Source organism: Panthera tigris, chromosome A2 (genome assembly GCF_018350195.1).
Source record: "Panthera tigris isolate Pti1 chromosome A2, P.tigris_Pti1_mat1.1, whole genome shotgun sequence".
Taxonomy (NCBI): domain Eukaryota; kingdom Metazoa; phylum Chordata; class Mammalia; order Carnivora; family Felidae; genus Panthera; species Panthera tigris.
The window spans coordinates 55106846-55370598 of record NC_056661.1 but is presented as its reverse complement, the minus strand read 5'-3'; the positions used below and the strand labels follow the sequence as shown (position 1 = coordinate 55370598).

General features: G+C 46.8%; 4 protein-coding genes and 1 pseudogene across 12 annotated transcripts; 3 read left to right on the top strand and 2 right to left on the bottom strand.

Moving 5' to 3' along the window:
• The first annotated feature begins 3903 nt into the window (after nt 1-3903).
• Nucleotides 3904-4610, top strand: LOC102970848 (annotated as a pseudogene).
• A 24363-nt stretch (nt 4611-28973) lies between these two features.
• On the bottom strand, nt 28974-41936 carry CHCHD4 (coiled-coil-helix-coiled-coil-helix domain containing 4). Of its 2 annotated transcripts, none has more exons than XM_042979596.1 (3): nt 41744-41936; nt 34262-34360; nt 28974-31040 (listed from the first exon to the last, which is right to left on the bottom strand). In XM_042979596.1, the coding sequence occupies exons 1-3, from the start codon at nt 41763-41765 to the stop codon at nt 30736-30738; spliced, it is 426 nt and encodes a 141-aa protein (XP_042835530.1). In that variant the 5' UTR covers nt 41766-41936; the 3' UTR covers nt 28974-30735. The 2 variants fall into 2 exon arrangements, with proteins under 2 accessions (XP_042835530.1, XP_007099482.3); XM_007099420.3 differs by lacking the exon at nt 41744-41936 and adding an exon at nt 41499-41655.
• A 162-nt stretch (nt 41937-42098) lies between these two features.
• TMEM43 (transmembrane protein 43) lies at nt 42099-59656 on the top strand. Of its 3 annotated transcripts, XM_042979595.1 has the most exons (13): nt 42099-42314; nt 46538-46687; nt 47584-47718; nt 48367-48461; nt 49490-49539; nt 49802-49871; nt 50680-50750; nt 51636-51757; nt 52034-52108; nt 52720-52821; nt 55301-55418; nt 55729-56085; nt 56442-57571. In XM_042979595.1, the coding sequence occupies exons 1-12, from the start codon at nt 42303-42305 to the stop codon at nt 56046-56048; spliced, it is 1320 nt and encodes a 439-aa protein (XP_042835529.1). In that variant the 5' UTR covers nt 42099-42302; the 3' UTR covers nt 56049-56085; nt 56442-57571. The 3 variants fall into 3 exon arrangements, with proteins under 3 accessions (XP_042835529.1, XP_007093419.1, XP_042835528.1); XM_007093357.3 differs by lacking the exons at nt 55729-56085; nt 56442-57571 and adding an exon at nt 57579-59656; XM_042979594.1 differs by having other exon boundaries at nt 55729-57571.
• Nucleotides 59657-60870: 1214 nt separating this feature from the next.
• On the bottom strand, nt 60871-90044 carry XPC (XPC complex subunit, DNA damage recognition and repair factor). Of its 3 annotated transcripts, XM_007093360.2 has the most exons (16): nt 89753-90044; nt 84024-84216; nt 81529-81647; nt 78699-78822; nt 77599-77683; nt 76301-76458; nt 75688-75808; nt 72590-72679; nt 70490-71383; nt 68864-69024; nt 65972-66053; nt 64910-65044; nt 64659-64828; nt 64043-64136; nt 62950-63039; nt 60871-61836 (listed from the first exon to the last, which is right to left on the bottom strand). In XM_007093360.2, exons 1-16 carry the CDS (start codon nt 89853-89855, stop codon nt 61621-61623), a joined length of 2835 nt encoding a protein of 944 aa, XP_007093422.1. In that variant the 5' UTR covers nt 89856-90044; the 3' UTR covers nt 60871-61620. The 3 variants fall into 3 exon arrangements, with proteins under 3 accessions (XP_007093422.1, XP_042835524.1, XP_042835523.1); XM_042979590.1 differs by lacking the exons at nt 81529-81647; nt 84024-84216; nt 89753-90044 and adding an exon at nt 80161-80426; XM_042979589.1 differs by lacking the exons at nt 81529-81647; nt 84024-84216; nt 89753-90044 and adding an exon at nt 79810-79935.
• Nucleotides 90045-90063: 19 nt separating this feature from the next.
• Nucleotides 90064-153314, top strand: LSM3 (LSM3 homolog, U6 small nuclear RNA and mRNA degradation associated). Of its 4 annotated transcripts, XM_042979592.1 has the most exons (7): nt 90064-90188; nt 92383-92493; nt 95333-95428; nt 112819-112950; nt 118246-118315; nt 147175-147252; nt 152722-153314. In XM_042979592.1, exons 1-6 carry the CDS (start codon nt 90168-90170, stop codon nt 147207-147209), a joined length of 465 nt encoding a protein of 154 aa, XP_042835526.1. In that variant the 5' UTR covers nt 90064-90167; the 3' UTR covers nt 147210-147252; nt 152722-153314. The 4 variants fall into 4 exon arrangements, with proteins under 4 accessions (XP_042835526.1, XP_042835525.1, XP_042835527.1 ...); XM_042979591.1 differs by lacking the exons at nt 118246-118315; nt 147175-147252 and having other exon boundaries at nt 152722-153311; XM_042979593.1 differs by lacking the exons at nt 118246-118315; nt 147175-147252; nt 152722-153314 and adding an exon at nt 142476-142526.
• The last annotated feature ends 110439 nt before the right edge of the window (nt 153315-263753 follow it).

The window sequence follows — 263753 nt, the reverse complement described above, 5'->3', positions numbered from 1 at the left end:
TTTATTCCTTTGTATTGTCTGATGGCTGAGACTAAGACTTCTAATACTATGTTGAGTAACAGTGGTGAGAATGGACATCCCTGTTCTGTTCCTGACATTGGGGGGAAAGCTCTCAGGTTTTCCCCATTGAGGATGATATTAAAGTTGGGTCTTTTGCATATGGCTTTTATGATCTGGAGGCATGATCCTTCTATCCCTACTTTATTGAGGGTTTTTATCAATAAAGGGCACTATATTTTGTCAAATGCTTTCTCTGCATCTATGGAGAGGATTGTGTGGTTCTTATTCTTTCTTTTATTAATGTGATGTATCACATTGATTGATTTGCGGATATTGAACCAGTCCTGCATCCCAGATATAAATCCCACTTGATCGTGGTGAATAATTCTTTTAATGTATTGTTGGATCTGGTTGGCTAGTACCTTATTGAGAATTTTTGCATCCATGTTCATTACGGAAATTGGTCTGTAGTTCTCCTCTTTAGTGGGGTCTTTGTCTGGTTTTGGAATCAAGACAATGCTGGCCTCATAGAATGAGTTTGGAAGTTTTCCTTCTGTTTCTATTTTTTGGAACAGCTTCAGAAGAATAGGTGTTAACTCTTCGCTAAATGTTTGGTAGAATTCCCCTGGAAAGCCATCCGGCACCAGACTCTTGTTTGTTGGGAGATTTTTAATAACTGAATCAATTTCTTTACTCATTATGAGTCTATTCAGATTTTCTTCCTGTTTCAGTTTTGGTAGTTTATACGGTTCTAGGAGTTTGTCCATTTCTTCCAGATTGCCCAATTTATTGGCTTATAATTGCTCATAATATTCTCTTATTATTGTATGTATTTCTGCAGTGGTGGTTGTAATCGCTCCTCTTTCATTCTTGATTTTATTTATTTGGGTCCTTTCCTTTTTCTTTTTGATCAGACTTGCTAGGGGTTTATCCATTTCGTTAATTCTTTCAAAGAACCAGCTCTTAGATTCATTGATCTGTTTTACTGGGTTTTGGGGTTTTTTTTGGGGGGGGATTCTATATTGTTTATTTCTGCTCTAATTTTTATTATTTCTCTTCTTCTGCTGGCTTTGGGGTTTCTTTGCTGCTCTGTTTCTAGTTCCTTTAGGTGTGAGGTTAGATCCTGTATTTGGTATTTTTCTTGCTTCTTGAGAGATTCCTGGATTACAATGTGTTTTCCTCTTAGGACTGCCTTTGCTGCATCCCAAGTGGTTTGGACTGTCATGTTTTTGTTTTCATTTGCTTCCATATATTTTAAAATTTCCTGGTTGACCCATTAATTCTTTAGTAAGATGTTAATTTCCATGTATTTGGAGGCTTTCCAAATTTTTTCTTGTGGTTGATTTCAAGTTTCATAGGGTTGCGATCTGAAAATATACATGGTATGATCTCAGTCCTTTTATATTTGTTGAAGGCTGTTTTGTGATCCAGTATGTGATCTATTTTGAAGAATATTCCATGTGCATTTGAGAAGAACGTGTATTCTGCTTTTGGATGAAAAGACCTGAATATATCTGTTAAGTCCATCTGATCCAATGTGTCATTCAGAGCCATTATTTCCTTACTGATTTTCTGACTAGGTGATCTGTCCATTGTTGTAAGTGGAGCGTTAAAGTTTCCTACAATTACAGTATTGTTATGTATAGATTTATTTATGTTTGTGATTAATTGATTCATATATTTGGGTTCCTTCACGTTAGGAGCATAAAAATTTACAATTGTTATCTCTTCTTGATGGATAGACACTTTAATTATGATATAATGCCCTTTTTCATCTCTTATTACAGTCTTTGTTTTAAAATCTAGTTTGTCTGATATAAGTATGGCTACTCCAGCTTTCTTTTGACTTCCAGTAGCATGATAGATGGCTCTCCATCCCTTCACTTGCAATCTGCAGGTATCCTCAGGTCTAAAATTAGCCTCTTGTAGGCAGCATATAGATTGCTTTTGATTGGGGCATTTAGTCCATTCACATTCAGAGTGATTATTGAAAGATACGGATTTAGTGTCATTGTGTTATCTGTAGGTTTCATGCTTGTGGTGATATCTCTAGTCCTTTGTAGTCTTTGCTGCTTTCCACTCCCAGAATCCCCCTTGGGATCTCCCACAGGGCTTGTTCAGTGGTCATGCATTCCTTTAGTTTTTGTTTGTCAGGGAAACTTTTAATCTCTCCTTCTATTTTGAATGACAGCCTTGCTGGATAAAAGGATTCTTGGCTGCATATTTTTCCTATTCAGCACATTGAATATTTCCTGCCACTCCCTTCTGGCCTGCCAAGTTTCAATAGACAGGTCTGCTACTACCCATATGTGTTTACCTTTGTAGGTTATGGCCCATTTGTCCCTAGCTGTTTTCAGAATTCTCTCTTTATCTTTGTATTTAAGCCTCCAACTCTTGATTTTGGCTCAGGTCATGATCTCAGCATCATCGTGAGCTACTTGTCAGGCCCAGTGCTGAGTGTGGAGCCTGCTTGGGATTCTCTCTCTCCCTCTTTCTCTGCCCCTCTCCCACTTGTGTACACTCTCTTTCTCAAAAAATAAATAGACTTTTAAAAAAGAAAATATAGAATTTTATAAATAGGTAACATTATAAAAGTGATCAAGTAGCAAGTTTCAATCATATGCATTAGGGTGAAGGGCTCCCATTATTTTCAGTGTTATTAAGGGGACTACAGTCCTACAAATAGAAATGATTAAGGAAGGAAAGGCAGGAGTGTGTAGTTGCCATGAACTTGCACTAATATTCAAGAAATTATGGTTGAGGTGGTCATTGCTTTAAAACCACTGGATCCTGGGGGCACCTGGGTGACTCGGTTAAATGGCCAACTCTTGATCTCTGCTTAGGTCATGATCTCACAATTGTGAGATCAAGCCCCAACTCGGAGCTCTATGTGCAGCATGGAGCCTGCTTGAGATTCTCTCTCTCCCTCTCCCTCTGCTCCTCCTCCACTCATGTGTGTGTTCTCTCGCTCTCAAAAAAAAGAAAAGAAAAGAAGAAGAAGAAGAAGAATCATGAGAAGAGTAATTATTTCTCCAAATTAAAGAAACATTAAAATCCCAGAGGCAACTACCTCACAAATACAGAGTTGTCAAACCTCAGGAACTCAAATGGTCCTACATGAGAATTGGTTTCCCTGATCAACCAAACAGTGGTGAAGTAAGAGCAGTATGTCTTTTTTGCTAAACTGATTTCACTTTTATTTATCACCAAAATCTTTGTATTTCAGTAACAAGAAAGGAGATCAGTTCACATTTACCTCTTCATAATAAATGCGTGAGAAGATAAAGTTTGAAAAAATAACTTAAAACCCAAACATAGCGATCATAGTCGTAAATTTTCTTCCTAATGAAATGTGTTCTGGCATATCCATAAATGGAAGGGGTAGAGGAATTTGTTAAATGAATATGAACTAATTTTTAGAGAAAAGATAAATGGACCCAAATAGTCTTTCTCCTCCCAAATTTCTGGGAGATAGTGTTCTTAAACAAGCAGAAGAGACATCTATCATCATCACTTTGTTTTCTTTATTTTTAATTAGTTGCAACCTTACTTCCAGTGTCCTGTGATCTGAAATTTCCTAACTGTTAAGGCACAAGCTTAAGTGCTGATGCCATTAATTTGAAATCTGTGAAATTAAAACTGGGGCAAGAAAGGTTTTCGTGAGAAAATACTGGTGGATATCATATAGTACTATGAGGTTAAACTTGCTTTGTAAAACAATTTTTTGAACAAAGAACCTTATTTCCCAATAACGAATCTGAGTTTTCTTAATTGCACAAATTATAGAAGACACTTATTAAATAATAGTTATAGTTGACTCATGGAGAGACGTCAACTGAGTAATTAAGAACCAGACCTGATGCCCAACCTCCTCCTGTAGGTTGAAACCCAGGCGGTGCCCAGATGCCCGCTTACCACTCTTCTCTCGTGGACCCTGACACCAAACTCATTGGAAACATGGCACTGTTGCCTATCAGAAGTCAGTTCAAAGGACCTGCCCCTAGAGAGACAAAAGATACAGATACTGTAGATGAAACCATTTATTACTTCAAGGCCAATGTCTTCTTCCAAAACTATGAGATTAAGAATGAAGCTGATAGAACCTTGATATATATAACTGTCTGCATTTCTGAGTGTCTAAAGAAACTCCAAAAGTGCAATTCCAAAATCCAAAGTGAGAAAGAAATATATATGCTGGGATTCACTAATTTTCCCATTCCTGGAGAGCCTGGTTTTCCACTTAATGCAATTTATGCCAAACCTGCAAACAAACAGGATGATGAGGTGATGAGGGCCTGTTACGGCAGCTGAGACAAGAGACTTGACTGAGACTTTGTGAGAAAGTTTTGGACCCTCAGCACGTGGTGGATTTGCTTGTGAAGAGACAGTTCATGAACGAGAGTCTTTCAGGACCTGGACAATAAAAGGAGCCTGGGCAGACACTTTTCCACAGCCATGGGCAGCATTTTACAGCAAGATGAACACATTTCTTTGCCTTTATTTGATACAGTTTTTTACAGAAGAGAGAAGAGAGTGTGTCTTCGCTTGAAGAGCTCTTTATCAAGAATTTGGGTGGGGGAGGGAAGAATGGATTGTCGAAGGGTAATTGGAAATTTTCTGCAGTATTGAATTGGTGCTTAATAAGAAGAACAAGTAATAATAAAGAAATTTCTGACATTCCAAAAAAATAAATAAAGACCAGACCTGAAATGTGCCCTTTCAAGATGAGTATGGATATGAATTAGTAAGGTTTTAGTTTAAAATGAGTCGATAATATAATAATATGTACCTTCTGAACTGATAAAGGAAATAAATGAAAGCCATTTTATTCCGAGAAATGAATGGTCGCAGTGCACAGCAAAGAAAATAGTCCTCTGAGCTGTGGGAGATGGTTAGAGCTGGATGGCTCATCAGAGGCTACCAGAAACTTCCTATTACACCCAATTTTCCCGCTTCCACCACCTGCCTAGGACCCTACCCGGACACTGATTCTAAGTCTGGGGAAGTTTTTCACACTTACCTGGGTGGACACATAGGGTGACCTGTGCACACCGGAAGAATCTGCACAGTTTAAATATTTTTGTAATATTTTTTTACTGTTTATTTATTTTAGAGACAGAGAGAGCACAAGCGGGGTCAGGGCAGAGAGAGAGGGAGACAGAATCTGAAACAAGCTCCAGGCTCTGAGCTGTCAGCACAGGGCCCAATGTGGGGCTCGAACTCACAATCCGTGGGATCATGACTTGAGCTGAAGTTGGACACTCAACCGACTGAGCCACCCAGGCGCCCCAAGAATCTGCACAGTTTAAAGGCAAGGATGTCATTAGCTCATCTTTCTACAGGCCTGTCATCTCAGTGTCTATAGAAAGGTGACAGGGACAGGATGGGGGAGGGCAGAACCATGGGGTCCCCAGTGGAAACATTTTACCTGTCTCTTAACTCTACTTGATTCTCTCCTGGGAAGAGCTGAGCTCAAAACTTTCCGAATCACTTCCCTTGCCACATCTGCGTGGAGAGATCAGAAGAGAACACAATCATGGTAGAACTTACTAAGTTTTCTCATTTCAATCTTAAAATCAAGTTAGTACGGTCTCACGTCAGACTTTGTAATACCACTACTTTGGTAAGAGATTCCTTGCACCTCCCGTGAGTTCAGAGTGGCTGTGAGCATCCTGTCTCTACAGTGTGATGGACACCCTCGTCCCTAGGTCGATTCTCAGATGAAACTCATGGTTTCTAGGTAGCATTGCTCATGCATCCCATGATTTCCATGCTTCATACAAGTCCTCAACTTAAACTAGGTATAAAAATATCCCTCATGGCAACAGGTGAAGGCAGCAAAACCCATTTGGAGCCGATTGGTTTTCATTTTCCAGGAATCCCTGCAGTGGCCCCACAATGGGTTATAAACATGCATCCCCTGCATATTGGTGACCCCAGATTTTTGGGGGGATGGAACAGGTGCCTGCAAAGAGCTGGGAACCTTCTGCATTCTGTGACTGAGGTACTGAGAAATCCAGGTTCTGATCCCTCTGAGACCACCGGTGAGAAACACATCATGATGGAACAGTGTGGTGCTGACCAGAGGGTTTTCTGGCAGTAAAGCCATTGCAGACTTTCATAAGGACATCCCTGTAAAAACAGAATCCTTACACAGTATGATCTTGAGTGATTCTCACATTTTTCCCCCAATTAAATTCATTAGAAAGGGAATCAGAAAGAAGACAAAAGTTTCTGTACATTCAAAGAAGTTTAAAGAGAGGAAAATAAGATGCTCTGGGTTGGGGGGGGGGGGAGAGGAGGATATATTCCTACCCAGACTAAATGTAGACCATTGCTATTTAGTAAATCAAGGTTTCGTTTAAAAAGTGCCCTAAACGTTAACAGGTCTTTCATGGATGTGGACTAATCCAGACCATGTAGGATCCATCCTCAGGTCTGCATTTGCTGCCCTGATCAGAAATATGGAAACTTGGGGCGCCTGGGTGGCTGTCAGTTGAATGGCCAACTCTTGATGTCAGTTCAGATCATGATCCCAGGTTCGTGGGATTGAGCCCCACAGCAGGCTATGCACTGAGTGTAGAGCCTGCTTAAGATTTTTTTCCCTCTTTCTCTCTCCCTCTACCCCTCTCCCCATCTCAAGCACTCTCTCGCTTGCTCTCTCTCAAAAAAAAATTTTTTTAATGAAATAGGGAAGTGTTCTCTGTGACTGCTAAGCAGACATTCCAAGCAAGAGTGGAAAGCTGTGGGGGGGGGGGGGGTGGTGATCACAGATGCCAACGGCCGAGGTCTCTCCTCCGTGTCAGGTGAGCATCAGCTAGCAAATACATCCGCCAACTAAGTTCGGCTTTTTTGTGGACATGCTTTCAATTTTCTCGGATAAATCCGCACATAGAATTGCTGAGTAAAAGGGTGTTCGTTTGACTCAGCAAGAAACTGCAAAAACTTTCCAAGTGTCACTCATTGTACCATTTTGTGTTCTTCCCAGAAATATGTGAGACTTCTAGTTGATTAATATCCTTGCCACATTTTTGTTGTTTGGTTCTTAACTTTAAATATCCCAGCGAATGTGTAGTGGAACATCACTGGAGTACTTACTGCGGTCTCTAAAGACGAAGTGAGCAATTCTTCCTGTGTTTATTTTGTGTTGTCTAGTGTTTATTGTCCAGACATCTTGCTTTGTGAAATGTCTGCTTAAGTCTTTTGCCAGTGTTAATGGTTTGTTTATCTTTTTGTTATCGAGTTGTAGTTGTTAAAGAATCTGGATACAAGTATTTGGCTGATAAATATTGTTCACATATTTTCTTTCAGTATATGGCTTTCCTATTAATATTTGAAATTTTGACTTATGATAAATAAGAGTAGTCTTTGCAAAATCTAATTATCATTTTTTCTGTTATAGTAATTGCTTTCTGTGTCCTGAGAAATCTTTGCCTACACAACATTGCAAATATGGTCTGATGTTTTCTCCAAAAGACTTTTTAGTTCAGCTGATTTAGTTTTGAAGACTGTGACTATCCTGAGTTAATTTTCATCTGTAGTGTAAGGTTCTGGTCAACGTTCATTTTTCTTTTTTTCAAAAAAAAATTTTTGGTTAATGTTTATTTACTTTTGAGAGAAAGAGGGGGGGAGAGAGAGAGAGAGAGAGAGAGAGAGAGAGAGAGAACACAAGTGGGGGAGGAGCAGAGAGAGAGGGAGACACAGAATCTGAAACAGGCTCCAGGCTCTGAGCTGTCAGCCCAGAGCCCAACGTGGGGCTCGAACCCACGAACCGTGAGATCATGACCTGAGCCAAAGTCGGACGCTTAACCGACTGAGCCACCCAGGTGCCCCTCCATGTACATTTTAGATGAAGCTTATTAATGTATGTGGAAAAGACTGCTAAGATTATGATTGCATCGAATCTCTAAACTAATTTGAGAACAAAAATTTAGGCAATTTTGTGTCTTCTGGTATATGACTATGGTGTATCTCACCATTTATTTTGGTCTTTTCAAATATCTCTAAACAAGTTTTATAGATTTCAGTGTATAGATTTTCCAGGTTTCATTAAAATAATTCCTAAGTATGTCATCTTTCTTTAATGGCACTTTCAAAGGTTATGATTTTTTATATGTATTGCTGGATTCTGTGTTCTAAATTATTTTTACGATTTTTTTTGCCTATAGTCATGAGGAATTTTGTTTCTGTTTTTTTGTTTGTTTGTTTGTTTGGAATGTTCTTGGTTTTGTATCAAGGTAATGCTTGCCTTAAATAAAACAAGTTGAGAATGTGCCCTACTCTTCTATTGTCTGGAAGATATTTTATTACATTTGCATTATTTCTTCCTTAAATATTTGGTATGGTTAACCACTAACTGCATCTTAGAGGAATTTTCCTTCGTGGGAATGTTTTCATTGTTAATTCAATTCCTTTGATATCCATGGGCTAGTCAACTTACACATTTCTTCTCGAGTGACCTGTGGTAATTTGTGTCTTTAAAAACATTTGTCCGTTTGTTTTAAAGTTGTCAAATCTGTCACAATAAAATTTTTCCAGCTAGTCTCTAAATTAGTTTTTTAAAACAAGTTTATTGGGGCACCTGGCTGGCTCAGTCAGAAGAGCACACAACTCTTGATCTCAGGGTCTTGAGTTCAAGCCCCATGTTAGGTGCAGAGATTACTAAAAAAAAATAAAGAACACTTTAAAGGAAGTTTATTGATTTTCATAGTGGCTGAATCAATTTACATCCCCACTAAGAGTGTATAAAGGTTCCCTTTTCTACACATCCCGACAACACTTACTTCTCATCTTCTTGATGACAGCCATTCTAACAGGTGCGAGGGGATATTTTATTGTGGTTTTGATTGGCATTTCTCTGATGATGAGTGATGTCGAGTGTCCCAGGGAGAGGAATCTCATTTAGCACCTAGTTTAAGGCTGACTGGGAGCCAGACTCTCAGACAGCAGCTTTTAAAGTATGCAAATATATATAATCCTGTGAAGTCAACTATATACAGTCCTGTGTTATCTTCTTGTTGAGTATTAAGGATTCTCATATGTTTCGGTTCCAAGTCCCTTTTTATGTTATTTGAAAATGGTGTGGCTTATTTTTCATTCACTTAACAGTATCATTCAGAGATCATAAGTGTTTAAATTCGGTAAAGTCTAACTTAATTTTTTTTTTTCTTTTATGGATTACACTTTTGGTGTTGAATCTGAAACCTCATCACCAAACCCAAGGTCATCACATTTTCCCCTGTGTTGCATTCCCAAAGCTCTGTATTTTTTACTCATATATTTAGGTCTGTGGTCCATTTTCAGTTAACTTTTGTGAAGGTGTAAGGTCTGTGTCTAAATTAATTTTTGGCATATGAATGTCCACTTGTTCCTGTATCAAATTTTGAAAACACTGTTCTTTCTTCATTGGATTGCCTTGTTCCTTTGTCAAAAAATCAGTCGGCTTTATTTTTGTTGGTCTCGTTCTGGGCTCCCAATTCTTTCCCATGAAACTATTTGTCAATTCTTTCACCATGCCATCATGATTATTTAGATTTATAGTAAGACTTGAAATTGGATAGTGTCAGCCTTAGTTCCTCTACAGTATTTTTATGTTTATTCTGGATCTTTTAAAAATTTCCATATAGGCTTTAGAATCAATTTGTCAATATCCACTAAGTACGTAGCTGGGATTTTGACTGGGTTTATTTTGAATGGAAACATCAAGTTGGGAACCATTGGCATCTTGGCGATATTGAGTCTTCGTATCCATCCACCTGGACTCTTCATTTATTGAGATCTTCTCTGATTTATTTTTATCAGTGTATTGTAGAATTTCTCAAATAGATCCTGTACATATATTTTCTAGATTTATACTTAAGTATTTCTTTCTTGTGTGCCAAGGTAATGTGGCTTTAATTTCAAATTTCATTGTTCATTGGTGATATATAGGGAAACCATTGACTTTTGTCTGTTAACCCTGTATTCTGCAATCATGCTTGAATCAGTTGTTAGTTATGGGAGGTTTTTTTGTTGATTCTGTGGCACGTTCTACTCAAACAATTCTGTCATCTGCAAAGACAATTTAGTTTCTTCCTTCCCAATCTGTATACCTTTTATTGCCTTTCCATGTATTTGTTATTTTGTGTTATTGCATTAGTTAGGATTTCTAGCATGATGCTGAATAGAAGTTGTGAAAGGAACATCTTACCTTATTCCTGATTGTACAGGGAAGACATCTAATTTCTCACCATTACTATGATGGTAACTGTATGTGTTTTGTAGCTGCTGTTTATCAGAAGGAAGAAGTATCCCTCTATTGCTACTTTGTTGAGAGCTTTTATCATGAATGGGTGTTGGAATTTGTCAAATGCTTTTTCTGCATCCATTGATACAATTATATGTTGTTTTCCTCTAGCCTGTTGATATGATGGATTGTGTTTATTGATTTTCTTTTCTTTTAAAAATTTTATTTAAATCCAAGTTAATTAACATATAGTGTATTAATGGTTTCAGGAGTAGAATTTAGTGACTCATCACTTACGTATGACACCCAGCGCTCATCCCAACAAGTGCTATCCTTAGTGCCTATCACCCATTTAGCCCATCCCCCCTGTTTCGTGATTTTCAAATGTGAACCAACTTTGCACACTTGGAATGAATCCCATTTGGTCATGGTGTATAAATCGTTTTACACATTGTTGGATTTGATTTGCTCATCTTTTCTTGAAGATTTTCGCATCTATATTTATAAGACGTATTGTTCTGTAGCTTCCTTTCTTATAATATCTTTATCTGGCTTTGGTATTAGGGTAATTCTGTCTCATAGAATGAGTTAGAAACTCTTCCCTCTGCTTTTATTTTCTGGAAGATATTGTGAAGAATTGGTATATACTGGTATAATTTCTTCCTTAAGTGTTTGGTAAAATTCACCAGTGAAATGATCCAGACCTGTCGCTTTCTTATTTGTGGAGCATTTTAGTTATTGATTCAATTTGTTTAATAGATGTGGACCCATTCAGATTATGTTTCTCTTCGTGTGGGTTTTGGTGGTTCCTGTCTTTGAAGGAATTAGTCCATTTCATTTCGGTTATCAAATTTACAAGTTTAGAGTTGTTCATAATATTCTTTTATATACCTAGATCAGTAGCGATGACTTCTCTTTCATTTATGGTAAGAGATTTATCAATTTTATCGATCGTTTCAAAAAACCAGATTTTGGTTACATTGATTTTCTGTATTGATTTTTCTATTTCAATTTCATTTGATTTATGCTCTAACTTATTATTTCTGTACTTCTGCTTGCTTTGAGTTTAATTGGCTCATTATTTTCAAATTCCTTAAGATGGAGCCTTAGATTATTGGTTTTTACATCTTTCTTCTTTTCCAATGTATGCCTTCAGTGTTTTGAATTCCCCTGTTGGCACTTATTTCACTGCATACCACAAATTTTGATGAGTTGTATTTTCATTTTTATTTAGTCCTATTTAACTTTTTGAGATTTCTATTTTGAACCATGTGTTATTTACAAGTAGTTGTTTAATCTCCAAATAATTGGGAGTTTCCCACTATCTTTCTGCTATTGGCTTCTAGTTTAATTACATCAGAGCTCTGGAGCATGTATTGTATGACATCTCTTGTTAAAATTGATTAAGATGTGTTTAATGGGCCAGGATGTGGTCTGTCTTTGTGAATGTTCCATGTGAACTTGAGAGAATGTATACTCTGCCCTTGTTGAATAAAGTAGTCTATAGACATCAATTATATGTAGTTGATTGTTGATGTTGCTGAGTTTAACTGTGTCCTTTCTTATTTTCTGCTTGCTGGATTCGCCCATTTCTGATTGAAGGGCATCAAAGTCTCCAGTTATAATAATGGATTCATCTGTTTCTCTTCTCAGTTCTACCAATTATGGATCATATACATTGACGCCCTGTTGTTAGCCACACATACATTAAGGATCATTATGTCTTCTTGGAGTATTTTATAAAAATCAGCCAAGTCAAGGTGACTAATGTGTCATTCAAAACTTTGCTTTTCTTACTAATTTTTTTGGTCTTAAATAATTCTATGAATAACTGGAAACTTTAAAAATCTGTAATTCTGGATTTGTCAACATCTTCCTTTTGTGTTGTCATTATTTCTTTATGTATTTTAGAGTTCTGTAAATAGTTGTACACATAGTATTACTGTGTCTTCTTGAATTGTTTTAACCCTTTTATCATTATGAAATACCCCATTTTATCTGCAAACGGAATAACATCTCAGACATATCATGCTTGCTATTTGTAAGGTGCCTCTTTCCCATGTAGCAGCCAGTTGTTTTTTGTTTTTTGTTTTTTTAGTTTTTTTAATGTTTATTTTTGAGAGGGAGAGAGAGAGAGAGAGAGAGAGAGAGAGGGAGCGAGGGAGCAGCAGACAGAGAGGGAGACATAGAATCTGAAACAAGCTCCAGGCTCTGAGGTGTCAGCACAGAGCCCGACCCGGGAATCCATCACCAGAATGGTGAGATCATGACCTGAGCCAAACTACCACTGTGAGTTTTGATGCAGTTTCAAAAACAATGTACACGGAAAAGGCCATAAAAATACTCCTCCATTTCCCATGACATATCTATATAACAAATTTTCTCCTTATACTTTAGCCATGATACTATTCCGTAAAAGATTGCAGAGAGTAATATACAAAGGAATCCAGCTCTTTTCTCTTAAGTCAGACATTAAGGATATTGGTAAATATGTAAAATAAGGCCGTCTTCTCAGTAGATTCGTTTCTGTTTAGAAAAATATATCTACCTTTATTAAAATACCTTCTAATTAACATGTTTTCTAAAATCTTTTATTGTTTAGTGAATTAACATAAAATATTTTTAGACTCACTCAGTTTAATTTCTAAAAAATTAAGTTTTTAACATAACCTATGCGAACAAAAGCTCTTTGGTATCATTAATAAGTTATAAGTGTGGAAAGAGTTCTTATGACCAAAAAGTTCAGAAACTACCACTCTAGGGATTATAATATGTATCCTTAACCTATCCCATATTCTAAGTTAATATTTAATGTAAGTGTATGTGTATACGTATATATATAAAATGTAAAACTTTTGCATTACACTTCCTTTTATCCCATTTATGTCCTTTGTCCTATATTTTAGTTGTACAAATGTTATAAATCCCACAATGTATTACTGTATTATTATTTTTTCTTTAGTTAAGAAATTAAGAAAGGAGAAAAAACATAATTTTGGTTTTTTTCACATATCTACCATTTTTTATTATTCATTTCTTCCTGTAGATCCATATTTCAATCACTTATTCTGTGAAGAATCTTTTATTATATATTTTATTTATTTCTACTGGTGATTAATGCTCTCAGTTTTACTATAGCTGGAAAAATATCACTAATGTTATCATCATTAACCATTATTTTCAGTGGGTATAGAAATCTGTAGAAAAAATTTCTTTAGCTTTTCAGATATTGGTTATTGTCTTCTGGTTGCACTATTTCTGATAGTAAATTGTCTTTCATTCTTACAATTTTTTGTCTATTGTAATTTGTCTACTTTCTGGCTGCTTTTAAGATTTTTTTTCTTTGTTTTTAAGCAGTTTCATTTCTTTTTATTTGTTTAGCTTGTTTGTTAATTTTTTTAACATTTATTCATTTTTGAGAGACAGAGCACGAGTGGATGAGGGACAGAGAGATGGGGAGACAGAGGATCCAAAGCAGGCACCATGCTGTCAGCGCAGAGCCTGAGGCAGGGCTCAAACCCACGGACTGTGAGATCATGACTTGAGCTAAAAGTCAGACACTTAACCAACTGAGCCACCCAGGCACCCCTGAGGTCTCATTTTCTTTGTGTTTTTCTTAGAGTTTGTTCAGATTCTTGGTCTACATGTTTTATCAAGTTTGGGAAAACTTTGGCCATTGTTTTCTTCTAATATTTTCCCCCTCTTATTCTGAGACTTTAACGACACATATTTTAGAATACTTCTTTCCTTACTTATGCTTGTTTCATTTTTTAAAACTTTTTTCCCCTCTTTGCATGAATTTGGATGTCTGTTAATTTGTTTTGAAGTTCCTTGAAGCTTTTTTTCTGCAGTATCCAATCCTCCATCAGACTTGTGCATCTGAAATTTTAGATTGTAGGTATTATATATTTTAGTTCTTGTATTTCTATTTAGTTCCTTTTAGGTTTCCATTTCTCTCTAGTAACAATGTGTCTTTTCATCCATTATATCTGTTTTAACCCTTAAAATACTGATAATATTTATTTTAAAGTATATCTCCTAATTCCAATACCAAAACATCCATGGGTCTGCTTCTAGTGATTATATTTTCTTTCAATTATAAGTCACAAGGTCCCATTTAGTCACAAGTCGTACAATTTTTTATATAATTTTGTGTAAACTGCATTTGATACTGAAGCATTATATTATCTTGTTTATTTCAGAGAAAGCACAAGATTTTTCCTACTTCCATTAGTTAGAATGAAGGTTGGATTATTCAGATTCCTCAGACAGTTTAATTGAGATGGGCTATGCTTCAGCTTTAATTACGTTCAGTATACCTGTGATTACCTCAATTCTAAGCCTCCAGCTCTGCCTCTATTTTTCTCTTTTGTATTTTCTTTTTAAAAATTAATTTATTAAATTGACTCATAGCTTGAAAACTGAAACTATGATTTTGGAAATCATGAAGTACATGACCACTAATACTCAGAAGCTACACGCTCCATCTCAGAACTGACCTAGGCGTGAGGATGCCCATCACACCCTGCAGGAAGAGGACACTCAGAGCCGCTGTGAACTCCTAGCAGGTGACAGGAATCCCTCACCCCAGTGAGTGGCATTACAAGGAATGAGATGGGATTGTACTAATTTGATTTTAGGATCAAAATGAAAGAACTGGTATTTTCTACTATGATTGTGACTCTTCCGATCTTTCCACACAGATATGGCAAGGAACTTTATAGAAAAGTTTTGAGCACAGATCTTCCCAGATCATTATTTTCCAGGAGAGAATAAAGTATGATTAAGAGACAGGTAAAATGTTCTACTAGGATCTCCACGGTTCTGTCCTCCCCAGCCAGATCTTTTCACCTTTATACAGACACTAAAATTATGGGCCTACAGAGAGATGAAGTAAGGATATTCTTTCCTTTTGACCATGCAGGTTCTTCTCACATACAAAGATCATCCCACACGTCCATCCGGATAAGTGCCTCTTTATTCCACAGACTTGGAATCAGTACATGGGCAGGATCCCAGGCAGGCTGGGGAAAGAGGCAAATCGGGTCTCTACAGTAAGATTTTTGGTAGCCTCTAATTAGCCATCCAGCTCTAATCATCTCCCACAGCTTAGAAGATTATGTTCTGTATAATAGAATAGGGACATGTTCTTGTAAGTATATTTAGTCCTTTAATTCAGTGACTCCTAAAAATAGTCAACCTTTCCATTTGAAATACTGAATTAATTTCAGTTATGCATATATTTTTCTGAATAGTTACTTTTATTTCCTTGCCATTTCAGTTCTCAAGGAAGATATTACATTTTATCATTTTATTTTATTTTATTCATTTTTTAATTGAGAGAGAGAGCGTATGTGCACACAAGTGAACAAGGGCAGAGAGAGAGAGAGAGAGAAGCAGGGCTCACCCAAAGCAGGGCTCGAGCTCATGAACTGCGAGATCATGACCTGAGCCGAAGTCAGACACTCAACTGACTGAGCCACCCAGGTGCCCCATTTTCTCATTTTAGAGCAGAACATTAGTAATGCATATTTGTATTCCTCATAAAGGGATACATTTTAGCTCTGAGTTTTCATTAAAAATACAGTTTTGCTTCTCTCATTTTCATAAATCAATCAACTGTTCTTTAATAAGTGCCCTCTAATTTGGATTATTAAAAAATAATGTAAGTCTTCAGAAGAAAATGAGGTTCTTTGTTTAAAACATCATTTTATCAAGAGAGTTTGACCTTACATTCCTACAAAATATTTACCAGTATTTTCTCATGAAGATCTTTCTTGTCCCAGTTTTAATTTCACAAATTTCAAATTAATGTTGACAGTACTTCACCATGTGCTCTAGCAGTTAGGAGACTTCACATCAGAGGACAGTGAAAATGAGGCTGCAATTAGACAAAAAATAAAGAAAACACAGTGATGATGATAGAAACATCCCCTGCCTATCTGCAGAAGACCTAAGCATATAATCTTACAATATTTGGTGAGGAGAAAGACTGTTTTGTCTATTTATCTCTTCTCCGTGTATTATTCATTTTAAAAATACCCCCTTACTTTTCGTTGAGCATGTGCCAGAACCCATTTCATTAAGAGGAAAATTTGGAACAGAATATTTTCATCTGCCCTGATCTCTATGCTTGGGTTTTAGATTCTTTCTCCAAACTATATCTTATCATCAGTTTATTATGAGATAAATGAGAACTAATCCCCTTTTTTATTACTAAAATCCAAAAGAAGATGATGTTAAATTGAAGGGAAAACTGTTCAGCAAGAAAGACTACTCTTATGTCATTAATGAACGGATCGTGGAAACCAATTCTCAAGTAGGACTGTTTGGGTTTCCCAGTAATGACTGCTTCGTATTCGTGATAAAGCACCTCTGGGGTTTTCCTGTTTCTTTACTTTGGAATAATAATTACTCTTCTCTTGATTTTTCTCAAAATAGATGTAAAAATATTGATACTATAAATACCCATGTGTAAGAGACCACCCTGAGCTGAACCTCACAATCCTTGAAATTTACGAAAGCAGTGAGTAATTCTCACCCATGTTTTTTTTGGAAATTGCTGCTATTCATGTATTCAAATGTTCCTCAGGTTTCCTGTTTTCATTCCCTTACAGTTGGTGTATTTCACCAATGCTCTGTACACTGACATCCGGGTGGTGGTGGTTTTGCCTTCCCTGACTGTGCCAGCTGTTGCCCACAGTTCCCTCCCTGGTCCCTGTGCCGCAGAGTAGAGCACTGTGTCCAGTAAATCCACATGGGTAGTATATTGTCAGTCTAGCGTCCCAGATCGTTTTTGTTCATTTTCACTTCAATTTCTGGAAGAGGATTATAATGATGACAATGAAGGTGAAATTGACCCATATGATGATATGCTCTTTGCTGTATGTAAGTAAGTGCTGAAGATAAATCATATTATTTAGACATTATCTCCATCCTAAGAAATGTCTGCATTTTTATGCTCATGTTGTACAGTGAAAGCAGATGTGCTCTCCCATTCTTCCTTCCCCCCTGTAATCTGTCCCACTCACAAGGTCATACTGCCCAAATTTGCACTGGGGTCTGGCGAAGAGTTTCCTCCTTCACCATATTCTCCACTTCTCTGACCACCGACTCCAGTGCAGTGAGCTTAGCATTCTTCACTACTTTGCAGCCGATTGGAAGGACACTGTGTCACATGATTATTTGTGATTCAGGTAGTAATTGCAGAATGACACAGTGTCTAAAGTGACTGCTTCCCTGATCAAGTTTTTAAAGGGTTGTGTTCCCTTTCTCCTGAAGAAACCTCAGCCTTCATGATCAGTTCTAATGGCTCTTGGTGGTAATTTTCCCATATGAATGTTCATTTTTCACCTTGACATTTCTTACTCCCACTGTATTTTGTTTTGTTTTGTTTTGCCTCCTTCTCTCTTTTGTTTTGATTTGCTCACTTAGCCCTTCTTTTCCTCTTTCACAGTGTGGCTCTTAGAGTATGATCTGTTTCAGGTTTTTCTTTCATATTATTTTTCCTGTGATTTATGTCATTTTGATCAGAACCTCAAGTCACCTTGAGGACATCTGTTTTTCTCCAATTTGTAAAATGAGATTTTTGTCCTTGATACGTTAGGCGAGGCAGGCACTATCTGGGCATCACCCACTCCTAAGAGCCTTATTTGAGGAGGGTCTCGTAGATCAGCCTGCTGATCGCTCAGTTGATATTCTGCTACCTGCTCACCTAAACAGTGATGTGCGAGTCAGGTGGTGAGCGTGATCAAGGGTAGTTGGAAGAGGACGCACAAAGAGAATTTCTTTTAGCTTGTTTTTATGAAATGTTCATATTCTCCAGAATATTTTCTAATAAAGCACAGAAGTAAGTATATACTTTTCTTTGTAATTATAATCGACATACGAATAAAGAACATAGATATTTGGAGTGTGTGTTTCACTAATACAGTTGTGTATGATCCAAGAAGTTTGGATACACTTGGATGATTAGAATTTTATTTCTTGTTTTCTGGCACTTCGTGTGAGCTAATGTAAGTGGGCGTTGGTGAATGCATTCAATTGTATCACTTTTCCTGATCAATACTCTGGAGAAAAGAGATCCACTTTTTTTCTCCTGTGAAAAAGAATATTAGGTCACCTGGGTGGCTCAGTCAGTTAAGTGTCTGACTTTGGCTCGGGTCATGATCTCATGGTTTGTGAGTTCAAGCCCCACTTTGGGCTCTGTGCCGACAGCTCAGAGCCTGGAGTGAGCTTCAGATTCTGTGTGTGTCTCTCTCTGTGCCCCTCTCCACTTACGCTTTGTGTCTCTCTCTCAAAAATAAACATTAAAAAATTTAAAAAAAAGAAACAATATTTGCCAGTGGGTTTTAAAAAAAATTAAAAAAAAAAAGAAACAATATTTACCAGTGGTTTTAGGTGATGACCCACATATACCATGATATCCTAAATGTCGAGGTAAATTCATGGCATATGCATGCACACTCCTGCCTTTCCTTAAACATTTATTGATTTTTCTTGTTTTTTTTTAATTTAAATTGCAGTTAGTTAAATACAGTGTAATATTAGTTTCACATATAGAATTTAGTGATTCATGACATACAACACCCAGTGCTCATCACAACTGCCCTCCTTAATCCCCATCACCCATTTAACCAATCCCTCCACCCACCTCCCTTCCAGCAACCCTCAGTGTGTTCTCTACAGTTAAGAGTCTGTTTTATGGTCTGCCTCTCTTTTTTCCCCCTACGTTCATGTGTTTCCTTTCTTAAATTCCACATGTGAATGAAATCATATGGTATTTGTCTTTCTCTGACAGAATTTCACTTAGCATAATACTCTCTAGCTCCAACAATGTTGCAATTGGCAAGATTTCATTCTTTCTGATGGCTGAGTAATATTCCATTGCATAATTATGTCACATCTTCTTTATCCATTCATCAGTCAATGGACATTTGGGCTCTTTCCATAATTTGGGTATTGTTGCCCCCTAAATAATGCTGAAAAAAGTAATATAGTCCTATATCCTCAATTTATAAACCATTAGGACATGCTACTTGGCCAGCTTTACAAAATTGTAAGGCTCAATTTTTAAAAACCGAATTAAAGCAAAGCCTGTGTTTCACAGAAATACATGAGAAAAGACAAGTTTAGAATGTTTTAGTTTATTTTTTTTTAAGTTTTATTTCTTTATTTTGAGAGAGAAAGAGAGAGAGAGAGAGAGAACAAGCAGGGGAGGGGAGGGGCAAAGAGAGAGGATCCAAAGCAGGCTCCACCCTGTCTGCAACGTGGGGCCTGAACTCACGAACTGTGAGATCATGACCTGAGCCGAAATCAACAGGTAGACACTTAACCAACTGAGCCACCCAGGTGCCCCTTATTTCATTCTTTTAAATATATATTTTTAATGTTATATATTTATTTAGTGTTATTATTTAAAACATGATCAGTGTATTTGTTATATACTTTAAAAATTTTGTTTTTACATACTTCCATGAAATAGATGTACAGGAAATATGTGTATGTCACTCATAAGTACATGAAAAACAGAGGAGACCATTTAGGGTCATGTGCTTAATGATAGTGTGTGACCAATAAAACTCAGAGACAGCTGCACAAATAGATTAATATTTTTGTTTTTTTTTCTTGACATATAATAGAAGCAAACTTTAATTTGCTGAATTTATGAACAGAGAAAATTGTATCACTTTACTAGTTCAATATTTAGGGAAAAGGTTAAGTTTTTCTATTTCTTACTATGGAATTCCGTAGTTTTCCAAAGGTTTTAGACCGTATACCCACCCAGGTTCTGAAGTTTTACATCCCATGTTCATGACTCATAACCATTTTAGTTATGCCTTAGTAACTTATATAGGACAACTACCCTGAGTAGCTGTGAAAACAATTTAGCCTTACACTCTTGATTTTCAGATAACAAATCCGAGAGTATGTGTCTGGACCTATTTTACAATATTATCTATCTCACATTATATTTAGCCTTATAAAGAGCTGAATTAAAGAAAATGTCTGCATTGCACGATAAAAATCTCCACGTGTAGGTAATCACCAAATTACCTAGTATAAGTTTTATAATTGGGCTCCTTAACTCTGGAGAAATGTCCTTGCTTACTTGAGGAAGTTTTCAAGTGAAAACTTGAGCTCCTACATCCCATCAGGATGGGAGTGGAGAACCAACCTCTGCGTAAATCTTTAGAAAGGAATTAACACAATCTATTTATTTTTGTTTTCAAGTGTTACCACTCTGATTCCACATGCTTAATGAAAGGAGAGAGAAGAAATTGGAAATGTGGCCCTGCCAATAATTGATACCTGAACTCCGCTCACTTGGACAAGGTTTTCTTGGCATTCATTTCTACAATACAGAAGATGTATAGTTGTTTTGGTGGATTCAGAGAAAAGACTATATATTCCATCAGTGTCCTATGAATAGAGATTATTGAGAGTTATTATTTTGGCACTCATTTCCTTTTGCTCTTTTAAGCAAGGAGAGAGCTAAAAAAAAGTATTAAAATAACTCAATACTCTCAAGTCAAATGTATGAAGGACGGCATAATAAAAATAATAGCTGACATCTATAGATCATTATGTTCCAGATGCTCTCCCATTTTTGGTGCATTTACCCACATAATACCTCTAGGAAGTACTAATGTGATTATATGTGTCTTACAGATGAGACAATGAGCTCAGATGTGCTCTGACTTTGGCTCAGGTCATGATCTCACAGTTCGTGAGTTCGAGCCCCGTGTCGGCCTCTGTGCTGACAGGTCAGAGCCGGGAGCCTGCTTCAGAGTCTCTCTCTCTCTCTCTCTCTCTCTCTCTCTCTCATCTCTCTCAAAAATAAATAAACATTAAAAAAAATTTTTTTAAAGAAGATTCTCTCTCTCCCTTGCTAATGTCTGCATGTACCCTCTCTCTTAATAATAATAATAATAATGATAATTAATATTTTATCTTCCAAAGAAGTTTTCACTTCTCCTTCCTCCCAAATTTCAAATGATGATCTCATTGAGAACTTTCTTCCTCAAATATTTGCCAAGCAGAATTTTAATCCAGTCATTGAATTATCACAGATTTCAAACTTGGGGTGTATATGTAAATTAAGTCAAGCATATTCTCCAGTAATTGATTTCGAAGGAGAAGAAAATGATAATGGAGGCTCTTCCCTTCCTGAGTCCCAAATATCTAACAATGTAATCTTGGGAAACATGGGAGGAGACTCGAAGACTCGAGACTCGAGACTCGAAGAAGGCTCCTACTCTTGAGAAGAAAAGCGACTCTCAAGGCATGAGTGAATACAGTGTAAGACACAGCTTAGGTAAAGAATATCAGAACGTCCTGTGTCATTCAAATAGCAGCCAAGTAACTGAGAAGACTCCCAGTTGTTCTTAAACTTCATGTTGGAGTATCGTCTCCCTCACTGGTGATGTGTGTGCCAGCTGTGGTTCTGAAGAGTGTGATGGGTTGAATTCGACCGGTCCTGTTACCGATGCCTGGAATATAGATTTTAAATACTTGGTTTTCCTAGAAATTGACTGCTTCATTCACCTGTTATGAGACCCTTCTGCTATCTGCTGAGATACAAAAGAATTGGCAGGTTGTATGAAAGTCCCACTTCGTTCTTTGCTACAAAGACACCTCCAGACTTGATGTTTCGGCTTCCAGCTAAACTTAGCACTGTGTTTGTGGCACAGCTCCTCCTGTTTTCCCATCTCCTCACTCTGCAGCACCATTTTCTGTCTTGCTACTTCTTCACAGAACACATAGCAATGCCTTGGGGCAGTAAATTCCAGTAGCAAGGAAGACTATTCGCTCCACCTCTCATCAGGGTCAGCTTCCTTTGTTCATCCCAAAGGTGTCTCTTGCTCTTTTTTCATATAAAGATCTATTCCATAGAACAGTTTGACAGTCAAAGAAGAGCATCACACTTCCTAAAGACCTAAGTGTTCCTCTTCTAGGCACACAGCATTTGTATATTCCGCAGACGGGATATCCGGCCTCCCTTCACTGTGCCAGTTGTTTCTCTATTTCTCTCAATGGTTTTGGCATTGATTTCATGAGCATTATGTCAAGGGCATGGACTCCCAGTGCCTCTGGCTTCCATTAGAAATGCATATCGATAGGGGCGCCTGGTCAGTCGGTTGAGCGTCTGAATTTGGCTCAGGTCATGATCTCACGGTTTGTGAGTTCGAGACCTGCATCGGGCTCTCTGCGGTCAGCGTGGAGCCCACTTCGGATCCTCTGTCCCCCTCTTTCTCTGCCGCTCATCCGCTCATGCTCTCTCAAAAATTAATAAACATTAAAAAAATGTATATTGATAAAATTATATGGCTATGGTAGATCTTTAGAATCATTTATTCTACCATTCTTACTATTCACATGGAGATTCTGAGGGGAAATATGTCTATATGTATAACATACATATTATATATAACGTACATATACACACATACATACATTATATGTACATATATAAACTCTCTCAAGCCAAAGTTAGGTAGTGATAAATAATAAATCAATAGTTAACAGTTCTATAGTGCTTCATGTATGTCACACATTTTCTAAATGCTTTTCATATGGGGGCACCTGGGTGACTCAGTCGGTTAAGCATCCAACTTCAGCTCAGGTCGTGATCTCACAGCTCGTGAGTTTGAGCCCTGCATCCAGCTCTGTGCTAACAGCTCAGAGCCTGGAGACTGCTTTGGATTCTGTGTCTTCCTTTCTCTCTGCCCCTCCTCTGCTCATGCTCTCTCTCTGTCTCTCAAAAGTATAAATAAACATTTAAAAAAATTTCTTTTAAGATTTTAAATGCTTTTTATATATTGACTTATACATTCCTCCAACAGTGCTATGATGAAAGAACTAGTATTATCCCCCTTTTACTTGTGATGTTAACTGAGACAAAAGAAGTTAAGTGAGCAGATAATGTTCACCCATCTAGTCAGGGGTGGAATCTGGGTTTAAACAAAGGCCATGTGGATCTAGGGTACAACCGACTAAATCCTTTATGATTCTCCATTTCTATAAATAAACAGGGAGACTGGTCCTGTTGGGATTGCTTACTCGGAAGATTCTTACTTTCTCTTGTCCAAAATTTACATCAATAAGCTTTAGTGAACAATTTATATAAGCATCAGTGTTCCAGATGCTGTGGATCCAAAGACAAGACAGCATCTCTGCCCTTGGGGAATTTGCAGGAGAGAGAGGAAAGTCAACGAAAGGTCCCCATTAAATAGGGTAATAATGTGTGCCATAAAGGAGAGGCTAGGTACTGGGGGCTCACAGAGAAGGGTGTGATGTTAGTGCCACCGTGAGGCGAAAGGGAGGTACACGGAAATGATTGCATGGGAGGAATCAGTGTTTGAGGTGACACTCCGATGCTGATTAAGAGCAAGTCATATTTATGTAGAATTATTTGGGTTAAAATGATGATTCTACAGATTGAAAATGTGTGATGTGATGAGTCAGAGAATGTCAATGAAAGCACTACTGTTGCAAAATCTCTTGTTTTTCTTTCCAGAAATGGTATTATTTGCTTTAACATTCACATCACGATGAACAAACGTTCTAGTTATGTTACCGTAAAAAAAATGCCTTTTATCCTCAAGCTGGTACAGGGGTCTCAGGAAACACCTTACTTCTTTTCCTCCACATTTGAGTTTTCCTTGTGGGGCCCAAGCCCAAGTTCACTGACCTGACCATTACCTACTTAGCTATAATATATATAATGGTACTCCTCACCATAGGGTTCTTTGTGTCTACAGACATTTTGGGGACACGGGATATCCAGAGTGACTTCAAATGTAAAGTGATTGTCTTCCTTTACAAGGTGCTGAGGGGACTCCCCATTTGGGCCACCTGCCTTTTGAGTGTGCTTCAGGACATCACCAACATCCCCAGCAGCTCCTGCTTCGCTAAATTCACGCTTAAATCTCCAAATCCCATCCTGTGTTTCTTTCTCTTCTTATGGATCCCGAACAATGTAGCAACCTGTTCCTCCATGCTGTAGACATGCCCAGTGAGACCCAGGCTAGTCTTCTGTTCCTCACTGAGCGCTGGTCCTTTTGGCCCATGAGCCGCCTCCACAGGGGATGTTTTTCACGCTGATGGCATTCAGAGAGACCTTCTTCATGGGTCTTATGGTCCCGTCAAGTAGATACGTGATCATTCTCTTATTCAGACATGAGCAGCAGTCACAATGTCTTCACAGCAAGGGTTTCTCTCCAAGAAGCTCTCCAGAAAAAAAGGGCTACTCAGATGATTCTGCTGCTAGTGAGTTGTTTTGTGATCATATACTGTGTGGACTTCATCATTTCATTTTCCATGGTCATGACATGGGCAAATGACCCAATCTTGGTGTGTATCCAGATGCTCGCGGCCAATGGCTATAGCACAGTCCTTCGGTGTTAATCACTCTGCTGAAACAAATAAAGATTATGCATACCATATGGGGGAGGAAAGGTCAGTGTTTAACAAAACAGCAATAGAAATATCTTGAGAAAAAATGTTTCCACTCTCATTAGAACAAGCTTATTATATTTCACAGAATTTTCTTGCTGAAAAAAATGATTAAATATGGAATTATACATTTTCTGTCATAGCATGGAAATCCTAATATATGTAAATATATGGCTATAAAGCACATGGTAGATAATTTTGGCACTTTTTTGAGAATTATGTTGTCTTCATGAAAATTCTTTTTAGGAAAGATTGTTTCTTTTTCTTCTTAGGAAAATTCCCTCCACTCTTGGTAGTCTTAATTTCTTGTATTAAAGTATTCTATATTTTCACTAAAATGTACCTACATTCCTTTTCTACATTCTATTGTGTCTTAATATGCTATTGCTGTATGTGTCATATTAAGCCTCAATCCATGTATGTGATTATCCTATCTGGGAAATTCTGTCTTTATTGCTTCAAATACTTGTCCTTTTCCCTACTCGTGATTTGTGAAGTTCCAATTCAGTGTGTGTTAAGCCTTATTGTTTTACTTCCTATATCCCCTAAGGTTTTTCATATTTTCCATCTCCACATTCTATGAACTACACCCTGAACAATCTCTTCAGTCCAATATTCTAGCCCACTAATTCTCTCTTCAGCTGTGTTTAAACTGCTGTTTCACACATCCATTGACAGTGTATTATATTTAGTTTATTTATTTTTTGTTCCTAAGAGTTTTGTTTTTTTAATCTGCCTTATAGTAGTTTATAATTACATATTTTGTTCATATTTTATTAATTTTTGTATGTCCTTAAGCATTTAAAGAATGTTTGACTCTACCTAATAAACAATATCTGATATCCACACAAATATAATTCTACTTTAGTTCTTGAGGGCTATTCTTAGCATTTTTAAATTTTAAGTTTAGTTTCATATTTGGCAACTTTTTAATCTTTTTTTTAACATTTATTCATTTTTGAGAGTGAGACAGCAAAGCATGAGTGGGGGAGGGGCAGAGAGAGAGGGAGACACAGAATCCGAAGCAGGCTACAGGCTCCGAGCTGTCAGCACAGAGCCCAACGCGGGGCTCGAACTCACGGACCGTGAGATCACAACCTGAGCCAAAGTCGGACACTTAACCGACTGAGCCACCTAGGTGCCCTCATATTTGGCAACTTTTAATTCAGAGGGAAACTGAATATCCTAGTTGAGATGTATTTATCCAGAGGGCATTTAAATTTTCGTCCTCCAATATATGCAGAAGTCTGGGGAATTTTCAGATTCATCTATTGTTTAGATTTTTCTTGACTCTACACATCGGGATGAACTTGAACCCCAAGCCAATGTGAATGCAAGATTCTGTTCCCAAAAAGAAGCCAACAAAGTGGCAGAGTAATATCATTGTTAAATTCCTTTATCGGATTCTCCTAACTCAAATATTTGCTAAAGACATCAATCCTTCTGAAGACAGGCTTTATGTAGGAGTCCTTCTTCCTCCTTTCTACCTTGTATGGATTAATGATATTGTCTCCTGTCTCTGCATAGCTGTTGAGATCCAACAGCTCTGCATAGCTGTTGAAATGAGAACCTCATTTCCAGGTTCAGTAAATGACTCAAGAGGAATCCCACCTTCTCAGTTTCAGATCCCTCTTCATTTTAGCCCCCGAGGATTTCCCATATTATTTTGTAAACTGTTCTGCATTTTTAAAAAGGTTCCTTTATACATGGCTTATAAAATATTAGTAGTGGAAAGTTCTTCTGTATTTCTAATCTGTTAAATTACCAGAAAAACCACTACTTGTATATGAGAGAAAAACTTTTTAGACTATATAATACTTTGTTAGACCATAGTATCTCATGAGAAATACCAATTTTGTGATGTCCTTACAAATGTTCCAAAATAAATTCCAAGGGATCTCTGTTTCCATTTTTACCTCTTAATTTGGGAATCAGTATGTTAAAGAATAATTATTATCATATTAAATAGAATTAACCCTATTAAAACCACCTCAGCTTATAAAAAAAAAAAAAATGGGAGTCTATTTATATATTTGAAGCACCTGTGTATCTTTCTCTAAATGCATGCAACCAAAAATCAAAAACCAAAAAACCAAAAAACGTCTCCCAAATGGATTGCTATCTTGATTATCATTATTTCCTTGCTTTTCATTTTAAACTTATTGCCATATACATATATATGAATATATCATTAAGATATTTAGTTCCCTTCACAGCATATATATGTAGATAATTCTTGATGGAGTCCCAATAGTTCATTTTTGCTTCATTTTCACTTACTGATTTTTTAAAAAATTGTCTCTTTCCCTTGTAGATATTTAAGATTTTTTTTCTTTATCCTTGATTTATCAGTAGCTTCTCTACGTGTGTGCAAAACCTACCTGAGGACAAAGTCTTTCTGCTTTTCTGGGCAATTCTTAGTAACTGTCTCGTTATTTCTCTCAATTATTTTTATTCTCATTTAGATCTATGTTAGACTTGTTTTGGAATTGTGCAATTTATTTTCAATATTTAATAGTTGTTCTTAAAAAATCTCTGTATATAACTGTGCTCTATTCTGGTAAAGAAGCTTTCCAAGCCCTGTAATTTGTGGGATTTTGCAAAGGTTCCATTATGTGGCCATGATTGATTAAATCACTGGCTACTGGTGATGAAACTAGTTTAAACTTGATCTCAGCTTTTGAAGAATTTTTCCTTTCGATGATCTTTTATATTTCTAAGTTTTCCATTTTTTTCATATCTGCATGTATTTATTGTTTTTTTTTTTCAAGTTTAAATTCCTTTTAGTTAACACACAGTGTAATGTCAGTTTCAGGTGTATAATACAGTGATTCAACAATTTTATACATTACTCCGTGCTCATCATGATTAAGTGTATTCGTAATCCCTTCCCCTGTTTCACCCCGCCTCCACCCACCTCCCTTCTGGTAACCAGCAGTGTGTTCTCCATAGTTAAGAGTAATATGCTCATTCTATAGTTAACTTTAAAAAAAAATTTTTTTTTAACATTTATTTTTGAGAGACAAATAGCACATGAGCAGAGAAAGGGCAGAGAGAGAGAGACACAGAATCCGAAGCAGGCTCCAGGCTCTGAGGTGTCAACACAGAGCCCTGCGAGGGCCTGGAACTCACCAACCGTGAGATCATGACCCAAGCTGAAGTCAGGTCCATGATCAACGGACTGAGCCACCCAGGTGCCCCTATGTTTAACTTTTTGAGGAAACTCCAAGGTTCCCATGTTTCCATATGCCTACTTCTTTTTCTTTTTAAATCATAGCCATCCTAATGGGTGTGAGGTGATACCTCATAGTGGTTTTGATTTGCATTTCCCTAACGACCAGTGCTGTTAACACCTTTCATGTTGGCCATTTGCATATCTTCTTTACAGAAATCTCTATAGGGCCATTTATGTGGGACAGCAATCCTTTGGCTATGACTTGAGGTAACGAGATGTGCTTAAACATTCTTGCTTAGCATATGCTTTTTCATTTTTTATTATGGGATATTTCAAACATATATGAAATCAGAGTGATTCAATTAATAGCTCATAGAAACTCCTAGAAATGGAAGCCCTGACAATGTTTGTTTTTTCTAAGGTTAAGTGCCTGGTTGGAGTTTTCATTGCCTAGGGAGCCACTTTAAAGATGGCGATCTCAAATAAACACATTGCCAGCCACACCACACCGTAAAGAGCCAGGTTGTCCTCCCTTCTGTCCCAGGCTCCTTAGTTTTAGGGATCCTAGTTGGTTTCTATAACTGACCACTTTGGCCATTTGCTTTTTTTCTTCCCGAGCTTTAAATTCCAACTTTTGTGTTTTAAATTCACCAGTAAAACATGAGCCCATGAAACCCTAGGCCCTGCCCTCCTCAACCCCAATAAAAGCATGACCCCAGGCCTGCTCACTCACTGTCTTCTCCTCCAGCTTCCCCTACACTTCGCTATGTGGTACATGTAATTTCCAGGTGCTGTAACAAAACTTTTATTTATTTATTTATTTCAAAGTTTCCTGATGGTTACTGCCATAGGGCATCTTGCAACCACAGTAAGACCCACAAGGGCTGGTCCAGCCACAACACTGGTTATTGACAAGCTGTGCCCAGCACCAAACAACCCTACTCTGTCTTAATGCCCAATTTTGATGAACTGTGTGCTCTTTATTTACCCCCTTTGGTTGATTAGAGGAAAAGGTCTATCTATTTATATCACACTAACATTCTGGGCCTACAGCAGATCTTGAAAGTTATGTGTAAAATTATCTAATGCATGTGACTTTTCTTTGGTTAGTCCAGGTGAAATGAGAAGCTTTTATTTATGTAAGAGCTACTTTCTAGTAGTTTGGGCTACTAAAATGTTATTATTCTGTTAAAGTCAATACCATCACAGAACTTACTGAGAACAAAAACAGTAGGGGCAGAACAATGTTCTGCTCGAAGGCTGGCTAATACACTGCACAGGCCTGCATCACAAAGTTAACAAAGCACAGACAGAAAACACTGTGTGTGTAGGTAGCTGGCACAAATCACTGTGATCATAAGTTGCGCCTTCTATCTTGCTTGCTCTGATGGAAGCCACCTGCCATGTTATGAGCTGACCTAAGCAGAGGCCCACGTGACCGGGAACCGAGGGAGGACTCTGGCCAACAGGCAGTGAGGAACTGAGGCCCTCAGCCCAACAACCCACAAAGAACTGAATTCCGCCCAAAACCACCTGAGTGATCCTGGAAGGCCTGTCAAGCCCTGGGATGGTCACAGCCCTGGCTGACCCCTCGATCATAGCCTTGTCTGACTCTGAGCCCCAGACCCCAGGTAAGCTGTGTCCAGACCCCTGACCAACAGAAACTGTGAGTTACTAAATGTGTTTCAAGCTGCTGAGTTTTAAGGTAATTTTTCCATGGCAATAGATGAGTAATACACCTGGGCCAAACAAGGCATTACTACATCACGGCCTGAAATTTGTCCTACAGTTGTCTTGGACGAGTTACTTAACCTGTGAGGGGTGCAGCTCCCTACCTTCAACAAGAGAACAGCCTTCCCTACCTCACAAGTTAACTGCAGTGTCTGTGTGAAGGATCTGCTCACTGATAAACAACCGGCTTGCTATGAATTCAACACCGAAAATTTTAATGGACTCAAACTGGCTTACCAGTATCTTCAAGGAGGAATTTCAGTGAACTTTTCATATTTATATTTCCTTATAGCAAAAACATTTTTAGTTAGTAAAAACAAAGGACACATTCAACACCAGGTAAAAGTCATATTTTCCTTTTAAGTGACTAAATACATGCCGTTTCTTCTCTTGGCTGCTACTTTGGTAACAATTAGGTCCCCACCTCTCAAGAACATTGCATTGAACAGGCTGACACAGAGCCAGCGTGAACAGAGGCCCCAAACCAGGGCTTGTGGAAGAACAACAACAGCAAAACCAGCCTTTCTCTTCACTTAGAAAGGGACTGTGAATCAGAGTGTCCACAGTTCCAATTTCTAAACACGGAAAACCTGGAGCTCAAAGTGAAAATGGAAACCAAAATGCATCAGAAATGAACTATAGTACCTCCTCACATACTCAAGGTCAAGACGGTCCATGAGAAATACGTATCTGATCATCTGGCCTTGTACTGGGAATGGCCCCACTCCAGCATTTTTAAAGGAAGATGGTTTTGTTTCTATTTCATTTCCCACAGGGGTATAAAATCTACAAGGGCATATAATCAATCAGAATAAATCAGCTCACTCACAAGATACTCCCAGATAATGATTTCTAGTTGCTGAGCATAGTCAGCACATTATTTCAAAGAGGCAAAATTCAGGATAATCTGAGAATTCGAAAGTGACAGCTACATTTGCCGATAGGTTATGGGAGACATACATTTTTTCCAGTGTATATGTCAAAGGACCAAGACCCCTGATCATCAAAATAAGTTATTTTGTACATTATAGTGCACAGAACAACAGAGGGAAAGACACGTTCTCAGAGAATGACCAAAAGGCATCTTACAAAAGGTTCATATCACTCTGAAGGAGAAGGACTGGAGCCCAGTGCCTTATGGCCTTCATTAGCTTGACCCCTCCTCTTCTTTGGTTACAGTGGCCTCAGTGGGAGCTGTCTCTTCTAAACGTTCTGCTGGCTTCTTCTCCTCCTCCTCCTCCTCCTCGTCCTCCTGAGGATAGAGGTCGGGGTATTTCTGCATGCATTCCTGCATGGCCCGGAACTGGTCTACACAGTCTGACCCCTTGACATCCTCTGTGCTATAGTGGAAGCAGGAAAAGGCCGACTTGAACTGTTCCCCACAGGGGCCACTGGCCATTCCCCCAAGGCACGGACAGTTCCAGTTAATGTCTCCATTTGGCAGGATCAATCCTACAACAGGAAGATAGGCAAGGAAAATGTGAGACAGGCTCTCTACGGTTTCTGAAAAAGCAAAACTAAGTGCAGTCTTTGAAAGCTACTCAGGATAGGAACTGTCGCCTGGTAGGCCCTTGTCTTTGGATTTGGATTGGGTTCAAATGCAGCATTCCTTGGCTCAGCTGGAGAGAGGCCACCATGGCAGCTTTTGTCCATGCACGACACTGATCTATATTCTAGGCCGCCTCCCAGTGCGATGCCTGTGGCTGTGCCCCGAGAGCTACAAACTGGAAACCGTTTAATCCAAAGAAGCAGCCATCGTTGGGTTGCTTAGCGAGAAGCTTTTTCAAAGCCCCGACACCTTAAGAAGCTGAGGTATTGATCTCTTTCTTTCGATCTCTGCTCCCCTCCCATTCAAATGGGTAAGATTAGTCCCCTCCCCCAAAACAGGCACTTAGCTCCCTCCAGCCCCTCTGGCTCTGCCACTGCCCGCAGAAGCTCAGCTCGGTGTGAGGACCGGTGAAGAGGAGGCTGATCCTTCTGCACTGGCAGGAAGATGTCCAAGACATGGTGTACAAGGGAAAAAGCTAGTGGCATACCAGATGGTGTGGTTCCGGTCTTGTAACAGGGAAAAACCTCCAGGGGTGTTAACCATACTAACCAAACTGCTCAACTGCACGCGTGTGTCAGAGAGGGGTGCAACTACAGACTGATTTTCAGTTGCTCGCTTACCATTTGTAAATGCTACTGGAGTAGCACTTTTCATTTCCTTTAAGAGCTTCTCCTCTGCATTCACAACTTGGCTGTTTGGTTTACAAGGCCTAGTTTTTAGCCTATCTTGGCTCTTGAGATGCCTTCCTCGCTAACTCAATCATTTCTAATTTCTGATGTGACATGAGACCGCACAACTAGAGGCCACTGTCGGATTATTAACCGGCCTGTTTTCAACACTGTCATGTCCGGGAATGGGGAGACCCAAGGAGAGAGAGAGACAGAGATGAGGAAGAGCCAGTTGGTGGAACAGTCAGAACACACACAACATTTCTCGATTAAATCCCCTTTCTTACATGGACATGGTTCATGGCACCCCAGAAAAATTACAATGGTAACATCAAAGATCAGTGATCACAGAATCACCCTAACAAATACAATAATGAAGAAGTTTGAACTGTTGCAAAAATTACCAAAATGTGACACAGAGACACGAAGTGAGCAAACACTGTTGAAGAAATGGCGCCAAAGACTTGCTTCTTGAAGCAGGGTCACCACAAACCTTCAATTTGTGAAAAACGCAGCATCTGCAAAGCGCGATAAAATGAGGGGGCCTATATACAAACGCTGCCCTCCGAAGGCTCAAAACTAGGAAACCTGCACAATCAGTTTCCAAGCGAGACGTTGTGATAAAAACATTTTTAAAAAAGAGCCCAGCTCTGCAGGAGTCTTCGTTTGATTCTTTCTCAGGGGAAGGCATGCTAGACTGAGGTAGCTCCTCACAGAGGGCACTGAGGGTGCCAATCTGCATTTCAAGGACAACATGTAGAAACACACAGACGTCAACATGTTAAATCAAGCCCAGATGCAGCAGGTTCCAAACATGCAATCAAAGGCCGGCCACTAACTTCCCTGGCCAGTCCCTCCCTCCTCCTCCAGTTTCCCCTCCAGACCAGGGGATCTTTAAGACCCTCCTCCAGTCTTTCTGAGTCTATGAAAATGACTTCTGCCATCTTGGTCATGACACTCTTAGCCATTCCAAGTGCTGTCTCAGTCACGGAACTGGGTGCCTCGATACAGGCAGCTGGCATAAACTGGGGGCCTGCCTACTCTGCTGAGTCATTTTGCAATTGAGAGCTCAGAACCTGGGTCCCAGGGCTCGCTGCTGAATGTGCTTCTTAGTACAATCATTCACTGGAAGGGGCTGCAAAGGCAAATGCCTTCACGGTCCATGCAGATCTATCATAAATGACAGAAGTGGGTAGGACAGAAAACAAGAGGAGCGATGAGGCCTGGCAGGAACTGGAGGGGACGCACAGTCTCAACACAGACACATTCAGTGTTGAAAAACACCACGAGGCAAAACAAGGCCTGATTTGTCCCGTAGGCCCTGCAGAATGTGCTTAACTAATATGCACCTAAAGAGAGGCAGAGTATTGGAACTGACACGTGGCTTATTTTTCTTTGTAAGAGTGCTGGTTCAAGATTACTCCCACGGCTGCCATTCTCAGAATGCGAACACCGGAGAACATCTGTACCTCCCAGCGTCCCTGGCAGGGTGCTAGACACCTCAGCTCTACTCTGCTCTAACCCCCAGAGGCAGTAAGGGTAACACGTCAGGTGTCCCACCTAAGAGCACACACTTAGCTAGCATCTGAGAAATTCCCATCAGGAGCTCATACTCCGCAGGCTGCTGCTGCAAGCTCTTTCAACTGTATTTCTCACCAGCCAGCACTGGAAGCTTTGTTAGTTCGCATCACAGGTGTCAGAAATGGCTTTAGACTGGCAAGCTGAGGACCGTTGACGATACGAACTGTTTATAAATCCTGCACACCCACACGTCAGCCTTACGCACGCTGCGGAAGTTCCAGTGAGCCCAGCAGTCTAAAGCCTTTGGAGTGGCACCCTCAGCCCATATGACCAGGTGACCATTCACTAAACTGTGCGCAGCAGTTCTGACTAGGCTAGCTGGTCCTGCTGCCGGAAAGCTGTCCCTCTATCTCGAGTGAGCATCTCGTGGAAGGTGCTTCCTGGAGCACGTACAAGGAGAGAGCCAAGCTTCACCACCTCACAGAACAAGGTGTTAGGACTCTCACACGCCTGCTTGCTTATAGTCTGCAGATGTGGCAGCGTTCAGGCTGCAGCTGGACCGAGCAGGAGGATCCGTCGCCGTAACCTGCCCGCAGCACTGGAATCCATTTCCGCCCCGCACCCCCTGCCTAAAACTTCGTCATCCGGAAACATCCAGCCAGCTTTAGTCGGTGTAAAACCTCAAAAGAAAAAGAGGCAGAGGACTTCAGTTCAGCAGAAACTCAGGCTCTGGCCTAACAGCCAGGGAAGAGCAGCAGCACGAGAGCTGCACGGCACTCAGCACAGCCTCTCGCACCTCCAAGGGAGGTGGGCTCACAGTCCCTGGAGACGGTCCTTGGCTGAGAGGGGCCCCTGAACACCCAGCCTTGGCCAGGACAAAATGGGAAAGGAATTTTGAACATTTCCTCCAGGAAGGATCTGTGTGTCATACCCACCGTGCTCCTCATATGGGTCGTTGGGGTCATCAGCCACCAGCTCTGCATTGCTTGGGGTTTCATGGTCTTCTTTGGTCACAAATATGATTCGATCCTTCCCTAGCATTTGGAGAACAGAGGAAGAAAGGTTTCACTCAAGAGCAGCCAAACAGCCCCAAACCCAAAGAAGCCACGCAAACCAGGTTTTAAGACTTCCCGTGCAAAACCTGAAAGGGAAGAGTGTCCATCAAAATGCCCTCCCTGGGCTGCATCACTGAGTCTGTGTGACAGTCTAGCAGCCACTTCTACTGAGTGCCTACAACTGAAACAAAAAGTCCACCAAGGTCACGAGTGAGGAAGAAGATGCCATATGCACCCTCTAGGCAGGAGATGAAATACCCAATCCAACCAAATGCATGCTGCTTTTAGTCCCCAGATTTGCTGATAATTCAGTGGTGCAACAACTCCTTTCTTCTTCCCCTCAAGAAAGGAGCAGTCCCTTCTCAGAACTCCCATGGTGCTCTGACTGTCCCCATTATGTCCCACCAACCTAGGAAGGCCTCATCAGCCTGCCAGGTCTCCCCTCCTCCCCAGGCCTGGCGGGGAGCCACAAGCTGTCATCCTCCAGACAACCCTAGTGGAATGAAGGTGATTCACTAGGGCGACCCCACCTAATCTCACTAGGGCTCGAATGCCTGTGGGTAGGGAAGGGGTGGAAGGGACAGGGAAGGACTTGCTTCTAGCCCCCTAGGGGTTTACCTACAGTGTTCAGAACACAGACAAAGTCTAAGGGGACTGAGAACTTTGACAAGAGAAGAGGGCAGTGATGTGGGTGCCCGGCCAGCAGCCCACTGGCTGATATAGCCACTTAAGTGTGTCCGAGAAGATTCCCTGTGGGAAAATATCCTGGTCACCTACCATTGAGTGCCCACAGTCAAGACTCTCTCTAGCCTCTTGGCTCCTAATCATGGCCAGGAAAGAAGGGCTCATGATGGTAGGGAACACTGTGGCAGTTCCCCACAGCCCACGACGCCTGGGGCAACTTCCCAACAAGTGGAATGACTAGGGGGAGGAGAGACCATTCCCGAAGTGCTGATGTTAGCAACTTCTGTGACAATCTGCACTGTGTTATTTTTTTTAGAACAATCACCCAACCTAAACATAACAGGCTGAGCGGGAGGGTCAGTCCTGAGGCCCTGCAAGGACCAGCATCAGGAAGCCAGCACTTCTTGTGAACACTGCCTTGGTCAGGCCATAGCCCCTGGCCCTACGTGCTTGGCTTGCCAGAGGGTCCTGAACTTTCAGACCGATGGGAGCCAAACGCATGCTCTGTGAGGAGCTTCTCCTCAAGGGAGGCTGCGTAAGCACAGAAAAGGGAATCAGCATTGATTGAACTGGGATGGGCGTGACCCGTGGCTTTTCATACAACAGAAAACCAGGCCCAGAACGGTCATTCAGAATCACCCAGCTGGAATGGCAAGGCAGGCCCCTCAGCTACCCGACTCCCTCCAGCTCTCCCCTATACCTTACAGCTGTCAACACTACCTCGCCTTCCTAAAAATCCCTAGCCATCAGCCAACCACACAGCAGGTGTCCACCCGATAGTCCTGGTGTGGGTGGGAACACCTTGTCTTCAGCACTCCACACACTGCATGCTCATCAGTTTCCCCTGCAGTCCCTGGAGGGCAGACTGGGGCTAGCTGCTCTCTGGGTCCTGTGTGTCAGCTCCCTGCAGCCATCCCATCACCGCCCTGGGGCAGGAGCCCCATTGTACAGTGGGAGCCTAAGGCTCTGAGAAGTGATGTGCCTGAGCTCACACGGGCCTGGAATTTGCACCCAGCTCTGGGCGGCTCTAAACACCACGCGGTGGAGATCCTTTGCACAGACCTGCACTGCCCCCCACCCCAAACACACACGGGAATGAAAACGACAGCCCAACTGGGTACTTAGCATGACTCGGACGCTGTCCTGAGAGCTTTGTGTGCTTTGGGCAGGAATAAATGTTTTGTACAATAAATACCGATGCAACTCCTGCCCCCAAAAAATGTTTGCTGAGTGAATAAACAGGAACTTTCCTCTAAGCTACTGGGTACCCACCTGCTGAAGGGCAAGGATAAGTTCAATGGTACTTTGAACTTGGTACTGAGTACCCATTCTGATCCATGAAATATGGGATAATGGGACTTCATCCGGAAGGGGATAGGAGGTGCCTGGCATTTAAGGAGACTTCAGGTCCTGCCCAATGGGCCCTTGGACAGGGCCTTAGTCAGTGGCCTGGAGAGAGTGAGCTACTATGGGGGCAGAGGCTGGGTCTGCAGAAATGTGGCTCTCTGAGAGCTGCTGGCATTTTCTCTGATTATTTCAGTTGTTTTCTCTTTACAACATTTAGGAAAGTTTAGTCACAGGCTTGCTAAGAGAAAGCAAGGAAAAAGGTTTGGGCCCACACTGAGCTCGAGTATTTAAGGAAGAGGCTTGGGGAAAAGTACTGGGGCTAAAACCAGAGCAACACCTCCAGAGAGGACAGGTTAGGAGGTAGAGGGAAGGCACCCTTCCCGTGCTTCCACAGGGTCTACCACATGGGATAACGGACAGTAAGGACAGCCGACCCTTGGCACACACGGGTACTGGACCTCCAGCCCACCCGAGGTCTCTGCTCTCCCTGTGGATCTGTTCTCCCGTGACCAGTTCTTTCATGCTTGTCAAACTGTAGCTCTCCCTACACGGGCTGAACTGCAGTCCCGTCCCTGACAATGAAATCCCAGGTTGGAGTCCTCAATTCCTCTACCAGGCCAAGGCCACACAGCTGGGAAGTGTACAAGATGACTGACTGCTATTCTCACCAGAGCACAACAGAGCCTCTCTGGGTCCTGGACTGAGGTTTGGTCCCCTAATCGGCATCTTAGTTCTGTAATTACACAAGCAAAATCAGCTTAACTTGGACCATCTTTCAGATTCCAAGTGCCTTGAGACAAAAGTCCTGGATCTTGCTGCTCCTTGCCTCTTCCACTAGTCTTTTTACTTAGCGGATGTTTAGTTACACGTTTTAAATTAGGCTGAAGCTTAACGATACCTTTAGTTGAATTTGGTGGCTGAAGCTAAGTCTTAGAGGCTTCATGGACAGAAATGAAGTGCGGGGGAAATGGTCCTGCTGAGCTGTGTCTGGCAGAGAATGTAAGGATTCTGAGCCTCCCTGAGTGGCACTTTTCCTACCCTGGATGGGTGTCTTGGTCCGTTCAGGCTGCTCTAACAAAATACCACCACCGACATAGTTCATAAATATTAGAAAGTTACTGCTCACAGTTCTGGAGGCTGCAAGTCTAAGATCAAGGCACCAGTATGATAACCTTCTGGTGAGGGGCCCATAGCAGCTGCCTTCTTGCTGTGTCCTCACATGGCGGAAGGCGCTAGAGATCTCTCTGGAGCCTCTTTTATAAGGGCGTTAATCCCATAAGTGAAAGTTCCACCCTCATTTCTTAAGCACCTCCCAAAGGCCCCATCTACTAATATTATTGCCTTTGGAGGTTAGGATTTCAATGTATGAAACTGGGAGGGGAGGGGACACATTCATACCATAAAACTGAGGAGAGACTGTCCCCTGGGCGATCGGACTGTGGTTTCTGGGCAGGGACGTATCTTTGTATCCCCAATCCTGGTATCCAGATGATGCTCCTTTTGTTGCATGGACAAATAACAGTAAGGGCTAGAAACCATGTGCACAAAGAACAGAAGCACAGATCTGAGCCTGAGATAGAAACCCAGCTTCAGAAGGTCTGGCCCAGTGGCATCAATATCACAGAGTTTAGCACTGCAGTTCAAATCTGGGCTTAAGCACATAACAGCTGTGATCTCAAGCACATTCTTAAGGCCTCAGGAAACAGGTCCCCCAGAAGCTCAGCCTATCTTCCTCCCGTGGTCAGGGCAAGAATCACAAGACTTTACTTAAGCAAAAGGGGTGAAATGAGTTTCTGCTCTCACCTTAAATCCCACTCAAAAGACAGTAATTTTTTAAATAGCGGCAAATGACAAGGATAAAATGGCCAAGAAAAGAGACCATCACAGGCCAGAGAGATCAGTACAGTTCTGGAAGTGGGAAAACTGAGAGAGAAGTGCTCTCTGACATAACAGAAAGCTGAACCCAAAGTCACAAGAAGAGAAGTCAGCTCGAAGAAAATCTATCCCCACCCCAGGACCCTGGTAGGGGCCAGGAATTGGGGGTCCCAGGGCCCACTGTGGAAAACAGGACTTAAGGGTGAGGTTGAGAACAGAAAGCCTAACTGAGCAGCTGGATACCGAGATACCCCCAATTCGGTAGTTTTACTCTCTGCACAGCCATTCTTGACTCTTTTCTCTTAACCTCCATCATCAAATCTGGTTGACTAGGGGCGCCTGGGTGGCTCAGTTGGTTGGGCGTCCCACTTCGGCTCACGTCATGATCTCGTGGTTTGTGAGTTCAAGCCCCGTGTCGGGTTCTGTGCTGACAGCTGAGAGCCTGGAGCCTGCTTCAGATTCTGTGTCTCTCCCTCTGTCTGCCCCACTCCCACACACACACTCTCTCTCTCTCAAAGAAATAAATCAAACATTAAAAAAATAAAAAAGTCTGGTTGGCTCTACCTTCAAATACATCCAAAAAGATCTGCATCTGTCGCTGCCAAGACCCCATCTCCCACCACTGGCTCCCTCCACTCCCACCTCCTTGCCTTTACTGGACATGCTGGGTGCATACCTACGTCTGGCCTGTGCACAGGCTGCTCTCACTTCCGGGAGCACTCTCCAGATACCCTCACAGCCACCCTCTCCCTGTCTTTATACCTCCTGATACCACCTTCCCTGATCACTCCCCATCTCCCTTACTCTGCCTTCTTTTTCTCCAAAGTGCTTTTCCTCACCTACCATATTATATTTGTTTACCACCTGTCTCCCCTGCTGAAATATCAGCTCTTCTGGGGCAAGGATTTGTCTATCCCTTTCACCGCAGTATCCCAAGAGCCTAGAACAGTATCCAGAATGTGGTGGGTAATCAATATTTGCGGAACAAGTGAATGGAGAAACCAAACTCGGAAGACCCCAGCCCCAGCAGAGGACAGGAAGACAGAATGGTTATTACCATTAAGCAGATTACAAAAACAAAACCAAAAAACCCGGGATGGGTGTTCTCATTTCCCCCAGAATGGGCACACACAAACACAGGACCTGTACACAGCAGAATCTTCAGCAGATCCATTCCAGAAAGAGTGGCCATCTTTTCCACCAAACCACAGAGTAGATTACGTCACCTGTGCTCACCACCATGTGCCGAGACTGGCACACTGCAGGTGCCTAATAAACGCTTGTTTGAGGAACAGGAGAGGGCAGATGGCAATAGAAGAGGAGGCAACTAAAGAAAGGAGCAGTGTGGCACTGATATAGAAAAGGGTGGGTGGTCTGAGGCTTGGGAGCAAGGCTGAGTCCAGGCTCTGGAACACCTTGAATGCCAAAACTGGGTGGTGGGTGGACCCCCCGAGGTAAATTTGCACCGGCAAGTGACTCACTCAGAGCACAGAATGAGGAGCCAGCCATGGGAAGAGCTGGAGACAGATGTACCAGGCAGAGGAACAACGAAGAGGCCAGTGTGGCTCAGCAGTAACCAGGTAGTTAGAAATCAGTCTGGAGCCCGATCGGGCAGGGACTTTCAATTCTCATCCCCAAACTAAGAGAGAGATCTTTGACCCAAGAAAAGATAAGGATCCATGCTTTGGTGACAGATGGAAACAACCTTTCCTTCCCAAAGAACCTGCGACTCCTAGATATCCTCATGGGCAAGAAGTCTTACTCATCTGCACAGCCTCATTCTACCTAAACAGCTCAAAATTATTCGCTAAATGAAGTAAATTAGAAACCCAGAGAAAGAAAATTAAAAACAAGAGGCCTACTGTCGAACAAAGTGGTGAGGGCTGAGGACTTTTGTTCATGGCACAGTTATAAATCAATAAAAATAGTACTCCATAGACACATCAGTGAGGATTATAGCTCTATGACCCAGGAAAGGAGGAGGTCTAGAAGCAGAATGAGGTACTGGGGAAAAGGCTTGACATTTAATTTTTTTTTTTTTTTAACGTTTATTTATTTTTGAGAAACAGAGTGTGACAAAGCGTGAGTGGGGGAGGGGCAGAGAGAGAAGGAGACACAGAATCCGAAGCAGGCTCCAGGCTCTGAGCAAGCGGTCAGCACAGAGCCTAATGAGGGGCTCGAACCCACAAACTGTGAGATCATGACCTGAGCCGAAGTCAGACGCTCAACTGACTGAGCCACCCAGGTGCCCCAAGGCTTGACATTTTAGATTGAAATGTTCTCCTAACTGGATGCGTGACCCTGGGTAGGTCATCTCCTTCTCTGGTCTTCAGATCCCTGAATTAAACTGAGGGAACCAGACTATTCACCAAAGGATTTCTGGGTGAGTTCTAACTCTCTCTGTGGCTTTACCTTCTCGTGTGTCCACCATCCCTGTCACCAGGCACAGAGAAGATGCCCATGAGTATCTGCTGAATGAATGAATGAATGAATGAAGACCAACTTGTCATTTTAGAAGACTGGAAGCTGGGGCCTGCAGAGGTCAGGTGACAGCTCAGGGACAAAAAGCCAGTTAGTGGCAGTGTGTGAGGAGGTCCTGGGACTCCAGCCGAAAGACCCCTGGGTTCTTCAGTAGAGATAAGAACAGATGGAGCAAAGAGGAGCTAGGTGGAGAGACGGGCACTTTCTTGAAGAGGTGGGGTGGAGGGGTAGAGGAGTGGAGGTTCCCAGCAGAGAGCTCCCTAGAATCCGGTGGCCACCAAACTGGATAGTGCAGTTCTGTGACCACACTGCTGAAGCTCAAACCCCAGCTCCAGGACTTAAGTCACCTCTGTGTATTAAGGTCTACTCTTGGGTAAAACGCGAATACAGCCTCGCCTAGAATTATAAAAACCGCTGCGAGATCAACCAGAAAAGCCATATAAAGCCCCTTGAACAGTGCCTGGTACATAGTAGGGGCTCGATAAATGTCCCCGTTGGTGGCACTTTTACCACTCCAGCACAGCCCTAACCCGAGTGGCAACTTTTCTTTCGGGACAGTTAAAAGGCGGGTACAAATGGAAAGGCGTGGTGTGCGGTTAAGAGCGACGGTAACAATAAATCCCCAATTACGAGGCAGAGGAAGCGTGCTCAGCACTTCCCGCGCCCCCTCAGCCTGGTTTATGAAGTCCGCCACGTGCTGGTCCTTCTGAGGTCAGGGTTCGAGTCTCACCGTGACCTTGGGCCAGCCTCCTTCCTCCCAGTCTCGGTTTTCTCATCTGCAAAACGGACGTGGCGACCCCAGCGCCCAGCCTTCCCAAGGGTCCCGAGGAGGGTATCCCGGGCCGCTCCTCGCGTCGCCCGCCCCTGCAGTGGGGTCGCGGGGCGCCGGGGCCTGTGGGGCTGCGGGGGTGGCAAAACAGCGTGTCCCCTGCAGGCCCTCGTAGGCCCGTCTCCATGGCAGCCCGCTCTCCCTACCTTCCTGCCGGCAGTAGGCCATGGCTGCAGCCCCGGCACTCAGACCTCGCGGCGATAGCGGCAGCGGCCAGGCGGCGGCAGGCTCCCGCTGTGACCTCTCCTCGGGCTGGGCGGGAGGCTCCGAGGCCCACGCGGACCCGCCCCCTCCAGGCCTGCCCGCCGCGCGCCTGCCTGCGCGCCCTCCCAGCCCCAAACCCTGTTCCCCTTCAGCCGGGAACTACATTTCCCAGGAAGCCGCGCGCGGCTCGGCGACGCTTCAGGCGATAGGAACTACATATCCCAGAATGGCTTGCAGTGCGCAGGCGCATCAATGAGGTACAGTGCGTGTTGCAACTCAGTGGCTAAAGCACCTGATCCCAGACTACATTTACCAGGAAGGCTTGCGGCGCGCAGGAGCAGAAAAGTTGTGGCTCACGGTCGCACGTCCTCCCAGATTCTGGGGTTCACGCGGGTTTTCGCAGCTGTCCGGTAGGCGGTAGGCCGCTGAGTTCTGTACTCAGGCCAACAACCCCTTCCGCAGCTGAGCAGAACGAGGGTGAGCGGCGAGCCGGGTCTCACCATGGCAGCGAACGTGAGTGTCTCCTGGTCTGCCGGACCCCACCCAGACTTCCCCATCTCCCGGGGCCTCTTCCCCGAAGGGGCCGTCCAGGTCCATCTTGCCTGCCTGGCCCTCCTCCGTGCGGCCGGTCCATCTCCCTCTGCATGCCCTTGTCTCGGCCTTCCGGCAGCTAACCCGTCTGTTCATCTCTCTCAGTGTGCCCGGACCTCGACGTCGGGCTGTGCGTTTGCGGGGAGAGAGACTCGGGAGCCGTTGCTCCCAGCACTGGGATCGCCTTGTGCGCGGCGCCTGCCCGCAGCCCCTCCTTTCATTCCCAGTGCCCACCTGGGCCCTTGGGCTTCCCGTTTACACACGGGTTTTGGGAGCTGGACGGGACCTCCGAGGGAGCCGGTCCGCGGGAAGGGTGGGGAAGCCTACATGGCTCAGGTGGGGCTGTCCATCAGCGGACAGACGGGGCTGTGCGGGAGGGCCGTGAGCTCCGCGCCCTAGGGAAGCGTGTAAACCGAGGCTAGAGATGCTGCAAAGGGATGCGGGCGAGACTGAGAGTAGAGGAGTTAGGATGACTGTGGGAGGGAGCATTTCCCCACTGCCGGGCCCCTTGGCCTCCTAGGGTGTGTTTGGTTAGAGAGGTCCTGGCTGAAGGTGGTTCCCTTCAAAAGGCTGCTGGCCCTTTCTCCCTGCAGCCAGCCTGTCTCTCGGGAACCTTTCGATTGAAGCCCAACATTCATTCAACAAACCGAGCAGTGGGAGGAGCAGCGCCTCCCGACGGAGCGCTGGGTGTGGGAGAAGCCTGGTGACTCACCACTCCCCCTCCTCTGTGAAAGTGCTTCTGGAGCCAGCCCTGGTGCCCTGCCAGCCCCAGACGCTCCCTCCCTCCTGCTTAGCTGGAGCGTCCTAGCCACTCTCCCCTGACCTGTTACACCCTCTTGCCAGACCCCTGGGTCCTCTCTGTGCCCCACGCCCCTGAAGAGGCAGGGTTTGTTTCACCCACAGCCCTAGTGTACTCCGCCTCAGTTGGAGTTGTCTGGGAGATCTGGAAACCGTGAATGCTGCACCTAGAAACGCCTCAGGGGTAGTCTGAGACCCAGGGTCTGCCAGGAGAGCCCGCAGTCAGGAAACCAGAGGTAGATTCTGTCCACCCCCACACCGCCGCCACCACCACCACCATATTTTACAGATGGAGAATTTCCCCAGCAGGGCAAGGCACTTGCCCAGGGCCTGACAGCCAGCTTGGCCAGATACTTCGTGAGAAGATGCTGTCCAAAGACAGCAGGCTTGGGAGTCAGGCAGACCTGGGGGGCAAATCCAGTTTCTTCCTCTCAGAAGCGGTGTGGCTGTAGTCGCTCTGGCTTTGTGTCTCTTCATGGGATCTGTTCCTGTGAAGTTTAAGGGAGTCAGTCTGTGGTTAGCACGGTGCCTGGTACATGCCTAACGCATGAGAAAAATCTATCTTCACAGTCTGGCTCGGGTGGCCCTGGTGGGCAGAAACTATCTTGGGTACAGTGGCACCTGACCTGGTCCAAGGAATGTGGATGAGTTTGGGCATCTTCTGCTGCCAAACCTTTGTTGAGTCATCCAGTAGCTGGGTGCACATTTACAGGAGCCACCGGGCCCAGTGAGGAAGGAAGATCTGATGATGGTGGGGTGGAGCGGGGAGGTGCCATAACTTCTTAATCAGTATAACAACAAAACTGCCCTGGGACAGAGGCACTGGTAACCATCTCCTTTTTATAAGTGACTAAACAGGATCAGAGAGGTTGAGCGACTGATGCGACAAGTAGTTTTTAGGGCCCACGTGTCAACCACTGTGCCATCACTCACCGCTCTTTGCTTCTGAGCCTGGAGTGCTCACGGAGGATACACGTGTGTGTTCAACACATATCAAGGAGCCAGCATCAAGGTCAGGGGCTCAAAGGTGGCCTTGAAGGGGAGGAAGAGAGGCACCCGAGGGTGCCCCGCAGGCTAGGGAGATGGCAGAGTGGGTAGCGAAGTGTGGCTGCAGGAAATCGCCATCATCCTCCACTCCAGACCCTCCACGTTTACCGGGATTTTGGTTTGGAATGTGGGCTGGGTGTGGCATGTCACTACCCACCCTACCCCTCCTGTGGGTTGAGGTATATCCTCCTGTGCCTTTCTTTCTTCCCTCCAAGGCCTTCCATGAGCTCCTCTCCTTGGTGTTGGCTCGTAGAGGTATGCTGAGGGGAGGCCCAGAAGGAAGTCATGCCTTCTGGCTTCCAAGTTTAGGGCTGCACTGCGAATAGCAGGACTGGCTCCCTTCCCTGACCCTCTCTGCAGCAGGTTCCCAGTGTTCAACTCTTCTCACAGCCCAGGAAGTGAGGAATGCAGCTTGGAGCAAAGTGGTAGGAGAGTGGCCTCTGGTCTGTCCATATAGGAAGCCCAGTTCTGCCCCTTAGAGGCTGAGTGATCTGGGCTTAACTGCTGAGCCTCGATTTTCTCATCTGTGAAATGGGATAGCGATAGCTTTCCCATGCCTGGCCTGTAATAGACTGGCATTTGGCCGTTGTCATCATTATGATGGATGATGGTCACCTGCCTGCCTGCATTGAACGGCTCCACTCACGTTTCCCAGGGGTGTGGAAAGTTAAGACCGTTTCTGAATGCAATGGACATGTGGTGTCTGGGAGGCATGGGCTGGGGGTGTTCGGGAACAATCAGAGAATGTGGCCTCAGCCTTGTTCAAGCAGAAACTGACCCGAGTCTCTCTTCTGGCCCCTGTGCCAGGGGCCTGGCCCACTCTGATCACTCATCTCAGAACCACCTTACACCTTTGTGACTTTGGTCAGCTTACCCCAGCCGTGGGTACCTGTGCGTTCCTTCCTGTGCCCTGGTTGTTGAGCTGTCTGATAATTCAGTCCTTTGGTCTCGGCAGCGCTATGGATTGGATTATTATCCCCATTTTACAGATGAGCGAATGGAGAACATAAAGGGGTTAATTGCTCACCCAAGGCCCCATCACTGGTACAGGGCAGGGCCTAGATTCAAACCCAGTTCTTCTGGTTCCAGTGTTCTGCTCTTAACGATGCTAGTCAGCAGGGGACACTTCAAACCATGCTTCTCTTCTTGGCTGGACAAAACCTGACCCACTGACTCTGGAGTTTTAAGCCTACCATGAACCCTCCTGGATGTGTCTAGCCATCCTCATCTCCCCTCCAGCCCATGCCTCCCCAAACCCAGCCAGAGCAGATGGGCAGCCGTGCTCCCAGGACCACCTCCTGCTTCCTCACCATCGCTCAATGGCTCCCCCTGCTGGGGATGCCCTTACCCCAGGATCTGCCTCTCTGATCCCAATCGAATGCCCCCTCTTCTGGGGAGCCTGCCGTGATCTCCCAGCTGGAAGGGGTCGCTCCTTTGGTGCTGGATCTGCTCCTCACCAGACACTCAGCATGGACTAGTACTGTTTGTGCCTGCAACTCGATGGCCCTGCAGCCCGTCTTCCCCTTCCCTCGCCGCTATGAGCCCCAGCGTGGCCCTCGGGAAGCTGAGCCACCATTTGTTGAATTGAATTAATAATATATCTCTGATAACCCCTTTGGAAAACCGTTTGGCAAGTTTCTTAAAAGGATACATCTTTTCTATGATCAGCAAGTTCACTCCTTTGTGGGTATTCGTTACCCACTTTCCCCAAGGAAAAGGAAAGCACCGTATCTGCATACAGATTTCTGTGTGAATGTTCATAGAGGCATTGTTCATTACAGCTGAAAACTGGAAACAACCAACACATCCACCCACTGGCGACTGAGTCAACAAATGCGGTATATTCTTAAGTGGAATACTGTTCAGCCACGTAAAGGAATGAGCTACTGATACACACACCACAATGTAGTTGAACCTCAAAAGCTTTATGCCAAGGCAGAATCCGGACAGAAAAGAAATTTGTGCTGTATGATGATCCCATTTACGTCAGGCTCTATAAGAGGCAAGACTGATCTATAATGATACAGATTCAAATACTTGTTACCACTAGAGGGTGGGGAGAGGGGAGTATTGACAGGAAAGAGGCACAAGGTAACTTTCTGAGGTGGTAGAAACATTCTTATCTTGATCTGGATGTTGGTCAAATGGGGTATGCCCATCAAACTATACCTTTAATACCTGTGCATTTTTACTGTATATAATTTCAGTGAAAACTGAATATAAACAAATAGCAGAATTCAACTTATTTTTAAAAAACTAATTTCCATTCTGATTTTTTTTAATATTTTTTTTTCTCTCAGTATTCCAGTACAAGTAACAGGAGAGAACATGTCAAAACTACAAGCAACCCCCAGCCAGGCTTCTTGGAGCGGCTCAGCGAGACCTCGGGTGGGATGTTTGTGGGGCTCATGACCTTCCTGCTCTCCTTCTACTTAATTTTCACCAATGAGGTAAAATGTTTGGGATTCCCCTGTGCAGTATTAGAGAGCAAAGGCTATGAGTCCAGAGGCTGGATGTGGTGACAAGGGCCTAGATTTTATCACAGGCGGGGCCGGGGGTGGGGGTGGCAGTGCTAAATTAGTCAGAATGTTTTCTCTTAGGACTCATGTCACAACTGTCGTAAGTAGGAAGACAAGTGCATTGGTGCACAGGCCTGAAATCCTGGGGTAGCCTCAGCTTCAGGCCTGGTTGGATCCAGGTGTTCATGTTGGGTCACTAGGAATCTCCATTTTTCCACTCTTGCCTGTTTTTCTCTTTATGGATTCTTCTTTGGCGGGCTTTTCCTTTGTGGTGGTAAAGATGGCCAACAACTGCAGGGTCACATCCAACCAGCTTAGCAGCCCCGTCTCTTCCAAGACCAACTTAGCAAAAGTTGCAGGGAGATGTTTCAGTGTCCTGGTGTCATCTCAGTCCTCTCTCAGTGTCATCTCAGTCCTCTCTCTGAACTAATCCATGAGGACAATGAACCCGTGTTCCGATTGGCTAAGCCTGGGTCCCGTGATTTGGATAGCACTACAGACAGGCCCATCTAAACCACATAGACTGGGAGGTGAGGGAGAGGGAGAAGGCAGAGAGAGATGGCATAAGGGCACACAGCAGACAGAAGCACCAGCACAGGGTAGCAATGAGACTGGTGAGAGGGTGGCAGGAAGAGAACTGCCTGGGAAAGCAGGAGTCTTGGGTTCCACTTCACCTGTGCCGCTTGCCAGGCCTTGGTTTTCCAGCTGTGAAATGGGGAGATAAGCCCCATGCTTCCCGAGGCCCCATCCTGACATGATACACTGCGGTAAGCATGACTGTGCTGAGCCGCATCTGAGGTGAAATCCCCACTCGCCTTTGCTCCCAGGGCCGCGCACTGAAGACAGCCACCTCCCTGGCCGAGGGGCTCTCCCTTGTGGTGACCCCTGACAGCATCCACAGTGTGGCCCCAGAGAATGAGGGAAGGCTGGTGCACATCATCGGGGCGCTGCGCACGTCCAAGGTAGGTTTGGTGAAGCTTTCTGACCTGCCGGAGGCTCGGGGCGCATCGCTGGTTGTTGTCTGGTTGGGGCTTTTAAGCACGTGGGCTTTGGAGAGGGACACGCAGGTGTGATTCCCGGCTGCCCCACTCAGCAGCTGTGTGGACCTGTCAGTCCTGAGTCTCAGCATCTTTCTCTGCAAAATGCAGACAATAACTAACAAACTGGGGGGCCGGCTTCAAGGATTTGGTGGGATCAGATGGCCAACCCCTTGGCCCGGTGCTCGGCGCGTGGCAGGAGCTTCACGAAAAGGTGCTTTAGCGGTTACGATAACACGTGTGTCTAGCACAAGGCCCGAAGGTACTCTGGTGATTGGACCTCCCTCTCCTGTTTGAACCCTAAATACCCCGTGGTTGGCGCCAGGGCATTGGTCGTGCAGCCCGAGCCGGTGCTGTGAGGCTCCCGGCCCCAGGCGCTGGGCATTGTGGACTCGGGACAGGCAGCGTCACCTGGTCCTCCCACCCGAAGCAGCTGTGGTACCTGCCTCCTGGCCCTGTCCTCCCTGCCTGTTTTTCATCCAGTCCAGCTTCCTCTGGCATCCTGGGCTGGTGTGAGCCTTGTCCTGAGTTTTGTGTTGCTTGTGTGTTTGATTTGTTTGATTCTTTTTGAAGCTCTTGTCGGATCCAAACTATGGGGTCAACCTCCCGGCTGTGAAGCTGCGGCGACACGTGGAGATGTACCAGTGGGTGGAAACCGAGGAGTCCCGGTGAGCTGGCAGGGAGTGAAAACTCCGGGATAAGAGGTGCAGACGTCAGATGTCAGGATCAGATGCAGGTGGCTCTTTATTTGGACACTTCTGGAATTTAAAGTATGGTATCTTCCTCTCAGAGGGGGCGCCTGGGTGGCTCAGTCGGTTAAGCAGCCGACTTCGGCTCAGGTCATGATCTCGCGGTTTGTGGGTTCGAGCCCCGCATCGGGCTCCGTGCTGACAGCTCGGAGCCTGGAGCCTGCTTCAGATTCCGTGTCTCCCCCTCTCTCTCTGCCCCTCCCCGGCTCATGCTGTGTCCCTCTTGCTCTCAAAAATAAATAAACATTAAAACAATTTTTTTTAAATCTTCCTATCAGAAGTGTTGAATCATCCCCAAGTTATCAGCCAATGATCTTCTGTTTGGAGGTGGCAGAAAACCCAATGCGAGTGGGAGGATGGGTTAGCTTCCGTGTCTAGGGAGTTACGCAGGGCTGCCCAGGCTTGAGGCATGACTGGATCCAGGCACAAACAGTGCTTTCCTGCGTGTGGGTTCCGTGCTCTCTCCCGTGACGGGGCAGAGGCGGCACTGGGTTACATCCTGTGCATTCTGACAGAAGTCTGAGGGCATCTGTCATTAGGCTGGAGTCACTTGGAGCTGAGCAACATGGACTGTGAGTGAGGGTTGGGAGGTGGTTAGGGGAGCCAGGGCAGCTGCAAGGGGCCCTCCGTGGGGCTGGCCTGGGGCAGAGGGTGCAGCGAGGTGTCTGAGCCCAGAGGGCAGGGCTGCAGCCCTTGGCATGAGCCAAGTGGAGCCACATTGCAGCCCAGGAGGATAAAGCTCTTTTCTCCAGGGTGGGCCTTTGAGGGATGGAGCTGGCTGTCTGCCCAGGAGTAAGCCCCTGTCTCTGGCTGGTACAGACAAGGCTGGCTCCATTTAGAGATTTTGACCTCGTGGGCCCAAGTTGTGTCCAGCTGGAGAAGCTTAGACATGGGACTGCCCTGGGGGTGACAGGCTAACTCTGGAGTGCCCTGTGCTTTCCCCACAGGGAGTACACCGAGGACGGGCAGGTGAAGACAGAGACGAGGTACTCCTACAGTGAGTACCGGGCCCCCACCATCCCTGCACACATGTGGTCTCTGCCCCTGGCCAAGGCTGACGGCAGTGGGGAAGGCGTGGAACCAGATGTCGGGATCACTGGGTGTCGGTCCTCAGAGTCTGGCTCTGTCATGTGTCCACTGAGGCTCCAGGAGCTGTCCCTCCGGCCCTGGAGTGGCCAAGGGCTTGGATAAAAGGACACAGAGCCTCAGACATGTGGCCACTCTTACCATGGTTCCTGAGTTCCCTCTCCCTGTGACAGACACCGAGTGGAGGTCAGAAATCGTCAACAGCAGAAACTTCGACCGAGAGATTGGCCACAAAAACCCCAGGTGAGAGGTGGCCCTGAGCACAGCCTTGCCGGCCACTGGCGGGTCCCCAGCCTCAGCTTCCTCAGCAGAGTGATGGGGTTGAGTTCCTTCTGCCTCATGAGTTGATGCAAGTCTGGGACACGGTTCTGAGGCCAGTTCCTGCGCTGGGCACCGGGAACGCGGAGGGAAATCCCGATTCCTGACCCCCACAGGCTCCAGCAGGTCACGAATGTAAGGCCTGGACTGAGTGCTGAGAAGCACTTGCACATACAGTATCCGGGAAGCATTTGTTAACAGCCATGGGGATGGGAGGACAATCAGGAAGGGCTTTCAGGAGGCAGTGGCATTTGATCTGGGCCTTTGTAGGATTTGGGCAGAAGGCAGTTAGCTCAGAGACACGGGGGTGGTGAGATGGGCTTGGCGCTGGAGCGTGGCTGGAGCCGCGGGCAGGCCTGTGCCCGGAAGGGTCTTGAATATGCACAGTTGAGCTTGGGAGCTACCTGGGGCTGGGAAGGCTGGGAAGGGTCAGGGACGATGTAGAGAACCACAGAGGGTCCATGTGATGACTGGTGGCTGGGGTGGTCCAGGCTGGTAGGGGTCTAGATGTGAAGCTCTGGGGGACAAGAGACAGGAGGAGGGTGCTCCACCAGGTGAGGGGACAGGAGCGTCCGGGGGGTAGATCAGGTGGTAAAGACAAGACGTCCGCAGTGCCTGGGCTAGTCGGGACTTGCAGGAGCCCCGGGGTGGAAAACCTGCCCAGCGCAACCCAGAGAGACGGCACAGCCCCCAGCCAGTGCCCCGCTCCGCCGACAGCTCCTTCTCTTCACAGCGCAATGGCAGTGGAGTCATTCACGGCTACAGCCCCCTTTGTCCAAATTGGCAGATTCTTCCTCTCGGCGGGTAAGTTTCTGGCCCCTTCAGATGAGCCAACAGCACCCAGAGGCCTTGTGCTTCTACTTGGCCACCTCCCAGGAGCTGGGGTCCCCACTGCCCTGGATGTGGGATCAGCCTGCACTTTCCCGGCATCGTACTTTGGGCTGGGGCCAGAGGGAAGGCAGACCCCCAGGAGGTGGGGGACTTGTGCAGAGCGGCCCCACCTGAGCCAGGTTCCTTTGAAACACGGTCTCTTCCAGAGAAAAGGTACCAGGCACCCCTGGTGCCTGATCTGACCAGACAGAGCTGAGAGCCCTTCCTCAAGCAGCCCCAGAGCCAGCCGCAGAGATAAGGCTGCCCCCAAGGCCTCCGTCTGTGAGCCCCAGCCGGCATCCTGCCCTATGTGAGGGAGAGGGTGGTTTACTGTAGACCCCCCAGGTGACACCAAGGAGAGGCTTTCCAGGGACAAGGAGGCACCACCAGCCACCTGGGTCTGTCCCTGGGCCTGCCCCAATAGAGTGGGAGAGAAGACACATAGGCCCCAAATAGTCAGGGAGAGGGAGGACGGGCCGTGCCCTGGGGCCTGGCTTGTCTGCCATCTGCCCTGTTGCCCAGTCAGTGGCTGCTGTGCCTGTAGTGCAATGCATACAGCAGGGGAGCCAGGCTTGGACAGGTAGGGGGATCTGAGGCACAACAGGTGCAGGGCTCGGGCTGTTTCCAGAGCTGCAGCCACTCCCACCGGCTGGAAGGGGGACGGGGAGGCTTTCCTGGAGGAGATGGAGACTGAAAGGGGCCTGCAGTACGGAAGGAGGGATTGGGGAGGGTGCTCCCGGAAGGCGGTCGGGCTGAAGGGTGTACCGCTCGGGGGCGTTGTTTGCACAGCATCGTTTGTAACTCCTGCACGCTCCTCAGGCCTCATCGACAAAGTCGACAACTTCAAGCCACTGAGCCTGTCCAAGCTGGAGGACCCGCACGTGGACATCATTCGCCGGGGAGACTATTTCTACCACAGCGAAAACCCCAAGTATCCAGAGGTACACAGGGGCTTGGGCTGTTCACACAGCAGAGGTGGGGGCCCTTACAGTGCCAGCCCCCGGACAACACACAGGAGTCGCATTCCTGCTTGGGACTCTGATTCGGTTCAGTTGAATCCAGTTGGCCAAATGAGATTGGAGGGGAGAAGCCTTGAGATGGGAGCCCCTGGGCCGAGGTGTGGAGGTGGGAAAAGAGCTTCGGCTCTGGGTGCTGGGGACACAGGCCCAGGCTGACTGCTCCCGGTCTCAGTCAGCCCACGTCTCTCCCACCCCCAGGTCGGAGACCTGCGCGTTTCCTTTTCCTACGCGGGGCTGAGCGGCGATGACCCCGACCTGGGCCCGGCTCACGTGGTAAGTGGCTTCCCCAGGGCAGACCCAAGCAGGGCATCCTGGCCTTCCAGGGCACAGGCACCACGTACAATGCCGTGAACACTTTGGACCCTTCCTGTAGGAAGTGTGTGCATGTGCTCACACCCGCACACAGATGGCTGTGCCTTGGAGCAGTTTCAGAGCTCCGTGTGCTCCACAGCCATCCGGGGACATCCTTGGGCCCCAGGCTAAGAACTGCTGTTGTAGGGGGACCTCCTAATCATGCCTGCCCAAGTTCTTCCAATCACATGCAGCTCTTTCCCCCACCCCCGCCTCCCAGCCCCCAGCCCCCAGTTTTTGCTCTGTAAATACTTGGTCTCCAGTTCCTGACCCTGTCACATGCAGTCCCACCCCTGGCCCCAGCCCCTGCCCCACACTGACACATGCTTCTTTTTGCCAGGGTCTTCCCGGGAACTTGAAATGAAGCAGCTCCACTGACCTCTGGGGGGCAGGTGTGCCCCAGGCCGATAGGTGGAGAGAGGGGCTCCGGGCTGGCACGGGTCTCCTCACTGTCTCCCCCAGTTGGCACTCGGAGGGGTGCCGGGACCCGGCCCGCCAGTCCCCTCAGCTCTAACACTGAGTTCTCCCATCAGGTCACTGTGATTGCCCGGCAGCGGGGTGACCAGCTACTCCCATACTCCACCAAGTCTGGGGACACCTTGCTTCTCCTGCATCATGGGGACTTCTCGGCAGAGGTGAGTTGCTGCTGCCTGTCTGTGGGATGGAGGGGCAGGCATCTCCCTCCTTCCCTCTCCCCTCCCGTGGTTATTTAATAAGCTCCCACACTGGAGGGCGTAGCCAGTGCAATGAGGCAAGAAAAAGAATTGGAAGGAGCAGGAATCTCCCCATATGGGCAGCGGACTGTGTGTAGGATCGTACTTTGGGCATAGGCCCAAAGGATGCCGACCGAGGATAGAACAGGGGGCACAGCAGACCCCTCCTCCTCAGGCTTCCCACCTCCTGGGGGGAGGGACCCATCAGAAGAAAGAGCGAGTGAGGACACCGTGTGCTGAGAGCTGCGTAGGGGAGGCAGATGCTCTGAAAAACGGACAGGATGATAGAGCTTCAGAGTCCCCATCTGTACAATGGGGAGGGTCATGTCTCACCTAAGTCCCTAACTTGTGATTAGTTTGATTGCATGCCTTAAAAGTTAGCCCTTCTTTTCCAGGCAGAAACCCTTCTCTTCAACAGAAAAATTGTTTTTACATTGTCGATGAACACAGTGTATCACTGGTGGGAAATTCTGTATGTGCCTGGAGCAGGATTGCAGGACTTTTCAGTCCATAAAGCTTTGAGAAGGAAAGGCAGTGGGTAGGGGTCCAGGCATAGCTGTGGCCCATTTGACTGTTATCGTCCTTCTCACTTCGGCCCCTGGCCCCAGGTGATGATGGGCCTCACCTTGTCCTCTGTCCAGCCAGGACCAGGGTGTGGGCAGGCTGCCACCCAGGAGCCCGGTGACCAGCCTCAGGGTGGGGCTGCCACCTCCCAGTTGGGCGGCCGTGAGTCACCCTTTCCATGGCAGCTCTCAGGGAGTCTCTAAAATTAGGAGGCCCTGCCCAGGCTTCTCTCTCTCCTGCAGCCCCAGCCCGATCCTGCACTTCAGTCTCCTGCAGGTGGAGGCCCAGGTCTCAGAGCCATTGCCCCCAGAGAAGAGTGGGTGGGGCTCATGGCCTGCTAACTCCCAGGAAGGCAGGCTCAGGCAGTGCTGACCACCCCAGGCCTCCAGCACAGGGCCTGGGGTCTCCTCGAAGCAGGGAGAGAAGGCCCGGAGCCAACGAGGTGGCCAGGGCCCTGAGGAGAAACCCAGACCCCGCGAGTCAGGATGCCCAGATTCCAGCCCTGGGGCCAGGAGGTCTCAGTGTGGACAAGTGTGGACACAAGCTGGCCCTAGCTCAAGCCCTGGTCTGTCTTCCACTGGCTACAGGGCCTTGAACCAGTTGTTTATCCTCTTGGATGATAACAATAATGATCCTTATCTTATTTGGTTATTGTAAAGATTATTCATTTATTCAGAGCCTTGGTTTCCTTACCTGTAAAATGGAGATAAGTGTGTCTACTTCGTGAAGTTTTTTTGAGGATTAAGTAAGGCAGTACTTGTAAAGCACCGAGGACAGCAACTGATAAATGGTAAGCAGTAGATGTTAGCTGTCCTTATCGTTATTGTCATAGAAGATGGGAGTGCTCTCTATAGAAATGACATTAAGGCTGGCACTGGCAGAATGTGTAGGAGCTGGCTGGGTATGCTCTAGGCAGAGCAAACATATGTGCAAAGGCCCTGGGACAGAAGGACACTTGACCTGGACCCCTGACAGGCACCAGGGTCTTGACAGGTTGCCATGGGGAGGAGGTGGCGGAGGGGAGGAGGCTACTGCAGCGGTCCTGGTGAGGGTGACTGTGGTGAGAGGTCTGGGGAAATGTGGACGCAGCATTGACAGGACTTGCTGACAGGCCGGATGGGAGGTGGTCCTTGTGGGGAGCAGCAAGCCGAGTCTGACAGCCCGGTTTGGGCTTGTGCAGGCGGTGGGCAGTGGTAGCATTTGCTGAGGTGGAGACAGGAGGAACAGGTCGGGGGCTGGGGGGAGGCTGCAGTGTGGGTGTCGGATGGCATGTGGACAGCAGGAGGCCCCGGGCTGGAGCTAGAAACCACGGGGCGGGGGTGGGCAGGGTGGTGTTCTGGCACGGAGGCGCCGAGAAAATGGTTGGGACCCACGGGGAGGGCACACTGTGAAACTCCAGCGTGCAGAGGGCAGGCAGAGGGAGGGGGGCAGCTGTGGAGACTGCGAAGCAGGGGGGGAAACAGAGCGAGGTGTCCAGAACCACGTGAGGAGCGGCCAAGGTGAAGCGTCACACAGGACGCACTATTGGGGATGGTGGTAAATGACCCCAGAAAGGAACCACTGGAGGAAGGAGGTTGGGGTTCATTCCAGATGAGGTGGTGGGCTAGGGACTCCTACCTTCCACAGAGGTCTCCTGCCCCATCCTGTGCTGTGCAAGATGGGCAGACACCTAGGCCCGGGCAGGAGACGTGCCCTTACCTCCCCTGGTCTTCTCAGAAATGGCCAAACGGCTCCTGGGTTGGGATGGACCCTCTGGCACCTGCCCTGCCAGCTAGGGAGGCTGGTGGCCCCTCAGAGACATGAGACGTGACGCCCCTTCCCCCGCCTTGCCCTGCAGGAGGTGTTTCGTAGAGAACAAAAGAGCAACTCCCTGAAGACATGGGGCCTGCGGGCCGCCGGCTGGATGGCCATGTTTATGGGTCTCAACCTCATGACGCGGATCCTGTATACGCTGGGTAGGTGTGCAGGGACAGGCGGGGGCATCTTGCTCACCCTTATGCAGCCCACATGCCTCCCTTGCACTTCTCACACTATCTCTAACCCTTTCCGGCCTGCTACGGTGCTCTTTGGGGCAGAGGCCGGGCATTTGGCCCATGTCTGGGTCCCAGTGCACAGCCCTGGGATGAACGGGCAGAGGAAGACAGAGACGATGGACAGGTGCTTTCGGGGGCGGGGGCGGGGTGGGGTGCCAACTCCTGGGAGGGAGTGTGTGGGAGGGTTCGGTGTGGCTCCTGTGATCTGAGGGTCTGGCCCATCTGTCCCCAGGTGACCCGCTCATTCCTTCAGCCCTTCATTCCACAAGTGAGCAGCCCCGACGAGGAGAGCGGCCAGGCTTTGCAGTGAGCCAGCTCTGTCACGTCAGAGCTCTGCATACTCGGGCCATTCCCCTTCCTGCCTCAGCGTCAGTCACCTCACACCTAATGTGCAGTTTTGTGAAATGTTTGGCAAATAGGAAACACCCCAAAACTTTTATGCTTCCTCACCCTAAGACCTGGGCTAGATTCGGGGCAGCCAGCAAGTTGGAGTGCGAGGCAGAGTGCTGGGCCGCTCACTCGGCACCCGTGAGCCCAGCAGTTGCCAAGTGACCCAACCTGGCACAGGACTGAGGCCCCAGTTGACTGAGTAAGCACTAGCCCCACACTGTTGATCTGGGCGGACGGGGCTTCTCAGGGGACTTGTGTCTAAGCCTTTACCCCAGTGTGTCTGTGTCCAGTCCGATAATTCCGTCCAGCCCTCGCCAGGCCCCAACAGAACCCTCTCCCCCATTTACCCTTTCCAGTGGGGGGTGGGGGGGAGGTCTGGCTGCAGTACATCCCAGGCTAGGAGGGAAAAGGACACTTCCTCCCCTCCAAGGCTTTCTCCGGACAGCTGAGTTGTGCTCAAACCAGCCAGACGCATCTTGCGCGCCATTTGGGAGAGATTAGAATTTGATCAAAATCCTCCACCTTTCCTTTGCATTGAACGCGACCTTGGGTTAGGCCATTTCCCCTCTCGGAGCCTCAGTACCCCCACTGCCAGATGAGGAGGTGGGAATCTATCTCAGAGGGCCCTTTGATTCTGACTGCCCGCGATCCTCCTCTTCGCTCTTCATCTGGGATGCTGACGCTCCAGACCGAGGACAGACGTCAGAGCAGGGACCGATCGGGGAAGCGACGAGCCAGCATTCGTTCACTCCGGCATTCAGTCAGTAAGCACTTACTAAGTGCCTGCTGTGCACAGGATACCGCTCTAGGCCCTGGAGACTATGCCGTGGGCAGCACAGACAAGGTTCCTGGCTCTGGCACTTTCTAGCTGTAAGACATTAGGCAAGTTGAACTCCCTGGGCCTTGGTGCCCTTGTGGATAGAATGAGGGTGAAACAGTACAGCCTCCCAGGGCAGGCACGAGGGTTTGAGGAGACGGTCCACATAGTGCCTGACACGTGGTCGATGCACAAAAACACGAACCCTGCTTACCGTGAGGGCCAAGGCGGGGTTTGTGTGGCAACAGACCAAGCTGAGCCAGGGTCCTCTGTTCACAGTGCCAGACCACTGGGGCTTCCTGGAACTGAGTGAAGATTCCCCCTGTGGACTGCCATCAGCTATAGAATGCTTACCTGGAGGGGCAGACAGGCCAAGGACAGGGTAATTCCAGATGGATTAGCCAGATCCTAGACTTTGCCATATGGGGCCAGTGGCCGGTGAGATCCTTGAGGTGGGAGCCAGCTTAAGCTGATTTATTTCCCTCAGCGCAGAGCTGTGTGCACAGGTAATGACCCGAATGGCCGAGAAGCCCACCTGGGCACCCACAGAAGGTCCCACCCACAGTTTTCGTCGAGGTGTGAAGCAGGCGTAACTTGCCACCATTACAGGCAGATGTCTTCCCAGACCGATGGCACCAAGACACTCCCACCTGCCTGCTCCCCTGGGGCGGTGCATGGTGCATGGTGTGCCCTCCTCCTCTGGGTCCTCCAGCTCTCACGGGAGCCTGTTCGCGCCACCGTGGCCCCTCCCTCCCTCCTCCTCACCCAGCGACACGGGCCCCTCCCGGTCCGCAGACACAGGAACGATCCGCTGACCTTGTGCGATGCAGAGCACCGTGGCCCCGGAAGCCTCACCACCTTTCTCTTCCCCACAGTGGACTGGTTCCCCGTCTTCCGAGACCTGGTCAACATTGGCCTGAAAGCCTTCGCCTTCTGCGTGGCCACCTCGCTTACCTTGCTGACTGTGGCTGCCGGCTGGCTCTTCTACCGGCCCCTGTGGGCCCTCTTCCTCGGCTGCCTGGCCCTGGTGCCCATCGTCATTGCTCGGACCCGGGTGCCGGCCAAAAAGCTGGAGTGAGGCAGGCCCTGGCCCCCGCCCAACACCCGCGTGCTCCTCAGGATCCAGCTCACCCCCCACCCCCGTGACCCCGCTCCTCGCCCCAGCACGAGCCTGCATCGGTTTTGGATTCTGCGCCCGCTCCGCTCCTCAAGGGGCCACGCCTCGCGGTGCGCGTGGACGTCAGGTTTGGTGCCCACCAGCTCGCGTCTTCCCACCCTCTTTCTCGCCAGCAGGCAGCTCTGGTGAGCGGAGGCGGCAGCTCCCGGCTGGCCATGTGACAGGCGACAGGCATCCATTCCACTTGCTTCCCTCCCTTCCCTCGGGACCGTGTGGCTGCTTCACGCGTCTCGCTTGGCTGATGTCTGCCAACAGTGAGCTGGTGACACTCCACACGGACCTGCTGCCTTAACACTCACCGGCCCCTCACCCTCACCCTTGGAGACAAGTGCCAGGGCTCTGCCCAGCCACCCCTGCCCCGTGATCCCGCGTGGCCACCGTCACCAGCGGCCTCTGAGCATGCTGTGGTGCCAGACAGACCGGGCACGGGCCCCCACGCGGGGCACCACAAACCCAGTTCGGGCACGGCACCTGACTTGGTACTTAGAAAATCCACTGAGGTCACAGTGAAGAAGCGTGGGATATTTGTTGGGCTTTATTTACATGTAGTTGATAGTTTGGCAGAAACTTCTTAGTGTGTAGGATTTCCAAAGCTCTCGTTTGTTATGTTTTTCTTTGCTACGCTTCATGTGTATTTTCCTACTCTAAGAGGGTGTTGTTTCAAATAAGATTTAAAAACACAAAACACTGCTTGAATGATGAGCACTTGAGACTGTTAGAGAAAAACTCCTCTTAATCTGTCAGTTGAAGTTAATTCAGGGCACAGAGAGGTGTAAATGGGGGCGTGACTTACTGCTTAAAAAAGAGTCACCTCCGTCAGTACTCTGGTCACTGGGAGGCTCCAAGGTGCTTTTGAAGCCAGCGTTGGCGAAGGGATCCCACTCTGGGAGGAGAGGGAATTTGGAGAAGGTGGAGAGAGGCATTTCCGTTTATCCTCTGGCATCAGAAACTACCGATTTACTTGAAGATGGTTTTGAGTTTTCAGTCAACCGTTCAAGGAAAAGGCTGGACGCTTTCTCATCCTGAGTGGGCTCCCTCGTGCCCCTATCACCCCAAACCAGAAATCTGAGACCTGACGCTTGTGCAGCGCCCGGGCCTCATGCCTTTCACTGTGGGAGGCGTTCACACTAGCAGCTGGCCCCCAGGTAACTCCTGTTGTGCCCGCGTCCACAGCTTCTCTAAGTAAAATGTACCCACACTTCATTGCGCTCCTGCTGTTTCCCAGCTACTCTCACGCCCTCTGAAGCATAAAGTGTACCGTCACCTTGATGTCTCAAAAGGTCCTTCGTATATCCTTTATCTGTTTATTACTTGGAAACTGTTCTGCCTTGCTGGGAGCGGTCGCTTTAGCAAATTAGTTGGTAGTTGAGTGAGTGATGGGAGACCTAACAATCTCTCATCGGCCTGGGAGATCTGTGGTGTAACTTCAGGTTCTTCGTGCAGAGAACAGCTGGCCCCAAAGAGGACTTAGCTGGATTTAAGAATCGAAACAGTATTCACCACTGCTTATCACGTGAGCAGTTGTCATCGAGTGTCTCCTCGTGAAGGATGCTTTTGGAAAACAATACAACTAGACGGTGGCTGAATACAAACTCTGTGGGATTTGGTTTGTGTAATTTTTTTCTACTACAGATTTTAAATTACTGCGAATTTCAGTAGTGTTCTTAAAGAGCAAAATAATGTTAAGAAATGTTTGAAGTCTTTGGGAAATCATGAAATTTGTATTGTATTTGTATTTTTGATAAAAATTCAAAATAAATTTCAAAAGAGCTTTTATAGGACCTTGCTGTTACTTTTTTTTTGAAATTTCTATCTTAAACAGTTCAGCTGTAGAACCGATGAAGGACTGTGAGTTTTTAGAACTCCGTTCTAAGTAGCTTTTCGTGGTTAAAATGGGTTTCAATTTTTCTGAAAAGGGCAACTCGTCATTTTTAACACATGCTTCGTTTTGGATTGACTCAAAGTAAATGACTCAGACTTCACGCAGCTTCAGAATGCATCAGAAGAGGTGGATGGAGCCATGGTGTGGCACAGTGCAGCAGGCACCCTGGACGTTAGGTTGGCACAGAGCCGGGTTCCAGCCCCAAGTGTGCCACTGCCTGGCCGTGGCTGTGTGACGCTGGGCCAAGTCCGCGATCTGAGTCTCAGCTTCCTCATCTATAAAATGGCCCCGATGCCTTTCTCTCTTACCGTGGAAAGGACTACATGAGATGAAGCCCACGAAATGCCTGACGTGTGGCATGTTAGTTTTTCACTTTTTGCCTGTTTTTTTTTTTTTTTAAATGTTATTTATTTTGAGAGTGCACGCGCGGATGGGCAGAGAGAGAGAAGGGGGAGAACCCCAAGCAGGGATTGCGGCTCCATGCAGAGCCTGACGTGGGGCTCAACCTCCCGACCATTAGATCGTGACTCGAGCTGACATCACGAGTAGGACGCTTAACCGACTGAGCCCCCCCGGGTGCCCCATTGCCTCCTGTTCTGGATCCACGGACAGCTGCTGACTATCCACACTGGGGCCGGCAGTGTGTGTCCTTTTTGTGGCAAGATGTGAAGCAGCTGAGTTACTTCCCAAAACCTACTCTCCTCATCTGCGGGACCACTGCCATTCAACTCCCACAAAACAAGTTGCTTACCTCTAGGAGAGCGTGCGGGAAGTGTGAGGCTCTGTGGTTTCCACGGCAACTCCGGTTTGTTTCTCAACACCAGCCCTCCAGCCAGGCTCTTGCCGCATGAGTCACACCCCAAGTGTTTTGTTTGTTTCCCTTGGATAGAACTGGCTGGAAGTTTGCTCCTATCAAAGGTTAAGTAACCTCTCTCCTGGCTTAAGAGTAGAAAGAAAAAGGTCAGTTTGTGTAACGATGAGTTAGTTCCCAGTCAACCTGAGAACAAAACCCGACCTTTAGTATCAACATGTGGAAAAACAACTCTGCCATGCAGGTGTTCTTAGCTGATGTGAAATCTGGAAGAAAACGCAGAGCTCGGTCTTTTTAGATAAATGCTTTATTTTTTCCTCAAAATGTTACAAAAGTTACTTCTCTTGAATATCTACAATGCATAGAGCTTTTATAAATTTATCCCGTAATGAATAAGATCTAGTTTAACACTGATCCACGTTTACTAACATTTAACTCTCAGTGTTTTCCTTTTCTTTCCTGATTTCAGCTCTTTGTTCCAGTCGTCTGCCACCCTGAACTGTTACGTTGAAAAGCATATCCCGACAATCCCATAATCTGAGATGAGGGCGTTTGCTTCTGCTCTCTCCCACACCACGGAGGGGCGGCATTAGGCAGTGGTAGTAACCCTGAGGGAAAGTGAGTGGCCCACAGAGAGAGGACCCCAGGTCTGCAAGAGGGAAAAGCACGCACGAGGGTCTGACAGATGAAGGATCCACCTGGAAGAAAGGACCGGTGCCTTCCTAAATTGCCCAGTGGTTTCTGTAAAAGAACTGACTCGCGTTTCCAAAGATGCGCTGAGCAACGTCTAGGTGGGCGAGTCTCCAGGGAAGTGCTCTGGAGCTCAAAGCATAGGGCGAGGGAGCAGAAAGCGTGGGAAGCCCTACCCTGGGTGAATCTGACGAGGACCGGGGCCAGACCAGACCACCTGAGCTTGACCGTCTATCCCCTGCCCCCATCTGCTTCTGTGCCTTCTCAGAGGAGACAGCACCGCCCCCGGGGCCCAGGCAGCTCCCAGGGAAGGTGTGGGGCCTGTGGGGCACAGGGTACGACAGGTGGCCACCCCCATCACAGCTTCTCAAATGGGAACAGGTGGGAGGCTGCCGCTTTCTTTTCCCTTTTGGTCTTCTTAGGGCACTGTGGCTTCTGCTCCTCTTCAGCCTCTCGGTTTTGGGGCCAGGAGGCAGCCAGGATCCTGGACGCTTCTGCTTGAGAGCTGGTCCCCTCCTCTTCATCAGAAGAGAGTCCACCTCCCGCATGTGCCTGGGCAGCGACTGCCTCGCTCTGGAGAGGGAGGGACAGTGGAGGGGAAGGGCAGACCCAGGTCAGCGGTCGGGTGGCAGGGAGCCCCCAGCAGCAGCCTACGCAGGGCCAGTGGCTCTGGGATGACAAAGGCACCACATGGGGCTGGGGAAGAGCCTTCCTCAGACTGGGGACTCCTCCATGCAAGTACTGGAGAACTCGCTCTGGGCTCGGTGCTGGGAATCGCAAAGATGTTTATGCAGGAAACTGCTCTCCAGGAGCGTACGGCCAAATCTAGATCACCGGACTGGTGCTTTGCACTTACTACTCTACCTCACTTGGGAAAAAGCGCATTAATGTCTTCAACTGCAAAGGACCAACTCTCAGTGCCAAATGCTCCGAGGCGGCACTCCCTGACCGCCAGGCTGGGGAGCTGGGCAGGGAGGGCTGGGAGGCAGAAGGCGAAACACACAGGTGGACAGGGTCAACATAAAGCCTGGTGAAAGGTCACCGAAGGGATGTGAGGGAGAAGCGTGACAACAAAATATTTTTTAAAGGCAAATTGGCAGCATGGGGGGTTGGAGACGGGGAAGAAAATAGGTGTGGTTACAGCTGTTCCCAGAGCACATTTCTGTGTCTGACCCAGACTGAACACACCACATAACTGTGGGGACGGGCCTCCCTGGGGAGGCCCTTGAGGGCTACGTGTCAACTTTGCACCTGCGCCCAATGGCCAGCCCAGCCGGGGCAGGTGCTCGGGGATGTGAATTAAATGAGCAACCCCGGGGCCTGGAGGATGGTCACAGGCACAGGGCACACTGCAAGGCTAAGGGTGACACAGAACTTGTCACCCTTCATGTCAAACACAGAAATGCAGGGTGCCTGTCCCTCCCTGGATGGGTTTAGCATGAGATCAGACCCAGAGCAGGCACTGGCTCGTGCACAAACAGAATAGGTGGTGTCGGGGTAGAACTGGGGTCTCAAAGAGCTGGCTGAGGCTCATTTTAGGGACACCTTTCCCAACAAAATAAGGACACGGGGCCTCAGAGACACAGGACCGTGGTGTCAAAACATAAGCCATCTCTGGGCAGAATCTGGGCCCATGGTTCAGAGTCCCACTTGGGCTTGTCTTCTTTCCAAAAGAGCCACACTGACCTTGTCCCCGTAGCGAATCTTCAGCCTCTCCCTGATGAGCAGTCCTTTGACCAGCAGCTTCCAGTTCCCGAGGGCCCGCTTCTCCCTTTTCTGCAGGCAGAATAAAACGGAGGGCACAAAACGTTAAGTACTGCCATTTTCAGGAAAAATGTCAAGATGGAACCTGTGAACATATAAAGATCTGAAATAAGATTTTGAGCTTAAGTGAGTTTCTCAGTTGTGCAAGTCTGTTTCAAAATCGATGTGACTGGGGCGCCTGGGTGGCTCAGTTAAGCATCCAACTTCAGCTCAGGTCACGATCTCATGGTGCGTGAGTTCAAGCCCCACATCGGGCTCTGTGCTGCCAGTGCAGAGCCAGCTTCGGATCCTCTGTCTCCCCCTCTGACCCTCCCCGACACGCACGCGCGCTCTTAAAAATAAACATTTAAGGGCGCCTGGGTGGCTTGGTCGGTTAAGCGTTCGACTTTGGCTCAGGTCATGATCTCACGGTCTGTGAGTTCGAGCCCCGCGTCGGGCTCTGTGCTGACAGCACAGAGCCTGGAGCCTGTTTCGGATTCTGTGTCTCCCTCTCTCTCTGCCCCTCCCCTGTTCATGCTCTGTCTCTCTCTGTCTGAAAAATAAATAAACGTTAAAAAAAAAAATTAAAAAAATAAAAAAATAAACATTTAAAAAAAAATCAGTGTGATTTATAAAATGAGGCACATAAAAGGCAGCAAAACAGAAGCCTCTTGTGAACTGTTAGCGACCCTAACATCCTCAAGGAGGAGGCCATGCAGACCTGGACCACGGGCGATTCCTTTCAACAGAGGCAGGTGTGGCCAGCAGGTGCAGGGTCCCCAGAGCTGGGATCCAGGCAGACTGTGGACAAGGATGGTGGATTGTGAGGTGCAGACAGAACCCTGTTCACCGGGGCTGGCTCCCTAGGGTGCCTTCCACAAAGTGCAAGAGCTGGAAAGAGCTTTCAAGCGCACAGTCTCCTTTCATTCACGGTGCAAGTGAGGCCCCTGCCCCACCTGGGGGCTTGCGTCCCCCTGCGATTCTGCTTTCGCAACTCAGGACCCCCACCTAGGCCCACCTTGGCCAGGCTGCTCACCTCCTTCTCCTTCTTTTCGATGAGTGCCTGCTCATTTTCCCAGGCAGCCAGGAGCACGTCTTTGTATTCCTCACAGACAATGTAGCCGTCAGTTCTGTGGGGATGCAACGCGGATCGTCTTACGAGCCTGCCGCCTGCTCTGGCCTCTCCTCCTCCCCACTCGTGGAGGCCAGCAGGTGGCTCCTAGGCACTTAGAGCCCTGAAGGATTCCCTGCATCAGCCGCCTACAATCCCAGCCACAGCACTGTCCGTGCAAAGGAAGGCCTGTGGACCCGTTAACACCGCATCTTCTTCCCCAGGCCTGCCTGAGACACCTGGGAAGAGGGCTCCCACCCCCACCCCATGGGAGGACAGAGGCCACCAAGCAGGAAGCATGCTGTCACCACCCCCAGGAAACTGTTTTCATCCAGAGTCATCGGCATGCTGGTTTCAGTAGTTTTGCTGCCTCTGGTTGAAAGCCAGAGTAGAAGTGTGAAAGTAAAAGGTAAAGTGCTAAGGCTGACTTTGCAAATCCAGAGTAAAACCCGGAAAATGGCCTCCACCCTCACACTGACTTCCTGCCCCTTCTCCAGGATGCCCCGCCCCTCCTGGCCTCCATGGAAGGCCCTGCACACACATGGGATGGGAGTAGCCTTTATGGAAGTCGAAGCCAGTGATGGCCTGGACACAGTCAATGTCCAGCTTGCGGGCTATGCGGTGCAGGTTGGGCAGGTTCAGCTGGACACAGCCGACAGGCATCATGCTGGGCAGGAAGAGGTACACGTTCCCAAATTCATTCCGGGGGACCTGCAGAGGGGGGGACACCAGGTCGAGCCAGCTGCAGAATGGAGTGGCCTGGGTCCTGACCCCACTGAGCACCGCCCTTACCTTGCCGTCCACAGCCACGGGGGGCTGGTACTCCTCCGTCTGCCACCTGCCAAACAGACCCAGGTCATTTTGGTCCTGCAGCTGGGGCTCGGCGAGGCGGGCTTTCCGGGCCCGGTTGGAATAGCCCTTCACCATCTACGCCAGAGGGAACAGCCAGTTTACGACACAGACACCCACTTCCTTAGCACTGACTGTATACGGGCCACTGTGCTGAGTGCTTTACAGCCGCAGCCTCATTTAACCGCCCCAACAAACCCGAGACGGGTGTGTTTTTTTACCCCCTTTACAGGTCCTAGTACCACCAGGACCCCTCAGGCTGCTACCACTAGCCAACGCCTGCAGAGCGCTCCCCGTCCCGGGCACTGGGCCCAGTGCTTCTGTGTTAGCTTATTCAGCTCTGCCAACAAAGCCAGCAGGTAGGCTCTGTCACTGCGTTTTACAGAGGAGCAGCCCAGGAGGTACAGAGCGTCCACCTGCAGTGGCAGCTCCCGAGGGCCAGACCCGGCCTTTCCCGGCCATGCCATGCTCTGCGCTTTCACCACTCACAGGGTAACTGGACTCAGAAATGAAGTCACTAAGGCCCCACGGCCGGGTGAGTGACAGTGCCAGGATTCACGCCCGGAAATTGCCTATGTCACGCACCGTGCAAGGCGCGGAGTTTGGGACCCCCGGCACATCCCCAAGGATGTCTAGTGGCCAGATTTTTCACTCGGGAGGACTGGCCACAAGGCTGCATAACTTATACAAGGAGGAGTGGTATGGGCGCAGTGTAAGGGGCTAAGGACTGGCGCCTGGGCACGAGCTGCTCCAGGGAAGGGTTTTCTGTAAAGGGTCACCTGCAGCCTCTGTTTTCCAACCCTTCAAAAACATGAAACTTCTTGCATGCTCTGAATGATCCATACCTGGCAAATTCCTCATTCAAGTAAGCCATATTTGAATGCTTTTCCCTTCCTCCAATCTTTCTGAAGCCAGAAAAATCAGACTTGGGTCCCTCTCCTGGGCGCGCACTCAGCAGCCCTTAGTGCCCTCGCCTCTGCCCTCCGCGCGCCCCCCAGTGGTTACCTTGTAGGGCACTTCTCCCAGCCTCACCACTCTCGCTTGTTTCAGCCACGTGTCCCGGGAGTGCAGGGTATGCACGCAATCCCTGCAGGAACCAACAGGGGGAGACACAGGACAAACTCAGTTCACACGCACCAAAGAAACGCTGTGTGCACAGAGGCAAGGCCTCACACAGCCTCTCAGAAGGATGCTCTCAGCCCTCAGTTCTCTCCTAAGGCTCTGCTCCTGAGGGAACTGGGGGACCTGCGTTAGGCAAACAGCTAACCTGGACTTCCTATCTTCTGGGGGGATGCGTCCACTTACAAGTCCTGACCTGATGGAGTTATCTGTCTGTGTTAGGCTTCATGCCAAGGCTTGCCCCCTTCTCCCACAGTGAGAGTCCCTTTGCAGCTTGTAGAGGAGAAGATACCTGAGCGAGTGCGTGGTTGCCAAAGGCCTGGTCTGCTGCTAAACACAGAGATGGGGGCAGGGACGAGTGTCCAAAGAAGGGGCAGTGAACCCCAAGGAAGACTACACAGAAACTATACTATGAATTACCACGGAAATAAGATCCATGCATATGAGAGAGTCATTAATTCCCAGCAGCCTGATTAGAGAGAGCCTCTGGTTTCACTCTCCTTCCAGAGCTAAGAGCTATAGCCAAGCCTTGCAAGGCGACTTTCCAACAAGTTTCAACTGCTGTCCTCACTGCGCCTTCTTTGACAGGGCAAGGCTGTCTCTTCCTCAGCTGGCAGCCCTGAGCTCTGCCCAGAGCGCGGCTCCAGTGAACAAGGGCACTGAGTGCCCTTCCAGTGCAGAAATCAGGCCCTTCACCGACCGCCCCGTCTGAGGCTGACCTTCGGCACAGGACGGGGCACAAGGGGCATACTGCCTCCTCTGTGCCACTGCCTAACAGAGTGACCCCGGACAAGCCACTTTCCCTTCCTGATCCCCAGCGTCCTCCTCTCTCGATCAGGGGTAATGAGCTCTGTCCTCTCTGCTTTGGCAGGTTGCTGGAGGACCAGACACGTTCCAGGTCCACAGCGCGGGGGCAGCGCTCCTCTGTCCACAGCATCCCTGTCCGAGCTGGGAGCGCTACCCACACTCCTGCCGAAGGCAGCCCATCTCCGATTGCCCAAAGGAGTTGTGGTCACGGTCTTAGGCGGGGCAGGCGGGCACTATCTGGACGTTCCCAAGGAGCACAGCGGGGAAGTGGACACAGCCCTGTCAGAATAAATCTCGGCTCCTATTTCACACCCATGAGGGCAGCTATGACTACAAAAACCAGAACACAAGTGTCGGCAAGAGTGTGGAAATATTGGGATCTTGTCCTCTGCTGGGGAGACTGTAAAACAATGCAGGCTTTGTGGAAAATAGCGTGTCGGTTCTTCACTAAGTGAAACACCCAAGTCCCACATGATCCCGCAACACCACTTCTGGGCATACACCCCAAAGAGCCGGAAGCAGCGTCTCAAAGAGACAGCTGCACAACCCCTGTCCACAGCGGCACGGTTCACAAAAGCCAGAAAGGAAAGCAACAAGTGTCCACCCCCCGGGCGTCAGGCACACAAGGACAAATACTGCATGGTCCCACTCATGCGAGGTCCTGAAAGGAGTCAAATGCACAGAGACAGAAAGTAGGCGGGTGGGTGCCAGCGGCTGTGGGAAGCGGGGCGGGGAGTTAGTGTTCAACGGGGACAGAGTCTCAGTTTGGGAAGATGAAAAAGTTTTGGAGATGCAGGGGCGGATGGTTGTACATTTAAATGTACATTATACGTACATATATGTACATTACATACATTATGTGTACATTATATGTCAATGTACTTAACAGCACTGGACTGTATGCTCTCAAAGGGTTAAATGGCACACTTTGCTTGGTGTCTTTTACTACCAGAAAAACCGTCCACCTCTAATGCTTTCTTCCTATGGTGGACGTGGTGGTTCCTGCGGATCATGCTGGCGCTTTCTTCCTACCAGACCTCCTCTCCCGCAACCGCGTCAGGAAGCCTGTGCCTTACCGCCTCGGTTAGGGCGGCCGGGCCCCGGGGGCCTCTCGTCGTCGCAGCTGAGGCCCTGAGCAGGCTGGAAGACGAAGTCCCACCACAGACCCTGAACAGGGGCTGTGGCCGTCTCCCTGCAGGGCTGACTCCTGCGCACAGGACTCACTCCACCCACCCGTGTGATTTCCCGGTTTCCTGGTTTTCTCTTTCCTCTACTCTACCTTTGGTCTTGCATTACCATGTTTTAAAAAAATCACTTCTGTTAGTTATTATTTCTCTCATCTGCTATTTCTTAAAAGTGCTGCTTCTACATTTCTCTGTTCCACACATTAAATTGACGTTAAAGTGATTTGTTTTCATTTTGTGTATATTTTACATTCATTTTCTCTTATTCCCTTCCCCCATTCTCTGGCAATTTTTTTTTTTTTTTTTTTTTTTTTTTTGGTGTGGAGAAAATATACATAAAATGCATCATCTTCACCGTGATTAAGTGTGCAGTTCAGTGGCATCAACTGCATTCACAGTGTCGAGTAACCATCCCCACCATCCATCTCCAGAACGTTTTCATCTTCCCGGAGAGAAGTTTTGTCCCCATTAAAATATGCACTCAGTTTGTCAGGATCAAATCTTTTCTTCCTTCTATTTTATGGGTATGTTTTTTTATTCTTATACAGACCTTGTTGTACTTTTTATTTCTCCCCATAACCTTTCTTCACCTGCTGGTCTTTCAATCCGTGTTGTTCTCATCTTTAAGCTACAATCCCTCTACCCACGTCCCACGTGGGACAGCGTGCACACACACCACAAAGCTCAACCCTTCTGACTAAAGGGCCGACGTTAGCAGCCCCCTGCCCCAGAAGGCCGCTAGTCACGGGCCATCGGGAAGACAAAGCCACCGGGCCGCCTCACGCACCTGGAGTAGACAGCCTCTCCTCGACAATACCCCAGAATGGCGGCTGTCTCGGGGTAGATGGCCTCGTATTTCAGGAGATGCCTCTTCAGGGCGTACAGAGGGTGGTTCTTATACGTGCCAATGACCGTTGGCAAAGGCTGGCCCAGGTGCTTTGCCTGAAACTGCAAAGGCCAGAGAGACAACACTGAGCATGTCTGGAAGAGGAGGGGAGGTCTGAGGTGGGCGATCCTTAGACCCCCTTGTTCGGAAACAGTGGAGCAGAGGTTTAACAAGCACCAGTAACAGTAACGTCCCCAGATAGATTTTAGATAAATCAAAAGCTGCAGAAGCATGTAATTCTGTGGCTCGTGGCAGCTCGGAAGGGTCACCTAACTTATTCACTCTCAGCACTCAGACCCCTGGCAGCCCTCGCAGAGCAGCGCCTACTCTGTTCCTCGGGGAAGACACACGGGCTTTCTTCAGGCGGCCTCATGCGGAAGTGACACCACTAGCCTGCAGTGCGCGTGTACTTGACCCTGCTCTCCCGGGACACTCAAAGGGGCCGTTCACGCTGTGTGACTCGGCTTAGTCCGCTATAACTACTACTTGTTCTCCTAGCCCTTCTTCAAGGCTCTGGATTTCTCAGTGGGCGACTCCCCTGCTGTAGTTCACATCCTATTCCCCAAAGGCCCTGCGCCTTCCCTGGCATCTTTCTAAATGGCCCTCGTAGACTGGCAAGGACTGGCAAGGCGGAGTGGTCGGGAGTAGGAGCGCGGTCAGCCTCCACCGCAAACACTTTAGTCAGGACGCCACCTGCACAATTCCCACCTCCCCATCACTTCTGAGTAAAATGAGCCCGAACGCCGCCGGACTGAACTCTCAGCAGAGCGAACCGCACGGCTACGGAGAGTGGCACATAAACCCACGCTTCACCGGTCCTGACAAGGTGGGACTAATTCGTTGGCAAATCTGGGCAAAGGCTGAGCTCTACCCAACATAACTCATGCGTAAGGGGCTCGGGTCAATGGGGAATCCTAGGACACACACACTGTACTATGTCTTAGCAGTCTGCTTCCCAGAGTGCCTTCCGGAGTCCCTCCCTTCCCAGGAGAGGAGTGTTCTAGATCCGAGGAGGGACATTTGTGTGTGTGTGCTCCTTTGAGTGTGCATGGGGGGGGGGGGGGCACAGGCGGGGACACAGAGGACCATCACATTCATGAGTTTTTCTTCACGGAGTGCAATTTATAGGACTTGCATAAATTATTTTCAAGCTCCAAATTTACAACTAGGCAATAACTAAACACACACAGTATATGCCTTCAAACCCAGATAGACACGGGTTCAAGTACGAAGGCAGTTTATCTCTCAGGTCCTACATTTTTAACTGGTAAAATTAAGGCAATAATCATCCCAGCTCTATAGTACTGTTGTGATAATTATAGGAGCTCACACTCAAAGATAACCCCACATGGGGCTGGGCACACATAAGGTGCACCAAGATGGGCCTCGAACCTGTGGCAGCTGAGGCCTCCCCTCTGAGTCCCCCTCCTCTGCCCTCCCTGCCAGTCTTCCCTCAGTCCTCCTCCTCCTCCCTCTCTGCCCGCCTTCCCTCTGAGTCCCCTCGTCCTCCCTCCCCGCCAGCCTTACCTCTGAGTCCTCCTTCTTCTCCCTCTCCACCAACGGGCTCTGATACGGTCTCAAGGTTTCAGCCCACCACTTGGCATCAACTCGGCACTTGCGGGTTGTGGTCATCCAGGCTGGGTCGTACCTCTGGGTGACATCCCGGACCCAGCCGTCACCGTCGATGCCCACCACGTAGGTCATGGGCTTGGTGGCGTACTTGTAACAGGCCACGGCCTGGCCCACCACACCGTGCACACAGTCCACACACACCCACTTTTCCTCCTGCTCACAGAACACCTCCAGCCACTGGTCTCTGCCGGCCGCTGTCCCTCTCTGTGTCCCCTCACCATCACTGGAGATTTTCTTGCCTCGCTTGCTCTTACTGCTCGAAGAGCTCGTGGACGCTGCCGGAAAGCCAGAGCGCCTAGGGTGCCTTCCACGGTGGGTCCTGGAGTCACTCTTAGACCCTGCCTTTGTCCTCTGGGGGCCCGGGGCCCTCCTCTGCCTGGGAAGGCCAGGCTCAGAATCCTCATCGGATGAATGACGGGCTTCCCCACTGGACGGCTCGAAGTCAGAGCCATTGCTGCCCCTCTCACTCCCACTCTCCTCTTTGTACGACACCCTGGAGGCCACCTGCCGCTCCCGGCCCTGCCGACGTCTCCGGGGGCCCTCCTCCTGCCCCCCCGCCTTGCGCTCCTCTTCCTCACTGGAGGAGGGCCCACGCCGTTTCTTCCCAACCGCGGCTGCCTTGCTCCTCTTCCCTCTGGCGCTCGGACTGCCAGTGCCCGCAGAAGGAGTGCTCTCTTGTCCGGTCCCCTTGCCACTCTTGGGTTTAGCTTGGTTTTCCGGAACTGGGCTGGAAGTTTCCAAGGAGCCTCCAGGACCCTCTGTAGATCTCTCCTTGGAAGCTTTCTTTCCCTTAAACAGAAGAGGAATTTTTGTTTTTTCTTTTTTTTTTTTGCTAATGATAGGAGATCCTATAATCTACCAGGCCCAAGTCACTGGCTACAGAACCCATGTACACAGGATGTCCCCAGCTCAGACAGTGACAGGCTGGCTCGACTTTAGGACTGTAAGACGGCATTCACTGAAACCTAAGGCACCTTAGACAGGCCACAGTGTGACTCTTGCCACTCTGGAGTGTGGCCCGGGGAAAAGAACACCGGAAACAGACAAACCTGGGCTCCAATCCCAGCTCTGTTTCTCCTTTCTTCTATGGTGCCAGTAAAGTATGCAGACGTTTATTCACTTGCTTTCAAATATTTTTTACATATAGACTTATACATAAACACCTATAAACGTCTCCGTATGTACCCATAAACATATCATTAGGTACATATGAACCTCTGAATCTCAGTGTCCTTGGCAATAATACACACCTTGCATACAATGTACCTTTTTTTTTTTTTTTTTTTTTGGCACATAACGTATCTTGCAAACAAAATACTGACAGACTTAATAAAGTTGTTGCATTAAGAATACAGAATTTCAGGGCCGCCTGGGTGGCTCAGTCGGTTGAGCGGCCGACTTTGGCTCAGGTCATGATCTCATGGTTTCGAGTTCGAACCCTGCATCTGTGCTGTCAGCACAGAGCCCACTACGGATCCTCTGCCCCCCTCCTTCTCTGCCCCTCTCCCACTCATTGTCCCTCTCTCAAAATAAATAAATAAATAAATAAATAGATAAGTAAACTTAAAAACAAAAAAAATCCACCTCTGACACTACGTTTCAGACCGTGCTAACAGTGCAGTGAGTACAGCACCGAGCCTCCTCCTTAGACGATGGCGGAATGCAGAGTCCTTCACCCGCTATCATTCCACACTGACGAGGAGGAGGGGGAGGAAGACGGGGCCTTTCTACTGCACCTCACGGCAGAAACTAACCCACCAAGGAGCCAAGATCTCTCTCAGGCCCCTCTCTACACCTCAAGCTCCATCAAGCTCAGGCTGCCGGAGGCCCACTGGTGTCCAGTCTTCCCAACACAGGGGACGTGCAAGGCAGGCTCCAAGAGGCCCATGCCCTGTGAATACCAACCCTTGAAAAAAGTCCAATGACCAATTTTTTTGTGAAGTGCGAGAATTTCTCCCTTCTTATTGACACAACTACCCTCTGGGAGAACCCCACCTTTGCTGTAGGTAACTTCAGAGGAACCGGCTGCAGAGACAATACCAGTCGGGTGGGGAGCTGCAGGGCCCGGAGAATCAGTAAAAATATCTACAATGAAAAACAATGACACATTTATTCTAAGAAAAAAAAAATATGAGGATTTAACTAATTCTATGTTGTTTCTTGTGGGTAGATTTTTATAACGGGGAAAAGTCAGAAACAACCAAGCAAGAGAGGCTGGAAACCTCCACGCTATTAAAAATAATCCTGGAGAGGGGCACCTGGGTGGCTCAGTCGGTTAGGTATCCGACTTTGGCTCAGGTCATGATCTCACGGTTTGTGAGTTCAAGCCCTGTGTCGGGCTCTGTGCTGACAACTAGGAGCCTGGAGCTTGCTTTGGATTCTGTGTCTCCCTCTCTCTCTGCCCCTTCTCCCACTTGTGCTCTGTCTCTCTCTGAAAAATAATGTAAAATAATAATAATAATAATAATAATGCTGGAGAGATTTATCTTCGTAGAAAAATGGTTTGCTTTTTATGTGTAATGTTAATTTTTGTAAAAAAAAAAAAAGTATAGAAATATAAACATATAAGCGTGTTTAGAAAAGGACCCATTTTGGGGATATGGGTGTTTACAGGTGACTTTTTTTCCAATTTATCTATCTTCTGATTGTTCTGTATTCAACATATGTCATGCATGTGATTAAGAGAAAATAATTAAATGACATCACTCTAAGAAGAAAAAACAGAAAACATCATTATCACCAGATCCCCAAAGTCTACTCCATTTTCCATTTTTCCCACAAGGAGTCTTTCAACTGGAGGCTGCGACTCTAAAAATCTGTTACCCTGTAAGGATGGGAGCCTGGTTGGGGGAATAAACCTCCAAAACAGCGACAGTGACAAAGTATCTGAGCAAGATCTTCCCATGTGGACCTCAGGGACCCGCTTCTCCTGAATTACTGTAACGCCCAGCTGAGAAAGCCAGAAATAGGAGGGTGAGTTTTCCATGAAAAGCCATGTTGTGACGAAAAAAAAGATTACTTTTGCACGTTTCTTCTGAAGTTAAAAGCAGAGGGGGTGAGAAAACATCAAAGAAACCCAAATTGAGGGACCCCCTATAAAATTCCTAAGCAGTATTCTTCAAAAGTATCAAGATAGCAAGGACAAGAGAAGACTGAGAAACTGTCAGAATAGAGGAGACAAGGAGTCATGGTGGATAAATGGAATTAGAATTAACCCATACATCCTCGGGCAATTGATTTTTGATGAGGGTGCCAAGACCATGCAATCCCCACTGAAAATCTTGTCTCTTCGGCCAACAGTGAAGATAACACAACAGATAGCTGGGAGAGCGGTCTCCTCAACCAAGGGTGTTGGAACGACTGTGTCTCCACATGCAAAAGAATGAAGGTGAATGCTCACCTCACATCATATATAAATAGTAACTCAAAATGGATGAAAGACCTATATGTAAGAGGTCTACAAGTATAAAACTCCTAGCAGAAAACAGAGGAAGAAATCTACGTGAGCTTGGATTTGGCAATGGATTTTTAGATATGACACCAAAAGTATAAGGAACAAAGGAAAAACAGAAAAACTGAACTTTGACAAAATGAAAACTTTTGTACATCAACAGACTTTATCAAGAAAGGGAAAAGACAACCTACAGAATAGGAGAGAATATTTGCATATGTGACAGGTGCCTAGTGTCTAGAGTACATACAGAACTCTCACGATTGAACAAAAAAAAAGACAGAGAACCCAACTAAAAAACAGGCATTGGATTTACTTGGGTATTTCTCTGAAGGAGATATACAAATGGCCAATAACCACATGGAGACGCTAACCATCATGAGTCACCAGGGAAACGTAAGTCAAAACCACAACGAGATACCACTTCACACCCCTTCGGATGACTACAATAAAAAAAATTTTTTAAAGGAAAACAACGAGCATTGGCGAAGATGTGGACAAAGTGGAGTCCCTGCACCCTGCTGGTGGGAACATGCAACGGTGCAGCCGCTGTGGAAAAGTCTGACGATTCCTCAAAAAGTTAAACACGGAATGACCCAGCAACTCCACTCCTCAGAAGAAGTGAAAACAAGAGCTCGAGTAAGTACACGTACGCACACGTTTACGGCAGTGCTCCCTACAACAGCTAAGAGATGGAAACAACCGAAATGCCCAACAACTGATGAATAAACAACATGTGGTCTATCCAGTCACAGAAGGTCACAGGTTGTATTACTTCCACATGAAACATCCAGAACATGTAAATCTGTGGAGACAGAAGGCAGACCGGTGGCTGCCAGGTGCTTGAGGGAGAGGGAGGAGGAAGCAGAATGCCGGGTAACTATTTAATGGGCACACGGTATCATTTTGGGGTGGGAAAATACTTTGCAAATACACACAGCAACAAAGACAGGGAGGACAGAACTCAAATATTAATGCTTGTCCCTGGGAGGTGGCATTTTGGCATGATTCCTGGCCGTGTCAGATATGAGACTTTTTCAAGCCAGATCAGAAGACGGGTAAAGATGCCTCTCATTTGGGCTCTTAAGATCCAAGAAGTCTGGTCTCTTGCCCTGAACAAAGAGAAAAGCTGGAGCTCAGACACAAGCATACGTGATTAACAGGAATCTTTCAGGGGTAAAACTGCATTTCTACCTCTGTTTTTCAGACACAACAACATCTTGGTGGACAGAACTCTCCTCGCCGCACAGCAACCGGCCAGTGTCGCTGCTCAAACTGGAAGGGAGGAAAACACTTCCTGAAGGATTTCGGCAGCCAGTGTTTGAAAAACCATTTCCCTGGGATGTCTGGACGTAATTTCTGGCTATTTAATGGAAACAAGTCGAGGGCGCCTGACCAAAACTGAAGTGCTCTGTACTCCAGGACGGCAAGCAATAGTCACTGGTCTCGATCCGGACTCCAGGGCTTCCCAACGGAATGACCCTGAGAAAGTTTTTTGGCCTCTCTGAGCTTCAGAACCTATTTTTTATCTTACAAGGACTGAGTAAGAACATGGAAAACACTGGAACGGTATCTGGCACATGACTGCCATGGTCATTTGCTAACAGTCCTAAAGAACAGTGCTGCCAGGAAGACCACTTACGTGGACCAACTCTTCATCATCCCGCGCAGAGTAAATAGCAAATCTCCTTTCCAATGTGGTCTGTAGGCCATCTTGCTCGTTGGTTGAAAGGTCTGCATTAACTGTAAATGTTCCAATGAACCTGGAAAGAAACCAGGCGTTCCCTGTGTCACAGGTCATGGCAAAGAGGAATGCTCGCTATTCTTTTATAGCCAAGAAAATCAGAAGGGACGGTCTCGGAAGGGAGCATGAGCCTCGGCTGCCTATGCCCTGCTTTTCCCAGTCTGAGCGGCTTGACCCCTGCTCACCACTGAGGACCCCGCCACACTCACATCCCTGGTTGCCTTCCCAGACCCCCGGCTGCTCTGTGCACCCACAGGCCCCAGCACATCCCCTCCTGAGCACTCCTACCAGCACGCTACCCTGATGAACTGAGTGCACCGGTCTTCCCGGCCAGCCTGGGAGCTCTTCGAGGGCAGAGATCATGCCTGACGCTTCTCTGTCTTCAGTGCTGTGCCCAAGGCCTGGCATATAGGATCCTTTCAGGGAAGGTGTGTGGAACTGACCTGCCCCCAGACTCTGCGAGACATAAGTCCTACACTGGGGTTCTGCAGGACGGGCTGGAGGGCCGTACCATTTCACCAGGTTCGACAGGTAGCAGGCATCCACGTCTTGAGGTGGCACTTTGGTAAAGCGAGCTGGGATGATGGACAGGCCGATGGCAAGCAGATCTGGCTGGTTGCAGATGTTACTGCGATAGAAACCATTTGCCAGCAGGCACAACAGGTGAACCTGGGAAAAAGGGGAAGATGGTAGGCTGAAAACCGGAGGGGTTTCTGCTGCCAGACTGAGTGACATTTTGTGGGCAGGAGTTCTTTGTTGTTATTTCTACATACAGAAAGAAAAGTTCCATGTCAGCCATTTCCCAAGACTTTGTCACCCTGTCCCCTCCCTACTTATTCCCTCACAGAAATAATCAAATCTCAAAATTGCAAAATAAAAACTTTTTTTTTTTTCTTTTAAAGGCCTTGTCTTTTAGATATATGCTGTAGGATTTACGGATGACGTTCTACAACGTCTGGGGTTTGCTCCAAAAAGATTGGCAGGAAAAGTGAGTTGTGGGAGAGAAGGTCGAGGCCGCACAAGCGCCAGCAACTGTCCAAGCTGGGGGTCGGCACGGGTTCACCATGCTGCTAGCCCCCCAGCCCTGGAAGAACCCAGCCCCTCCCACTGCAGACCCCACGTCTGCCCTTCACCTGAGTTCCAACTGCTCCCCAACCTAATGAGATGATCACAGGACTGCTCCCCATCGCCCCACAGCTTTACATCATTTTCCCTGCAAAACCGTCGTCAAACCCACTTATGACCACCCCGTTTGAGTCAGTGGCTCACCCTTCTCCCCTCACTGAAGCTTACAATCTGGGAGCCGTATTAACTCTTCCCCTGCTTTCACCTCTACCAAAAGGTACAAGCAGCACAGCTATCCCATATACTCCTCAAGGCTTTGGGGCGGCGGGGGGGGGAGGGGTCTCATCTCTTCACTGTCCTTGCTCTGCATTCACCTCACCTCCATATTTCTGCGGCTGCTGCAGACACACGGGTCTCTTCCACCTCTGCCGTCTCTACCTCCTCTGGCTGCCGCTGCCGACCCAAGGGACATCAAAGTGCCCTTCCCTCGCTCTCCACAGGCCTCCGATGCACGCACCCCCCAAGATGCAGACACACTGGTCGTCCCACCATGTGCTCTCAGCTCGGCCTGGGCAGTCCCCCCAGCCTGTGTCCTCTGCCCTTTCTCTTCAATAAAGCCTTCCTCCGCTGCTCAACCCACGCCGATCCCTTTCCTTATTCCCAGGCTTCACTGAGACCAAAGTTCTGGCACCACACCACCTTGCCTTGACAGAGAGGACACTGTCCTTTCACCCCTGCCCTTACCTTGTGTGTGTCCTCACGGACTTCTTTACTGAAACGGTTCATCATCCTCCGAAGATATGTCTCAAACTCCATTTTTATCCTTTCACTGCCATGCATATGGAAAAATCCGAGGATGAAGTGGGAGACGGGCGACGCCTGACCCCAGCCCCCAGTCACTTCCTTTCCCTTGTGATGTCTCATGAATGGCGCCCCTTGTTTTCCCGCACGAGGTTGTGCAGGCGAATCTGCAAGCTGGCTACCTTCTGCAGATTTTCTGGTCCTTCTCGCCTAAATGCCTAGACTTTCTCTACCCGACACGCCGCACAGACGTGCTTTGAAGTGCACATTCTCCAAGCAGTCCTCTCTGCCTGTCTGACCTCCCGATTACGGATTCCCCCCCTTAGCATGGGTACTTTTGTGCTACATTGGTGCACACTCATTTGTTGGTGCTGCTCTGCTGTAAGAGGTCTCTCATGCCGGTGTCCCCTGCATCCACAAGCCAACTTCACACTTCTTGAATGACTTCTATCATCTCCTTTCTTCGTGCCTAATGATGTGCCTGTCACACAGCGGGAGTCATTGGCCATTAACTACAAGGTGTGGTGTTACACATTCCCAAGCCACCAGGGGCTACAGCGGTCCCAGGAACCTAGGGATGGAATGGGGGCTCCCTACCACAGTGGGGCACTGCCTCAAATCGTGCAGTGTGATGTGGTGCGACAAGATGAGGGTCAAGTTGGATGGAGAGGGATTTAGATCTTGGCTCATCCACTTCCTGTCTGAGTGACTCCTAAAACTTTACTGAATTTCTCAGAGCGCCCAGGTCCTCACTCACAAACTACCTTAAAGTTTAAGTTAACAGACAACCCACAGAGCCCTTGGACACAACAGATGTTTAATACCTAAGAGTTTCCTCTCTCTCCACGCCCTGCCCCAGCCAGAGAACAAACCAAGATTCTTGTTCAAGTCCTAAAGGTAACCCCAGGGCTCTCCCACCTAAGGCTCCTGACCACTTTGGTACTCAGCCCTGGTCTCCTACGTGTTTCTCAAAAGCTCTCGTCACATAGCAGCTCTTGCTGATTATATGCGACAGGAATCTAGAAGCAAATGCCTAATCTTACCTTCTTTCTCTGGCTTTTGCCTGCTGGGGTGTTTCAATTTCTATCTCCACTGGCTTCACGGGCAGGACAGATTTAGAGAAGGCTGCATTTTCTCCTGCATCACTCGGCACAGGCTCACTAAGTTCTATCAACAAAAATATTCAAAAATCAGTGATAATAATTATTATAACAGCGATCACACGAACAAAATTGAGTTCTGCTGAGATGGAGGGAGTAAGGAACAGAACAGGACAGATGCGAGGCAGGAGTCCCCTACTCCTATCATGTTTTTGAGTACCTCAAAAATGCCACACACTGTGCTGTTTTACTTTATTGCTCATTGAAGTTGATTGAACAGCAACCCAGAGACACAGGAAACTAGGGCACAGAAACACTGAGTTGAATTAAATACAGATCTCTGGTATCAAGGAGCTGATGCTCAAGTATGTGTTTTAGTAGAGACTTAGCCTTTATCCAAGGGAAAAAAAAGTGCCAAACAAGAACAATTTTCTATTCTCTGTTTTACTACAGTAACACATATCACAATTTGCTCTGTATAGAGGAATGACTGAGGGGTCTTCACAGCCCCAATCGCAAACTTGTAATGACGAGGAATGCATCTTTTTTTCTCTTTATCCCCTGCATCACTTGTAAACGCTAGCTGACATAAACTGAATTCACTGAACTGGATCTAACTGTGAATGTCATCAGCAAAGGCCCTTTTAAAGCGGCTGTGGGTCCAGACGCACTGACACCCCGTTGGTAATGAACACACCTAATGTCAAGACCTGGTTTGTATATACGGGTCCCTACTGAAAAGAGCCAGGACTTCCTGCAGAAACAAAAGCTGATTATAGGTCTGGAGCAAGAAAAGTATAGGGTGGGCCTGGCACATCTTCTTGTGCCAGAAAACGAAAATGTTCTCAAAAATGAGTTAGGCCAGAGCAACAGGACACAGCAGGGTAACTGGCTTAAAGGGGCTCCCACGAGCCAAATCTGGGACAGTCTGAAGATCAAAAAGTATAACAATACTAACTGATAACATATTTCAATTTTTAAAATATCTGAGTCCACAGCGATACTCAAAATAAATTCTTAAAAGAGAAAGTTCTTCTTTACAGATCAAAGTCACCTGATCAATGAATATGAAATGACAGATTCAGAATATTCCATTTTGCAATGCTCAGTGTAATAATCTCTGACTTGGTAAAGATCAAAACATACTAAAACCATTAAGTAGGGGCACCTGGGGGGCTCAATGGGTTAAGTGTCTGACTTCAGCTCAGGTCACAATCTCACTGTTTGTGAGTTTGAGCCCCGCATCAGGCTCTCTGTTGACAATGCAGTCTGCTTCAGATCCTCTGTCTCCCTCTCTCTCTGCCCCTTCCCCACACACAGGTGTGTGTTCTCTCTCAAAAAGAAACATTAAAAAGAAATTCTTTAGTACCACCCGAGACGGCTAATTAAAGAGGAAAAAATGTACCTTTATATTGTTGCAACCTGGCAGGACCACCTTACACGATCGAACTTTGCGTCACTGGTAGGACAACCTGATATTAGGTGCCTCTTAACGGATGCAGTATTAAGAGCTGAACCTAAATTCAGGTAAACCTTACATGTATAAGAAACCAAGAGACACTGAAACCCATTACCACCACCCTGAGATGTGTGACTGTCTGTCAGACAAAACTAGACTATGAGACATCCCACAAAAGAAGAGGCCACAACTCTTCAAAAACAGCAGTGTTCCACAAGTGAAAAAACAGGGCTGGGTAGCACATACTGTTCTCGACTAAAGGAGACTAAAGCGGTATAACCAAATACAAGGCTCACACCTTAGATCCTGGATTAGCAACAAACAAAAACATACCTAGGAAGGATATTTTTGTAACAAATGGGGACTTTTCATTTTCTTAGGTGTGAAAATATTTTATCATGTAGGAGAATGTCTTATTCTTGAAATGCATGAAGTATTTACAAGTAAAGTGCCAGGGTGTCTGCAACTTATTTTCTTTTTAAATGTTTATTTTTCAGAGACAGAGAGAGCAGTGCATGCATACAAGCAGGAGAGGGGCAGAGAGAGGGGGAGAGAATCCCAAGCAGGCTCCCCACTGTCAGCTCAGAGCCAGATTTGGGGCTTAACCCGGTGAACTGTGAGATCATATCCTGAGACTGAGCCACCCCGGCGCCCTTGCAACTTACTTTCAAATGGTTCTACAATGTATATATGCAGAGAGAAAGACACATTCAATATGGCAAATGTTACAGTTAGGAATCTAGGTGGGGTCTATGTACTACATTAAAAATTTTTTTTGTTGGTTTTCAAAAATCATTTTCCAAATCAAGAGCTGAGATAGAGTCAAGCTAGACAGAAGGAATCAGGGATGATAATATTAGCAGCTACTTACTGTGAATATATGAGGCTTTAGGCCCATTACATTTGCAAACCTTTCCTCCGCCAACACAGTTCTGGATCCTAGCCTGTGCACAGCTCACAGGGAGCATTCAATGCTTACTGAATGTCATCAGTGAAAAAACTCAGCTCTGACAGGTGGATTTGCTCACTCCACTATAAGTGACAAAGCTGGGTTCTGAAGCCAGGACTCAAAGCCTGTGTGCTTTCTACGAGATGACGTTCCCTCTCTCTTTCACAATCTACTCCTGACAGCCACCAGAGGAAGACCATACGTTTTCGGTAACCTGGTCATGAATTTTTCCTTGCATCAAAAGCAAGTCCCTACTGCAACCTTATTAGATCTTAGTTTCGAAAGGGAACAACGGGTAACTAAGTGACATGCCTCTAAGCCGATTCAACCAGAAAAACACAATCACACAGCTCTGATGTTTTTACCTTCTACCTCTTCCCAATCATCGTCACTTTCTTCCTCCTCGTCTCCTTCACAGCTGCCTTTGTCCACAGCAGCCTCTCTCTTTGGATGGTGTGCCTTCTTGGGGGCACTGGCAAAGTCCCTGTGTAAAGATCACAGGAGGGAAGGTGAAGAAGATTCCCATAACCTAGAAGGACTCCTTCTATTTGCTGAGAACCTGTTGCAATTATGTAAAGATGATGTGTGAGCTCTGAGCCTCATACCCTCCATCAGCATGGGTCCCAAGTGCTCCTCAAGATGTGCTCTGATCATCAGTCTGACGCTGGATGTGCTGTCAGAAAGAAGGCAATGACCCTACAACCTAGAGCTGTGTGAGGGAAAACGCAGCTGAGCCTGCAGGGGGTACAGGGAACATCAGAAGGAACTACAGTAATAATGGGAGTTCCAGAAGTAAAAGCTGTGGTGTCTGGGTGTCTACACGTGCAGGTGGGCACCACAACGGAGAAGAGGGGATTCCCATTTGCTGGTCCTACCAGGAGCCAACTCAGATAATTGTTTCCCCCCACTTTAAGAATTATGATGTAAGGAGACAGAAGCTAGTGGAATTCTAACTTCAGGGTATGCAGGGATGTGACTGTATGCAGGTCTGTCATACACAACAACAAAAGCTTGGGCAGCTAGCTGGTTCAGTAGATAAGGACATGGGGAAGTGGCCACAGCTGACTAACTGGCCCAAGATGAAATGGTTGTTAATATGTAACCTACTCTTTGCAATTTCATATACATTCTAAAATGTGTTTAGAGCTCTGAGTTACTTTTCAGCTTTTATAATGTTTGACAGTGGTGATAACATCGTCTCGGATTTCAGCGCAGACATTTAAAATAACCGATCCTCAGTCTTCAGCTCTAAAACTCCGCATTTTGCCTTTTTAGCCTGCTTCTCTCTCTCAATGCCACAGAAACAAAAACATTTCTCCTGAGAGTGAATGTAACGGAAGTGTCCGTGTGCTATGGGTTTGACTGCGGTGGACTCTCAACAGAAAGGGAAAGGAGGTCCCAGAGCTTCAACTGACTGTATCCTGGTCTATCTGTATGTGGATTTCTCTGGAGAAAAGAATCCAACTAGTGCGGACGGGCAGCCAGGAAACCGTAAGCTCAGAGACAGATTCAGGGAAAGCCTAAGGGAAAGGGAGATGAACTGAGTGCAAAATTGACCTGCTTCCTCATGCTCTTGTCTACTGCTGCCCTCTCCTGGGCGACTGTTCTCTGCCAGGACTGGAGGTTGCTGGAAAAGCCAACACTAAGATTGAATATTTGTTTTTGAAGGGACTACTGCCTCTGGTTTTCCTCTTCCTCTCTTCCCCACAACTTTCCTGGGAGGTGGAAGATCACTGGGCTTGTAATCCCTGTCCACCACATATTACTAAGAATGTGCATTCACTGCAAAAATCTTGCTCAGTTTCTGCCAAACAAAAGGCCCTTCCCTAGATGCCACAGGGCACACGAAAACGAACCAGGAGTGGTTCCAGGCCTCAGAGAGCTTCCAGGGGAGCAGGCGCAGTACGTGACATGGGCACAAATAAGCACAACACGAGGCAGACAAGCTACACTCGTAAGAGACACTGCAAGAAACCAGAGGAGAGGAGGGAAGAATCAATGAAACTGTCAAGCAAATGGATTCTGATCCACATCTTCTAGGTGGAAGAAAACATTCCAGGTACAGGGAAGAATGAGCACAACTCAGGTGGCAAAGCAGGAGGGACAAGAAGTCCAGCTGGGTGGGAGGAGAGTGTGCTCGAGGACAGTACAAGAGAGAGCTGGAATGGCAGGCCAGTATTTTCGGAATGGAATACCTTTATGCAGGAGAAAGAGCACTGGACCGCGAGTCAGAAGACCTGGGTCTCACCTGGTTTTTGCCACCATCTAGCTGCGTAACCACAAATAAATCACTTTCTGCACACTGTCACTGTTATCTGAAAAGTTTGAGAGGTAAACTATATACCCTTGAAAAATTGAAAATCCGCACAGAACTTTTAACTCCCCAAAACTACTACTAACTACTACTAGGCTTCTGTTGACTGGGAGTCTTACCGATAGATAACACACACAGTGTTTAACACATATTTTGCATGTTACATGTCTTGTATGCTGTATTCTTACCATAAGGTCAGCTGGAGAAAAGAAAATGTTATTTGAAATATCACAAGGAAGGAAAACTACATTTACAGAGCTTACTGTATTTATCATAAAACACACACACACACACACACACACACACACACACACACACACAAACCCACATATAAGTGGACCCCTGCAGTTCAAGCCTGGCTGTTCAACAGCCAACTGTAACCGCTAAGAAGAATCTTACTAGTGGTCTGAGCTCTAGCTGGAAGAGTTTAAAGATCCCGTCTTTTGCACGGATCCTAGTGACAAGCAAAAAAGGGGAGGTTTTATTACTCACACCTCCCTGATGGCAGCAATCAAGACCTGGCAGGAAGCTTCTCAGCCATCTCACCTGAAGTCCTCCCCATCGCTGAGAGCTTCATCCTTCACCTCGGCATTTTCAGATTTAACAGTCACCTTGGCCGCCTTCCTTTTGGCTGGACTGTGTGCGGGGCCCCCGGGATCACTGCAACCTCTCTTCCTCGTTTCTCGTGAGACTTTGGAGAGAAGGCTCCTCTTTAGAGGTTTCTCATCTTGCAAGACATCTAGACGACCACATGGAACATGAGGTAAGGGACACAGGAAAGGTGGAGGCAGTGCGTTTTCACAGGCACGTGATGAAAAGCCCCTTTCTGTCACCTCTCTCCAGGCCACATCTCCGTCACCGGGTCACCGTCCCATCTGTTCAGCAACCAGCCTGCAGCCTTCTGTCTCTACTCCAACTTCCACCCACACTCACAGTAAAAACTCACTCCTTTTACCAGCATTTTATTCTACTCCTCCTGGGACGACAGACACTGCCACATGACTCAAAAATCTAGCTTTCAAATCTCAAACTGCAGCTAGTATCCAGGGAGGAAAGTACATCAATCTGCTATGAGCACCTTGCTTATTGACTACCTGCCAAGACTATTTATTTTAGCGGTAACTCACTTCTAAGTGAAATGTTTGGAGTTCATAAGCATGTCCAAGTTTTACCACAACCCTACTGCTACGAATCCATGTTTCTGCCACCTTTCACAACCAAACCCTGCTCAAAACAGTTATGAAACCTTTCCAATCTAACCCAAAGGCACTCATTTACCAACCACCTCAGCAAACTTAGGGTTGGAATAACAGTAGTAATTCAGAAATACCTTTGTTTCCTTAAAATAATCATTGTTGGTTTTTGTTAAAGGGAAATTTTAAAAAGGCACAAGCTGCTGGCTTTCATTAAATTAGGGTATCTAGAAGTACAGTCTGTTTCTTAACAGGTATCGGTAAATCAACTTTTAATAAATAGTAACACGGCAGGGGAAGATAGCTTCTATTTTGCAAACATGTTCATAAAAATAATCAATCCTGAATCTGAAATAGAGAATCCTCCTTTGCCTTTGCATGACTCTGCTTCAATTAATTTTGGAAAAAAAAAATACTTTAGCCTTTATTGAGGTGCAGCAGTATTAACCTAGTATCAGATTGATTCGTTCCATTTATGGTTTGTCTTACTGACTCTATGGATACATACTTACATTCCCCAAGAATATACTTTTGCATGGGGAAAAACCCTATGATGGTCATAATTTTCATAAATTTCTCATTATAGTGGAACATATGTTCTAATGCTAGATAAAATCACAGATCAATTTCTTTAGAATGTTTTATAAAAGGACTCTATGCATTCTTGTGTTTTGAACATTTTAATGGAAACAAACAATTTCAAAAATATTTAGAATCTGGAGACATTCCTTATTCCACGGCCAAAAGCTGCTTGAGGGTTTATGACTTGACAGTTTGAGTAGGGTGTCAGAATTTCTGGATCTTTAACGCTTCTCAGCCCTCTATGAATAGATGTAAAACAAACAGATGTGAAACTCTTTCATTTTTACTAATCTAAAAATGCACGCGAGAGGATACTTCAAAAGCACTGTTTCCTCCTCACCAAACTTTTTTGGTTGCTTAAAACACACAATTGTGTTTCTGTGCTTTGAAGAGAGAGGTAGAGGAGTTAAAAGGGGGGCAAGAAAGGAAACAAAAAAACTGTGAATCAAAAAGATGCCCATAGTATCCTCATTCATACAGTAATTCCCCCTTACCCGTGGTTTTAGTTTCCCACTCAACCCACTACTCAACTGCAGCGAGGAACAACTGAACCTCCTGACAAACTCCTAAAGGTCAACAGTGGCCTAAGGCTACGTCACAATGCCTGTTATTTACCTCATCCTAGGCATATTATCGCCTCACATAAGAATCAGAAGGCTGGGGCACCTAGGTGGCTCAGTAGGTTAAGTAAGCATCTAACTTTGGCTCAAGTCAAGATCTCATGGTTTGTGAGATCAAGCCCCATGTCAGGCTCTGGAGCCTGCTTTGGATTCGGATTCTGTGTCTCCCTCTCTCTGCCCTCCCCTGCTCACACTCTCCCTATATCAAAAATAAACAAACATTAACTTTTATTACAATATATTGTTTGAACTTCTATTCATTATTAGTGTTGCCAATCTCTTACTGTGCCTAGTTTTATCGATTAAACTTTATCATAGGTATGGAGTCTAGGAAAACAACAGCATATACAGGGTTCAGTACTATCTGTGTTTCAGGCATCCACTGTTGTGGGGGGAGGGGGGACTTTGGAACATATCCCTGCAGATGGGGGGGGGGGTGGCTACTGTAATACCCCCAAATTTTAAAAATCTGAATGCCCAACCATGACATAATAATTATGTACAGTCACACAATGGAAGGTAATTCAGTCACCTTTTAAGACAAAGGAAAATAACATCTAATAAAATGTTAAGCAAGCAAATATGTTTTTACTGTGTGGTTTCCACTACTTAGAAAAACAAACTTGAACAAAATATACCACTATTCAGTGGTGCTTCTTTCTGGATGGTAGAAACATAGGTTATTTTTTTTCTTTATTCTTTATGGTTTTTTGGGTCCCAGAGAATCCAGAGAGCTATTTTCTAGCACTCTCCAAGATCTAGAGTTACCTAACCAGCCTCCTTGAGGCCAATGTGGTTATTTCAGAAAGGCAGGAATTACCACATGGTCTACTTGACCTTCCAGTGAGATTTAATAATACCTGCTTAAAACTGCCAGCGGCATCCCATAGTGCTTAGAATAAAATACAAACTTAGTTTGGTCTCCAAACTAAGAGTCCTGTCCACCTCTCCCACCTCAATTTCTACCACTCGCCCCCCACCTCCCTGTGTCCAGCCAACCGGCCAAGCTCATTTCATTTCCTCCTAAGTTGTTAAAACTTACAGCTTCCTCTGCCTTCCCTCAGAACTTCCTATGAATGGCTCCTTCAGGACATTCAGTAATTCGTTCAAACTATCAATCACCTCCTCAAAGAGGCCTTCCTTGACTACCAATTCTGACTTAGCTGCTTCTTCCTCTTAGAGGATAAGAGCATAACTCTTATTGCTGCATGCATTTATTTAAGTTGTTATTAATTTATTAAGTTGTTTATTAATTTATTAATTTATTAAGTTGTTATTGTCTGCCCCCCCCCACCTCCCCCACAGATTGTAAGCATCACGAGAACAGGGATCTTGACTGTCCTGTTCACTACTATTAATTCCAGGTCTGAGAACAGTGCCTGGACATAGCAGGTGCTCAGTAAATATTTACTGAAGGAATTAATGATTCACAGCGACGAAAGCATTAACATAGGGAAGAAACATAAAGAAATTAGACATGCCCTAATAGAAACAAGGAAATAATGTGGACTGTTTTCTTTGTCCCTAAACGTTGAAAGCAGCCAAGTGTCACCTTCTTTGGCATGCAATGAGGTGCTCAGAAACTATACTGTAAAGTCATCAAATCAGTGTGAACTGTAGCCCAATCCACAACCAGACTGTTCTTCGACCCAACCACAGCAAAGATTGTAACTCTTCCTTGAAGAGAACTTACTGCCAAGCTCCTCTAGCTAGCAGGGTCTGACTCATGCCTGGGTGCTTCCTCACCTACACCTAGGCCGAACCGATAGAAGGTAGCCCATCTGATTACCTGACGTGGACCGTGGCAGATGCTTCTACCTCACTCGCAAACACAACTACCCTGAAAGGTAGTATTGTGTTTCAGAGATGAGGTTCAGAGAGGTAAACTATTTGTCCAAAATAATTTGCACCAGTGCATATAACTACTAAGTTGCACCAACCTGGAGTCCAGATCAAGTATTAAGCTGGAAGAAATGGTACCCAGGCAGGTGGCATTTCCATCAGGTTAAAACTTCAAACTCCTGAAGTGCCACATATTCAGAATACATTCCCTCTGACTGCAATAGCAACCCCTTTTCACAGCCATAGCTGAAATGTTACCCATCCTTAAAGTCACAGATCAAATGTATCTCCTTCAGAGAGCATTTCCCAATCTCTCCAAACCTGATTGTTCCTTCAAAAGCCACAAAGCCTGCTACCTTCTTCCAAAATATCACTGTCTTGAATACTTTGTGTAAAGGGCAATTTACCTTTGTGTAAAGGTAAATTACCTGAATGAGTAAATCAATAAAATGGAACTCACAGCATTAACTGTGGGGTAAATTACCTTCTAAGTTTGGAAATGACTTCCATTTGCCTATTTACTAATGAATGTTGAACTTATATAATCATAGTATTGAACCTAGTGTCATAGGAGTCCTTGTTGGTTACCTAAACTTCTATTCAGATTATTTTAGGAATGCCAGAAATCCCTTCTACAGCATGCACTATGCAATTATTGAAAACATTTATTGAGCACTTGGCATATGCAGGGAGGAGGGAGAGGACAATACAGGACACAGCAAAAAATAAGACACATTTGCATAAACTTAAATGGTAGTAAGACGGGCTACCCTAAAAGGAAGCAAATAAATTAACAAGATCATTACATTATGCAACAGAGGCTGTGAGGGCCTGTGAAGGAGTACCTGGTAAGGATCACCTTAGATCAGACACTCAAAGCAGTGTAAGTTCAGATGTGAAGGAACAGAAGAAATCAGCCACCCTAGAGCCATGGGAGAACATTGCAGGAAGAAGGAATATCAAAGGCAAAGGCTCAAGGTGAGAAATAACATGGCATATTTGAGGAAGAGAAAGGAAGCCAATAAGGAGGGTATCTGGCAAAGAGTCCTAAAAGACAACAGAAGTAGCAGCAGCCAAATCATGTAAAGTCTTGCAGGCCATGGTAAGGAATTTGGATTTTAGGCCAAGAGCAATGGGAAGCCACAGGTTTGAGGTAGGAACATGGCACGATCTGATTTTTTTTTTTTTTTTTTTTAATCATTTGGGCTGCCAGGTGGAAAACCATTGCAGAGAAGTGGGGAAGTAGGGAGACCAGTAAAGCAACTGTGGTCCTTCAACTGAAAAGTGATGGTGGCTTCGCAGGGACTGTAACCACGTAAATAAAGAGAAGTGGAGGGATCTGAGATACAGTTCTGAGGTTGGATTGGTAGAACCTGCTGACGGATTAGATGTGTACGTATAATGAAAAGGAGAGCCTTGCTTTAACAAGTGGGTGAAGGGATCATTTATTGAACGGGAAAAGGTGGGGAAGAAACAGGCTTAAAGGGGAAAAGCAAGAGTTTTGCTTTGCCCTTGACGAATATAAGAAACCTATTCGATATCCAGGTGGAGAAGTCAGGTTGGATCCGAATCTGCAACTCTGGGGTGAGATTTAACTGAAGATATTATTCTGGGAGTCCGCACATTACAGCACTCTGGTCCATCCGTCTTCTGGGGGGCCACAAAATAACTGTAATGCCTTTTCCCCTATTCAGCCCTTTGCATCTGCAGGAGGCTGGACAGCATCCTGTGGGCAACAGGGAGCAGGAAAGAGGCAACGCCGGAGAGCCAATGGTCAGGTTGAGCTCCAGGGGAACCCCCAGGGCGCATCAGTCCTCCCGAGGACTAAAGCACAGCGACGTCGGTGAGGACCCAAGCAGTGGCACAACCGCCCGCCTCCCCGGGCCGCCGTTAACGCCGGCTCCGCTCAAGGCAAACAGGGTATTCTCCGCCCCCTCACCTCCAGAAGTCAGCCCCCGCCCCCCACCCCCGCACCTTGTTTCCTGCCCTCCTTGAGCATGAGCATCTACCCCTAAGCCCGGCTCGGTCTCGCTCTCACCCGCCTCCTTCTCCTCACGCCGGGCCGTGCTCTTGCCCTTGGCCTTCCGGCCGCACGGTTCACGTCCCTGCGGCTCCCTACCGGCCGCACGCTTCCGAACCATGTTGCCCAGGCAAGACTCCCGGAGATTGACGCACTAAGCCGCGGGAATGGGAGCGCAAGCTCCGCCTCCAGCGGGGAGAGGCATCGCCAGCCCTTTCCTTATAGGCCAAGTCTACGCCGATGAAGCTCCGCCCCAGCCTCAGCCTCAAATGACCAATACAAACTGTACAAAGCAAGACGGCGCAGAACGAATTTCTCTCTACTTCCGGCTCGTTGTATTTTCGCGTTTCCGGAGACAGTGGCGGGGGGAGGGGGGCGCGCGAGCGGCTCGCGTACTCTCGCGAGAGGCAGGAAAGAGCGCAGGGTTTGAAGCATGGCGGACGACGTGGACCAGGTGAGTGTGTTTTGAGGGGCTCTCTACAGAGCGGCTTTTCCACTGCTAGCCCTCACCCTGTTCGGCTTTGCGTCCCAGGGCTACTTTCCCCAAGCTCACCGAAAGGTGGCCTTCATGCCGCCCTGTTTCTAGGTTATCACGGCTTTTAATCTTCCCTTTGGTAACCGCGCTCCCCCGAATTTTGTCTCACGCCCTGAGATGGTTTCCCCTTGGAAGCCCGCCTGAAAACTAATTATTCTTCACACTCGTCACTTCCTTTCCCTTGTATCTCATCTTCATCAGTGGTATGGGAATGATTATCCCTGCCTGCCTCACGGAGATGTCGGGATTCTGATAGAAAAGGTGATAATAAAGCTAAATAGTTACTATTATGAGCGCAACGGTTGTTACTCGTTCAGCAAATGAGTAGTAAACATCAACTTGTATGGTTAGACTCCGCTCTAAGCACCAGGGACACCGGCATTGACAAACGTGAGCCCTGTCCCCACTTGGAGCTTATGTTCTCTGGAAGGGCAGATAAGTAAACAAACTTGCAATATGTAGGAACTGTGATGTGGCATGAAGAAAACAAGCAAGGACCTGGTATATAAAATAATATGATGGTACTCCAGGCTTTCTCATCTTCTCTCCTTTTCCCGAAAATGCTCTTCCTAAGATATATTTGTGGATCAGGCCACAACCTAGCTTCCTCCTGAAATTTCACCTCATCAACAAGGATTTATCTGGCCACTTGCATAAAATAGCACTCTTTCCCAGTCTGCTTTATTTTTTTTTCGTAGCATGTCATTTGTTCATATTAAGTAGACCCTTCGATGTTCAACGTCTGTCTTTCCCCACTCGAATGTGAGATCCTTAAGAGCAGGGTTTTGTTCACCATTCTGTCTTCCAGGTTCAGAACAGTGCTGGAAACCCTGAACAAATATTTATTGAGGGAATGAATTGGTTAATCAGGGAGGCTTCTTTGAAAAGGCAAATTTAAAGCTACAGGATGAAAAGTATGGACAGTGGGTATTGTAGACTATAGCCAAAGGAGCAGTAGGGCTCTGTGGTGTGTCTGTTCTTGTAGTATTACTATATATTTATTCATACCCCTCTCCCCACTAGAATGAACTCCTTGAGGGCAGAGACTGACCGCTCTACCGTAATGTAGTAGTTGGTTAGCTGGTCTTTGACTATCACCTGTTTAATTGGGATTGAGGACCAGTTGAGGTTAGGAATTTTTTTTTTTTCATTCTAGCTTTTTTAAGACTGTAGAGCCTGTAACTTTCAGTCGCATTCTGCCACTGGCCTGATGTACTCACCAAAGAAACTCCTTGAATAATCTCACCAACTTTCCTGCCTACCCATCCCTTGCATTTGGATGACTCCCAAGTCATCCTAGCCCTGATCTCTCTGGGACCTATATTTCCAGCAGTTCTTCAATTGGAAATAACAAGAACCATTTTTAAGTACTTTCAGTTTGCCACTTATTATTGTGAATACACTTAATACGTTAACTTAATACATTAGCTCATCCAGTCCTTGCAAGAATCATGAAGGGAAGATTATGGCGTCCTCATTTTACGAACAAGGAAGCTGATGCTCAGAGATGGCATGATTTTTTTTTTTTTAATCCGAATTCACAAGTTTCAGATTCAAGAGTTGAACACACACTGCCTGACTTCAAAGCTAGTGCTTTCAACCAGTATTCAATACTCCTGCTAAATATATTCATCTTAGTGGCCAGTTGGCACCCTAAACTCAACCTGCCCCAGATTGAATCTCTCCTTGGCATTCTGATTAGTGTGTGGTAATCATTAAATGAGATTTTTTCAAATCACTAAATGAAATTTGAGGTAAGGTTGAAGTCCCAGACAGTGACTTCCTGTACCCTGAAATTGGGTCAGGCACTTTGGATTTTGAGAGAACAAAGTACATGCTTATTTTGCTGTATAACTCCTTCCTGTGTACGTGTGTTTCAGCCTTCACTTACATAGCACTCACTATGATCCAGGCACTGTTTTAAGCTTTCATAATATGCCCTTTGAGCCTCACAACAACAGTATTAGGTAGGCGCTATCGTCATCCACATTTTACAGAGTCTGAGACTGAGGCATTGAGGTGTTAAGTAACTTGCCCACCGTCATACAGGACAGCAATGACTTGAACACTGCACTCGCTAGTACTGTATTACTAAGCCTGTTTCTTTCATCAGCAACAAACCACCAACACCGTAGAGGAGCCCCTGGATCTCATCAGGCTCAGCCTGGACGAGCGAATTTATGTGAAAATGAGGAATGACAGAGAGCTTCGAGGCAGATTACATGTAAGTAAATTTATTAAATTACCTTGAAATCAGATGATTTCTCTGTCATGCCTCCCTACCACTACCCCCTTGAAATATAAACACTAACTGATGTAGAAGAGTATTTTGAATGTAGATAAGAAGGTGGAAGGTCATCCATATTTCTACAAGTCAAGTACAACTGCATTTAATTCACCTCTTTAATATTTTTTCTAACAGAAATGATGTGATTTTAAAGAACATTTTCATTTCTTTCATTTTTTCTATTTATTTGTAAATAGCATTTATTCTCCATTCTTATTTAAACGTTCTATCAGTTACTGATATGTACATAAGTTTGCGTTTTCTTGTGAGAAAAATTAAATAGCACAGAAGTACATAGAGTAAAAGGTGAAATCCCATTTTTTTCTTTTGCTAGCCACTTAGAAATTGGGTCTGTGATCTTTTAGGTCTTTTCTATATTTACACATAAATACATATACATGTGATCCCACGCATGTATTTGCACTATATACACCACCTGTAAATAAAACTGGGATCTTGCTGTACATATTTTTGAGCAGCTTTCTTTTTCACTTAATCTTTCTTGGAAATTATTCATCATGAATGCATATAAATCTCCATTCAGCTTTATTTTTTTTAGAGAGCGAATGAGCGTGAGCTGGGGAGAGGGGCAAAGGAAAAGAGAATCTTAAGCAGGCTCCACGCTCAGCACAGAGCCTGATCCCCCAACCCTGGGATCATGACCTGAGCTGAAATCAAGAGTTGCAGGCTCAACTGAGCCACCCAGACGCCCCTCCTTTATTCTTTTTAAGGACTGCATAGAATTCTGTGTATTGTAAAAGTGGTTTTTAGATTGTTTTCCATTTCTTGCTGCTGTAAATAAGTCTGCAGTATGTATTTTTATGCATATTTCTTTGTGTATATCTGTACGTATTTCTGTAGGATTGGTCCCATGAAGTGGTCCTATTTATTCATAAAGAGAGTATACTGAAGGTTTTGTCTTTTCTTGACAACTTGTCACTCTCCTGTATATATTGTTTTTACTACCATCATTCTACCTTAAAGTGATTTAAAACGGCTCATATTTGTTGAGCATTAATTACATTCCAGGTGCTTTTATTATAAGTGTTTTGTATGTAATGTCTCATTTAACCTTTATAACAGCCCTATCAAGGTAGATGCTAATTAGCCTGGTTATGCAGTTGAAGAAGCTCAGGCCTAGAAAGGTGAAGTTACTTGCTTAAGTTAAAGGAAGGTCCAGAATATGACCCTAGGCAATCTGACTGCAGCCCCATTCTTAAATACTTTGATTTCACCTTCCATAAGACCTAAAGGTAGAATGTCCTGTACTTAAAAAGCAGGGACCTAGGAAGACACTGATCTTGATATACAGCTGGCTTTATGAGAAGAGGAACCCTGGGAAATGGAAGAGTGGCAACTTTACCAAGAAAAAGAGAATTGCGCTTAAACACATGGGCCAGTGGCATGTGGAGACACACCCCGGGACAGATATGTCGCCTTAGCTTTTGGAGGCTTCTTTAGTTCCCTTCTAGACTTCATTGCCTCTATACTAAATGGCCCCCAACATTTTGTTTGTTTTCTGGCCCTCATCTATAGATTTTTGCTCTTGTTGGTATGCTTTGCTAGAAGTGGCTGCTATGTGGCTGATGTGTTACTTTTACTTTGATGTGAGCTGGTAAACCATTTAACCCTTTGTTAGAAGTGAGCATGAGTGAGAGGCACCTGGGCAGCTCAGTCGGTTGAGCATCCAACTCTTGATTTCAGCTCAGGTCATGATCCCGGAGTGGTGGGATTGAGCCCCATGTCAGGCTCTACACTGAGCTTGGAGCCTCCTTAAGATTCTGTCTCTCTCTCTGTCCCTCCTTCTCTCTCCCTCCTTCTCCCTCCCCCCCCCCCCGCCTCAAATAAAAAATAAATTTTTTTTATTAAAAAAAAATTTTTTTTTTAATGTTAATTATTTTTGAGAGAGACAGAGACAGAATGCGAGTGGGTTAGGGGCAGAGAGAGAGGGAGACACAGAATCTGAAGCAGGCTCCAGGCTCTGAGCTGTCAGCACAGAGCCCGACGCGGGGCTCGAACTCACAAGCTGTGAGATCATGACCTGAGCCGAAGTCAGACACTCAACGAACTGAGCAACCCGGATGCCCCAAAATAAAAGAAATTTTTAAAAAAGAAGTAAGCATAAGTGGGTTCTGAACAAGGCCCCTGGCGTTTCACCTTTTAGTAAAATACATGAGCTTTAGAGTTTGGATTAAGGCTATCCCTATCAGGATGGCAACATTTATTGATTGAGCCTACAGGTGCCAAACACAGTTTATTTTGGCTAGGTTTTACGTGGGCCGGGTATTGCTCTACTGGTTTCACGCGGTGGTGTTCAGTTTAGCACAGGGAGGTCTTGTCTTGTACCTTTGGGAGACTGAAGTGCCATCTTCTTCACAGTTAAAGAATCGTATTTCTTCCACTGTATCTCTCTTGTCATGCTGTTACAGAGGGAGTTGAAAGAAGTCTACTGAAAAGTGATGAATTTGCTTTTTCTCATAAATATTATAAATGATGTGACTGTCTTGGATGACCAATAGGGTAGACGCTTTAAAAAAGTAATAATTTCAAATTATTTTGAGTAAATTCATTTTAGGCCATATAAACAGCTTTGTATTTTTATCAGGTCAGTTAACTTGTCACTGGAAATAATTTGTGAAGAAACAGCTTATTAGCACAGCAGAATTATTTTTGATTTGTGTATAAAAGTGTGTGATATAAGTATTGTGCGTAAGCTCTGTTCATTGTTCCTTTATTTGATGATTAAGTTTCTTGATCGCTCACCTTTCCACTGCAGGCTTATGATCAGCATTTAAATATGATATTGGGAGATGTGGAAGAGACTGTGACTACCATAGAAATTGATGAGGAAACCTATGAGGAGATATATAAAGTAAGTCATGGAATTCTGTTCTTCACTTTTAAAATGTCAAATGTTCTCAACATCCAACAGCGTAACACTTATTTATAAAAAGCCCGTCATGATTTGACACCTACTTGTGGACCCAGTAAAGTATAGCAATCAAAAGCAAAGACTTTAGGGTCAGACGGACCTAATTTATAGTGCTGTTTTGGCCATGTCCCACCTGGGTTATGTTGGGCCAGTGAATTGGCAGATTCAAGTTCCTCATTGTTAGGCAAGAATACTAACACTTACCTCATCCAGTTGCCAGGATTCACTGATACATGTCAGTTTAAGATGCTCATGTGTGTTAGTCTGTAAGAGTAATGCTGGACAGTGTTCCTTGTTTGATGTGAATTTAAGCTATCAATACTTAATAAAAACTAAAACGGAGAAATTTTAAAAACACTAACTCCGTAATAGTGAGCCTATTACATGTTGATTTAAGTAACATCAACTACAGGACAAAATACTTAGAGGCGTCTTTGTTTTACCTTTTTGCAGATTTCTTTCTTTAATGCCTGGCTTAACTGAAATCTAGGTTCTCACATCTTTTTCTGCATGTAATCTGTTATGATATGTCATAGTTGAGAATCCTTCCTCACAGGTAGTTACAAAAGGGAGGAGTATTTTTTGTGGGTATTCACGTTTGATGCTACATTAAAACTCAACAAGTGGTAGTTTCTTAAAGGTTAATTGCAGTGTGGAATCTGAGACCACATCATTGAACTTTTCATGCTCTTACTATATGCAAATTCATTGGTCTGCCTTGTTCTTTTTTTTTTTTTTTAATGTTTATTTATTTTTGAGTGAGAGAGACAGTGCAAATGGGGGAGGGTCAGAGAGAGAGGGAGACACAGAATCCAAAGCAGGCTCCAGGCTCTGAGCTGTCAGCACAGAGCCCGACATGGGGCTTAAACTCACAAACTGTGAGATCATGACCTGAGCCAAAGTTGGATGCTTAACCGACCGAGCCACCCAGGGCAACTTTCAGGTGCCCCACTACCTTGTCCTTTTAATGGATCTTTTATGTTGTGTGATTCTGTGACATCAAGCACTGGTCATTTGGAAAATATTAGTTCGTGGAGCTATGCAGATCTTCTGAATGTTGGCACATTTCATTGTTCAATGTGAAGAAGAAAAGAAGGAAATCACCTATGTCTTTTAAGTATTTGAAAAGCCAGTCTTTGACCCTTCTAGAGTATAGTGGTTTAAAATATAGACTCAGATTGCAGGACTGGAATTAAATCTTGACTCCCTTGCTTGCCAGCTATTTAATTGTATCAAACTATGCAATGTGTCTGTGACTAAGTCTCCTTGTCTGTAAAATGGGGATGGTAGTAGGACCCACTTTATACAGCTATTTAGGATTCACTGAGAGTTTACATGAAAAGCCTTCAGGTTAGTGACAGGCACATAGTAAGTGTTCATCTGTTAGCCTTTTATGGTTTTTGTATTTCTGCTTTATCCTGGCTTTCCTTCTGTCTTCAACGACTGCTGACTCCTTTGCAAATTTTGTTTCTCCTTCTGAACATGGGTTTTGAATTTTTTAACCTATGTGTCTCTTTTTCCCCTCAGAGGTGTGATGTCATTTAGTAACTAGGAGTCTGTAACAGTAATCAGTACAGCACCAAAGCTTGAGCTCTTCACAGATCTGGGCTCACATTTTTGCTACTAGTGGTTAGTTTCATGACCTTGAGCAAGTTATAGAAACTTCCTAAGCCTTAGGGGACCTCTTTTGTAAGATGACAGTAACTGTGCCTGCCTCCCAGGATTATAACAGGAGGCACTGAACTTGGTATGTGTAAAGCCATGGCATGTGGTGACTGGAAGCTGTCATGATTGTGGATCAGTCTGTGTCTCCAGTTTGTTTCCTTTTCTGAGCTTCACTCTTTCATACCCAGTATTCTAATTGAAAATATTTTCACATTGGATATTATCTTGAACTCAGTACATCTAAAAGTAAATTCCTTTCAAGGTGTTCTTCACCTTCAAAATGAGATCATTCTCAGTTCCCTATCCTCAGTGCATGATTTTCTGTTGTTTAGACCATAAATCTCAGAATTTTCTTGGACTTCTCTCTTTCAGTCACACTGATGAGTAACTAATTCAGTTGATTCTTCACGTTGATTCCAGTGTGTCATTACTGCATCTTGCTCTCTATGACAACTGTTACTAATATTTTTGTTCTCTCTGTCAGATCCACATGTGGTCACTTGTGGTATAGATTCCTAGAACCTGAAAAGGAGGAATTAATTACTACTGCCCCTCCCACAGCTATTATAGCGGAACAGGGACAGAATTTTCACCAAAAACAAACAAACAAAAAAAACCTGCCTTCGGAAAAGGGAAGAATGGAAACATACAGCAGAATCCCCTGGGGAGGTGTGAATGTTCCCTGTCCTAGGATTTGAAGTAATGGCTTTTAGGTCAAGTCTGTCCCATGTACTATTTGGGAGATACTTAGACCAAAAAAAAAAAAATTTTTTTTTCTTCTATTTATCTAGAATTCAAATGTAATTGAGCACTCTATATTTTTATTTGGTAAATCTGGCGACCCTAAATGGGGGCTTCAGCTTTCACAGCCAAGTACTTGCTTATGCTGGAAGACTGAAAAATAGTCAAAAGCTTTTTTAGCCAGGCTGTTTCTTTGCATGCAATTTCTTTAAAAGCTTAGGACTTTGTGTGCATCTGATCTGTTCATTTCCAATCAATTCTATGGGCCAGTAACCTCAACATTCTTGCCTACACATAGCCTATAGATGCCTTTATTTATTTTAGTTCCTTCCCACTGTTCTTCCCACCCTTAGGCCATTTGCTAAAGTAAATTTGGGTGGGAAAGCAGCACACTTAAACTAATTCTTGCCTCAGGGCTGAGTTTGTTTAACTGAGAAGGTTTGCTGGGCTTCAGTCTGCAAAGCTTTTGTGCCTGTTCACTGTCTATAGTTTGGGATCTAAAAACTGTTGGCTTTTCAAACCCTGTGAGTCCTATTTCTTGTGATCTCTGCTTGAAAACCAGCTAGTTCTTACCTGGGCTCATCTCTTACTGCCTTGCTGAATGTATCAGGTTAATAGCAACTAACATTTGGCTTGTTCCAACCTCTTTCCCTAGAACCTGTAGGTTAGGGAGGCCCTTGGGCTACCTTCCAAGCCTTTGCAAGCAACATTTTTACCTAATGTTTTCTTCAGGCATAAGAGGATTTCAAATATTTGTATTCCATTATCTGTTTCCTTACTGCCTAAGGCTCCACCTATAGGCTAGTGCCCCAAGGTATTCGTTCAGTAGTAGGACACAGGAGCTCAGTGAGCTCAGTAGTAGGACACAGGAGCAACATGTAGCGGCTCAGTACAGCAGCAGAATTTTATTTCTCACCCACATAACAGTCCTGAGTGGAGTTTTAGTTCAGCATGATAGCTTTCTTCCAGGTACTTAATCAAGGGCCCAGGCTTCCTCTGTCTTACAGCTCTGCCGTCTCCAGAGTTCATTATCTGAGTCCGGCTAGTCATGGGAGGAAGACCATAGAGGGGCATTCGTGGGAGGCTTATGGGTCAGTCAGTCACTTCTTTTCACTTCCCATTGGTCAAAACCTAGTCTCGGCTGCACCAGGTTGTAAGGAAGTGTGAGTAATGTAGTCTAGCTCTGTGGTAGGAAGAGGAGGAACGTGGGTTTTGGTGAATGCTCTAATCTTTGCCCCAATTATTGACATCCTGGAAAAGTAAACAGTTAATAAAGTGGTTCTTTGTGCTACAAAGGTAAGTGAGTGATGAGGTTTTTAAATCAGTTGTGTTATGATGCGTCTGTGTGGGTTTTGTTGTTGTCAGTTTCTCAAAAAATAAATAATACTACTACATACTTGTATAAATGTGTTGTGTTTTGTTTTTTTTTTCCTCTTCCAGTCAACAAAACGGAATATTCCGATGCTCTTTGTCCGGGGAGATGGTGTTGTTCTAGTTGCCCCTCCATTAAGAGTTGGCTGAAACAAAGAATTTATCGTGTTATGGAATATAGGAGACTTTGTATGATTGCCTCTTTAAATGTAGAAGACACTCAAAAGAGAAACCTGCGTTAATTTCGACATTAAGAAATGACCAAGGATTCTTGCACTCCTGAAATGAGTTGATTTGCAGATAACTCAAAAATTCTTAAGCTAAAGAGTATTTTTATTTTTTCCAACCCTTTCAATAAATGTGATCACCAAGATGCAGAACTCTTTTTTAGGAGTTGATTTGCTGTTGTTTTCTCAGACAGTTTCTGTTTTTTTTTTCCTTTAAATTGAATTTGATGTTTCCTTTTTTAATTTTTTTTAATGCGAACTCTTTAAAGTAAACACACATCTTACGTTGACTTTACTTGTATACACTCATCTGTGCATCTCCTAGGTTTGAGGCACCAGGTGGACCACTGAAAATTAGTTTTGCCAATATGCATACTTCCTTCAAATCCTCTGGGAAGGCAGTTCTTTAAACCAACAGTTGCAGGCCAGGGAGGTAGATAGAATAATGCATGTACAGGATGCCATAAGAGCACAAAAAAGAGTGCCCAAAGAACAGGGTGGGTGGGTGGTGGTGGTGGGACTGTGACATTGTAGATGTTAACACTGCCATGAATATGAAGCATGATTTCTGTTACTTCTGCTTGGTCCGATTTATCTCTAAGGTCAGGCTTCAGAGGTTATATACCTGTGTGGTTCAGCCTCGTCATATCTACCAATGCCACACATATTTAATGACTCACAGAACGTATTTCCACTCTTGGATCACGGGCCATTCGTGACGAGAGGTCTTCAGCAACATATCTCAGTAGCACAATAAAACACAGTGGCTTAAAAGCAAAGCTCTTTTTATTTCTAGCTTCAGTCAGTCAGCACTTAATGCTTGAAAGAGAGAGGAAAGTACATGTATGTGTGGCAGTTTCTCAGACTTTATTTAGACAGGACTTAGAACCTGATGTGCTCTACCAAGTAGGTTGTACCATTTTGAAATGTAGAAAGTCTGATGTGTGGATAGCTTGCCTGTGAATATGCTGAATGTGTTTGTTAGTCCATCATCAAGCACAATATGCTAACGTATGCACAGTATTTTCAGCCATGTGCAAGAAAGATGTTTCCGGTAAACACTGTAAAAAGGTTTCGTTTTCATTATTTATTGTACCTGTCCCTGCAAGTTAATGGAGAAGAGGAAGACGAGTGTGAGCAAGCTGCCAGGTTTTATCTTCTGTGAGGAGACAGGAGAGAACCTTCCTTCGCTTTTGCTCACCCCCACACTTTGTCCTTAGGTCTCAGTAGTCCCAGAGGGTAACCTGTTTACATCAACCCGTTCAATATTGGAAAAATAGGACCTGTGGTTCTGTGGTGGCGAATGGCAGATACTTTGGATCGCCGTTTCCAAGTAAAACTCTTGGCCTAGATGCTGCTGCTGGTGATACTGCACAGTAATGATTGCCATAAAGGGGCATCAGGCAGAAGCAGCTTGTATGTATATCCCTCTTCAATCCCTACAATAGCTCTTCAAACCAAAGCTCTGAGAGCTTGCATTGCTTGCCTGTGGCCCCACAGCTAGCACTAGACGGTGGGATGTGAATCTGCTGGACTCCTACCTGTGTGTGTGTGTGCCCATAAAACTGATGTGACATACAAATGTCCACTTAGCTCCTAGCTGTTAAGATACAGGAAGAAGGGCAATAAAAGATCAGCTGCAGGATAACCATTTGCACGTTACCAGACGGAGGAGGAGGAAGCAGGGTGGGTTTTGTGAGCCCTTCTGTGGTTTAGGCTACCTGCCTGGAGGGTTGGAGCTGGGACTCAGTCTGCACCCGGGCAGCTCAGGCAGCATCCTGCCACAGCCCTCCACGTCAAGGCTTCCTCTACAGGGCTGCACAGGGCTGCCCTCTGAGGGCTTATGCAGTCAGAGGGCACCTTGGAGCCATGCCTTGGACTCCTAGGCTGCACAGCACTTGGAGCTCCAGCCAGCTGGACAGCCGTGGTCACTGGAGCTGGTGATGAGGCTTCTGCAATGTGGTGTCACATAGCTCAAGCCGAGCCTCTTGACCATCTCCTTTGGAAGCCTCTCAAGCAGATGCCATACCTAGATCCCTGTCTTGGTGGTTTCCTGAAAGAGATTGTTATGAATTCTTGCCTCATACAAAGGAGGGTGGACTGACAAAATTTAGGATTACGCATTTCTCTTTCAGACAAAATGTGCCCAAACTGAAACCCAAGTAACTTGAGTATCTCAATTTAGACTAAAATCATCAGCTACAAATTTTCACACATCTCCAATAGTGACTTTTAAAGATCTACATAAACTCAAGGTATTATCTTTCTGTACACCAAGAGAGTAACTGGTTCCATACACCCTTTTATTATAAATAACACCTATTGCCCACAGTGTTCTTAGCCTGTAGCCAGAATGAGAGGAATGTTCCACTGTGAGCAATTGTCATCTGTAGAGCAATACTCCTCTGTATTGGACAGGGAAAGGAACTAAAAATTCCGGGATTCATCCTGGCAGGATCAAGAGGCTCAGTTGGTGTTTCTGTCACCCAGCTCCACTCAACTATGTGGGCAAGCCCTCCCCTGTAGCAGATCCAGGCTTAACAACCGACCTGCCAATGGCAGTGCTCTCCCTTGAGATTGGTTTGTGTGCTGGTCCCTGGCCAGTCATTAGGGCTATGAGAACGTAAGGCTCTGATTGGCCAGGCCTGAGCCACATGTCCCTCCTGAAACTAAGCCAGATTTTCCCCACCTGAGCCATATGGTCTGAGCTTGGGGTTTGGGGGGGGGGGGGGGGGAGTCGTTCTCTAAAGGGAACCAGAGGAAGGGGTGAGTGGGAACTGCAGACAAAAGGTGCCTGATATTGAACTTGGAGCCTCCTGGTTGATAGAAAACTCCTTTGATTTACTTGATTATTGGTAAAACTTCTTGAAACACACCTTATAGTGGAGACTGTATGATTTGAAGCCATTACTCTGGAATCTAGTTGGAGGTCCTGGAGAATCCCGAGGAGGAGTCAGTGTGGGTGGAGCTTAGACTTGTTCCCTGAGGGGGCCTGATGGCAGCTGGAGTCTCCTCTGGGAGTTAGGTATGGGACCTGCCACACAGGAAGGGATGAGGCTGAGAGTGGGTATTGGGGTTTGTGGAGCTCAGAGGCAGACAGGTTACTTGCTTGAGGTGAGTGAAGAACACTGAGCCCCACCAGACAAGTTCCTGCTTATGAGCAGGGATCGGGCACTCACCACCTCTGGCATGGGGCCTGGCCAAGAGTTTGTCCTCAGTAAATGCTGAGTGAGTAATTGAACCACAGGAAAACCAGTAACAACACTGTGGAGGGGCAAGTAGTACTTTTTCCTCCAGCTTTATGAAAATGTAATTGAAAAAATTACAAGACACTTAAAGCGTGCACTGTGGTGATTTATGTATAAGTTGTGAAAGGATTCTCACCACCTAGATAAGTAATATATCCATGACCTCACATATTTATCTTTTTTTTTTTTTGTAAGAACTTTTAAGTTCTACTGAGTCAAGTTTCAGTTATACAATGTCGTGTTATCAACTATAGCCACCATGTTTTACTTTAGATCCTCAGGCCTTACTCATCTTATACCTGAAAGTTTGTACTCTTACCAACCTCTCCCTGTTTCCCCCACCCCCAGCCCCTGCCAACCACCTTTCTATTATCTAAAGGTTTGACTTTTCTTTCTTTCTTTCTTTCTTTCTTTCTTTCTTTCTTTCTTTCTTTCTTTCTTTCTTTCTCTTTCTTTCTTTCTTTCTTTCTTTCCTTTTCTCTTTTCTTTTCTTTTCTTTTCTTTTCTCCTTTCAGGTTCCACATATAAGTGGTAGCCATGGAGTGTTTGTCTTTGGTGTATTTCACTTAGCGTAACTCCCCCAAGGTCCATCCATGTTGCAAATGACAAGATTTCCTTCTTATGGCTGAACAATATCCATACACACATGCATACACACCCATGTATTTACCCACACACTTCTTTATCCAAATGATACTTCCAAGGTGAACTTTGCACATTGTTTTCCAGATACTTGTGGTGTCTTCCCTATAAATTGGACAATGCTTCCCACTTTTCTGCCCTTCTAGCCATCTTGTCTCCATTACCATTTACCTGAGAATAGCGATATGTACTAGCTGTAGATACCTAACAGAAAACTAGCACCAAGAAATGAGGAAGCCAAAGCCAAGTGCTTTAAATTCCTTTTAGATCCATTGCTCACTCTTAATACCCAGAGCATGTAGATTCTTCTTTTCTTGGCTGCTTCTAGAAGCTTGCTAGGTGTGGAAGCAACACACCCCACTGTAGTTCCTGATACTGATTACTCCAAAGGAATTTTTTTTTTTTCTTGCCTCCCCTCCCACCCACCTACAGGACAGTGGGGATCTGGGCTCTGGGTGTTGACAGGACCTCCACAGTGTTGCCCTTGGTGAGTTGGAAAACGGACCATAAAGTCTGGAAGTGTGGAGTCATGAACCTGGCTTCAAATCCCAGCTGTGCCATGTACCAGCTGGGCAAATTACATCTGCCTTAAGGTCAGCAGTAAGGATTGGAAAGCATTTGTATAAACAGCCTAGGATAGTGTCTGGAATGTTACTGACACATCATGGGCACCAGTTGCACAAGTCACAGAAGTGGATGCAGTATTGGAGGCCAGTTCATCACTCATTCATCTTATTCCAAGTATCCCTGCTCTTTTTCTCCCTAAGTACTTTTTCAGGAGATGTGAAATAATTTAATTCAATCAATTAAAAATTGTGATCAAACATCTACTGAGTGCCAGGCCATGTAAATAGGGGACTGAACAAAACAAAGGGAATCCACAATGCTAAGTACTATGGACATGGAGGGTAAGGTGATGGGGCATGACAGCAGCAAGAGAGAAGGAGGAACACCAGAAGGGCTCAGGGAAAGTGTGTCCAAAGAAGTAACGTTTGAGCAGACATCTAAAGAGCTGGAGGGAGACGGTCCTGTTGGGAATTGGCAAAACAGCATTTGTCCAGGCAGTTGGAACTTGTGCAGAGGCTCTGAAGTAAGAGCAGTTTCACCCAGTCAAGGGTCAGCAAGGAGGCCAGTGAGCTAGAGGAGAGTGAGCCAAGGAGAGGAGGCCGGAGGGCCATCGGATCCCAGAGACCTCAGTGGTCCAGGTGTAAGTCAGCATCTTCATTGTACACGTGGGGAGGAAAAGGCCAAGCCAATCTAGTTCTAAAACCTAAATTGGAGCCACTTTGTGCTGCAGTCCCTGGAGTTATGCAAGGTGTAGTTTGTGTAGCTACACAGTCCCCTTACTTCTGATCACATGCTATTTCACTTCCTTTTTCTTTTACTTTTTTTCTTATAAAAAAAAAGTGTTTATTGGGATGGTTCCCACTCATCTTGGTTCAGAGTGCTGCCTCTGTCTGAAGGAGCCACCTTATGCAAGTTTTGCCTTTCCTCCTGTGGGCTGGCAGAGGACAGTGGAGCAGCTGCTGTTTGCGCCTGGCTACAGAGGGTGCTGACTGTATAGCCTGGCGGGCACTCCACATCCACGGAGCGCAGGAACAGGGGCTGTGCTTCGGGCGCTTCTTGTGCTTTTCTTCTCTCCTGCAGAGGGATGAAGGGGATCTTTGCATGAGGCAAGTTCTAGTGGGAGGTCATCCCTGCCGGAAAGGTCACTCCCCTTTGCAAAGGAAGGGCTCTTCCTTCTGAGTACCAGCTGCCATTTAGACCCAGCACGAGCTAGTATCCCATGTTCACCAAGGGCAAAAGAACTGCTCTCTTCCCCTCACTTGGGCTGGGTGGAAATGACACAGAGTTGGAAACCAAATGGTCAGGACTCAGCTTTCTCATCTCATGTTTGGTGAATTTTGGCAAGCCTCTCAGCCCTTTGGGGCTCAATTCCTCACCTGAAGGGAAATGCAGGGGTAAGTTTTACCCCTGCCAGGCTCGCGCTAGTAAAGCTGCTTCTAGCTCGGTGAGGGCACCTAAACTTATGCGTCTTCATTGTCAACACCAGGTGGCGCTGTGCTCTTTGCTTTTCAACTTGAAATTTTCCTTGGGTTTGCCATGTATATTAGTATTGGCCAGAAAAGTCTGTATCATTTATTTTCTTAAATCTAAACAGTTTGTGGAATTCCAGCCCAACAGTATCTGTTGCTGCCAGGAGCAAAGAAGAAAAGAAAACAACATGCTGTTTAGGCCCCAGGGAGCAAGTTGTAAGGTAAAATGCCCTTCTAATTGTGCCCACATCCTGTGGAGCTAAAAGGAGATTGTCGACAAGGCCACATTCCAGACTAGATGGCTTTTGTCAGCACTCTGTCCTTCGCGTGCAGTTGACTGGTGGCCGGAGAGCACTTTGGTCAGGGTTTGAGGCCGGATGCCGCCACTCCATAGAGCAGATTCGCTTACCTGCTCAAAGCCTCTTTGCAATGTCCTTTCAGTTCAGACCTGTTGTGGTGGGGCAAGGCCTGGGGTAATTCTGTTACTCATGAAAAGAGCCCGAGTTTGGAGTTCTGGAAGACTCTTGGTGACAGTATCTGAGAGCCAACAATTGTGTGTGCTAGGTAAAGAGTACAGATTTGGAGTCAAGAAACTTTGTGTTCATATTCCAGTACCACTACTTACTAGTTGAATAACAGACTCGGCCTCTCTGATCCTATTTCCTCCTCCATGAAATGGGGTTGGTGGCACTGCCCACCTGCTGCAGAAGGGCTGAGGCTTCCAAGGTGTCCTCGCTCGGGGCCTGGCATGCAGTAGGAGTTCACGTATCATTGTTTCATTTCATTAAACCAGCGGCTCCACATAATGTGCTTCCTTTCTCCTAACTGCCTTTCGGACCTCTGTGGTTGGTCCACAGTGCAAAAAGACCCCTTGTAAATACTTACCTGCCTTTATTATAAGGATCAAAGTCGTTCTTTAAGAGTCCATAGTTTCTGCCTTGCTGAGTCCATTACATTTAAAAACTAATCTTACTGATCTCTTCTCACATTGTTTTTCCTTTATGGCTTTTCCAGGCTGAGGATTGCTAGAAACTGGGTCAAATAAAAGCTAATCACGATAAGGGTTTGGAAATCGGGTGCGAAGGACTGGGGCGGGGGGCGGGGGGTGCTTCCCTTTAGCAGAGTCTAGACCCTCCTCGTCCTTGGTTCTCAAGACTGTTTTTCACAGTTCAACTTTAGGGTATAAGAGAAAAGAGTGGAACCAGCTCCGTGAACAAGGTCACCCAACAACATCACGAGATGATGACATCACTGTCAGCTCCTGCCCAGGAAAAACCCAGGGCTCAAATAACCGAGGGAAAGGGCAGGTCATCTCCATGGCAGGCTGACAGGGCTAGTTGCAGGCCACCACCAAATATCAGGCCTGGAAGTGTTGCTAAAAATTACCCAGGGGCCACACTGGCCTCTGCTCGGTTTGCCCTGGGCAGACTTGTTGCCCTCACATGCTCGGGACAACAGAATATCACCAACAGGTTTTTTTCCATTTCCTAGAAAAAGGTTACCAACTGCCAGAATCAAAATAGAATGTGAATCGTGTCACAGGAATCCTGTCCAATCCAAGCACACTCATATTGTGCAATGGCCTTGAGGGGATAGAGCAGATAAGCAAAATCTCCAAGTTATTATCACTTTGTTGGAATTGACATCTCAGAAGGCCTCTCGCCGTCCTCTCTCTGGAGGCTAGTTCTGTTTCTACAATGCTACGTGTCAAGTGAATCATGTTTTTAGTGCCCTAGAGGGACACTATTACTTAGGTCAACCTGATGCAAAACCCTCACGTCAAGAATCTTTGTGTTAAAATGAGTAGTTTTTCCCAACTTTGTTCATCTCCCAAGTTCATGGTTTTATACATTGTTCTTTTATCTTTTTGTCATTCTTGGCTTAAACTCTTTAGTATTCTTAATGGTATTATATAGTTTTTCCATATGGTAGTGAAATACCCACGGTAACTTTCCTGAAGAACAAATAACAAGTTAACAAATTGAAGAATTCAGTGCTTTGCAGATTTGTCTTTCACATGTATGATGAATATTATCCTTTTAAAAAATTGTGATAAAAAACATTAATATAAAATTTACCATCTTCACTTTTAAGCAGTAGTGTTAGGTGTATTCACATTATTCTGCAACATATATTAGTTTTCTTAAAGCACTCTTAGATGTCTTTTCAGTAATTAGAGATGTCCCCTATCAGCCAAGTCCTTCTCCCATGACATAAAACTTTATTACTGTGCCTAAACTTACCTTTCAAGGATTTCAAAGCCTTGAACAGTAATTCTAAACAAAATCCATGGACAGTACTTAAAATATGTGTGGGGGGGGGAGGGGAGGGGGGCGGCACTTAGAGAAACCTGTGAAGCCATTTCATACTTTGTCACAATCCAAACTCCTTTGGGTAGAACGGCCTGGCCGGAGATCTGGCCTCAAGACTGTTGGATGAGGGTCATAATTAAGGCATTCGGGTCACATCATCCTTCCTCAAAGACTCCAGTGGCTTCCCTTTCCACCATAGAAACCTTTACACGCCTGACCCATCTCATCCCCTTCTAATCCCATCCCTGCCTATCTCTCTGACCTCATCTCCTTCTGCCCAGCCACACTGGCCTGCCTCCTTGATGGCCCTCAGAAATGTCAAGGGGCACCTGGGTGGCTTAGTTGGTTAAGTGGCCGACTTTGGCTTAGATCATGATCCAGGTTTCATGAGTTCTACCCCTACATCAGGCTCTCTGCTGTCAGTGCAGAGCCCGCTTTGGATCCTCTGTCTCCCTCTCTTTCTCTACCCCCTTCCCCGCATGCTCTCTCTCCCTCTAACTCTTAAAAATAAATAATAAACATTTTTAAAAATGTCAAGCTCATTCCTTCTTAAAGGTTTTGTGTTCCTTCCTCCAACAATCTTCTCGACTCGTGCTGAGCAGTAGACCACGTACAGAACTCATAACATTCTAAATGTCCAGGCCACATCCTATACCAATTAAATCATAATCTTTGGGGGCTTAAGGATCAGTACTGAAAAACAAAGAACAAAAACAAAACAACCTGGGAATTCCAATGCGTAGCCACCTTTGGGAACAAATGTCCTAAATTAGTAGTTCTCAAAGTGTCCCAGGTCAGCACTAGTAGCATCAGCTGGGAACTTGTTAGAAATGCAAATTCTCAATCCCCACTTCAGGAACGAGAAACCTGGAGAGTAGAGCCCAGGAATACTTATTTTAACAAGCCCTGCAGGTGATTCCAATGCATGCCTCAGTTTGAGAACCATTGCCCTACATTCTTGGAGCTCAAGATGTGGCTTATGGACCAGCTGTGTCAGCATCACCTGGAAGCTTGTTAGAAAAGCTGAATTTCTGATACCATCCCAGCTCATAACCTGACCAACGGGATCAGAATCTGTACTTTTAATGTTATCCCCAGTGACTCATAGGCATGTTAAAATTTGAGAAGCCTTCTAGCTCTATCCCCTGAGAGAGTCTAGAAGCAATAACACGGGTAGCAGCAGCCCACCTGGCACCTACATCTTGGATTCCAAATACCATTTAATATCGATGGGAACTGGGCTCACTGGAGAGAAGGCTGATTCCAGGGCTAGTGCCAGGAAAGTGCAAGATAGGCCTGAAATACCTAGTGCCAGAAAGCAAGGGTATTCTTGAAGGATGATGGGACATGTCAGAAAGACAAAGGGGTCAGTTTAAAAGGCCTCCCACTGGCCAAATCTGAGAAGAATCTGATAATAGTGGATTATAACCCGTTGAATAAAATAAAAACTGATGAGTTTGTAGTGTTATAAATAAATAGATTATCATATAAATAAGTGAGAGAGAAAGAAAAGTCTTCCTTGCAATAGAATGTTAGCTAATAAGTAGAAAAGGAAAGATGGAGTAAGAAAATCATGCATGAATGCTAAAACTAACGGGTGAAAGTTTGAGGAGCAGAATGTTTATGCCTTAAAAGTAACCTCCCCACAAATGACATACAGAGGGGAAGATAGTAACTTTATATGGAGAAACCTGGCAGAGACCACCTTCACCCAACAGTCAAAGTTAACATCACCCATATCGAGACAGTCTGACACCACATGCTTCCTGCAACAATGCACGGAGGAGGACACGACATTACTTCTGTGGCATTCCTGCCAAAAAGGCATTACCTCAGTCAACTCCTCGAGAATCACTAGGAACCCCAAGAGGAGCGTTCTACAAAATAGCTGGCCTGCACTCTTAAGGAATGTCAAAGTCAAGAAAGACAGCAACTAAGGAATTGTTCCAGATTAAAGGAGACTAAAGAGACATGAGAACTACATGCAGCATGTGATCCTGGACCCAGAAAAATGTATGTAATTTCAAAAGGTTGGAGCGACCAACAAGATTTATACGGATGGTGGTTATGTAAGAGAATGTTCTTATTTTAGGAAATACACACTGAAGTATAGGGTAATGGGGCAGTATGTTTGCATTATGTACTCTCAAACAGTTCTGAAAAAGTATGTGTGTATGTGTAAAAGTATGTGTATATATTATATATTCATATAGAGAGAGGAGAGAGAGTGGGACAAATATAAATAATTGGTGAATCTAGAAGATGAGAGTTCCTTGCGCTATTTTGGAATTTTTCTGCAAGTTTGAAATTATGTCAAAAATAAAAGTTCTTCCCCCTCCCCTTGAAAAAAGACCTTGGGGGGGGGGGGCAGACACCAAAATAAACCAAGGAAGAAGCAGTGTTCCAGAACACTTGCTTCCAAATTTAGTACGACTCTGTCCTTCCTGTCATTCAGGTCTCTGCTCCTCCATTACCTCATCAGAGAGGCCCCAGCTGGTCACCTCATCTAACATAGCCCCCTGCCCCCCCACTGTCAGGCCCTGTCTATCACAGTACCTGCTTTCTTATTCTCATAGCATTTTGTTAGCTGTATAATTATCCCAGTTTATGGATTTGTCCTCTCCTTTACTGTCTCTTCCCACTAGAATGTAAACTTTGTAAGTGTAGAGATTTTTTTTTTTTTTTTTTTTTTTGGTCTTGATACATCCCCCAGTACAGTGCCTAACATCTACAGGCACCTGGGGGGGCTTGTGTTACATGCATGAACAAGTAAACAGATCTATATATGAGTCCCAGTTTTCACATCTGTAGGGCAAGGGACTCTACAATTCAACACCCAGACTCCTTTCCAGCCCTGACACTCAGAGTCTGGTAATGTAAGAGCTACTGTTTAAGGAGCATCCAAAATGTCCTAGCTTTTATTTACAGTTTCTCATTTAATCTCCACAATAATCCGGCAGCACTGGTGACGGTACCCTTGTTCCATCCATTCATTTAGCGGATGCGGACTGAGTGCCAGGTGTCTACAAGGCACAGAGAAAACACTAACACGTCAGTTACCGCCCCTACTCCCAATGGAGCTTGCTGCATTAGCAAGAGCTGACTGAGAAAACCAAGGTTCAGAGAGGTTGCCCAAGCTGCTGCCGTCACACAGCCAGCACCGACAGCTGGGAAGGTGAACCAACGTCTCAGTGCAAAGCCCAAGCTCTCACATTGCTGCTGACGAGCTGCCTCAAGGGCGGGAAGCCGCTGTGAGTCCGTCCACTCCTCAAGTGGTTCCCTCAGAGCTGTCACACCGCCTGTGTCCCGTGACCTCGACACTAGTTCCCCCGTTCACCAGCATGGAAACAGAGCGTGCTATATCTCAGTTATTTCTGATTACGTTTTTGATTATTCCATGGCCTCCTGGTCCCATTTACTTCCGATAAGCTAGAGCCGGTTCTGCCTCAACGGGCAAAAGTCAAGTTAAATTCAGCCTGAGAAATAATCTAAGTCTGAGATGTGATCAAATAACCTTGCCAGAAAAATAACTGAAAAAGCAAAAACTGAGAATCAAAATGAAAACCCACTTCAAAAAATGTTTATTGAAGAGACTGAGCATGAAGAATTAAAACAATGTAAGGGAGTTGGGAAAACTTCCTAAAGGATGTTTAATTTTTCCTCAGCTCATTGATCCTTTCCCCCTTGAAAGCTTTCTCTGCCAATTAATCACTCAACTTATTACCAGGGCCTGTTTCCCTGTTTATGATTTTGAGCCTCAAGAATCCCTCTGTAAGACCACAGTAAATTTCCCTGGTTAGCAAGACAAACATTTATCTTAGGGGATCAATTACTATGCTGGGAGGTCTCAGATTCCTGGGATTTAGTGCATGCCTTTGCCCTTGATTTGTTGGGTGACCTTCGCTTCTCTGCCTTGGTTTCTGAAGCTATACAAGGAAAACAATGTTACCCCCTGAGTCGTGTCCTAAAACTGCTCTGGGTTCCCTATTGGAAAGTAGAAGAGGATATTTGGCCAAGGATATGCCCATAAATGCTTCTCCTTCTCCTTCTGGAAGTTGGCTAATTATGTTGAGAATTGAAAATACATTCTCTGTGGGCATCTAAAGTAGATTCCTTACGGGAATGTCTAGCGGGTGGGTGAATAAAAGAGACACATTAACAGACTTTTGTTATTCTAGAGGAAAATGTCATATCTCCATTTTTTTGTGGCCACAAAGTTCAGAGTTGGGGACAGGGGTGGACAAGAAAACAGTATTGTTCTTTGGAACTACGACTCACAAATTGCTTACCCATGAGAAGCTTTTTTGTTGCTGTTGAGTGACCTTTTTTTCAAGTGAGCCAGGCGGCTAATTGACCAGTGGGTGGATGATAAAATTACCCACTTTTGCATTTAGTGAGTTCCCCGTCATTGGAGGCAGGTAAGAATAGACTGGATGTACTCTCAGCAAAGGGTAGGGTGGAGAAATTTCAAGCACCAGAAGAGAGCTTCAACTAAGTAACATTCATTCCCCTCCAACTCTGAGACTCAGAGATTCTGGTTCTTGTCCATGCCACATGCTCTTCTGAATAGACAGTCAGAGCTGTGCAGCAGCACATGGGGACGAAGGTGGTGACAGGTGAGCTAATGGGTAAGTTTCAGACTCAAATCACGCAAAGAAAGGGTGGCTTCATACTCGCTGAAAAGCGTGAACCAGAATTAGGATCCCAGGAGAAGAGGGTAAGTAGGGTACTGTGTATTTGAGGACACACCTTTCAATAGGGAACACTGCATGGACCATGGACTCCAGCCCAAGAGGAATTTGGTGTGGCCACTGAGCTCCCTCTGGATGTAGCTTTCAGCCATAGAGGCCCCATCACTGATTAAAGATAGGAGGAACCCCGGAATCAAAGACCTAGAGAGGGTGAGCACAGGGGTGGAAATTAGGGGCAGTATCAGCTTTTAATCAGGCACTTATTTGTAGAGTAAATAACATCCACAGTAACAATAAGAGCTGTCAATTATTGATCATCTGCAATGTGCAGGCATGATGCATGGTTTGCCTCACCCGTACAATTCTTCAAGCTAGATGCTATATGCCTGTTTTACAGATGAGGAAACTGAGGCATCTAGAGAGAGAGGAAGTGCCTTGCCTTGCAGATGGCAGTGCCCGTGTTCAAACTCAAGCCTGTCTGACTCAAGATTCATGTTCTTTCTGTTGTGTCCACAGCCTTGATTTAAAGGTAGGAATTATTAACCCCATTTTTGCTGATAGAAAAACAGTTCAGAAAGTGGAGGTAATATTGGACAATCTGAAGCTTGGTTGGCTCCAAATCTCTGCCAGATGTCCTATGAGAGGAATAGTTGTACTTTGTAGAATGCCAAAACTGGGGGACTGCCCAGGGTTGTCTGATCTCATCCCGTCAGTATGTGAAGGAGAACCTGACTCAGAGGTAGGAAATGAGCAGCTCAGGAGCACGAGGGAAGACAGGCAGGCAGGACAAAGAACCCCTGTCTCCAGACTCCTGGGACGTGCTGAGTGAATTGCTTTCAGGTAGATCTGTGCTGACCACCCTCTGGATGTCTTTGGGCCTGGTAGAGTTGCCCTGCCCCAAGGCTGGGATAGAGGCACGCGTGTTACCTCGGAGGATATCCAAGGGGCTAGAGTAGTGGGGGCTGAATGTCTGACAGGGAATCTGGCTCCCTGTGTGAGGATGTAGACCAGCAGGCAGGGCCCTCGGGTCAAGGTCACCAGCCTAGCAGCTGCCCACACCGGTGAAGCTGGGAAGTCTTGGGGGAATCGGGTGATGGGCAGGCAAAAAAGCAGGACTTTATTGGGAAGGTGAGCCACTATTCTCAGATGCTCCTGCTCATCCTGCACCTTCTTGAAAGCCTCTGCCTGTAGAATGAAGCCTCCCTGAATCTAACTGAACTCCCTTCTCCCCTTCTGGCTGCAAGAGCCATAATACTGACTGCTGTGTCTAGAAGCCACTTAAGCACCAGACCCTAGGCTTGATGCTCTCCCTGAAAAATCTGACATTTAGTTTTCCAGCAAGCCTGGAATTATGTGCAATCCTGTGATCATTTTGTCATGAGCTGAGGCTCAGAGAGGTTACGAGACTTGGCCAAGCAGACACAGCTGATAAGTAACAGAGACAGGATGGCAGCACTATTAGGATAGGGATTTCTGACTCCTTTGTTTGCTGCTGTATTCCCGATGCTTGGCACATAGTGGCCACCCAATACACATTCATTGACTAAATGTCTGACTCCAGTGTCACATACCTCACTTCCTGTTGAAAACCCTCATGATGGGAAGCTTCAGTATGAGTGAAAATAGACTTGGAGGATTTCAGTCAAGAATGAATCCTTGAGGGGGTGCCTGGGTGGCTCAGTCAGTTGAGCGTCTGACTTCGGCTCAGGTCATGATCTCATAGCTCATAAGTTCAAGCCCCAAATCGGGCTCTGTGCTGACAGCTTAGAGCCTGGAGCCTGCTTCAGATTCTGTGTCTCCCTCTCTCTCTCTACCCCTCCCCCACTGTGCCATGTCTCTCTCTGTCCCTCAAAAATAAATAAACATTAAAAAAATTTTTTAGGGGCACCTGGGTGGCTCAGTCGGTTGAGCGTCCGATTTCGGCTCAGGTCATGATCTCAAGGTTCGTGGGTTTGAGCCCCATGTCGGGCTCTGTGCTGACAGCTCAGAGACTGGAGCCTGTTTCAGATTCTGTGTCTCCCTCTTTCTCTCTGCCCCTCCCCTGCTCATGCTCTGTCTCTCAAAATAAATAAACACACACACACACACACACACACACACACACACACACACACACACACAAAGAATCCACGAAGTCCTTTTCTATGGGTACTTTTTATACTCACCAAAATATGAAAATAAAGAAAGCTCCCTGAAGAGAATGTCAATTGCATTGTGCACAGTTTTAAAATTGCTAATAAGGGCTGTCATGGAATCCATTTCTTCTCCAGGCAGGTTCAGCGAGTTGCTTGTTTGCTCATTTTTATTTGCTTTCCTGCAGACAACATGCACACCACCAAACATTTGGTTTTCCTCTCTCCAAAAGTTCAAAGCCATTTTGGTTTTACAACTCAGAGTCTCTAGGTCACTGTCCTCCAGCCATGAAGTTTATGACTTTATATCCAACCCAGAATTTGGTAGTACAGAAATGGTAATCTGTGCATCCTGGAATTTCTAAAAAGGAAACTCATAGCAGGATCTGCTTTCAATATAGCTCCCTCTATTGCCCAGCCTAGTCCAAGTTCATGAATGTTCTGTTTATTGGATCATTACCATCCATTCCACTCACAAAGTCTCATTTTCAGCAACTGGAATTCTACAAATTACAGCAGAACTCCATCTAGGCTTGACTGACCATAATTGTTTGTTTGTTTGTTTGTTTTGCTTTCCATGATTCAGGGTGTAGTTTAGCATCCCACAGAGCCCTAAGTCAAAATAATGAATTTTGAATTACAACTTCTCAGAGCTGAAAGAGAATCTTCAGATCCCCTAATCTAACTTTCCTCAAATTCTGTTTCACAAAACAACTCCACCACAAAATAGTGCACCCAGAAAAAATTCCTTCGTCAAGTAAATTTGGGAGTTCTGGTGCTCTATCTCCCTGTTTAGGAGAAGTTGCAAGGCACAGGAGCAGAGTGAAGTTTCTGAGAAGTCCTGTGGTAAATATGCTTTTGTTTAAGTTTGTCCTACCCAGTGTTCCCCAAATTCCTGGACCAGGGAAGGGTTGGAGGTGGTGTCTCCTTTTTATAACTTCTGAAAAATAACTACTAGAAAACACTTTGGGATCTATCACTCTAGTCAGACACCCCCTAACACACTTACCCATTTTGTAGGTGTGGAAGGTAAGGTTAAGAGAGGGGTTGAAAATGACCTGAAGTTGTACATAGTTAATCCACAGCTAGGCCTGGAGCCCCTCCATCTCTTCACTCCTAGGCTCACAATTCTTGTCGGCCACAGTGCCCAGGTTAGACTGGCAAATGGCTGGAACAGAAATAGCCAGGTAATAAAGTATGGATTGACCTAGCTTCTATTGTGCCAAATAAACTGGTTCTGAAGCTTCATGTATTGAAATAGATAACTATGGAACAAGACAGCTTTGAGTCCATCCTAAGTGACTCTCTCCATCTGGAAGTCCTAACATGGCTACTTTACCTCTCATCCAGCTATAGATTACTTTTTAAAAGTTTGTTTGTTTGTTTGTTTGTTTGTTTATGTATTTTGAGAGAGGGAGAGAGCAGTGAGGGGCAGAGAGTGAGGAAGAGGGAGAATCCCAAGCAGGCTCCGTGCTGTCAGTGCAGAATCTGATGCAGGGCTTGAACTCACAAATAGTGAGATCATGACCTGAGCCAAAATCAAGAGTGTGACACTCAACTGACTAAGCCACCCACACACCTCCAGCTATAGATTACTTTTTATAAAGCAAATTTGGGGCAACTGGAAGATGGGGAAGGGCCAGTGACCAGGGATAAGAAAGCCATCAGATCATCAGCCTTGTTGGAGTTGATTATTATTGCTAATAACAGCAATCATAGCTACTTACTGGATGCAGACAGTCTACTTCAGTGTAGACAGTGAGCTCAGGAGCCACATGCCCTGGATTTGAATCCATCATGGATTAACTGTGTGATCTTGGACAAGAAACTTAATCTTTCAGGGTCCCTGTTTCTCACTGTGAAAAGGAGATAATAATAGCACCTACATTTTCCTGGCACTGTACTCAGAGGATTTTATGTCATGATTTCTTCACAGGGAACATTAGGTAACAAACACAATAGTTCCTGTCTTAGAAAAAGAGGTTTTTCCAAAAGACGCACAGAGGCTTGCCTGGCAGCCAATCTCTCATAAACCCTGGAGGAGTTTGAGCAGATAGCCCAGAAAGTGCCTGTAGGTTGGCATGCAGCATTAATAGTGGGGAGAGGGATAAATAAATTAGAGCAAAGATAAGTGAAGAGATGCTTAATCTTCATAGAATATTAAGTACATATTTTAAAATGATAATTGAGGCAGAGAGCAGTTATAGAAAACAAATAGATTATGCTAACCAGGATTTTTTCATTGGAAACTAGCAAAAGAAAAAAAAAGCCACAACTCCCACTGGCTTAGGGGAAAAAATGAGCAGGGAAATGACTGTAGATATGGTTACATCCAGGAGCTCAAGTGATAGCACCAAGAATCTGCCCTGTCCATCCCTGGCTCCGCTTTACTTACTGTTCACTCTGCTCTCAGCCAGGTGCTCCTTTCATGGCAACAAAATGGCCACAGAAGCACCAAGTGGACATTCTACAGTTTAGCTGTCCTGCCTGTTTCCCAAAACTTCAACCCAACTCCCTGGGCCTGGCCCAGCTCATGTGCTCCTTTCAGTTACCAGGCCTGCACGGAATGTGTAGATTGCTTTGGTTAGTATAGATGTTTTAACAATAGTTGCTCTTCCAATGCATGAGCATGGAATGGAATGTTTTTCTATTTCTTTGTGTCTTCTTCAGTTTCTTTCATAAGTGTTCTATAGTTTCACTATACAGATCTTTTACCTATTTGGTTAGGTTTATTCCTTGGCAAGTTATGGTTTTGGGTGCAATTGTAAATGGGATTGATTCCTTGGTTTCTCTTTCTGCTGCTTTATTATTGATGTATTGAAATGCAACAGATTTCTGTACATAGATTTTATATCCTGCCATTTTGCTGAATTCATGTGTCAGTGCTAGCAATTTTTTGGTGGAGTCTTTCAGGTTTTCTACATAGAATATCATGTCATCTGCAAAAAGTGAGTTTGACTTCTTCCTTACCGAGTTGGATGCCTTTATTTCTTTTTGTTGTCTGATTGCCGAGGCTAGGACTTCCCAACATTTATAAGCAGCACTATCAACAATAGACAAATTATGGAAAGAGCCCAAATGTCCATTGACTGATGAATGGATAAGGATGATGTGGTACACACACACACACACACACACACACACACACACACACACTGGAATATTACTTACTCATCAAAAAGAAGAAATCTTGCCATTTGCAATGATGTGGTTGGAGCTAAAGCATATTCTGCTAAGTGAAATATGTCAGTCAGAGAAAGAAAAATGGATTTCACTCACATGTGGAATTTAAGAGACAAAATAGATGAACATAGAGGAACATAGGGGAAGGGAAAGAAAAAATAAGATAAAAACAGGGAGGCAAGCCATAGGAGACTTAAATACAGACAAAAAACTGAGGATTTCTGGAGGGGAGGTGGGTAGGGAGATGGGCTAAATGAGTGACAGGCACTAAGGAGGGCGCTTGTTGGGATGAGCACTGGGTGTTATATGTAAGTGACGAATTGCTGGGTTCTACTCTTGGAAACAATACTACACTATATGTTAACTTACTTGAATTTAAAGAAAATCTTGGAAAAAAAATTACTGGGCCTGACTGGCCAGGCCTGAGTCATTTGCTTCATTCTGGAAATGAAGAAGATATGGGGCTGGGACCTTGGACATATGCCTTCAGTTCCTCCTATTTCTTTCAGTTTCTTGACCCTTGTCTCTGTCTTCAATCGGTGCCCAGCTTCCCAGCTTCACATCTCATTCTGGCCCCAGGTAAGAAATGGCCACGTTGTCTAGAACAGTCTTCTGGATTGACTTGGACCTCAATGCTGGCTCAAAGTAGACCTCAAAACTGGCTCAGGAGATGCCAGTTCAGATAGAGGGAGTCAGTGTGGTGTGTGATGCTAGGATGACAATGGAGTTTTTATCTTATTTGCCAATTATGATTGAGAATGGCTGTCTTGCAGAGGACGGTAAAGCTGAATCCAGACTCAGAGGGAAAGGAAGCCATGATTGATTAATAATGTCTGTCAGGAGCACTAAAATAGGTAATTGTGGTAGACATGTCATGTATTTGCCAAGCCTCATTAAAGAAACATCATGAATCACAGAGTGCAACAGCCCTGTTCACGGTCACCTTTACCTCTTAGTCCTGTGATCACAGTGCAGTGACTTAGCCTTTTAGGCAATAATTCCCACGTTTGCACAGTGAGGATGTTTATCTTGAAGAGCCTCCAAAAGAATCAATGGAGACAGCGTACATAAGGTGCTAACCATGTTGCACCACAAATGGAAGCTTTGGTTTTTAACAAAGGCAGAAAGTCATCTCATTTTTCCAGGGATCCCCCCTGTAAAGTGCTAGCATTGCCTAGGGCATCTCAGGAAGATTTTCATGAGTTTGAATTTCTTTTCTGAAAGACGCACTCTTGGTTCCTCATCCTTATCTCAGTAGGCCTTGATAATTCATTGTATGCAGGCACGACTTCTGGCAGCCAGCATCTGCTTCTCATTGACTTTCCTGCCAACAATGCCTCAGTCAGCACCACCGTATGAGATCTTACAAAGGGTCTGACTTATCTTCCTAAGATCCCACATTGTCTTATACCAAGGGACCCACTTGATGGCAAAGGATGTATGACAGGGGCACCTGGGTGGCTCAGTTGGTCAGGCAGCCGACTCTTGATTTCAGCTCAGGTCATGATCTCATGGTCTGTGAGACTGAGCCCTGCATTAGGCTCAGTGTGGAGCACAAAGCCTGCTTGGGATTCTCTCTCTCCCTCTCTCTCTTTCTCTCTCTCCCTCTCTCTCTTTCTCTCTCTCTCTCTCTCTCTCTCTCTGCCCTTCTTCTGTTTATGCTCTCTACCTCTAAAAATAAATGAATAAACTTAAAAAAAAGATGTATGACAATGGGCACATGATGACAGGACCCATTGATCTTCCCATGGAATACATCACCAGAAGCTACTATTGGCCTGCTAGAATGTTGGAAGGGTGTCTTAAAAGCAAAGTTAAAATGCCAGCCTAAGAGTGATATCCTGTAGGATTTTGGTTGCTGTATTTTTTTATTGAGGTAAATATCACAAAACATAAAATTCACCATTTTAGCCTTTTTAAAGTTATAATTCAGTGGTTTTTAGTACATTCATAATACTATGCAGCCATCACCACTATCTAATTCCAGAACATTTTCGTAACCCCCAGAAGAAACCTTGTACCCATTCAACAGTCAGTCCTCATTCTTCTCTTACCCCAGCCCCTAACATCTAATTTGCTATCTGTCTCTGTGTTCACCTATTCTGGATATTACATATAAATGAAATAACAATAAGACATGTTTTTTTGTGTGTGTGTGTCTGGCTTCTTTCACTTAGCATAATGTTTTCAACATTCATCCGTGTTGAAATGAGGTCAGTGTTTCATTACTTTTTATGGCCAAATAGTATTCCATTGTATGGATACACAACATTTTGTTTATCCATTTACCCTCTGATGAATACTGGGTTGTTACTGCCTTTTAGCTATTGTGAATAGTGCTGCTAAGAAATCTTTGTAGAAGTTTTTGTTTGAACATCTGTTTTCAGTTCTTTTGGGTATATACCTAAGAGATTAGAATTGCTGGATCACATGGTAATTTTATATTTAACTCTTAGAGGAACAGTCAAACTCTTTCCCAGCAGTTACCCTGTTTTACATTCTCACCAGCAATGTATAATAAGAGTTCCAATGTCCTGATGTCTTTTCCAACATTTATTATTTTACATTTTTTTAAATTATAGCAATCCTAGTGGGTGTGAGGTGGTATCTTATTGTGGTTTGGATTAATATTTCTCTAATGACTAATGATGAGCATCTTTTCATGTGCTTATTGGCCATTTCTATATCTTCTTTGAAGAAATGTCTATTCAAGTCTTTTGCCCATTTTTTAAATTGAGTTGTTTTGTTATTGTTCTTTACATATGCTAGATATTAATGTCTTATCAGATACGTGGTTTGCAAGTACTCCCATTCCATATGTTGGAATCCACTTTATTTCTTGTACTCTTTGATACACAAAAGTTTTTATTTTGATGAAGTTCAATTTATCTGTCTTTCTTTTGTTGCTCATGCTTTGGTGCCATGTCTAAGAACTTATTGCCAAATCCAAAGTCATGAAGATTAATCCCTGTGTTTCCTTCTAATAATTTTATAGTTTTAGCTCTTATATTTAGGTCTTGGATCCATTTTGAGTTAATTTTGAATATTATCTAACTTCATTCTTTGCATGTGGTTATCTAGTTGTTCCATTGCCACTTGTTGAAAAGACTATTCTTTCTGGAACTAGGGTCTTGGAACCCATGCTGAAAATCAGTTGACTGTGGATATATGGATTTATTTCTAGATTCTCAGTTATATTCCATTGGTCTATCCTTATGCCAGTAGGATACTATTTTGATTAATATAGCATTGTATTAAGCTTTAAAATTGAGAAGTGTGAATTCACCAACTTTGTACTTTTCTCAAGATTGTCTTAGCTATTCAGAGTCCCTTGCAATTATATATGATTTCTCTAAATCAGCCATATGGAATTTGGATAGAGATTGCACTGAATCTGTTGATCACTTTAGGGAGTATTGCCATGTTTGGATACCTTTTTTTTCTTGAACAATTGTCCCAGATTGAACTTCCAATACAATGTTGAAAAGAAGTACTGAGTAGACATCCTTGTGTTGTTCATGATTTTAGGGAGAAAGCATCCAGTCTTTCCCCATTAAGTATGATGCTAATGGGTTTTTCATAGATGCCCTTTATTATTTCTATAATGTTGAGGTATTTCCCTTCTATTCCTAGTTTGTTGAGCATTTTTTATCATGAAGATGTGTTGGGTTTTGTCATATTCCTTCTCTGCATCAACTGAAATGATGGCAGTTTTTTGTTTTTTCATTCTATGTGGAACTACTCTCCTGATCTTGGGACAAATTCAACTTGGTTTGGTATACAATCCTCTGTATATGCTGCTCAAATATTTTTACTGGTATTTTGTTGATGACTTTTTGCATCTATATTCATAATGATACTGGTCTATAGTTTTCTTTTCCTTGATGTCTGTGTCTGGCTTTGCTATCAGAAGAAGGCTGGCTTCATAAAATGAGTTAAGAAGTGTTTCCTCTTTGGTTGCTTGGAAGAGTTGAGAAGAATTGGTGTTAATTCTTCTTTAAACACTTGGTAAAATTCACCAGTGAAGCCATCTGGTCCTGAGCTTTTCTTTGTTGAAAGCTTTTAATTATGGATTTAATTTTTTATTTGTTATGGCTCTGTTGAGCGTTTCTGTTTCTTCTTGAGTCAGTTTTGGTAGTTTATGTGTTTCTAGGGGTATATAGCATATAGCATATAGTTAGGAGTATGTCCATTTAATTTAGATTACCTACTTTGTTGGCATGTAAATGTTCACAATTTTCCCTTATCATCCTTTTTTTTTTAATTTCTGTAAAGTTGTTAGTAATGTCCCTACTTTCATTTTGCTTTTGGCAATCTGGCTCCACAGTCCAGACTCTTAACCACCATGCTATGTTTGTCATCTCCACCTGCTTTTGGAAATTTGTCTCTTTCTGTCTCTCTCTCTGTGCTTAGTCTTACTAAAGTTTTGCCATTTTTAAATTTTTTCAAGAAACCTACTTTTGATTTCATTGATTGTATTTTTCTATTCTTGAGTTCATGCATCTCTGCCCTTCATTATTCTTTTCCTTCTTCTTGCTTTGGTTTAGTTTCTCTTCTTTTTCTAGCTGGTTTATAGTATTGTTCAAGTCTTCTATTTCTTTTTTATATTTTCTCTAGTAGTTCTATCCATTATAGAAAGTGAAGTATTGAACTCTCCAATTGTGTAACAGTCTACTTCTCCATTTACTTCTGTCAGTTTCTGCTTCCTATACTTTGGAGTTCTGTTGTTAGGTGCATATATATTTATATTGTTTTATATTTTTAATATATTGTCTCTTTTATCATCATATAATTTCCTTCTTTGTCTCTAGTTACAATTTATGTCTTAAAGTCTATTTTGTCCAATATAAGTATAGCCATTCCAACTCTCTTTTGGTTACTGTTTACATAGAATACAGTTTTCCATCCTTTCACTTTCAACCTATTTATATCTTTGGATCTAAAGTGGGTCTTTCATAGACAGCATATAGTTAGATCATTTTTAAAAATCCACTATGCCAAAGTGTGTCTTTTAATTGTAGAGTTTAAACCATTTACATTTATTGTAGTGACTCTTGAGGACAGCCTTACTTAGCCAGTTGTTGAGCCAGTTTGCTATTTTTTTATATGTCATATCTTTTTTATTCCTCAAATTCCTCCATTGCATTACTGCCTTCTTTTATGGTAGATATTTTCTACTGTACCATTTTGATTCCTTTCTTATTTATCTTACTATCTGTATTTTTTAGTTACTGTCTTGGTGGTTGCCTGGGAATGACAACTGACAGCCTATTTTATAACGATCTATTTTGAGTTAATACTAATTTCAATAGTATACTTAACATTGCTCTTATATAGCTCTGCCTGCCCCCCCCCCACTGATGTTGTTATTGTCACAAATTACATCTTTTTACATTGTGTGCCCGTTGATATAGTACTTATAACTGTTGTTTTATATATTTGATCTTTAAATTATATAGGAAAAAAGAGGAGTTACAAACCACGAATACCTTAATACTGACTTTTATATTTATCTGTGTAATTACCTTTATTTCTTCATGTTGATGCAAGTAACTATTTAGTGTTTTCTCATTTCAACCTGAAGTAGTATCTCAGTGAGCATTTCTTGTAGAGTGGGTCTACTAGCAATAGATTCTCTGTTTTTGTTTATATGAGAAAGTCTTAATTTCTCTTTGACTTTTGAAGTATAGATTTCTTGGATATAGACTTCTTGGTTGACCATTTTATTCTTTTAGTTCTTAGAATATGTCATGTCACTACCTTCCAGTCTACATGGTTTCTGAGGAGAAAATTATCAGTTAATCTTATTGAGGATGGCTTGTATGTGAAAAGTCATCTCTCTGTTGCTACTTGTGGGATTCTACCTTTGGCTTTCAGCAGGTTGACTATAATGTCTCTCAGTGAGGATCCTGAGGTTTATTAAGATTCTTGAACATGTATATTCATGTTTTGCATCAAATTTGGAAAGTTTTTGGTCATTATTCAAATATTTTTTTCTGTTCTTTTCTCTCTGCTTTCCTTCTGGGACTCCCATTATACATATGTTGGTATATTTGATGCTATACCACAGGTCTCTTAGGCTCTGTTCATTGTTGTTTAGTTTTTTCTTTCTGCTCTTTAGACTGAGAAATCTCAATTGACCCATTTTCAAGTTTGCTGATTCTTTCTCCTGGCTGCTCAAATATCCTGTTTATTTTTTCATGAATTTTTCATTTTAGTAATTATACTTTTCAACTTCTCTATCTGTGTATTGATCTGGGTATTGATCTCTTCTGTTGACCCATCATTCTCATGATTTCCTTTAGCTCTTTGAGGATATTTTAAATAGTTGGTTTATAGACTTTTTTTAGTAAGTACAATGAGTAGTGACACAAGGAAATGATGAACACCAATTGTAACCTTGGAAACAATTGCAGAAGTGGGGCCTGTAGCTTGTCCCGCAAACCCTTTTGTGTTTTTTGTAGAAAATGTAACTGGCAACCACCTCAAAGAATAAGTATCAACAAGGAGTGGAACTTAATGTAGGGCATCAGTGCTCCACCCATACTTACCTCTCCAGGTCTTACCATTTTAGTGCAGGCTTCCTTGACTTCCATCTGCCAGCTCCTGCATCTCTACCTGGGGGCTTTCTCTGGCTGCTGGAGACTGCTGTAATCACAAGCATGGTAGTCTAGAAAGTATGAGAGTATAAATACCCTACCCCTAACATCAGCCCGCAGCCAATTCCCCTCCTTGGGTAGGATATCACAGAAGATATCAGGATATCACTGTACTCTATGCTGGCTCCCAGACTCCCTAGTGGAATTAACCTCCAGTTTCCCACAGTGGTAACTTGTGTGATACCTACTTTATTGGCTCCTTCCCTCTCTATCTCAGTTCCTATTTCCATAGAAGTGCTTCCTGTCATGAAATAAACTACTCGCACTCAAATCCTTGGCTCAAGATCTGCTTCTTGGGGAACCCAGGCTAAGACACACCATGTCTGTCCTTCCCTCAATGAAGCTTAGTATCTTCCTTCTGACTGCTTTCCTTCCCTTTCAAGCATAAAAATAGTTGGCATTTAGATGGACATAATGTTTTGTTCATTGAGTGGCTGCCCATTGCACTTGGAATAAAAAACCAAAACCAAAAGCCTCTTTAACATAGTCCACAGGACCCCGCCACAATCTGACCTTAGCCTCCTTCTAGTCCCTCTTAGGCCCCTGTCCCCCTCACTCAATGGACCCAGCCCCAGAGGCCTTCTTCTAGTTTTATAATATGCTCTGCCATGTCCCACCTCAGATTCTTTGCACATATTATTCTACCTGCAATGATCTTTCCATCATTTGCCACTTGGTGAATCATTACTTATCCTTCAGATTTTATCTTTAAAGCCACTTTTTTAAAAAAGGCTTTCTCCAAACTCGTAAAATAAGCCATTTCCCTCCATTATTCTCTTTCAGAGGGCATTTTGTCTTTCTATATTCTGCTTGTATTAAATCGTCTTGTATATTTTTGGTGTATTTATCTGATTAATATCTTTCTTTTAACCAAAGCACACAGAACTGTTGAGATGCGCCCTAAAAGTCTCCAAAGCAGATGGGTGGCAGTGATGAGGCTCTGAGTGTTCAGGGGGAGGGAGGGGGATCTGCCAGGGGAACACAGAGCTCTGGGGCATGGCCTTTACTCCCGGTGATGGGGACATTGGGGTGAGGGTAGGATCATCATTTCCAAAAACTTTGTGAGATATCTTCTGTCTTGACCCTACAACCCCCACCCCCCAGCTTGTGCCTCATTTCTCTCATTTCTCTGCTCCTCTTGACGGAAAAGGTCTTCAAAGTAATTTTCTTCACCTCCTGTCTCCAATTGCTCTCCTCTCAGTCTCAAAATCAGGCTTTTGTACCCATTACTTCACTGAAAATGCCCATCAAGGCCAGCAATGACTTCCAAGTTGCTAAATCCCATGGCCAGTGGTCACTACTCAATCTTTCTTGGCTGATCAGCAGCAATGGACAATGTTGTTAACTCCCTCTTTCCTGAAGCACTCTCTTCCTCTTACAGAGCACCCCTCCTTCTCTGACCATGCTTAATACCTCCTCCTGCCTCTTGTAGATTTAAAATGCTTTTTGTAGGGTTCCCAGGTGGCTCAGTCACTAAAGTGTCCAATTCTTGGTTTTGGCTCAGGTCATGATCTCATGGTTCATGAGTTCAAGCCCCACATTGGGCTCTGTGCTGACACCACCAAGCCTGCTTGGGAGTCTCTCCCTCCTCTGTCTCTCTGCCCCTCCCCTGTTCATTCTCTATCTCTCAAAATAAATAAATAAAATAAAAAATAGAATAAAATAAAATAAAATAAAATAAAATAAAATAAAATAAAATGCTTCTTGTAGGCTGACAACTCCCAAATCACTATCACTATCACTACCTTGGGGCTCCTCCCTGGACTCCACACTCCATGTTCAGCTGCCTGCTTGGCATCCCACTTGGATAATTGTAAATGTGTCAACTTCAACATGTTCCAAACCAAACTTCCAATTCTCTCTCTACCCTAGCCTGCACATCCTGTATTTTCTCCACTTCAGTGAATGGCAACCCCATCTGTCCACTAGCTCAGGCCAATTCTTGGGGTCCCTCTTGACTTCTCCCTATATCCAGTCCATCAGCACTGTAAGAGTTGCTCCTGCTCTTGCCTTTCTACAGTCCATTCTCAACCATGCAGCCTGAGTGACCTTTAAAAAGGTGAGTCCAGTCATGTCAGTTCTTGGCTCAAAAACTCCAGCTACTCCCATCTACTCAGAATAAATCCAAAGTCCCAACAAGAGTGTACAAGGCCCTGCGTGATCTGCCCCCATCTCTCTCCCTCATCTCCTACCCTTCTTCACCTCTCTCCCTTGGCTCCAGCCCCACTGGTTTCCCTGATGGTCCTAATATATAGCAAGCTCACTCCTGCCTCAGGGTTTTTGCACTGTTTCTTTCCTGCCTGTAGTCTTCCCCACAGATACTCCCAAGGCTTGTTCCTCTATTTCTTCAGATTTCTGCCCAAATTTGAGCTTCTCTGCAACACCTTCCTCAACAACCTGATCTCAACAGCAACCCCATGTCCTCAGAACTTCCAATGCCTTTAATCTACTTTATTTTTTTAAAGCACTTATCACCATTTAACATTTTATATATTCAATATTCTATTTTCTCTATATTCAATTAAGTTCTAGGTTCTCTACATTCTGTATTCCTCTTTATTATCCATCCCCCTTGCTGAGTAGACTAGGAGTTCCATGAAAGTGAAAGCTAGATGTCTGGTTCACCTCTGTGGCCCTCTGGAACAGGGCCTGCTAAAGGAGTGAATGAGGCCACAAATATTTATAGAGTAAGTCAACGAGTAAGTGGATTTATCGTCATTCCCGTGTGGGCCTCAGGAATGTATTAAGGAACTCATCTAGTAATTAGAGTTGTGAACTGGGATTCTTTTTTTTTTATCATTTGTTTTGTCATGAAAATATTTTGTGTTTCATATGTAGCACAGCAGCTCCCTCACACTGATCTATTGAAAGTCAGTCCTCAACACAAGGGTTTGTAAAAGAAAGAAAGAGAGAGGAAGGAAGGAAGGAAGGAAGGAAGGAAGGAAGGAAGGAAAAGAGAGAAAGAGAGAGAAAAAATGTTTTATCACTCTAACTATGGGGATGTATAAACTTTCGTATATTTACTATTGCAGGTGGTTTTGCAGACAACTATGAAGTATGTGTGCACCACAATTAATTCTAAGTACACTTTTCTTTAGGATTTTTATTTTACTTATTTTTATTTAGTAAGAACATGGTTTTATCATGGTGCTGTGCTCCAATTAAAATTTTCACCTGAAAAAGAAATGATGTTTTCTTTAAGAGTTGTATTTTAAACCAAATTTGCAATGGCCTTCACAAAAATGTCAGACATCGTACCTTTGGCAGAATGAACTTCAATGAGTTGGATTTTAAAAAACCAACATTATTGGAACCAAAGACTTTTCTATTTGAATCATTAATGCCATTAATATAAAACTATCATCATATGATAGTTCACAATGTTTCTTTTTTTTAAAAGAAGTTTTTGAAAGTAATCTCTATATCCAACGTGGGACTCAAACTCAGAACCATGAGATCAAGAGTTACACACTCCGCCAACTGAGCCAGCTAGGCTTCCCACAATGTTCTTTTTCTCATGGAACCAATACCAATCATGTCATTTTCTTTTTCACGTGTACGTACATACAAAAAAAACCGCTAAATCTGAAAATGAGTGAATTATTTTTAAAAATACAGACATTTGATGTAAATAACAAGTCATGTTTCAGCTGGGATTCTAAAGAAATAGCTCATCTCTGGCTCCTTGCTTGCCCCTTTTATATGTTTTAAAGGCAGAAAAGCAAAACATTCACATTCTTGAAGATTTTACTCCTCCTCGAAGCCTGTTTTTTTTGGGGTGGGGGTTTGTTTGTTTGTTTTGTTTTTGTTTTTGTTTTTGCAGAGGGCAAAGGGGCCCTTGTTTTTCTTGTAGACCTGAGTCTCTGACACTGTCTCCCTGTAGGATCCTGAGCAAGTGCTGTCCTCTTGCTGGGTCTCATTTTCTCCCTCTGCAAAGCCTCCAAGGTCTCCCAGCTCTGGTGCTCTATGGTTTCCGCCTGGGAAGATGGCCATGGCACTGATATTTGACCTCACTGGGAAAATATGTCAGATAAGGAGGCCCTGCTATCTCAGCAACCTTCATCTTCACCTCCATTCCGTCACACAAAACCCAATGCCAGAGTTTTGAGACAGCCTCCCTCATTGATAAAGTGTCCCGAAACTTCTCAATGAGCCCACACACTGTAACTGCAATGATAATGGGCTATATCTGGCTCGCCCGGAATCATGCCCATGTTCCACAGAGTGCTATGGCTATCGGTTATCTGCTGAGCATGAATGACCAGAGGCAGAAAAAGCACAAGGAGCCCGTGCTGTCGAGAAGTGGAAGTGATTAATTTATGTCGCATGCTCCAGGGCTGGTCTTAGCAAGTGATAGGCAGAATGTATGTTGACAGCTGCCTTGGAGTTCACACCACACCGTCAGCACTCTGCAGGAAACAGATGACTTTAGGGCAGCTCTCAAGCTTGTTGACAGCTCAAGCTTTCTGATAAGGTTGTCAGAAAATGAAAAGGACAGTCCTAGGAAGTTGAGAGCTTCCTGGCCATGGATGGGATGTAGAAGAGGTTACAGATGCACTGAGTGGAGAGACCGTGTCTGTCTTGTTCTCCATGATGTCACCATAACCTAGCACAGCACCTTTCCTCCCTGCTCAGGGATTTGGGGCCAAGGCTTATCTACCAGGCATCAGTTAGGGCCACAGGAGGCAGAGCAAGAAAGAGGAGCTAGGCTAACCCTTAGAAGGAGAGCCAGGACCCAAGTGTCAGAGGAGCGGCCAAATCCAGAGATGATCAGAAAGAGGGAGGAATTCGGGGCAGAAAGAGAAGAATTCACAATAGAGGAGATGAGATACAGTGAAAACAAGTCAAGATCAAGTAAGATTGGAGGACAGAGATACTAACTGGTCACTTTTATAAGCCTGACAGGATGTGATGCCTGGTGCATTAGCCTGGCTTTAAAAATGCCCAGAAGTGGAGTGCTTACTGTGCCTTGCTATTCACACTGCCCTGTAAGAGCACCAGTGAGCGCACCTGTTCAGGAAGGCCAGTTCATAAAAACGGAGATGCTTAAGGGTCATGCCCCCTACCACCACCACCACACATGCAGAAAATTAAAGTACCTCTGTTAACATCCATGAAAAAAAATGAATATTCTTCTAACCTCATTTACCTACTTCATACAACATCAGCTGGAGGATCAGAACTACTTTTAGCCACTTTGGTGTTACTCTTTAGGCCCATTTGAGAAGAAGCCATAAAGTGTTGGCTCTCCAATCCTTCATCTCAATATAGCCCAAGCAATAAGGTATATCAGGCCCATGTAGGCCATCCACGTGATCCTGTCTTTCCTGTAGAATTTCAGGTAGTTGAATTGCAGCAGTGAAGAAAGCCTTGTAAACTGGTTGTGTAAGGAGTCCACAACTCCAATACTGCCCACTCAGCTTGCATATTCTCTTGATGGCTCCGCCCCTAATCTTTTTACTTTGATTTGAATATAGCTTTCAGTCAGGCCAGAAAGAGCACTAAAAGCTCTATGTTCCCCAGTCTTCCCCCACACCGCCCAAAAGCTCGAGGCCCATTGGGCTTTGGCATCAGTCTGAAAAGATCACGTTCTCTCTTTCTACCCGGAGTGCGACACAGGAAGGAGGCTGACCTGGGTGGGGTGATTTGAGGAAACTGGATGACTTCCCAGCCTCTCATGAGTCAGGTGTTCATGGCCTCATTCTTTTGTTCAAAGTGAATTCCTGGAACATAACCCGTTTTGTGATATCAATGCAAAAACACCTTCAGTGCCAAATGATGTCTTTTGGGGTCACATCAGTGGACCCTCCAGGCAGCCTGCTCTTCACAATGGGAGAGGTGGGTGAGCAAAGGCAGCCGGGAGTCTGTTTTTGCAGGGTCTCCGGGGCAATAGTGAGAAGTGTGGATTTTGAGCAATGGGGAGTTATTAGGGAGTTTAAAGCAGTGACAGGCCATGATCTGGGTACTCGTTTTTAGAAGGTGTTTCTGTCAGCTGAGTGGCTAAGGGACTGGAGGGAATGAGTGGATGAGGGAACCTGGCGAGGAGGCGATTCATTCATTCTCTAAGTCTGTGCTGCACTCCAGCTTTATGGGTGGAAGGCCGTGGGAATAAGGCTCTCTATCCTCCTGGAGCTCAAGGGGCAGAAGGAAAACAAACAAACAAACAAACAAAAGTAAGCACTCAAAAGAGATCAGTTCAAACCGGGATAAATGCTGCGCAGAAAATAAAACACGTGCTATGATAGAGTGACTAAGGGGAGAGGTGGTGGTCACGTTGGGGGGTTGCAGGGATGGCCTTTCTGAGGAAGTGCCATTCTCACCAACACCTAAATAAGGGGAATGAGTGAGTCATGTGAAAATGTGAAGTGGGGATGGGGGTGGGGTGTTCTAGGCAGAGGAAACCATGAGTACAAAGACCCATGTGCAACTGGGGGGTGGTGAGTGAGGACTGGGGCCCAAACAAGGGTAGAGAGGTAGGCAGGATCCAGCCAGCCCAGGCAGCTCCTTGACACCCGTGGTTAGGAGTTTGAGCTTTATTCAGTGGCAATGAGGAGCCATTATAGACTTTCAAACAGAGGCACCAAAGAGCAACAAACTACAGCCCATGGGCCAAATCCAGACTGCTGCCTGTTTTTTGTAAATAAAGTTTTATTGGAACCCAGTCTCACCAATTTATTTCCATATGGTCCATGGCTGCTTTCATGCTACAAAGGCAGAGCTGTATTGGGGACAGATGGTAAAATCCTGGCCCACAAATAGTAAAATACTTATTCTCTGGCCCTTAACAGAGTAGTTCGCTGACTCCTGATCTAATTGATATTTTAGAAGGTAATCTGGCTGCCCTCTGAGGTAGTGCCATGGAGTAAGGTTATGAGGACGTGCTGCAGGACACAGAGGAAGGTGGGGGCTTTTCTTAGCATCCGTCCTTGTTGGCTGATGTTCTCTCCGCCATCGGAGAGAGGGGGGATGGTGGACTCATCTCTCGGGGTGCGCATTGCTCTGAATACAGAGACAATGTCTGTGCAGGGGTTGCTGCCTGCCGTACTGTGACCAGCCGAGCAGACTCTGCCTCGCCCGGTGAACTTGGCAAGAGAAGTTAATCACTGCTTGTGGGGCCTCCACCCAAACCATAACCGCCTGTCTTTTGTCTGCGGCACCTCGTCACCAATTTGGGGCTTAGAGACAGCGCAGGCCAAGCAGCTGTTTCCCATTACCTGCTTGTCCCATTTCAGCAGCCCGTCGTGACTGCCAGGCATGCCCACACCACTCCCAACAGAGAGCAAGAGACACTGTGAGAAACGGATCTCGTTTCCAAATTTTAGGGCAGATTGGTTTTGTTTTGTTTCTTGAGAAAAACATCAAATAAGTAAAATAGTTGAGCATTGTGTTAGAAAACTAACCCCAAACATCTGGGTTCTCTGTACCATGGGAGCTTATTTTCATTCCTTTGGTTGTAACTGATAAATATTCACAGGATAATTGAGTTAGTACATTTTTTTAGAAGGAAAACCATCCGTGTTATATAAAGAAATGGTGGAGATGAAGGCAGGGATAAGAGAAGATTCTGGGTGACAGCAGCAGTCCCTAACTAGCTCACTATAGGTGGGGTGGGAGGTCAGAATGTACTTCACATTTATTTCAACAAACATTTATTTATTTTTATTTTTTTAAGTTTATTTACTTACTTTGAGAGACAGAAAGAGAGAGAGAGAGGGAAAGGGGCAGAGAAAGAGGGAGAGAGAATCCCAAGCAGGCTCCACGCTGTCAGCACAGAGCACGATTCAGGGCTTGATCCCACGATTGGAGATCACAACCCAAGCTCTTAGTCTGTTGCTCAACCAACTGAGCCACCCAGGTGCCCCTCAACAAGTGTTTATTGAGCACCTACTCTTTGCCAACCACTGTCAGGTGCTGGGGAATCTGAGTTAAATAAAATGAGGTTCCTGCTGTCTGGGGCCTCACAATCTGGTAACGAATAAAACAGCAGCAATATGATAAGATAACAAAAACAAAGCACTTGTAATAGCTCTTTCATCCCTACAACATCCCTGTCACATGGATATCATCATTCCAATTAAAAATTTTTTTATGTTAATTATTTATTTTTGAGAGAGAGAGTGTGTGTGTGAGCAGACGAGGGGCAGAGAGAAAGGGAGACACAGAATCGGAAGCAGGCTCTAGGCTCTGAGCTGTCAGTACAGAGCCCAACGCGGGGCTCAAACCCACGAACCGTGAGATCATGACCTGAGCCGAAGTCGGACATTCAACCGACTGAGCCGCCCAGGCGCCCCAATTTTAAATTGAGATTTGAAGGGTAAATGTTGGAGTTGGGATTGGAAACCATATCTGTCTGCCATTAGAGCCTTTTGCTGCCCCTCCGATTGGTAGAACTAGACCAGTCAGTGTAAGTTCAGAAAAGGTAGGTTTCAGTTTAGGAACAAAAGGGGCTACTTTGGAAGGTGATGAGCTGTGTGTGAAGAGCAGTGTGTAAATAGAAGCATATGGAGGGATGGCTGGATCCAGAGCCTCAAAAGATATTGTCAGAAATTAGTCTTTCTCCACATTTTGACTCCACTTTCCCCTAGTTTGGCTTCCATATCCGGTGGGTCCTTCCTCATGGAGTGGCCAGGGTGCCCCCAGCAGCTCCAGGCTAACATTCTATCTGCTTAGAAGCCTCAACAGAAAGAGGGCAATTTTTCCCAATAGTTCCAGCAAAAGTCCCAGGATTAACTCTGGCCTGGCTTGAGTCACATGCCCATCTCTGAGCCAATCCCTATAGCCATGAATGTAGGAGTCTTACTGAGTAAACTTATCCAACCATATGGACTGAGGACAGTCCCCAACCCCATGTTCTGAGGTCCCCCAGTGCAGCTCCTCTCAATGATACAAAGGCACTGGCTCTTTGGGACCTTCAGATGGGAGGTCATGGTAGTTCAACAGGCTTGGTTAATCACTCACTGTGTGACTTTGAGTAAATACCATCCTCTCTCTGAGCCTCATCCATAAGCTGGCTATTCATCACATCTTCCTTGCTGGCTGAAGGCATGCTCACCACAGTGCCTGGCCCAGGAAATGATGCCCAACAACCCCAGGGAGGGACTTATGTGAGAAGAGGCGGGGTGAGTTGGGACAAGATAATCTCAGGACCAGGATGCAGGGATGGGTAATATATGGGTGGATGGCCAGTGATTTGGCCAAATGGACAGTCGTTAGGCCACGTCTGAATGCATGACAGATGCTGAGTTTCCATATTGAGCTCCTGGAATAGAAGCCACTCCGACAAGGGCTGTTTGTAAAGGCCAAGCCAAGCTTGCTTCCCTCTTCGGCTTCTTAAGCTCCAGCCAGATCACCAGAAAGCAGCATTCCCAGAATGAATTGGCTCAGCTCCTTACAGAAATGCTGCCAGAAAAGGACAATTAGCTATGGGCCTTTGGCTTTTATAGGGGTCTGCATTAGACACAGCTGGAGTGGGAGGAAATGCACATTCAGGGCCTTGTTTGTGGCCCCCTTAGAGGAAAGGTGGGGCTGTGTAGCAGAGCAAGCATGAGACTGCAGCCAGCCTGCCTGCACTAAATCCTGGCTCTGCCCATAGCAAGCCATGTGATCCTGGGCAGGACCTCAATTTTCTCATCTGTAGTTTAGGGGAGACGATGATAAAAATCATAGCTGCCTCAAAGGTTTGTTGTAAGGATCCCACATAATAATTCAAGCCATTTTTACAGGTCAAAAAAATGTTACTGTCAGCAATTTCTTATGGGTCAACCTGAAATTCTTGACCCAGAGTATGTGTTAACCATTGACATACGCTATCCACGGCCCTCCCAACGATCTTACGATGAGGGTACTGGCAGGCCTGCATTACAGGCCAGAGAGCAGAAGAGCAGCATAGCCGCCATCCTGAAGCCTGTACTCTGTGCCAGCCAGTAGGAAAATCAAACGTCAGAGAGGCAGAGCTCTCCGCCAGGGGTCGCGCAGACAGAGCTGGGCCTACAACCAGGGGCTGGCAAGTTTTCTTTGCTTATACATTTCTGGCTCCTGCAGCAGGATTGTTTCTAGAAGACATGATCCTTCATTCTATCAGAGTCCCTTATATGAGGATCTAGGTGATAAATTTCTCTCAGAAGTCAGTGCCAAGGAAAACAAACTTGTCCCTTCTAGTGAACTGGTATGTTTCCTTTAATCAGAGAAACCTATGAGAACAGGGCAAGATACCTGGGTTGGGTTTCCAGAGCAGGTGAATTTTTATTATCTTTATTGTGGGGCATTTAATACATAATTGCATAAAGTGCATCACATGGACAATCCCCTTGCTACTCAAAATGTGGTCCATGGACCAGCTGCAAAGGCATCACCTGGGAGCATATCAGAAATGTAGAGTCTCCAGCTCCTCTTGAGACCTGCTGAATCCAAATCCGCATTTTAACAAGTTGGTCAGGTAACTTGTAGGCACATTTCATATTGAGGCATCCTGCGCCGTAGCATTTAATTTCCACCACATCCAGTGAGATAAAGACTATTTTCCCCATTTTATGAATAAGTAGTCCATTTATTGAAGTGAAGCCACCTGACTCAGGCCACACAACTAGGATTCTGACTGATTCTGGAGCCTGCACTGTTACCACTGCCCAGCCCCTGGAAAGTAGGAGGAAGTGTCATGAGCAAAGGCCTAGGGGAAGACTGAGAACCTTGGGACAGATTATTGACAGTGTTTCTTGGCCAACTTAAAGCTCTGGGCACCTTTCCCAGAGATTCAAGGAACTTAGACCTGGCAGAACTCCTAGATGCCCAAGTTCAGGTGACAGTCTACAGCCTTGGAATCAAGTGCTATTGTAGAGGTGAAGAGGAGAGGCTTTGGGGTCAAATCAAAACCCACCAGGTGAGCATCCTCAGGCCTGCTGATATAACCTTGCTGAGTCTCAGTTTCCTCACTTGTAAATAGAGCCAAGGGTATCCACTGTGTCAAATTCCTGGGAGGATAAAACAATCTTATGACATTAAATTCCTTCATCCAGTGCATGACAAACAGCATAATAAATGTTAACTGGAATTAACAAATGAGCACACGTGCACACACACACACACACACGCACGCACGCACGCATGCACACAAGGGAATCCTCTTATTCATAACATGGAGTTACCAAACTAGTCACAAGTAATTTGAAACTGATGTAATGTGCTGAATCTTCCTCCATGAAGTGGAAACTGGGCAGCCAAATGGTCAGGTGAAAAATATGACTCTGCTCTTGAAGTTGCTTGTGGATGGAGTCCAACCCCATGGGGCTCCTGCTCTTCCCAGGACATTTTTGTACTGTCTTTGCCTGGTTTGGCATCAGGGTCATACTAGCTTTAAAAAATGAATTGAGAAGAGTTACCTCTTTGTGATGATCAGTTTTATGTGTTAGCTTGGTTAGGCTGCAGTACCTAGTTATTTGAACATTAGGTGTTCCTGTGAAGATACTGTTTTAAGTTTATTTATTTTGAGACAGAGAGAGTTCAAGAGCTTGGGGGAGGGGGGGTACAGAAAGAGGGAGAGAAAGACAATCCCATGCAGGCTCCATGCCATCAGCTCAGGGCCTGATGCAGGCCTTGAACTCATGAACTGTTCTGATCTGAGCTGACATCAAGAGTCGGATGCTTAACTGACTGATCCACCCAGGTGCCCCATGCTGTGAAGAAATTTTGTGGATCTGATTAACATTCATAATCCGATGACTTTAAGTAAAGGAGATGATCCTAGATCATCTTTGGCATCCTGTTTCAATCAGTTGAAAGGCCTTAAAAGCAGAGCTGAGGTGTCTTCGAAGGAGAGGAAATTCTGCCGGGGACTGCAGCTTCAGTTTGTGCCCAAATGCTGACAGCCTGACCTACAGATTCCAGATTTGCCTAGACAGCCTCCACAGATGTGTGAGCCAATTCCTTGCACTAAATCCATATGCATTCATACAGAAAGACATAAATGTATGGTTCTGTTTCTCTGGTTGAACCCTAACCGAAACAGACTTTGGTACCAGAAGTAGTTCTGGGAAAATGCAATCTGAAGGAAGAGTTTTTTGAATTGGTTCTGGTTTTTCCAAAGTTGGTTCTCTGATGTGATTACAGTTAAGAACACTAATGAGTATTTTCAGTGGTAGAGGATGCTGGTAGACCATGGTATAATGTGGCACTACAGGTATACAAAATATGGCCATTGCATAATACAAGGAAAAGTATGTCTGGAATGCAAGAGATCCATTAGGCTGTCTCCTAATATCATGTAATTAAAGTAAATGGAAAGTGACAACAATCCAATTCAGGCAGAACTATCAGTGGCCCAGACCATTCAGGAATGAAGGTTTGGGTCACCCAAACCTTGATAAAGAAACATGACCAGCCGAGGGCAAATGGACTATGGAATGGGTAGTAGAAGTACATAGTTATGAACACCAACTACAATCAGCTGACCAGTTGTGGAAATGGGGGATATAATAGTTATGAGTATTTCTTCATTATTTTGTTATGAATATGTTTGTGTAGATCTTAAGCAAATATTTTTGTTTCAGCATGGGTCCACCTCCTTTGTCCACTTATCATCTAACATAAGACGTATTAATAATAGTTAACTTTATATTACAGTATTTAAGTTACAGGGTATCAAGGGGGAGAAAACATCACTCAATGACTTTGTATTTTCTTCGGGGGAAACAGTATATTTTCAGTTGTATATGAAACAGTTATATCAGGGCACCTGGTGGCTCTGTCCACCAGTGTCTGACTCTTGATTTCGGCTCAGAGTATGATCTCATGGTTGTGAGATTGAGCCCTGTGTTGGGCTCTGCACTGACAGAATGGAGCCTGCTTGGGATTCTCTCTCTCCCTCTCTCTTTCTCTGCCCCTCCCCAGTTTGTATGTGCATGCTCTCTCTCTCAAAATAAATAAATAAACATTTTAATTTTTTTCTTTTAACTTGTTTTATTTTTTATTTTTTTAAATTTACATCTAAATTAGCATATAGTGCAACAATGATTTCAGGAGAAGATTCCTTAGTGCTCCTTACCTATTTAGCCCATCCCCCCTCCCACCACCCCTCCCATAAGCCTCAGTTTGTTCTCCATATTTATGAGTCTCTTCTGTTTTGTCCCCCTTCCCTGTTTTTATATTATTTTTGTTTCCCTTCCCTTATGTTCATCTGTTTTGTCTCTTAAAGTCCTCATATGAGTGAAGTCATATGATTTTTGTCTTTCTCTGACTGACTAATTTCAGTTAGCATAATACCCTCCAGTTCCATCCATGTAGTTGCAAATAGCAAGATTTCATTCTTTTTGATTGCCGAGTAATACTCCATTGTATATATATACCACATCTTCTTTATCCATTCATCCATTGATGGACATTTGGGTTCTTTCTGTATTTTGGCTATTGTTGATAGTGCTGCTAGAAACATTGGGGTGAATGTGGCCCTTCGAAACAGCATAGCTGTATCCCTTGGATAAATGCCTGGTAGTGCAATTTCTGGGTTGTAGGGTAGTTCTATTTTTAGTTTCTTGAGGAACCTCCATACTGTTTTCCAGAGTGCCTGCACCAGCCTGCATTCCAAATTAAATAAACATTTTTTAAAAAGAATAGTTATATCATGTTACGTGAAGCTATGATGTAGCTCTTCTTTTTTTGGAGATTGTATATGGTTTAAGGAAATATGTATGGGTGCCAAGTTGACAAGGCATGACTGTGATGGTCAGTCTTATCTGTCAGCTTGGCTAGGCTATAGTCCCCAGTTATTCCATTAAACACAATCTAAGTGTTGCTGTGGAGGTATTTTATAGATTGATTATCATTCATAATTCATTCAGTTGACTTTAAGCAAAGGAGATTATTTTAGATTATCTGGGTAGGCCTAATTCAATCAACTGAACTGTTTATAGAAGCAGAACCAGTGGTTTCCCTGAAATTCTGCCTGTGGACTGCAGCATCATGTCATGGCCAAGAGTTCCAGCCTGCCCTTACTGGCTGCCACCCTCTGGGTGTTGGAGTGCCTAGCCAGCCACCACAGCAGCATAGGCCAATTCCTTGCAATAAATCTATATATTTGTTGGATTCTATTTCACTGACTGAATTCTGACTGATACACACCTCTTCTATTTTCAGGGAGACTGTGTAGAATTGGTATTGATTCTTCTTTGAATGTTTAGTAGTTTCTCCAATAAAATTATCTGAGCCTGGAGTTGGTTTTTTTTTTTTTTTGAGACTTTAAAAAATTATATATTGGATTTCCTTAATAGTTATAGGGCTATTGAAATTATTTCATATTGAATGAGTTGTAGTAGTTTGTGTTTTACAAGAAATTGGTCCATGGTCTAACTTATGTATGTAAATTGTACTATTCCCTTATTCTTTTGATGAGGGTGGGGAATGTCGTATTATCCTCGGTTTCCTAATGTTGATAATTTGTGTCTATTTTTCCTCTGTCAGTCTTGCTGGAGACTTGGCAATTTTATTTATCTTATTCAAAGAACCAGGTCCTTGTTTCACTGATTTTCTCTATTTTTAAATGTTTTCCCCCGCCCTGAGTTTTATTGAGATATAATTGACATATAACATTATGTAGGTTTGAGGTGTTCAACATAATGATATGATGTATGGATATATAGTAAAATGACCCCCACGATAAGTTTAGTTAATGCCCATCATCTCACATAGTTTTAATTTTTTTCTTGTGATAAGAACTTTAGATCTACTCTCTTAGCAATTTTCAAACAAACAATACAGTAATGTTAACTATAGTCACCATGCTGTATATTACATCCCCAGAACTTATCTTAGAACTGGAAGTTTGTACTTTTTGACCATCTTCACCCATTTCCCTACTCCCTATGCTGGCAACTACCAATGTGTTCTCTGTTTCTATGGGTTTGGTTTTTTATAAGTTCCAAATTCCTCATACAAGTGAAATCATATGATATTTTTCTCTCTGTCTGACTTATTTCACATAGCATAATTCCCTCAAAGTCCATCTATGTTGTTGCAAATGACAGTATTTCCTTCTTTTTTATAGCTAAACAATATTCCATTGTATGTGGGTGTATATCACATTTTATACATATATATACATATATACTGTGCGTGTGTGTGTGTGTGTGTGTGTGTGTGTAAACCACGTGTTCTTTGTCCATTCATCCATTGACAGACACTTGGTTATCTTCATATCTTGGCTGTTGTATATAATACTGTAATGAACATGGGAGTGCATATATCTCTTTGAGAATGGTTTCATTTCCTTCAGATATATACTCAGAAGTGGAATTGCTGGATCACATGGTAGTTGTATTTTTAATTTTTTGAAGAACCTCCATACTGTTTTCCACAGTGGCTGCCCCAGTTCACATTCCCACCTACAGTGCATGAGGGTTCCCTTTTCTCCACATCCTCGCCAACACTTGTTACTTCTTCTCTTTTTGATTCTAACTGTTCTGACGGGTGGGAAGTGACATCTCACTGTAGTTTTGATTTGCATTTCCTTGGTCATTACTAATGTTGAGCACCTTTTCATGTGTCTGTTGGTCATTTGTATGTCTTCTTTGGAAAAATGTCTGTCTATTCAGGTCTTCTTCCTATTTTGAAATCTGATTGCTTTTTTTGCTATTGACTTGTGTGAGTTCTTTGTTTATTTTGGATATGAACCCCTTATCAGATGATATGATTTGCTAATTTTTTTCTCCCATTTGATAGGTTGCCTTTCTACTTTTTGATGGTTTCCTGTGCTGTGCAGAAGCTTTTTAGTGTGAGGTAGCTCCACTAGTTTATCTTTGCTTTTGGTGTCAAATATAAAACATCATTGCCAAGACTGATGCCAAGGAGCTTACCCCCTATGTTTTTTTTCTATGAATTTTATAGTTTTAAGTCTTACACTCAAGTCTTTCATTCATTTTGAGTTGATTTTTGTCCATGATATAAAATGGGGGTCCTGATTCACTCTTTTGCATGTGGCTGTCCAGTTTTCCCAACCCCATTTATTGAAGAGAGTGTCCTTTCCTCATTGTATATCCTTGGCTCTTTTGTCATAAATTAATTGACCATATATACATGGGTTTATTCCCTGGCTTTCTGTTTTGTTCCATTGACATACGTGTCTGTTTTTATGCTTACACCATACTGTTTTGACACTGTAATTTTGTAATATAGTTTGACATCAAGAAATGTGATATCGATTTTCTCTATTTTTAATCTCTTTGATGTCTGCTACTTACTAATTTATTCTTTCTGGTTTGCTTTTCTTTGCTCTTTTTCCTAAGTTCTTGACATGGAAGCTTAGATTATTGATTGGAGATTTTTCCTCTTTTGTAAGTGATGCATTTAATTCTACGAATTTCCTTCTCAGCACTGTGTTAACTCTTTCCCATAAATTTTGATATGTCGTGTTTTTTTTCATTCAGGTCAATGTACTTTTATTACCCTAGAGACTTCTCTTTAACCCATGGATTGCCTGGGAATGTGATTTTTAGTTTCCAAGTGTCTGGAGCTGTTCATGTTATTTTTCTGTTACAGATTTGTAGTTGATTCCACTGCGGTCAGGGAATATATTCTGCATCATGTCAATTCTTTTAAATTTGTTGAGTTTTTTATGGCCCAGGATATAATCTATCTTGATATATGTTCCATGGGTACTTGAAAATAATGTGTATTCTGCTGGTGGTGGCGGAGTGTTGGTTGGTGTGATGTAGCATTCTTCTACATCCTTGCTGATTTTCTGTTTAGCTGTCTAGCCATCATTGAAAGAGGGCTGTTGAAAACTCCAACTATAATTATGAATTTGTCTATTTCTCTTTTCAGTTCTATCATATTTTGCTTTACATATTTTGCAGCTCTCATTTGGTACGTACACATTTAGGGTTGCTGTGCCTTCTAGGTGGATTGATTCTTTTATCATTATATAATGTCCCACTCTGTTTCTGGTAATTTCCTTTCTCCTGGAGTCTACTTTACGAGACATCAATATAGACACTCCTGCGTTGGTTTAAGTAATGTTTTCATGTTGTATCTTTTTCCACTCTTTTGCTTTCAACTTGACTATACCATTATATTTGAAGTGAATTTCTTATAGACAGCATAGAGTTGGTTTCTGTTTTTTAATCTACTCTGCCAGTCTCTGTTAATTTGTATAGTTAGGTCATTTAAATTTAATGTAAATGATGATATTATAGGGCTTAGGTCTGCCATTTTATTTTTTGTTTATTTTCTGTTTTCAATTTATTTGTTTGCTGTTTCTTAAAATTTTTTTTTAACATTTATTTATTATTGAGAGACAGAGAAAGAGCATGAGCAGGGGAGGGGCAGAGAGAGAGGGAGACACAGAATCCGAGGCAGGCCCCAGGCTCTGAGCTGTCAGCACAGAGCCCGACACGGAGCTGGAACTCACGAACCGTGAGATCATGACCTGAGCCGAAGTCGGACGCTTAACTGACTGAGCCACCCAGGCGCCCCTTGTTTGCTCTTTGTTACCTGCCGGTGGCTTACTTGAACATTTTTTTTAGAATTCCATATTGATTTATCGATAGTGTTTCTGAGTATATCCCTGTATAGATTTTTTTATTGGTTGTTGTAAGTGTTGAATTGTACACACAAAACTTATCAGTCTATTGATGTCATCATTTTACTAGTTGAAGTATATAAACCTTAGTGCCCTTTATGTCTCTTCGCCCCATTTATTTATAATATAAATATTATATAATATATATAACATAACTGTCTAAGATGTTTCTTCTGTATACATGTAGAACCATAGCAACCAGTGTTATAATTTATGCTTCACCCACCAGACATAATTTGGGAAACTCCAGAGAAGAAGGAAAGCCTATTTTATTTACTCATATTTCTGCTTACTGTGTGCTTTCTTTTTTTTTTCCTGATGTTTCAAAGTGATTTTTATTATTATTCTTATTACCTTTCTGTTTAGAGGACTTCTTTTAGCCATTCTCTTAAGGTAAATATGCTGGTGACAAATCTCTTAGTTTCCCTTCATCTGAGAATTACTCGATATCCTCTTTATTCCTAAAGAATACTTTTACTGGCTACAGGATTCTGGGTTGATGGTTGTTTTCTTTCAGCTCTTGAAAAATACTACCCTGTTTGTCTGACTTCCATTGTTTCTGATGAGAAAACTGCTGTCTTCGAATTCCTTCTTCTTTATAGGTAAAGTATAGTTTTTCTCTGATGGTTTTTAAGATGTTTTTCTTTGTTTTTAGTTTTCATAAGTTTAATTGTGATGTATCTTATTGTGGATTTCTTTGGATTTATCTTATTTGACATAGCCTAAGCTTTTTAAATCTGTAGGCTTACTTCTCTTGACAAACTTGTGAAGTTTTCAGCTGTTATTTCTTTTCTTTCTTTCCACTTTATTTAGGCATGATTGATATACAAAAACCCTGCACATAATTAACGTGTATAATTTGGTGAGTTTGGACATATGTATACACTCACATTACCATCACCCTAATCAAGGTAATAAACATATTGATCACTTCTAAAAATTTCCCTATGTCCCTTTGTGTTGATTTGTTTGTCTACCTGTTTGTTTTGTGGTAAGAACACATAACGTGAGACCTGCCCTCTTAACAAATGTTTAAGTTCATAATGTCCCCTCATTTCTTCTAGTGCTTATTGAGCCCCATGCCCTTGCTCCGCCCCTTCTGGAACTCTGATGACACAAAGGTTGGATCTTTTGTTATAGTCCCACAGAGCCCTGATGCTCTGTCCTCTTTTCTTTTCCTGTTTGTTTTCTCTCTGCTGTTCAAATTGGGTAATTTCTATGGTTCTATCTTCCGGTTCACTGATTCTTTCCTCTGTCCCCTCCATTCTCTGCCGAGTCCACCTTCTGAACTTTTATTTAGGTTATTTTATTGTGTTTAGGACTTAAATTTCTAAAATTTCCATTGGGTTTCCTTTATATTCTCTATTGCTTTGTTGAGGCTTTTTATTTATTTCAGTTATTTCAAGTTTATTCATAATTGCTTGTTGAAACATTTTTAATGATGGCTGTTTTCAGACTTTTGTCAGGTAATTCTAACATCTGTCTCATCTTTGTGTTAGCATCTACTGATTTTTTTTTATTCATTCAATCTGAAATCATCCTGTCTCTTGGTATAATGAGTGATTTCCTATTGAAACCTGGATATTTTTGTATTATTTAAACCTCCTGTTTAGCTGGGTTTCTTTGACACCATTTCCACAGGAGAAGGGGGTGGGTGGTGGCAAATCCTCATTACTGACAATAGGAGCTAGAAGTCTGGGTTTCCCACTCAGCCTCTATTGAAACCCAAGGGGGGAGGTTCCTCATTACTGCTGGGTTGAGCTGAGAATCCTGGCTCCCCATGGGTCTCTATTGACACTCTCCATTACTGCTGGGAGATGGTGAAAGCCTTGACTCCCACTAGAAGTCCTTTGACACCACCCCAGTGGGGAGTGGGAGGAATACCTTATTAGTCCAAGATGGAGGTAGAATTCCAGGCTCCCTACTGCAGTGGCAGCAGGGAGGCATTAATGGCCAGCAGAGATGAAAGTCCCAGATCCCTGCTTGCCCTTCTCTGACACCACCCCAGCAGGGATGTTGGGATGCCTTGTTACAGCCTTGCAAATGTCAAAGTCTAGCTCCCTTTTACCCTTTTCTGGTATGGTTTCTGTGATGTTTAACTAGGGTAGAGCAGTAATTGTCTAAAAGTTTTCTGTCTTGCTAAGCTTCCCTTTCTCTGGTCATTGGTCTAGAGAGAGTAGGCTTTGTTGTTGGGGCTTTTTTGTTTGTCCCCATTACTGTTTCCTAGTCACCAGCTTCTTCTGCTCTAAGTTTCTTTCTAGGACATTTTGATTCCTGTCTGAGCTTGGGTCATCTGTGCCCACATCACATGGGGCTGTTGTAACAGCACTGTGAGGTCCCCTGGAAGATCACGTGGGTACTGTCTGCCCCAAGGGGCCTCCTGAACATGGACAGAGACAACCATGGTTTACAGACAGGAACACAACATGGATAATGGGGGGCAGGGAGGCAGGGAGACAGGGAATGAGTCATTTGTTCTTTCTTCAGGAGTGTTTTTGGTGTTTGAAGAGTGATTTTTTTCATCATGTGTCCAACCTTTATTATTTCTTTTGTTGTTGTCATTATGAAGAGTTAACAACTATTCTAGGAAAAATGAGAAACTAATGTTGAGGAAAAAGAAGAAGCTAACCTAAATCTCACCACCAGAGAAAAGAACTATTAACTTTTTGGTTTATATCTTGTAGTCTTTTATTTTGAATATATTATATGCACATGTGTAAATATATGTGTATCTGATTTTAAAGTAAAATAGAATAACATTAAACATAGTTTTTTCAGTTTTATATTTTATTTTTTAAATGTTTATTTATTTATTTTGAGAGAGAGAGCACAAGCAGGGAGAGGGGCAGAGAGAGAGAGGGAGAGAGAGAATCCCAAGCAGGTTCTGTGCTATCAGTGGGGAGCCCGACTCCAGCTAGAACCCATGAACCATGGGATCATGACCTGAGCGGAAATCAAGAGTTGGGTGCTTAACCAACTGAGCCATCCAGGCACCCTCAGTTTTATATTTTAAAGTAATTTCATACTAACAAAAAGTTGCAAGAATAGTAACAAGGAACTCCCATATTCCCTTCACCCAGATTCACCAAATGTTTCCATGTTGCCCTATTTCTTTCATCCCTTTCTCTTGTTCTCCCAGTCTCTTTACTCTGTACTCCTAAATATTTCAGTGTCTATTTTCTAAGAACAAGAGAATTCTTTTGCATAACCACAGTACAATTAGCATTGTTTCAATAATATTATCCAATCTACAAACCATTGTGCAAATATTGCCAATTGTCCCAGTAATATTTGTTTTTCTGGTCCAGTATTCATTCTGGAATCATAAATTGTATTTAGTTTTCATGTCTCTTTAGTTTTCTGTAATCTGGAGCCATTCCTCAGCCTTTATTTGTCTTTCCTGATTTTAACATTGTTAAACAGTACAGGCCAAGGTGTTTTACAAAATGTCCCCCAATCTGAGTTTGTCTGATCTTTCCTCCTGATCAGACTCAGATAATGCTTTTTAACAGGAATATCACCAAAGTGATATTGTGTCCCTCTCTATGCATCTTATCAAGAGGCCCTTAATGATAGTTTGTTCTATTGTCGGCGATGTTAACTTTTATTTCTTGGTTAAAATGGTGTGTTCCAGGTTTCTCTTCCATAAAGTTAGTATCTTCTCTTTTGTATTAGTAGATAATTTTTGGAGTGATACTTTCAGACGATATAAATATCCTCTACCTCATCAAATATTCACCCATAAGTTTTAGCATCCATTGCCTGAATCACTTGCTACTGTGATGCTTGCAAAAAGGTTATTTTCTCATTTCAACAATGTATTTTACATCTATCAGTTGGCATTCTATTATAAGGATGTGGTTTCTTTCTACGTCCTTTTTTTCACTGAGAAATTTTAATGCCTTTTGCGATGTCACAATGCTCTTCTGGTACTAACTACCTAGAGTTTATCACAGACTCCACAGGTTAAGGGCACAGCCTCCAATGAGACTGTCCTCACTTCAGATGGGCCCCCCAGTCATCCATTATTTTAACCAACTAGCTGCAAATTTGGGAGGTTCACATGACCCCCTGAGGTTTGATCATTTGCTGGATGACTCCCAGAATTCCAGAAGGTGCTACCCTTATGATTACGGTTGTGTTATGAAGGCTGTAGATCAGGACCAACCAAACAAAGAGACACACAGAGTGAGATCCGGCAGCACTTCTTCCCTACAAATCTTTGATGTTATCTTCCCAGTGCCAGGTCTTATCCTGAGTTAGGCGATGGAGGCACAATTCAGATATGGGGAGCAGACCTGCTTTCGGCTGATGAGAGGGAGGGAAGACCACCCAGGTAGAGGGAATAGCATTGCAAAGATGCAGAGGCATGTAGTGGAATTCTTTGGCATGATCAGAACATTGGTTGGAACATTATATATAATGCTGAGTGAGAGTGTTGTGGAGAATGAAGCTATGCACTGAAGTTTGCACCTTGCCCTATGGGCCCGGGAGGAGCAGAGTCTGTGAAAGGAAGTGAGGAGGGCAGTGACAGGATCATAGCTATGTGACATAAGTAGCTCTCTGCACATTATGGAGGATGGATTGCAAGGAGAGGACACTCAGAGACCGCTGGAGATTTGTAGAAAAAAGGCAGGAGGTGATGAAGAGTACAAGCTAAGGTGGGAGCCATGGGCATGGAGAGCAGGGGTGAGTCAAGGTGAGGGTAGGTGTTCCAGGAGGGTCATCAAGGAGACCACGCTGGGGTGTGTGAGCTCTTCCCCTGGTCCTGGACCCCTCTAGTTAGAAACCTTCTCATTATCATCTGTCTTAGAGGCCAGTGTGCCTCTTTTTCCCATTTTATGTGGTTGATAATTTCCCCAAGCAGGATAAGCCCGAAGAAATCTGCACAAAGACTCACTATAATTAAATTTCTGAAAACCAAAGATAAAAATCTGGAAACTAGGTCAGATGCAGTATAGCTGATTTACAGAGTTAATAATAACTCCACAAGTGTGCACAGAGCAGCAAACTCTTCATTAATGTGCTATTTTTGCCAGGTTTTTGGTATCAAAGTTATGCTGGTTTCATAAAAGGAACTTGGAAGCTTTCCTTTTTTCTCTGTGCACTGAAATGCTTTAAATAGCACTGAAGTTATCGTTTCTCTAAGGATTTGGTTGAGTTCACTTATGGGGCTGGTAATTTCTTTTTTTTTTTCTTTTTACATCTTTATTAAGATGTGCCTATGAAACTGTCACCCCAATCAACATGACCTTAGATCTTACCCAAGAGACTTGTCCAGGATCGTATATCAGGTGGGTGACACCCCCTCCCAAAATTTCCTTGTGCCCCTTTGCAGTCCACCCCTCCTCCACTCTTGTCCCCAGGCAACCCTGACCTGCTTTCTCCTATTATAGATTAGTTTGCATATTCTAGAATTTATGTAAATGGAATCAAACAGTATGTACTCTTTCTCCGTTTGGCTTCCTTCACTCAACCTACTTGTTTTGAAATACACCCATGTTATGTGTATCAATAGTTCATTCATTTTTATTGCTGAGTAGAATTCCATTGTATGAATACACCACAATTTATCTATATATTTACCAGTTGAGTGACATTTGGGTTGTTTTCAGTTGGGGACTATTTAAATACAGGTGCTCTAAACATTCATATAGAAGTCTTTGTGTGGACATATGTAACTTAGGAATATATTAGGTCACATAAGTGTATATTTACCTTTTTTTTTTTTTAGAAATTCTGTTTAATTGTTTTCTTTTTTTGTAAGTCTATTTATTTATTTTGAGAGAGAGAGAGAGAGAGAGAGAGCATGAGCAGGGGAGGGGCAGAGAGAGAGGGAGAAAGTGAGAATCCCAAGCAGGCTCTGCACCATCAGCACAGAGCCCAATGCGGGGCTTGAACTCACAAACCATGAGATTGTGACCTGAGCCAAAATTAAGAGTCAGACTCTTAACCGACTGAGCCACCCAGGTGCCACATAGGTGTGTATTTAACTTTTTAAGAAACTGCCAAACTATTCTCTAGTGGTTGTTGCACTTTACATTTCCACCAGCATCGTACAAGAGTCCCAGTGACTCTGTATCCTCACCAACACCAATTATGAGTTTTGAGTGGTTGTGATTTGGCAACTTTCTCTATTTCTTCTCTTCATCTTAGGCTTGGGCTGCCCAGACAAAAGAGGTGGAGGCATAACTTAGCTACTGATGTTTCATTGCAGGGTAGGGGTGGGGAATACAGATTGAGGAAAAACTGGAAGGGAAGCAGGGAAGGAGAGAAAACAAACACAAGGTGGTACATTGCAAAGCTAGTCACGAGCACAAGAAAACACAGGAGGCCACTCAGCCATGGAATGTCTCTGGAGAAGCCATATGGAACTGGAACATCTTGGCAGGGTATGTGATTAAGGAAGGGAGAGGAATTTATCCACTGATGGCTTTCCATCTCTTGTCATTCTTGGTTCAAATTTACCCCCATGGAGCCTTAACTCCCCTGAATGTGTTGTGTGGCCCCTTTGGACAGCTGCTGGGGAAACCAGATCTGACACCCCAGAGCATAGCATGGGCATCCCAGGGCACAGTTCTTCATCTGAGTCTAGAAACAAGAGCCTCTGGTTGCCCAGTTAGGTTGGCCCAGGACATCTAGGGCATGTGTTTCTTGCAGTGAAGGTGAGGGGAGGCTGTGCTGAAGCCTAGACAGGACTCTGTGTGAGGCTGAGCCCACAGCAGTTGGGAGATGAACTGGCAGTGGGGCCAGCACTGAGCACTGGAGTGGTGCCACAGCCAATGCAGTGGAGCAAACCTGGAGAGATCTGTAAGTTGAGGTGGGTACAATCTTTTGAGATACTTTATGTCTATTAGCCCCTCTAATCTTTGACATAGCCTTGGAATGCAGGCAGGGATTTATAGCCCTGCATTTCAGATGAAGAAAGGTAGGTCTTGCCTAAGCGACTTGCCGGGGATCGTACATCAGGCGGGTGAGACACTTGGGCCTCTGTCTGGACCCAGTGCTCTTTCCACATGCTATACAGATGCCAGATATTCTAAGATGTACATTTTGGAGACTGTGTCTGGTTTGGGACACCGTCAAGAAGACAGAAAATCACATCCCAAATCTCGTGTTGGGTTTGTTTGTTTGTTTGTTTGTTTGTTTGTTTGTTTGTTTTTGGCTACTTTGGGGGAGTCAGGCAGCAGGAGGTCCAGATAATGAGACTGCCATGGGAAGCAAGTTGGGGAATCTGGGAGTCTAGTCCTAATTTGTGTGACCTTGGGCCAATGATTGTTCCCCTTGGACCTCTAAATTAGCAAACATTTGGTGAGAATGTATGCACTATGTGCCATACATTGTACCAATTGTGGGGAATATCAAAATGAGAACAATAGTCCTTGTCCTAATGAAATTTCTAATCTGGACCCTCCCCTATGATCATTCGTCCTGTCAAGTGGGGGAGTCTCTTTCTCCTTTGCCTTGAATCTGGGGATATTGATCTTGAGCTTGAAGAAGCTCAAGAATAATGAGAGATGTAGGATTGGCCATCCCTATCAGCCCAGCTGGCAGTCAGTCAATCCCTAGAAGCAGAGCCAGCCTGCTGGTCTGCAGTTAAGCACAGACACACACAGATCCAGTCAATACTAGAAGAACTGCCTAACTGAGCCCAGCCTATACTACCAGCCCACAGAATTGTGAGCTAAATAAATGATTGTGGTTATAAGTCACTGATTTTAAGCTGTTTTATTATAAAGCAATACAACATGCAAAATGCTTAGCACAGTAACCACAGTTTAACTAATGGAGATGATGATGATGATGATGATGATGATGATGATGGTCATGGTGGTGGGCAGTATCCATGCTCAGACCACTGTTGGGAATAGAAGAAAAGGTGGCTTCATGACTCCCAAAAGCAGCTCGTGGCATGGCATTATTCACAAGAAGAAAAGGCAACAATGACTTCCAGTGAATTTCTACTCACTTATTTATTCTTCAAGGTCTTGACCAATTATAAAGACCTTAAGCCTGGCTAAGGAGATTTGACTTCATGTCCACTATGAAGAGCCACTGACAGATTCTAGGCTGAGAGTGTGGGATAATGACTATTTTAGAAAGATAGTGCAGTGGTCAGAAAGGGTCAGGGAGAGAGACAGCCTGAGGGAGGGAGGAGGACAATGTCAGCCACCTCCTTATGCCTTTTATAGCACCCATGACCCTTAGAATAACTCTGACTCCTCAGACTCCACAGGGTCTGAGGTGCGATTGACCCTCTATCTACTTGAATCTTTCTCCCCCGTTCTCACTCTGCTCCACCCACCAATTTCTCTTGGTCCCTTGGACATGCCCTAATTCATCTTCCCTCAGTGCCTTTGTACATGCTATGCTGTTGCCTTCCTTTCCTTCCTGTGTCACTTGTGCTCATCCTTCAAATTTCTGTAACTCAGATGTCTCTGAATCCTTAATCTAAACCAGGTCACCCTGAAGTACCCACCAAAAACGCTATGCTTTTCTTCTGTGGCAGTTGCCATGGTTTATACTTGCATGTGTAATATAGGAGTCATGATTTGATGGGTATCTGTCTCCTCCACCAGACTGTGAGCTCTGCTGGGTCTGTCTTGCTCACTGTTGTGCCCAGAGCCTGGCCCAATGCCTAGTGTGTATCAGGCATAAACAAAATGAATATAAAATGAATGGATGCCCATAAGTGAAAACCCCTTGGGGCAGAATATCCATGCTTACTTAGAATCTCTCTGTCCTGAAATGACAAAAGAGAAAGGAGAGAGAGACCACAATCCTTAGAGCTCTTCTTGGGGACAAATTGGTCTTGCCCTGGAAGTGTCACTCAGGACTCTGGCTCCTGTTTTATAGCCAGAGGACACATTTAATCCAGACAATAAATAATCCATCCCACCAGCCCTCATGGCTGAGCGGAAGGTCCTTAAGGAAAGACCAACACTGATGTGGAACATTGAGTTCCCCAACCTCAAGGACACAGAATTTTCCTGCAGGGTTTTAATCATCTATTTGAACAAGGAATGTTTCCCCAAGCCTTGCTTCATAAACAAGTCTGTGATCAGAGGCAAACAAACAGCCCCTGTGTGGACATCTGACGTCTGGAAGATTTCATCTGGGCAGCAGCAGAGAGACTTCACAGAGAAGCCCACAGAGTTGAAAGCAATGCAAACCTTTGTGGCCATATCCCAGTGTCCCCAAATAGGACAGTCATTGACATCTCTCCCCTTCCTTTTGAAGAATTCCTTTTTGTAATTGGAGCTCCTGGCTTATATACAGCTATTTGTGGGTTTATGTGCCCCTACCTTTCCATTTCTCCTACTAGACCTTTTATGAGGGCAAAGGACAAGGATAGATCTCATTCACCCATTGTTTTCCTACCCATACATTGCTCAATGCTTGGCACAGAGCTGGCCCCATAAATGTTTGCTGATTGGATAAGCAGTGGTGAAAGGTTGAGTTACAAGTGGGATGGAGAGAGGGCAAACAGTCTGAGAATGGGTTCGTGTATACAAAAAAGGTAAAGTTAAAAGCCTAGTGGAGAAATGGAGTGGAGGCTGATGAGACTGGGAGTCCCTGAATCAAGCCATGCCCGAAGATTTGACCATCAGTGGAGTTTTCAGTCATTTGTGCCAGAATATTCCCTTTGTTGACTAATCCATGTCCACAGAAAGACTTTATATAAACATTCACAACATCTGTATTCTAACAGCTAAAAACTATAAACAATCGAGATGTCTATCAACAGGTGAATGAATAAACCAATTGAGAGATAGCCGTAATTCATAGAACAGAATACTATTTGGCAACCCAGCAATAAAAGGATCGAACTACTGATGCAAACAGCAATGTAGGTGAATCTCATAGACATTGTACTGAACCTGATAAGCCAGATTCAAAGGACTACATACTGTGTGATTCTATTTAAAGGAATTTTTGGAATGGCTTAACAAAACTATAGTGAAATGATTCAGATGAGTAGTCACCTTTGGAGAAGTGGGAATTGACTGGAAAGCGAGGTGAAGGAACTTTCTGGGGAACTGTAACTATTTTATATCTTGATCTGGCTTGTAGTTACATGCATGTACATATAGGTAAAAACCATCAAGCTGTGCATTTTAGATGCATGCATTTTACTGTATGTAAAGTATACCTAAATTTTTTTAAGCGTTGGATTAGATTCTCTCTGAAGTCCTTCTAATTCTCTTGTGTTTAGGGTTCTGGGACAGAGTATAGGTAATTGTTCCCCGTTTCTGAGTTCCTTTGGTGTCCTGTAGCTAGAAGGGCACTAGCATAGGAGTGCAGAGATCTGGGCACTGGCCAGGCAGAGTCATAGGGGTAGAGACCGAGTAAAAGCAGAGGAAGCCAGTGGGTGGCAGGAAGAAGAAGCAGATGCACAAAAAGAAGGGAGAGAGAGAGGAAAAGAGAAACGAGAGACAGATAAAGGGAGGCAAAGAGAAGGCAAGGAGACAGAGATCTAGAGAGTGAGACAGAGAGAGGGTCACAGAAAGACAGAGTGACAGCAGGAGACTAAGAGAGAGACTGAGAGACTAGAAGGAGTGCCAGAGACCCAGAAAGGGGGAAAGGGGGAAGGAAGGAGAGAAGAGGAGAGGGAAAGAGAGAGAGAGAGAGAGAGAGAGAGAGAGAGAGACCGACACCCAGGGGGAGATAAGGAAAGGAACGTAGATTACCATATGTGGCCCTAGTGAGGTAGCCATTTTGCCTTTTGCTGGATATCACCACTCACTGCCTCCTCCCTGTAGGGACCACTGGATGCCACACTTGTCCTTGAACCTCTGCAACCTCCAGCTGACAATGAAGACCTGCTGACAATGAAAACCTGCTGCCTTTGTGCTGACTTCCTTGTACAGCCCTGAAAGTCCCCCAAAAGCTGTGTGATTATTCTTTCTTTGTGTACCAGCCTCACCCCAAGGACGGGAGTGTCCAGAGGGCAGGGACTTGCTGTCATTATGAGCATCCTCCAGTCTTCCACACTTGTGCCCAACAGGCATGAGTCAACTGGGCACGTTGATGCATCAGTTCATTTTTCCTACCAGGAAGCATTCAGGGGTGTTGCAAGATGCTTATACCTTTCAGTTTTGTTTGGGACAGTGGCCCCAGCCCCTGAGCCAACCCCATTAGGTTCTGGTTGTAGGGCTGGCAGAAACTGGTAGGGGCACTGTCTGCCCCCTGGGGAATTGTGCTGTTATACAGGACGGTAGGAGTGGTGAAATCAGGAAGCCCAGGTCAGAAAGCAATGAAATGCTGGCCAGAACACATGGTCCTAAAAGGGAAAATCAATCACACAGTGGGCTCAGAAGATTTCAGAAAGTGGAGCTTGAGGGAAACCTGGGTGGCTCAGTTGGTTAAGCGTTTGAGTCTTGATTTCAGCTCAGGTCATGACCTCATGGTTGTGAGGTGGAGCTCTGTGTTGGACTCTGTGCTGACAGCATGGAGCTTGCTCGGGATTCTCTCTGTCCCTCTCTTTCTGTCCCTCCCTTGATCGTGCTCTCCCTCTCTGTCTCAAAATAAATAAAAATTTAAAAGAAGAAGAAAGAAAACGGAGCTTGCTTGGGCAAGAGGTACAGGGCTAAGACTGAATTAAGCAAAGGTGTAGGAGGGTCTCTTGAGGTTGGTGTGCTGGAAAGACCCGTGGGCGGACATGTTGTGTGTCTGTTACATAATTTCCCAATGGTCATTGAACTTGGGCCGAGCACCAAGACCAAGATCCTCCTTCCTCCCCCTTCCTTCCAGGCAGCCAGAAAGCCCAGGGTCTCAGCTGAGTGGATTAACTACTAAATCATCACATAAGAAGCCCAACTTAAGACTTAGGGGATGGCACCAAGTCTGGATTTTGCTAGAACTTCTCTCATCCACTGCCAAGACAGCTTCCTTTGAGGACGGCCCTAACCACATGTCGGCCATGCCTCACTTTGGTGTCAGGATGGCTGTGCCCGCAGCCCCTTCTATGGACTGACACTTGCCTGACAGTCCAGCCCTGAGATCTGGGATTTTCCATCTTTTTGTTCCCAGATGGCCCCATCTGAGGCCCTAGACCTTTAGAAATGTGTTTTGCCTAGGTCCCAGGGGTGACACTAATGAGTTCTGAGTTCCCTTCCGTTCTCTCTGGCTGGGATGTGGTTCTGAGTGTGGGTGGAGGAATGCTTGAGTGTGGTTCTTGTTTGCATCTTTGGAAATCCTTTGGCAGGAAAGGAGGCCAGGACTCAGTGTCTATTCTAACAGGAGCTGCTCTGGGGGTTCTAGTCGACAGGGAGGTGGGTCTTTGAAGAACTGGGGAGGAAGAAGAGCTGGTTTTTGTTTCTACTCCAACCCCTACTTTTGTTTCATGCCATTGCATTGCCTCTCTTAGGGGTAGTTAAAATCTTATTTTTAAGCAGGTTTCTGGTCCACCACCCATTTATTGTGTGGCCTGGGGCCACCTACTGTGCCTCAGATACCTCACCTGGCTGTGCTTCTTCCAGCTTAGTGATTCGAAGCTTCTCTGAGCTCTAAACCTGCCAGTCTCTGAAAAGAAACCACAATTTTCCTCACTTTCCAAAAACAGAGGACAAGAGCCGATGTGCAATTGGTTATCCCTTCTTCCCCAACAGTGAGCATGGTTTCTCAGCAGGCAGAATTAGCGTGATGGTCTCCCGGGCTGTAGAGAGGAAGAAATACAGTAAGAAGCTTGAAAGGATTTGCAAACTGAAATAAGCAATGCAAATATTTGCACTAATACCTGCCCCCAACCTCTCCCAAGTATCACATGCTGTATCTTATTTTTTTTTTTTTATGGTTTTTCTCTGTGTGTGTATGTTGGTGTGTGTGTTTGGCACATGTGTATTGGTGTGGCTGTGTTGTGTGTGTCAATGTGTGTCTGTAGGTGGAGCCTGGGTCCTAGAACATAGTATATTCTCAGTAAATGTGAGTCGTTATGAAAGCTTGGAACTTCTTCTGTTTTGCTTTGTTTTTAACCCTATTTTTTTTTTTATCAAGGTATAACACTCGGTAAAGTGCACAGATCTTAGCTGTAGAGCATGATGGATTTTTGCATGTGTATACATCTATGTGGCCACCACCCAGATCAAAAAATGGGGTACTGCCAGCTCCCAGCAGCTTCCCTGCAGCATCAGTGTCCACTTTCCTTTATTTAAAGTTTCCTTATTTATTTTGAGAAAGCGAGAGAGAAAGAGAGAGCGCACAAGCACATGCTCGTGCAGGGGAGGGGCAGAGAGAGAGGGAGAGAAAGAATCCAGAGCAGGCTCCTACTGTCAGCGCAGAGCCCAACGCGGGGCTCGAACTCACAAACCACAAGATCATGACCTGAGCCGAAGTCAGATGCTTAACTGACTGAGCTGCCCAGGCACCCCCAGTGTCCACTCTCCTGACTTCTATCATCTTAGATTGGTTGTCCATGGTTTCAGACTTCACATAAATGGAGCCATACAGTATACACTCTTCAGGTCTGGCTTCTTCAGTTCAACATAGTGCCTATGAGATTCACCCATATTTAGCAGAGCTTTTTTCTTTTAACTTCCAGTGCCATGTGGCATTGTCCAGACTTAGCATGTACTCATCCATTCTCCTGTTGGTGACCATCCCGTCCGTTTCCAGTTTGGACTGTCATGAGTAAAGCTTCTGCAAGCAAGTCTTTCGTGGACATAAGCACTGATTTTGGTTGGGTATCTACCCAGAAGAGAATTTCCTAGGTCATAGGGTATCTGCATCTTTGCTTTTAATAGATGCTGCCAAACAGTTTTCTGAAGTGCTTTTAGGTTACTCTCCAAACAGCAATAATCGAGAGTTCCAGTTGCTTCATATCCATCTACATCCTCACTGTCACAGTTGGCTTCTCAGAGGCAGGTGCTGTGATGGAGTCGGGGTTGCAAGGTATCTGTTAGGGCTCAGCACCTGTGAAAAGAAAGGGGAGGAGCAGAACTGGACAGAGGGAGAGAAGCTGATCTGCGGTGCGGGCCAACAGAGCCCCAGTCAACCCAGCAGGGAGCCCCGGGGTGAGCACTGCCCACCCCAGTGACTACTTTGGTGGAAACAGCAGACCTAGAACCCTGCCTCGCTCAGTCCCTGGATGTGGACTGCTGCGGGAGGGCCATGGCCCCAGGCAAGGCAGTTCTCCAGAGCAGAAGCAGGTGTTGAAGGAGCTGACAGCACTCCCTATGACCGGTCCCCAACCCTCCCTCGAAGGGAGATCTCTCTGAGTCCAGCACATACACACTAGTCATGGGGGAGAGAGGGCGGTGATAGTGTCCTACTGAGATTTTAATCAGCATTTCCATGATGACTCATGTTGCTGTTGCACTTGTTGGCCTTTCGGATATCGTCTTTTGTACAGTGCCTATGCAAGTTTTTGCCCATTAAAACAAATGGAGATGTTTGTTTTTTCTTGTTAATTTATAAAAGTTCTGGATATGAGTTACTTTTCATACATATACTGCAAACATCTTTTGTCAGTCTGTTTTGTTTAGGAAATCTTTTCCTATCCTATAGGGTCATGAAGATATTCCTATCTTTTTTTTTTCTAGAAGATTTATCATTTTTAGATCTATGATCCATCTCAAATTCATATTTGTATTTGGTACGAGTTAGGTTTTTTTTCCCCCATATGGAAATCCAATTGGACTAATGCTACTCAATGAAAAGATCATCTTTCCCCCACCGAATTGTAGTACATCTTTACTGTAAATCAGCTGAAGGAATATGTGTTTGTCTCTTTCTGGGCTCCTTATTCTGGCCCATCTGACAGGATTATGCTGTGCCACACTGTCTTACTGCCTGTGGATTTATAAAAACTCTTAACATCTGGTGGTGTTAAGTCCCCCAACTTTTTTTTTTTTTTGAGATCGTCCTTACCTATTCTAGGTCCTTTGAATCTCCATATAGATTTTAAAATCAACATGCGTTTCCTCAAAAATACCTGCTGAGATATTGATCTACATTGGGCTTACATTGACTGTACACATCTATTTGGGGAGAATTGATATCTTAATATTAAGTTGGCCAATCAGTGACTATCGTGTAATTCTCCACTTAGACCTTCTTCAGTTTATCTGCAAAGTTCTGTAGTTTTTAGCATAGAGATCTTATACCTCTTTCATTAGATTTACTCATAAATATTAGATGATTTTAATATTATTATAAATGATATTTAAAGTTTTTCATTTTCTGGCTATTGCTAGCATATAGAAATTCAATCGATTTTTACATGTTGATTATATTCAGCAACCTTACTAAATATACTCATTCTAATAGTTTGCAGATTATTTGGATTTTTCCATATACAACATTGTCATCTGAAATAATACAGTTTGTAAGTTTCCTTTCCAATCATGTTTTATTTTTATTTTTCTTGCCTTATTGAAATGACTGGGTCCTGCCATACAATGTTGGATAGAAAAGTTAGTGGTGGACATCCTTTTCTTGATCCTATACTTAGGAGAAAAGCATTTAATATTTCACCATTAATGATGATGTTAGGTGTGTGTGTGTGTGTCTGTGTCTGTCTGTCTGCCTGTCTCTGTGTGTATCTGTATGTTTGGCAGATTCCCTTTATCAGATTAAGGAAATTCTATCTGATACTCTTTTCTGAGAGTTTTTGTCATGAAAAGGCACTGAATTTTAATAAATACTTTTCTGTATTGATTTTAGCTCACATCTACAGATGCAGATTTCAAACGCTGGAAAGTGGTTTGTGACTGATGTCAGGCCAGAGGGTTTCTGAGGGAGCTGAGCCCCTGTGGGGGCTGGATGAGATGGCTGCAGGAGGGCAGGAGTGTGAGGTGCCCTGAAGAGACAAGTCAGTGACATGTGTGATCACCCATCCCAGCCCTAATGGACTTCTGCTCTGCTCGTTCCCAGCAGGCGCTTGGGGTCTTTTTCTGAATGGAAACTAGACCCTTTTATAGGACCCTGTGCCAGGCAATATGTGAGGCCTCACGGGGGAACACATGACCCAGGTGCTTCAGGGCCTTCGGGTTTTGCCACAGGTCATGTCTTCATGCAGTTCTTAGGAGGAACTAGATTTGGACTAGAACCAGGGGGCCTGTGTCTCTCTCCTTTCTTCCGCAGCATCTCCCTGCCAGACACCAAAGGCTCTTGGGAGCAGCTGGACTGTGTACAAGCAGGGAAAGAGCAACGGAAAATGCATCAGATGATCCCCACCCTCACCCATTTCGTCCCCTGCCTAGTTGTCTTGTGGATATTTGGCCTTCCCAGTGCGGTCTGGGAAGACTTAGAAAGTTTCTTTCCAGAGCCCCAGGAGGCCAAGAACGGGAGCTGCCCCAGGCCATTTCTGTCCCTGGGTCTCCTTTCAAAGGATTTCTGGATAGATGAGAGAGATTGTGGCTTGTGGGCGGTCAGGAGGGAAGGCCTATCGTTTCAGATTTCTGGCTTGGCTCAAAGATTCAAACTCTAATTCTCAGACTAAATGCCTCAGTCCACTGGGAATAAAGGTCTTCCCTTCAAAGAATGATCACCATATTTGTTGCTTCTGCTGCCTTTGCTCAGGTACCTTCTTTCCATACCAAGTCTCTGTTTCAGCCAAACTCATGTGGAAATTAGGACTCTTTGGGTTGCAAGTGACAGAAACAGATGGCAAACTAGCCTAACCCTCAAAAGAGGTGAAATTTATTGCTTCACAGATCTGAAAAGTCTAGGGTGGAAATCCAGGTGCTCAAACACCGTCGTGAGGAATGGGACTGTCTCCATTTTTGGCTCTGGTTTCTGCTGCACGGGCTTTATTCTCAGGCAAGCTCTTCCTTTACAATGGCAAAGAAGATCCGGCATACATCCTCCCAGCTTGGTAACTACAGTGGAAATACAACACCCTTTTTCAGTAGATGAGGCAAAAATACCAGGAAGGGCTCTCATTGGCCCAGGTTAATTCACACACCCGTATTGAGAATCAGCCCCACTGGAAACACATGGTCTGAGAATGGGGGAAGGGTGGATCCTGAGAGGAAAAAACGTTTTTCAACTAGAATTAAATGTGCCAGGCAGGCAAAATCACTCAGCACCACCTCCTCCAGCTGCCCCTGCCCACATCCATGCCTTTGTTCACATATTTCCCTTTCTGGAATGTTGTCCTCCTTCCTCGGCTTAATGTCCCTTCCTCCTCCAATCATCACCTCCCCTGGAAACCTTCGCCAGCCTTCCAGCCCACACAGATCTCCCCCTTCTTTGAACTCCCTGTGTGCCAGTGGTCTATATGTTTGATTTTACTTTAAAGCAAATATAACTCGATTGCTTTCTTCTGATTATATCATATGAATACTTGTTCCCCAGGCAAATCAAAATACAGAGATGAAATCCCATTACCCACAGAGGCTTCTCAGGGGAGGTGACGCTGTGCCCAGGTCTGAGGTTTAAGTAGAAGTGAGGCAGGCGTGGATGGAACAGAGCCAGGGGTGTTTCGGGGTCGGGAGCCAGCCCAGGCAAAGTCTCCAGGTTTGAGGAAGTGACAGCAGCTCGGCGAGCAGGAGTGGAGTGGAGAGGTTTAGAGAGGAGACTGGCACATGGGGGCCACGGCAAGGAGGTGGCTTTTATTCTACATGAGGTGGGAAGCTGCTGGGGAATTTTGATCGGGAGACAGGTGTTAATCAGAGAGAGCTTTCTTGGCTATGGCATGGAGAAGGCAGCGGGACAAGTTTGTACTTGGGAGGCCAATGTGGTCACCCAGGCTAGAGATGATGCTGGTTCTGCCCAGGGTGGTAGCTGTGGAGAGGGAGAGAAGTGGGTGGATTGGGGTAGGGGAGAGGGTTGAGTAATTTCTAGGTTTCTGGCTTGAGCAGCTATGTGAATGGGGTTCATTTACTGCCATGGGGAAGTTGGGAAGGTAACATTCTCTCTAAATGGACACCCAAAGTAGATTTATACTCACACTTTAAATAAGTTTCATGGAATTGCTTTGATTAGTGTTTTTTTTTTTCTCAACTGAGCATCTTTTCCATATCAATAATATTTCTTTATAGCATCCTTGGCAATGCCTGCATGTTATACCATATGATGTACTATAGTTCTTTTAAAGTCATCCAGGGAGGGACACTTAAGTTGTCTCTGTACTGCCCGTTTAGAACTTGATTAGCCATCAAATTGCTTTGTTTCTCAAGTCATCTGTCCCTTTACCTCACCTGCAACTTTCCCAGGCGCAGGCACCCTCTCTCTGCTCCTTCCTTCTGTGTCTGGCATTTTGGCCACTAGATGGTGGTATAGATGCATAGTATCTCCCTGTGGATCTTGCCCACTACCGTCTCTGTGCTGGGAGCTCAGAAGGGCACCCAGCCTCCAAACATGAGCAGTGGCTTCTGAAATGTGGTATAGAAATTGCTGATGGTGCCTGATATGGTTCGAGGGGGTGCCAGGACTTACATTACCAAAGCTTATTTGGTATGTTTTTGGGGAAATAGTAGTTTGTCCCTCAAATTCACGATTTCACAGATAATTGTTATTATTTAGAATGAGGTTAAGTTAAAAGGAAACATTTTTAAATTTAAGTTTTAAATTTGAAGAAAATTCGTACTGCAGGTGGCACACGAATAAATCACTGGCTTCATTACAAATCATGGGTCTGGATGAGAAAGTACGATGGATTCATAAAAGCTTAGAATGATTGAATTTTAAAGCTTACACCCTAAAGAACATCAAATGTTAAACTCTTGGAGCTCTGGAAGTTGAGTCTTTGAGCCACGGTGTCTTTGATTGTATTTTCAAAAGTACCGTGGAAAGACAACATTTAATAAAACAATCATACAATTAGAATCCATGAGAACTTGGGATCCTAGTGTCTTGGAAGGTTAGGCTTAAGGGATCCTCGACTCCCAGAGCACGAGTGTGAAGAGGTCTCCTCTTTGGCAGAGGGGGAAATGGCAGCCCAAAAAAGAGAGACTAAGTGACTTGCAGGAAGCCGTGACAAATGGTGGCCCTCAAGGCTCTCACCTTCTTACTCCTGCCTTTGTCTCTCCCTTCCCTGGCGACCTGAGATCTTCCTCTGCCCTGTGACGCTCAGGGTTTCCCATGGTGGGGCCCCACCCAGCCATTTTCAACCAGCGCTTTCTTTTCTCTTTATCAACACTTACTTACTCATCCCAGGAGTTCCTTGTCTGTGCTAGCTAATCTGATGGGTTCATTAATCCATATCACTTCAGATTAACTGGCAAGGGACTAATTTATGCACACACGTGTCCTTCCTCACAAGTATCATGTGCCTCCTGCAGACTGTTGCAATCTCAGGGGTGGTGCTGATGGTGGAATCTGAAGCAGTATGGCCAGCCAGAGAGAACAGTATCTTGAGGGTCTAGTGTCTTTGGGTGTCCTTCAAGTCATCACCCACTTCAAGCCTCAAGTTTTGCTCTACATTCCCACCCAAGAATGAAGAGACTGGATTTGGGACCGCAGATTGGACACCCAGGGAAAACTCCTTGCTGTTATTCCTTCATGATCTTACTGCTCAGCGACTCAATTGGAGATCACACTTATTGGCTCCCAGAGTCCTGAACCTTTATAAATCCTTCCCGTCTTTCAAGAGTCGGCTCAAGTGTCACCTCCTCTGGGAAGCCTTCCAGGATTATTCTCCCCATAGAGCTGAACATCTTCCAAGGGCTTCATATTGGGATATCTCTCAGTTAAACACTCCAGACTGTGTTCATATTAATCCCCATGGAATGATTGTTCCCCAATGCCCTTCTAATGCTTTAGAATTATAACCCATACTTTACCAACTCAAAGGTCCATAGGGGTCAGTTCAAAATGCTGGGGACTGCAGAAAACACAAGATTTACCAGAGTGATTTTTTCCTCACCCCAGCTAGTGAGGCCATCTGGGAATGAAGGCCCAATGTTACCAAATTTTATGTTTTTTAAAGTAAAATCTATCAATTAAAAATGTTGATAATAAAGTTAGAGCATCTTGAAGCCACATTATTGAAGGCATGTTGCAGAAGTCACATGTGTCAGTTTTAAAGCATGACTCCCAAATTCTTTGACACTTCTTCCATCAAGACACAAGGTGTAACACAGACCCTCCTTCTCTTTGAATTTGGACACTTTACTTGTTTGACCAGTAGAGTAAGGCAGAAGTGACACTGTGCCAGTTTCTGGGACACTGGCCCTTGGAACCCGGCCACTCTGCCCTGAGGAAGTCCAAGCAGCCCATGAAGAGGCCCCTAAGACCCCACCCTCATTCCTAGCTGAGCTCAACAGCCATGTATATGTCATCTTGGAAATGGATCTTCCAGTTGAGTGGTCCCAGCTGACACCACAAGCTGGACACCACAGAGACCAGCTTTCCCCTCTAAGCCCTGCTGGAATTGCAGATTCATGAGCAAAATAGCTTTTTTTTAAAGCTACTTAGTGTTGGGGTTGTTTGTTATGCAGCAATAGATAACTGGAACATGGAGGGAACTGGGTTCAAGCCCTGGCTCCCTTGGTCACCAACTCTAGGATGTCAGATCTTTTTCCTCCTTGCATCTCACTTTCCTCATTTAAGAAGTGAGGCTTTGGTCTACCCTCAAGCGTTAGTGAAACATGAATCCCTGATGTGCAGCTGTGGGGCTACAGAGTAGCATCACCACCCCAGGAAGCAGAAGGGCATCGCCTAGGGAAGCCAAGGTGCTCAGACCCTGTGCCCAGCCATCGCGCCCCTGGATCAACATTTGCATGCAGGACAGCTGATCTGTGAGGGCAAACTACTGGAAACAGCCTAGCCTTCCATCAGTAGGAGAAGGGCTCATGAACTGCCGTTTATTTAGACACTGTCAGTGAATGGATTCGAGCTCTGTGGAACAGTGCGGAACAACCTTGCTAACTTGAGGCTAAGTCAAAACCACAAGTTGCAGAGTGTCTCATAGGATAGCCCCATTTATATAAAGTTTGATAGTAAGCAGACACGGGTAATGTTTACGGATGCAGATGTATGTGTGAAAACAAATGAGGGAAGGATACACTCCAGATTCAGGGGGTGATTTCTCATGGGAGGGAGGGAGAGAAGTGCATCTGTGAGGGGTACCTGAGGGCTCCTACTGTATCCCTAATGTGATCTTTGAAGATGGAGGAGGAGCAGGAGGAAGAAGAGGAGCAAGAGCCAACACGCTAGAATTTATGACAGCTGGACGAGGAATCCGTGGGCATTTGCTACATTATTTTCTGCACTTTTCTGTATGTTGGGAGTATTCCATAATTTAAAAGAGCAGTATTCATAATGAAGGGCTGAGGTCGATGATGAATGAAGGCTCTTCCAATTCTCTGAGTCACTCAGAAGCTTATGGCAGTCATGGATGGGACATCTGTGTCCCCCACTCTGTCCAGCCTGCATTGGCTCTGTATTACATCTCCCAACCCTAGAACTGAGTAACTAGTAGGGGATTCCGACCATGGCTACTTCTAGTGTGTGAGTGTGTGAGTGTGTGAGTGTGAGTGTGTTTACGTGCCCCAGGGAGTTTCTGGTCCTTCCACCCACCTCCCAGTCATGAGCACCGCCCCCCCCCCTTCCCTCTGCATATTCCCAGGGCCATGCAAGAAACTGCCCATGTGACAACACTGGTTCAGTGGACTGAGGAGCCTGGATCCCTGTGTGGTTCCCCTGGCTCCCTTGCCTACTTGCTGTGTGACCTTGGGTTTTGGATTCCTCATTTGCAAAGTATGTATACGGCCATAATTCTCAAGTTTTCTTCTGGGCTCTGGCATCCTACTAATCTCTAAGCCCTAGACAGCCACCCCCACCAATGAGATACTGATATAACAATTGCAGCCACTGTTTATTGAGCACCTGATATGTAGTTATCTCACTGAATCCCTATGATGGACCTCTGACAGCTCTGACAGATGAGGAAGCTGAAGGTCAAAGAGGCCATGTATCTCTCCCAGGAAATGTCCTGGAGATGCAGTGGAACTGGGGCCTTTAGGAGTGAAGAACAGAGGGCTGCCTTTGCACTGGCCTCTGCCCACCCAGCCTTCCAGTCACCCTGACCACAGTTCCTCCCACTCAGCCCCCAGGCTCCGGATCCCCACTAATACCTGAATCCTCCTCCAGGAAGGTTTGGCTGGATAGGGCTCTGGCCAGATGCACTCTGGCTGGCCAGGGGAACTAGGAGCAAGGCCTGGGGAGGCTGGGGGCGGCCAGTGGAGGCCCTGAGGTCCCACACATACCAGACCCCTCAACTGCCGGCAATCTGGTTTCAGAGGTAGGGACGCTGAGTGGAAGAGGCTGCATGCTGCACAAACCACCTCGCCCATTTCCTCCCCTGTAACATGACAGTACAGCTCACATCCATCTGTTCCATACCAGGAGCCAGCACCCCTGTGGGAGTCTTGTCCATAGTAATTAACTTCATCCTCTCAGCGTTCCTACCAGTCAGTTCTCTATGGTTACCCCCATTTTACAGATGAGCAACTTGAGACACAGAGAGGTTAGGTAACCTCCACAGACCATACATCCAGGGAACTACAGAGGCAGAATTTAATTCCAAGAATTCTGGCCTGGAGTCCACACCCTAAGTCACATGATACAGCCCTGTCCTAACAGCAGCCTGGCCGGAAAGGCCGGACTCTGACCATCCTCCTGATGCAGATGAAGAGGCTGAGGCTGAGAGTTTCTGCTCAAGGCTCAAGTTTCATTGCTGGTCATGAATGGAGTCTGGACAGGAAGCCCAGCTACTAAAAGGGTGCGGGGGAAGAGAAGGAGCAGCCAGAGGGCAGGGGTACTGGGGTAAAGGAGTGGTTCTGTCCTCTGGGGGAGCCCTCCCTCACTGCAGTGCTCCCCAGGTCCTCCTACCTGCCATCCCCACTCCCTCCAAACAAGTAGAGAGAGCCTGGAGGTGATAGCTAACCTGGGACGAGGCTGAGAAATCTGCTTTGTAAGACCACTGCTCCCCGTAGGGTCCTACTTCAACATCCCAGCTCTTGCCTTGGCAGCCACTTTAAGGCAGAGTAGCCCAGAAGAGAGAGAACTCAAATCCTGACCTCACCATTTGCTGGCTGTGTGACCTTAGGCAAACTGCCTGGCCTCTCTGAGCCCTAGTTTGCTCCTTCATGAAGTAGAACTGACCTCTCTGAGTCACTGGGCCCAGCAGAAAGCCTTTTGAGATTGTCAGGGAAACAGCTGGCTAGATGGGGCTTTGCCTTATCTCAGCTGAGGCTGTAAAGCTGAGAATAACAGGGGACAAGCACCCCCACATTCTAAGGAGAGGTGGGAGAGAACATTCTATAAAGTAGGCCATCCTCCACCTACAGTCTCAGATCAAGGAGAGAGCTTGGAAGAGTCAGGTTGGAGGCAGCAAGTTGGAGCATCCCCCATCTCACGCCAAGCTGGGCAACATCCCCTGGTTTCAGGATCTCCAGGGGACCAGGGGAGTGCATGGGTAGACATCTCCAGGAGAACATGACCAGTTCCCCCCTGGTGCATGAGGGGAACAAGGCTGGGGCCCAGCCCCTGCCCAGACCAGTCCAAAGGGATCCAAAGCCTACCAGCACAGGCAGAGTAGAGAGAGGCAGTTTGTAGGCAGATGGGTTAAGAGGGGGTGGGAATATGACTAGGCTGGGTTTATCTTCAGGGACCCATCCAAAGAGAATTGGGATGAAGGGACATTAGTAGAAGTGGATTGTGTGGGGAGTCCAATAAAGGCAGGTGGCAAGGGGCCTCAGGAGTGCCCATGCCAGGGTGGGGTGGGAGTTCCTAAGAACACACAAAGCACCCCTCAGAGTGAACACTGATGTAGAGGCGGCTGTCCCAGAGAGAGCCAGATGCCAGATGACAGCAGCACTGGCCGACGGGCCCTTTCTGCCCCCTTTCTGGTGTGGGGGGGTGCCTACCTGCCCCCAAGGTGGGCACACCCCACCTACAAGGAGCCAGGTGGCCTCCAGGACTCACCATCAGGCCCCACCCAGCTGGGCAGTGACACAGGTCTCCATTTGGATACAAACTCTAAATGTTGATTTAACTTTGACCAGCTGGACTTCTTAAAATACCTACAGGGAGACCTCTGCTGATCCCCAGAAGTGACCAGAAAGGCCACAAGGTCTGCCAGTTGTTGTTGAGGGGTGGGGAAGCACCTCTATCACACCTCATTTGGAAACCCTGAGAAAAGAGAAGAATAACTTCGGCTCGCCCGCCCTGCCCGCCACCCAGGCCTCCTTCAGCTCCCTGGCCTGTCACGTGAAGTCACTGCCTGGCATCATGGCACCCACTGTGAGCAGCAGGCTTCCCCCGGCCTGGGGGAACTCTTAGTCCCTGCCAGGGACTATGCATGAGAAACTCGTGTCCCGCCCATTCCCACGGTGGCCTCCCAGGAAGTCATAAGAACATTGACACCTTCAGACCCATGAGATGCCCTGTCTGTCGCCTGACCTTACCACACCCTCAGCAGATACAGGCACTGGTTACCTCCAGTCACCAGGTGAGGAGACCCAAGCTCAGTGAGGTCCATCTCAGGTCACCTTTCCAGTCCACTTAGAGGCCAGTCCACAGTCCTTTGGTTTGCTTACTTGTTTGCTTTTAACTATGTGAAAATACACATAACATAAAATTTACCATCTTAACCATTTCTAAGCATGCAGTTTTCAGTGACATAAGTGCATTCCCACTGTTGTGAACCCATCACTACCATCCATCTCCAGAACTTTTCATCTTCCCGAACTAAAACTCTTCTCATTAAACACTAACTCCCCTTTCCCCTACCTCAGTCCCTGGGTGCCATCCTACTTTCTGTCCCTGGGCCTTTGACTATGTTAAGTACATTCCATAAGTGGAATCCAAAAGTATTTGTCCTTTTGTGACTGGCTTGTTTCACCGAGCGCCATGTCCTCAGGGTTCATCCATGTAGCCTGTGTCAGAATTTCCTCCCTTTTTAAGGCTGAATGATATCCCATCGTATGTAATGCCACATTGCGTTGATCCATTCATCCATCAGTGGACACTTGGGTTGCTTCCGCCTTTTGCCTACTGTGAATCATGCTGCTGTGGACAAGGGTGTACAAATATCTCTCTGAGACGCTGCTTTGAATTCTTTTGGGTATCTACCCAGAAGTGGAATTGCTGGATCATATGATAATTCTATTTTTAGTTTCTTGAGGAACAGCCATACTGTTTTGCACAGCAGCTGCCCCATTTTACATTCCCGCCAGCAGTGCACATGGCTTCCAATTTCTCCACATCCTTCCCACACTTGTTTTGTTTTTGATAGTAGCCATGCTCAGGTCTATGAAGTGGTATCTCAGTATGGTTGTGGTTTGCACTTCCCTGATGATCAGTGATGTTGAGCATCTTTTCAAATACTTCCTGGTTATTTCTTGGAGGCCTATCTATTTGCTTATGTTTTAACATGGTTGGCTTTTGTGGTAGTTGTTGCTGTTGAGCTGTAGGAGTTCTTTCTGTATTCTGGATATTAATCCCCTATCATATGTGATTCACAAATACTTTCTCCCATTCTGTAGGTTGCCTTCCTTTAGTTTTTTTTTTTTAACAAACATTTTTTATTAAAGTATAACATTTATACATGAAAATGCTCAAAACACAAGGGTACAGCTTGATGAGTTGTCACAAAATGAGCACACCTGTGTGACCGAAAGTCCCTTCCTTTCATCTCCCTCCCAGTCCCTTCCCTGCCCTTTTCCCCAGACCCCAGAGATCACCATGATCCCGACTTCTAATACCATAGATTAGTTTTGCTTATTTTAAAATGCTAATGGGAGCACCTGGGTGGCTCAGTCGGTTAAGTGTCTGACTTCAGGTCATGATCTTGCGGTTCCTGAGTTCCAGCCCCGCGTCGGGCTCTGTGCTGATGGCTCAGAGCCTGAAGCCTGCTTTGGATTCTGTGTCTCCCTCTCTGTCTGCCCCTCCCCCACTCACCCTCTGTCTCTCTGTCTCTCTCTCAAAAATAAGCATTTAAAAAATTTTTTAAAAATAAATAAAAAATACACTAATGAACAGAACATGTTTCCCCCCGCTCCCGCCCTTGGCTTCTTTTGCTCGTCACTCTCTGAGGTTTTTGTCACTGCACATAACTGTGATTTAGGCTCATTCATTGCTATATACTCTTCCACAAATCACCCTTTCACCTGTTGATGGACATTTGGGCTGTAGTATCAACTTTCTGGAGCTACTGACAACAAGGCATCCTGTGCCTGTTGGTGCCTACAAGCAGGCTCTGGGAGGAGGGCATGATTATGCTCCCCATTTGGGGGGAGGAAAAGGAGGGTGCAAGGAGAGACTGGGACCCAGGACTGTCTGACCAGCCTGCCCCAGCTGAGGCCCTCTTTCACGACCTCTATCTCACACGCTGTCATCTGCTTGCCCTTCCCCGGCAAGCTCCATGAGGACATCCAGTGCCTCACTGTGCTGCCTGCCTGACTCCACACCACCTCCTTCTCTCTACTAGCCTGAGAGGCCTCCAAGCTGGGGGCCCTTCCCCTTCTGTGACTCTGGCCCAGCATCTGTTGTGTGGGATTCTGGTCAGGAGATCCAAGGTGGAAATCAGCATAGTTTGGGCAGGAAGCCCTGGATGTCACAGTGCTGCAAACTCCACGTGGGACCTTGGGCAAGTCACTTTGCCTCCGTGCCTCAGTTTCCTCCTTTGTACAGTGATGTCATGAGGTTACGTGAGTTAGTCTCAGAGAAGTGCTCGGCTACGTGCCTGGGTAAGTGTCCACTGTCCTGGTGGCTCTGTTTATTACTTCTGGTCATTGTTGTCATGAAGAAGAAGGAGCCATCAATTCCGGGGCCCTGCCAGCTAGAGCTGGGTGTCCCCCCGCCCTGTCAATTATTCTTTTGTGTTTGTAGTCTCCCTGAGCTTAGTGAGATATTGCCTTCCAGATACAATCTTCATCCCCAGGACATGGCCCCTTTCCCTTCTGGACTGGGCGTGCTGTGAGGCCAAACAGATGGCTCCTCTGTTTCCCCAGGGCCCCAGGTCTGACTCTCAGCTTTTAGAAAAACTAAATAAAAAGTTTTAAAAGGTGATAGATGTTTTCATCATAAAATCAGAAAGTCTCAAGAGGAAAGCTAAAAAAAAATCAAGCTTCCTCTCTCTTTCTCTCACCCCTGTGTCCCTGCCACTCAGTCCCCTCCAATGTGGCTCCAATATTCTCAGTCCTTTGTGTGTATTTCCAGGAATATTCTGTCAGAGACAGGAATTACTCCTGCATTTACATTTCACACAAGTGGGACTCTCACCGCACGCATTCTTCACCTCACTGGGTTTTTTTACAGCAAATAAAAGCAAGCAGCCCCAAACCATTACTACTTTTTACATTTTTATTTTGAAATAGTTTAAGACTCGTAGTTGTAAAAATAGTACAGACAGTTCCCATGGACCTTTCACCCAGCTTCCCCCAGCTCCCCCAGTGATAACATCTTACATAATCATAGTGCATTGTCAAAACCAGGAAATTGACCTTGGTACAATATTATTAACTCCAAATCAGACCTTATTTGGGACTCACCAGTTTTTACATGCATTTGTTTTGTTTTCTGGGGCAGAGTTCTATGAAATGTTATCACACGGATAGATTTTGTAATCATCAGCATATAGAACTGTTCCAATCACCAAAAGAAACTCCCTTGTGCTACCACTTTATAATCATGCCCTTCCCCAACCCTATCCCCCAGCAACCGCCGATCGCTTCTCCATGACTGTAATTATGTCACTTGACAGTGATATATAAATGGAATCACACACTATGTACACTCTTGGGACTGGCACTCTATAGTGCAGCATAATGCCCTTATGATCAGTTTGTTGTGTTTATCAATAATCCATTCCATTTTGTTGCTCTGTGGTATTCCATTTAATGGGTGCACCACAGTCTGTTTATCCAATCACCTGTGTAAAGACATTGGGTTGTTTCCAGTTCGGGGCAATTACAAATCAAGCTACTGTGAATGTTCACAGACAGGTTTTTGCATGAACCTGTCTTCATTTTTCTAGGATAAGTACCCAGAAGTACAATTGCTGAGTTGAATGGTAAGCATATGCTTAAGTGGGTAAGAAACTGCCAAGCCATTTCCAGAGTGGCTGTACCATTTTGCATTCCCACCAGCAGTGTTTAAGAGCTCCAGTTACTCTATATCCTCATCAGAACTTGATATTGTTAGTATTTCTTATTTGAGTCATTTGAATAGGTTAGTGGTTTTCTCCTCAGAGCTTTATTTGGCATTTCCCCAATGGCTAATGTTTCATGTATCTATTTTCCATTCATGGATCCTGTTTGGTGACCATGCATCCTCTTTGTTAAACTACCTATTCAAATATTTTGCCCTGTTTCTTTTTTTTTTTTTAATTTTTTAAATGCTTATTTATTTTTGAGAGAGAGAGAGATAAACAAAGAGCAAGAAGGGGAGGGGCAGAGAGAGAGGGAGACACAGAATCCAAGGCAGGCTCCAGGCTCTGAGCTGTCAGCACAGAGCCCAATGTGGGGCTTGAACCCACGAACTGTGAGATCATGACCTGAGCTGAAGTCGGACGCTTAGCCAACTGAGCCACCCAGACACCCCTCTTTTGCCCATTTTCTAGTGGAATTATTTGTTTTCTTCCTATTGAGTTTATTCTTTATATAGTCTAGATACAAGTCCTTCTTGGGATAGAAAGTTCGCAAATACTTTCTACTCTGCAGCTTGTCTTTCCATGCTCTTAGCAGCACCTTTGCCCAGCAAACACTTTTGATTTTGATGAGGTCCAGTCTACCCATTTTTCTTTTTATGGATCATGCCTTTGGCGTCAGGTCTAGCCGCCTCACCTTTTACTTTAAGGTATCTTGTACACAGTTCCCTATCAGCATGTCAAGAGCTTCCTCATTGTGTTTTTGTGCCAACATACAATAAAGCATCTGATTTCACCAGTTCCCTGTCGGGGACCTAACTGTTCAAACTTGTGTTACTATGAACCATGCTGCAGTAAAGAACCCTGAACATACGCCGTTCTCCCACTGTGGCTTCCACATGCCTGTGGGGTAAATTCCCACAAGTGGGGTTGCTGGTCAGAGGGTTCAGGCATTTGTAATATTGATACTGTCTTCCCCTGGCCCTCCCACAACAATGTCTGAGCGATTACTGTTTCCCGCCACCTCTTACCAACACAGGGTTTTATCAGCTTGTTCGGTCTTTACCAATCTGAGACGTAGAAACTCATCTCTCCAGATGGTTCTAATTTAGCTCTATCTTTATGAGTGAGCTCTTGTGTTTCCTTTCCTGTGAATGTTCAGTTCCTCTCCTATGTGTACTTTCCTCTTAGGCTCCTGGCCTGATTCATTAGAAGAAGCTCCCCCTTCACTTTCTGGATGGGGTGGGCTGTGGGACTCTGTCCCAGGCCAGGCCTCACTTGCTGATAGGCCTGAGACCTGGGTTCGTGCTTTGCTCCTTACCTGCTAATGTGAGTCTCCTCCCGAGTCGGCTCGGTGTCTCCATCTATGAAATGGGGATAAGAATAGCACCTATAGGGGCACCTGGGTGACTCAGTCGATTAAGTGTTTGACTCTTGATTTCTGCTCAGGTCATGATCTCACGGTTCATGAGTTCAAGCCCCGTGTCAGGCTCTGTGCTGACAGTATGGAGCCTGCTTGGGATTCTCTCTCTCTCTTTCTCCCGATCTCTTTCCCCCTCCCCTACTCATGCTCACACACTCTCTTTCTCTCTCTCAAAAACAAGTAAATAAACTTTTTTTTTTTTTTAAAAGAATAGACCTATGCATAGGACTGTTAAGATTTCCTGAGCAAATATGCATGAAAGCACTTAGAACGGTGCCTAGCACACAGTGCCAGTGTAGAAGTGTTCGCTCTATGGTTAATTATACTGGGTTGTATATTTGAAAGTTGCTAAGAGAGTAGATCTTAAAAGCCCTCATCACAAGAAAAACATTATAGCTGTACGTGGATGGATGTTTACTAAACTTGCTAGTGATCACTTCCCAATATATACACGTGTTGAATCATTACATTGTACACCTGGAGCTAGTATAATGTTCTATGTCAATTATATCTCAAGTCTTTTAGAGGCACATTGGTTCTTTTATTACTGTCACCATCTGTAAAGAACTTGACTTCAAACAGGTGGTCATCCAGCCCCTGCTGGACTCTCCCAGTGCGTGGGGGCTCCTGCCTCCAAGACAGGTTTGTTCCAAGTCAGAGGTATGCGGACAGCCACCACACGGCTCCACATCGCCAAGGGAGCCCCCGTGAAGGCTGCTTCCTGCCTGCAGGCTGTTACTTTCCCTGCTCTACCCTCGAGGGAAATCCTGCCAGCATCTCCCTCCTGCATGCCCAGCTCTGTGTCAGGGATAAGCCTGTCTGAAGCTTGTTCAAGAACACGGAGGGATAGGACATTTTACAGGCAAAACTAGGGAGAGAAGCTGCTTGGATGTGGTAACTCAGGTCCCGAGAAGGTCCCCAGGCGTGAGGGTATTGGCCTGCGTGGCATCACAGCAAGAGGCTTGGGGCCTCCCTACTGCCGGTGGCCTTTTTTGTTCATGACCTTCTGGACCCCCTCATCCTCCCAGAGGTGAGGGAAGGGAGGCCCAGAGAGGACCAGTCAGGGAAGCAGGTCACTGTCCCCACCAAGACCTTGGGCTTAGGCATTTTGATTTGAATCCTGGCTCTTGGCTGTGTGACCTTCAGAGAATCACTTAACCTCTCTGAACCCCAGTTTCACCATCGGTAAAATGGGGCTGACAACAGCATTTGCATCCTAGAGTGGACGTGAGAGTTAAATGAGATGGTGTCTATGAAATGCTTAGCCTGTGCCTGGCACAGAGAGCATTCACTTAAGGTTGGTGGTGGTAATTTTTCCTGTTGTTGAGGAGAGGGGTCTCGGGCCTTTGTAGCGACCGTGCCCTCTGCCTGGGGCACCTTCCTCGTTCCTTCCACCTGTCTAATCCCATTCTACGTGTCAGCCTAACCAAGCACCCACCACGTGCCGGCTCCTGAGAATGCAGTGGGAGCACTCCCCCAGGGAGCACTTTCTCTCCTGCTCCCCACAGCTGAGTGGAGCCAGCCTGGGCTGCAATCAGATGGCTTGGGTTCCTGCTCCATATCTTCTCCCACCTTCCTGGTACCTCAGGCAAGTCATTTCTCCCAAGCCTCAGTTTACCCAACAAGGGGTCCAAGAAGAGCCCTGGAACCTTATCTCCCTCCCCAAAGTCAGCGTGCAGACCACAGCGTGCACACATCCTCTTTGTCATGTGGTGTTGTTGGGCCAGAAGATCCCCAAACTCCCACGAGTGCCTGGAGGTACTACGAGTCTTCCTGGCATCTCCTCTCCACTCTGCTCTCCCAGGGGTGTCATCAGGAACAACCCGGGCCTCATCGACTCACGGGGACATCTGCATCATTTCATTTGTGGGAAATTCCTCACTGCCTCTTCACCAAGTGGTGGATTTCATGGGAAGCCATTACTATGGCCACTTGTTTGTCAAAGTGAGCCTTCATTCCCAAGAGTCATGGGGCAGGGGGTCTCAAGTGTCTGAGAAGTCCTGCCTTGGGAACTTTCTACCAGGCAGTGAGAGGTCCAGGTTTATGCCCCTGCTTCAGTATTACATGAGTTGATTCTCTTGCAGTTTGTTGTGTGTGACAGAAGACCCAGCTCAAAGGATGAGGGAGACTTACTGATTCCTGTAACTGGCAAGCCCTGGGGTTTCAGACATGGCTGGAGCCAGCTGCTCAAATGATGTCCCCAGTTGACAGCTGAAGAAATTGAGGCATAAAATTTGTCTGAGTGCATAGCAAGGAAGTCCCTTCTCTTGACTCTGGGGAAGGTAGCTGTCAGCAGGCTGAACTCTACCAGCGGAGAGAGAATGCCTATCTCCCCCAAGTGTTTTGGGAGAAGTGTCACAGAGGGTTGTCACTGACCATGCTTGGGACACCTGGCCATCCCCAAACAGTGGGCCAGAGGATCAGGCTGTGAGTGGTCACTCGTGGGGCATCCACTCACCCCTGATGCAAAGCCCTCTAATGAGGGCTACCCTACTTGAGTCACCCAGAGAGCTATAGTATGGTCCAGACACATGAGGGACTGTCTTCAGAAGTCATACTGGGGGGTGTCCCTGGAAGCTGGAATCCTTGGCCAGCTGTGCTGGACAGTAAGATTCCGGGGAGGGGGGGGTGGTGGTGGAATGAGAGGACTCTGCTGGCCCCATGGCTGGGTTGGGTGGCAACAGATGAGAATGGGTGGTCTTTTATATCTTCTCAGGGACCCACCAAGCCCACCCCTTCCTCTCACACAAGTACACACAGCTACACCAAGTGGAGTACAGTGCCCGGCACGGAGCAGGCATTTTTAACCACCATTTATTAGACACCTACTATGTTCCAGGCACCTAATCAGGTGCCTCACAGGCATAATTTGGAATCCTTGCAACAGCCATTTGACAGATGGGGAAGTTGAGGCTCATAGAGCTGGTTTGCCCAGGGTATAGAAAGGTCATGAGGGGGTTGAGCTAGACATAGGTAGATACATTGTTAACTCAGCTTGCGCCTGGAACAGAATGGAACCTAAAATGTAGAGAGGGTTTGGGCCCTGCGGCGGGTGGCGTGGGGGAGAGGGGTGGCTCAGTCGGTTAAGCATCTGACTTAGGCTCAGGTCATGATCTCACGGTTCAGGAGTTCAGGTCCTGCATCAGGTAAGCTCAAGCCCGGCTTTGAGTAAACATACAAGCCCTGCTTTGGGAACACAAGCCCCACTTTGGGTGAGCCCTGCTTCTCTCTCCTCTCTCGAAAAAAGTGTAGAGAGGGTTTGCAGAGGAGGGGGTATGGTTGGTCAGGCTGGGGCCTGGGGGCAAAGGGGCTCAGGTGAAGTTTCCAAGAAGAGCACAGGGCACAGCACAATCTGGAAGGATTTCCACTGTATAAAAACTGTAGTGAGGAGGTTGAAGAATGTGCTACACTGAGGATACAGCGTGGGCAAAGGCCCAGAGATGTGAAACTGCATAAAATGTGTAGGGAACTAGGAGCTGCTGGGTGCTTCTGGGGTAGAACGCAGACAGTGGAGGGGAGAAGTTGATGCTGAGTAGAGGGAGGTCCCAGGTCAGAGAGTCCCTGGGCCTCAGATCCCCACAGAGGTGGCCTGTGATAGCAGAACCTGCCAACCACCGTAGGCTGGTGGCAGGAGTGGTGGCACTGAGCTCATTGCTAGGACAGGAAAGCCAAGGGACATATCAACCCAGAACCCAAGAGCCTGCCTGTGTGGGATTTCTAGATCACCTTCCTGGTCTGGATGGGATGGGGAGGTCCAACTTTCCCCAGCAAGTGGCCCTTGGCAAATGCCACAGCCACTAATTGAGCATCCACTCTGTGCCCAGTGTCCTCACTCCCCTGGCATTCTGAATACTCAGCAGAGACCCATAAGGGGGCAGGTAATTATCCACATTGTTTAGAGGGGAAGCTGGGGGTTAGAGAGGGAAGGCAGCTTGCCCTAGGGTACACAGTTGAAAAAACGCAGAGGACTCAAGCCCAGGACTCCTTGACTCTTTCTCCATGGGCCACCCACACCCCTGAGCAAGGCTTAGGCCATGCTTGCCTGTCACCACTGCACCTCTGGAGATATCTTGAGACTTTTATTGACAATGTTTGCTCTATTGGCTTTTTTTTTAAATTATAGGACCAATAAGTGCTCATGGTAAAATATTAAAACAGTACAGAAGAATCTAAAGTGAAAAAGTAAAAATTTCCTACCTCTCTGGCCCCCATAGCCGACACTGTTGGTGTCCAGCTCAGATCCCCTCGGTGGTTCTGGGGCCCCTCCCTTGGCTTCCGTGGGCCTTGCTTCTAGGCACTTGGCCTGCACCCATGACTTTCTCTAAAGGACTGTCCTTAAGCCACTGGAGACACTCTTCCCTGCCAGAGTGGCTGGGAGTTCATGCCCCCACCCAACCCCGTGTGGCCTTTAGCCAATGACTGGCTGACAGGAGAGTCAGAACAAACTCTGAGGTTGTATCTCATTGTGTCAATAAGTAATGGGCATGTCATGTACAGCATGGGGAATATAATCATAATATTGTATTAAGTCTGCAGGGTGACAGATGGTAACTAGATTTGTGGTGACCATTTTATAATGTATATAAATACATTACAATGTATTTACGCAATGTATAAATACATTATAGAATCGTTATGTCTGATGGGGCTTTGGGAATGGTAGTACCAATATATTGTGTGTCGATTATACCTCAATCAGTTTAAAAAACGAAAAAGAATATTGACCTATTTTTTAAAAACCAAAGAACCCCAGAGCCCTCCTGCAGGATCAGCCAGAGGCAGCCACTTTGCCTCATCAAACCCTTCTTGGCTTCCCCTCCCCTGTCCTGTCTCTCCTCCTCCCCACCAGTTGCCCCCCAGGAGCACTGCCATACTGAGTCACTCATAGATGAATCCTGGTCCCAGAGTAGGCTTTTGTAGAAGACAAGCATAGCAAGTTGCAAAAACAGCCTCAATATCCATACCCTTGGCTCATTACTTGGCAGTCCCTGTCCACTTGGACGCTGGGCTTGGCCATGGGACTTGCTTTGGCAAAAGGGACATTAGCAATCAAGGTGCAAGCAGAGGCTTGAAAATGTTTTTCACAATCAGGCTTGCTTATTCTTGTGCCTCTGCTATTGCCATGACCTGTCCTGGCAAGCGGGCTGGAGGATGAGACACGTGGCACCAAACTGAGCCACTCCAGTTGTCCTAGCTGAGGCCGTCCTACATCAGCCAATAGCCAGCAGATCCCAGACATCTGATCAAGCTCAGCCATGGCCAGCAGACTGGCCTAGACCTACACCTAGAGTAGCTGCCTCTGGGCTAGTGAGAAATCCTTGCTTATCATCATGTGCCACAGCTGGTTTAGGGGCTGTTTGTTACATGGCATCATTGTGGCAGTAGCTAACTGATACAGCAACCTCACTTTTCAGTCCCTCAGGTATCTTTTTGGTTGTTGGGTTACACACATGTGAAAGCATAACTTCCATACTATCCTGGCTGCCGGGCACTCTTCCACTTGGTATCATCTCAGCCATCCTCCCCTCGGCACACACGGGTCCCTCTTATTCCTCTTAAAGTCTACATAGTCACCACTTACTATGGTGAGCCAGCTTATACCCATTCCTTTATTGATGGGCATTTGGGCCCTTACTGTATTTTCAGTGTAATAAATGACTGCATTGAGATCCTTGTGGATTCGTCTTTGGGCACTTATCTAAGAACCTCTGCAAGATAAATTTCTCACTGTGAACACGAAGATCAAAGTTTATCTATATTTCAAGGTTTGATAGATACCACTTAATGTGAAAGGCCAGACTTTCAAAATCCCTAGCTACCCTCCCACATTGAATCCATCAAGGAAAAAGGACACAAAAAGCCTTGTGGTTCAGGGGGTCAGGTGGAAGCACTGTGCAGACGATGAGGGTCCTATGTGTTTATAGCATCTATCCATTCATCCTCTCGTTCCTTCAGCCAATAAATATTTATTGAGTAACTACTATGTGCCAGGTATGGTTCTGGGCACTGGGGGTAGAGCAATGAATAAAAGAGACAAAAGTCCCTCCTTTGATTAAGCTTACATTCTACTAGAGAGAATAGATTACACAAACAGGTAAATTGGTTTTTTCCTTTTTTAGAGACAACTAAATAAGTAAAACATGTAGGATATGGGAAGGTAATAATGCTACAGAGAAAAATAGGCAGGGAAAAGGAATAGAGACCACTGAAGGGCAGATAAAAGGAGGAGTTGTAATCTCTAAAAATATGGCAAGGAAAACATATTTGTTTGCTAGGCTTCTGTTACAAAGGACCACAGACTGGGTGGTTTAAACAACAAAAACTTACTTTCTCACAGTTCTGGAGACCGGGAGTCTGAGATCAAGGTGTCGGCAGAGTTGGTTTCTTCTGAGGCTCCTCTCCTTGGCTGATAAGATGGCCATCTTCTCTTTGTATCCTCACATCTGTCATCTCTGGACATGTCTGTGTCCTAATCTCCTGTTCTAATGACGGCACCATTCCCATTGGGCCAGGGCTCACCCCAGTGACCTCACTCTAACTTAACTACCTCTATAAAGACCCTACCTTAACTACCTCTATAAAGACCCAATTATGGTTACATTGTGAGGTACTGGGGAATTTAACATGAATTTGGTCGGGGGGGGGGGGGGCAGGAGGGATGCAGTTCAGCCCATAACAGGAAGGCTTCACTGAGCCTGGGGGTAAGGAATGATGATGGGGCTGAGGGAATGAGGCCCTCTGCTCGGACGACCATTCACGACAGAAGACCAGAACCAAAAACTATGAAGGAAGAGCCCGCCTGGTTGGTTTGAGAAAGAGCAAGGAGACCAGAGCAGAGAGAAATGAACAAGAGGAAGGGAGGAGGAGGTGAGCCCCAAGAGGTCCCAGGAAATAGATTGTCCCCAACCTTGTAGATCATGCTAGGGACTCTGGTGTTTACTTGAGGGAGGCTGGAGCCCCAGGGGGTGCAGAGCAGAGGAGGGGTGCGGCCTGCCCCATGTTTTAACAGAGTCCCTCTGGCTACTGTCGTGGAGGAGGTTGTGGTTGTCATTAGTGCTGTTGACCACGTGTCTTCAGTTCTTATCAGAGTGTTGCTCTTCCCTGACACTTTAGAGTCAGGCATGGCGTATGGCTGGCTGTGGCCAATGGAGCGTGAGCAGTGATGTCATCCCTTCTGGTGGAATAGTTGAGAGTGCTCAAGCCATGCTCTCTCTGTCCTTCTGCAGTCACTGGCAGTGTTCTAGAGAGTTGGGTTCTAGACTGACTGCCCCACCAACTGGGGTCCCAGATGGTAGATAGCGTGGGCATGAAAGAGAGCTTCTACTCAGAGGGACATGCAGCAGGAGCGAGAAACGAATCTCAGTGTTTGCACCACTGAGATAAGGGGATTGTTTGTTACCACAGCATAACCTAGCCTGCCCTGATAGAGGAACAAGACAGAATTGAAGACACAGCGAAGTCACTGAGCTGTCAGTGCGAGAGATGATGGGGCCTCACAGGGACGGTAAAGACATGGTTGGACTCTGGATACGTTTTGAAGGTGGAGCAAACCCAGGAAGATTTGCTGATAGGTTGGATGTGGATTATGAGAGAGAGTCAAGGATGACTCCAAGGTTTGTGCCCTGACAGACCAAGGGAGGACTGAGCCACATGGACTCGGAGAGCTCTCTTTAACACCATCCTAGGGGATGGGGCGAGGGGGCTATGTGTTGAAATGCGAAGTTGTCTGCGGGGACCTGGGATCCCCTCCCACCTCTAAATACTGGGCTTCTGAGGAGCTGGAGTTGGGGCAAACCACTGGAAACGATGCCAATACACAGGAGTGGCTGGTATCATGACAAATGAATCATTGATGAGCAATTAGAGAGACTCCAGCCTTTAAAAGGCAACCCTTTTTCCCCAGTGGGAAGCATGGCTGATGGAGGCCCAGCACTGATGGGCAGATAGCCTTGTCTACCCTGACAAGGATGAGCCCTACTAAGTGCTGCCTGAGTTGGTCGTGAGAAAGATGGCCACTCTCCATAGCCCCAAGATGCTTGGCAGCATCAGGGACTGCCCACAAGTTCTGCACAGCCACTGGAGATGGCATTATGATCAGTATTCCTAGAGGAGGAAGACACTGAGGCCTCAAGTAGGGAAATGACCTGACCACCTGGGAGTACAGCCTTTGGCTCCTCACTCCACACCAGCTGTTCTCCCAGTGTATCCTGTGGCTGGGAGGGTCTCACACTTGGTTTCCACAAGTCCCATCCCTGAGAAGCACTGTGGTACATCTCAGTAGTTGGCAGATTGTGTGGCGGTGGTGTTGATGGTGTGGTGTGTGTGTGTGTGTGTGTGTGTGTGTGTGTGTGTGTGTGTGTTTCACTCAGAACTGCTCTGAGTGAAACTAAGATGGGGCCTCCCCCACCCCCACCCTGCTTTCTGCTGTGGCTGCTCCTAAGGGACCCTAGGGGTCAACCTGAAGATGGTGGGCACAGTGGAGAGTAGGAAGATGTGGATTTATATGTCTACAGAAAGCAAAATGACCATCTCAGAGATACCTGTAGCCCCCACATTCACTGTAGCAATGCTATTTACAATGGGCAAGACATGGAAACAATTGAATGTCCATCAACAGATGAATGGACAAAGAGAATGTGGCGGGCACATGCGCACACACACACACACACACGAATACTATTCAGTCACACACACACACACACACACACACACACACACACACACACACAAAGAATGAGGGGCACCTGGGTGGCTCTGTTGGTTGAGCGTCCAACTTTGACTCAGGTCATAATCTTGTGGTTCATGAGTTTGAACCCCACATTGGGCTCACCAATGTCAGTGCAGAGCCCACTTTGGATCCTCTGTCCCCCTCTCTCTCTGCACCCCCCACTCTCTCTCTCTCTCTCTCTCTCTAAAAATAAATAAACATTTAAAAAAATATTTTTAAAATATAAAATATAGGGGCGCCTGGGTGGCTCAGTCGGTTAAGCAGCCGACTTCAGCTCAGGTCATGATCTCGCGGTCTGTGAGTTCGAGCCCCGCGTCAGGCTCTGTGCTGACAGCTCAGAGCCTGCAGCCTGTTTCAGATTCTGTGTCTCCCTCTCTCTCTGACCCTCCCCCGTTCATGCTCTGTCTCTCTCTGTCTCAAAAATAAATAAATGTTTAAAAAATATATATAAAATATAAATAAAAAGAATGAAATCGTGCCATTTGTGACAACACAGATGTACCCTTAAGGGCATTATATGCTAAAACATAAGTCAGACAAAGGAGAAAGACAAATCGTGTCTGATCTCACTTATATGTGGAATCTGAAAAAAAAAGAAAAAAAACAAACTCATTGAAAAAGTGCTCATAGTTGTGGTTACCAGAGGCAGGGTGTTGAGCGGGGGGGAGGAATTGGATGAAGACGGTCTAAATGTTCAAACTTCCAGTTATAGCATAAATAAGCACTGAGGACGTAATGTCTGGCATAGTGACCGTAAGGGTAAATCCTAAAATTTCTCATCACGAGGAGAAAATATTTTTTCTTCTCTTTTTGTAACCCTATGGGGTGATAGATGTTAGGTAAACTCATTGCGGTGATCGTTTCATAATACATGTAAGTCTGGCCATCATGGCATATACCTTAAACTTACAACTCTCCACAGCGGTGCTCTATGTTAACTACATCTAAAACTTGGAGTGGGGGCGTGTGGATTTTTGGTCCGACTCTACCATAACCTTGCTAAGTGAGCTTGGACAAATCCCTTCCCTTCTTAGTTTTGGGGGATTTTTATCCTGTGTAATGACATGCTGGACAAGAATTGTCTCTGTCCACATATATCTCCTTGTGTTTAAGTGAGAGAAAAGGAACTCAAATTGGTTTACATTGTTAAAAAGGAATTTATTGATTGTTACAATTGAATAAAAAAAAATCCAAGGCTAGTTTGGATATTAGGTCCAGCTGGTTCCGGGCAATTAGAAATACTGTCACCAGGAGTGTCTCTCTCTTCCTTTCTCAGCTCTTCTTTCCTAGGTGTGGCTTTGTGCTCAAGCTCTCCCCTTGAGATGGCAAACCTAGCCCCAAAAGTTGCAGGCCGATATCGGTCCTTATGCAGTCCTCAGGGAAAGTGACAGCTTTTTCCCTAAAACTCATCTAAGGCCTCTGGCAGCCTGAATGATAGCTAGCTGCAAACTAGAAAAAAAATGAGTAGGCACAGTCCCACATCAGGCAAGGGGCTTAACAACAGATTTTGCATTCCACTCACCTCAGCCAAGTGCACTTGCCCAGTGCACAACCTGGACAACTCTCCACAGCAGCCCTGGCTCAAGCAAATGGCCTGGGAAGGCTCTTATTGGCCAGGGCGTGGGTCACATGCCCATCCTTGAGACAATCACTGTGGTTCAGAGGATGTGATATTCTGACTCGTTAGACCTAGGTCTCAAAGCTTCCTTGAAGCTGGGAGTGCAATGAGCTATTAAACCACCATGACCTGAGAGAGAATCCAATTCCTGGGAGGAAAATAGGGGGCGAATGAGAGAATTTTTTTTTTTTAATTTTTTTTTAACATGTATTTATTTTTGAGACAGAGAGAGACAGAGCATGAGCAGGGGAAGGTCAGAGAGAGAGGGAGACGCAGAATCCGAAACAGGCTCCAGGCTCTGAGCTGTCAGCCCAGAGCCCGATGCGGGGTTCGAACTCACGGACCGCGAGATCGTGACCTGAGCCGAAGTCGGACGCCCAACCGACTGAGCCACACAGGCGCCCCGAATGGAGAGAATTATAGCCAGAGGAGGGTTCTGTACAGGCAGAACCAACTGGGGTCCTCCAGTGTTTAAGAAGATGAGGCTGGTGCCCCAGAAGGAGGCTGATGAAGGAGCAGGAGGAGCTCAGTGAGTGTTTGTTGACTGAAGCAGTGAGAGTCAGGACTTCTGGGAGCTGCCTGGGACCTGGCCATGCTGTTTCCCTCCTCCTTGAACCCTGGAACCCTGGTTCCCCACTTGGATCCTCACTCGCACCATCTCTTCCCACGACAGACCCTTGCTCCCTGTATAACCGCTTTTGTTTCTCGGCTCAGTGAGGCCTGGCCCTGGGGTCCCTCTTGCAGCTTCCCAGGCCCCCACCACTTACATGCCCCCAACTCCCATCCGCCTGGCTTTGGCCATGCCCAGATGGCATGAGGAGGAGCCTGTCCTAGGTCCTGAGAGCTGTGCTGGGGCAGGGGGCACCATGAGCAGGCCCATGGAGTGGGGAAGGCCACAGGGATAGTTCCAGGGGAGAAGCTGTCAGGGCTGCTCAGAGAAGGGCTGACTGCCTGGGAGGGACTGGCCCCCCACTCACTATGACCAAAAAGTGTGGAGTGGGGGGAGTGTGCTGTAGAAGTGATTTTGGAGAAGCCAGAGCCTGATCAGTCTGCCATACGTCACCCCGTGCACTGGTTTAAATGCAGATTCCTCAGCCCCCAGAGCTACCAGCTCATTGGGTCTGGGAGGGGACCTGGGAATCTGCATTTTAACAGCAGTTCAGGGAATTCCCATGGAAACCACTGGCCCTGGGAACATCTGGGAGTCTTTCCCAACTCTGAGGTTCTGGGAAACCATCTGTGCCTGGAGGTCAGGATCGGCCAAAGTTGCCCAAGAGCTGTTTGGCCTTCCCCTTAAGGTGGGGCTCCCAGAGAAATCATGAAGATGGCACACTGTGGGAGGAAGGTTTTCCGAGCCTGCGGAAGGACCTGAGGGGGTAAGGGGGTAGTTTCTGGAGAGGAGTGGAGGCTGGTGGTGTGTGGGGGCCACAGAGGTTATCAGGCCAGTCCCGCCTTGTGGGGACACATATTCTAAGTTTTAAGCCTGAGCAATGAAAAGGGAGATATAGGAGGGCGGGGATATATAGCAAGGCGGGAGGGAAGTCTTGACATCGAATTTGCAGGCTATTCTCAGCCTGCGTGGTTGAGGGCGGGGAGGGGTGTCCCAGGTTCCTGTAGGGGCAGTGGCGGGCTGACCCTAAGGCTGGGGGATGGAAGGAAGCATGAGGAGCATGTGATGGGGCAAGTGTGTTTTAAATGGGGAATGGCATGATCTGAGACGGGGCTTGGAAGTATTGGTGTGGAAGCAGAAGGGGACAAGGAGCAGAGCCTCAGTGAGGGGCTGCCTTGTGGGAAGGCTATAGGGCAGGCAGTAATGCCAGAAATGGCTGGGAGGGAAAATTCTGAGCACTGGCAGTGTTGGTTAAGGACACAGACCTTTGTGTTCACGGCGGGCCAACACATGTCTACTGAGCATCTTACGTGTGGGACTGTCCATGCCTTTACCCAGTGTGGCTGACGGTGGACTTACCAGCAGCCTGGCGAGACACTGAAGGAGGTATTCTGGTCCAGAGGACTTATTCCTGCCCTCTGACCCTGCCTGGACCCTGAGAGTCTGTGAGCTGTCCTTAGGGACCTCAGACCACCCTGCCCTTGGAACTAGGAGAAGGTCCAGATGTGTGAATGAATTGCTTTGTAGAGAAATATCAGGAGCGCCGAACCTCCAGCTCAGCCGCTGTGTGGATTGAGGCACGCCATCACAGGCAGGCCTTCCTGCGGAGAGGGCGTTACCTACAGAGCAGCAGTCCGGAGGGGCCTTGCCAGGAGAGCACTTTAGAGAGATCATGGATCCTGTCGCTGGTTTAACAGAGAGAAGGGGGATCAGAGAGGCCAGGAGACCGTCTGAGGCCACACAGCAGCAGCTGGCAACCTCCAAACTGGGACCAGGGCCTTTCTACTCTGAACTGGTGACTTTGCAGCGGGCAGCAGATGTGCAGGGGGGAGCAGGGTTTTCCAATCTGTCCCGCCGCCTCAGGCCCAGCCTCAGGTCCTCTCTAACAGGCGCTCAGGCAGCCTCTGTCAGTGCTGCCTCCAGAGATGGAAGCCGTGTGCCATCCCTGCTCGACGCCAAAAGCACGGCTTCTACACGTCTTCCCAGTGTACTGGGCTATGAATATTTTGTGACAGATGCAAAAATGCAGGGGACAGTGGAGTGACTACTCATGGAGGTGATGGTGGCCACAGTTCTCACCAGTGTTCCCAGCTCATACCCTTGGAGGTGCCCCTTCCACCCTCCCTCTCCTGGCTCTTACCTGGGTTTCTGAGCCTTACCCTCCTGCCTTCCAGAAGATTCCATGAGCCACCCACCTGACATCCATCCTAATAAATTCCTTCTCATCCTAGCATGGCCAGGCTTGGCCTCATTGCCTCCACGCATAAGCCCTACAAGTGTGCACAGGAAGCGGGTCACTTAACCTCTCCATGCCTCACTTCCCTCACTTGAGATGCAGGGACAATAATAATAGCACCTCTGTCATAAGGACTGAACCAGAACAATCCATGCAGAGAGCTTAGTACAGTGCCTGGCACATAGCAACCTTCAAATGCTAGCTGTCATCATCACACACACTCCAGCTGCCAGAGAGCTCAAGGGAAAAACAAATTAAGATTCTTGAAGCCACATATATCTTTATCTCCCTTAAAGTTAACCTCAGGGGCCGCTGGCTGGCTCAGTCAGTGGAGCACGTGACTCTTGATTTTGAGATCATGAGTTCAAGCCCTACCTTGGATGTGGAGATTACTTAAAAAAAAAAAAAAAAAAAGAAGTTACATCAGCACCCCAAAGGGCTACACCCACCTGCCATGGGGTGCTGGAAGTGATGATGATGACGATAATGATACCAGCTAACACTTGTATGGTATGTTTTTATTGCCAGGACCTGTTCTAGCTGCTTGACAAACGTTATGTAATTCTCATAAGCACAGCACGAGGAAGGAACTGTTATTTCCCCCATCTGACAGATAAGAACACTAAGTAAGTTAGGCACAGAGAGGTGAAGTGACTCGCCCAGGGTCACATGGATCACACGCAGCAGCGCTGCCGTTTGACCGTAGCAGCCTGGCTCCAGAGTCTCGGGCGGTGGAATAAGGCCATGGAGACCACGGTGGGCACGGCGCCATGCTTGCTTGTGTGCAGGGCGGCTGACACACAGGGCTCTTTCCCTTGTACTGGTCCACCTCCATGCCCACTGGAAGCAGAAGGCCTGGCAGCCCTGGCTGAGTCATTGGCCTTGGGGACTGGGAGATTTGGGCCCATGGTCAGAGCCAGCCAAGAGAGCCGGTCCTTGGCACGAGGCTGTGGTTTCAGCAAGGGCAGTCTGTGCTGCTGCAGGTGTGGGGGCCCTGGCCTCACTCCAGGGGCAGAAATGCCTCTCTTCCCTCATCCTCCAAGGGAAGGCACCCACCTGCCCCTGAACCCCTGGGCCTGGCCGTGCCTCCATCCACCATCTAGACACTGGGCTTTGTGCCAGGCAGCAGCCGGCAGCCACACACGGCCAGTGGGGCTGAGGTCACTTGCCTAGGGCCTCACAGCTACTCCACGATAGAGCCAGGATTTGAACCCACGTCTGCCAACTCCAAAGCCTCTGTGGCTGTAACCAAAAGGAGCATGTGCCATCTGTTGGGCTCACATCTGGCCAACAGTGGCTTGTTTTTGTGTCCTTTTATAACAAATGATTAAAAAAACAAAACCCAATCGCTGACATTTATGGAGTGTTAGTTACCGAGAGCCAAACTGTTACATGGGTGACATCATGTTATCCCCTCAGTTGCCCTCAAAAGGCCAGATCTTTTTCAGTCCTGTTTCCAGAGAACAAAACTGAGGCATCGGGAGGTAAAGTGACATAGTGGCCATTTGCTTTCCTCGCCCGCCTAGCATTCTCTGCCTCTTTCTGTGGAAGAAGCACCCCAATTTCCCCTTGGGGAAGCTTCCAGCTCTCAGTGGTGGCAATCTGGTCAAGACTGGCAGTCAGGTACCCGGCTGTCCTCTGACTGAGGGTGGGCACATGACACAGGCTTGGCCAGTGGGATACTCCCCCAGGGGACTTTGACTCTTGAGTCCTGTGACATGTCTTCACCTTGAAGAATGTCTGCTGGCCCCTGGCCCCTCGTCGGAGCCCCGCTGATTCTGAGACTTTGGTTCCAAGGGTGACCTCCCATCTTGCCAATGAGGCCCGCGTGTCTTTGGCAGAAGTCAGCCGAGCTCGCTTGTATCGCTTGCAAGCCAGAGTCCTCGCCAACACACCGGAACGCCACACAGGCGACGGAGGACTCAGACCCTTCTTATCCACTGCCTGTGGTGGGACCTCTCAGGTGAAAGAGGAATAAACAATTCTGGGGCCCAGGGACCCTACCTAAAATGGCTGTGAAATTCCCAGTCTCTGCCACAATAAAACCGCACTGTTTTTGTTAAAGGGTAATGTCTTAAACTATGCAGGAGTTGATTCTCGTTGTCCTTAATCTCCAGGCTTCACACCCTCCACATAGCAGATCCTGGTACCCCAAGAGGCATATGCACCCCAGTTTGAGATACTCACCTAAAGGACATTTGGCCCCTCTGTTGTGCCTTTGCTCAGAACCCCTCTCCACTGCTCCAGAGTTGTTGGCAGAGTCGGGGCCCACAGGACCCCCTCCAGGGTTTGGGGTGGGTGAGGTCCAGCCTGGTAGTGCTTCTCAGAACCCACTATATCTACTCGCCTCTCTCTCCCGGCTCTGACTACGCTCACCCCGTCTCCACAATTTTGTCATATCCACGTCCCTCCTGTTCTACCGTCTTCTTAATATTCTGTGTTGAATTAACACATATTCATTCTTACTTAATGCCATTAAAAATATAGAAGACTTCATTCATATCACTGCTGGAAAGAACACCAGCCAGCATCACTGTGCATAAACGGAGTGCAATAATGCCCCGAGAGCAAAGTGCATTACAGTCCAACCCCACACTGTGGCCTGCCCCGAACCAGTCAGGGCTTTGCTGGTGGAGGGGGGGTCGGGGTGGGAGGGTCCACAGGGGGTAGTGAAGTGTTCAAGATGCCCAGCACTGCACTGAGCCTTCTGCCCTGCTCGTGATCAGAATGAGGGGTCCAAAGGGAATCAGAAAAGAATCACTTTCTATGTGAGCTGATGTTACTTAAGGCCATGTCATGGGCTCCATCCTTCACATTTCAGGAAATACTGGTCCTCATGGTTCAGGTGAAAACAAAGAGGCAGAGTCTTGGCCAAGGCCACACAATGGATCCAAGCAAGAGACTGAGAGGGGGCTATCCTACCCACATTCTAGTTCTTTCCATGGTACATTGCTTTTTCCTTTGAAAACATCTGAGGAGCCCCCAACAGCTCTTGATGATCTGGGACCACATTCTAATCTGCAGCAGGCACTCCCCTTCCTCCTCCTCACCCCCCACACCTGCACTGCACCCACAGCACCAGTTGGTGTGGGCTCTACAAATGCAAACTCATTTAAATGTCAGCTGGAACAACACGGAGCTAGAAAGGCAAATAGGTGACAAAAATAGAAGTGACAATCACAGTATCCTAGACTGTCAGCGGGCGTTTCCAGGCCCTCTTAACCCTCCCAGGGACAAGTAGCCCTTGAAGAATCAAGATAAACCATGGACTCCGTCCAGGGAAAATTCATGCACACACATAATTTCGATCACGATTTTGGAGGGGTCACGGGCCCATTCCATCTCCATATCTCATGGTTTTTGTCTGTCCCATGGACGGGGGTTCCAAGAAAGAATTTGTTTGCAAAAAGTGACCCAATGCCAAGAATTTGGAAACAACTGGTCTTGGTGATTTCTCAGGCAGCTCTCAGTTAATGAGCCGTGAAGAAAGGCTCAAGTCCGCTCCAGAAGCAGGGGTTCAGGGTCCACCTTTTGAAACCAGAAACCTCGCCCCCTGACTTATCTTTCTGGGAGGGGGAGCCCTGGGGTTTATCTTAAAGGTGGGGGCACTTCCGTAGAGTCATTAAAACTGTAGGCCACTTTGATCCAAAGTGAAACGTCAGAGGGGAAAGGAACACCAGTCTCCATTTCCAGCCCCCACAGCCACGGCCCCTGCCCACTGCCTGCACAGTCCCAGGACACCATCTGCACAGAATACAAAGGCAGCCACGCCCTCTGGCTTATGCAACTCTGAGGTCCTGGCCAAGGTCCTGAGTGGCGTTAATGTGTGTGCCTTGCCTTTGTCGCCTCAGTTCCCCACCTTCACAAAAGGAGAGGGTGGATGGTTAGGAACGGGACCAGCTCCACACCACGCCTTCTCTCTCGTTCTAGGACTTGGCATACATAAGGTCTTGGCGTGGTCCCATTTGAAATCTCTGTTCTCATGGTGGCTTTGCTTCTTAGGAAGAATTTGGGTAAACAGTGTCCCCTCCTGAAAAGAAGTGGTAGGCACAGAAGCTCAGCGTTCGGTCTGGAGAGAGAGGCTCCTGGGACAGGAAGGATGGATGATTGATGAGAAGGCAAGGAGAAGAGTGCTGACGGTGTCTGGCCCTGAACCGGCAGTCTGAGAACTGGAGGGATGGGGGCTACGGGGATGTCACATGATTGGGAGGGGCAATTTCCACCTGCAACTGGGGGCTACCATGAAACCTGATCAGATGGCATGGCGCTAATGGCCTTGGGGAGCTGGCCCAGTGCAGGCGGGGCTGAGAAGCCAGTTCCTGTGGCATGCTGGGCCAAGAGGCCTGTCGTGCCTGCTGGGTCCTTGCCGTGGCCCCTTTGCCCCCTCGAGTTTCCTGCACTGTATTTGCTATAGAATGTGCTCTCTAGACCAAGCACAGGATCCGGGGAGGACAGATGGCTCATGCTTGGCTGCCTCAGTTTTCTCATCCATGATGTGCATACCCATCTCCAGTGAAGCTGGGTGTGGAGGGTCCATCCAGGGTCAGGGAGTGGCCCATGTGCCTTTTCCTCAGGACAGCCGGCAGACCCAGTAGATGACCTCCTTGAACCACCACACAAAGGTTGCCAGTTAAATGCCTATGGCACTTGAAAACGAGGGTACATTGCTGGCTGTTGGTTGCATATTCAGCCCCAGGACCAGTCCTCCCATCACTGAGAGGCAGAATAGCCTCATGACCATGAGCATAGACTTGGGAGTCAAATCTGGGTCCAAATCTTGGTTCTGTCACTTACTGTGAACTCTGAATCAGTTTCTTCATCTATAAATGACAAGATACATCATTGGCAAATAGCATACCTTCTGCTCTCTTCTCCTGTACCAATGGCAGACATCACTAATCAATCAAGACATCTGTTTCCTCCTTTTGCGCCACAAAAGACGTTGTGAATTGATCAGGGTACTCTTTCTCACTGAGCCTCAGAATCCTGTGTGTCCAGAGCTCCACAGCCAATCCCAAGAGGTAAGAGTTGGCATTTGAGATGAAAGCTTTTTGCCATCTCTGTTATAATGCCCACAGAGCACAGTTCCTGGCAGGTAGCAGACCCTGTATAAATGTCAGTTACCATTCAGTCCCTTCTCAGTGTGGGAATCTTTATCCATTATCTCCAACTTCTGCTTACTCACCTCCAGTGACAGGGAGCTCACTATTTCTTCAGGCTGGACAGTTCTGATGATTAGAAAGTTCTCAAATTTCCCTCCCTGAACCCCTTTTTCTCCTCAGTCTCTAATTCTATGGCAAAATGCTCCCTTTTTTCCTGGATTAGCTGTCATTACGGATTGAGGTGATTTATTTTTAGGTGATAAATTTAAACCACCTGATGAGTAAAAGCTTCTCTCAGCTTGCATGTATTTGATCCCAGACTAGCTAAGCAGCTTCAGCATTTGATGGACATGTTTGAGAGAGAGAGAGTGTGTGTGTGTGGGTGTGGGTGTGTGTGTGTTAGAATGTGTGGGTGAGGGGAAGATTGAGAGAGACAGGAAAGGGAGAGAGAGAATGTATTTTAAAGCCTCATAATACACCAGGCCAATGTCACTCCTTATATAAACCTAATAGCCTCGCTGAGGATTGGGGCTGCATTCAGGGCCCCATCATTAGCTGATTAAGGCTGATTATTCCAAGGGGAGGGACAGTGACGAGGGACATCAAGTTACATAACTCTCCATTTATTTGGATTTAATCCATGCTTCTAAATTTAGGAGCTGGAAGACTTCAAAGATGAGCCCCCATCATTTGGAGGTGGTGCTGGCCACACGGGGGAAGAGGGTCCAGTGAATGCTGGAGCCCGTGGTACCCAGGTTGCAGTGAGAGGTCCTTTGCAAGGGGACTGTTTAGTAGCCTCATCTCACAGTGTCAAGAGAATTTGTGTGGGGAGCCCATGCTGCCCAGGACATTCCACACCCTGGAGGGTGTGCATATGCAAGGTGGATCGGAGTGGGGGAGTGGTGGCATGGAGGGACAGCATGGTGATGAGGCTGTGAACTGGAACCCAATGTCCTGATGGGCTGGAAAGTTCTAGGAAAACCTGGACCATCGTGGTCGTCCCCGGGGTACAGCTGGTGTTCACATGTGGTCTAGGGTGGCCACTTCCAAACATCTCCTTTTGCTGGGGCTCATGGCTTTGCTGCTGTAAACATTTTATTTAGGACACAATCACTACGTCATTCAGGTTGTGCCCTGCACGAGGGCACGGCATCCTAGCGAGCACCTCTCACACCAAAGCTAGCAGAGATCCACATGAGGGTAATTTTTTTTACAGATAGCCTCAAAGGATGCCCTAACAACATTGTTATTATGATAATTTTCTGGAGGCTGGAAGTCAGGTGTCTTGAGCAAAGGGAACCTTTCTCTGATTTACGCAAAGGCACTGTTGGGGCTGGGGCAGCCTGGATCCAACCCTGAATTCAAGTCACAGTGATCGTTTTTGGGGAGAAGCCGCTGAAAACTGACAGAGAACAGCTGCAGATCTGTGACTACTCATTCAAGGTCTGGGAGACATTTCCCAGGCCATTGCAAAGAGGTGATAACACTCCGTAATAGCACATGAGATAAGGTGCAGATAAAGGCACTTTATTAACTTTAAAGAATCCACACCCATTTTAGGAAGTGCTATGAAGTCGTGTTATAGTAGAACACGAGCCAGACTTGGGCTCAGCCGCTGTCTAGCTCTGTGACGTGGATGAATCACTTCATTTTTCCGGGCTTCAGTTGGATCAGGTGTCTCCACTACCATTTAAGAATCAAAAAGAAAATAACTACAAAAGGCCTTGTCCCAGAGCCTTGCTCACAGTGGGGGCGCTAATAAAGGCTTGATTTCTCTCTTTATAGTATCCAGGCCACCTGAACCCTAGAATGTGACATTTTCTTTGAAACCCTACATACTTAGAACTAAATTCAGATTCAGTATCCTGATTTTTTAAATCCTGCATGTCTGTCTTTCTGCCCACCAGTCTCTTCTTGGCCCGTGCCACTCTCCCCCAGTTTACTCCACTCCTTGCTGTTCCTTGAACAGGTGTGTGCCTACCTCAGTGCCTTTGCACTTGCTAGTCCTCTGCCTGGAATACTCTTCCCCCATCTTCCCATGACTGGCTCCTTCTAACTGGTCAAGTCTCAGCACAAATGTCACCTCCTCGAGTTAACTAGCCCCTGGAGCTTTCTACCACCACACCTTGGCTTAATCTTCTGCATTGTCATTTATTAATTCCCCTCACTTTATTTCTTTGCTCACTTGTTTATTTTCTGTCTCCACCACTGAAATCTAAGTTGCGCGAGAGCAAAGATTTTTGTCTGTCTTGCTCCCCTCTTTATCCCAAGCCGCAGATAAATGTCTGTTGATGCATGCACAATGTTTGTGATGAGAATGAAGAGCGGTCAGCCCCTTCCAAGCTCACTGGGCCCATCTCCACCTCACCCTCCCCTGCTCCCTTGCTGTCTCTTCTCTACAGCTCCCTAGCTCTTTCTGTGAGATCCTTTCTCCTTTTGTCCACATGGGTCTCTCCTCTTCTACTGCCTGTGCTCTTTCTTTCTTTTTTATTTTTGAGAGAGAGAAAATGCAAGCGGGGAAGGGACAGAGAGAGAGGGGGACAGAGGATCAGTAATGTGCTCTGTGCTGACAGCAGAGAACCCTCTGCAGGGCTCGAACTCACAAAGTGTGGGACCATGACCTGAGCAGAACGCTTATCCATCTGAGCCGCCCAGGCCCTGTGGTCTTTCTTGATCCCCTGGCTTGTCCTACACAGACCTTAAAGCATCTTGTTCTTTTCTGTTTTCAAGATTAGGGTGACTTTAACCTCCCATCTTTCTTATCTTTCTGAATCTCTGCTTGTCGATTAGGGTCCTCTTCTCTTTGGGGAAAAGGGCACGTGGAACCAGTGTGACAGTCATGGGTGGGAGGAGGTTTTAGATGGACAAAGAGCCTGCTGCCTCCAGAGGTACTGAAATCCTCATCCCCGGGGCTGCGAATGAAGGCGGAATAACCACTTCCTTGAGATGCTCCCAACTCCACCCCCTGAGGAGAGTCCCAGCCCCAGCTACTGCTGCTGCAGACAAGTTTGCTGATCTTCTTAAAACCAGATTGTTACAAATCTGCTAAGCAAGGGCTTCAATGCATTGGTTTGACTCGTGCCAACTGTTACCTGGACTGAAGAATTTGAATGGCATTTACTTTATAGGTCATTTGCTCAGTGAATGTTTAATAAGCACCTACCGTGTGTCAGAAAGGGTTCCAGTGCTTTTCATGTAATAATTTATTCATAAAGCAGGTGCTATGGTTATCGTGATCCCTCTTTTACAGATGAGGAAACTGTGGTCCAGAGTTGGGTTTACTATAAAGCTCAGTGTCTTAGTCTGTTCCGGCCACTCTAACAAAATACCACAGACTGGGTGGCTTATGAATAGCCAAATGTAGAGCTCACAGTTCTGGGGGCTCGAGGTCAAAGGTCAAATTGCCAGCATGGTGGGGTGAAGGCCCTCTTCTGGGTTTGGGACTCACCTGGGCCTCCTCATGTATTGTAAGGGGATAAGGAGCTCTGTGGGATCTGTTTTATGAGAGAAGGAATCCCATTCATGAGGGCTTCATCCTTATGACCTAATAACCTTCCAAAGGCCCCACCTCCTAATATCAGCACCTTTCGGCATTAGGGGTCAACATACGAATGGGGGAGCTGGGGGATATGTTCAGACCAGAGCACTCAGAAAACAAGTTTTCAGGTTTTCTCCCATGCACAGGCACTTTCCTTGCTCCCAGGGAGGGGCCCAGCCCCATGTTCATGGATCATATGTGCAAAATCTGCAAAAAGTAATACATTTCACCAGCAAGCAGCTAAGACTGCTGTCTCTTCCCTCTATGAATCTCATCTGTCCGTCCCTCATAGTGAGTGATACTGGAATGGCTGAGGGCATTTTGGGGGTCCAGCTTCAGGGGAAACTAGGTTGGAGACACATTTGAGTTACTGAGATAAGCACATGGGCTTCAGAGTCATTTCATAATATAGTTAAGTTCTTGCCAGCCATCTGAATGTAGAAGGCAGCTTCTGAGAACACCCTACAGCTCCCTGTGCCCACTTGCCTGGATGGTGATTCAAAGATTCCGGGCAAGGTTTGTGTTCCCATATGAACATGCTCTAAGTCACCCAGCACAGACAGTATACAAAAAGTGAAGGAAAATTGGGCCCGGAATGTAAGAAGCCAGAAACTCTTCTATAGAAACTTCTTCCTCCCATCAGACATGTAAAATTGTGAATGGAGGATTTGCTTCTCACTGCTGTATTATCCATACCTGGTCCAAACCAAAGTTCTCTCCCCCAGGAATATAGACTGGATAATGCCATGTATACGATCAAAATCACAGTCCTTTTCTCCTCCTCCTCCTCCTCGTGCTCCTTCTCTCCTCCTCCTCCTCCTCCTCCTCCTCCTCCTCCTCCTCCTCCTCCCCCTTCTTCTTCTTCTTCTTCTTCTTCTTCTTCTTCTTCTTCTTCTTCTTCTTCTTCTTCCTCAGGGAGGATCACGCAAAATGCAATTTATCGCAATTTCTGTGTTTATAGGGCACACACTTACAGCTGTACCAAAAACACCCAAGGTGTCATACAGGAAAAAACTTCATTAGACGCTATTCCAAATTTAACAAATTGTGCTAAAAATGTGAATGTGTTTATAAAAAAAAAAAACAAACGTTTCTAGGTATGTGTTGTGACACTGAAAGAAACATCCCTCAACAGTCTATAATAGTAAAAACTTTATTCAACAGTCCACCTGATAGGAAAGACTGAGTTATCTTTTAAGTCCCTGTGAACAATAGGACAAAACTGTGGTCATAGAACGGTGACGAATGGAATGTTGGAAGAAGGACGATAAAGCCATGTCAGAAAGTTGGTTAATAAAAATATCGAGATTTTTCCCTGGAGTTGGTGATGTTTGTGGCAGTTGTTAGCTTTCTGATATTCCTTATTTTCTATAATTCCTTTTCTCATTCTTTTTTTCCAAAATATTTTTTAAATGTTTATTTTTGAGAGAGAGAGAGAGACAAGGTACAAGTGGGGGAGGAGCAGAAAGAGGAGGGAGACACAGAATCCCAAGCAGGCTCCAGGCGCTGAGCTGTTAGCACAGAGCCCAAGGTGGGGCTCAAACCCATGAACTGTGAGATCATGACCTGAGCTGAAGTCCACCAACTGAGCCACCAGGCACCCCCCTTTTCTCATTCTTAATCCCACCTTTGTACCCCATTTTCCATTCTTTCCTTAAGCCCCCCCCCCTACTCTACTGGCTTTAGGCCCCCCGTCTAGATGCTAGGGCGTGGTTTATCGGGGTAGGCAGGCTTTCTTACACAAACCCAGGCCCACACAATTCATATTCTTTCTCTGCCCTTTTTGGCACAAAGGGTAGCTCACAACCTCAATGGCAGTGGCACGGTGTCACAGCACATGGGGGAGCAGGGATGCTACCGCGGCAGGCTGTCGGGAGAGAGGGTGGTGGCCGGACCCCTGGGGGCCACGGGGGTGGGGAAGCGGACGGATTTGGACTCGGTTCTGAGAATCAACAGGAGGTGCAGCCGAAGCAGGGAGGCGAGGAGACGCTGAGGCCCGCCCACCCGTTGGCCCCTTGGAGGAGATGATGGGGAGTCAGGGTTCCAGGAAGGCTGCTGCGGGTGGCAGGGAGAAGCGCCCGGCACCATCCCGGGCCAGCTGGCCAGGGCCTGTGCTCCCGCAGTGCCCGCCCAGGGGGCCGGCGCCCACGCCGGGCCCAGAGCCACCCGGGACGCGCGCCCAGGGCCCGGCGACAGCGGCCCGCCCCGACCCTCCGGCGTGGGCGGCCGGCGTGGGTGGACACGTGCAGCCCCGCGTGCGCGCCCGGCCCTGCCGGGCCTCACCGGCTCGCGGGCCCCCGCTGCTGCCAGCTCCGGAGGAGGACAGACGCCGGCAATGGGCCGGGGTGGGGGGCGGCAGTGGGCTGGGGGACCAGAGCGGGGCCCGCGCCCACCCCTGCCACCCGCCCCCGCGACCTGCACCGCCTGCTCCCATTTCAGGCGCAAGAAGGCGTCCTTCCTGGAGGAGGCTGTGCTGTCTTGTTGAGCTTTCCTAGGGCTTAGAAGATGACGACAGCAACAGTGATAATAAAACAGTAATACTGACAACAATAGTAACAATGACAAACATTTACCGAGTGCTGACTCTCGTGCCAGGCACTGTTCCCAGCACGCTCTTCATATAATCCCCGCTGCAAACCCGAGATGTTGGCTCTTTCATTGTCCCCATTTTACAGCTGAGGAGACGAAAGTAGACAGAGGTGTTCATCTGCCGGTTGTTATTACTACTAATGATCATAAAACAGTGGGTTAGCAACAGTGGTGATACCGCTGGGGACATGGCTTTCGATGGGCTTGCCCTATCCCAGGAGATGACACCCGAGATCACACTAAATCCCTATAAATCCGCCCCCTTTTACAGAGGAAGACTGAGTCCCAGCGAAGCGAGTCACGTGCCCACAAAGACACGGTTGGTCCAAGGGGCGTGGCTGGGACTGGGAACCGCCAAAGTCTGAACAAACTCAGCCATGATCACTGCTGGCCATTCCCTGAGGGGCCTCTCACCTGTAATTTGTCATCATCTCACCTTGTCCCTGTCGCTTAATTGGTAGGGCAGTTATGGTCTGTGACTGCAGGGCGATCATTCCGAGGCTCCGTTCCCTGTCCTCTTTGCCCAAGGGCACTCAGCTGTGCCCAACGGAAGAGCCAGACTGAAAGTGGGGCTTGCGACTCACCCATTTACCACTCACTGTCTCTGGCCTGTTTCCTGTCCCTGAACTCAGGTAAAGCAGCCTGGAAAAGCCACCTCTTGTAAATGTTCTCCTCTTGTGGAGTTTGGACGGGCCACCCTTCCAGAAGACACGTGTGTTCCTCTCCTGCCAGGCGCCTGGTGCTCTGTCTTGCCATCTCCCCCTGATCCGCCGGCCCTGCCCCTCACAAACGCTGAGGTCTGGAGCACTTTTGAGGGGTGGACACCTTGTCCACTCATTCAGAAGTCTCCCAGTCTTGGCCCCGGCCCACCCTGGAAAACCCTGCTTCACTCCTATGCCATGCAGACCCCTGGCCCCAGGCCTGGCCTAGTGAGCCCCTGGGGCTTGTCAGAAACCTGGATCATCCCAATCTGATGGGGCAGTTAGGTCACACCGCAACCAAGGGGCTGAGGCCATTGTCCCACCACCTGGAAGGGATTGGATGTGGGGCTCCTGGCCACCCTACTCCCAAAGCTGGCCATGAGGCCTTACAGTGTTGCCCAGCCTCTGGCTGCTGGGACATGAATTAAGGACCAACATGGATGTCAGCTGGGGCCCTCAGGCACTGGCCTAGGGCTGGCTGGGGTCCTCTGCACACAGATGTCTTCCTTCTCCCACCATGGCCTTGACCCGAGAGACCTCTTTCCTTGCTGAGGATGTAGGACGGTAAGGTCTTCTTCCTACATGAGGGGTTGTTCCTCCTGAATGTGGCAGAGGCAGTGTGGTTGGTGAGGGAAACTGGGCCAGGCCAGAAAGGCCCCAGAAAATATCAGTGCTGGTCAAGTGCCGGGCCCCAGCGGGCCAGGGACAGAGAGACCTGGAACTCAAACTCGGGTCTCTTCCTGCACTGTCTGTCCCACACCGTGGAGCTCTCTCTCAGGCCTCAGGGGCTCTCTGTGTGACAGACACATGTGCCCTCTGTGGGCTTCAGCAGTTTGGGTTGTTGGTTTTTTTTAAGTAGACTATTTTTTTAGGGCTGTTTTAGGTTTGGAACTGAGAGGAACAGACAGAGATTTCCCACCCCCTGCCCCCACCCGTGCACAGCCCCGTCCCACAGAACTGTACCTTTGTTGCAGTGGTTGGACCTACACTGACGCGTCGTTATCACCCAGAGTCTGTAGCTTCCACAAAGGTTCACTGTATGTCTCGTACATTCTGTGGGTTTGGACAAATGTATGGGGACATGTAGCCACCATGTGGTATCATAGAAAGTAGTTTCACTGTCCTAAAAATCCTCTGTGCTCCGCCTTTTCTTGTCTTTTCTTTTCTTTTCTTTTCTTTTCTTTTCTCTTTCTTTCTTTCTTTCTTTCTTCTTTCTTTCTTCTCTTTCTTTCTTTCTTTCCTCTCCTTCTCTCTGTCTTTCCTTCCTTCCTCCCTCCTTCCTTTCTTTTTCTTTCTTTCTTTCTTTCTTTCTTTCTTTCTTTCTTTCTCTCCTCTCCCTCTCTGTCTGTCCTTCCTTCCTTCCTTTCTTCCTTTCCTTTTCCTTCTTTCTTTCTTTCTTTCTTTCTTTCTTTCTTTCTTTCTTTCTTCTCCCTCTCTCTTTCTTTCCTTCCTCCCTTCTTTCTTTCTTTTTTCTTTCTTTCTTTTCTTTCTTTCTTCCTTTCTTTCTTTCTTTCTTTCTTTCTCTCCTCTCCCTCTCTGTCTGTCCTTCCTTCCTTCCTTTCTTCCTTTCCTTTTCTTTCTTTCTTTCTTTCTTTCTTTCCTCTCCCTCTCTGTCTTTCCTTCCTTCCTTCCTTTCTTCCTTTCCTTTTCTTTCTTTCTTTCTTTCTTTCTTTCTTTCTTTCTTTCTTTCTTTTTCTCTTTTTTGAACTGTATTTCTCCATTTACAGAATGCAAATAACTTCACTGGAGTTTCTTCCAACTTTACAGCCATGGAGTTCCCTTCTTTATGATGCCCTCCCATCCCTGGGGTCACCAAAGCTAAGAACAAAAAGCCAAGGGCTGTGCATTTTATGTCTGCGTAAACATGACCACTGTGTGATTATGAGGGCTGAGCACCTGAGAGGTCTCAGGAGCCAGTACCAGAAGCTAGCATTGACGGAGTGCCCACTGTGTGCCTGACCTCACTGAACATTTAATTGTCACAGCAACCTTATGAGGTACCTCCATTTCATGGATGAGAATGCTGAGACTCATGGGTCCCAAGGATAGTAAGTGTCAGAGCTGGGACTGCAGCCCAGCTCTCTCCAACTGAGCTGACGTCTTTGCACTTTGAAAAGCAGAGAGCATCTTGGTCTGTGAGGAATTCCTCTCTTGCATCCTGGCCCTGGGGAGACTCTGAGCCAGCATGGAAAGAGCCTGAAGAAACAGTTTGCCTCATGACTGAGCCCCGAAAGGTGGAGTGTGAGACCTCAGCAGCCTAAAGCGTGGCTCCTTCTATTCTTAGGCATGACTCTTAGAAGACCCAGGAGCCTGAGCCTGGGAGCGGAGGGAGGGTTGTCCAATCTCCCCAGCTCATGTCCACAGGACATATGTCAGCAGAAAGTACACACCCACTCAGAGGAATGCACTGTCGAATAATACACGCTCACATATGCACACCCTTACCCTCATGACATTCAAAGCTCTCTCCTGACCATTTTCCTATTTAGGCCTCCAATCAAGGCTGCCTCCTACAGTTGCCCACACTGTGCACTGCACAATTGTAAGAGGCACCAGTCACATGGACTATGATGCGAACAGCACCCCCTGGAGTAGTCTAACACAGTGGCCCTGTTCACAGTAATCTGGGAGCAAGCCAAGGAGACTTGGCCAGTTTTATAGCTAGTGGAAACTGAAGCTCGGAGACAGCCAGTGACTTACCCAAGGGTCAAAGAGTGAGTCAGTGGTTGGAACAAAATCTATGTCATCCTTTGTCTCCTGTCCCCCAGGCATTTCACAAAGAATTCTTCTTTCTTTCTATAACTTTGATTTACTTTCAAAAACAAATCATTTTAAAACTTCTATCTGTTTTTGGAGAGGAGCCATATTCACATGATACAAAATCTTAAGGGTACGAAAGAGTATAACAAGAAGCTGTTCCCCATCTACACTGACCCCCAGGAAGCCACTGCTGATGTCCTATGCACCCTTCCAGAGATAGTCCATGCACCTTTCACTCAAATGGGCACCTGCAATGCTCTCTACACAGTTTACTATTTTCACTTTATCTGTTTTGCAATATATCAGAACATTTCAGGCTGTCTGATTCTTCGTTTTGCCTGTGAACAGAATTCCATTATGTGTCAGCCTTGATAGCTCTTTAAGCAGGACCCACTGGTGTTCACTTAGGATGCTTCCAATCTCTCCCCAGAGCAAACAATGCTAGGTGACTCCCCCCGCCCCCCAGCACATGTATCATTTCGTAAATCTGAAAACACACCCAAAGGATACATTCTGTATTTCCTTAAGATCAAAATATTTCATTTTTTGAAACAAAATTAAAACACTAGGAAAGGATAATAAAATACGGGAGAAGATCGAGGGGCTCCCGGGTGGCTCAGTAAGTTAAGCATCCGACTCTTGATTTCAGATCAGGTTATGATCTCAAGGTCATGATCTTGAGGTCATGGGATCAAGCCCTGCATCAGGTTCTGCACTGAGCATAGAACTTACTTAAGATTCTCTCTCTCCTCTCACTCCCCCCACTCTCCCTGCTCATTCTCTCTCTCTCTCTCTCTCTCTCTCTCTCTCTCTCTCTCTCTCTCTCTCAAATAAAAAAATAAATAAAAATAAAATACAGGAGAAGATCCAAATTGCCCACCCCTGTTGATCCTACTTCCTAGAAGCGACCAGTGTCTCATATCATTTCACAGCTTGCTTGTGTGGCCTAACATATATGATTGGTTGTGAAAATAGCCACACTCCCTCATACCTCCTTGTCTCTGTGTACTTTCTAATGTGACTTTGCATCTCCTCCCACTGAGAGTCGGAGTCTATTTCTCCCTACCTTGAATCCAGGTGTGGTCTATGCCATCCTTTGGCTATTAGAATATGGAAGTGATGGTGTGCCAGTTCCAGGCCTAGTCCTCAAGAAGTTTGGGTGCTTCTGCTAACTCTCTTGGTGGCTTGCTGCCCCGTGGACTAGGTCCAGGCCAGCCTGCTGAAAGATGACAGACACAAGGAGCAGGGGGAGAGTCATCCCCGTTGTCCCAGTCAAAGCCCCAGGGAGCAGCTCCTTGAAACCTAACCTGACATCTCAACTCCAACCCTTCTCTCTACTCCCTGCCAGCAGCCTCAGCAAAATCACAGCCCTCCGTCCACACCAGGGACTGAGTGCAGGGACCTAGGGAGCTCTACAGAGGTGAAGGGGGCGGGGCTTAGAGGAAGCCATATGCCTGCTCAGTTTGTGTGCCAGAGAGCAGAGGTCTTTCCAAATACATCTCTGGGAGAAGAGTTGAATGGTGGTCACCAGAGACTGCCCCTCATCACCTCACACCAGCTCCACTTGGTCTTTCATTCACAATGAGCACCTACTACGTACCAGGTGCTACTCTAGGTGCCAAGGATATAGCCATGAGCAAAACTGACATGTTCTCTGCAAGCTACATGCTAAGCGGACGAGACACAAAATAAACATATAAGCTCATGGTTACATAATATATCAGTGAGTGGTAAGTGTTCAGGAAGAAAATAACAAAGCAGGATAAAGAGACAGGGGTGATCGGATAGCCAAGGAAGGCCCATCAGGGAAGGGTGTGTGAGCCAATGCTGGAATGATAACAAGGAGTGAGCCCCGCAGACAAGGGGAGAAGCATTCTAGGCAGAGGGCACAGCATATGCAAAGGCCGGGAGGCAGCAGTGAGTGTGCAGAGATGCTGGAGAAACAGCCAGGAGGCATGGTGGCTAGAACACAGTGAGCGAGGGGTGCGGGAGTGGGGAACAAGAACACAGGTATCTCCTGTCACTCCTTTCTCCACTCCAGTCCTGAACACCACCCCCATCTGCAAACTGACCTCTGCATCCCTTTTCCTTTTGTACAAGGCTGGTCTCTTCCCCCAGGCCCTGGACCCCATTTAGCCCTTCCAGCCTCTTCAGATGCCTCACTCAAGCCTGAGAGTCTTAGCACACATTGTTTGTTCCCTCTTCCTCCAAATCCTCCCCATCCCTTTTCACCTGACTGTGCATCTTTTCAGGTCTCTGCATTCCCTGAAGTCTTCTCTGGTGCCCCAGGCTGGGTCAGGGGCTCCCTGGGCTCCCACAGTTGTCTGAGCCTCCCCCCAAGTGGATCTGACTCATGAGCTCCTGGGGCCGAGAGAATGTCTGATTCCCCTTTGTGTCCCCAGCTCTGAGCTCAGGTTTGGCCAGGGGTGCAGATGACACTCCTATGGATTCAGGCTAAGGCCTCTGGCTCCCCAGACCTCCTTTCACACCCTGTCTCCTTTGCTTGTCCCCCTAACCTGGGACAGTTTGGTCTCAGCCACCCTGACCTACTTGCTGCTCACTAAGCCGATCTGGTGCTTCCTGTCCACCCCCACCATAATATGCCACTGCCAGTTCCTGCCTTAGCCCAAATTTCCTCCATCAAAACCAACTGGAGCCTGTTTTGATTGGAACTGCACAAAGCACACCAGACTCAAGAAACGGCTGGACGATGTGCTGTGTGATGTGTAACTGGCCCTCAGCTTCCTCCTCCATTGCCTGGGGATGCAATGATACCCAGAGCATAGGGCAGGAGTGCTCTGTCTCCTCCCCTTGGCCTTGGTCTCCCTGAGGTGCTAGACTTATCTCTCGATCCCTGTCAGTGCCCAGAATGTAACAGCTTCTCAGCAAGTTTATATGAAAATAGAGAGAGATGCCATACTTTATGGTTTACAATGCACAAACATTATTGTGCTCTGTCCTCACAGCAATTCTTTTTTTTTTTAAGTTTATTTATTTATTTTGAGAGAGAGAGAGAGAGAGAACATGCAGGGGAGAGGGAGAGAGGGAGGGAGAGAGAATCCCAAGCAGGCTCTCCACTGTCAGCACAGAGCCTGATGCAGGGCTCAATCTCATGAACTGTGAGATCATGACCTGAGCTGAAATTAAGAGTCGGACCCCCAACTGACTGAGCCACCCAGGGGCAATTCTTACCAGCATCCCTTCATTTCACAGGAGAACACTGAGTTGCTGAGCTGGGATGACTAACTTGGGAGGGGCTTGGTCATCAGCTTTGGCAGGACCCCTACCAGACATTCAGACATTGTGGGAACCACCCAAGGCCAGCCCTTGATCCCTGATCCGCAGATTCCAGGTCCTAAGCTCAAAACTCTTGCACATTCCTAAGTCCTCACTATGACGCTACGAGGTGAGCAATGATATCATGCCCGTTTTGCAGCTCAGAAAACTGAGGCACAGCTAGTGAGTAGCAGAGGGAGGACTTGACCCCAGTTCTGGGGACTGTCTCTGTGTTCCTCACACGTCTCCATACATCTGCTGATTGATAATAAAAAGAAGTTTTCTTCTTTCCCTCTCTCTTTCTTTTGGCCTTTTTCCCATTATTGAAGACTTAGGGTAGCAGCTGTGCTGGAAAGAACAGGTCATGCAGCGCCCAGCAGGGAATGCCTGAGGTGGGAGGTGGGAGCTGCTAATTTGAATTATGTGCAATTGTGGAATTGTCGAATTGTTGGCCCCAGTGAGTCTGGAGCGAGCCTCTGAGTGCAGCTCCATTGTTCTGCTGCTTAAAGACCTGGCAAGGTGGGGTGCCTCACCTCCCAGAGGTGGGGTGCAACTCCAGGCACTGTTTACAAATGGAACGTGGCTGGAGCCCCAGAAGGGAAGATAACTGCCCTGTTCCCATATCAGCATCTGTCTTTGGTGTCCCCAGGCCACAGGACGGGGCTAGGGGTATAAAGGCAGGGACACAGTCTTAGGGTTTGGTTCTTTCTTTCTTGGCACTGGAGTAGCATAGAGGCATCCTGTAGCCTTCATCTGGCAGTTACAACCAATGCCAAAATCATGGTCTTCTGCCTGGGAATGCTACCTGGACACACACACACACACGCACACACACACACACACACACACACGTATCTGGGAAGCCCCAAAGCTGAGCTAATCCTGCAGCTTTAGAAGCATTTAGTCAGTACCTACTCTATACTGTGCTGGCCACAACACTGGCTAGGGGTGCTGCAGGTGACCTTGACGAACCCCTTAACCTCCCAGAGCCTCGGCTGCCTCAGCTGGATGGTGGAGGTAATGATCTTACCGGCCTCACGATCCTGTAGACAAGGAGCAGGGATTACACAGAAGGCTTGAGGGAGCCTGTCCCAACTGCCAAAGTGCGGGTCAGGAAGTGAAGCCCAAACAGCTATGTGAAAATCAAATAATTTGGCTCCTCCAAATCTTAGAAGGTTTTTATCAATTTCATGTCATGGACTGAATGGTATTGGAACTAAAGTCCACACGGCTTTTGAATGAAATACATGTAGGAAAGAGAAAAGAAGAAAAATAATTCATGCTGATTACTAATAATAGCTAAGATATGGAAACAACCTAAGTGTCCATTGATGGATGAATGGATAAAGAAGATGTGGCATATATATATATATATATATATATATATATATATATATATATACACACACACACACAATGGAATATTATTCAGCCATGAGAAAGATGGAAATCTAACATTTGCTACAGCTTGGATGAAACTTGAAGGCATCATGCTAAGTGAGATAACACAGAGAAAAAACAAACGCTGTATGACCTCGCTTGTATGTAGAATCTAAAAAATTCAAATTCAGCGAAACAGGGTAGAGTGGTAGTTGCCAGGGGTTGAGGGTATGGAAAACGGGGAGATGTTGGTCAAAGGTACAAACTTCCAGTCCTAAGATCAAATAGTTCTGGGGATCTAATGTACAACATAGTGATTATAGCTAATAATACTGTATCATATGCTTAAATATTCTCATCACTAAGCACCTTAAACTTACACAATGTTATATGTATGACGATTTTATCTTAAGCTGGCGAAAAAAAATTAAGGGGAGAAAAAAAAAGAATGCATGGTGAAGTATGTAGTAAGCCATCAAGGAAATGATAAGCCAAGATTGAAGGCATAAACAAAATATTTCCTCCTAGCCCAGGCTTGCCCTTTGACTATCTTAAGGGTGTCTTTTGATGGAGAAAAGTTGTTAACTTTAATCAAAGACAACATATATATTTCTTTTTTTCCAGTTAGGGTGACTTGTCTCCTGTTTAGAAAAATCCTTGCCTCCCAAAGGCCATGAGGACTGTCTCCAATGCTCCATCCAGTCCATCATCCACCTTGGATCATTTCTATGCACAGAGTAGGGTAGAAAGTCAAGGGGTGTTGGGGCTCCTGGGTGGCTCAGTCGGTCAAGTGTCTGACTTTGGCTCAGGTCACGATCTCACGGTTCATGAGTTCGAGCCCCGCGTCAGGCTCTGTGCTGACAGCTCAGAGCCTAGATCCTGCTTCTGACTCTGTGTCTTCCTCTCTCTCTGCCCACCACCCACTCTTTCTCTCTCCTCTCTCTCTCCAAAATAAACACTAAAAAAAAGAAAGAAAGTCAAAGGGCGTGGTTTTCCATATGATGTCCAGTCATGAACACAAGAGCTGCTGCCTCACACAACAGCATGGGTAAAGTCTGTAGATTTTATGGTGAACAAGAGAAGCCAGACACAAGGGAACATGCTGCAAGATTCCATTTAGGGGGCCTTCCAGAGAGGCCTCTGCCATGACAGGGTGATCCTGGAAGCCTCATCATGGGGTGTCACCCAGGAGGGGGCACGAGGGATTCTTCTGGGGTGTGGAAATGTTCTTTACCTTGACCTGGGTGTTGGGTCCACGGGTGACTGCAAATGAAAACAAAATTGATGAGCTGTGCCATTAAGAGAACATTCTTTTAACTTAGTGTGCAAACAGCCACGATTTGTACGCTATATGCTAATTTTAAGGACTGTTCTTGGAGCGTGGGGGAGGAATTCTGCATTCAGACGGAAAGTGTTCCCTGAGGAAGCTGAGGAGTGGTGGAGGGAGAAAAAGAGAAGCAGCCCCTGGAAGCTGGCCTGGCTCCTAGCTGGGTCGTGCTGGCCTCCTGTGGGACGTTAACAAGCTCACAAAACACCAACCTCAGCAGAGGTCCCTCTGGGACAATGAGAGAGTGAGACACAGCAAGGCCACTTCACAGTCATGTCTCAGCATAGACACAACCCGTGCCACCCACAAAACACAAGCGGCCTGTCTAACTGGGCCTCTCATTCAGTTAAAATAAATATATCTTTACCAATGATCATCTTTATCAGCAATATCATCATTTGGGCCTCCCCTGTCTGTAGATGAGATTGACTGAGATCCTCAGTCACAGAATTGCCTCTGCTTTCTGACGCCATTGAATCTGGTGAACCCCTTCGACCTGGGTTCCTCCCCTAAACCACCCAGCCAAAGACCAAACCCCATACTAGGTTCTTTCTAGCACTCTCTACCGAGAACCCATAGTCCCCACAGGTGTGTTCTCCCTCGCTGCAGTGAGTAGCAAACCCACCTTGTTTAACCACAGGTGGCTACAGGTAGTTTTGCCGGAGGACATCTGCCAGGCATTTGACCGAAGTCCTGAAGAACAGAGAATAAACAGGTGTTTGCCACCTCTCATGTTTCAAAAAAAATGTTTAAAAAAAACTCTCATTTTTTAAAACTTACATAAATTTACTTCAAAAAGATATCTCTTATTATTACTTCAAGTAGAAAGTGAATATCACTTTGCTAAAAACAAACAAACAAAAAAAGACAGAGGGGCTTGTCCAGGAGGCAGCTGGACACATAGGTCTGGAGTCCGGGGGGTGGGGGGATCTGGACAGCAGATGCGCATTTGGGGTGATCAGCATGTAGACTGAGGAGGCTGCCAAGGACTGAGCCCCAGGACCTCAACAAGCTAGGGAGCTGAAGAAAATAGCAGTACAGGACCATTTGGCATCCGAGCTGCTCCTGTGGCAGAAGGTGTAGGGAGGCAAGGGCGAGGGGCTGCCGAGGAGGGTGGTCCCCTCACCAGGAGCCCAGAGCACCTGCAGAAGAACATACGGCCAACTGTGGCTTATGAAAGTTCAAATATCAGATGCCTCCTTTAGGAACACAGACCTCAGCATTTTGCTATAAAATGCTTTTCCTACCTCTCCCATAAATGTAAAGTTTCCTATTTAAAAAAAAATAATTTGGGGGCGCCCGGGTAGCTCATTCGGTTGAGCATCTGACTTCGGCTCAGGTCATGATCTCCCAGTTTGGGAGTTCGAGCCCCACGTCAGGCTCTGTGCTGACAGCTCGGAGCCTGGAGCCTGCTTCAGATTCTGTGTCTGCCTCGCTCTCTGCCCCTCCCCCGCTCATGCTCTGTCTCTCTCTGTCTCTCAATAATAAATAAACGATAAAAAAAAAAAAGAAAAAAATAATTTTGAGGGGTGCCTGGGTGGCTCAGTCGGTTGACGTCCTACTTCAGCTCAGGTCATGATCTCATGGCTTGTGAATTTGAGTCCCGCGTTGGGTTCTGTGCTGACAGCTCAGAGCCTGGAGCCTGCTTCGGATTCTATGTCTCCCTCTCTCTGCCCTTTCCCCACTCATACTCTGTCCCTCTCTCTCTCTTTCAAAAATCATAAACATTAAAAAAATTTTTTTAAATAGATAAAAATAAAACAAAATAAAATTTTTTTCACGAGAAAAACAAATGATGATTGATATCTTTCCAAGGGATTAAGTAACTCAAAACCAGCTTTTACTTGATGCATAAGCTGATATCTTCAACATATCCCATTCCAAAAATAACAATAACCAAAAAAACAAAACAAAACAAAACAAAATACAAACAGGGTATGTTGGACACCAAAGTAGAGAAGCTTCCAGAAAAATTTTAAAAAAATTATTTGTCTAAGGTTTTAACAACCAAGCTGACACTACCCCCCACCCCTCACCTTGGCTTCCAGACTGTAATCAGAGCTGAACAATGGAGTAAGACAAGCCTGTTTTCCCTGAGGTGCAGGCCCATGTCAGCAGATTCATCAGTGGGGTGTCTGATCCTGTCCAGCTTCGTGTTTCTGAGCTGATGTGCAACACAATTCACTTAGTTGGTTTCCTGGTTTGAGTTGAGAGCATCTGCGCCACCCCCTGCCACAGTAGACAGCCCCCTTTTCCAGCAGACCTGGTTTGGCTACAAGGGGCCAGTCTCAGTGGACTTTGGCTGAAGACTCTTAACTCCTTGGACTGGCATTCAAGGCTCTTCCCAGCCTCCCAAGACTCCATTCCCTTAGACTTAGCCCTTCTCTGCAAGCATCTGGTGGTTTCCCACCTCTCAGCCTTAGCAGTTGCTGTTCCCTCCATCTGATACACTCTTACTGCCACCCATCCCCAATCTCTGCATATTCAAATTCTCGCCGTCTCTTAAGACCAAAGTGAGCACAGAATCCAACTAATTTGCCATAGTCCGGGTTTGTATGTTTTGTTCGGGTGTAATTATTAACAGGGCCCCCTTTCACTCTCAAAAATATGTATCTTGGTTCAGACAACAGATTCTGACAAGAGGTCCAGCTCAAATGCCTCTTCTGGGAAGCCACCCCTGATTTCCAGAGCAAGATCTTCTACATCTTGAACTTGCACAGCCCCGAGTCCCTCTCCTGAGTATATCACACACACCATTGTGACTACCCTCCTCTACATGCAGGTCTCTCTCCTCGGCTAGGCAGATACAGTCTCTTTATTAAAAGCATTTATAAACATAGTATTACAGGTTAGATTGTGTTCCCCAAAAAGTTACATTGAAATCTTCACCCCTGGTACCTGTGAATGAGACCTTATTTGGAAATTATCTTTGCAGATTTAACAAGGTTAGGATGAGGTCATTGGGTGGGCCCTAATCCAGTATGACTGTGTCCTTACAAAAAGGGGAAATCTGGACAGAGAGACAGAGAGACATGGAGAAGACTACCATGTGACTGGAATCACGTGTCCATAAGACAGGGACGCTGAGGGCTGCTGGCAAACACCAGAAGCTGGAAGAGGCAAGGAAGGATCCTCCCTAGAGCCATCAGAGGGAACACGACCCTACTGACGTCCTGATCTCGTACTTCTAGCCCCCAGACCTATGAGACGATAGGTTTCTGAGGTTTAAAGCCACCCTGTTTTGGGTACTTTGTTACAACAAACTTAGGAAACAAATAAATACAGTAACTACTCTTTTAAATAATTGCTTCATTGAGACACAATCCGTGTGCTATAAAACTCACCCTTTCAAGGTGTACAACCCATGGTTTTTGGTGTATTCACAGAGCGGTGCAGCCATCACCACCACCTAATTTTAGAACATTTTGTCGCCCCAAAAAGAAACCCAAAACTCGTCAGCAGTCATTCCTTATTCTTCCTCATTCCTGAGGCAACCACTAACCCGCTTTCTGTCCCTATGGCTTTGCCTACTCTGGACATTTCATACAATATATGGCATTTGTGTTTGGCTTCTTTCACTTGGCATGGTTCTAAGGTTCATCCATGCTGGGCATGTATTGGCACTTCATTCCTTTTTATGGCTGAATAGTGTTCCAGTGTAGGGATAGACCACATTTTATTTACCCATTCACCAGTTGATGGACATTGTTTCCACATTTCGGCTCTTATGACCGGGGCTGCTATGGTCATTCATGTACACGTTTTTGCATGGACATGTATTTTTGATTCCCTTGGATAAGTAACCTTTTTCAATGGAAAGATCAAGCCTGCACATGGTAAACAAAAGTGCCAGAGCTTTAAAAAAAAAAAAAAAGTATATACCATTAAAAGCCAGACTCTTTCTCTCTCCAGGTAGAGATGCCTCCCCAGAGACCACCTGTTTGTTTCGTTTCATTCCTGTCCTTCCAGAAATGTTGTCTGCACCTTCACACTCAGGTAAGCGAATGTGTGTTTTCTCCAGCAAGAATACCAGCACACAGCTGTTGCTGTGTTCCTGTTCTTCTAACATATCAATACTTCTGGATCCTTCTGCATTGGGGCCGAGGGCCACACTTTATTCTGTCAGTGACTGCCTTGCTCAATTGCATGAATTGAAATTAAATTCAATTAAAAGCCCTCAGCTTTTTAATTGTTTGAAGGACATTTAGGCTGCTCCTAATTCTTTGTCGCTGCAAATATACTGGGCTGAACGTGCTTGCAAAAATTTCTTAGGGGTAGACCAGAAGGCCCAGGGGTGGACTTGCTGGGACACAGAATGTGAGCTTCTCAGGAGATGACCCTGAGTTTCTTGAAATCGTGGCTGAGTCTTGGTCACCCTGGTGACCCACAAAGACATGTGCCCAACGGGGAGATGGGTGGAGCTTGCCCTATTCTATTCCGTCCCTTGAACTTGTGTGTTTTGAGCCTCGCAGGGCTGGGGGGATATATGCTGCACGGTACCTGCTGATTCACCAGCCAGTTGGTGACCTCTTGTAGATGTTATGTTTCTAGTAGAGAAACTAGATCCAACCATTTTGCCAACCCATTTCCATAAATGTTAACAGCCGAACTCAATTATTCTCTTAAAAAAATAATAATTTTCTAGAGGTTAGAAACCTGCAACTTTAAAACCAGCCAGATTAACAAAAAATAATCTTTCTGAATTATATACTTGGTATTATGGTATGGAAAGTCTTTTATTTATTTATTTATGTATTTTTTTTTTTGCATCTTGCTGACACAAAGACAGGCTTTGAAAACAATCTTTGTTAACTTTACACTCATTTTCCAACCGGACAAAGGTTTTTTTTGACAGATCAATTTTATTGTACAGCGTGCCTTAAAAGTTGAGAAATCAGGTGAGGGCAACTCTATCCCAGCCCTGACACCAAATTAGCCTGGTGACCTTGAGAATGTTTGTTATCTTCACTAAGGTAGCAGTTTGCTTAACAACAAAGGGAGGGGTTAGATAAGACTGAGAGAGAGCCCAAGATCTTCAACTTCTAGATCAAGGTAATCTCTGTACTCGATGGTGCCTACGTGCCCACTGGTGGATAGGGAGTCCTCTCTTCTGGCCTGAAACCTTAACCTCAGAGGAGGGGTGAATATCAGACTTACCGTCTAAACCTTGTTTGAACTTGAAGGGCAAACAAAGGGTTAATGTCATATGTAACCATCCAGAGGGCCCTTTCAGGACCTTATTTGCCTAGATAAACTCAGAACCGAGCTTATTAGCCTGTGCAGGTAACTTTGGCAGAAATTTCCGGGTGGAGATGGGGCTTGGGAGTGACCAAGGGATTACAGATGAATTAGCATTTCTTCCCCTGGCTCATTACTGGCAGATAAAGGCACCTCCCGCAGCTCCCAGCAGGTTGGGAGCAGGAAGTTGGGTGGTTTGGACAGCAGGAATCTGGCCCCACAAAGGCCGCTGAAAAGCCATTGTTCCAGGGCTTAACAGGGCCCTTTTGTTGGCAGCTCCCTTCAGTCTCAACTGGAGCCAAGGTTTTCACCCAGACACTGATAAACAACACAGTCCGTGCCAGAATAAGCTTCATACAGTCCCCTGCCAGCCAGTCACTCCCCTGCTCAAGAACCCTCAATGACTCCCTGTAGTCCGCCCACTCTCCACTTGGTGCTCCAAGCTAACCAGACCACTTACCTGGCTAATCCTCATGCCCACTACTTCGCAGTGGTTTATTTTAACCAACGTCTGTCCAGCATCCAGTCTGAGCCAGCTCCTGTGCCAGGTGCTATGTGAGCATCATCCTGTCTCATCATGATAAGCATCCTTAAAGAAGGTCTCATCCCCATTGCGTAGATGATGAAACTGAGCCCAGAGGAGCTACAACAGCCTGCCTAATGCCTCACAGCCAAGAAGCCAAGAGCCAGTGCAATCCCCAGTTGAAATGTCCCTGCTGCCTGAGGTTGGGGCCATGTACCAAGCACCAGTGTGGGCAAGGCAGAAATAGAGGGCTTCTGAGGAAGTGACGCTGAATGATGAGAGGGAACAAGCTAGGTGACAAGGGGGAAGAACATTCCAAACAGGGATCAGCATAGACAAAAGCCTTTCTCTGGGTCTCTGATTTCTTTATCTGTCAAAATGTACATAAATGTGTGTGTGTGTGTGTGTGTGTGTGTGTGTGTGTGTGTGTGTGTGTAAGGTGTTATTTTCTGGTTCCCTGATCCTACTTGCACCCTTAAAACATCTGAAATTGCTCTGAATCTCCACCCCCGCCCCCAAAATCAATGAGTGAGTTGGGGGGGGGGGCTCTTTAAATGTTGTGCCCTAGGTACCTTCCTTGTCTCTCCTCTGGACACATCAGGCTGCTGGCTGCAGTCACCCTTTAACCTGATTCAGGAAATAAATAACCAACCTGGCTGAGATTGGTGACATGGGAGTGGGGAGAACTGGAATGATCTGTTCTGGCAAAAGTCAGCTGGACTGAGCACAGGCCCTTCAGACAGGGCCTTCAGACAGGGCACATCTCCATCACTCCTTACTTATAAACCAGCTAGGTCTGACTCATTTTTATCCCCTGCAAGGCCCTTGTAGCAATCCGAGCTTGCAACTGCAGCGTGTTTCATGAGGCAAGGACCCATTGTTCAATTTCTATTCTACTTAACACACCTTTGGCAACCATGTTCCTTCTCATTTGCTAATTTTCGTTATTCTTATTCCTTGCTTTCCTGTTCTATCATCTTCTATTCCTTCCCTCTACAGTCTCTCTTCTCAGTCCTCACCACATTCCCTCTCACCCTTACTTATTTCTCTGTCACATCATGTCTAAATATGCTTTGACACAGGGGCACCTGGGGGACTCAGTCGGTTAAGTGTTCGACTCTCGATTTCGGCTCATGTCATGATCGCACAGTTGTGGGTTCAAGCCTTGTGTCGGGCTCTGCGCTGACGGGGGGAGCCTGCTTGGGATTTTCTCTCTTCCTCTCTCTCTGCCCCTCCTCTTCTCGTGCTCACGCTCTCTCTCTTTCTCAAAAATAAATAAATAAACATTAAAAATATATATATGTTGACATAAGAAGTCTATCAGGAATCAGGAGGAGCTTCAGTGAGATGGTAACACTTCAGCAGAACTTTGAGGGGTGAACGGGAGTTTGTCGAATAGAGAAGGAAGGAAGGAAGGAAGGAAGGAAGGAAGGAAGGAAGGGGCAAGAGACCCACATACATAAATACAAGGGCTGGATTCTTACAGGCCAAGTACGAATCCTGGCTTCTCTATTCTCAAGCTCTGTGCTCTGGGCCAGAATATATCACATCATTAAGCCTCACTTACCTCATCAGTATGGTGGGAATTTCTCTAGCACTTACTAAAGAGCTGAACTCAGCCTTCAGCGAGAAAACCTCTTGATATAGGCCTGGTGCCTGACTTACAGAAGGCACTCGGTAGGCATTTGTTGAATGAATGCAGAGATATTCCAGGCGGTGAGGATGGCATGGAGAAAGGTCTGGACATGAGACCGAGCACAGCATGTGTGGGTCTGGCTGCCAGAATCTGTGGCACAGCCTGGTCTTGCTAGTCCCTGAGAGCCAATCACGCGCATCTCTTTGCAACCCTGCCTTTAGTGATGTCACTTGGTGGCTTGGGATCCACCACCGTGGAAATTGGCAAACATAGTAGAGCTTCCCACCCCCTCCAATGAGCCAGGTTACCAGGATGCCACCCCCTGTAAGCTAGGAAGACGGGCTAGGGTTACGTCCCAAGGGGCCTTGGATTTCCAGGGCCTGGTGATGTTCTGCACACGTTGGTTGTTGGAGGACTTTAGAGATCCCGGTTTGACTTTACTTGACCTGAGAAAGAGGTGTCTTTCAGAACTAAAGAAGACCAGAATTTGAGTTCCTAAAGAATTCCCAGACATATAACCATTTTATACTCATATAAGTCTAAAAAAGACCCTCAGTTTAATTTTTAAAAAAGACCATTTATTTCTATTGAATTAGCAAAACTTGAATTAGAAAATCACTTATTCCCAAGCTGAAAAATCAGATTTTTAAAAAGAAATTATTCATTTTTTTTAACGTTTATTTATTTCTTTTGAGAGAGAGAGAGAGAGAGCAGGGGAGGGGCAGAGAAAGAGGGAGAGAGAGAATCCTAAGCAGGCTTCGTGCTATCAGCACAGAGCCCAACATGGGGCTCGATCCCACAAACGGCAACATCATGAGCCCAAATCAAGAGACGGATGCTCAACCCAACTGAGCCACCCAGGCGCCCTGAAAAATCAGATTTTTAACTAGGAGAAATGGGTGTGGGAGGCCCAGTATGAGAGGGTGGCAACAGCCAGGCCACACATGATTTTGTGGGAAAGGATGTTGGCTTTGATCCTAACAGCAGTGGGAAATCATTGGAGGGCTTGAAGCAAATTAATGAGATGATCAGCTTCTGGTCTTGTAAAAGAGCCTTCCCGCTCCTCTGTGGAGAGCCTGGAGGGGGCCAACATGGATTCAAGGAGACCAGGCGAGGGATGGCCGGGTGCAGATAAGCGTGTTTCTGGACAAACAAGACCATGTGCTCACCTTACTTCCTTTTCCTCCAGGACACTCAGCTGGACTACCTTTCCTCATCTGAGGTTAGGAGGGATCATGTGATCTAGCACTGGCCAATAGAATATGGGAGGGAGTGATGTAAGCCACTTCCCCCTCCTGGCCATAAACACCTCCTGGCCAATTGTTGAGGTTGTTTCTCTTCCCCTCACACCTTACGCCAAGGATCCAATGGAGGACTCCAAGGCCTGGGGAATGGCGGGGCCAGAAGCTTGAAGGGGGCTGGGTCACAGAATGGCCGTAGGGAGCAGAGCGCCCCCGTCTCCCCGCAGTGGACTGCACTGAGAAGAGCAAAGCTTCATTGTGTTGAGCCAGGACGTCTGAGTCTGCTTGTTATATAGCAGCTGACCTGGCCTATGTAGGGGGATGGAAGCAGAGGCAGGTGTAGACACCTGACAGCTTTTCTAGGGTAGAATCGTGGGACTTGTGATTGGTTGCAATGGAATGAGGGAAGAAGAGGCATTGCAGGCCACACTTCTTACTGAATGGAGAAGACACCTTGGGGGACCATCAGGTACATTTGAGGCACCAGAGTGGAGGCATCAAGAGAGATGTCTTAGCCCAAAAGAGACTCTTCCTGTAGCCTCTGCAATCCAAGGCCGTCTGGCAGATCCTCTGGCAGCACATGATGGTTACGAGGACCACTGCCACTCATAGGGACAGAACACAGGGAACCTCTGTCTGTGGAGCCATCATGCTGTCCTTGACCAGAGCCTTTCCATGAGGGTGCTGGAAATACGGCTTCCTTCCCACTGTGGCACACACCTCACCATGTCCAGCCTGGACTCTGAGCTATAGCAAGGCTCATGTTGGGACACAACTTACTTCTTTTTTTTTCCCTTTCAACAAACATTTCCTGACTCCCTACTATAATAATAATGTTAAAACTATCATTTATTGACCACTTTGCATTATGCCAAGACCTTATGTCATGCACTTTACTATATGACTTCGTTTATCTTCAAACAACAGAGATGAGAATTATGGCCCCATTCGACAGGTGGGAAAACGGAGGCTCAGAGAGGTCACAGCCCTTGAACCCAGGTCATTGTCAAATTCCAGAGTCCACCATTGCAGGCATGGGGCCAACCCTGCCCTGGGCACTGAGATTGACACAGTCTCAGAGCTGAGTGTGTCCCCATCTCCTGAGTTCTTCTAGTGATGGCCCCTTCAGTCCCTCACAGTTCCTGTTCCTCTCAATTGGGTAGTGGCTGCTTTCTGCCACCCAACGCATTGACACATCCTGGATCCCTCTTCCTTTGTCTTCAGGAAGCCTAGGAGCAGGACGCCATATTTCATTTCCTTCTCCCACAGGGGACTGTCATTGTGCCAGGTCCTGGGGCCTAAATTACTGGTCCAACCACTGTTGGTATCAAAACAAGATCATATGACCCAAATTATGGCCCCTGATGAGCACAGATTCCCAGGCAGTCACTGTCCTCAGAAGGGGGCCATGGGCTTAGCATCAAGAGAGATTCCAAGGAGAGTCTGGAAAGCCATTTGAACCAGCTTAGCCCAAAAGTAGGGTTTAAGGCATCACAGAATACAAGGGAGGGTTTAATCAAAACCTAGAATCAGACACCTGGATGCTGCTATAATGTTCTCTCCATCTCTCATCTCTGCTTCTTGACGACTGTCACAGGGCAGAAGTGAACAGTTGCCCACCCAGCATCCCTTTTCATTTAAAGAGCCCTGATTTTGTTCAGCAATGTACTCGGCTAAACATTCTTTCCCAGCTTCCTTTGCTGTAGCCATGAGACATTATTTTGGTCATTGAGATGTAAACAGGTAACTGCTGTGGGTTTTTGTTTTTGTTTATCTGTTTTTGTTTTGTTTTGTTTTGTTTTGTTTTGTTTTGTTTTTGATAAAAGGCATCAAACTCAGTTGGCCTAGCTCTTCTCCCCTTCATCTTTCCATGAATGCAGATTTGATGGCTGGAGTAGAAGCAGCCATCTTACAGTCATGAGGGAATGGCAAACAAAATTCTGGCTCTGACATCATTGAGTGACTGAACCGATGTATGTGATCAACTCCTTCTAGATTTCTTATCATATAAGACAAATATGATTTTATTTATTAAGTCATTGATGGCCAGATTTGTTTTGACTTGCAGGAGAAAGCCATCCTGATAGAGACAATTGCTGTCATTTTCACTGCGGCTGCATAAATGGAAACGCAATTGCCCCTGGCCCCCGAGTTTCACATTTTACAGTGTCTGAACTCAACCTTCTGAGTCCCAAGTTTGAAAAACATTCCTGGATGAGGACTCATTGGCCCAGTTTAGATTGCTTATGCCTGGGCCAATCACCGGTGGCCAAAGAGGGCAGGCTGTGACTGGTCCAATCAGTGCCAACCCCTAGGCCAATCAACCACAGCCAATACAGGAACGGGAGGGGTTCCATTTGAACATGACAGTCAAAAAGGCTTGGGACAGCTTAACCTATCAGTGTCTGTTCTTGTCACCCAGCCAAGGCAACTGACCAGGTCATCTCCACTCACCCCCTCCAGCTTTCATTCATCCCACCATGTTTATTATGCATTTTCTGTGTGTGCTGCATAGTGCTGGGGCAGAGCAGCATTTGAACTGAGTCCACCATCTGGCCCATTGCCACAGCTAGACCCCAATGGCTGCCTGGCTTTATGTTGTCTTTGGACTCAGTTTACAGGGTTCAAACGGCCATTTCCCACCACAGCTCTGTTTCCTCATCTGTATTAGGTTGGGACACCCTGCTAATCCTTGTCCTCTCCTGACTTCAGTAAACTTCAGAGTCAGCAGACTGGATTCTGTTCCCCACCCTGCCCCTTCCTGTCTGTGTGACCTCAGGACAGCTGCCTCACTTCTCTGTGTGTGATCTCCCTGTCTGTAAACTGAGGGGATAATCTTGACCTCCCAGGTTGTCAGGGTAAGAAGATTCATGAGACAACTCTGGTCACACAGGAGGTGCTCAGTAAAATCCTAAAAATAAAAATGTAATGGTCCCAAGGGAACGTATGAGGGGCAACAAGCAGAGTTTCCTAAGAACAGCTGCCCAGGAGGACACTGGGCACCCACGCCCACCCCCCAGCCTGGAGATCCTGCTGGAACAGGCAGACAGGACAAACAAAGGGTCTCCCAGCCCCTGGCTCAGGCCTGCTTAAGCTCATGGGACTGGTTGGCAGATGTGGGTCAGTGGTGCATGCCAATCCCCAGGGTGAGGGAAGCAGAAAGCTGTTCCTGTCCATCTGGGGGCTGGCAGCCACCAAGGCCACATCTACGTCGGAGAGAGAAACCAAGGGCAGCACTTGGGTCCTTCAATGACAGCTGCTGGCCCCAGAAGAGAGGCTGACCTTCTCTTTGTACCGTGGGAGCAGGGCAGGGCTGGATGGGTAGACAGCGGCTCCAATCCAGGAGTTTAGGCAACCTTCCCCACACACTTCGAGGTGCCTCGCCAATTGCAGGCCAGGGGCTGTGAGGAGAACAAAGCTTCCTGTCCGTGCCAGGCACCTACCACCACCTTCCTGGCCAGGCGCTGGGCTGGGGCTGCTGAGAAGGCCCCGCTCTGCCCTCAGGACACTCACTGACTGATGGGGGATAGAAACTACGATTGAATCAGAATAGCTCTCTTTATCAAGGATCTGCTGGTGTCAGGCACGGTGGCCTGATGTTATTATTGCTCACCATGACCTTAGGAAAGAGAAGCTGTTATTATACTGTCCTTATCCCCATTTCACAGAAAAGGAAACTGAGGCTGGGAGAGATGAGCTGGCTTGCCCAGGATCACACAGTCAGGAAGTGGAAACGGGATTCCAGACCAAGTCTGTTCCAACCCTAAGAGCGTTTACTTTCTCCTGTGTGACCGTCTCCAGGAAGCAGGCAAAGGGTCAAAATGGCATTCGGGTGTCATGGGAAGCAGTTGGATTGGGCACCAGAGAACTGCCCCTTGTTCTCCCCAAATCCCCATGGCCTGGCCTAGCTGTCTGCCTGAACCACCTCTCTTCCCTCTCCCTAGCTTAGCTTTTCTGCCACCTCCTGCCTCCGTTTAGATGCTGCCTCCTCTGGGAAGTCCCCTTTGGTTTTCCCCAGGTTGTGGCTCCTTTTCTGAGCTCCCATAGCCCCCTCTGTCCAAATCCATCTGTCTGCCTCAGGAAAATTTAAACTCCAGAGGACATTTCTGTAAAATCCCCACAATATCTTCAGGGTATAGCAGGGTGCTGGCACATAGTAGGCTCTCAGTAAACATGTGGAATAAATGACTTTGACCAACAAGAGTACAGACCCTTAGTGGGAGTGGGTAGAGACTGCATCTCTGAATCAAGGGGAACAAGACAGAGCAGACCCCAGGAATCCCAGGGGTCCCAGGGACTGCCACTCAGGACCCTGTCCACCACCCCGGGTGAGATGTGTCCCCAGAGCCCAGCCCATTGAATTTTTTCCTGCCGACTCACTCTGTGATTCATTCTCAGCCCCTGGCATGCCTGGGTCTACCCAGAAGCCACAGGCCCCCGTGCTAAGTTTAGTGACTGCAAAATGTCCCCGTGAAATTCCAGGCAGAGCCAGGGTGCTGGTGGCACATTCCACAGAGCTTCCTTGGGCTGAAGAGGAACCAAGCGTCCTTCCAGTGAATAGCCTGGAAAGGCTGAGTCCTCCTCTCAGGGCCTTGACCAAAGGCCACAGAGCTCAAGGACAAAGACATCCTTTAATATCAGAGGAGCTTGGTGTGGAGAGATGGAAGCCTGGGGAGCTTTTGAATGACATACAACAATGGAGAGGGGTTTATCAGGATTCAGGGCAAGCCCCTGTCCCTGCAAATCCCATTGACATGTTGCCTTCTTGCTGAGGGCTGGGGTCTGCCTCCCTATGGAGATAGAAATGTCCCAGCTCTACCTTTTGGGACTCAGACCCACCTGTCTATTGCCCTTCACAAGACGGAACCCCTATCCCTCTCCCTACTCTGTAGCCCCCTCCACAATTTTCCTCTCTGTTCTGTCCCTTCCCCTGAGATGCACAAAAAAAAAACCCAAAAAGGATTGAGTAGAGGAGAAGGTATGGGACATATGTGAGACCCACAGTATCTTCCCTTCTTCTGCACACAGTATAAACTATATATATGCCATGAGAGCAGTCAGGGGGATCTTAAATTACCTTAAATTATTGACGTGGATTGAGCTTGTGGCCCATTGAGACCTTCAGATCATGTTCACATGAACATGTTCCCTGGGAAGGCATCCCCCAGCTTGCATTTGGGCAATTGGTTTCGATCAATTCATCCTCCATTTGTGTCTTTCCAAATGGAAGAAACCACAGCTCCCTCATCATGAGTCAGAAGCCTCAGTCTTACCGATAGACAGTCAGCTCAATGGGGGTGGGAAAGGGCTGTCAGATCACAACACTCTCCCCAGCACCGAGCACAATAGTGGTGTCTGAGGCACTGAGATGGAGGTCCTTCTCTAAATGTGAAATACATACATTTATATGCAGAAGAGAATCAACAGTTTAAAGAATAATAATTTCAATTTTTTAAATCTATTATTTATTTTTGAGAGAGAGAGAGACAGAGTGCAAGCAGAGGAGGAACAGAGAGAGAGGGAGACACAGAATCCGAAGCAGGCTCTAGTCTCCGAGCTATCAGCACAGAGCCTGACACAGGGCTCGAACCCACGAACTGTGAGATCATGACCTGAGCCGAAGTCGGAAGCTTAACCGACTGAGCCACTCAGGTGCCCCAAGAATAATAATTTTAAAATAATAAACCAAGGCATTGAATCAACTCAATAGAGAGAGAAAAGTACTTTTAACAAATGGAAAAAATAGGAGATCGGGGAAAAAAAAGAATCTCAACTGCTACGTCACTCCATATGCAAAAATCAATTTGAAAATAATAACAATAATAATAATAGGGGCAGGAACAAACTTTGGGGGGGGTGATGGATATGTCTATGACCTTGATGGTGGTGATGGTTTCATGGGTGTATTCTCACCCCCAAACTTGTCAAGTTGTATACATTAAATATGTATGGCTTTTTACATATCAAAAACCAATCAATGTGAAATGGATCATAGACCTAAATGTAAAAAGCAGAACCAAAATTCTAGAGGACACAGAGACGAATATTTTGCTACATAAGGAAGGCAAAGCACTACCCTAAAACAAACAAGCAAACAAAAAACGTAAAAATTGGACTTCATCCAAATTCGAATTTTCTGCTCATTAAAAGATGCCATTAACAAAACTAATAGGCAAAACAAAGACTGGGAAAAAATTGCCAGGGAGTGTGTGTGTGTGTGTGTGTGTGTGTGTGTGTCTGATCTAACAAAGGACTTATACCCAGAACATATAAATAACTATAAATCAACAGGAACCAAATGCACAATCCAAGTGTAAAAAAAAGGCAGAACACTGGAACAGTTATTACAGAAGGAGATATACGAATGGTCAGTAAGGAAAACAGAGCTTGACACAGAGGATGTACAAAACATCAGAATTAAGATTAAAACCACACACCGTCTCATACCCCCCAGAATGGCTAAAAGTCCGTAAAGCTTACAACACGGAGCACTGTGCTGTGGACATGGGCCAACTGGAATTCTCTGGCTCTGCTGGAGGAAATACAGAATGGACAGATACTTCGGAAGACAGTTGGGAAGTTTCCTATAAAGTTGGGCAGGGAAGGAGGTCTTCAAGTTGCCTTAAATGAAGCACACATCCAGCCATGGGATGACTCAATCACTCCGCTCCTAGCTATTTACTCAGAGAGATGAAAACACAGGCCTTCACGGAGACTTGTGTGAAAATGCTCACAGAAGTTTTCTTCACATTAACCAAGAATGGAAACAAGCCAGATGTCTATCACCAGGGAAGTGGATAAATAAACTGGAACATCCATACAATGGAATACTACTCAGCAATAAAGACACACGGACCACTGAGAACATGGCCGCATCTCCAACATCATGTGTCAGGGGAGGGATCCAGACTCAAAAGAGTGCAGCTTGTACAAATCCATTTGTGTGACCCCCTAGGGGAGGCAAAGCCAACCCATGGTGAAGGATACCTGCAAAGCTGTTGTCTCTGGGGGGACAACGGGCGACTGCAAAGGGGTCCAAGGGAGGTTTCCAGGGAGCTAGAAATGTTCCATATCGTGCTCAAGTGATGACCATGGCGGCGAATACGAGTGTAAGAACGCATTGAGGTGAACACTTAAGATGTGTGCAATTTATTCTATCCTGATTATATTTGTCTTCAGCAAAATATGTCTTTTAAAATAAAAATAAATAAATAAGTCATGGCGTTAATAATTTTTTTAAGGTTTTATTATTAAGTGATCTCTACACCTGGAGTGCCGGGGTGGCTCAGTCGGTTAAGTGGCCGACTTCGGCTCAGGTCATGATCTTGCCGTTTGTGGGTTCAGGCCCCGTGTCGGGCTCTGTGCTGACAGCTCAGAGCCCGGAGCCTGTTTCGGATTCTGTGTCTCCCTCTCTCTCTGCCCCTGCCCCACTCGTGCTCTGTCTCTCTCAAAAATAAACACTAACAATTGTTTTTGAAACGTAATCTCCACACCCGACATGGGGCTCAAACCCACAACCCCTAGATCAAGAGTTGCACGCTCTATCGGCTGAGCCACCCAGGTGCCCCAATAATAATTGTAACTAATAGTCATATAGCAAACTGAACATTTCCACTCCCCAGCTTAAGAAATAGAGCAGGAGCACGATCTTAGAACCTTGGCATTGTCCTCCCTCCCTCAGAAGTGAGCACGAGCTGGAAGTTTGTGTTCATTATTCTGTGGATTTTCCTCTTAATTGCAGCACCTCTGCCAATTCCTTAAGTAGTTTATTGCATAGTGTGTCTGCCTGGGGATGCTGTGTGTTTTGTCCTGTCTGCATTCTTCTGAAGCTTGCTTTTTTCACTTACGTTGTGTCCCTGACATTCACCCTTATTGTCTAAAGCTGAACCTCATTCATTATCGTTACTGTATAGTATTCTGGTGTGGAGCTTTACTGCGACTGGTTTATCATTGTCCTGTTGATGGACATTGGGTTATTTCTAGCCTAGAACAAATAGTGCTTGTGCGTGTCCTCTGACGCACAGGGGCACGGGTTCTCCTAGGGTATGAACCCGGGACAGGAATCGCTGGGTCATGGTAGATGCATGTTTTCGATTTACGAAACGATTCCAACTTTACCCGAAATTATTGGATAGTTTCCAAAGCGACCCCAAGCAGCTCTTTGTAAGTTACCCCGGCTACCACAGAGGATAAAAATTCCAGCTGCTTCACACCCTCACCAAACCTTGGAATTATTGGACTTTTATTATCATAGTAAAACCTTGGTTTGGAAGCATAATTTGTCCCGGAAATATGCTTGTAATACAAGGCACACATATACCAAAGTGAATTTCAAGCATTCAGTTCAATCGTGATCATGTGGTTCAGTCGTGATCATGTGACATTGGGCGCCTTGTACCACTTGTATTGCAAGATGTCACTCATTTATCAAGTTAAAACTTACTGGAAATGTTTGCTGGTCTTGTGGAACACTCATAGAACAAGTTACAATCCAAGGTTTTACTGCATTTTTTTTTAATTTTTTTTTAACGTTTTATTTATTTTTGAGACAGAGAGAGACAGAGCATGAACAGGGGAGGGTCAGAGAGAGGGAGACACAGAATCTGAAACAGGCTCCAGGCTCTGAGCTGTCAGCACAGAGCCCGACGCGGGGCTCAAACTCATGGACCGCGAGATCATGACCTGAGCTGAAGTCAGACGCCCAACCGACTGAGCCACCCAGGCGCCCCTGCATTTTTTTTTTATTTTAGAGAGAGCGAGTGTGCATAGGGGCAGAGGAAGAGAGAGAGAGAGAGAGAGAGAGAGAAAGAGAGAGAGAGAGAGAGAGAGAGAGAGAGAGAGAGAGAGAATCTTAAGCAGGCTACACACTCAAGCATGGAGCCTGACACAAGGTTCAATCCCACGACCTGAGCAGAAATCAAGAGTAGGTCGCTCAACCAATTGAGCCACACAGGCACCACTGGACTTTTAGATGTTTGAAAACGAGGATAGGAACCCAAGTTCAGATGCCTTAGGAGCTATTAAGTAACCAGTGATCGGACTGGGGGGCACAGTAAGAGAGGCACGGACTACAACAAACTGGAACACGTGCATCCTGTCTGAAAGAGGTGGCCTTGGCTCTGCTACCCTGACTGTGGTTGGGAGGGAGTGTAGAACCCAGGAAGGCCAGAGTTCCAGAATATTCCAAAGAAGCCAGAAATCCGGATTGTTACATGAAATCTGATTTTGAAACGTCAGCAGTGATTTCAGATTTGTTTAAAACACTATATCGTACCAAGTACATCTGTGCACCAAACCCTAACTATTCTAATAGGTAGATTTCATTAAAATTCAATTCACTTTAATTTATAGCTATTGGAACTTTGGCAAAGTGACCTCAACTTTCCATGGCTTCAGTGCTGATGTGCTTTATAGATTGTCATTCCTTATTGTCATGAGCTCACTGTGCTTCCTTGTGATTTATTATTCAGAAAGCTCAGATTTCCACAAGCCCACTGTCTCAAAGGAACCAGGATAGTGGGGTGCTATTCTAGTCTGCTGTTAGGTTAAACCTTATTCATTTCAAGCTACTGGAAGAAATCGTTCTCTCCTTTGTCACTACAACCCTCCTGTGTCTTGTTTTCAGCTCAGCATCCAGATAGATTCTTGCAGAATATAAATCAGACGATGTTGCTTCCCTTGCGTGAGTCCTTCAGTCCATCACTGTCATCCTCATAGACAGTCCAACCCCCTGACCAGGGGGCCTTCATTGCATCTTTGCCACACACTGTGCTTCCCCCTCAACCCATCCAGTTCTCGAGCTCAGTCTCAACTCGGGGTGTTGGCACATGCTGTTCCCGTTCATGACCTCCCTTCCCTCTGATTGTCCATGGCTGGTTCTTTCTCAGCCTCCAGGTCTGGCATAAATGTCACCTTCCCAGAAAAGCCTCCCCTGACCACTTACCTAAATAGCAAATCGCTCCCCCTGGTGCCCTCCCTCACGGCCCTCTGTGGCTGTCCTTCTCTGCACTCCACCATCTGCGTTCATCTGATGCACTTGTGTTCCGAGTGCTGACTACCTCCCCGATGATGGGATCAGCTCCTGTCCCCTGCCCCTGATGTGGGGACTGGCATATAAGTAGCTTTTGAATGAACAGATGTGTGTGTGCAGGACCCATGTACTAGGGGGCAGAGTGAGACCAAGCATCACCGTAGCCCAGGCCTCGGGAAGACAAGACTAAGGAGAGGAGGCCGAATCATCCATAAAGAGCCACGGTGCGAGGCAGGAATTGCCGTACATGGTGCAAGGCAGGGGTGCAGGCCTGGTGTCCTGATACGGCCGAGTTGGCTGTTTGCAGCTAGCATCTGTTCCCATAGATTGCTGTGTGCCCTGCCAGTTCTTCAATATTCTCATTTTCTTCCCTACATAGAGCTAGCGGTGACAGCAAAGTCTAGCAGAGCAAAAACGACTTAGGGGCAGATGAGCACTGGGCACAGGGTCAGAATCCCAGCCCTGTAGTCTCGGGAAGCCTCAGTGTGGACGAGGGATGGACACCCCCATTCCCGGAGTTAGGGAGAAGGCAGCACCATCCTGTGTGTGATCAATGCTATGATGTATTGGTGATGAGTCCTGCCAGGTGCTGCGAGGCCAGGAGGTTGGAGTGTAGTCTAGGGGACTTGGTAGGGTAGGGAGTGGAGGATGCCTTCCTGGCAGGTAGAAGGGAGTTAGCAGGGGCCAGATAAGCAGGTGAGGGGTGGGGGACTGAGATGCAGGAAGACACCAGGGTACCCAGGCCTCACTCGGGCCTCATTATGTCCTCACCTGTCCTCCAACAGCACCAGGATTTAACTTAAACGCCCTCCTCTCCTCTAGGTACTCAGGGGGCTTCCACTCTTAGCCTGAGATGCTGCCACACTTACGGGCTTTCCTGTGGGAGATGGGGGTGCCCAGTGGATCAGGTGACTTCTCTGCAGGCTCAGTGACCTCCAGGGGCCACCCTGTGGACAGTGGGCTGTGTGGAGTACATGCTTGAGAAGACAGTGAAGGGACCACATTTATGGAACACCTGCTGTATCCCAAGCCATGAGGAGACCAGAATTGAGAGAGGTTAAGTGAGCTGCCCAGGGTCACCCAGCAACAAATACGGAGATTGAACTCAGCTCTTCTGATCCCAGGTCCCGGGGTCATGATACAAAGTGCCAATTATGTGTCAGGCACTGTGTGGTTATTTACATGTGCAGATGTTGGCACATCCAATCCCCACAACAACCCCGTGAGACAAGTAGAGTAATTTATCTCAATTTCTCAGAAGAGAAGTCTGAGCGTCAGAGAAGTTAAGAAACAGGTGACAAGTTGTATCAGAATGATAATGGCATTTGTAGTAAGAGGTAGCCAACACTTAGATCGTGATTACTCCATGCCCAGCACTGGCCTGAGTGCTTTGTTAACCTCTTCGGTCCCCACAGCCACCCATCCAGATATATGCTATCCCTTCACCGCCATTTTACGAGCCCGGGAACCGAGGGAAAAGAGGTTAAGTCTTTGAGCCCAGGTCGGTCTGACTCCTGAGCCTGGACAGTCATGCACCAGCCAGTGGCACAACTCCCCCATGTTCTGCAGCAGCCAACTCAGACTCGTTCTGCTATTCCAGAAGGTAGCACCAACACCACTCTGAGAGGTGACTGGCCTCCCACCTCTGGGGGTGTGCAAACTGAGGAGGTCAAGGATGCCATGGGTGCCTGGAAAGCATCACGGATGCTGTGTGAGGGGACGTGACCATGTTACCTAACCCACTCGATCCCCCAGCTGGTGGTTCCGTGGTCCAGGGAAGTAGGTGGGTACCAGCGGGGGAACAGCTGGACTGTTTGGTCCAGAATGCATCGGCCACCTCAGAGGTCAGCTCCCCTAGTTGGGCTGAGCCCTGAATTCTGGAGGCTCCACAGGGCCCGGTCCTGCCCTGCCCTTGCCTTTGGAAGGCAGTGACCTCCCCTGAGCCAGGGCTGGGCACACCAAGAAGCTGCCTGGCAGCCAGCAAAGCGGAAAACATTGCTCTAATTAGTCTAATATGTGCACTATGTGCAGCGTGCATCTGGGCCCAGCTGGGCCTGCCTGCTTGCTGGGAAGCCTGGGGTTTTCCAGGCTGGAGTCTACTGTGGGGCCTCCTTCCTTCCTTCTTTCCCCGCTTAGGCATTTATTGAGCACCTCCTGTTTGCCAGGTACACTCTGCCTTGGGTCCCAAAAGTTGGCGTTCATATGTTAGTTCCTAGGGCAGGGACTGCTTCCTCTCTTCCAATCTGCTGTGTTGGAGAGGAGGGCTCTGATAGTCCTGGTTCCGAATTCAGGGACTGCCATTTGCTCACCGTGTAACCTCACGTCAGTTGCTTCCTACTCTGTAAAATGGGCTGACAACCCAGCCTGCACAGGGTAGGTTAAAGTCTCACCTCCCTCAGAAAGCCCTCTGGGACTTATGGGTCCTAAATCCCAAATAGCTTCTCCCTGCTGGACTCTGGCAGTGAGTGCCGTGGGGAGTGAGATGGCCTCAGTTCCCCATCTGCTAAAACCCTGGGAACCATCGGGGCGGAAGGCAAGAAGTAACCCAGGAGCTCAACCCCTCCCTCCACAGGTTGCCCAGGGGAACTGAGACCCTCTCTGGGGACTGGCCTGAGATAACACAGTGAGCCAATGGCAGAGTCAGTGCTAGAACAAAGGCCTCAGGACTCCGTCTCCAGTGCTCTTCTCAAAACAGGGCCCTCCTGAGGCAGCTCAGCCGACGGCGAAGAGCACAGCTTGGAAGTCCCATGAACCTGAGTCTGAATCCCAACTTCCCCACTTAACAGCTGGGGGCCTGGAGCCACTAGTTACATCTTGCCGGACCTCAGTCGCTGCATCTGTAAATGGGGATGATAATTATATTGTTGTTAGAGTGCTTGTTGCCGCAGCCCCTTGGGGGAAGCCAAGAGTATGAGATTCACTGGCTCCCTCTGAGCCTTGGCTATGAATGGATACTCCCCCTTCTGGAAAGCCAGAGGTGAGGTCAGCCATGGTGAGCGTGGGAAAGAGCGTGGGCTCTGGAGACATCCTGGTCCAAAGCCTGGCTTTATTCTTTCTCAGCTGTGTGACTTGGGGAAAATTACTGAGCCCCTCTGGACCTCAGTTCCCCATCTGCTAAAACAAAGTTAGTGTAGAAACTCTCCTCACTGAGGATGAAATGGGTTAATATTTGTGAAATGCTTGGAACAGTACCTGGAGGCAAGGCTTACAGTTTAAATAAAATATGAATGCCCACCTTGCATCCCTGTCCTGATCAGTGCACTGTGGGAGGTCTAACGCCTTCCCTCCTAGAGGGCTCATGAGGCAATGCAGAGCCCACAGGATGGCGGGGGGGGGGGGGGGGGGGGGCGTGTCTGGGACATTGGCCCCTGACCCTGCCCCCTCAGCTGTCCCTCTCCGGGGAGAGTCAGCTCTGGGCTGGGCAGGGGGTGTCCTGAGCATCAGTCACTGGGTGAGCCAAGAAAAGATCAGAATGTGTCTACTCGTGATCTTTTTAAAAATTCCATTCGAGTATGTGCTTTATAGTGTACATAATAGGCTAGTTCAGTGGCACATCTATACTTCATAAATAAATATCCGTCTGTGGGGGCCGTGTTCTCATTCAAGCTTGGAGGCCGTTTGACCTAAATTAATAACAGTGCTTGCCAGGAACCCAACACTGCGCTAAAAGTACATCCGCTCCTCTGATCCTCCGATGACCGTAGGAGGCGAATGCTGTTATCGTCACCACCTTCCAGGTGAGGCAAGGAGAAAATCAAGGCAACTCTTCCAGATCAGGAATCTGGCGGTAGCCCAGGGTTCACACCCCCACAGTCTGGGGCCAGGGGGCTGTGCTGCTGGTTTTAACTTAAAAGGTCTAAAATGAAAGAAACGATCACCTTCGTGAGGATTAATTTTCTTCCTGTAGTCCCCAAAATGCATGTGCGTGCGTGCACACACACACACACCCCCCACCATGACACCATCACCAGCTACTTGTATTTTTTCTGGCTTTTGCTAGAAACCTTGATGTCCCTTCTATCAGCATAACTGTGGCCTCATTTCCTGTGAACACAGACCCCAACCTAGTCCGCGGGGGGAGAAGCCTCCCGCTGCTGTGTCTAGATCTCGAGTTCCATCTCCTTCTCTGGGTTCACAAGGTGTCTCCCAAGCCCACCCTGGGATGCGAGGGGATGTTTGCTGAGGCAGGACTGGCAGAGAGCACAGGTGAGCCGAGCCTGGTGCTGGCACGCAGTAGGTCTGTTTAACTCTCTGTGACCCTCTCTGCTCTAGGCTAGTGGAGTCCGTCTGACTTTTGCAGTCCCACTCAGGAGGTGCCAGTAAATGCTTCCTGTGAGAAGGAGGGTCCTCCTCTGTGAAAATAAAAACTCCAGGGGTGCCTGGGTGGTTCAGTCAGTTAAGCATCTAGCTTTAGCTCAGGTCATGATCTCGTGGTTCATGAGTTTGAGCTCTGTGTCGGGCTCTGGGCTGACAGTTCGGAGACTGGAGCCTGCTTCAGATTCTGTGTCTCCCTCTCTCTGTGCCCCTCCCCTGCTTGTGCTCTCTCTCTCAAAAGTAAACATTAAAAAATTTAATGTCCAGTCCCCAGAAAGCCAACCAGCCGGTAGTTTGGGTCCTGCTACTGGCTAAGTATGGAATTCAGCTCCTTAGGAGATTCCTAGGACATAAGAGGAAACCAAAGAAACCGGGAGAGGCCAGTGCCTCTCACCACCCAACTGCATTTTACAGAAGGGGAAACTGAGGCCCAGAGAGACGCCGTGAGTTGGGCAGAGTCTCTAGGAAGTCTGGGGCATGGTCTGGGTCATTGGATGAAGGAGTGCATGCACAGCCAGAGCCTGCCCCTTGCTGTGGACCAAACCCTAACCGTGCAGACCCCTCCCCAGGATTTATAGGAACGAGCTTCGGGGACCCGGCAGGAGGAGGTCAGTTGCCTTGGGTCTCAGAGGGGTCCCAGGAGCCAGCTGAGGCCAGGTCCTACTTTTCTCACCACTACCATGTGGAGATGACTAGCGTGGTAGTATCCTCCCTGTGGTCCCAAGAAGGAGGCCTGGCTGAGAGGTTCAGACACATCTGCCTCTGCCCTGGCCCCACCACTCTGATGTGACCCTACATGGCTGAGCTCCCCTCTGCAAGCCTCAGTTTCTCCATCCGTATAATAGGAATGATAACAAAGTCACAGCCCCACTAATAACAGTGGCCATCCTATACTCACTGGTGAAGCACCGTGCCGCACCTGGCCAGTCCTCAGGGTGGCCCTGGGTGTCGAGGACCGTCATTCCTTGTTCCCATTTACCGTGATAAAATTGGAGGCTTTTCTTTTTCCCTTTGAGCAACATGCCCACCTTTGCACAGCTATGAAGCTGCCCGGTGTTTAGGACACAGGTTGTCGATCTCCAAACTCATGCCTTTAAGTTTGTTTTACATGTTTATTTATTTTTGAGAGAGAGAGAGTAAGAGAGCACACAAGCAGGGGAGGGGCAGAGAGAGAGGGGGACAGAGAATCCCAAGTAGGCTCCACACTGATAGCAGCGACCCCGATGCAGGGCTCAAACTCACGAACCATGAGATCGTGACCCGAGCCAAAGTCAGACGTGCAACTGACTGAGCCACCCAGGAGCCCCCAAACTCATGCCTTTAAATACGGTGTTATGTTACCCACTTGTCTTTTGCCCACACCATCAAATGAACCAACGGATGTACAAAGGGATTGGTGTCATGCCTGGCCCACAGAAGCATTGAGGAGATGGTGGTGTTAGTGTTAGCACTGAAATTATTATCATGACTCGTGTTTACTGCTCAAACACTGCACTGAAACGCCCCGAGCCAGAGGCAGACAGGTGGGGCAAGAAAGCGTGGCCTGGACATAGAATCATTCTCTCTCTCTCTCTCTCTCTCTTTTAGGTTGCAATTGTCCGTCCCCCTAGAATCCAATGCCTCAGATGAAAACATTTTTGCCTTTGGGCTCCAGTGCCCATCCGTCATTGGCCTGTGCCAGCTGCACCCCGCCCCTCCCCCCATCCTCGTTTCATTATCTTCTCCTCTTTGTTCCCATTTGTCGCCGTCTGCAGTGTAGACGACCATCCTCCAGTGTGCGTTGCCTGCCCCTCTGTGTGCCTTCTTGCAAAGTGCGGACACTTCTAGCTTCCAGGACACCTGTTCAGAGGAAGTCACTCATACAGAAAAGGGCAGAAGCGACACGCGGAGAGCTTTGTGAATTTTCACAACCTGAACACACCCGCGTCACCCAGGTTAGGGAGCAGGATCCAATGAGTGTGTCATAGAAGCTCCCACGTGCCCCCCCCGCCCCCACCCAAAGAAGGGCGGCTTTCCTGATTCCTAACACCCTAGAGTCAACTTGGCTGTGTTTGAACTTTGTACCGATGGGATCATGCACCGGGCACCCCCTCCCCCCCGCCAACAGCTTCTTTTGCTCAATAGCACGTCAGTGAGACTCACCCAGGTTGGGGTGGAGCTCATCCCAGCTCGTCTATTCTCTTTGCTGTCTGTGATTGCCTCGTATGGAGCTGCTACAGAGCACCATTCTCCCGCTGTTGGGCGCGTGGAGGGTTTCCAGTTTCCAGCCGTTCCAAACACCGCCGCACATTCCTGAACAAGGCTTTCGGTGATCCGGTGATCATAGTACGTATCTCTGTTGGGTAAATAGCTCGGGGTGAATGGCTGGGTTGCACGTACGTGTACCCTCAGCTTCGGTAGGCTCCACCAAAGCTTTCCAAGTGCCTGCACCGCCTTACGCCCCCACCGGCCGTGTAGGAGAGTGCCAGCCCCCCCCCACATCCTCACAACTTGCTGCTGCCTGTCCTTCTCATCATAGCCTTTATGCTGGGCACACCTGGATGCGTGATTTCTGTGAACGGTGGTGTTTCCCGGCTCTCGCTTTATTTTACTCTTCCCCCCATGCAGCCCCTGCGTCTTTCCTAATAGCTGGAAATTGCAGCTCCTGTTTGCTGAACACTCTATACACACCAGGCTTTAGAGCTTAATTCTACGACTATTACCTCACTCAACCCTCAGACACCCAATGAGGGAAGTACCATTTCACAGATGGCAAAACCACGGCACAGAGAGGGAAAGACCCCCTCCCCTGGACACAGCTGATCGTCCCAGTCAGCAGGAGGAGAAGGGGTCAAAGTGAAAACCTTCAACATGACTTAGGGATGCTCTGACCCGACCTCTCCTTTGCCTAAAATGTGACTGAGAGGCAGGGAGGGGCCCCTGTGCCTGCCCTCCCTGCCTTAATTCTGGGAAAATCCTAGTCCTTCCCAGGCTCAGTCTTCCCATCTGTAAAATGACAGTGTCCAGCACCAGGCACAAAGACACACATTTGCTCCATTAAATGACGACCCACATCCAGACCCTACAGCATGCGAGGTGGTCTTCACATATTATCTCACTTGATTCTCACACAATCCCTTCAAACTGTGTAGGAAATCTCCCTGTCACAGCCACGGACACCGAGGTCCAGAGAGGTGGGCACACTTGAGCAGAGTCAGACAACAGGTGATAATGCTGGGATTTGAACTCACATGACTCACTGACATGCCCGATCCCCTCACGATTCCCCCATTTGGGGCTTAGCCTGACCTTTTCGGAAGCTGCAGAGATGCTTAGGTGTTGCAATGTATTTTTAAATTGTTAAAGAAAGATGGGGTGCATGTGAGGCTCAGTTGGTTGAGCGTCCGACTCTTGATTTCTTTTGGCTCAGGTCATGATCCCAGGGTCGTGGGACTGAGCCCCACATTGTGCTCAGCACTGAGCATGGAGACTGCTTGGGATTCTCTCTCTCTCTCTCTCTCTCTCTCTCTCTCTCTCTCTCTCTGTCCCTCTCTCCCTCTGTTCCTCTCCCCAACTCGGGCATGCATGCACATGCTCTCTCTCTCTGTCTCTCTCTCTCTGTCTCTCTAAAATATATATATATATATATATATATATATATATATATACACATACATATACATATTATTCATTTTTACTCTAAATTAAAAGGGAGCAGAATGTTAACTATACAGTTACTGTATGTTCCAGCAATTCCATTCCATATACTCAATAAAAATGAAGACATATGTCTCTATATCATTATTCATAGCAGCATTAATCACAACAGTTAAAAGGTAGTTAAAAAGTCAAATGCCCATCAATAGATTAATGGATAAACAAAATTCAGTGTAGCCACACAATGGACTCTTCCTCACCAATAAAAAGGGATATGGTGCTGGTGAGGCTGGACAGCTCAGTCGGTTGAGTGTCTGACTGTTGATTTTGGCTCAGGTCATGATCTCACAGTTCATGAGTTCGAGCCCCGCACTGGGCTCCACACTGACAGCCTGGAACCTACTTAGGATCCCCTCTCTCCCTCTCTCTCTCTGCCCCTGCCCCACTTGTGCTCTCTTTCTTTCTTAAAATAAATAAATAAACTTAAGGGGGAAAAAAAAAAGGGAATATGGTACTGATACATGTCACAGCACGGATGAACCGAACAGACTATGCAAGTGAAAGAAACCAGTCACAAATATGAAAAAATGCAGAATAGGTCAGTCAGAGAAAGTAGCTTAGTGATTGCCTAGAGCCGGCAGTGGGGCGATAGGGATGGGGAGTGAGTGCTAATGGATGCAGAGTTTCTTTTTTGGAGGGATGAAAATGTTCTAAAATTAGATGGTGGTAATAGTTGCACAATTCTGTAACTATGCTAAAAAACACTGAATTGCACATTTTAAATGGATGGATTTTATGGCATATGATTATATCTCAATAAAGCTGTTTTTTTTTTTTTACAACTCAAGTAAGTGGCTGAACATGAAGCATGCTGGACAGGACATGCTCTGGGGGCTTTCTGCAAGCTTGTTACTGCCCTCACCCCCGCAGCTTGCCTCTTGAATTGGGCAACTCGCCCCTTGCCACCCCATTCTGCCAGCTGTCCTGAATGCGTAACAAAGGGTCATCGGAACGAATTTGGTGTCCAGGCTTTGCTCACTGTGGCCTCGTTTGCAGGAAAAATTGTTGGCCGTCTTCCTCGTTGTTTGTCTCTCTAGGCTCCTGAACTATCTTTTCTGGTTCATTTATCCATTTTGTTTAGTCATCAGGCATTTATTGAATACCTACTGTGTACCAGGTTCTGTTCTGGTCATGAGAGAGATTCAATCCAGTCCCTGACCTTTAAGAGTAAACATTTTGTCATGGGAACAGACTCAGAAAGGGAAACATGGAATCTGATACAATACATCTGGCCACGTATTTGATGACTATTTATTGAGTGCCTACTACATACTGGACCTGTGTTGGGGACTGGGGACATCATGGTGCCAGAGAAGCAGCATAGCCCCGACTCGGGTGTCCAGACCACAGCTGCACCGCCTGGGTTCAGGTCCCGGCTCTGCCACATGACCCTCCTGTAAACTGGGGATGAAAATAGAGTCTATGTTCTAAGGCTAGTATATGTGAAGTTCCGCGAACAGCACCTGGTCCCTACTAAGGACCAGGTAAACGTCAGCTATCACCACAAATGTCACTTTTAGTTCTGCTAGATGTGGACAGTCTAGGGGAAGCAGGGGAGGTCCCAGCGGGTCAGGCGATGGTGGGCAAAGAGTATAGCAAGCAGAGGGGATGGCTTGGCCAGGAGCCTTGGTGCAGGACGACTGTAGAGGCGGAATGCACAGAAGAGGTGGTGAGGATGAGAGACGAGATAGATCCTGCAGAGCCGTGGAGCTCCTGGTTTCCTCTGCACTGGCTCTGCCTGTACTCTGGGGGTTGGGGGGCCTCTCCTTCCAGAGCAACCTCACAGCCTTGAAGTCAGGGGAGTCCTCTGGAGCCAGGGCAGGGGGAAAGGGCCAGTGAACCTGGGTAGAAAGAGGCTGGGGACAGAGCTGGATGCCAGCTGCTAAGGGTCTAGGCGGGTGGGAGGAGCTGGCTTCGTGGATTCCCTCCCATCTACTGCCACAACCTCTATGAAGCTGGCATATCTTTATCCCCACTTGACAGAAGAGAAATCTGAGACTCAGGGAAAGGAAGCACCTGGCCAAGGTCACACAGCCCTGAGTGGAGGTGCTGCTGAGGTTCAAGCCCACATGGATTTCCCTGAACCCCCCCATCCTTAGCCGCCAAACGGGGGAGGAGGGCAGTGACTGCAGAGGCTGGAGATGTGGATTAGGGTCAGAGTTAAGTTTTGCATTAGCTAGCGTCAGACTTCCTGTGAGCCCCCAGAAACCCTGCCCCTCCCTGGGCCTCAGTCTCCCTCTCTGCAAAATGAAAGCAGCAGAGACTATTCAAAAGCAGCTACACTAACCTACCAGGTGGCCCCGGGAGCACTTGAAAGGTCGAGTATTTGATGGTCAAGCGCCATCCAAGTATCCGGGAAGGACGCTGTCTGTCTATGTGACCTCAAGCAAAGCCTTCTGCATTCCAGGCCTTGGGTCACAGATGGGGAAATGTGATTTCTGAGTCACTTTTGTCTGAGGTTTCCTGAAAATGTTCACCTGGGCTTCAACTTCAAGGGCACTTAAGTTAGTTTCAGGGTTACCGTCTGGAGGTGAAGCATGAGTAGGAGTAGGAGTACGGTTGCCAGATTTAGCAAATAAAAATAAAGGAAACCCACTTAAACTTGAATTTCATATAAACGACAAATCCTTGTTTAGTAGAAGCGGGTTCCCATGAAATATTTGGGATACACTCGTACTAAAAATATGTCATTGTTTTTCTGAAATTCTAATGTATCAGGGCGTCCTGTGTTTGATCCCGCAGCCTTCGTGGGGGTAGGTTGAATGTCTGCCTGAGAGACACTGGCGTTGGTCTCTCTTCACCAGAAAAACATGGTCCCAAGAAGCCAGAGGCTTTGTGGGAGGGGGTAGGAAAATCAGAGGGAAAACATACCTCCCCCTCTAGCATCCTCCTTTCTTCTGTTATTGTTCTGAAACTCACCCCTGCTGTTGGCTCCCTCAGCACTGGGGGCCTGAAGAGATGTGATGTAAGACTAGCCTTTATCTGATGGGCAAGTTCGGAATGGCTGTTGGGTGTTTGGGACCAGGGTATGGGTGGGAGGGGCAGGCAGCCAGGGGACCTAGCAGGCTTCAGACCCCAAGTTATTTATGCCACCCTCTCCTGCCTGCCACTCTCCCACCATCACTGGAACCCAAAGAACACTGGGTTTGAGGACCACCCTACCTCCTGGGACACGCCATGCCCTGTGATCTGGTCTGCACCTTGAGTGGGGTCTCAGACCACTTCACAGGGACGAGGCCCTTCTCGCTGGGCTCTGTTTTCTCACCTGGGAAATCGGGTTTAATTTCTCTGACCACTGCAGCTGGGGGAGATGGTTTCCCAAACGCCTCAAGCGTGTGCCCGTGTGCAGTGCTGTGTCCCCTGCTCAGCTCCCTCTGTCCAGCCACACCGCCCGCCCTGAGTTCCTCAAATGTGCCCTGTTCCAGGGTTGGCTGCATAATCTGAGGCCCCCTTACTCCCATTCAAAAGAAAGGAATAAAGTATCATTAAAGGGACTAAAATATAAACCTCTTTCATTCTTCCTCCGTCTTTCTTCTTCCAGTCTGTTCTCTCTCTCTGTCGTGGTATTTTGTATTTGCCACTTAATGTCACACTCCCTTCAGTGCAGAGATGTTCGTGGGGTCTCACACCTGCACCTGGGGCTTTACCCCCAAACTCAGCACTCCTGCACCCACTGACTTCCGGGTTGCCCCTCCCACAGGCTGCCTGACCTGTGCCGTGCCCCAGACAGGGGTGGCAGACCAAGCTAGACATCTCCCCTTCCTGGGCCCGTCACCCCAACCCACTATGTGAGGCAACGCACAGGGTATTGTGCCTTCCTTGCTGGGGCAATGTCCTTCTGTACTGGGTACCTAGACCCCCTAGAGTAGCTTAGAGATGCCTCCTGGTGCTGCCAGCTTGGTGCAAGAATTCCCATTGCTTTGCCCTTCTCTGAGATGCTATGGATGTGTGATCCTGACCCTCTGTCTGCCAGCACCCCAGTGCCTGGCTGAAGACGTGTCAGTCACTGGGTGGGGTCTGGGGTGCTGGGAGTGGGGTCATGGGCGGGACTTTTAATGTCCTGGAGCGATGGCAGGAGGTGGGACCACATGCCAGCGTGCCAGCTGATGCTCCAAGTCCCTGATACACAAATTCAAAGACAAAATTATTATGAATTTCAAGGCAGCAATGGGGAGCTTTAAACACCAAGCGTGGGGCCCTTCTGAGAGACTGCACGGGTGACACGTGGGTGAAGGCAGCCTTGTCCTGCTGCCTCCTGCTTCATGGAAGTTCACATGGCTGCTCCCTCTGCTTGGAATGCTCTTCCCTCCTTTGCTTCCCTAATTCACTTGTACACACTCAGCACCTGCTCAGGTATATCCCTTCCCTGGAGAATCTGCATCAATCCGTCCTCCCAGACTGGAGGCTCGTGAGAGCAGGAAACAGATTTCATCCTCAGAGTACTCAGGGCCTGGCACAGAGAAGGCGCTCAGTAGTGTGGAATGAGTTAGGAGCTGAATGAGTGGCTGGGTGGGGAAGAGAACGTGAGAGAGGTCTATACCAGGCAAGGGAGACAGCAAGGCAGCTGCCTGGAGGCATGATGAGCCTGGTGTGTTTGGGAGACTGTTATTCCCTGGGTCAGAAGGCAGGTGAAGGGCTGCTGGGAAATGAGGCACCATATCAAGTTGGGGTCAGACTGTCAAGAGCCTCGAATGCCATGCTGAGGATTCAGACTGTATCCTGGAGAGAGCAGAGTTCTCAGAGCGGACTCTGGCACTGGCGTGCTATGGTCACAGCTGTGCTGCGGGCTGATTGGAGAGGGTAAGACTGGAGGCAGGGAGCCTGGTGGAGGCTGGTACAATTGTCCAGACCCCAGGCAGTGAGGGAGGAGTGAGGGCAGAGCCGTTCAGCCTCTGTCCCCTGTGCTGGGTCCCACACAGCCTAATCCCTTTCTCTGGCACGTTAGAACGAGGTGCTTAAACGTCACGGGGCCGCTGAGCCCCGTGCTATGGGATTATTGTACGCTCGTGGACTTGGGCCCCGAGGAGGGACACACACCAGTGTGCAGCCACTGCTGAATCTCGTTGCTGCCATGCAGCTTCTCTCGTCCGATCTAGGGTCCAGATTTAGCTCTGAGTCTGAAACCCCTCGCGCTCCTAGCACGAGAACTTTGGAGATCAGGCGGGGCCCTGGAAAAGGGAGTGTGGAGAGAGACGGGCAGATGCCAACCCAGGAGAGTAAGTGATAATTCCAGGAGCAGTGCAGGCGCAGGTTCCCGTCCCAGTGTGAAGGGTTGCCCTTAGAACCGAGCGACACCCTAGACAGGTGGAGATGCTGCGGGTGGGGAGGGAGTCAACAGAAGGGGTGTGAGTGCCAGGCGAGGACACGGTAGGCAGTGGATCAAAGGTCTCTGAGTTTATCCAACTCCCCCCCCACCCCACCCCCCAGTTCCGAGTGACTTCTTGGTTTGGGAAGAGACCGTGACGAAGGGAGAACTACTGGGCTGAGCTGGAGACCATGGGCTAGACCATGCTGGTGCCGATCCTGGCTGGGGCACAGCTGGCCAGCCAGTGCCCAAGAGGAAGGGGGAGTAACACGCCAGATCCTGATGGAAGCAGCAGGTAGTCGGTAACAGAGAGCTCGTTAAACGAGTGAGTTTAATAAGCGTGTGCTTCGGAACTGCCCGGCACCATGATGATGCCCAGAAGGACCAGGCAATCAGATGCTGCTTCTGCCCTCAAAGAGGGTCAGGTCTCCATGGGGGAAACTCCTCAGTGAGCTACTCTGAAGGCGAAAGAGTTCATGCACTTCAGAGAAGTGGAGTCAGAGGAGGGGAGCTTGAAGCTAGAACCCAGGGTGGTTTCTTGGCTCTGCCGTGAGCAAGGGGAGGCCCTGGGCCTCAGGGTCCTGTCATGCACTGGACCTGAGCAGGCATCCCCAGGCCCGATGGAGCATTGGAATCCCAGGAGCTTGTGACACACCCTTCGCTGGGCCCCACCCCCAGAGTGTCTGATTCTGTAGGTCTGAGGAGGGGCCAGAAAGGTGAATTTCTAACAAGTTCCAGAAGCTGCTGTTGGTGGTCCAGGGACCCTGCCTTGAGAACCAGCAGACTTGAGTAAGGACTTTCAGACATTGCTTTATGGGCATAGCCTGTCCTTGTGAGATCCTACCAGAAGCTCTGAAAGAAAGGTGCATGGGCATGGTCAGGGAGCGCGACACTGCCACCCACTTAGGTGACACATTACCCCCCCCCCCCCGGCTATTTGTGCTCAGCAGCCCTGAGCTAAGGCCCCAGGGACATCAACAGGGTCCAGACAAGGTTTGCTGCTGACAAGGTTTGCTGCTGGCCTCGGGTACAGACCCTGTGTGCCCTTTCTGGCCCTCAGTTTCCTTCTCTATGAAATGGGTCATCGTGAGAGCGAGCAAGGCACAAGGCCGCTGCCGTGGGCAGTCTGGTCAGCATTTCTGCTGTCCGGGCTTCTCCCTACATCCTTGGGCGGCTGCGTCGGCTTCTGGTGCTCACAGCCAAGAATCCAGCCGGATTTGGCCCCCAACACCCCAAACCACAGGCATGTGCCGCCCCGACTGGGGAGGAGCAGGCCAGGGTTCATCTGGCCCCCAGGAGCCCCTGGCTTCTGGCTTTGGGGCAGGCCGAATATCTCCAGTTACAGAACCTCCCAGAGCAGTGGCTGTCTCGGGCCTGCTTCTATCTCTGCCACCCCTTGCAAAGCCCCTCAGGCAAAAGCTATCACGGGGGTTTTGTTCGGTGTTTTGTTACTGAATTCTTCTTCTCTAAGAAAGAACCCACTGTGTCGGGCAACGCCTGGAGTCTGGCAGGGCAAGAGGGTCATACCCCTTCCCCCGCCCCACCCCCTCCATCCAGAGCTGCTTGCTGAGGGTAGAGATAGTTCCAGGGGCTTGGGTTTCTTCTCTCAAGCTCCCCTTCCTCCAGGGAGCAGTTTCCAAAAAGTCACCGCAGTTCTTGATGCCCACGTCTTGTGCTTGGCATTCGAGGTCCCTGGAAGCCAGTCCCTCCTCTTCCCTCCCTCTCCTCCCTGCTCCCCAGACCCGGCAGGGTTTCCACAAACCAAAGCAGCCATATCTTCCACTCACAAACTTTCATTCCCACCTCTCAGCCTTTGCTGGGGCCGGGCCTCTCGCCTGCCTTGCCCTCCCTTCATTCAAGAGTGACCTGCAAACCCAATGTGCCCATGACTGAGGTTGCCAGGATGCACGCTGTCAGTGCTCAGGCTGGGACTATCCCAGACAAATGGGATGAGTGGGTCACTTTAATTTACTCTATGCGCACCACATCAAGGCAGCTACTCGCCCAGAGCAGGGCAAGGACACAGACACAGAATGGAATAACAGTTCAGCGTCTAGCCAATCCAGGTAGACCTTGATCCAGGTCCTTGGTCCATAGCCACATAGCCTCCTCCTGGGTACAGTCTCTGTTCTCTGCTGCCCCATGCCTTGCTTCCTGGAGTCTGGGATCTGTTTTATGGAGCAAGTAGCAAATGTTAGGGAGGCCATGGAGGCAGAGACTGAGCCAGGAGAGGCAGCCAAGGGTGTGGGCAAAGTGTGGATTTGCAGTCTCTACCTCTTGCTGCTGTGTGACCTTGGACAAGGCACTTCCCTTTCTGAGCCCAGTTTCCCCAACTGTAAAAACAGCCTTTTGATACTATACCTTTAGTGGCATCAATAAATGGCAGACCAGATTATAATAAAGTTTAACTAGCAGCCCATAGCAGATAGAGGATCCAAAATCTTGCAGTCCAATGCCCTGTGTTCCCTGCATATTTGAGATATGAGACTTGGGGCCCCAGAATAGAGGAGAAGTCCTCTCCCAGGCACTGAGACCACCCAGGGAGTAAGGTACAGCAGGGCTGGACTGACCTCATGACTCCTGGGATGGTCAGGAGAGGCCTCTTTGAGAAAGTGACCTTTGGGCTGAGACACAAAGAAAGGGAGTAACCAAAATCTGGGGGAAGAACATTCCGGGCAGAGGAAACAACCAGTGCAAAGGCCCTGAGGTAAGATCTAGCTGGATGTGTCTGTGGCTGATAGGGCTAGGGTAGGAGACAAGATCAAGGAGCCCAGTGTGGGTCAGGTCATGCAGATGTATGAGTGCAGCAGATGTGAGTCTAGAGAGATCATTTGACCCACCTGGGGTCACATGTCAAGCTCATGAGTACAAGGCTGAGGTGGGAGTCATGCGAGGTTGGGGCCCAGCAGAGGATGCTGTTTTTCTAGTGCTTGAGGCAGAGAATGCTGGGGTCCAACACCCCACTCAGCTAGGGCAGGGCAACTAGATCTGATCCAGATGCAGCCTCAGGATGGTGGCCTGAGCAAGGAGCAAGTACCAGATCCCTTGGATCTACAGGACTGAAGGCATAGAAGGGCCAGCTGCACTTTTGGTCCTGTGGACTGGGTTCCAGGTGTTTCCAAGTAACATAGGACACGTCAGCAAATGAGAGCAAAGGTCCCTGACTCCAGAGCCTCTGTTATCCCTGGAGATTGCACATGACCCTGCGCCCACCATCCATTCATTCATTCAAGCATTCATTCATTCATTCATTCATTCATCCTTTTACTCTCTTATTTCACTCACTCATTCATTCACTCAAAAAACTTTAATGAAGAGCCAGGCTCTGAATCAGATCTTATTAATAGCCACATAGCCTTAGAACCCAACCAGACTCTTACAAAAAAAAAACAAAAAACAAACAAACAAACAAAAAACAAGAGGAACTTGTCCCTGGGAAAGGATCCCCAGAGGCGAGGACATTTGCACTAAGACTGCAGAAGGTCTGTTGGAGAGAGGAAAAGGCACCCTGGGCTTCGGGTACTGACTACAAGGGCACAGAGCTGTGAACTTGCATGGCTTTTAGTGTCTGGGACCAGGGCCACTTGGGCACAATTTCATCATAGGGTGCAGGGACTTGTGGGAGAGTAGGAGGGGACCAGTAGGTGTGAACAGGACCGGGGGGGCTTGATGCCATGGACCCTGGGGAGCCACCGAGGGAGCCTTACCACTGGCTCCATAACTCCAGGCCATGTCCAAGCTGGCCCCAGGACCCCAGCACCCTGGCTTCCTTTGGCAGCTTGGCCACTTCTGCCTCTCCCTCCCGCCCTCCCATGAGCTCCAAGGCTGGACTCGTGTGTGTCTTTTCTCCTCCCATAGCCAATCCCCATAAATCACCCCTGCTCATCCCTGAGTTATTTTTTCACCGTGGAGATATAACCTTGCACATGCTTGGCCTGGAGCCACCCATTTGCTGGAAGGAGATATCAAGGCTCACATTGCTCAGGGCCCTCCTAGCCTATCGTGCCCTAGCAAAGCTGGGAGGGGCAACTAAGCTGGGAACATTCCTACAGTTCGGTCATTAAACATGTACGGAACAAGGGGCTGGACCCATTGAGGGGCTCAATGCCCACTGATTACATCAAGAGACCAAGATGGGGCTCATCCTCTTCCCCAATTTATAGTTCAAGTGAGGTAAAGAAGGTCCTCAGAGGACCTCCGTCATTCAGAGGCTGAACATTTAATGTCTTCACATTTGCTTCTTAGGCCCCCCACTTTCCTTTCCCAGTTTAGCAGGGTCTTGTCCTGGCTGAAGTAACAAGGGTATTAATGTCCACTGAAGCATCAGCTGAGAAACAGGACGGTGAGAGATCACAAAGCATTAACTGAGAAGTAAGGCGTTTAGCTGAAAACAAAGATGTTAGTTGCTAATTAAAACATTAGTCAAAAAGCAAGGAGTTTGGGGTGCTTGGGTGGCTTCGTTGGTTGGGCATCCAATTCTTGATTTCAGCTAAGCTCGTGATCTCACAGTTATGGGATCGAGCCCCTCGTCTGACTCTGCATTGAGCATGGAGCTTGTGTAAGATTCTCTTTCTCTCTCCCTCTGCCCCTCTCCCCAGTTCACACCACTCTCTCTCTCAAATTAAACATTGAAAAAATTGAAAAACAAGGAGTTAAGTGGTCACCAAGGTGTGAGCCCATCTTCCAGATACTGGCTAAAATTTAGGGATGGTGAATAACTCAAGTGTTAGTCGATAACTTAGATGTTGGCTGAAACACTAAAGCAGTCAACCACAACTAAGGTGGAAACTAAGATATTAATTTAGAATTAAGGTTTTCCTAACTTGGTAATGAAATGACTACCCAATTATTGAGGCAGAAACTCTAAGGGATATTTGTACACCAACATTCATCTCAGTATTAGTCTCAATAGCTAAAACACGTCCGTCGATGGATAAATGTGGCATGTGCTCACAATGCTCACAAATCACAATGTGGCGTTCTCTCACAACGGAATATTCAGCCTCGAAAAGGAAGGAAATTCTGACACATGCAGAGCATGGGCAAACCTTGAGGACATTATGCTCAGTGAAATAAATAAAACTCATAAAAGGACAGACACTGTATACTTTAATTTATATGAGGTCCTTAGAGTCAAAGTCATAGAGACAGACAGCAGGATGGTGATTGCAGAGGCGGGGGGAGGGGAACGGAGAGTTAGGGTTTAATGGGGACATAGTATGGGAAGGTAACAAAGTTCTGGAGGGGCGCCTGGGTGGCTCAGTCGGTTAAGCATCTGACTCTTGATTTCGGCTCCGTCATGATCTCACAGTTCATGAGACGGAACCCCGCATCAGGCCCCACACTGTCAGCATGGAACCTGCTTGGGATTCTCTCTCTCATTCTCTTTCTGCCCTCTCCCTCTTATGCATGCTCACTCTCTCTCTCTCTCTCTCTCTCTCTCTGTCAAAATAAATATACAAACGTAATAAAAAGTTCTGTGGATGGATGATGGGGATGGTTGCACAGCAGTGTGAATGGACTACTGGCACTGAACCACACTCCCAAAGTGGTTAAAATGGCAAATTTTATATTATTGTGGTATCTTCAACCACAATAAAAAAAATGGCAACCCACATGGGTGAAAGGAAAGATATAGGGTGGCCAATAAGCACATGAAAAGATGCTCAACATCACTAGTCATCAGGGAATTGCAAGTTAAGCCACCATGCCATCCCAGCACATACCCTTTGGAACTCAAGTCAGAGCGACAGGTCACATCAAGGGTAGATGTAGAGATGGAACCCTCAGAACTCGCTTGCATGCCTGGTGGGAGTGTGAGATGGCCCAATCTCCCTGGAGAACAGCTAAAAGTTAAACATCTGTTCACCATTTGGTCCAGTGGCCCGGCCCCTGGTGGGGGGTGGGTACCCAAGAGAAATGGAAACATATGGCCACAAAAAGACCTAGACTCAAATATTGCCAGAATTTTAATTTTATTATTAAACTCCAACCTGGAGACCACCCAAATGTCTCTCACAGAGTGATCCATCCACAAAGGATCACTAGTGACAATAAAAGGGAATCGACTACGGGGCACCTGGGTGGCTCGGTCGGTTAAGCATCCGATTCTTGGTTTCAGCTCAGGTCATGATCTCAAGGTTTGAGCCCCAGTTTGGGCTCTGTGCTGACAGTTCAGAGCCCATTTGGGATTCTCTCTCTCTCTCTACCTCACTCTCTACCCCTCCCCTGCTTACTCTCTCTCTCTCTCTCTCTTAAATAAATAAACTTTAAAAAAAGACAAAAGGGAGCCAACTACTCATTGCACAACATGAATGAACCCTGAAATCATTTTGCTGAGGGGGAAAGGATAGGCTGCAAATAATACACATTGAGTGATCCCATTTATGTGAAGTCTAGAAAGGACGAATCAAATTGATAGTGACGTGAGGGATAGAGGCGGGAATTGTCTGCAAAGGGACAGAAGGGTAATGTTTTGGGGGGTGATGGATACGTTTTGCATCTTGATTATACCATTCACTACATGGGTGTACAAGCCTTTGTCAAAACTCAGCAGAGTATAAACTTAAAAGGGGTATGTATTGTGTGTCCCCCTCATCAAATTCGTATGTTGTGCTCCTAACCCTCAGACCCTCAGAATGTGACTATACTTGGAGAGAGGGCCTTCAAGGAGGTGATTAAGTTAAAATGAGGTCTGAATAGACATTCTTCCAAAGAAGACATACTGATGGCCAACAGGGACGTGAGAAAGTGCTCAACATCACTCATCATCAGGGAAATGCAAATGAAAACCACAATGGGATACTACCTCACACTCATTAGCATGGCTATCATCAAACAGACAAGAGAACACTAGCGTTGGCAAAAACGTGGAGAAAAGAGAATCCTTGTGCACTGATGGTAGAAGTGCCAACTGATGCAGCCACAGTGGAAACCAGTATGGAAGTTCCTCAGAAAATTAAAAATAGAACTACCCTATGATGCAGCAATCCCACTTCTGGGTGTATATCCGAAGGAAATGAAATCACTACCTCAAAGAGACACGTGCACCCTCGTATCCACTGCAGCATTCTTCACAATAGCCAAGGCACAGGAACGATCTAAGTTTCCTTCAGTGGCAGAATGGGCAAAGAAAATGTGGTGTATAGATACAGTAGAATAATATTTGGCCACAAAAAAGGAAATCCTGCCATTTGCGACAACATGGATGGACCTGCAGGACATTATGCAAAGCGAAATAAGTCAGAGAAAGGCAAATGCCATCTGGGCTCACTTACGTGGAGTGTTAAGGAGTCAGACTCACAGCACCAGAGAGGAGAAGGGTGGATGCCAGGGTCCAGAGAGTCCAGGATAGGTGAGATGTTAGTCAAGGGCACAAACGTTCTGTTGCAAGAGGAGTACGTCCAGAGGATCTAATGTGTAGCCTGGTGACTGTAGTTAACAATCCCGTACAGTATACTTGAAATTTGCTAAGACGGTCCCTCTTAAATGTCCTCGCCACACACAAAAAAGAGGTAACTATGAGGTGATGGATGTGTTGATGGACTTTACTGTGGTGATCATTGCACAACATGGACAAATATCAAATCATTATGTTGTATACCTCAGACTTGTACAATTTTATTTGTCAGTCATACCTCAGTAAAGCTGGGGGGGAGGAGTAAGATGAGGTCGTGTGGGTGGGCGCTAATCTAATAGGACCGCTGTCCTTACAAGAAGAGGAGATCGGGACACAGACACAGACAGAGGGATGACCATGTGAGGACACAGCGAGAACAGAAGACTGAGAAGAAGCCAACTCTGCCAACACCTTGGTCTTGAACTTGCCAGCCTCCAGAATTGCGAGAAAACAAACTTCTGTTGTTTAAGTCCCCCCGTCCCAGGTCTATGATACTTGTTCTGGCAGCCCCAGTAAACGAATACATTTTACTCTATGTAAATTATAGCTCTATAAAACAAAAGTGAAGGGAAATGAAAAGACGAGCAAGGTTCCGTTATAACTGGATTATACGGCAGGTCCTCAGGGCTCGTGCATCCCCACGCTCGGGTCTGCTCCTCGTGAGCCCTCCATAAATGCAATAAATGCCAAAGTCCTGACTGCCACCAAAAGCATGAAGTGATCATTGTGGCACTCCCTTCCTTTCTCCGGGAGATTCTGGAATTTTTAAAAGCCTCTCCAACAGAGACAGAAAGTAGCATATGGTGGCTGCCAGGCACTGGAGAGGGGAGGGGGGATCGGGGAGTTAGTGTTTCCCGGGTGCAGAGTTTCAGTTTGGCAAGACGAAAAGAATTACGGAGACGGATGGTGGTGATGATTGCAGACAACATTAGGGACTGTGGTTAACACCACAGAACTGCACACTTAAAAAACGGTTAAGACGGCACATTTTATGTCATGTGTATTTTACCGTGAGTTTTAATATTGAAGGAAAAAAAAAGTTTCTCCAGTCCAGAGCAATACCTACTACGTGCCAGACTAGATATGTAATAGTGGCCAAATGACCCAGTGGTTTTTGAACACTGTGAGGCTGTTTTTTTCACCTGCATTGTACAGGTGGGGTTTCTGAGGCTCAGAGAGAAGACGTGACTTGCCAAAAGTCACACAGTGAGTTGGTGGCCATGTCGATGGCCCAATGAAAGCCGTTGTTCACACACGGGTGGGTCAGGTTTCCATGGGCTCACCAGTTCCCTGGGCAAGTGCCCAGATCCTTTCAGAGGAGGTAAGTTCCTCTACACTTAGCTTTGTTGGGCTTTGAGAGGCCTAAGGCAGGTGTTATCTTTCAGGGCTGTGGGGTTCCTTCACTTAGCCAGGAGGCTGCATGTGGACACTGGCACCAGGGAGGCCAGGGAAATGGCCTGGAAGGTGGGCTGGACTGTCCCACCCCGCCGGGGGGGGGGGCGGGGGAAGCTGGTTAGTGACTTGCAAGCCCAGGAGGTGCGCCCTGGTTGATGGGGGTGGGGGTCACGTCCCTGAGACCCAGGGCGATGTGGCCGTGGAGGAGAGGGCTGTGGTAGTGTGGTCTGGGTGGCCGCCTGGCTGTGGCCTTCGGCGTTTCTGTCTGACCGCCTTTTCCTTATTTCATTTCACATGTTCCGGGCAGGCGGTCCTGACCCTAGCAGACCAGGGGCGCCTCTGGCTCCCACAGCCCACTGGCCACTCACACCTACTCTCAACTGTCTGTGGACCTTCCTCCTCCCCCCAGATCGGGAGCTCCAGGACGCAGAGCCCGCGCCTGCCTTCTGCCGAGCCCCCAGAGCCAGCCACACTCAAAGGGGGGCCAGACAGTGAAGTGGAACGAGCACACAAGCTAGCATCACACCTGCATTCAGCTCCCAGCTTACCCAGCCACTCGCCGTGGGACCCTAACAAGTCACCACATGCCTTTGAGCCTCAGTTTCCACTTCGGTCAAATGGGGCCAACGAGGACTGTCTGCCTCTCTAACTGCAGATGACATGACATGGTTCAGAGGCCCTGGGACTCCCTTCCTCAAGAGTCCCACAGTAGGTGGGGAAGGCAGGCCAGGACGGCCTGGGCCCAGGGGTGGGACCCTGCTGGAGAGAATCCCAGTAGACTTCAGGGAGGAGGACACTCCTCGAGCAGGGCCTTGAACGACACCACTGGGAGCAGGCATACTGAGAATCATAGTGACAGTGAGGGCAGACGTTTCTTGAGGACGTACCCTCTGCCAGGCACAGTTCTAAGTGCTTTTAACAGATCCGCTCATCTGAACCTCAGGATAACTCTTAAATGTAGTAACTCTCATTAGCCCCCTTTTATAGAGAAGAAGGCCAAGGCACAGAGAAGCTACATAACTTACCCAAGTAGGAGTTGGCCAAAGTAGGGCTTAGCAAGTAAAGGGGACAGCCTGGAGGAAGGCACAGAGACGGGAAACGAACAGACTGGCGCACGGGGAGCCGGTGGTAGGTTGGCGCGGTAGTGGCTCCCGTGACTCACCCCTCCCTGGATTTTCGCCCTGGTGTAGCCCCCTCCCTCACTGGCTCCGGCTTGGCCAGGTAACTTGCCTTAGCCAACGGAACATCGGCAAACATGACGTAAGCAGACATTTAGAAAGAGGATGCCCAAGGCACACTAAGACTTGCTCTGGGAAAGCTGCATCCAGCGGAGAAGCCCAGGCTAGCCTCCTGGAGGCATGTGGCTCGGCCAACAGCCACCACACCAGGCCTCAGGGATGTCATCTTCCACCATCCGGCCCCAAGGTGTCTACAGCTGCCTGAGTGCGTCCAAACAAAACCGCAGAAGTGCCCAGCTGCACCCAGATCAGATGGCAGAGCTAATAAAGTGGTTGCTATTTTAAGCCACTAAGTTTGGGGATGGTTTTGATGCATCAATAGATCATTAAGACAAACTTCTGAGTGTCTGGTGCCTAAACAGAAAGGGACAGGCAATGCCATACAGTGTGACATAACAGATGACTGGAAGGTGGCCTGTCCTGGGGAGCATCATGGGAAGAAAAGACTTTTTAAAGGAGAAATTCTGGGGCTCGGGTTAGCCAACATGTGCCGCCCCCTGAGGAGGTAGCGGGGGTTTGTACCCTCCTCTGAATTCTGGACCCTGAAAAGAACCCTAGCCTAGCATCCCACATCACTATTTCCAAACCATCCAACTACCCTCAAAGGCTGTCCCGTCTAGCACCGGGCATGAGCCCAGGCACACAGTAGGTGCTTTAGAAATGGTCACATGATAGAGGATGCATGGGTCATTGCGTCCCCACCCTGTACCCTGAGCCACTGTGGAAACACTAGATTTCAGCTGCCTTGTGTCCACCCCTCCAATGGATGGAGTGTTCTCCTCCCTCGTTAGGCTGAATCTGGTGTTCTGCCCCCCTCCCATGTTAGGCGGCCCCCAAATCTCCCTGTGGAACGAATTGGGGCGTGCGTCCCCCCTTGGAATGGATGAGTGTAATCTGACTCCCCATTTAGATTACGGGGAATGTCCATCTACTCCCTCACACTGGATAGGAGCAGCCCACCTGGGAGCTCCTTGACAGTAGGGTGTCCACTTCATCCACCCCCGTGGCCCCACACCCAGCGTAAGACCTGGCCCCAAGGCTCTGCGGCATGAGCCTCTGTTTTTCAGGAGGGCCTCCAGCCTCCACTGCCTGATCTTTCAGTGTCTGTCTAGAGCTTGGAGTCCATGCGTGATGGTCAGAAAGAGGGACGGACACACAGCCTGCTTCCATTTTCACTAGTTTCCTCTTCCTCGTCCCTCTCTCCTGCCCAGCATGTTTCTTGCACCCATTTCACAGAACATGAAACTGAGACCCACAAGTGATGATGGATGTGCTCAAGTTGCCGACAGGCAGTGTGGGATGGAGCCAGGACTCAAACTCAGGTCCATCTGGCTGCAGGCCCAGAATTCCTGAGAAGCACACCAAGAGCCACTGTGCAGGAGGGAGACTGTGCTGTTTGCCAGGGTTCCTGGGTGAGGCTCAGGAGCCAGTCTTGAAACGCTGCCTGGAGAGGGCCCCTCTGGCAAGGCTGTGCATCTAGGCAGGGCCTCCGAGGACCACCCGAGGAGGGCTGCAGGAGTCCCTCCAGACCCACAGGGACTCACAGGCCCTGCAAAGAGCCCTGGCCCAGGAGGCACACACAGCTAGAAGCCAGTCTTGACTCTGCAGCTAACTAGCCACCTTGTCTCAGTTTCCTCATCCATACAATGGGGACAGTAATACCCATCTGAGAGCAAGGTACTAAGTGCCTGGCCCATAGTAAGTGCTCAGTAAACACGAGATCCCCTGACTCAAGGAGCCCCCATCCCACCTTGGTCTCCCTTCCTCCTCATTCACACAGGTGCCCCCCCCCCCATTTCCTGGGTCAAATGCCAGCCACAAATGTCGTCCTCCTTTGACTTACCCAAGGCAAGTTGGAGTTGGCCATAAAAAAGAACAAAATACCAGCAAGGAAAAAGAAAAAAAAAAAACAACTCAGAATAAACAAGCCCCCAAGGCTCGATGCCTCTGAGTGACACGTGAGTTGGGGGTCACTTGGACAGCCATGACCATCCAGCTCACCTTCACTCCAGCCATCAGGGGTGGAGAGGACCGGAGGCCACCCCAGGGTTCTGAAGCTGCCAGCCCTGCCCTTCATCCAGGCTCCACTTTTCGGTCAGTGTATGACCTTCGGAGAGCTGTGTGGCCTCTCTGTGCCTCACTCTCCCCATCTGTGAAATGGGCAGAGAAGTAGCCATACTTGTCTGCCTAATAATCTTATTTGCCTGTTAAATGTTCCACTGAAGGTAGAGCATCTAGCACGGTGTGAAGCCGAGTTGGGCTTTTCAAGAGGCTGCTGTCGGTGTTCTTCCACGATAGGTGGACACCATGGGGAAATTCAATGCTGCCACAGACCGGGGGCACCCCCAGTCCACAGCCCCTTCACACTCCACAAGAGCTATAAGCACAGCCAAAAGATTGGGGGAGCTTCTCCTTGGCCCCCCAAAAGCCTGCCCAGAGCCCTGCACCCACCGGGTCCTTTGCCAATCGTAGCATGTCAGCTTTGGAAGTTCATCTAACCCAGTGGTGTTGAACTTTTTTTGTGATAAGAATTTTTAGCCTCAGATCTCTTTCTTCAAACGAATTCTTACAGAGTAGCCCGTTGGGTAAAAAACAGCACAAGGTCCCACGTTCTGTCAGTTTGCTCCTCCTCCCCCTGCCTCCAGACACCCCCAGACCCCCCGCATGAACCATCATGTGTAAATCCCTGCCACAGCACAGTAGTAATGACACCTCCTGCATTAATAGTGCGCCTGCTGTGTGCTCTGCACTGCCCGAACCTGTTGTCTCCATCCCCTGCACTTTCCAATCACAGTCAGAGAACTGACACCTCATGGTATTCCATCACCCAGGTGGGAAGACTAAGTTAGCCAAGGTCACCCGGCTCCTATGGGGTGGATGAGATTCCCACCGAGGCCTGCCATGAGCTCCTTCTACTGCCCCACATGAGGCATGGAGAAACTGAGGCCCAGAGTGACTTCCTGAGGCCATACCCAAATCTGCTGAACCTGGGTCAAGACCAGTGTGATCGGGGTGACTTCTAGGCTGGTCATCTGCCTGTGGGTCCCTGGGTGGGGAGAATTTGCTAGGCCAGGATTTACAACTGTCCTAGACTTGGCCTTGCAGCAGATTAACCTCCAGAGCAGCTGAGTTTTAGGGTGTCTGGGGCTGAATGCTGTCATTGCTTTTCACCCTGAAACTCAGCTCCAAGGCATCTGAGGGTGGCTAGAATAGAGGGATTATCATGTCTAACCCTCTTGCTTACAGATAGGGAAACTGAAGCCCGGCCTTCCAGCTGGCAGCCAGTGGCTTTCCAATGGGCATTCTCTGTCACCATTATTTTATGTGTGACACTAGTGACAGCATCCTCTTAACAACCCCAGCAGTCAAGGAAGGGGCAGCATTTATTAAGTGCCAACTGTATGCCTATCCTGAATTAGCATTAGTTACTATGATGGGAGTATGGTTGGCACAGATATTATATTGGTGCACAACATAGTGATTCAACAATTCTATATGTTACACAACATTCACCACCATGACTGTGGTCATCATCTGTCACATACAATGTTACTGCAGTATCATTGGCCATGCTCCCTATGCTGTACTTTTCATCTCTGTGACTTCTTTGTTTTAAATTGGAAATTTTTACTTGCTAATCCCCTTCACCCGCCACCACCCCTTTCCCCCTGGCAACTACCAGTTCGTTCCCTGTATTTATGAGTCTGTTTCTGTTTTCTTGTTTGTTTTGTTTTTTCCTAGATTCCACATATAAATGAAATCGTATGGTATTTGTCTTTCTCTGACTTATTTCACTTAGCAGAATATCCTCTAGCTCCATCCATGTTTTTGCAAATGGCAAGATGTCATTCTTTTTTATGGCTAATATTCCATTATATATATATTTCTACATACACGCACACACATATTCACCACGTCTTCATCCATTCATCTATTAATGGACACTTGGGTTGCTTCCATATCTTGTCTATTGTAAATAATGCTGCAACGAACATATATCTTTTTGCATTAGTGTTTTCGTTTTCTTTGGGTAAATACCCAGTAGTGGAATTACAACGGAGGAATAAACTGAGGCTGTTTTCCGAGAAGGCCTCCAGCCTCCACTGCCTGATCTTTCATTGTCTGTTTAGAGCTTGGAGTCTATGCGTGGTGGTCAGAAAGAGGGACTGACACACAGCCTGCTTCCATTTTCACTAGTTTCCTCGTCTTCGTCCCTCCCTCCTCCCCAGCATGTTTCTTGCGCTCATTCACAGAACATGAATCTGAGACCCACAAGTGATAGTATTTCTATTTTTAAATTTGAGGAACCTTCATATTGTTTTCCATGGTGGTTGCACCAGTTTACATTCCCACCATCAGGGCACAAGGGTTCCTTTGTCTCCAAAACCTCACCGACACTTGCTTCTTGTCTTTTTGTGACTAGCTGTTCTGACTAGTGTACAGGTATATTTCCAACTATCATCTCCTTTGCTCTGCACAACGGCCCATCTAGTAGAAGGGGGAACTGAGGCTCTGAGAGGGAAAGTGACTTGTACCTTCCCAATGCCATGGAACTCACAATAGGTGTGGCAGTGTGAGGAAGAGGGAGGGGGTAATTTATAACTCTGGAGACACCCACTAAGAAGCTCTCCACTCCCCACCAAACAGAATGTGGACTCTCCCACACATAATATATGCCTGTGGAATGTGTGGAGGACTGGATGGATGTCAGGCTCATTGGTGGTGCTCTGCAAGGGTTTATTGAATGAGAGGATGGATGGATGGATGGATGGATGGATGGATGGATGGATGACTGTCCATAGGGCACCTTAGTGGCTCCAGGCCACTGACCCTAGAGAGGAGGCCCGGAGAAGTCTGCTTCCATGCCCCCAACACCATGCCCCCAATTCTTTCCACCTTTTTATTCCTCCAGGGGAGCCAGCTGCCCACCTCCGTTTCTCCTTTGAAAGTAATTGTTTCTGCTTCCCTCTGTCTCTTGCCTCTCAGAACTAGTTCCATGATGCATTCCTTCAAGGACAACTCTTGACTGAGGATTGAGCACAGATGGGCTGCCTGGTTCCTTTCTAGGGGAAAGGTTTACACTTTGAAAGGGTTAGTCTTGAGACAATTGAATCTGAGGACTTGGTGTGTGGTCTGGCAGCATGCAGGATTGGGGCTCAGCCTGGGGCTGGACTTAGGACTCAGTGTGTAACCAGGGGAAGGGCTTAGCCTGGGGAATGGGTCAGTCAGGGATGAAGCTAGGGCTCAGTGTACAACCAGGAGCAGGGCTCAGTCTTTGACCAGATCCAGGGCTCAGTTTGGAGCTGGGGTTAGAACTGAAGACTCAGTCTATAACTTGGGTTAGGATTCAGCTGGGTTAATGTTTGGGATCAGACAAGGATAAAGATCAGGTTTGAGTGTATAGTCATGATCAGGGCTTAGTTCATTCCATGAACCAGGATTAGGGATTCGTCTATGGTTAGCATCAGAGCTCCATGTAAAACCAGGATCAGTCCTAATTCTATGGCCAGAGCTAGGGCTCAGTCTATGACCTGAAACCCAGTTCTGTCTATGACCAGAGTCAAGGCCCAGGTTTTGACCAGGAACAGTGCTCAGCTTGGAACTAAGGTCAGGGCACAGTTTATTTTTAGGGTCAGGGCCCAGGCTCTGACTCGGGTCAGGCTTCAGTCTGTGAACAGGATCAAAGGCAAACCTATGAACAGAACTAGGGCGTGTTTGAGGGAGAAATTCAGGCCTTAGGCTACAGCTAGGATGGGGGTTCAGTCTGGAACCAGGGCTGGAGCCAGAGCTCAATCTGTGACCAGGGTCAGGGCCCAGGTTATGATCAGGATCAAGGCTCAGTTTATGTCTGAGGCTATGTTTATAACCAGGCTATGACTGGGGGGAGGAGTCCGTCTGAGACTGTGATCAGGGCTCAGCCTACATCTAAGTTTAGAAGCTCTTCCATGGATTCCTAGTGACATAAAAGATTGAAGACAGATTCCAAAACCACTTAGCTCCCTCCCCAAATTTGAACCCCCTGGAGCCAACTGAATTTTTCTTCTGTTCATTAAAAACCTAGCTTCTTTCTAGCGGGTGCTGTCCTAGTACATCCCACACCACCAGGGGAGCTGCCTCAGTGCCTCCACCCAGACCCTGTCTCCCCCATCCCTGCCAGGGAGCCTCCTGGCTCCAGGGCTATTAAGGGAGGAATCTGTGGGAAGAAGAGGGTAAACAAAATCTGTCACGCGGGGCCGGGGCAGGCGCCCGATCCTCCCTGTGGCTCCACCAGCTGACTCCGAGGGAAACCAGCAGCACTGAGCCAGTGATGTTGACGGGAGACTTAATGAAATCCAGAGGGAGGGGCCCTGGCAGGGCCCACCTGGAAGGAGGCCCGAGATGGTAATTAAATTAATTCTGGTATATGTCCCAACAAGCGCAGAAGCAAGATCTGGGGCCAGGGTCCGTTTGCCCAAGGCTCCAGGAGTCTGTCATAATTACAGGGAAAAATAAGTTTCAGAACTTACGTAACTCCACTGCTTGGGCCCCAGGGGTTGGGCCTAAATTGTTTTTCTTTTCCAGGAAATGCATATATGACAAAGTTGCACCTGCACACCAGGGTCACTTCCGTGGGTCACAGGACATGAAAGAGCACAGAACGACAATTTAGTTCTTATCCCCCTTTCTCAGATGAGGCAAAATGAAGTTTGCAAAAGCCTCTTGTCAGAGTTAGGTGATCAGGACATAGGACTATCAGCAAGCCCCAGAACCCGGTTATGCTGCTCCAAAACCTCTCTACTGTAGAACTGTGGGCAACCAGGGGAGGGGCAGATTCATTCTGCCTGAGAGAGAGGAAGGGAAGGTTCTGGAAGGGGGCCCTCCTTTAAGGATGAATTGGGGTTGGCCAGACTGAGAAAAGGAACCACATACCAGGCAGAGGAAACAGCACATACAAAAGAACAGTCACTGGAAAGAGCATGGCATGATGGGAGGAAGGGGTCATCCTATAAGGCTGAGTGCTACCTCAAGGGCAGGGTGGGAAGAGGAAGCTGAGGCAGTGTGGCAAAGAGCCCCATACGACAGATAAGTAAATTGAGGCTCAGGTGATTTGAGACATCTGTCCAAAGCAACACAGCCAGAAAGTGGTGCAGCTGGGATTAGAACCCACATCTGTCAGGCTCAAAACTGCTTCCTTAAATGTGTTTCTTTCCTGCTTTACCCATCCCCCGGCCCCATGCTTTCCCAGCTTCCCAGCGCAGCTCAGCCTGGGTGCCAAGGCATGGAGATACCCCTGGCCATGGTGGAAAACCATCGGGGTCTCCAGAAAATGAGGAGGAACAATGGGACCACCAGCCCAGGAGCAGGGCAGCGGCAGGGGGCTGGTTGCTGACCCACAGGGCTGTCTGCAGGGTGAGGAAGCAGAGGAGTCTAGGGACCCAAGATCCATGGTGGCAGGGGAGAAGGCAGTTCCTGAGAAGCCAGTTCCAGTCTTGAACAGGAAGTAAGCATCCCACCCAGGAAGATATATAGGCCAGGCACGGACAGGGAAGCAGGAGAAGCCACTTCTGGATTGGTCCCTCCGGAATCTGCACATCAAGTTCTCAGGAGCCCCGCTTCTCCTGGAAAATGCCATCCCTGGTGGTTGGCAACTGAGGGATGCCATCAAATGTAGCTCCTAAAAGAGGCCAGGCCTGCCCGAGGGATCTATTTGCTTTCAGAGGGTTTCCCTCTCCAGATGCTTTTTTTTTTTAAATATTTTTTTAACGTTTATTTATTTTTGAGACAGGGAGAGACAGCATGAACGGGGGAGGGTCAGAGAGAGAGAGAGGGAGACACAGAATCTGAAACAGGCTCCAGGCTCTGAGCTGTCAGCACAGAGCCTGATGCGGGGCTCAAACTCACGGACTGCAAGATCATGACCTGAGCCGAAGTTGGACGCTTAACCGACTGAGCCACCCAGGCACCCCCCTCTCCAGATGCTTCTAATACCTTGAAAACAGCACCTGAATGGAACCTGAAAAAAAAGTCTTTAGCTTGTGGAGACCTCTCTGTGGGGTTTTGTCTCCTCCCTCAGCTGGAGGCAAATAGACTCTATAGCACAGAGATGAGCAGTGACTGACCAGACATCACACAGCACAGTCCAGGTGGGCCTCCTGGAGAAGGGATGTGATCAGGCTCAACCCCCAAGGCAGGGCTCTCTCATTTGGGTCAGAGGGTCCTTGACGTCGCCCTTAATCAGGAATGAGAGTGTTTGTTTTCAGCTGAATATTTCCCCAACCGCAGACGAGACGGGACTGCACATTCCAGATTCCTGGCAGCTTGGGAAACTGTACTGTGGGTCCTGCCTGGTCACTTCTCCACCTCCTGGTGGCCTAGTGCCCACCCCTAAGGCCTTGGGGTCTGGCTGCCAGCTTGGATGAGAACACTACTTGTGGCAAAAGGTGCTGGCAATATCTTACTGCCTCTCCTTTCCCCGTCCTTCCAGACTCCTCTGTTCCCTTCCCTCAGATCTCATCTCCACAGATGCTAACTTGGGTCATTGGAGTTTCACCAGACACAGTGAGGATAAGCATCTCAGGCAGGGGAACAGCATGTGCTACAGCCCAGAGGCAGGAAAATGGTGCAGCCTCTTAGGAGAAGGTCCATGAGCCCGGTGGCTAAAGCATGGGGGCTCCTGCCCAGCGAGGGGTGGGTGATGAGACAGGGCTGGCTTGCTGAGGGCCCAGAGCACTAAGGACCTGTTTTATCTAATAGCATCAGGGAGCCATAGAAGTTAAGCAGGGGAGTGCCAAGGTCAGAAACGTATCCCAGAAAGCACCCTTCAGTGGGGGTCGGTGGGGGTGGATTGCACAGGTGAGCATGTGGAATCCAAGAAATGAGGGAGGGAGTTGGAGGGGAGGGCCCAACCCAAGCCCAAGCCAGGTTCAGGACCCTCCAAAAGATGACACAGGCAGAGCCACGTCATCAACAGATACGGGGTTGACAGACATGCATGGCAAGGCCCCCGTTTTACAAAAGAGAAAACTGAGGCTCAGAAAAAAGTGACTTGCCCAAGGTCACCTATCCAGGAAGTGATGGAGCACAGCAGACTCCAAATCACACACTGTTTGTCTCTCCTACAGTCTCCTTTGCCACCTGTGCCCGGGATCTCTGAGGTGATTCACGCCTCCAGCCAGGGCCCTGGTTAGAGGGGACACATCTCCACCCCCATTCGCTCCCACCAGCCCTGAAGTGAGCTCCACTCTCCCGCACGATCTGTTTCTCCCCCTCTACTCTTCGGTGGGGTTCACTTTGGGAAGTTCAGGGGTCTGCCTCCTTGCTTTCATCCAACTTAAATCTGCCCCTCCCTCTCCAGCCCCCTGTCCACTGCTCACCTGGACAGCTGGGCAATTTTCTCCCCAGGCAATGCATCCCATTGACCCCATGCCCCCTACCATCTTAGTGACCCCGAACTGTGGGATGTCGCCAAATAGACCACACACTGCCACACAGCCATGACGGCACACTGGCCATGCTATCTGTCTAGGTCACTTTTCCTCGCGAACTTCTATTCATCCCTTGATACCCAAATGAAAACCACCTCCTCAGAGTTTGCCCTCTCAGACTGCTCCAGCCAGAATCGGTGTCTTTCTTCTCCAAACCCTAGGGAGGTGGCTTGTTTGCCTACCCCACCACCAGGGAAGGCCTTGGGGACAGAGCACCTGTCTCACCTCTGCCTCCTCAGCATGCTGAACAAGGCCAGGTATACAGTAGGTACTCAGTAACTGCCTACCGTAGCCGATTAGAGAGAGAGATGAATGAACACTTAAGTGAATGAATGAAGGAATGACTCCGTGCTCACACCCCAGAAGCACAGATGGTCAAAGACAAGTTTCTAAGCCAGATCCCAGCTCTGCCTTTTGCTGGCTGGGTGGCCATGTGGCTTCAGCCCCCGAACCTCAGTTTCCTCCCCCATAGAGTGTTGGCAATCATCCTTACCGTGCAGCCTGAAGAACGAGTTAGGTAATACGCTGATAACAGACCCAGCACGGTGGCACCCTTGAAAACATGCTCCACAAAGCCAGCTGGCCTGTTTGCCTCTGCCACCTACCAGCGGTGTGAGTTTGGACAAATTACTTGACTGGTCTGTGCCTCGGTTTCCCCATCTGCAAAATGGAGACTAATCGTGCCGACCGCAGAGGGTCCTTTGGAGGAGCAGAAGAGGAAATGCACTTAAGATGCTTACAACAGAATGTGGCAAGTGCTAAGTGCCAGATACATGCTTGTTTCATAAACTTGTACGCAAAGCGCCTCACACGTGGTGTGTGTTTGAACAGGGTGAGTGGGCAGGCCCTCTCACGACCCCTACCTCTGTCCTGCAGCCCGGGGCAGAGGGGGTTCTGATTAGTTGTCACAGCCACAGCTATGCAGAAACATCAGTGAGTCAAACGTTGCAGCATCTGCTGGTTTTCCAAACAGAGATCCCACACAGGCATCGAGTTAACCGCCCATGTCAACAATAACGGCATTCGCTTCAGAACCTTCCGTGGAGGGGGCAAATACAAAGCAGGTCACGCTGACAGGGGACTTCAACTTAATGGGCTTCACCCTCTGAGCCCTGCTCTAGAAACACCTTTTGAACCTGCTCCTTTTAAGTCCCAAACCAAAGTGTTCCCTTCCGCTCTGCGAGGCTGATATTGCTGTGAGCATGATTATTTTAGTTGCTTTTTCTTTCTTTCTTTTTTTTTTTCTGAGCTCTAAGTACCAGCTGATTCACTCAAATGATGATTTAATCCCTTTAGCCTATGACAAGAGTATGATTCCCAATGGAAAGAAGAAGAGACCGAGGCTCAGAGAGGTTGCCAAATGAGCCAGAGTTCACCCAGCATGGAAGCAGAGGTTGTGTCTGACTCTAAAGGCAGTGCTCTTAACATCGGTGCTCAGCACTGGCTGTACGTTGGAATCAACTGGGGAGCTTTGAAAATGCTGACCCTGGGGAGCAGCCTGGGCATCAGGTTTTATAAAGCTCCCCAGGAGATCCACTCGACAGCCAGGTTGGCAGGAGAGGACCTGGGGACAGAAGAGCATGTCCAGGGGAGACACAACCAATGGGACATGTACAATCCATGCAGCTCTAAACCTCACCCCCAGCAAGGATGGAGTGACCATCTGTGCCTTGGTGAGCCAGCTCCCGCCAGCCTCCCAGTGGCAATTTAATCATTAAAGACCAGACCCCAGCCGGACACAGGCCTGGAGCTTCCGGAAAGCTGAAATTCTGCAAAGGATCAGCAAGAAGGCAGCACATCTTGGGGCGGAATTTCTTCCAGGAGCCCCTGCTGACCCCAGACTGTTGCCTGGACTGGGGGCTCAGCGTGTCCCCTTGATCTGGCTTCGGCGCCTGCCTCCCCTGATGGCTCAGCTCAGGCATGGCTTTCTGACTTTTTATTCCTTTATTAGCATGGGATCATTTCTTCAAAGAAAATCTCAGGGATTTGGTTTCTCCAGACTTTGACTCAGGCCCATTCATTCTGACATTCCAGTGAAATGTTTCTAAGCCAGCGTCCTCCCTCCAAAACTCCTCTGATATCCACAAACATCAGTCCTCGTTGCTCATCCAGGTTCCCAGAGGCCGGCAGATTCCACAGCCCCTAAAAGAGTTCAAGTTCTAATTCCGGTTCTGCCACCTTTGAACTGAGTGCCATGGGCTGGTCGCTTAACTTCTCTGAGTCTCAGTGTTGTCACCTAAAATGGGTACTTACCTCATACTCATTCAAAGACTACTGAGGGGGCGCCTGGGTGGCTCAGGCTGTTAAATGTCCAACTTTGGCTCAGGCCACGATTTCACAGTTCGTGAGTTCGAGCCCCACATTGGGCTCTCTGCTGTCAGCTCAGAGCCAATCCTCTGCTCTCCCGTCTTTCTTCTCTCCCCCCCCTCAAAAATAAATAAACATTTAAAAAAAAGGACTACTGAGATTAGATGAGATAAGAATGTAACATTCTTAGCCAGTGCCTGGCATGCAGGAAGCACTCCATAAAGACAGCTGTTATTAGATTGTAGTCAGAGAGGGATAGAAAACCCCGAGTCCCACAGCCTCTGCTCCGGGCCTCAGGGATTCATATCCTGTGTGGCCCACAGCTCTGACCCAAAGTCATTGTCCTGCCTCCAGAGATGGATCCCAGGTGGCCATCCTCTGGGTCAGATGCTGGCACACCTACTGATACACTGCCCGCCTCCCCTCTGCCCTGGCCACAGTAATGAATAAAATGAAGCGGAGCCCTGAGAAACTACCAGCTGCCACCAGCCCTAACACCATCTCTAAGGCTCTCTCGTTCTGTCCCCAATGCCACCACCCTAGTTCAGGCCCCCACTGGTGCTCATTCCTTACTCCTACCCTGCCTCTAGGCTCAGCCCCACAAGTGGTTTCTCTACTCAGCTGAAGCCACATAAATCATTTTTTTTTTACGTTTATTTATTTTTGAGAGAGAGAGACACAGACACACGGTGAGAGCCAAGGAGGGTCAGAGAGAGAGGGAGACACAGAATCCAAAGCAGGCTCCAGGCTCTGAGCTGTCAGCACAGAGCCCGACGCGGGGCTCCAGCTCATGAACCAAGAGATCATGACCTGAGCCACAGTCAGATGCTCAACAGAGTGAGCCACCCAGGTGCCCCTCCACATAAATCATTTTAAAACACTGTGATCATCTGGTTATAATCTTCTATGGCTCCCTAGTCCTTCCATCTAGAAATCACGCAGCATCATTCTGTCTTTGTCGCGGGCCCACCCAGACTCAAGGGGAGAGAATACACCGGGCCTCGCCTCTCCAAGTGAGGAGGGTCAAAGCCACATCCTGAGAAAAGCCTGGACAGTGGGAGCTGGTTGCAGCCATTCTCAGAAAACATGAACTGCCCCAGGGAGGGGGGAGGGAGGGGAAGGTACATGTAACAACTACATAAGCACAGCAGCCGGGGACACTCAGTGCAGGGACAAATGTCCATGACCTTCACTGTCTTACGACTCATGCCTTGGTGGTTGATATGGGCCTGACTCAGTCAGGAAGGCTCAGCTGTTAGCCCTGCCTGTAACACGCAGGAAGCATGCAGGAAGATGTCTGTCTGTACCGGGAACATTGGCCACATAACAGGTTTTGAATTTGAAAGCTCTGAAGGTTAGTGATCTTAAAAATTCCCCTGTGATGCTGAAAATGTGAGATGGGCCACAAATGATTTCCAAGAGGTTTGGGGCAGGAAAGATGGGAAGTTTTCCAACTCTTCCTGGCCAGCTGAGGCTCCTGTCCTCCAGAGGTTATCAGGAGAAGAGGGGCTAACTGGCATCTACCCTTCCAAACACAGAAAGGACTTGGAACATTCTGGGCAGATGTTCCGATGGGATTGGGTGCATAGGCATTCCATGCAGAGGTTACAGGAGGGAATTATAGGGTCAGGGGTAGGGGGCTGACATGGGCAGATTTCCTCTCTTCTTTTTCACCCTGGGCCTTGACTCCTCTTTCCTCTCAGCAGTTGAGCCCAAACAATACAGACTTCCAGAATGTGGGGAATCCTTCAGATCCCATGGTTTAGCCACTGATACTTGTTTTGGCTGTTTTCTGTGCAGACCCCCACTCACCTTCAGACCTTTGGTTGTACCATATGGATCTCCCGGGCCTCTGGTATTGACATCTGTCTCCTTGCCCAGGAAAGGCAAGGCTGTGCCACCTGGTGTATGTCCCCTCACCTCTCTGAGTCAGTCCTAGTAGCAACCTCTGAGCTGCTAGTCTTATGGGGCAGTTAGGAAATAACAACACAAAAGTGCTCTGTAAAGGAATAGTAACAGGCTATTAGTAACAGGAGTTAATAGTAACAGGAGTGTGGGAAGAGGAAAGATTTTAGGATCAGAAGGCATGAGCTCTTTTGCTTCCAAGTGTGGGTGAACCTCTCACTGAGCATTTATTGAGGACCCACAGTATGCCAGGCCCCAGGCAGTGCTGCGGAGACAATGACACACACAGTGGATGTGGCCCCTGAACTTGAGGGCTCACAGTCTGATCTGGACTGTTCCAGAAACTGGGGGGCAGGGGACTAAGCAGATACCTGAAAGATGAAGAAGAATTAGCAAGACAGAGAGGCAGAGAAGGGGGAAGTATGGAGAAAGTGGCAGTTCTGTGGTACACATAACCTGTCTGTCTTCTGGGTTCCTGGCAGACATCATTAACTGTGACCTGTTTCCCCTTGATCCCAGGTGGCTTTTCAGACTCCTGACCCCAGAGCTTTAGGCTGTCACTCCCACTAATTGGAGGTGAACACCCAGCGAGGTTGGAAGGCAGTCCAGGTTCACATGGGGATGGGAACCATAATTTGTGGGTGTCGACCACAGGTCTAGCGCTGGCTAGGTGCTTTTTAAAAAATTAATGTATTATTATTATTCATTCATTAATATCCAGCTTTATTGAGATGATAATTGACATGTGCTCGTTGCTTTTCAAATTCTCTCATTTCAACAGCCACAGCATAAACCGGGGGGTTGGCATTAGCTGCCCACCTCACAGATGAGGAAACTGAGACTCTGTGAGGTCCAGAGATCCGCCCAGAATTTCCCAGTTAGGAAGTTTAGCATCAGAATTCAAACACGACGGTTATTAATTACCGTGCCATCCCCAGTTCCCTGCGGGAGACCCCTTCCCCAATCGGCTCAGGCCTCGCTCACCACACCTAGGCCTCCTAGCCCTGCCAGGGCCCTACATTCCAACAGGCTGGTAGAGGCAGGTGTGGGCAAAGCACACCTGGAGGCTGAGAACGCCGCCTGCCAACCCTCGGGCCAAGCAGGATGGCGTGAAGGGGTGCGTGCTCCAATGTGGGGAGCCAGGCACTGGCTGGGGGCTGGCCCAGCCCCGCCCAGGGGCTAAGGGCAGAGCATGGCCAAGGTCGTCAGTTTCTTCTCTCCTCTGACGCAAATAGACGTTCAGGGCCGAGGGTTCTTAAGGAAAAAAGTACAACTTGGGACATGGGATCATCTATGCCTGGAGATGGGGCTGGCCCCTGTCACCTGGGCCACTCTCCCCCCACCGGGGCATCTTCCACGTAATTAGAGAGTTGATGTGTCTGTCTGTCCTGATGTACTGGGCGGTCCCTAAGAACCTGGTATGACTGAGGAGGACAAAGAGGCTCATGCTTCTGCAGGGGGCTCCAGAGCCTGAGCTGGGATACCGCTCTGTCACTTAGCTGCTGTGGGGCCTTGGGCCAGTTACTTTACCTCTCTGGGCCTCTTTACAGGTATAAAAGGAAACAGTATCTACTTCATAAGGTTTTTGTGGGTATTGTGAGTGGCAATACACATAGAACATTTAGCACGTTATTGTTGCTATTATCAATTATTATTCGTCCCTGAGACTTCAAGATCCACATGGACCTGAGCAGGTACCCAGTTGATCTGTGGAGAAACAGTGCAGCCTGCCTCCTTGAGATGGTACTGGGGTGGGGGTTCATGAAGAAGGAAAGGGAAGGAGGGAGCCGGGTATGAGCCCATGTCAGCTACCGTATGAGCTTGGACAAGTCTAGTGCCCTCTCTGGACCTCCATCGCCCTCTTGTTTGTGTGCAGGACGCATACGACAGCACTCTCCTTTGGCGGCTCTGTGACAAGACTTTGTTTTGGCACCTGTTGTGGGCCCAGCCCAGGACCAGGTGATCTCTGAGGCCTTGCTATCAGAGTTAGAGGGGGCTTGGGATCCCTCCCAGTCCCTTGGAAGGGTGCCTGTTTTCCCCAAGGAGGATGGCTGGTCCTTCCTGTTTTCCCCAAGGAGGATGGCTGGTCTTGTTACTGGATTTCTTCCCCTGTGCACGTCCTTCCTACCTTCCACCGGTCTGTGAGTTCCAGGAGGAACCATACTCTTTCTCTCTCAGTGCTCTGCAAAGCTCAAGCCTCAGGACCAGACCTGCTCCTCCTCCTTCCAATCTCAGCTTGGGCTTCTCCTCCTCCAGGAAACCTTCCTTGACCCGGGCTGAGTCAGCTGCCTCCCTGGGCCTCCTCAGGGTCTGTGCTTCCCCCTCTCATGAGAGGGTCAAGCGTGGGGTCCGTCTCCCTACCAGACAGCTATATTGGCAGGTGGGGGCCATGTGTCACCTGTTGCTGTGTCCCCGGGCACTTGCCTCTGGCCACAGCAGGCCTGGGGAATCCTTGATGAATGATGGATGAATGAGTGGAGGCCATCTAAGGCTCCAGCCTCAGAAGGAAGGGATCTTTCATGCCGTCTGCCTGTCGGGATGGGACTGCACTGAGAAATGGGCAGAGAATGAGGAGTCACGTGGATTTGGGTCTGAATCCTGGCTCTGCTCTGTGCTATCTGGGCAGACTCCCCCGCTCTGAGCCTCGGTTTCCTTATCTGCCAAAAGTGGCCAATTCTCACTGCCTCTCAGGCAGGCCCACATGGAAGGCTGGTCCCTGCAGTGCTTGGAGATAGCATGGATATAGTAGTGAAGGGTCTCTGCTGGGTGACATTCCG

Coding starts and splice junctions, on each gene's coding strand:
- CHCHD4 (XM_007099420.3), bottom strand. CDS start 41,544: ATGAGAAAACCGAGACTGGGAGGAAGGAGGCTGGCCCAAGGTCACG. Junction 34,361..41,498: donor GAGGCTGGCCCAAGGTCACG/GTGAGACTCGAA, acceptor TCCAAATGCTAG/GGAAGGATCGAATCATATTT. Junction 31,041..34,261: donor CGACCCATATGAGGAGCACG/GTGGGTATGACA, acceptor TTCCTGTTGTAG/GATTGATCCTGCCAAATGGA.
- TMEM43 (XM_042979595.1), top strand. Junction 47,719..48,366: donor GGGCGCTGCGCACGTCCAAG/GTAGGTTTGGTG, acceptor TTCTTTTTGAAG/CTCTTGTCGGATCCAAACTA. Junction 51,758..52,033: donor AAAACCCCAAGTATCCAGAG/GTACACAGGGGC, acceptor TCCCACCCCCAG/GTCGGAGACCTGCGCGTTTC.
- XPC (XM_007093360.2), bottom strand. CDS start 89,855: ATGGTTCGGAAGCGTGCGGCCGGTAGGGAGCCGCAGGGACGTGAACCG. Junction 76,459..77,598: donor TCCGTGAGGACACACACAAG/GTAAGGGCAGGG, acceptor CCTTTTTCCCAG/GTTCACCTGTTGTGCCTGCT. Junction 72,680..75,687: donor ATGATGAAGAGTTGGTCCAC/GTAAGTGGTCTT, acceptor TTTTCATTGTAG/ATATTTTTACTGATTCTCCG.
- LSM3 (XM_042979591.1), top strand. CDS start 90,168: ATGGCGGACGACGTGGACCAG. Junction 95,429..112,818: donor CCTATGAGGAGATATATAAA/GTAAGTCATGGA, acceptor CCTGTTTTACAG/ATGAGGAAACTGAGGCATCT. Junction 112,951..152,721: donor TCCACAGCCTTGATTTAAAG/GTAGGAATTATT, acceptor TCCTCCCTGTAG/GGACCACTGGATGCCACACT.